Raw genomic sequence first — 288,358 nt, 5'->3', positions numbered from 1 at the left:
TATGGGCTACACCCATAACTTCTCAAACACCACTTTCTCCTGAGTAATGGCTAGAGATAAAACTACAGGCAATACTGGGGACCCTTCCTGCATAAATGAGAGATGTAAATTGGGATCATGAAATGTGAGGAGGGCGTGAACAAATACCTGTCTTTTTTTTTCTTATGAGGGCTCACACAAGCAGAAAGATTTCAAATTAGGAAAATGGTGAAAGGGCCAGAACTAATCTCTTCCCCACAGACTGTTCTTTGTAACTAACTTACATCAGAAATTCTGAACCAGATGGCCAGTATTACATGTGGTATATTACCCTAGGGTTGTGTGATACACACATGAAGCCCCTGGTTCAATGTCATCTCAGTCACAAACCCAATAGCTGATTAGCTACAAATTTCTGTTCTTTCAACCCTGCTCCATGTGCAAGATGGATAAAATAATACTGACCTACCCCATAGGGATGTTGTAAAAATTACAAAAAGAATTGCTTTGGATGCTTGAAATGCATTTAGTGGTGTGCATAACACTGTCCATATGCTCTGTGCAAATAGGGGAAAGAAAGCATGTAAGCATAGCAAACAAGCCATGTTCATAAATACACAAATCTGGAGAGAAGGGTTCTGTCTGATCAGGTATCAAAACCAGATATATTCCTTAATAATAATAATAAATAAGAAGAAGAGGAAGAGGAGGAGGAGTTTGGATTTATATCCCCCCTTTCTCTCCTGCAGGAGACTCAAAGGGGCTGACAATCTCCTTGCCCTTCCCCCCTCACAACAAACTCCCTGTGAGGTAGGTGGGGCTGAGAGGGCTCCGAGAAGTTGTGACTAGCCCAAGGTCACCCAGCTGGCATGTGTGGGAGTGTACAGGCTAACCTGAATTCCCCAGATAAGCCTCCACAGCTCAGGCGGCAGAGCTGGGAATCAAACCCGGTTTCTCCAGATTAGATACATGAGCTCTTAACCTCCTACCAAAAGCATAACAGTTAAATTTCACAAGATATTCTGCAGCTGACCAGTCACCATTTTCACTGAGGCCATTTCCCTAGTGAAAAATTAAAGCCAGATACAACCAGGTTTCAAAAGAAACAGCACCTTTTCATCGCAGTTTCTCCCTCCCCACTGCAGCATGTGTCTAGTGAAGACCTTGATATCTATCACCGTTTCAAGCAATGCAGCACTCCCCACAAACGCTGTTGTGAGGTGCTGGGGCGGGAATTTTTAAAAATTATATATTTTTGCGCAGCTACGTCACTACGTAAACGCATAGGCAGAATTTCCCCGCCTTCTGATTGGCGATTATGCAGGAGAGGGAACGCTACTCCGCCCCGATTGAAAAATTATGTTATTCTTGGTCGAATTCCCACTGAAAATTTAATCTAGATACAACCAAGTTTCAAAAGAATCGGAACCTTTTCATCGAGGTTTCAACATCCTCACTGCAGCATGTTTCTAGTGAAGACATCTAGGCCTGCCCCTTGGGGGGGGGGGGCCTGCTGTCAGAGGTGTTATTGTTAAGCTAGCACAGGGGTAGGGAACCTGTGGCTCGAGAGCCGCATGCGGCTTTTCTGCCCTTGCACTGTGGCTCCACGAGCCGAGCCGCTGGCCCCATCCTTACCCGCCCTGCAGGCAGCAGGGCAGGCGCACCAACTGCCCACGGTCGGCTGGGCCGCACTGTGGGCTTCCCCTCTCGCCCACCTCGTTGGAGCGGGGCAGGCGCTTTCCCGGCGGCCGGCAAGGCAGAGCCACTGGCTTCATCCTTGCCCGCCATGCAGGCAGCAGGGTGGGCACATCCATGCGCTTCTCAGAATGAGCGGAGTAAAAGGTAAAAAAAACCCTATATATATAGTGTTATCTTTATTTTAAATGTCAAAAATTATTTGCGGCTCCAAGTGTTTTCTTTTCCCGTGGAAAACGGGTCCAAATGGCTCTTTGAGTGTTAAAGGTTCCCTACCCCTGAGCTAGCAGCACCAAAATTTATGAGTATCTTTAGGAGACCTTCCTGATGATACTGCCCAGGTTTGGTGAGTTTGGTTCATGGGGGCCAAAATTATGGACCCTCACATTTGTAGCCCCCATCTCCTATTAGCTCCCATTGGAAACAATGGGGGATGGGGCACCCCCTTTGGGAGTCCATAGCTTTTCACCCCCTGAACCAAACTTTACAAAACCTGGGTGGCATCAGTAGGAGACTCTCCTGATGATACCATCCAGGTTTGGTGAAGTTTGATTCATGGGGGCCAAAGTTATGGACCCTCAAATGTGTAGCGCCCATCTCTTATTAGCTCCCATTTGAGTGTTTTTTTCAAAAAGGTGCATATATAAGCAGGTCCAGGAAAATCCCATGATGGGGGTGGGGGAGCAGAGGTGGGATCCAACCAGTTCTCACCACTTCTCTAGAAGTGGTTACTAATTTTTTCTGAGTGGCGAAAAGGGGTTACTAACCTCCCTGCCCAATAGGGACTGGAGGTGCATGTATGTGGCGGTGCCACTGTTTGAATCCCACCACCATCGGAACCTGTTATTAAAATTTTTGGATCCCACCACTGGGGGGGGAGTGCCAGAAACGGGACTGATCTGTGTTCCGCGGTTCGACTGTGAGGAGATCTCGAGGGAACTTGGGTATTTCGGGTGACTATCTCAGGATTAATCGCCAGTGAGGAAATCACCCTTCTTCTCGTTTTTATGTTCGAACGGAGGCTCGCATAAACAATTTATTAGTATCATTGTACCATAGCTTCCTATTTATGTTTCTACATAGCCACACCCAGCGCGGCACAAAAAAAAGGTTGCGCACGCTCTGCACAAAGCCCACTGCGCTCTGATTGGCGGGAAGTTTCGAAGGGCGGAAACAATAAGCCGTGTCTGTCTTGTTTCTTCCCACCAATCCGGCTTCAAAGTGTGATTGGGAGAAAAGGTGCACTTTAATGCAGATTCTGAAAAAATGTGGGATAAGTGGGGAAGCGCGTGCCAGAACTAGGATGAATCCATGTTCAGCACTTAAGTGACTGGGAGTTCTTGCTGAAATGGTGGGGGGGGTTTTTTGCGTGAATATCACACGATAAATTGACCGTGGGGAATTGACCTGAATGAACTTTAAAGAGACACTACAGCATAAAACTATGGAACTAGAAATATCATCAAATTAGATTGTATTTGTCTATGCTTGAATTGAGATGAAAGTTGCCTCCGTCACCACAGATTTCAAATGAGCTTAGCAAAGTTTGAAAGATATTGGGCTGGATCCAAACATGTATCCAGCTGGTGAAAAAGAAGGGGTCCATTTTGACCACCAAAAGAAGTTGTATTGGAAATCATAGATCATGTATGAACAAAAGTCATGTGGGCTAGCACCTGTAGTAAGGAGAGACATTGGGTACGATTAAGTGAAACAGTTGGCTGGAACCAACCTTGTGTTACTACTAGTTACTGTGGTTGTTAATTTTCATTGTTTTTATCATATATATGTTGGAATATTAATAAAAGTAACACAGAATGCAGTTTGAATGTTGTTGTCTGTGGACTCGATTACTTACAGTTGGGTGGGATTGTGTGTGTAATTTTTGTGGTGGGGAGGTCAAACAAGCTTGTATTGCCAGCTAAGGGTGCACATCACTGATGGCATGTTGTCTAGTGCACAAAACTTTCAAGCCACAATAATTCAATTAGTCTTGAAGATTCCACAAGGCTCCTATTAATGAGCTCACTCATTCTGGGAACCATGCTACTGCTTTCTTGGCAAGGCTACTATGTACTATTGAACACTAGGGAAAGCAAACTGTATCTGGAGGAGAAAACTAGATGAAAGTTTCATATTGTAGAGGCGCTTTTTTCTAAGCATTTTGAATCCTTAACCAAAAGGTAATCCACACTGTGTACTTTCCCTTGTCAGAAACAAAAAGGTATGGCTGAAAATTGTAATTGACTTTGTAACTTACAAGTTACCTTGGTCTTGTCCTGTGGTTAAGCTATTGACCATCTGTATGGGCATAGGTTGGCCACCCATCTTGTCTAGGAGTAGAGTCTTCCAGTTTTCCAGGTGCTTTCCTGGCCTTTAGGTTTTGAGCTTATGCTTTGATTTTCTTTCCCACTGATATCCTATCATGCTGATATCTGAAATTTGTGTGGCACCTTCATTCCCTTTGAACAGTGTGCAGTGGCAGAAGAGCACATACAGTGCAAGAAGAAAGGGGAAAGCTTTTACCCTTTCCTTGGCCTGTAGAAACTGATCCCAGGGAAAAGGGAAGCAAAATGAATAAAATGTTTCTGAAACCTCAGCAGGATAAAGCAGTAGGATAAAGCACACTTTTAAAACATCAAGGCAACCAAGGACTCCTAATGATTTTTGCCCTCTAAGAAACACCCCCCAGTGACATGAAACACACACATATACCATGTCCCTAAAAGAAGTTTTTTTAATTACACACTACAGACTCGCTAGAGTCATAATCTGATTTGCCCAATTCCATAATTCAGCAAACTAGTATGCTTAAGGAGTAAGGCTGCCTTCATGCATACTGCCTTCATGCATACTGAGTTGATCAGAGGGGTGAGATCCATCAATGGAAGATGATGCAGTAACTAATTTCCTAACAGCATGTTAAGTAAGGGCCACCTCAAGCAATGTAGCTGTGGTGCAGTTACTGTTTGAAACTCTGTCTTTATTCTGGTTGCTATGAATTGCATGTCCTTAGGATGAGATAGATCTGAACTACATTCACCTAGATATGAGGTCTGTCAGGTAACTTTGGACCAGTCATCATATCTCAGCCTAACTTATTGTTGCAAGGATAAAATAGGGACAGAAGAGCCATGTGCATTACTTGGACCTTCTTAGAGGAAGACTTTCATAAAAAGACAATGGCTGATTTTGCACAGTAAAAATGGCCCGTGCTATATCTGGGGGCACTGCTGCCACGCACTTTTTACCCTGCTGTTGACTTTGCACTGCTCCCCAGCTCTCCTCCACTTGCACCATGAAGTCTTCGACAATGTCTTCTATGCATGCAGGCAACCTCCGTTCCCGCGTTCTGATTGACTGAATCTCCCCCCTCCCGCTCCCCCTACTCACTTTCACCAATTTATTTGTTTGTTTGTTTGTTTGTTTGTTTGTTTAATTTATAGGCCGCCTCATCCCCGAAGGGCTCGAGGCGGCTCACAACATGGCTGTTTCAAACAGCAATTTAATACAGCATAAAAACTGAATCCAATTAAAACACAACAGCAGTTAATAACAATAAGTGAATAAAAACAACAAAATGGTATAAAACATACACACACACAGGCGCCTGATCTAAAAGGCCAAAAGAAGAAAAAAGAAGAAGGGGAGGAGGTAGCCAGGATGGAATTAGGGCCCAACCAAGGTGGTCCAGACAGGCAGCTTTGATTTCAGTGGGGGGCGATGGAACTGCGGCCGGCCCCTCCAAAAGCCTGGTGGAATAGCTCTGTCTTACAGGCCCTGCGGAACTCACCAAGGTCCCGCAGGGTCCGGACAGCTGGAGGTAGAGCATTCCACCAGGCAGGGGCCAGAGCCATAAAGGCCCTGGCCCAGGTCAAGGCCAGCCGCATCGTCGCAGGGCCAGGGATCACCAGCAGTTCTGCCACTGCCGACCGCAGTGGCCTATGTGGGACATAAGGGGTGATGCGGTCCCGTAGTTTTGAAGATTTTTGTTTTGAAGAATTTAGTTTTGAAGAAGAAGAAGAAGAAGAAGAAGAAGAAGAAGAAGAAGAAGAAGAAGAAGAAGAAGAAGAAGAAGAAGAAGAAGAAGAAGAAGAAGAAGAAGAGGAGGAGGAGGAGGAGGAGATTGGATTTATATCCCCCCTTTCTTTTCTGCAAGAAACTCAAAGGAGCCACAAGCTCCTTTCCCTTCCCCCCCCTCTAGCTCAAACACCCTGTATGAGGTGGAGTTGGGAGCTGAGAGTTCAGAAGAACTGTAACTAGCCCAAGGTCACCCACCTGGCATGTGCTGGAGTGTACAGGCTAATCTGAATTCCCCAGATAAGCCTCCACAGCTCAGGCAGGAGAGCGAGGAATCAAACCCAGTTCCTCCAGATCAGAGTACATCTGTTCTTAACCACTACGCCACTGCTGACACTGCTGACATTCTGCAGAAAACAGGTGCTGGGAATCGGCGCCCTCACCCCCCATCTAAAACCCTTGCATGTGCAAGGGAATCGCAGTACTCCAACCCCCCCTTCCACCCTGTATAAACTCCTTGCGTGTGCAAGGGAATCGCCTTCACACACTGCTTTTCTGCAAGGTTTTTGCAAGGTTTCTCCCTCCGTGTTTTTTATTCCACTGCAAGGGGGGAAGGTGCCCATTCATTGGAGGAGCAGGCCAGAGCAGTAAAGCAGGAAAAATGGCCTCATTCTGCTTCCAATGAGTTTTCACAGCAGTGGAAGGCACCAGAACAACAGAGGGGCATTCCAAAAAGTCCTCAACCTTTGCGGTTCTGGGAAGTCCTGGAGCAAAGCCACTGCTGTGGGGTAGTGCTGGGGCAACAGCATGGCAGACACACTGTTGCACCGGGAGCTGTAGGGAATTCCCCATTGCGCCAGGGCATTCCCCGTGCCAACAACAGGGCATTTTTAACGTGCAAAATCAGTCAATATAAGGTAAAAGGGAGATTTTTGTTGGGTCATCATCACACTCCCTCTAACACATGAGCTCATAAGGGGAAGGCTAGGGTACAATAAATAAATAAATAAATAAATAAATAAATAAATAAATAAATAAATAAATAAATCTCTAAACCACCACAAATATTTTGGGTGGTTGTCCCCAATTCTTTGGAGACAACTCCTAAAATAAGGGCTGAAACAGATTGTGAGTTAATAATTGCAGAACAGCAGCAAGGAAAATGCATGTACCACCACCACCACCCCCCAAAAAAGGCAAGCAAAAGAAAGTTTTGCAATATCATGGCCTTGTACTCCTTTATCTCTCTTATTATACTACAGGTTTTTCTACCCCCAACCAACTTCCTTATCCTTTATCTTTTCCATCTCCTTCTCCTATCTCTGAATGCACGTATCCTGGCCATCACCTTGCCACCATTCTGGTTTCTCCTGTTTCCTCTAGATCCCAGATGGGGTTCATACTTTTTGCCCTCTGCAAAATATTTTGGGCCTCAGTTTGACCTCTAAACACCTACCACTCATAGTCCTGTTTAATTTTTGTGAATGCTTATGTAATGTGAACTAAGATGCTGAAATTCAAGTAACTCCAAACTCATCAGACTGGGTGTCAAATCCACAGAAGTAGCCTGTGGCTAGACAGTCTTCCAAGAAAGTCCTCCAAGGACTGCCTCCTCTTTTTCTAACATCTCACAAGCCCAAATTCATAGGCAATAACATCAGAAGCAATTTTTCCTCTCATATTCCCTATCACTGTGAATCTGCCATGTCAAAAATTAATTCAGCAATTGAGTTTAAACTCCATGAGAATCTGAATAACCAAAGGTGACCTCAGTATCTGGAAGCAAGCCAGTCTGAAACTAAGAGTGCCTCATGCATCAAGAACAGTATGTTTGAAGGCGCTACACTGGCCTATTTATTGTACAATATACCGACCATTCTGTTGAGCAGGGATGTGCGACTAAGGGAGACAAGGGAGGCAGAGTCTTATCTGTCTTAAGCTAATGTAAAATATCAGTTTTATGAAAAGTAAAAAATAATAATGTCCAGGGACAGCCTTGCCTGCCACCCAGATTCTTCCGTGGCTGCTGCAGCCCACCTATCGCTGCTCCCCGCCCCACCCATACCAGCTGCAGTCACCCAAAGACAGGGCTGCAAGGAATCACTAGAATGCCAAGCCAGGCAGCACCACTTCAGACAGGCAACAGAGGAGGCAAGTGGGGAAAACTGGCAAGGCTGAGGAAGGAAGGCAGGAGGCGCTGAGGCGGGGTATAGGGGCAGAACAGTCAGGAGGAGGGAGGAAGAGCCAGGCAGGCCTAGCAGCAGCTAAGAAAAAAACATGAGAGCCATGCCCACCCTCCCTTCCCTGGCCTAAGAGAGGCAGGCCCACAGGCCAATGGCAGCCTGGAAGGCGTTTTTGCAGAACTGCGCTGCAAATACAGGGGTGCGTCACATCTGATGACGTACTGGTGCTGTGGCTGAAAAGAGTACTCTTAGCATTTCAGTGAGTACTGGAAAACAGTGAGATATGGAAAACTTTAAGTATGAGTCATCTTAAATCTTTCATATAAGTTGATGCTGTCAAACAACCATGACTGTACCTTTTGATATTGATTGGATTCATAGCTGTGAATTCCTCCTTAACTCACATCCTTCCTTATTGACATTTAAATAGGGAACATGCATATATCACTGTTTTACAGCATGCTTGTATTTAGTGTGTACAGAGGGGAGGGGGAAACCCAGTGCCTCCCCTGCCATTGTCCTCACCACACATCACTGTTGTTTTGCAAGAGCCTGCCCTTTCTTGAGCATTCATTTTGGGAATGTACATAATGCCATAATCAACTTGGTAAAAACATTTACATTTGGTTAATGTTTCCTTTCATTATACCTTGCAAGATCACCAGCGGCTTTAAATTACTGATTTATGCAAGGACATGGCATAGTAAATGGTAACTGTGAAGGGCAATATGTTTGTACTAATTGATCCTTTAATTTGCTTGGGGTGAGTCACTCCTACTAATGTTGTATAGCAGCAGTAGTGCAACTTCTGTAGCACTGGAGACCACAGTGGAAGCAAAGCATGAATTACATAATTTTTTTTCATTTTGTTGCATGGGGTGAACATAATCTCCAGCTTTAAAAAAAGATGTCTGGGGTTAACTCAGGGTTACCTTGTTTCATGTGTTGTAGTTGACAGGACTTCTGCTTGGTAGACTGGCAGAACAAGCAGCAATTGCCCAAGCATCTTCAAGAGAGTTCAGAAGGAAATAAGGACAAGTTAAAATGCGCTACATTAATATGTCCAACATCCCCAAGTACCAGCTGCCCTCACAGTATGGAATAGTTGTTGTTTTTTTCATTCACATGCTCATACTGATTGAAATGTACAAGTGGGAATTTGCAAGGACTTGTGGGAGGTATCTCATTTCCCCTCTCCCACTACTTCCTCTTTCTCTTTCCTGAAAACCCCCACAGCCCCTCCCCTTTTCTGGCTTTTTTCTCCTTCTAGGGCAGTGATGGCGAACCTTTTTGAGACCGAGTGCCCAAACTGCAAACCCAAAACCCACTTATTTATCGCAAAGTGCCAACACGGCAATTTAACCTGAATACTGAGGTTTTAGTATAGAAAAAAACGGTTGGCTCCAAGGCGCGCGTTACTCAAGAGTAAGCTTGGTGGTAGTTGGTGGCTTTGCTTTAAAGCAACTGTGCGACGCTTTGAACAGGTGAATCACGACCCTAGGAGGGTTTACTCAGAAGCAAACCCCATTGCCAGCAACCGAGCTTACTCCCAGGTAAAGGATCATGCTCTCGTTCTTCCCATGAAAATCAGTGGGGTTTAACAGCGCTTAACAGGGCTACCTACACTGGTTCCCCAAAACTAGGTCTTAGGTTTAATGCTAATAATCTCCCTGAAATAATTACACTATTATCACATGATGAACTCTGTGCACGCGTGCCCACAGAGAGGGCTCTGAGTGCCACCTCTGGCACCCGTGCCATAGGTTCGCCACCACTGTTCTAGGGGCCTAGAGATTTAATGGAATCACAACAGGTCTCTCAATTGCAGAGATCAGTTCCTTCTTAGAGTTGCCAGCTCCATGTTGGGAAATTCCTGGAGATTTCAGGGTGGAGCCTTGGAAAGGCAAAGTTTGGGAAGGAAAGCAACCTCAACAGTCCCCCCTCCAAAGTAGCCATTTCCTCCAAAAAACTGATCTCTCTCATCTAGATATCAGTTGTAATTGTGGGTGATCTTTAGCCCTGACCTGGAGGATGGAAACAGTAGTTCCCTTGGAGGAAATTGCTACTTCGGGGGGGTGGGGGGGTGTTGAGTCTATGGGAGGTCCTCCTCAAACCTTGCCTTCCCCAGACTCCACCCCCCACCCCCACCCCAGTTTCCAGATATTTCTTAACCTGGAGTTGGTAACCTTATTTCCATCTCATTCAATAACCAGCCTACCTTTATCTGCCCCTCTGTCTTATGGTTTCCCTCACCACCTCATCAGCCTGTAGCTAGGAAAACTGGCCCAGTTTTGTAATGCCAGCCATTGGGTTAGGTCCGTTTGCCCGGTAGGGAACCTTCAAGGACTTGTGGCGGGGGGCACCATACTTTCCCTGATACTTTTCCTCTTAGGCAATTCCCATAGCCTCTCCCTGTCCCCTGCCTCAATCTCTCCTTCGCACCTATTTATCAAGCAAATCTAGCTAACCTCTCATCTTTGGCTATTTTCATTATTTATTTACTTTATTTATAGTCCACTTTTCCCCGTTGTGGTGAAGCAGTTTACCTAAGCAGTTTACATTACTCTCCTGTCTGCCTTTCTATCTGCACAACAATCCTGTGAGTTAGGTTAAGATGAAAGTAAATTACTGGTCCAAAATCACCCAGTGATCTTCCACAGCAAGATGGAAATTCAAACCTGGGACTCTCAGACCCTACACTGAAGCTCTAACTGTTACACTGGCTGTGCTGAGTCAGTGACTGGTCCAAAGTCCCCTATTAGGTTCACGGCTATGTGAGGATTTGCAAGGGTTAGATGGCTAACCCCTATGCTGGAAGAAAGCAAGCACTTTAAAACGCTTACACAAAATTCAGGTATTGACCATAGACCATAGACCAAACATCTATTGTGGGAATAGCTAAAAATATGCAGAAAGGGAAATAAGTTGCATTTGCATGTTCACTAGCTTTCCTTTTCAGAACTGCCAGACTGCTTCCAAAACCAAACAATTTCCTGTGAAGTATAAGATATTTATAAAGAACTGGTGTATGTGCAAAAGTACTGAATAATGTAATAAGCTACTTTGCACTGGTAAGCAATACCTCTAGACCTTGTTGACACCATTTCATGATTTATATAACACCTACAGTCCTCAACAAAGAAGCCCTGATTTAAGAAGTCAAAGAAAATGGAGCATGCAAAATACAGCAAAACTGAAACACTAAGAACAAACCCTTCCCAGAGGACCACAAAGTGTTACACAGAAGGGCTCTTATACCCACCAAGGTTATCTTGAATAAGCAAATGCTGCACAAGAAGCAAACCAGGCCAAACAAGAAAAAGGCAACCCATTGCAAACCAAATAAACAATCTGCTGCTGTTGGCAATCCAGTTTGACTTAGAGTGAAAAGGCAGGAGGAAAAGGAGGGGGTTAAACCAGCAAGGATCATTTGCTATGAAATCTTGTAGGAAAAGTAGCAGTTAGCATCCTGCTAGCCTCTGGGATCCTTGTAACGTATTCATTGAAATAATCTCAGGTTCTACTTGGATGAAGCAGGTTGTCATTCTTAATGCATTCACATTATTCATGTATGACAATCAGACAAATAAGAGATTTTGTGAATTTGTGAATTTAATTTGAACATTATTTTTCTACACTGTAACTGCCAGGAGGTGATTGCTACCGTTTTATGGCTTTGCCCATGCTGGACTATTAATTGGTGCAAAATTACTATCCATTTATCTGTGGATACAGCTTCTTTCTAAAATACACCAAGAACGGCAGCACATGGTAATGGTTAGAGTACCAGTCAAGGATTGGGTTGACTCAGGTTCAAGTCTTTCCTCTTCCACAAAGCTGAGGGATGCTTAAGCACCTGCTATTTGGCTTACATCCTGCTAAGCAGTCACAAACAGGAAGCTGATTTTTCGACAGACAGTTCATTCTGCTTATTAACCAGTTCATGGTGGTTTAGCATGTTGCTTCACCACATTTCCTTCCTAAAACAGCAATACAGTATAACCAGACTTTGGCCAATGAGTGTTCTCACACAGTCTCCTTAGGTTAGTTTCTCCCTGCCTCTACTTGGCAAGCAGTTGTTTAAATAGGTCATTAAGTCAGTCACAGATCATATACATCAGTCATAAATAAATATTTTTTAATCTTTCAATTTAGTGCTTGATGAAGTACTTCTTAATAGTGACAATGGTGGATTATGCACAGCTAATATATAATGGGTTGCAGTTCTTATAAAGGAGTCAACTTTCCTTTTTCCCATTCACATGCATGCTGTACAAAGCAGCGGTTGGACCCCATGGAAACAATCTAGATGTGCCTTCACATGGAGATTCTTCTCTCTTTTTTCAAAAAATTTCTGCAACACATGCGTAGCTGCTCAGGCATACAGAAATGAGTCCCTGCAGCCATGCTAATTGTCTCATAATCCAATCGGCTGCACCTTCATAGCTGCACATATGCAATATGCAAAATAAAAGAAAAAGAAACAGACCTTTCTACAATGGTAGGGCAATAATGAACATGTTGCTATAGATTAGTCATACTCACTGCCATGGGGAGAAAACATGCATGGGGAATTTTGTGGTGGCTCAGAGAATCTGTCCACAACCTGCTGAGTGACCTGCACAGAATGGCAGGTGGGTGGATTCTACCTGATAGTGGACAGTGTGGAACTTACAGTGAATGGGTGGAAGGGAAGGAAATAAAGTGTCTCCTGCCTGGCCATTAGTGTGGGAACGGCTCAAACCCATGAATTTGCAAAAGAATAGCTAGTTTGGTGACTTTTGAAAATCCCAAGTTCCCCCCTCCCCCCCCCCAAGGGTTTATATTGCACCCTGCATTCATTATATTTGGCCTGAATGGAATCCACCACAGTCTGTTGATCTCTATGGATCAGCACCATTTTCATACATGTGTGGTTGTGAAAAAAACTAATACAAATATGTTTGGCAGGTGCTCGTATTATTTCATGCTGTACTGAACAGATCTGGTGCTTGGCTCATTCTGATCATTATGGATGAACACGGCAAATTTGACTATTAAGCATGTCCCTCTGTGCCAACAACAGTCATCAGGCAATCATGATTTGGCTATCCCACCACTTGAGATGCCAGTCTTGCATTGACCAGGACTTGGGCCTTTTCCATTGCAGCTCTAACTCTGTGCACAGGGCTCCCTGAAGAGGTGAGAGAGGCCTCCTCCTTGGAGATCTTTAGGAGGCACTATAAGGCCTACCTGTTTGCCCAGGTTTTGAATGGTGAACATCTTTTAAAAAATAATAATGTTATTTAAAATTCAAACCAATGACAATATATACGTACATAAACATAAAACATACACCTGCACAAGATGCATTACCAGTTTATATTATGGAATTATACGTACCTATATCCGATTACACAATTGTCAGTTCTATTCTTTGAATCATTCATCAGTTTATAAATTTATAAATTGGCCTGTTTGGTTATTTCATATTGTTTTGTGTGTTATTTATGGATAGTCCATCAATAGTATGAATTGTTATTTTGTTTCTTATCCTTCTTCCAGAGATGAAGATAGCATCTATTCCTCTCCCTCTCCTATTTTATCCCTGCTGAAACAGGCTAGGTTGAAAGATAGTGACTAAATCAAGGGCACTCAGAAAATTTCATGGCAGAGTGGAAATCTGAAGCCAAGATTCATCATTCCTATCTGACACTCTAACCATTATGAGCCATTGGCTTTGAATTTAATTTACTCTCGAAAGTAACTGAGAATCTAACCCCAAAGAGACCATAAGTGCATAAATGGTTAATGATTTCAAAGGAGTATTTATTGGGTCTCCTCCAGTGTTTGCAATCTGAAGATTATGGTGCAGCTGACAGATCACATAAATAGATATAAACTTTGTTTTTGCCGCCAAGTCACAGCTGACTTATGTGGGGTTTCCAAGACATGAGATATTCAGAGGTTGTTTGCCAATGCATTTCTCTGTTACAACCCTGGTATTTCTTGGTGGTCTCTCATCCAAATACTGACCAAGGCCAACCCTGCTTAGCTTCTAACATCCAGTGACACTGGGCTAGCCTAGACTGCCCAAGTCAGAGCAGTTATAAACTATCTTACTCAACCTGAAATAAATGTAAATTATTTATGGATCACAACTGTTCGCACTAATGTTAATATAGTATCTTCCTCTTTCTACCCTAGTTAAACCTAATTTATATATACCACACAGTATCACTATGAGTGGCAATGCCAATTTACATATGGGCAGGCTTTACTATTTACTCACAGTGTCTAAGCTTACAACAGAAATATACTATTAAAAGAAAAGGCAACACATTTTATCTAGACCAGATGTTGAAAGTACTCAGTCACAAAAATATCAAGTGATCATTATTACTGGTTAGGACGATGTGAAAGTATGAAGTTGCCTTATATTGTGTCAAGTCATTAGTTTCTCATGCCCAATATTCTGCTATGCAATGGTTCTCCACAGTTTATAACAGGGGAATTTCCTAACTTTCTTCAAATGATGGAATGAAAAATAGAAAATGCTTTTCTCGCTCCATCCAAAACTTTGCACTAAATTGATCCAAAAGGAATCCTACCATTGGTCCAGTGGACATCTCCATCTTCGGCAATAAGAAAAGTCAAGGAGAAAATGATGTATTTTGTTATAGCCATTACCCATCACCAAATACAGTAGTACTTGTTGCAGGAAGTCTTATTATATGAAAGCACAAATATTGTTTCGTGCTTCAGTGCTTCCATTTATCCACCTTGTTGCTGTAAGGGGAGTAAATTAACTTTGCCTGATACATCCAGATATTTATTTCTTCTCACACATTTCAATCTCAAAATTCAGAATTACCATTGTTTTTTCCTTCTGTCTCATGTTTTCATTGTGGTGGGGAGGGGGAGAGAGCCAGGGAGCCAGAACCACTGACTACTGGAAAACTTAATAAGCTGCAGAATTAGATGTGTTAATGAAGTTTTTACTGCTGGAAGAAATTTTGCTAATTGATGTATATAGTGAGAATGATGTCCATATAACCAATACAAATGAAAGTTATGTCTATTATTAATTTCTCTGGGGAAAAGACAGTGGCTCACTTGAAGAGCTTCTGCTTTGCATTCACAAGATCCCATATTCTATCTCCACTTAAAAGGAACAGGTGGTAAGTGATGTGAGAAACATCTGCCTGAGACCCTGCCAGTCTGAGTAGCAAATACTGACTTTGAAGGATTCAATATAAGGCAGCTTCATGTGAGAATTTGCCTTGCACTGACAGCATAGTGTGTTTGCATTAAGATGTTCGCTTAATTGCCTATATTAAATGGAGAACAATCTTTTGTTTAAAGCTGATCCAACGCCTAGCAATAAGATTGGTTCCTGAGATAACTGATGCCATTACTAACCTATGAGTAGGAGCATCAACAGAAGTCTGCAATCCTCAAAAGGCTCAGTTCATCCTCATGTTTGAAATTGTCAGCTGTGAAACCTAAGGGACAAACCAGACGAGATGCTGGTCCACAACTGGACCTTCTTTGCATTTATTTTAAATAGCAGATACAGGATGCTCTAATTTGAATCAAACCCACTGAGCAAAGGCAGGCAGAAGTTAGTTCTTTCCACTAAGCATTTTCTTATTTAAATGATTCCTCAGAACTGATCAAAATGCGGGAAGAAATGAGGCAGATCCTGCTCACTTGCAATCAATCTAAGAAATCAATCTAAGCTGACTTTTCCCTCCACTCTCTGCAAATGTTTGGCCTAGGCAGGCACAGAGATGTATACCCTTACGCACAACCAATAGGGTTAGAAACAAAATGATCTTGCAATTGACTTTTGGCATAGGAACTGAGACAAAGGGATTTTGGCAATGGCATAACTGGGGGGCATAAGGGGGCTCAAGACCCAGGTGCCACTCGCCTGGGTCCCATGAGGGTGCATTTGCCCCACCACCATCACTGCTCACTTGCCTGCTCACCCTCAAGAGTCCTTTTCCCACCACCTGCCACTGCTGTTTGCCTGCTCACTGCCTGAGCCAATCCCTTCCCTCAGTCTGGTCCAGGGAACTAGCCCACTAGACTGCAGTGGGGTATGCCAGCCTCTGAGCCCTTTCAGACATGTGTCAGGGGCACTGTAGCCATAGTGTCCATTCTGTGGTTCCAGCTTTTCAGCCCCCTGCCCACTGCTGCAGTTTCACTTACCCGCACTCCGGAGCTGGCTTCTGACAGAGTGTCCCAGCTGCTCTCACTTCCTGCCTGGGGCTCTGTGGCTGCTGAGACCATGCCGGGCAAGGACTACATGCTGGCCATCATCCTGGTGAACTGCAACTGTGAGAGAAGGGAAAACTGGGAGGTGTGTCCCAGGTATGTGACTGATTCTACTGATATCATCCTGTGAGCTGAGTGAAAACAATAACATATACAGACTGAGAAAACTAGTGGAGGGGTTTATTAAGGGATCAAGTTGAAGATTTATGGATATAAACCAGTGAGGAATATATTCAAGTGAGGGAAGAATTCCTGGGTACCAGTTAGTCTGGGATATTGAATTATGCTTTCAGGGATGAGTTAGGACCCTGAGTGTGAACAAGCCATTAGCCAGAACATTTTAAGTTTAAGGAACTGTACAATCTATGAAACACTTATATAACATCTAAGCTGAACTGTAACTGAGAAATAAAACTGAAAAATCTTATTAAGTCTTTGTTTAAAGAACTAAATACTGAATCTTTGACCCTTTCTGCACAGGCGCGAGTGGGTGTGCGTCAGCATAAACAATTCACACAGCATAAACGTTCGCGCAGATGGTCCCGGTAGGGGCACAGGGGAAGGTGCAGCCTTCGCACAGGCTGTGCCTTCCCCAACTGGCTTACCTGCTCCTGCTGGCTCTTGTTGCATTGTGGAGCCCAGGGGACATGCCCCCCTGGCCAGAGCGAGGGCGCTGGAGACGGAGGCCAGGGGGGCGTCTCCCCTGGCTTCCACAACGTGATGGGAGCCAGCAGGAGCAGGTAAGCCGACTAGGGGAGGCATGAGGGAAACGCCGCCTTCCAGCCGCTGCCATTCACCCCCTTTGAAAAACCTGGAAGGCTCCCCTTTTGAAAAACCTCACTCGGGGAGTGAGGTTCAAAAGGGGCATTTCCGTGCTTGGGCGGTGCGAGCACAGCGCTGCTGAGTTGCAGCAGTGCCTGCTATGCAAACGCCTCCCCAGGGATGGCGTTTTTGCCATCCCTGGGGCTCTCTATTCCACTCATGCGGAAAGAGTCAAGTGTCAAACACTAGTGTATGTATATTTCTCCTCCTTATTTGCTTCATCCATTCCTTCTCTCCAAGTTATTTATTTCCCTTACCCATCTTCTCTCTTTTAATAAACCTTTTATTCTTCATTTATAACCTGCCTTAGTATTATTATTTTGATTAGTCTTATCAAGGAGTTTGCCTAGAAAGGTTTAAAACAACAGGCCTCCTTCACCTTCTGGGTCAGTTACAGGGCTGAGGGAAAGTTCTTTTATTACACCAAATGCCACCGTTTCTTAAGCACCTCAGTCCCCAAAGGGAAAAGGGCAGAAAAATCTGACAAGACAGGTCAGTAAGTGACTGAAGAAGTTAAGTGAAGGTGCGGGGACTGAAGAAGTGGCTGACTGAAGAAGTTAAGAAGGTGCGGGGGTCCATCTAACTTGGTGGAAGTGCCATCACTGGCTCTCATTACATACCCAAATGCAAGAAGTATAGGATCCAGCTTATGTACAAAAATTGGCAAGGTCATTTCTCAACAAACAGAAATTGGCAAGGTTTAATAGTTTAGTGAGACTGGGTTTTATTTCAATTTTTTAACAAGATTTCATGTGTGGATATTTATTTAAGATATTTCAATGCCACCTCTTCAGAGTTCTTCTCAAGATGTCTTACAATCAAAATAGACAAAGACAAGCCATTAAAACATGTCATTAAAAACAAGTCTTTGGACATAAATAGTGTAAAAACTATCAGTTTAAAATCTCTAAAAGACCATTTTAAAAGATGGAAAGATAAGATCTCTAAGCCTAAATAAAAAAAGATGTGTCTTGGCCGGGTGCCTAGAAGAAATACAGTGTCCTATATGAGGGCTACACAATACATGGAGGATAGGTATATCAATATCATTCACCATGATGGCTAAATGGCAGTGTCCTTCTGAGATTCTGTGTTTGGGTGCGTGGGATAATAGAGAAGGTTGTTGTCTTGTAACCCATGAATATCTGACTGGGATACAGTATACTAGAACTTTTATTTGATCCATTAGGTCTCTTACCATTCATTTGATGAAATTATGAAATATAACTAATATATTCATGTACACTAGTGGTACATCAGATTATTTTTTGTAATGATTCACAAATGGGGCAATAAATGTGGAGACATAAAATATCTCTGAATAGAGAAAAACGATTTTTCCCTCCAAATCTTGACAACCTTGGAGGTATGAGGCTGCTGTCACAGAATAGGACAGAGAGGCAGGAGAGGATGTGCCCAATTTATTATGCATCACTAATTACCGATTTTCTACCAGGGCTATTGTTTAGCACCAGCAAACAACTAACAATGACTGAGTGACTTCATACATCAGGAAATGATGGGAGAGAGAAACACAAGTGACTCACACTTCCTCTCCTCACTCTTCTTGTACATCTGAGGCAGAGAATTCTGACTCTCCCCTACAACAAGAAGCAGGCGCATTCCTTACATCTATTTTTAGCCATGGTTAACATGATAAACAATTATCATTTTCTTTTTTTAGCCAATTGGCAACTCACTTTTGATTTATTTTATGATTGTGATAATATTTTGTTTTCAGGACCAGATAGAATACATAACAGAAACTGCATGAACTGAGATACCTGACCAGGCAAGAGTTAAGGCCTAAGGGTGCACCTTTTATAGGCCTCTGCTGATGGGTGAGGATAGAGAATGTAATTGCCAGCCTGTTCTAGTTCAGTACTAAAGAAAACACAACCTTTTGCAGCTTCTTTATATTAAAAAGTTTGTCAGTGAACTTTTTTCTGTCTTCCTTACTATTATTGTTTATTGAGAAGCCAAGTCAATTGGTCAGACAACCCAAAAGACACATCTATGTGGTATTCAGTAACCCGAGCCCACTCATTAAACAGTCCAGACCTGTTTCTCAATAGTACACACTATCTGAAAACAGGTACCCTACTTGTCAATAAATTGCATGACAGCATGTTACTCTTTCTTACAGTGTCAAATTATAGACATAGAATAGCAGTACTTGAAAACAATATGACGCTCCCTAACAAGTGCTGTGTTAGAATGTTTTAAGGCAAAGTCAACTTATGTCCTTCCTTGAGATCTGCCATCCTACTTGGATCGTTACATACAGAGTTTGTCGTAGAATTTCCATTAGAAGAATGCTGTGCACAACCAATGTGTTTTTTAAAACTAAAACAGTGCAATTTGGATCTCATCTTGTTTATCAATGCTTTAGCTATGCTTAATTTTTTTTCTCACAGAGCAGCATTTATTGGAAAAAAGATTCTTTCACTAAAACTGAGCAAACTTGGATAATTTTATAAAGTGTTATGGATAAAAAAGAATAAAGGACAGGGAGAAAGAATAAAGGTAACTAACTTTTCTCACTCTCTTCAAACAACCTCCAAATTTCCCCAAATGTCTAACTTTGCTGTGCACAGCTTGTTAAGAGCCACTATGGACTCCAGACAAGCCTTTTATTTTGTTGGTTTTAAACATTTATGCCTTGCCCTTAAACTCAACCCAGAGTGGCTATCAGCATACTTAAAAATATAAAAATCACAATAGTAGTAAAACTATTTAATTAAAAAATACTAAATAGACAAGAATGAAATTCAAATCAAACAGCATGACATCCTTAAAAATCAACCAAATGGCAGCAGCAATTAAAACAGTGGACTAAAATAAAAGCAAATCAAGATAAACCTAGGATGAATAAACAAAGCTTTACCCTGTACTAGAAGGACAACTAATACAGTAACAATCAAGCATTCAAAAAGAGGGCATTTCAAAGCCAGGGCTCAAATAATTTATATGACTATTCCTTAAGCAAGTAAATCACATAGTTGTATGAGTGACTAGGATTTTGGGATGTTGTTTTCTCTCCCTAAGCTGTTTATCTGCAACATTTCGGTCAGTTCTCACTGCTCTATCATCCCCTGATCTGTAAGAGTACAATGTTATTTTGTAACACCGGAATGGTCAAGTAAATGTTTTGCTTTGTATGCACAAATCAGATATCTAATAAATAGTGACTAGAAGAAAGCAATGAGGGGAAGAAAAATGGCACATTAAGAGAGAGCAAGATATAGTTCTCTTCCATGGATTACTAGGGAAATGTACTCTGTACAGATCGGGCTATTAGATTGAGAAGGTGTGCCCCATGTAGCAGCGCCTCATGTTAGAAAATAATCTCTGAGGAGGATAATGCACTGTTAGATTGCTAATAGTTGTCAGTCCAGGGGTTTTTATTTGAGCATTCTCCAGTGAGACACTCACTTAAGAAGAAGAAGAAGAAGAGTTTGGATTTATATCCCCCCTTTCTCTCCTTCATGTTTCATGGTGCCCACTCACTGCCCCACTTCCTGACTACTTCTTATCCCTTTCCAAGTTCCCTTCTTCATCATTTCTTCTTTTCACTCTTTCTTTGCATAGTTCTTTCCCACACATTTTTTCCTGTCCTTCTTCCTCTCTCAACCCTACTTCATGCTGCTTCAGTGGCTGATTTTAAGGTGTGTTCAAAGCAAGGAAAGAATAGTGATGGTGGTGATGGGATGGCAGGGAGAGAAGCACCAGTTGAGTCTGAGCAGTGGCTGCAAGTTAAAATGTAACTGATACTTGAGCAATGTCTCAACTCAATTTATCCTTATTGGGGGGCCAAAAGGGGTCTGTTCAGTTGGTGGCCTGTCACCTAGGGCACCAGTAGTAGAGGGGCACCCACCAGCCCTGTAGCCCCCTGCCTCCCACTTTTGTTGGGGGCAGAGGGGGCAGAATAGGTCCAGATGTCTTCTTTCTTGCCTCAGTTAACAGTTGGCAAGGAGGTTCTGCAGCTTCTCTCCTCAGAGAAGGGAGTGGGTGCTGTCTTCTCACTTCTTTGTGGTTCAGCAAGAGGGATGAAAAAAGTAGGACAACAACAATCCCTGCCTCACAAGGATGCTGGGAGACAAGGAGGATAAATGGCGGCTTCTTGCCATGGTTCAGGAGAAGGTGAATAGGTGCATTTTTGCCTCCTAATAGACGGATAATGAGGAAGGTGGCCATCTTCCTGCCGCCCCACAACATAATGCACCCAAGATCCTTGGGAAGGCCCTGATTATAAGAATGTGTTTGTTTGAATTTATTTCAGTGCAGCACAGCTCAACCAGTAGCACAAAAGAGGGAGGAACAAACTATAGTTCATTGGGGGTTTTTCAGGGATAATACACAAGTTGTTTGTATATTGTGGGTGCCACATTCAACAGTATTTATAAACATCCAAACTTTTAGCATGCTCTAATTCTGTGTATTTTATGCACTTCTGTCTTTCACCTTTTAATAAAAACACATGAAATGTGATTACAAACTACCTGTGAGCTAGTCTTAAAATGTAAGTGAAGATAAGAAATTTGCAAAGCAGCTTTAAGTGTGTTTCTACATGTGTATGTGTAGCCAAAAAGTGTTTCAGTGAAAGAAAATGTTAGGAGCAACAAATACGCAGATTTCTCAACAGAAACAAACTCTCTATTTGGGATATAAACTCTTCTGAATAGGATCGGTGTAATATGAAATATAAGATCCTGTATGTATGCACCAGATAGTTCAGATGCTTGCAGTATCCAAGGACTCGTTTCTCCGTGTATGATGAAATGTAAATGTAACACCAGTAGAAACTGACTATGAGTCATCTTGAAAATATTCACACCTCATTGAGGAGCTAAATGGGGACAGTGGGCTGTCCACTCTGGGGCTGTTGATTGTAGTTTGAAAGAGAACCCTGTCAAAGCACACATAATGACCTACACAACTCCGCTCAAATGGTGGTCCTTACAAATTGCACAACAAAGCAGATGACTTAGTGTGGACTTCATAACTGTTTCACAGTTTTCTTAGTCCATTTCCATGTACTGAGTCCTGTGTAAAATTATTTTCTGTAGCTTTATTACTAATGTAAGGAAAATTTAAACATACTTAAAAGTTGGAAAAAGAGGCAGTGTTGTATAGTGGTTAAGGTATTGGACTAGGACCTGGGAAACCCAGAGTCAAATCCTCATTCACACCATGGAAGCTTCCTGAGTGATCTGGGGCCAGCCCCACACTCTCAGCCAGATCTTTGGCTAGTATTTGAATGGCAGACCTCTAAGGAATACCAGGGTCATGATGTGGTGGTAAACAATGGCAAACCACCTATGAACATCTCTTGCCCTTGAAGCCCTACAGGGTTGCCAGCTATGACTTGACATGCTAGGAGTGGAGACAAGTGCACTGGGGGGGGGCATGACATCCAACCCTACAAAGCAGGAAAGAAGGGAGCAGCCAGGTGCAGCTGTACAACTTACACAGTGGCCTTGGGCAGACAGACAGGCAGACTGGCCACCATGGGGGGACAAGTGAGAGGGCTCAGTGCCCCTGCCCAGCAAATAGCTCCAGAGAGTCCTACCACAAAGCTGGGAGGGTCACCTCAGTCACCCCTTGGGGGGTCAGTCTGTGGGCAGCAACCCTTGCCACTGTCCCTTCATGGGGAGAGTATCCCTTCAGGCCCTTGGCCCTGGGGCCAAGCAGCAGGCTCAAGCAGTAGCTGTCAAGCTTCACTCAGATTCTCCACATCAGGCTTGGTCAGAGCCTTCCTCTTTCAAGGAGTTGGCAGCTTTGCCTGCTGGGCCTCCTCTCCCTACCGTCAGAAGTAGAAGCAAATTGGGGGCAGATTGGTCCCAGGGGCCACCAAGCCAACCTGATGTCCAGGCACACATCTACCAGGAGGCAGGAAAACAGGGATGGTACCTCCCTTCCAGTACTGCCCAGGTCACATGCCATGGTTGCCCTAGTTTTGATATGCCAATGCACTAAGGGCCCACTTCTCCCCAAACACCACCCTCCCCAAGCTCCACTTCCAAATCTCCATGAATGTCCAAATCCAAAGGTGGCAACTATATGGGAAGCAGATTGGAGTTCTGGATTTTGGAGTCTCACAGAAGGTCAAACAACTGGTCAACACCTGAGGGTTAAATGCCATTTGGTTCCTACTTTTCTCTGATTAGCCTGATGATGACCCCACAAAAGTTCTTAATTCTAACTTAGAAGGAATGTCAGGTTCCTTAAACAGACAGACCCCAAGCACCATACTCGTCTTTGCCTCTGAGCCACCTGTGAACTGGTTCAGCAGAGGATCTAAAAGAGACAAGTTGCAGAGCTGAGGTCTTGTTTCCTGTGGTCTTGTTCAGTACATAAGGAATGACTCTTAACAATGTCATTACTAGCCTTTCTGAGTTTGAGAAAGAGGTGGCAGCACTTTATCTTTTGGGCTGGACTGATAAACTTAATAAATGAACTCACATTCAGGCCCAGTCCTGATCTGAAGTAAGGATCACTGTAATGAATTGATTAGACAAAACCTAGCATCTTTGCTTGACTGGTGGGTAAGCAGAATACACAGTTTAGTTATTCACCACTAAGTGAGCAGCAGGGGAAGTGGGTGATCTGGGACAGCATGTTGCAGATGCTCTGGGCAACATCCCAAAAGGCCCTGTGCAGGCTGATGATGCAATTGGTCCTCTTTATAATGGAAACTGCCGGCTTCGGCAGCTTTATTGTGGTGTCAGCACTGTGCTGTCCCAGATTATTTCACAATACCACCATGGCTTTCTGCAAGGTTTTCATTCCCCTTTTTATTAGATTTTATTTTTCTCCATTGAATTATTTTTGTAGTGTCTAAAAAAGAGAAACATCTTTCTCGTGGTGAATGTGGTGTGATATGAAAACATATACACAAGCAGAACAGAATGGCAATCACAAGAAGATGGAGCCTTCGGAAACTATAAATAGGTGCAATGTGCAGGAATCGATAAAAACATACCAAAACGAGCTCAGAAGGAAGAACAAGCTTGTGCAAATGCAGAATCAGTTGACGTGTACTTGGGTGATAGTTAAAGCATATGCCTCAAATGATTATCCTACTGCACAAGCAGTTCATTATAGTGTAGTATGTTTTGGTAGAAGTCATTTGGCTCAGGAAGACTTCCTGCTTGGACACTGAACAATCAGATTCCTCACACACGTGAAGCTGTTTTTTACAGAATCGGCCCATCAAAATCAATATTTTCTACTTAGACTGGCAGTGGCTCTACAAGTCCCACATGGAAGTCTTTCATATCATTTGCTGCCTCATCCTTTTAACTGGAGATCACAGGGATTGAACCTGGACCTCCTACTTTACAAGCAGATGCTCTTCCATTGAGTCACAGTCCTTCTCATCACACTAACTCCTGCTAAGATGTGACTTGTCTTTGTGGCACCATTCTGAGTGTCTGGATCTCTTAAATTATCCATTCTGGGTTGCATCCACACATTGTTGGATATTGCACCATTGCTGCACTGTCACAGCCATTTGCAATTGGCTTGTCCGTCCAGTTACAAATGTTTGGAATAGTACAACAATCGGGCAATACCCAACAACATGTAGATGCAGCCCATATTTCAACTTACATTTTGCTGGCAGAAAGAGGGGACAGTGACTGAATAAACAAGCACTGCCAGAGTTTTTAAAAGTGGTTTAGTTGATAACACATTCCTGGAAATGGCTTGGGCTGCCTGTGTCAGACTCAGGTAGCTGGAATCTGTTTAAGGTCATAATGACCATTTCCTTGCACATCCTTGAGAGAGAGTGATTGGAAGGGCAATGTTTGTCTGTCAGTGACTGATTGAAGGAATTTGTTTATTTCTCTCTACTGTTTCTGGAATTTTTCAGCACATTCTGAAATGGTTATAGGATGAGGACTGACATTTATGGAACAAACTTGCAGTGTAACATGGGAATGACTAATTTGTGCAACATCTTTCTCTTCTATGAACTGGAAAATTACAACCTGAAGCTGTGATCTCTGTCTGAACTCTGACATTACACTACCCGCATAAGAAAACTGCATGTGATCATCTGGGTGCATGTAGAAAACTGGGCTGCTGGCATATCATTTGAACCAAGGCTCTTTGATCATTTCCCAATAAGTAGACAGTGTGTATTCAGTGCTGGAGGCACCATAATCCTCCATCACTCAGTCAGAAATATGTAAGTATTTTCTAAACATCTGTTAAAAAATTATGCAGTAGATTTCTACTCAGTAAGTTTCCAGGATGTGGTTTCCCCTGCTTATACAATAAAAATGAGCATCAATGATTTGTTTAGACCCCACAGTTCTATCATGATTACTCTAGATTGCCTGATGCACACTCTTTCCCACCTTCCTGCCTTGTGCTCTGCTAAGCAATCCTGGAGTTGAATGCTCCCCTTCTTTATGGCCCTTTCCACACCGCAATGGTGCGGGGGGGGGTGTCGGCGTAAAAGACGCCGACGCACCCCCCCGGGACTGTTTGCATGGACGGTCCCGGGAGGGCGGCAGGCGGCGGCACAGCCTTCGTACAGGCTGCACCGTCCCTGCAAGCTTACCTCGTCCCCTGGCCTCCAGCTCATCGCAGAGGCCAGGGGACACGCCCCCACAGGCTGGAGCAATGGCTCTAGAGTCGCAGGCCAGGGGGGCGTGTCCCCTGGCCTCTGCGACGAGCCGGAAGCCAGGAGACGAGGTAAGCTTTCAGGGATGGTGCAGGGGACATGGAAAACAGCGGCTTCACGCTGCTGGGGGGAGCGAGGGCAGCTCCCTAGGGATGGAGTTTTTGCCGTCCCTAGCGCTGTTTTTGGCCAGTGCGGAAAGGGCCTAAGACTGGGAGTTTGACAAAGACCAGACTAGACCTGCCCCTTTTCTGATAGCTTGGTCTTCCCCAAAGAGCCAGATTTCACTTGGAAAAGCAAGGTGTGATGGCACATGTGTTATGTGCCATCAACCTACTTCTGATTTATGAATCCACGATCTCCGAAACATCCTCTTGCTAACAGCCTTGCTCAGGTAATGCAAACTGAGGGCCTTGGGTTCCTTTACTGAATCAATTAATCCCATGAAGGGTCTCTTCCCACTGTCTTCAGTGTTTCTAAGCATTATTGTCTTTTCCAGTGACTAAAGTACAGCAGCTTCAGTTTAGTTATTTTAGCTTCTACTAACATAATCACCAGACAAAGCTTTTCTTGAGCTGTACTTTATCAGGCTGCAAAGGAGCATGAGGTGTGTTTTCTGTTTCTCATGTCAAATTATGTGTTCTGCCTTTTTAGTAATGGCTGGGGAAAGGCTAGGATGAAAAACTTCTCGTTGGGTTTCTATGTGTGCAGAGAGGATGAGGAAATATTCAACCATTATAAATAAATAATAATAATAATGTAAAAGTGTCATTGTTCATTAACATGTCATAGAGGTCAACTAAATTTATTCTATCATTTAACATAGTTGTGATTATAGTTTTGATATATATGGGTCATTTTTGTACTTTTGCCCCATTTCAAAAAAAAAAAGATGTGGCCCTGGGTGGTGCTGCTGAGCTGGGAAGGAAGCTAACACAGCAGTTCTAAACAGGTTTACTCAGAATCTCACTCAGGTCTACTCAGTGTGGTTTGTCCTCCAAACAGTGTCTTCAAGGTTGCTCTGAAAGCTGACAAAAGTCTTTTCCCCAGAACTCTACCAGTCCTCCTGCTGTTGTCTCTTTTTTGAGCACCACAAAGTTAGGAAAGATTATGAGTTAACATTTGATTAACATAAAATACTGATTTCAGCACAAATTCACTGAGGGGTATCACTTTTCTCCCACCAGAAATGCAATTCAGTGTGAGCTATTTCCTAAAGGAAGAGTACTTGTGAGAATTTAGATTATTTTGTCTAGCACAACTGCTGCTTGTACTGCAAAACGAGAGCTGCAGCTGATGACAAGGTAGTATGGAACTTGACACCTCGGCTGGCGTTCACCCAAGAACACAGAATGTTTTAGCCGACCTGTGGCATGTGATACATTTTTTAATTGTTGATAACATATAATTAGGACAATCTAAGCTAAGTTTAATGAAGGCAGTAAGTTAAACCAAAGGGCTTTACTATACTTGGACAGACTTTGTTAGTCTTGGAGTGTGATGCTGCAGAATAACATTTTATAAACAGGACAGAATAGCATCTTTTCTTGACAAACTATCAACCTAGAATTATGGCTGACACCCTAAGCCACAGTAAATGCTGTGTGCAGAATAAACGTCAGCTGTCCTGAAGGATACACAGTGCCTAAAATAAACTTTCCTTCTTAAAGGATTTTTAAAGTCAAGGCTTACATGGAAATTTCTGGTATGCAAAGAAATGATTATCTCATACTTCAGCTAAATATTTTCTGCTGATTTTCACAGACTTCATTTATTGGGTTCTATGTAAGATTTTCATTATTATTGTTGAAGTTATGGAGCATGGTCAAGCTAAACATAAGGACCTTGAAAGCCCAATCCAATAGGAAGGAAATAAATACAGCCAAGACTATCAGGTCCAACAAATTTCTCACTTGCCTTGTAGACAATTTCATTGTCCAGAATGTGGAAGAAGCAACAAGGGGAACGACTATTTTAGATCTGTTTCTAACCAATAATGATAACCTGATTAGTGGAGTGGAAGTGGTAGGATCCTTAGGTGGCAGTGATCATGTTCTCCTGAATTTTGTTATACAGTGGAAAGGAAATGCCAAGTGTAGTCAGAAACACATTCTAGACTTTAAGAAAGCAGACTTCAGTAAGCCTAGGAAACTACTGGGTGTGATCCCGTGGTTAAAAATACTAAAAGAGAAGTGAGTGCATGATTAGAGGCGTAGCTGGGCCAGAGTGCACCAGGTGCGCACTCTGTGTTTTCCATGCCCCCCCATGGCGCCCTGCCCCCGCACCCCCCTTACCTTAGTGCAGGCTGGAGAAGCGGCCTGTTCCCTTCAGGCTGAAAACAGTCTGGTGGGAACTACACTTTCATGAGACCCTGGAGCTTGCAAGGTCTCTTGGGAAGTATAGTTCCCACCAGGCCATTTTCAGCCTGAAGGGAACAGGCCGCTTCTCCAGCCTGCACTGTTTCATGAAGGGTGGGTGCAGCGGGAGGGTGGGGGGCACCATGGGGGGGGGAGATGTGATTTTCCGCACACACACCCCCAGCACGTGCCTGGTGCAACACTCACCCCCAGCCCTCTGGTAGGAAAAATGTCTAAGGAAACCAGGATGGATGTCTAAATAATTTTCAACTGAGCTAAGATTTAAAAAGGACATCTACAAAAAATGGAAAATATGGGAAATCACCAAAGAGGAATTCAAACAAATAGCAAGGACATGTAGGGAGAAAGTCAGAAAAGCTAAAGATCACAATAAACTCAGGTTTACCAAAGAGGTTAAAAACAAAAAAGAGGCATTTTTGGGTATGCCCACGGAAAAAAGAAGATAAAAGATAGTATAAAGTCACTGAATAGAGAAGATGGCAAAATGCTTACAGGGGATGGAGAAAAGGCAGAACTACTTAACACCTTATTTGCCTCGGTTTTTTCTCAAAAAGAAACAGTGCTCATCCAAGGGGAAATGGAACAGAAGATACAGTAGGGGAAATTCAGCACAGAATAAATAAAGAGGTGGTACAAGAAGATCTTCAGGTTCTGATGAGCTACATCCCAAAGTATTAAAAGAACTGGCAGAAGTAATCTCAGAACCACTTGCTTTGAGAACTCCTGGAGAACAGGATATGTCCCAGTGGACTGGGGGAGGGCTAATGTTATTCCAATCTTCAAAAAAAGGGAAAAAGAGGATCCAAACAATTGCCATCTAGTCAGCCTGACATCAATACCAAGAAAGATTCTGGAACAGATCATTAGACAGACAGTGTGTAAGCACTAAGAAGAGAATAATGTGATCATTAAAAGTCAACATGGGTTTCTCAAAACCAAATCATGTCAGACTCATCTCATCTCTTTTTTTGATAGAGTGACACACTTGATAGATGAAGGGAATGCTATTGATGTAGCATACTTAGATTTTAGTAAAGCCTTTGATAAGTTGTCCAATGACATTCTTGCAAGTAAGCTAGTAAAATGTGGATAGGACAGTGCTACTGTTAGATGGATTTGTAATTGACTTACCGAACCCAAAGAGTGCTCATCAATGGCTTATCTTCATCTTGGAGAGAAGTGACTAGTGGGGTGCCACAAGGCCCAGTGCTATTCAGTATTTTTATCAATGACTTGGATGATAAAATAGAGGGCATGCTAATCAAATTTGCAGATGACACCAAATTAGAAGGAGTAGCTAATACCCCAGAGAACACTCAGGGTTCAAAATGACCTGGACAGGTTAGAGAGATGGGCCAAAGCCAACAAAATGTACTTCAACAGAGATAAATATAAGATACTCCTCTTAGGCAGAAAAAATGAAATGCACAGATATAGGATTGGGTTACACCTGGCTTGACAACACTACATGTGAAAGGGATCTGAGAGTCTGTGGTTGCCAGAGCCAGGTTGGGAATGTCCTGGAGATTTGGGGGTGGACCCTGGGGAGGACAGAAAATCAGTGGGGTATGATGCCATAGAGTCTACTCTCCAAAGAATCTATTTTCCCCAGGGGAACTGATCTATACAGCCTGGAGATGAACTGTAATTCCAGGGGATCTCCAATTCCTATCCAGGCCTTTCATTTGTAAATTGAACCTGGTTAGGTTCCTTCATACAAGCACATGTTTGTATGTATATGCAGGAAGTAAATGCATTCACTGCAACATGTAAACAGGGCTAAAGTGAAAGTGGCTACATGGGATGACTTGTCCTGTGGTAAGCAATTCAACACAGTACCTTGCAAAATACAAGAGGAATTTACTATACAAATCATTGCTTTCATATTGTTAAAGCATTGGCTAAGGACAGGGGACATCCTAAATAGCCTCATAAAATGAATTGTTTTGAAGAAAAGCAAGAAGCATTCTTTAAAATGGACTAAAAATTACAGAATAAATATCTTCATTTTATAACATCACAACAAGTATTAAAACTTTCAACTGGCTATTGGCAATCAATCCAAACCACATCTTTGCAAAAGATGCCCAGGTACTGAATTTGGAAGCTTTTCCAGGGAAATGAGTTATTTGAAGCCAAAATTGATGGATGATTTGTTCATGCTGATTATACTTCCTTACTATCCATTGTCAGTAGCTTGAACCTTAAATGAGTTCACTATACCACCACAGGCCATTAGAGTATTCATGGTAGTATAAAGAAAATGGCCCACTCTGCTTGGTGAGCTATATCACACCAATGGCTGAACACAGAATGAAAGCAGCATTGGAGAGCAATCTAAAGTAGTCTCCTTGTGGTTGTATTTTTCATTGAACTATTATATGTCACAGATATAGTCAATAATAAATAGGATTAGTGCAATACTTGTGATTCTGAGTATTGATACTTGCTGTAATCTTTTCCTACATTCTGTAACTGGTTCTCACTGGTTCATGTGTGTGAGTTCCAATTAGAATAATTCAAATAACTATTCAAAAAGGAATAACAAATGAAGTTATTCCAAAACAGGAAGTAAAGAGCTTTTACTTCAGTATATTAAAAGAAATCTGCACTGGGAATAAAGATCATCCTATTTATTCATTGTAAGCTTTTGAAGGCTTTTTGCTCTTTAGATTTGTTCTAATGTTATCAGAATTGATTTTTGGTCTCTGTAATCCCAGAGGAAATGTCTTTGGTGAAGCTCTCAGTAGGTACCTGTAACAAAGAATGGTTTGCAGAATGGTTGCTATGGTTGCTTTTAAATCTAGAGCTTTTCTAGAAAAAAGTTCCTGAAGGCTATATATAGACATACAGCAATTCCTGGATCCCCCCCTCCCCCACCTTCTACCACCATGTATAAGTGTGTGTGTTTTGGCATAAGCACCTAGAATACCATGAAAGAGTATTTGTTCAGATATTTTACAGGTTTTTAAATGAACCTTGACTCTTGCTGAAAGCTTGCTTACAAAACTCATAGGAAATAATAATGACACAAGAAGCAAGACTGCTGTATTGTTGTTTATGCCATTATAAGAATTAAGTCTGAGATGGAATTAGAAGACATTTTTGCTATGTGAAGTCTACTAGAGTGTTTACTTTTTTTGTTTTATATTTAAGCATGAATTTTTAATATAGGATTTGCTTTTGGGTTCTCTTGGGCAAAAAAAAAAAAAGAGACCAGATCTATTTTGAGGCATGAATTTCCTAAACTGTGTACTACATCAGACAGGATAAGAGAATCAAAGAAAGAAAAACCCAGTTTCCTTTGAGAGACTACTATTTCTGAAGTTTCATTAGCTCGTTAGAGCTTCATCTTTGTGTATTTTAACATTCTTGTCCAATATAGTACTTACATATGTATTACAGTATCTTGTACGTGCAATAACTATGTATTAAGAAAGGGGGAGAGATATAATAACAGAAAAATATACTCTTAGACATAAAGGTTGACCTGTATGCCCCAAGCCAGCTTGATCTGGGGATGCAAGTCTCCAAGTAGGATCCAGGGATCTCTCAGAATTATATCTCTTGACTCCAGATATCAGATTCCCTAGAGAATATAGATACTTTCGAGGATGGATTCCATGGCATTGTACCCCCCTGAAGTCCCTATCCTTTCCTGGGCGCCAATATCCAGGAATTTCCCAATCTGGATTGGACACCCTGCTCCCCCCCCCCAATGCCTATGATGACCAAGAGGGACTTGGCAACTGTAGCCTCATCTCATCTGATTTTGGAAGCTACGCAGGGTTAGCATTTGGATGGGAGACCACCAAAAATGTTCTAGTTAGTCTCTTGCCTTGAAAACCCTGTCAGAAATCCCCAACTTTTTTGAGCCTGCAGGCATATTTGGAATATTGATATAACACTGTTGTGCAGCATTAACATGGCAGCCACAAAATGAATGCCACAAAATGGCAGAACCAGCCACAAAATGATTTCCACCCCTTAACTTCAGTAACACAGTGTAAATCCTTGTGCTGTCCTGGCAGCTGCTGCCAAAGCAACATTTTTTAAAAATCTGCATAGCCAATCAAATCTCCAATAGTCAATCAGGATTTGCAGGGAAAAAGCCCTACCTGACCCCACCCATTTCCTGAAAAGACTTGGTTGGCACCAGAAAAGGTGTTGGTGGGCACCAAGGCACCCACATGTACCACATTGGGTGCAGTCACATAACTTGGCTGTGAATTGACAGCACTTTACTCATACATATATAGACATACAGACAGATTTATGGCTTTATAGCAGTTTTTATAATGACACATTTATTTCTGTAGTCTTCTTTACAATATTCTACATTTGACTGCCAGGGCATAATTCACTTCTGTAAAGCTATTTGCTTGATTATGCAACATAAACTCCTGCAAACAATAATTGTCCACATGAGCCGCCTCACGGATTTCAGTTGTAGCCTGTGAGGGTCAGGGCTGAATAACTCGTCCCTGTAACAGATGCCTACATTTATGAAGTAAATTTTGGATGACACTTTTAAAAATTGGTTTGTCACCTGAACTTGCCTGCTTGCCATTTGAAACTCAGCTTGTAGTTCTGACAATCAAATTCCCTCATGCAGATGTTTCCTGCAGCATCAACGCATAGTGGCCTGCATGTAACCACAAAATTGTCTGCACATGGTGAGAGGAAACGGGAAAAAAAGTAGTGACTGTTGACTAAACAGAAACCATGGACGAAAGAAAAGAAAAATATCTTATGTGTTGCACCATGACAATAAAAGAGAAAATATAAAGTGCTAACCATCAAAATAGTGATACTTTGCATTTCTGTGAACAATTTACTTTTTAAAAAAGCTTTACAAGGTTTGCTGATTACCAGAGAGAAATATCTGCTATTATCAAGCATGTCTGTCCTGGAGCTCATATCACCCACTGAGTTAATTCCTTCTAGCAAATAATTGACAACAGTAGACTTGACACAATTGTTGACTATTTTCACTGCATGCAATCACTATTCATCAAGAAGGGCCAGGCATATTTGCAAGAAGGATCTTATTCACCATTAATTCAGTCCCTATTAGAAGTTAAAACTTTTTGCCCTATCAAGATAGAACTAGTTTTGCCCCTTACAACATTGCTGATTTGTCGTTTGTTCATGCAGTCTGGTTTTTGGAACTCTTATTGGCTTTGTACCATTCTGAATAACCCTGTGATCATGCAAACCCAAGTAGACTGAATAATTTGATGTCATCCAGAAATGTAACCATTGCACTCTTGATTGCAGACCATTTATGAGTAATCAGGCTCAATACAGATTGCTGAAGAGAACCACTACTATCAGATTGTTCATTTATTGCTACCTTCAATTTCTTGTTATTTAAATAGTTAACAATCCATTAGAAAACATGTCCTCCTATCCCATAACTGCTAAAATTCCTGAACAGCCCTTGAAGGACTTTATCAAAAGACTTTGAAAGTACAATGATTAACTGGCTCACCTCTGAATATATGTTTATCCTCTAAAAAACTGATGAGTCAGAATTTGTCTTTTCATAAGCCATAGTATATCATCTACACCACAACATGCTCTTTTATACAATTAACAAACAGGAACTTTGAAGAACTGCAGGAGCGAGGGACAATTTGCAAATTTGTTGTCCACTTTTCAAAATCCCCTCCAGTGATTCTATAAATTATCCAAGGGTCTTGAGTAGGTGAATCCCCTTTCCCCCCTTTAACTGATATTCAGCTGCATTCAATGCCTGTTCAATCCTCATCAGGGAGTATAGACCCTTTTGTCTTTTATGTAGATGCTCTGGTTTTACAATCATAATGACATCCAGCTACTTGGAGTACTAATTCTGGCTTTGCTGATGTTCACCAATGTACTTGAGGAGGAAAATATGCTAACATGTTTCTAATTTGCTAGCTCCCTTCTGGATTCTCTCCTTTTAAAAAAATGGTGTTACTTTGGCTACCTTCCAAACCTCTGTTAGGAGACCAGTTTTAGTGACACATCTAATGGTTTTGTTAGAAAAACAGCTGTTTCACATTTGATTTCTAAGAACTATTGCATGCATGCTCTTAGGACACAGTGACATACTATTTGTTAGTTATCCCTAGTACTTCATCTATAGTTTGACTGTTTTTCTGATGGTCTGTTCCAAAATAGTGATTATTTAAATGTCCTCCTTCCAAAAAGGTTCAAGTGTGAGTTTTTGTTTAACATCTTCTGCAGTGAAGTCTTAATTAATTTAGCTTAGCTGCAATCTTTCCACATCACTATTATCTAATGATCCAATTGTGTCCCTAGCAGGTTTCCAGGTTCTACTGTTTTAAAAAATTTTAAATTTTATTTTTAATGCTTTGCCAATGTTTCTCAAATACTATTCTTCCTTGTCTCATTGTCGACTTGTATTTGTTTGGTCAAAGTTTGAGCTCCAAGTATTGTACTCATTTGGCCAAGGTTTCTATTTTTAAATGCCTCCTATCCTTTCATAATTTGTTCAGTTGTGCTTGGTAGCTATATCGGCAATCCACTGAACTTTTGCTTTTCCTAATTCTGGTGTACATTTTGCCTCTTCTATTGTAGTGGTTTTAAATAACTACAGAGCATCCTAAATGACCTTCCTGACTTTCTTTAAATTTCCTGTTAACTTATCTCTTCATTCTGGGAAAATTTCTTTTTGAAATGAAATGTAACTGGATTGGTTTCTGGACATGCTTCTATTTACATATATGTGAATTTGATAGCACTGAGATAGTTTTCTCCTCATGTTATGACAACATTTACGTTGCATAAGATGCTGGCCAATCTTCAGAATTCTTAATTGTTTCACCTTAGATGCTTGGTTGGCTTCTTTACTAACTCTCATAAGGAACTGCTATTACAACATTTCAAAATTCTTTTTCTGTATTCAAATTGCACATTTACCCAATGTGAGGATAACTTGAAGGTAGAATTGTCTGCTTCATTCTCTTTGAAATATTAACATTTTTTAGAATCCAGCTCTTAAATACTTAGAATAGACTTGACAGTGAATGTTACAGAGATCTCAGATGTAAGTAAATAGTTTTGAATAAAAACTGTATAAATATCTGGCTGTGCCAAGAGTATGGTTTGAAAATCAGTGCTGTAAACACATTGTAAAATAAAATGTGATCTGCTTTTGTTGAGTAATACTTGAAACAAGTATTATCAAGAGGATTTTTGCTGTATGATATACGGCACACACTCATGTGGCTAACCTGAAGTGAGGTGAAGAAATAAACTTCACCCTTGCCTAGGACATTTGCCATGGGCAGAGGTCAGGGATAAATGTAATGGGCTAAAAATGAAGCAGGGGTACTGTTGCGGCTGATTAGCTGGTCATAGACATGTTGCAAAGGAAAGAAAAGTAGAATCTGGTGAATCATCCATCTTCTCTGTATTGCAGATAAAACAGACTATTGGTTTTTTTAATATAAGAAAGTACTGTTTGGAATATGTTGAATAACCAAGGAGAGCTGGAGGAATGTTTCAGCCAAATATAGCCCTCTTGCTTATTTCTATGAATCCCAGAATGTTACATTTGGAGGAGCTGAAATTATTGAAACAAGTAGACAAAAAAAAAAGGTTTGCATTCATCAAACAAAAGTTTGGGTTAATTCTTTCCTCTATTTTGAGTGTCAAAACTGAACACATCATTTCTGTAATCAAACTGGAAGTGAATGGAGCTCTCACAAAACCAATGTTCTCCTCAGGTACCAGATTATCTGCCAACATTTTGACCCAGCTGAAGTTTCTAAGGGCCAACTACACATTGTATTAAAGATCTGTGATCAGATCTCCCAGAGTGTTTTTGATGCTAAAAACAGCCATGGGGGGCTCTGATATGATTTCAGTCTGTGACACTAAATATGGGAAAGGATTAATCTAGCCGCACTGGATTTGTATAAATCCCCAAGCCTGATGTTATGAACCCATGAGTACTTTAAAAACTTTCTAGAGAGCTTGCAGAGCCATTGTCCTATCATCTTCAAAACCTCTAGGAGGACAGGAGGTGTGCCACAAAACTAGAGAAGCATGAATTTATCCCAATCTGCAAAAAAAAGGGAGGAGGCATGATACAAGAAACTATGGGCCAGTCAATCTGACCTCTGTCCTAGGAAAGATATCACAGCAGATTTTAAAGAGGTCAATCTGCAAGCATCTGAAGGACAACTTGGTGATCTTGGGTAGCCAGTATGGATTTGTCCAAAACAGGCCCTGCCTTGAGATTTGGGAATGTTTAGTCTGGAAAAGAGGAGGTTTGGAGGAGCATGATTGCTCTCTTTAAGTATTTGAAAGGCTATCACTTAGAGGAGGGTGGGGAGCTGTTCCTGTTCACAGCAGAGGACAGGACTCCCAATAAGGGGTATAAATTACAGGCAGAAAGGTATTGGCTGGACATTAGGATTTTTTTAAACAGTGAGAGTAGTTCAGTAGTGGTATCAACTGCTGATATGTGTGTTTCTGCTCTATGGAATGACTTCAAACAGTGACTAGACAAACACTTGTTGGGGATGCTCCAAGATGATCCTGCTTTGAGCAGGGTACTGGAATAGATGGCCTGTATAGCCCCTTCCAAATCTATAATTCTATGAGTTTTTCCTGCCATCCACTAAAAAAAGGGATAGAGAAAGGGGAAATATGCAGGGAGGAAAGAGTTAGTTTTTCTGTCTGCCTGATGTCATAAAGTCAGTCTGAACTGGGGTCCCCTTCCAACTGTTTTCTAAGGTAAAAATGGGATATTTGATCATAGATAAATAACAAAATGTGTAGTTTGGCTCTCAACAACTTAAGGTGGTCCAGAATGAGGTACTGAGTAATCTGGGCAAAGGGCAGTCTACATAAAGAAGTCACAGCATGCATCCTGGACTCTTTTGTTAAATACACCACAATGTAATAGTACAGTACAGTAACCTTTATTAGGCATCAAAAGAAATACACCATATAAAATTAGACAAAATAAGTGAACTGAGAGGAATGTTGAAAGTGTACAAACATAATATATACAGAGAGGAAAGCCCAGAGGGTTATTTCAGAGCATTAATCAGAAAATTGGCCACCAATTCCAAAAGCATGGGACCCTGATTATTCAGGAGATAATTCAGTTTGGAGTGAGGGGGGCAAGGGCCTGCCAAAATTGGAGCCTTAAGAAAAAAAACTGGGTCTAAATTCCATAAATTTTGGACAAACAAAATGTGCTCTAGCAACCCTTCAGAGGTTAGACGATATGCACAAACATGCTTCTGCTGTAGAGATGTTGTAAATTTCTCTGGAGGTACTGTAAGAGGAAATGTGTTGGTTCTTGCTCTGGTAACCACCCATCTCAGCTTGGGGGTCAAACAATATGTTTAAATAGCCAGCTATCCTACATTTTCTCAGTATAATATCAAAATAAAGGCGGGAACACAGACTCCTTGCTTTGCCAATTAAAAGTTGATATTGCTGGTCGAATAACTGCTCCTTAATGTGATGGAGGATCTCATAGGAGGACAGCATGTGGAGCTGGTCCCAAGTAAAACCCAGGGAAAAAATCTTGGATTCAATAAGAGCCCACCAAGCAGTCAGCAGAAGTTCAGGAATGGCAAAGTAAATGAGACTGTTTGAGTCATAAAAGAAACATAGCCGGACCCAAAATTTAGGAGTAATCCACCAGGCCCTTGTTTCCAGGAGATGTTGTCCTGCCTCAAGGCAAATGACAGCATAAGGTACACAGTGGGGGACCCCAAATAGATTGTAGAGGAATTTGGATTGAATTTCCTCCAATGAGATATGCCAGGCATCAATCCATAGGGGAACCCCATAGAGAAGTTGTTGAGACACCTTGGAGTTAAATACCCTTAGGGCTGTTGGTATAAACCTGCCGCTCTTAAAAAAAAGAATTTTACAACAGCAACTTAAGGCGGTCCAGAATGTGGTACTGAGTAATCTGGGCAAAGGGCAGTCTACATAAAGAAGTCACAGTATGCATACTGGGCTGTTTGTTAAATACACCACCATGTAATATTTTGTCTTTTCATGATGTTGGGTTTTAATGTTGCTGATTATATAACATTAAGAGCCCCATCAGAAAGGGGGGACAAATCCACCTGTGGGAGTAGTGTGTGGCTGCGCCAGTGGATTTGCCCTCCCTGGGGGACTTTCCACTGTGGAGGAGCGATTCTGCCAATGTGCAGCCACTGTGGCCCTCCCCAGTGCAAGGATGCAGCACCAGACATGGTGCCAGGGTCCCAGAGCCCTTTGGTGGGGCTGGCCAGGGGCTTGGCTGGGGGAAGAGGCAACATTAGTCGGCTTCCTCCCAGCCATTCATCACCTTAAGCTGGTGGCCAGAACCTCAAACTTACGGTACCTAAAAAAGGTGTTGTAAGTCTGTTAAGCCCAATGGGGGCTTCTTGGCAGTGGGGAGGCTTTTTCACTTTTCAGTCCTCCCCACGTTACTGGGAAACCTCTTTGTGGGTTGCAGCCAGGGGCAGCTATGCTGCCACAGCTGGGTACTGGCTCTTGGATGGGGCTGCCAGGAGAGAATTACAGCCTGCTGTTGACTAGTGGTTTTGTTTCTATAATGAGCATGATTTTACTATTAGCACTTTTAAATTTTTGTAACTCATCCTGAGAGTATATGGACAGATTGAAAGGTGGATCATAAATAGTGCTTATGATTCGATGTAAGTTGCTTAGTTCAGTGGAACATATCTCCACATAAGTGTGCACTGAACTGGAGGCTCAACTCCATTATTATTATGCACTATGTTTTAGTAGCTTCCGTCATTGTATAAGATATTTTGATCATAATGATGTCTGTTCGATATTTAAACTCTTTCTGCTTGAAAAGAAAAAATCCAAATATGTCTTTTAAAGTAGAAAATAAAGTTTATAAAGATATAAATTTATAAAAACAATAAGCGATAAGGAAACAAACATGATGTATTAGAGGGGGAAACTGAATAGCAGAAAATGTTCAGTGTCTTGAAACGGTTGTATTGGGGGAGGGGTTAATCCTCCCTTGCTAATATGGTAACAGCATTTGTTGCTGTATTGGGTTTCTTTCTTTCTTCTTTCTTTTTCATTCCAAGGGCAGAAATTTCACTTCCCTGCTATTCTTGGAATGTCTAACCAGACCCTAAACAAGAGGCAGCAACATTCATGGGCCAAAACTCACCCTCACTTTAAATAACAGTCGGGCAGCACCATCATGCTCTCCATGTCTATTAGCTTCATTTTATTAAATGTTGCCAGTCAAAAGCTCATCTCAGGAAATGGGTGGAACAGAGATAATAAAAGCCAGAAGACATGAAGAAGAACATCCAAGTGGACAGCAGCAGTGTGCTCTACTTCTTCCACTGGGATGGATTTATGGTCACACTTTTGCTTGAGCTATTATGGCTGATCCTGCTGGCAAAGCCAGCAGTTGATGTTTTGTTCACAATAACAGTTTGCAAGGAAATGGGGTGGAAATTTCCAAAATGCCGACAGTGTGCTTGGATAAAGACAGCCTTTTATTTAAGGCCTGGCCCTGGCTTGCAGGGTTAACTGGTTCTGTAAAGGTATGCTTGGGTGAGTTTTTGTTCATGCAATGCCCCAATGAATGGAACACTCCTTTTCATCACAGCCATTTATTCCTGGTGTGTTCTAAAGAGGGGGGAGTAATTAAACACGAAGGAAACTGTCAACAACGTCTGTGCCTTTTACACTCAGCTCTTATTAGGAGCGTGCTTAGTTCAGGGGCTAGAATGGCATTATTGTCTCCTTCCTTAGCTGTTAAGTATGGAGAGGAAGAGATTAAAAAATGTTTTCAAAATGATGCTATTGTTAGGAGGGGCATTTTGGTCCCATTCAATACACTTTGATCAACAGCAGCATACACCACAGAATAAGAATTTATGACTTAACACTAACTGTGCTAATGTAAATGCAAAACAAAAATCCTGTTAGCAAGCACAAGGCCAGTGATCTAGTAGGGTATGCATGGAAATCAGTTGGGTATGCATGGAAATCAGTGGAACAAACTACACATATCTACAATCTTGAGACAAATTGTTAGGCAATGTCATTGTTATTCTCCCCTTCCACCCCACATTTTAAAACACGCATCCAAGCCAGGATATTTATGGATACAATATATATGTGAGATATATTTCTGATATATATTAATGCTAACAGCTATATATGGTGTGGCACATGATAAAATAGGCTAAAAGCAAGCTTAGAAATGGCAAACAGTCAGTAAAGAGTTAATCTACTCATTTGCTCCTTGATGTTCACACTCAAGCCAGAGCTACAGTTGCAAATGTGCACTATCTCTTGAATTGAGATGCTGCAACCCTGCTCCCCTTCAGCTGTTCCTAAAACCTCCTAAATGCTCCCATCCCTGATTTAATCTTGCTGCCTCTGCCTTTGCTAAGGAGATGGGGCTACCCTTTTGAGGGTCCATAACTTTGGACCCCCTGAACTAAACCGCACCAAACCTGGGGGGTGTCATCAGGACAGTGTTCTGATGATACGCTGAAATTTTGGTGCCACTAGCCTAAAAACTGCACCTCCTGCAGGCCAAAAATGGAAAACCACTAAAAATACCCCAAAACAAACCCTGCATTTTGATGCCCCCCACAAGGTGGTGTCCTGGGCAGATGCCCACCTTTCCCAATGGGCATTACGCCCCTGCAAGCTATTCTTCCCAATTGCTAACCCCAAAAGAAATCCTTCCCCCTGTTAAGCTAGGTAACACCATTAACAATATATGAGATATCATACTGCGTCTTTGGCTCTTAATTTATTTTTAAATTAAAAAGTTACTTTTGGTGTGTTGAAAATTCAGTACATTTATTATTGTTAAGAAAAATTCTGCAGTGAACTACTATGTGTATGAAAAAGCAACGTTTATTGTCTAGGTAGTTACAGAACCCAGTGAACATAGTCTTAAGGATAGCTTATTTATGCTCTCAACTTCCAAGGTGGCCAGCTGGGTAAAGTTGCCATCTCTGGTTCTAGCTGATTTGGGGCAGCACGTGATCAAGATTGGAAATTTTGAGTGCCTCTATTCAATACACTGTAATTCTCAAATGTAATGTGAATCCTGAATATTTTACCTGTTTAAAGAGGCATCTCTGTGTGCCACTTCTCATGGTGCAAATGGGTACTGGGGATGCACATATCCAAACATGGCATCCTGATTCCAATTGTGACAGTTTTGTGCCCATCTGCAGAAAATTAATGTGGTGGCTATACTTTGTGCCAATGAAAGAATAATGTTTGTCTCAAAAAAAGGGACTGCAGAAAACACCAGCATAAGCAAACATAGCTTCTGTTGTCAAATACCAATGTGAATGTCATGTTACCTCAAATGATTTCAAATGTTACTTTATTAAATACAAAATCAAAGATTTTTATTCAAGAAACAAGAAAAAATCCTGTATATACAATTTCTGAATAATTGCCCCAGTATATCTGCCTATCACATAAATGATTTCACCCTACAACATTGTGGCTTGTGCTGTTTATGCGAGCACAGCCGTCAGTAAATCCTTTTCCAAACTTTCATTTACAATCACAGCACGACTTAGCTCTGGAATACAGGTAAGCAAAATGGATGAGAAATGTCCAAAAATATTTTTAAAAATATTATCTGGCACCATGAGGAACTTTTTTTGTTTGTTTGAAATACTGTCCTGCAAAATAGAAAGCTGCTAATATTGCTGGTGTTTCACAAAAATGCTCTGGAACTGGTTTTTCTTGCCTCCTATCGGGATATTTTCTTGAATCCCTTGGAAGGCTGTCTCATCCCCCGTTTTTGTCCAGGATTTCATGGTTAGCATGAACTACAATAACTTGCAGAGTAATATGAACTGCTCTGTGGTATTTCTATTGCTTACTACTCTGCCATGAGTGTGCTACAAAGCAATAAAAGAAAGGGTTACTCTGAATGAGGTAGCTTGAGACATTGGACTCTCTCCACTAATCTAGCGCAATCATAATTTTCCCTATGGCCAAAGAAAGCATTTTCCAAGTTGGAAATGACTATGGATATTTAAATGCCTGAGTGAACTTAAACACACACACTCTCTCTCACACACACACACAATGTGAAAATATTATCAGTATTTTCTTTGCTGTAGTATGTACTGTAGCAGGTTCTTTTCATTTCCTCACTCCTGGTTCTGTTGAACACTCATAATCAATGTGTTCTTTGAAGAACAACTCCAAACAGCCATGTGGTCATGGTAAGCTGGAAGAAATGACCACTTGCTCTGGAAAACAGCACACTGTGCAGCTGAAATCCTTCTTGTTTACCTAGTGGCTTGACTCTCAGCAACAGGTTAAAGGGAGGGAAACAAGAGCTGCCTGAAATATCACGAGGGCCTGTAAACCCAGGAATGCTCCTTCAACTGCCAACAGTGCCCCAAACCATCTCATATGGTTTGACTTTTTGGAATGCTCTGTGGATTTCAGACATTTCTGCTCAAAAGAGTTTGCTTAAGATGAGATTTGTCAGACAATTTCAGATCCAACATATAACACAGCTTCTTTTTGCATGACCTGTGAATATCCCTGAAGATCTTGCTCCTAATCCTAAGATCTCTAGGCACTCCCCAGTGCACACTGTGCTCATGGTGAGCAAAAGCATTTCACATATGGCAATGTGGGAGGCTACTCACCTGTAACAAACTCCACAGATCTGCCACAAATGTGTCTGTGAATGAACTCTGAGGAAAACGATGGAACAGAAACTTTATCTAATGCTTTTTATGGAAGAGGCAAAATTTATGTTAAGTTGCATAAACAAGATGTGGGAGCAGTGCAGTTCTTAACAGATTTAGAGCCCTCTATGCAGAGGCGTAGCAAGGGGGGAAAGTGCCTGGTGCACTTTTGCGTCCTCCATCTCCACCCGCCCTGGAATGCCCCCGACCCACCCCCATAGGGGTGTGTGCCCGGTGCATCACGCACCCCCTGGCCCCCTTGGAGCTATGCCTCTGCCTCTATGCCCCTTGACTTCAATAGACTTAGAAGAGTATAACTCTGCTTAGGAGTGCACTATTAGAAACTGAATAGACTCATTAGACTAACTAGTAGCACATGGGGCTAACTTACGAAAAATTTTAAAAGAATTTGGATTCCCTTCCTTTCTCTCCTGCAAGGAGTTCCAAATCAGCTTATAAACTCCTTCCTTTTCTCTTGCCATAGCAGACACCTTGTGAGGTAGTCAAGCTGAGAGAATTCTGACAGAACTGTGATTAGCCCAGTTTCACCCAACAGGCTTCATGTGTTGGAGTGGAAAAACAAACCAAGTTCACCAGATAAGAGTCTGCCACTCATGTGAAGGAGTAGGGAATGAAGCCTGGTTCTCCACCGGTCTTAACTGGTACACCATGCTGGCTTACATTTCTTAAGAAGCCTGCTAATTCAAGGAAGGTGCATGAAGACCAACATCAAGGTGCATGGAGACCAAAGTCATTCCTTTAGGGAGAGGGCTGTAGCTTACACACACACGGGCCTGTAAACCCTACATGAAGCTGCCTTATACTGAACCAAACCTTTAATCCATCAGCATCAATATTGTCAATTCAGACTGGCAGCAGATCTCCAGGGTCTCCGGTTGAGGTCTTTCACAACAGCTACTACTGATCCTTTTAGTTGGAAATGCTAGGGATTGAACCTGGGACCTTCAGCATGCCAACCAGATGCTCTACCACTGAGCCATGGCCCCTCTGCCCTGTGGTAGACCATCTTCTTTCCATGCAGAAAAACCACAGCACCTCCAGTGTAAAAAGAGAGTGGTGTAAAAAATCTTATCCTAATATCCTGGGGAGCTGATGCTACTCTAAGTAGAAAACATTGACCTGGGTAGACCAGTAATCTGCTGTCAGATAAGGTGGCTTCATGTATTCAGAAAGGGCTTTGAAACATATGTACACACATACACACACATGCACAACTTGGGGGGGGGCATTCAAAGGAGTTTTCTATCCTATAATTATTTCATTACATGCATACCTTGCTCTTCCTTCAAGCAGTTCAGGGCTCATTCCGCACACTCAGAATAATGCACTTTCAAGCTGCTTTCAGGGCTCTTTGAAGCTGTGCGGAATGGCAAAAACAGTTGTGAAAGCAGCTTGAAAGTGCATTATTTTGCGTGTGCGGAATGAGCCCAAGAGTCTTTATCCCAACAACAACCCTGTAAGGCAAGTTTAACAACTGTCCTCAGGTCACTTCACTGAGCTTCAGGGCAGAACAGGTACTGGAATTTAGTTCTCCACTATCTAACTACAAATGTCCCCCCATCTCCACTGCTTAGCACCAGCTTTTAACAAGCTGGAAGCTTCTTGATATGCAGTAAAGAGCATCAAGTGAAAATATCACAGAGTGAACAAGAACCATAATGGAAGGAGAGAAAGAGAACAAAAGGCACAGAATGTCTCAATTGACAGCTTCAATGCAGCAGATAACTCTCATTTAGCAACATATATCACCTGGAATTATAAAATGAATATCATAATGAATACACAACTGTGTTTCAAAAGCACAGGAAAATTCAACAGCAAGAAAACCATTACATTCAGAGTTAAGGGACAACATTAACTACTGGGACCCCAGCCCTTCATACACAGCACAAATAAAATGTCTTGCAGACATTTTAAAAATGTACATATTGTACGGAAAAAAATGTTTCCAGGGAAAGCCATTCTTTTCCCCACCTCTCCACCATCACTAGCTCTTACTTTCATTTTTACTGCAGCTCACATCCACCATTTTCTCCCACTTATGATTCTCATGCTGTTCGCCAGTTGGTGAAGGTTCCCCTCAGAGGTTTCCTCTACTTGCAGCTCACCCACTCACCATTTCCACATAAAAAGTGCATGAATAAAGTTTGTTTTGACTGCCGATGGCACATGTGTCATTTTTCCTTTTTGTTGTTGTTTTGAGGTAGGTGTCTTTGAAACTATGATGACACAATATGAGAATCTGCAATCTGCACATATTTTGAGTTGTAGCTTCAAAGACACCTCCCTCAAAACAAACAAAAAAGGAAAAATGACATGTGCACCAAATCAACTGTCCAAACAAATTTTATTCATGTACTTTTTAACATGGAAATGGCAAGCAGATGAGCTGCAAGCAGAGGAAAATCCAAAGGAACTTTCACCAAATGGTGAGTAGCACAGAGCATCACAAGCAGAGAAAATGTCAGGCACAAGCTGCAGCAAAAATGAAGTAAGAGCTGTAAGAAGTCAAGCAGGAAAAATAAAACACTCCCTTGTTCTGCACATCTCAATCCTGTCTTAGGGGGAAAAGATGGCTAATTTAGCAGTTTCTAAATATGACAGGTTGAGTAGAAATAAAATGTCCTTAAGACCTCTTAGAAGTCAAAAGCTATGCACGGCTTCAGTCGCCCCACCGGGCGAAAGTTTCACGGGGCGTAGTGGAGTCTGCTCGCACGGAAGCGCAGCAGGCGAGGGGAGTGTCGGTAGGCGGCAGGCGTTCCTCGCTATTGCCAGGCCTGCACGCCACGCCTGCGAATACAGTTCAAGCCATTTCGCCCCTCCGACCCCGGAGGTCGGAGGATAGTATGGAAGGGCACGTCAGCAGACCCACGGTGAAGCGACACGGTAAGTGGGGAATACGCGGCGCTGTTCGCATCGTCAGAAGACGCCTTTCCTCAACAACAACCCTTAAAGGTTAGCGCTGTTTAGGGCTGCCTGAGGTCGCCCGCGGGAGGGAGTTGTTGATATTATCGCCGCTGCGCGCTGGTGCAAAGGCGCTTGTAGTAACGGCGCGTCTGGGCGGCGCTATCGTACCTGTGTCGTCGATTACCGTACAACCGCCCTAGAGAAAAAGCTGTGTGAAGTTCCTTCCTAAAACGCTTCTTTTAATGTCCTCAAGATGTTTTATTTGTGCTGTGCAGAAAGGGCCCCTGTTGAGTTCGTAATTCTGTTTGAATTGGTTAATGTGGTAACTTCAACTGAACAGAGATGCCAGGTAGTGGTATGCAATCATGTAACACAAAGGAATATGAATATTAATTAACAGAACAAAGCCATACAATCACTGTTTGGAGGAAAATAAAGCAAGGATGTTGTGCTTAATAAGATTTGTTTTTTTATTTTATTATTTATTGACAGAATATGCACTCTATTTTTCTACTCTTGTCAAGGCCACTAAGGCATCAAACACATTCATAAAATACATAATAAAACCATTAAAATAAGCAATAACCACATAATCAAAATGTTTAAAAAGTATAAATAAATAAATCTATTTTAAAAAAACAATTAACGCATACAGCAGGAAGGATTAGCAAATGAAACAAAAAAAGTCTTCATTTGCTGGCAACAGATGACAACAGATGGGGGCAGATGAGTCTCTTGGGGAGAGAGTTCTAAAGTTATGGTTCCACTACTGAAAAGGCCCTTTCCCAGGTTGCCACCCACCTAACCTCAGAAAAGGAAGGTGCCCAAAGAAGTAGTCAGGTAGGTTCATAAGGCAGTAGGCAGTCCTTAAGGTATGTTGGTCCCATACAACATAGGGATTTAAAGGTCTGCACCAGCACCTTGAATTGTGCCTGAAAACAGACTGGGAACCAGTATAGATTGCCAAGACTGGAGTTATGTGAGCCCTATGACTCACTCCAAAATATCCTGGCAGCAGCTTTCTGAATCAAATGAAGTATCTAGATTCTTTTCAAGGGCAGGCCCATTGCAGTGATCTACTCTAGATATAACCATGGCAAGCACAACAATGACCAGATCTTTTCTGCCCATGAGTTGAAATGGTAAATGGTCTTCTGGCCACGTATCGCTTATTTATCCAGCAGTAGGATTTGGTCCCAGAGTACCCCAGATTACAGACTTGTTCCTTCAAGGGGAGGGCACCTCCATCCAGAATGGAAATCTCTGATGAGATTCTCCCAGTATTTTCAAAGGGAAACAGCAGCCCCATAGGTTCCTTATTCGGACAGGGGCATCAATTCAGGGTCAGGGGGTTAACCTTTCCACTGGTAACTTTGTTGCTTGAAACAACACCTGCCCAGGCTACTAATAGTCTTAGAATAGGAAAAAGACATACGTCCTCACTTTTTCTTTTTTCCTATCTGTGGTTAATAACTATACACAATCACACTGCAACTCTAATCAAACTGAGGTCTTACATGGGCATTTCCTTTTTAAAAGGCTGGGAAGACCTAATAATAGATTTTCCAACATTATGTCTGGTTCCACTCCTAAAGGTTCAGTGCTATCCAAGAGGGTCACCAAATACTTTATTTTGCATGTTTCTGTGTAATGTCTTTTGTTCCTTAACTGCATGTTTAATAGTGTTTTGGACTTCCCTATTATTCCAGTGATAACATGACCTCACCACCCCCACATCTCAAAAAATGCAGAAAATTAGTCATAACTAGCATGTTTTCACATTTCTGTAGTGTCTGTCAGGGCAGATAAGGCATTGGTTTTTACCTCAGTTTCATTATGAGGTTTTAGACTCATTCTAATGCTGAATTATAATGTTGTTTGAACACATAATGCTTTTCAGTTGCACACATTAGCCACACTTGAACAGGCTGATGTGAGGGGAAGTAGCAATTTGGAAAAGAGAAGGCAAAAGATAAATTTTGAGACATCCTTTTCATGAAGTTGAGTAAATTTAACAACCTCCCTTTGGTGATCTACCTCTAAGTTTTGTTATAGCTGGCCCTTGTTTATAGTGAGAAAAATTCCTGTGGTATTTTATGGGTCTTTGTTTTACTTGAAAAGCTGGCATGTCTATGAAGGTCACAACAAAAGAAAAAGGCAACAACCTTCACAAAGGAAAAAATTGGCCAGGTTTTGTAAAAATAACAGAAAAGCAGAGTTGGAAGGCCAGTGAGACCATCCAGTCAATGAGGCTGAGAATGTTAACCCATACCTGGAAAAACTTCTAAAACTACTTGTTTTTTTCTTCAAATGTTACTTTGTATGGAAAATATGTATGTGTGTATACACACACACACTCACAATCTACACACACTCACACATTCATATCTTGCAAGGTAAATATAATGATTTTGTGCATGGAAGTTATCACATGCTATCCTTTCAACAACCATGGTTGAATCCCCACTGAGAAATTAAGCCGGATACATTCCAGTTCCAAAAGAAACAGCACCTTTTTCATCACAGTTTCTCCCTCCCCACTGAAACATGTGTCTAGTGAAGACCTCAATGTCTATCATGGTTTAAAACAATGTAACACTCCCCATGAACACGCGATCTGCTCAGCGGGTGTGTTCTTTCTCGTCCTGATTGGCTGTTGTGTTGTGTTGGCGCTGGAATTTTTAAAACTTTTTTTCACGCAGCTACATCGCTACGTAGATGCATAGGCAGCATTTCCCCACCTCTAATTGGCTATTGTGTTGGAGTGGGAACACTACTCTGCCTCTGATTGAAAATTCATGTTAGTCTTGTTCTCCTTTTAACATTCGAATGTAGCCATGCATAAACAATTTATCAAAATCTTTAGTTTGGAGAGGAGAGATCTGAGGGGGGATATGATTGAAGTCTATAAAATTATGCATGGGGTAGAAAATGTTGACAGAGAGAATTTTTTTCTCTCTTTCTCACAATACTAGAACCAGGGGGCATTCATTGAAAATGCTGGGGGAAGAATTAAGACTAATAAAAGGAAACACTTCTTCACGCGACGTGTGATTGGTGTTTGGAATATGCTGCTACAGGAGGTGGTGATGGCCACTAACCTGGATAGCTTTAAAAAGGGCTTGGACAGATATATGGAGGAGAAGTTGATCTATGGATACCATCTATGGCTACCATACCATCTATGGCTACCAATCTTGATCCTCCTTGATCTCAGATTGCAAATGCCTTAGCAGACCAGGTGCTCATGAGCAGCAGCAGCAGAAGGCCATTGCTTTCACATCCTGCATGTGAGCTACCAAAGACACCTGGTGGGCCACTGCAAGTAGCAGAGAGCTGGACTAGATGGACTCTGGTCTGATCCAGCAGGCTAGTTCTTATGTTCTTATGTTCTCATTTGATAAAAGTGTGAGATAGGTCTTCCTGAAGGGCTATAGTGTCCCATGATTATGTTCCAGACCAGCTCTTTTGATGTGTCTTGACTGAATTTGGGTGTTAAAACCTCTCATAATTTAAAATAGGAAAATACTATCAAATAAGAGCACCATGTATCAGAAGCAACTTGACAGCACTTACACACATACAATCAGTTTAAGTATGAAGGCCTGAGAAATGTTGCACAGTGTCTTTAACCTTTTCAAGTACAGGTGGAAATTATCAGATCTGTCTCAGCACCCACAGAGAGCAGTCAAGAGGTCAGTACATTTGCATTTCACATATACTCCTTAGTTGCCCCTTCTGAGTTGTTGTTTTTTTGGAGGGAGTGTGACTTTTTTCAGGACTACTTGTTCTCTTTTTGTGTTTTTGAGAAATTTGCCAAGCCTGCAGTCTAGAGTTACCAACTTTAGAGGCTTGGAATTCTCCTGGAATTACAGTTGTTCTTCAGATAGGGATGTCAGCCTCCAGATGGGACCTGGGGATCCCCTGGAATTTCAGTTCATCTCTAGATCAGAGAGATCAGTTCCCTTGGAGAAAATGGATGCTTTGGATAGTAGACTCTATAACATGGTACCTTACTGAGGTCTTTATCTTCCCTAAGCTCCATCCCCAAATCTCCAGGAGCTCTCCAACCTGGAGCTGACAGCCAGGGGGGACTGGCAATCCTGTCTCTAGATGACAGAAATAATTTCCCTAGAAGGAAATAGCAGCTTTGGAAGTGGGTTTCTATGGCACCATATCCCTGCTAAGCTCCCTCCCCAAACTCTGCCATCTTCCAGCACCTCCCCCAAATCTCTGGGGCCCCTTCCACATGGGCAAAGTACAGCAGGTTGCAGTCGGGGTAAAGCAACCCATGTTCCCATCGGGGCATTCACATGCCTCCATGCAGGTAGCAAACAGAGCCCACAGAGGCAATGTGAGTTGCCATTGCGTCTTTGCATGGAGGCGTGGGTTTTTTTTCACTCATCTCTCTCCACTGTATAGCTACGAAATCAGGCAGCCATTCTGATGTCCCTGTGCCCCTCCGTAGCTACGCAGCAGAGAGGTCGGGACTGGGGGAAAAAAGGGAAGCATGGCCAAGTAACACACTTCCCAGAGTAGCCATTTGCTCAGCCGTGACTGCAATCCATGTTAAAACTAAAGAATTGCTGATAGAACGATTCTTTAAAAAACCTCTGTTGGGGGGGAGGAACACGAAGCAGACTCGCATTAGGAGCAGGATCCATCTGAAGTTCCCCCCAACTTGGGTTTTATACTGTGGTTAGCCTGTGTTTATTGCGGAAGGGGCCTAAGAATTTCCCAGTACAGGGCTGGTAATGCTACTGCTGTCGAGAGCACCATTATGAGAAGTTTCTGCATGAGTAAATAAGCTAATCAGAAGCATCAAGAATTCCTGAAAGTTCTTTTTTCTAGTTTCTGTTTTCATGCAACAAATATGATCTTTTTTTGTTTCTTGTCATTTTAGACATTTGTTGCAAGGCTTCATCCTATCTTTTTTCTTTGCTATTTTCTCCAATGGCATTTTCATTTTTATACCACAAATACATTATATGCCATTTTAATCCAAAAACAGTTTGAAGATCAATGTTACCTTGGCTGAGAAAACAACAACCATGATTTTCCTCCTAGCAACAATGAATGAAAGAAACTCCCCACTTTGGATTTGAAACAGTACTCATAAAGTCAATAACATCCCTACCCTTTTCCTCCAGAGATAGTCCACTTTCTTTTCAGTGACCAAGTAATTCCCCCCTCCTCTTGTCTCCATGTTTGTTTGTTTGTTTGTTGCTAACTTATGTGGAGGAGTGGAAGTGGGGATTTCCATGATGTGAGCTTTTCTGAAAACCTAAATGACCAACCTTGAACCATCTTTGCTCTTACATATTATCCTGATAAATCCACTAATACAGTAGTCAGGAACTTTGTTTTCACGGGTTTTTGCTCCCTTAGAAACTTTTGCTTTAGGTAGTTCTGTTTCAGTTTCTGGTATAAAGACTGGAAGTATCCCTTTGATTTATTTCCCATGCTTCCAAGTGAGTGCTATACCATTTAATCAGAAGTATAAGTAATAATAGATAAAAGATAAATTTTGTAGTATGCTTTTCAGACTTTTTTGTTGTGCAAGTTCTGGTTATCAAAAGTCTGGACCTGACCAGAAAAAGAACCACAAATATTGGGGGGGTCAGAATAGGATTTTGAGGATTGGATTGGATTAATTGAGCAAGTCTACTTGGCACATCCATTAGCAGTCTTTAGGATACACAAAATGTTTTTTACTCTCTTAAAGATGTTCACTAAAACAAAGTTTGATAGTTCTTGGTCGATTTCCCACTTGCGGAATTGACCTAGGTTCGATCTGGTCCATGAAAGTACTGACCTAGGTTGATTCCACAGTCACTCCCCACAGCAGCCAAGGTCATTGTGCTGGAACCGTGCTCAGAGGGCAGGATCACCTTGGCGCCTCTTCTCCTCTTCATTCCCAATTGGCTGTTGTCTGCTCTACTCAGCTATCAGATCAAAATGGCATCTATCCCTCAGAATGACAAACATTTTTAACATGCTACCAGAAAAGAGGGAGTGAGGGAGTGTAATTGATTGGCCGTTACGTTACTAGGCGGGAAAAATGTTGCAACTTCATTGCTATCAGCAGCATGTAAATATGCGCCGTTCATATGTATGGCTGTTGCTTTGTATGCAAGAAGGATTTTTTTTAAGGCACGCTTTTCCTTGCCGTGAGTCTTCTGTTCTGCGTATGCCCAAAACACTTATCTTTGATTGGCTGAATGGGAGAATCACGGCGGGGAAGATTCCCTACTTTACCAACTTCAACCTGAGTTCGACCTAGGTTGGCCAAAAAAAACCCTGTATTTCCCTGGTGGAGTCAGAAATTTAATGGTAAGAAGGGGCAGAGCTGGAACAGACCTGGGTTGAACTCAGCAGATATGGGGAGTTCCTAGGCTGAAACTAGGTAAATCCTAGGACTATTCCGCAAGTGGGGAATCAACCCTTATTTAGAGATAGATGCACACAGAAATTCAGAATTCCATGATGATTGGGTTTGTTGAAAACACTGGAAATATTAATAACCTATGCTTTGAAATTAGTTTTCTCTTTGCCTTGTTGAAAATATATTGGCCCTGATTTTGCCTTGGTGAGCATGTACTGCCTCTGGAAAAGCTGGGGTTCATATGTGTGTTTGTGTGCATGTGTGTGTGTGAAAACTGTCACCTTTTAACATGTTTAATTGACAACAGAGAGGAGACAAAGCATTAAAGGTTATTATTATTATATTTACTTCAATTTCTTTTCATTAGCTGAATTGTGTTAACTTTCAAAATTATGCAGTGCTGCTTCGACCTACATTTTTTAATGCCTGAAAGAATAATAAAGCAACTGAAAGGCAGTAATTTTTGACTTAAAGGTTTGAACCTTGAATGCTTGTATTTTTAGTGCACACTCTAAAGGTGCTTGTTGAGGGGAGAATAGTTCTAGGTCAGCTAATAGGGATAATTTACTTTAAAAAAACAGCCCTTCTGTGAGTTTTTTAAAAACACATTATTTTAAAAAATAAATCTATGGACATTGCTCCCTTTAAAATGTATAATTACCCAATATCACTTTTAACATGACCAAGAAATACTTATGTATTATTAGCACTTAATATCACTGAAGTTTTTAAAACACTTTTAACATCTTGTGAATATCTTCAGTATGACAATGGACAACTGTAAAGTAAAGAGGTCTAATTACAATAAAATGATGTAACAACTTGCATTCAGAAATGGAATCTAATTTCTGAGCTCTGAAATCTAAGAACTTTCCATTCCAAAGGCTATCAGAACATGCTCTGTTGGATTCCTAAGAAATATTTGGAATTCAAGAAGCACAAGATGTGCTTATATCCCTGGAAACTATGTCTCAGACTTGATGGCTGGGGGCTCTTCCAAATGGGAAAAAAAAACTCCCATAGAGAAATCTGACAAACATGAAGCAACTGTTCGAAAGAATGTGGTTTACAGGTTTTAGACTGAATGCCAGCAGTTGGATTAGATATTCACAGGGAGTACAAACTAGCACACTAGAGTACCAGACATGGCTGTTTCATTTGTAGAGTTCAAAAAGATTCATCCAAATAACAGTGTTTGTAGAAGACAGTCCTCATGCATCATATGTGAAGGGTAGCTCTATTTATTTCTTTGGAACTACTATAACTATACATGAGAATCACCCTCAGTCCACAAGACATGTAAGTTATGTTGGTAAAGTGGACAACAGTCTGGGGAGCGAGTTACGATTACTTATTTCCTTCTATAGATAAGCTTCTCACAAAGTCATTGCCATATTTCTTCAGAAACTGTACCATGGCTGTTGACCCAGTGTCACTGTTTATGTCCCGAATGTTGGGTCAGTAGCAGATGTTGGTGAATTCCTACAGAACTTATTTTTATTTCTAAGTGGCAAAAATCTGCTTGCTACTCTTGCATTATCTGCAACAGCTGAGCAAGCTTTTAGTGCCACAGGGAGACTGAAAATTTGGCTCCAGTCTAGCATGGACAAGCTTCCCTTAAGCACACTGCTCTTTTATATTTGCACAAGGACATCAACATTGACAGTGCTACAGTCAAGCCGCCACTTGCTGAAAACAACTGCCAGTGTTTCAAGGGTTTTGGAAGGAACCTTTTACAATGTGATTCATATGGCAATCACCCTGTTCATCAGCTGTACTGTCCCTCCCTCCTCCCTCCTTTTTTTTCTTTTAACACAACATGATAGCAATGTGAAAAAATATGCTGAAGATACCTGGTCCTTCTGAATGACAACCAGAGGGAAAATGAATGATTTGCATATATTGCAAAATATTATATTAACAAAAATGTGGGTTTCAGATTCTCAGTTGGAGTCATTTCAAGCCTTCCAGCAGCATTGTGAATGATCCAATCCTTTTTCTTGAAAACACAAATCTGATACATGATTCCCTTTAATCTTCTGTTCTAGCAAGTCTTTGCCAAAATGTGTTTAGGGAAAAAAAATGATTAAACTAACTGCTCATTGGTCACGAGACCTAGCCATTTACGTTGGGTTTGGATGATGTTTTAGATCATCCATGATTCAATTATGCCTCTGAAAAAGCTGTCATCTGACACAGGCACAAAATCAGTAAACTCCCACATACAGTCCTAATGTGGTCCGAGTAGTGATGTACCATTATAGTTTATATATGGATACACTGTTACCAGTGTACCTTCAGGGATCGGGCGGTATAAAAGCCGAATTAATAAATAAAATAAATAAAATAAATAAATAAATAGTTTAGAGAAAACAAGAAGCAGCTCTTTACTCTTCAGCAGCAAGAAGATTAAAAAATGCTTCAGCACTTTTAAATCTGTTTTGTTGCATCATAAACTGGCTATGATCACTCAGCCAAAATTTTAGATAATGAATGCAAAGATTTTAATCTGTGAGGTGAAGAAGAAAAAAAGATCTGAATGTATGCCCCACCTTTCTCGCCTATAAGGAGACTCAAGGTAGCTTACAAACTCCTTTCCCTTTCTCTCCCCACAAGAGACACCTTCTGAGGTGGGTGTGACTGAGAGAGTTTCAAAGAACTGTGACTAGCCCAAGGTCACCAAGCAGACTTCATGCATAGGAGTGAGAAAACAAATCCAGTTCACCAGATAAGACTCTGCTGCACATGTTAGGGAGTGGGGAATCAAACCCAGTTCTCCAGATTACAGTCAACTGCTCTCAGTCGCTATACCATCAGTCCACCACTCTTAACCACTACATCATGCTGGCTCTCCTTGAGTTACGAGTTTACTCAAGTTCTGGTGATTTATTGTTTAAATGAAAAAAATCCCCCTTAATGGTAGCCTTTACTTATATTAACATGCAGTAGGTTTGGTTAATTATGTTCTAAATTTTATACATTTGAATATTTCAAAAAGGCACCTATATTAAAGAATATTTTGATCAGTGCCCGAAGTAACCAGTTACCCTTGTCCTTCGCAGGTCTTTCTACCAAATGCACCACCATTATTTTGATTCTTTGCAGGTATGGCAGCTTAGCCAGGTTAGAAATAGTTTTCACCAAGAGAGATTTCACGCCAAACTTCTTAGTAACCTAAAGCCCTAGGGACACTGATCCACATTCAGGAGCAGCCTGGTCAGATTAAAAGCATAGTAACATGTAGTGCCTGATACAACTAGGCCCTGTGTTAGGTGACACTCAGGGCAACCCTTAACACAGCATCACCCTTCAAAGCCCATTGACATCAGTGGACTAAAAGGGGTGAAACCTTGCTGAGCATGGCACTGGTCATGTCTCAAGGGTACCCTATGTTCAGACCCACCAGAAAAATACAACAAATGCTATGATCAGCAAAGCACAAGAGATTCCCTTACCTCTGCAGGAGTCTATCGCAGGTCCCCTCCCACAGAAAACTGTACAAAAAAGCCCATTCTAACTAAGGGTAACTGAAGCTTAAATAAAGAAAATAGTGAGGATGTCTCTAGGGACATGGCAGTGGGTTTTTCCCTTTTTTTTTGTTTAAACAGGGAAAACCCACCACAAAGCATCCACAGCCAAGCTGATGCACGATTTGGCCTAACCCCCCCCCCTTCCTTGTTAAGCCTATGTGGGAGGAACTGCTCTTGTGTGGGTGAGGAAAGCCAGGAGGAGAGAGCAAACCTGAAGAAAGGGAAGCCCATATTGATCCCCTTTGTTTCCCCTGAAAAGTCACACTTTAAGAGCTTTTGGAAATCACGAACATTCTTAGATCTAAAAACATGTTGAGTTCCAGAGGGAAATATGTGTGTAACATAGAATCCAACCAGAAGGGAATGTATGCTCAATGAGCATAAGACAAGTGCATAAGAACCCTATGACTTTTTTTAAAAAGCCAACATTACCTTCTTTTTGGAGGAGGGCACTTAAATTCAGGATCATCTTCTTTTATGGTGAACACAGCAGCTGGTGCATTAATTGCATAAATGGAGATCTGAAAGTGAGTGAAGCAGGGCTCTGATGCTAGAATGCATTCAGTCATGAACAATTGAACCTGCAATGTTTTAATTAGTAGTTTTTTATATTATGCTATTAAATGGAGTTGCATAACCCATTTAGTTAAAACAATTACGTATGTGATTTCATTTATCTATCTATCTATCTATCTATCTATCTATCTATCTATCTATCTATCTATCTATCTATCTATCTATCTATCTATCTATCTATCTATCTATCTATCTATCTATCTATCTATCTATCTATTTATTTATTAGATTTTAAACCGCCCATCCCCGAAGGGCTCTGGGTGGCATACAGCAGGCTTGCAACAACAATACATAATAACATTAAACACAGCAGGCTAAAAACAACATTTTACACATAGAAACTAAGGTAGTTTAAAACAATTTACAAATCTATAACCATAAAACACAGCAACAGCAATAATATATGGCGCCCGATCCCAAGGCCGGGAGGGGACAGCACTGATTTTTACAATATTGTGTCTCTTAAAATAAGTTCATAGATAACTAAGGAGCACAAGTCATATATTGTTCCAACCTCCAGGTGGTGGCTGGAGATCTCCTGCAATTGCAACTGTTTTCCAAGCACAGAGATCAGTTCACCAGGAGAAAATGGCAACTTTATATAGTAGATTCTCCTCAACTATTAGCCTGGCAAAACAGTTAATTTCCACTGGTTGTGGTGGGTTTTCCAGGCTGTGTGGCCGTGGTCTGGTGGATTTTGTTCCTAGTGTTTCACATGCATCTGTGGCTGGTATCTTCAGAGGTGTATCACAGAGGGAAGTCTGTTACACACTGTGTCCAGTGAGAAGGGAATGTTTTATTTAAAAAAAATTATACCCCACTAACTGTTTCTTAATATCTTCCATTCTCTGTTTTAAGGCTCGTTTTTCCTGGTCTCTGCCTAGCCTGAGTAATTTGTGTCAAGAGAAGCCTAGACTTGCCATTTTACTCCTAAAGTCAGGGAAAACACTCTATGGCAAACTGCATCTGTTAGTCCTGTCCTCTTGGTTGCCATAAGTTGGCTGTGTCTTGATGAAGAGAGCCAGCATGGTGTAGTGGTTAAGAGCAGTGTAATGTTTGGAGAAATGGGTTTGATAATTCTGTTTTTCTTTTTTGTTTGTTTATTTGTTCATTGTTTGTTATAAAGGTTGGGAAAGTATTGTAGGTAAAGATGTTTCATTTTCTTTTTTTCTTGAAATATAATACACTATCTTTCGGTATATCACTTTTTAAATACTGTAAACGGTCATTATTTAAATCCAGAGGCGGAGCGAGGGGGAACTGCACCTGGGGTGCACAGAACCTGTGCTCCTGCCACAGCACTGCCCACCCTGCTCTGGAATGCCCCGCCTCCGGAACGCCCAGCCCACGCCCCCACCGTGACATTCCCCACCCGGCCCCATTGGCCCCACCACCATGTGAACCTGTTTTAAAATTTTTGAATCCCACCGCTGCAACAACTTAATAACAATACTTTTAAAAACAAAATAAAACCATGACTGTTTACCAGTTGATCTTGCTAGTTCTCCCAGGTTTGTCTTTTATTTTTAGAATCCTGTATCTGTATGTCATGAAAACAGTATTTGCGAAATATCTCAGTAACAGCTATAGAGCTATTGGTACCTTGCTGGAGCTCATATGTAGAAAACACATCTGGCCAAGAGAGTTTCATTTTCCACACAAGAGGTTTGTATTCTCTGTCAGATGGAATGGTGCCTTGCAGCAAATTTGTGTAGTAGCCAGGGGCAACAAGTAACACTTGTCCAGCACCAAGGTTACTCAGTCCGTATGATCAGGACAAAAGCCTAAGCTTCTCTAAAACTGAAGGATTCATGACTATTGTTTTTACCAGGGATGATAAGGAAAATGTATACATAGCACTGGCTTGAATAGGTATTTATTTTCAGGCTCACACTGTAATGAGTTTCTAATTGTTTTCAAAGTTTACAGCCGATAAAATGGTTAATCTATGTGATGACAAAAAGGAAGCAGGGAAATAACGTGACACACTTGAATGAACTGTAAGGAAATAAAGTGCACAACATGTGATAATGCCATGACTCTGTGTTGCTGCACATTTCTGGGCTGAAAAGATATAGCTTGATGGGTAATTTGTCATGCTGCGCAATAGAGAACAACAGTAAAGAGACTTCAGACAGAAGAAAATTACACAAATAGTAGGGTGGAAAGGTATAATTGAAGATAGCAAAAGATTGAAAGAAAGACATTTAAAATTACTGTACGGACCTGCTAAATGCATTTGGGCGTGGAATCCTGACCCCACGAGAAGAGGCATTAAACGACTACAGGCTGTGACACTACTATGGGATAATGCCAATCTAGCAAAGCTCTTAGAGAAGGGGAGGGGGAAGAAAACACCTAGTAAAGTTACAGGAAAGATCCTGGTGCTTATTCAAAAGGAATTCAATCTAATCAAATTGGACAAACTATCCAAAGGTAGAGAACCAAAATGCAGTTTAAGGGAATTTATTTGATAGTCTTATTTCTTTTTCAATCCTATGACCATTTATCATAAATGGTGCAAAAATGCTTTTAACAGCCAATAGGTATGCATTTTTTTCTACTTCTTTTAATTTTCTTTCATGATTTCATTGGGAAGACCACTTTTGTCCCACCTATTTTCTTGGTTATTCTTTCTATTTTGTTCGTTTCTTCCATACCACTTATCAGGGGCCATTTTTGTGTATTTTATATTCAACCATTCCAAAACCACCACCAAATTTTTGCAGTTGTGTTTCTATCAAATTTCACAAATATAACTGGATAAAAAAATAAGCAAAGCTTTGCCCCAAGTATAAGCCATCTCAAGAAGCACTCTGAAGAGGCAGCACAGAAATATTATAAATGAATAAATATGTAAGCGCAAAGAAATCTTAGAAGAAACCCATACCTGAATTGTCAAATGACTTGGAAATATTGTGATTTGTTAGGCAAGGCTTTGTGTGAGCCCAGGCATGGAACCTGTAGTGGATCTTCTCTGTTACATTGGGTTTTATACTGACTGAGTTGGTCTTGCTTCTTTGCCGAACACTAGTTGATATTGAGCACATGACCCACAATCATCTCCTACTGTCCAAGCCTTTCTCAGAACTGGCAAGTACTGAGCATACAAGTTGCTGCTGCTGCCTGCTGCTGACTCATTCCACTCCTTCCAGGCCAGGAGGAGCAGAACAGTGAAGGTTCACCTAGTCAGGCACAGAAGCTCCCATAATCAGCACTAGCTGGGGGTTGGTAGTGCAGAAGAGGCAGCTGTTCATATGTTCAGCACCACTTTGGTCAGAAAAGGAAATGGTGAAGAACAGACAGAGGAAGATGCAGCAGTGGCTTGCAGTGGGCCTGGTGCCAAGAAGGAGCCTCAACAAATGCCCAGTGTTATTGACTGCTGATATAAGGCCTGAACTTGGGACAGAAGATGGTCCTGGTTGAAAAGTTCTGTCAACTGAGACCTGGGCCCTGCAGGATCTGCACAAGTCCTCTATGATGGATATGTTCTACCAGGCCTATGGCTGAGGCAGTGACTTGCATCTTTGCTAGTCTCCCTACACCCCTATTCTTACTGTTATTTTATTTACATTTATTTACCTTATTTGTCTTATTTCTTCAGTAGCTGGGTGTGATTATTTATGCTCCTCCTTCCTTGGTTAGTCACCCGGATGGTGACATGAAATTACAGATCTTGTGGGTATTATAACTATTGTGGTTTTCATTGGCAGTGGCATAGCGAGGTGGGCAGGCGAAGTGGAGCCCTGGTACCACTTTTTTGGGTGCACATTAAAGAGTCACACCTTCCTTACAACTGCACCCCAGCCCTGCACTCCCCTTGGAGTTCAGGACAGGGGTGCAGTTGAACACCGGCGAGCAGCCCCTGAACTGCACATATGGAGCTCAGGAGCGGAACCAGCCAAACTCGCCTCACCGCCAATCACCATATGGAGTTTGAGAGTAAGACCACCTAGCTTGCCCTGCACCCAATCTCCTTGTGGGGATCAGGGAAGAGAGCCCACATTTGATACTGACCTCAGCTTGCCCAGATCCAGCTTTAAACTGCAGGCTGGAAGCAATTTAATCCTCTCTGAGACCAGGGGCCTTTCCCCACTTACCTTAATCCCCCCTATGCCGTGCGCCCGGGTCATCACAAGGTGCCGTTTAAAAGAGCGCCAAGGATGCCACGCACTGAGGGGGCACGACAGCGGCAGCATTGGGGCGGCTGCGCTGTTGCCGCCCCTGTCATGTGGAATGCCGGGGGACCCCGCGCTACTTTTGGAGAGTAGCACGGGGCTTAAGGTAAGTGGGGAAAGGCCCCAGGATAACAGTTGAATGAGTTTTATGGGGGCTGAAAGCAGTTGAGAAAGACACCCACAGCAGCAAAGAAAGCAAATGCACTCGTGTCTGAGCACCACACAGCTCCATAGCAGCCAAACCTGGAAGTGCGTGCTGCCAGGGACTACGCTGGTGTCCAAGCAGACACCAGTACAAGAGGGGGCGGACTGGGGTGAAGCTGACTTTTGTTGGCTTCCACCAGCGTTCCAGTCTGAAAATGACACCCTCCAAGTCTGCAGACTTATGCCACACATGCTTTCCACCCTCCCCCTACATCTGAATGGTGCTGCCTGATTTCTTGTCTCCACAAATAAAGGTAGACTGAAGAAACTAAATCCATATGCTTCTTATTCACTTGTTTGGGTGTTTTTCTTTTTAATCTGAGGTATGAAACTGAATTCAAAGAAAAACGTCTAGGTCTCAAAACTACCTTTCTCACAGAACTGGTTCAGATCTCATTTTCTGAATGGACCCTTTGATATTTCTTCTTTTCACTAATATTTTTGCTGGGCCTGCTGTTGACTTCTCTCTCTCTCCTCATCTGTGTTGACGGCAAAAGTGGACAAATAGAGCAAGGGTGTGACATTCTTTTATGATGATTCGTTGTTGTAGCTCAAAGGGGTGACATAAACATAGAATAACTGATGCTCTGAGATGCTTCATTTTGTGTCAATGGAAGCATTTCAAATAGAGAAAGAAGGTGGATTTTGGTGGGGAGAATAGCTAGTGCAACAACAGAAAGGTTTAGAATGTCCACTATATTAATTATGGAACATTCATAAGATCACAGACAAACAGAAAGCAGAATATGCTTTGCCTGAATGTTATTAGCCAAAGCATTTGCTCAACTATTTTTACCTTGATGATGATGATGATGATGATGATGATGATGATGATGATGATGATGATGATTGTTGTTGTTGTTGTTGCTGTTGTTGTTGCTGTTATTGTTATTATATTGTTATTATTGCTATTATTGTTATTATTGTTATTATTGTTATTATTAAAATTTATTGGCCACCTCATCCCCGAAGGGCTTGAGGCGGCTCACAACATGACTGTTTCCAGAACAGTAAATCAATATAACATAAAATCTAACTCATTAAAATTCAGCAGCAATTAAAACAATAAATACAAATTAAACAACAAAGGTTGTGTAAAAACACACACACAGGCGCCTGGTCTAAAGGCCAAAGGAGAAGGGAAAAGAGGCAGGGCCCAGGATGGAATCAGGGCCCTACCAAGATGGAAAAGGCAGTTTAGTTCCGGTTTCAATGGGGGGCAATAGAACCGCGGCCAGCCCCTCCAAAAGCCCGGTGGAATAGATCTGTCTTACAGGCCCTGCGGAATTCACCAAGGTCCCGCAGGGCCCAGACAGCTGGAGGTAGAGCATTCCACCAGGCAGGGGCCAGAGCCGTAAAGACCCTGGCCCGGGTTGAAGCGAGCCGCATCGTCGCAGGGCCAGGGGTCTCCAGCAGTTCTGCCGCAGTCGACTGCAGCGGCCTATGTGGAACATAAGGGGTGATGCAGTCCCATAGGTATGAGGGCCCCATGCCATGTAAGGCCTTGAAGGTCAATACCAACACCTTGAAAACGATCCAGAACTCCCTGGGAGCCAGTGCAGGCAGCATAGCACAGGGGTGATATGATCTAGATAATCACCACCTGTCAACAGCCGGGCCACCGCATTCTGGACCAGCTTCAGCTTCCTGATCAGTTGTAAGGGAATGCCCGCGTAGAGCGAGTTACAGTAATCCAACCTCAAGGTGACCGTCGCATGGATCATAGTGGCCAGGTCAGACTGGGAGAGAAAGGGAGCCAGCCACCGTGCCTGGCGAAGATGAAAAAATGCAACCTGGGTAACATGGGCCACCTGGGCCTCCATTGATAATGAAGAGTCCAGGCGGACCCCCAGGCTGCAAACCAGGGACATCGGGGCCAACGCAACCCCCTCCAAAACAGGCGGCTGGAATTCCCTCGATCTCTCCCCCCAGCCCAGCCAGAGGACCTCCGTCTTCGTTGGATTAAGTTTTAACCCACTCTGCCTCAACCAACCAGCGACCGACTCCAAACAGTTCTGCAGAGCTGCAGGGGCAGAGGCCGCCCCCCCTCTCCATCAACAGAATGAGTTGGGTGTCATCCGCATATTGGTGACAAACCAGCCCAAAACTCCACACCAGCTGAGCAAGGGGTCGCATGTAGATGTTAAATAAAAGCAGGGAAAGCAAGGCCCCCTGAGGGACCCCACAACTAAGTGGGGCCCTCTGGGAAGCCTCATCCCCGCACCACACCTGCTGACCCCGACCCTGGAGAAACGAGGCAATCCACTGAAGGACAATGCCCCGTATCCCATAGGCAGCCAGGCGGTGGATCAAAAGGTCGTGATCGACCATATCAAACGCTGCTGTGAGATCAAGCAACACCAGCAGCGCCGATCTGCCTCGGTCTAGCTAACAAATTAAATACACATTTTTTTAAAAAAGAAATCTTAAAATACAATTCAGCAGGCCATAAGACCTCATTCGCAGGTACCTGAAAGATATTTCAGTATATTAAATATAAATATCATAACATACTTCGGAGCCTGTCACCCCCAGAAATATGAGAAGCAGATTAGGAAGATTAGGAAGATTTTAACACAGGGCACTAGGTTCTGCATTCAACTGAACATCAGGATGTAGCTGGGCACTGTACCCTTAGACCAGGTTCCTCTGAAGATATGGAGTATAAGGGGTATTACATGGCAGCCCCTCACTTCCTCTTCAGCAAGGGTAGGGAATTCCATTAAAGTGCCATTTGGGACTGTTCAATTATATTGCAGTTCTAATAATATAAGATAAGCTTTGCTGGATCAGACCAGTGGTTCATCTGATCCAGCATCCTTTACCCTGGAAGACCAACAACAGCACATAGATGCCAAGGTCTTCCCCTGATGTTGCCTCCTGGCACTGGTATTCAGAAATTTACTGCCTTTGAACATGGAGGTTCTCTTTAGTCACCATGACCAATAGCCATTCTTAAACGTATCCTCCAGGGATTTGTCTAATCCCCTTTTAAAGCTTCTATGCTTGTGGCTACTGTTACATCTTCTGGCAGCAAATTCTACATTTTAATCACTCATTTTATTTCCTTTTGTCTGTCCTAAATCTACTTTATTAGACGCCATCACAAGTTTGCCAGGCCTCTGATGGCAGCAGGGAATCCCTTGCTTGAGAGCTTCTCCCCAACCCCCATACCATTCAGTCAGCCAGTGGAGTAACTTCTCACCAGCAAACAATGTGGGGACATTCTAGTGCTTCCATCATAGTTTCTACTAGAAATTTTGGGAGAGGGAGAGGAAAAGCTCCCTTTCCTCTCTCTCCACCCCATGCATAATTTCATAAACTTCTATCATGTCTTTCCTTCGTTGTCTAATTCCTTCATAAAAATGTCCTCCTGAACATTTATGCTCTGAACATTTATATTTTGCACATTCTATGGAGTGATTCAAGTGCAGGACGCTTCCTGACCTTAGGCAGGAAGGTCATTCCACAAGCCACAACAAAGAATGCATGTGTACGAACATTTCAATAATGCAAGTTTTTGCCTTTGTCTACCATGTCCAATGAATCTGAAGCAGTGTCTAAATGTTATTCTGCGGTTGCTGAATATGCCAAATAATCCATCTGCCTCTGCAAAACTTGGCTCCAAAACGAAACATCCACTTTAAGCAAATTAAATTAATTAAAGATCATAGCTCTACCCTTTGGTTGTAAACTAAAATCTTGCCAGGTTTCAGCTACATCTGCCCTATTGATCTCAAATGAGTGCAGCTCTGTAGTTTTAAGAGAAGGTACTGAAATGGGCAATACTGAAAGCCAGTCACCGTAATTTAATTGCCGGGATGGAGTGGGGGGGCGCAGGAGAGGGACAAGCAACTAATTCTCTTAACTTTGCCTCAGGTTTCACTTGGTTGAAGGCTGGAGGTTCTTCCTCTGGTTAGGCAGCCACAAACTGATTTCTGTATCTTGTATGTAAAAAAAAGGTGTCTTTTAGCTGGCAGAATGACTCAGCAGCTACAGAATGAGTACAGTATGCAAAGTCTCTTGCCAAAGGGCAGAACTGAGCCATGTTAAATGAATATGGAGAATTTTATGAAGACTTTTGTTTAGTTGAACTCAGACCTGCTTGTGGGTGGAAGCCTCGTCTTTTCATACAGTGATCATTCCATCTGAAAGGTACCTGTTCTCCATTTATTAATGGAATAACTCCACCAACTGCTAGGAAGCTTCTAGAAGTGTTAGCTATTAAGGTAGTTCATATTTTTCTATAACCGTGAGTTCATTTTTTCATTCACTTTCTTTTTTTATCACATATGAATTGTTTTTTGGGGGGGATGAGGGATTCAGCTGTCGTTTTTCATGTGTTTTTATGAATGCCATAAAGTACCAAATTGAAGGCAGTTAGATCAAAATATATTCAATTACTGAATATAGGACTTGATGAAGGTAAACAAACAAAATTAAAACATATGGTTGTGGACTGATCCAAAGATAGGTGTACAACCTATATACACTGACAGAGATTGTGTCTCTCCCCTCACCCCAAAAAAGAAGAGCTGGTATCACAGATTGGAGTGCTTTTAACTAACTGCCAATTGCAGCCACTCCTGGAATAGGAAGACTTCATGGTCACCCTAGCTTTAGTAACATCTTAATTGGGCCATTGTAATGCACTTGAAGATGGTCTGCAAACTCCTACTGCTATTGCGGCCAGAAATAATCTGGGAGGCAATGTAGGGGGTAAAATTGTGGTATGATGTGTTCATTGACCCAGTAGATGAGGGTGCTATTTCTCTTTCCTTTTATGTGATACTTCCAGGCTTGGAGAAGGCTGCCCTCTTTGCTATGTAAATCTGCTGGACAAGGATAGGATTGTTACTAAGCTTACTGGAGCTACCATCATTGACTTATTCTGACAAAACACCATGGTTGTGTGGAATGTCACATAGGTGTAACCATGGTATCAACCTTCCACTGTTGGCAGATGGGACAAACATGACCACTGAGGGTGGGGCAAGGACTTAGAATCATAAAGTAGCTCAGAGCTTCATCCTTTCCCTGGTGACAGACTAAAATGTTGGTAGAAGTTGAAACATCCCCACAAAGAGACCCCAGACTGAGTTCCCTTGCTTGTTCCTATGCATCTTCACAGTCACAATGAAGGGTAGGAGTCTGACTGACCAGCATACCACTAGCACAGGGGTAGGGAACCTGCGGCTCTCCAGATGTTCAGGAACTACAATTCCCATCAGCCTCTGTCAGCATGGCCAATTGGCCATGCTGACAGAGGCTGATGGGAATTGTAGTTCCTGAACATCTGGAGAGCTGCAGGTTCCCTACCCCTGCACTAGCACATATTAAACCAAAACCAGGGAACTCTAATCTTTAACCATATGTAGATGGGCTTTTAGATTTTACCAATGCTTAATTTAGTCTGTCATGGATTTTAATCGATTAGTTGTTTTATTGTTATTGTCTTTTTAATAGTTATGGGAAAGCATATTGTAATTGGAATTGTCAGTTTTATGGATAGATCTGTTTTACTGTTGAAAGGGTAGTTGTTTGTAGGCTGGCCTGAAGGACTGTCTGCTCTTTTATGAATCCATCCAACCACTACAGTCATCTTCAAAGGCACTGCTTTGGGTGCCCCTGCCTTCTGAGATTATGCAGATGGCAACTCAGGAGAGAACTCTTTTAGTTGTGGCACCAAAACTCTAGCAGGGGGAGGGGCAGGGGCAGGAGGGGTGGCATGCAAGGGAAGGGAAGGGGAGGGAGGGGAGGGAGTGTGGGGTGGCATGCAAGGGAGGGGAGAAAAGGGGAGGAGCCCCAGCAACTGGACATGGCCCACCCACCCTAGTGTAGGGAGGGGAAGGGGAAGGAGGGGTGGCATGCAAGGGAAGGGGAGGGAGTATGGGGTGGCATGCAAGGGAGGGGAGGGGTCTCAGCATCTGGACATGGCCCACCCACCCTAGTAGAGGGAGGAAGAAAGGGAGGGGTGGCATGAAAGGGAAGGGGAGGGAAAGGAGGGAGTGAGGGGTGGCATGCAAGGGAGAAGAGGGAGGGGGAGGAGCCCTGGCATCTGGACATGGCCCACCCACCCTAGTGTAGGGAGGGGGAGGGGAAGGAGGGGTGGCATGCAAGGGAAGGGGAGGGAGGGGAGGGAGTAAGGGTGGCATGCAAAGGAGGGGCCCCGGCATCTGGATGTGGCCCACCCACCCTAGTAGAGGGAGGGGGAAAGGGAGGGTGGCATGCAAGGGAAGGGGAGGGAGTGAGGGGTGGCATGCAAGAGAGGAGAGGGAAGGGAAGGGGGCCCAACATCTGGACATGGCCAACCCACCCTAGCATAGGGAGGGGGAGGGGAAGGAGGGGTGGCATGCAGGGGATGGTAGGAAAGGGGAGGGGATCTCTCCAGAGGTGGGATCCAGCAGGTTCTCACCAGTTCCCGAGAGTGGGATACTAATTATTTGTGTGTGCCGAGAGGGGGTTACTAATTGGATCCGCTTTTCCATCTCCATGCCCTCGCCTCCCTGAGAGGCATACTGCCTTTGAACATGAAGGTTCCATATAGCAATTGCGACTAATAATATAACTCCCTGAACTGGGTTAATCCCTTTCAGGTACTGCAATTCATTGATTCTCAGCCTTTTGTACCTTTTATCTCACCAGTCTCTATCAAAGAACCTGTGTGTTTCACCATTGCTGTGTTCAGATTTGTGAGTTGGGGCATTTTCTATAATGTGATGATGATTTAGAAATGACCTGGTGCAAAAAATTTGGGGGGGTCGTGGTGGGGTGGCTGCCCATGGGGGGGCATCCAACTCAGGTTTTGCCCAGGGCTCAGGTTTGCCTAGGTATGCCTCTGCCCCCTTTGCTGAGGGGGGGCTGGCGAGGGAACCTGTTGCTAAAATTTTTGGATCCCACCACTGGATCTCTCCCCAGGGAGATCTATCTGTCCCTTTCTGTTGCCAGCAGGTGAAGACATTTTTTTTCATTTAGTGTTCCCTCAGTGATTGCCTTGCCTGACCAACATTTTAATTGTTTTCTATGTCTGTGTAGTTAAATCTGGTTTTTAATAGTTTGAATGATCTGTGTTGGAAGGTTGCAATTATAATATGTGGTTTTATTAATGTATGTTTTAATTTGTTAGTTGTCTCCGTGGTCCTTGTGAAGGTACAAAGGTGGGATAAATATTTTGTTAAACAAACAAATAAATGATATCTAGCTGTAGAAATTAACTGGTGAATTCATGGCCTGCATAGAACTGCACTGTTGTGATTTTGTCTTTGCTTGATTTGTTTTTGTACATATATGGGATAATTCAGCCATCACCATATATTGACGGGTGACTTTCATTCATAAATAATATGAGAGTTTTTCAGTCCACAGCACTGTGATTGGTGTATGGTTCTGTTTTTGCCACAGATGCAGTGAGAGTGTCTTATAGGTTTTTCTACATTGACTCTTATTTGGATTGGTATTATTATCTGCCTCATTACGAATATCTTTTGCTTTTCCTTATGCTTTTTTCCTAACAAAAGAGCCAGTCCAAAAAAAACCCCTAGCTCTTAACAGACTCAGTTAACAAACAATTTATGTCCTCATCTAGTACATACGCACAATCTTTAATCAGATATGTAGTGGGGATGAGATGAGAGCAGTTCTGCTGCATTTTTAATCAAAGTTCCTTGCTTAGTGAGATTCCCTCATGGGTTTCTCTAGCACTTGGATGGGTTCAGAAAGTAAGATAAGCTCACATATTTTTTTTATTGATAAACTTTGCTCACATTTTCTTTGGTGTGCCTCCTATTCTGTGGAACAGGACCCAAAAGTGAGTTGTGAACCTTTAAAAGTGGGTCATGGGCCAGCCATCCTCTAGCTGCTTTGCATCATTCTTTCTGTCCTCATCCTCCTTGTCAATGTGTCACATTCTCACCTTCTACCTTCCTTTAAGACAATGAGTGGGGAAAATCTGTCTGGAAACCAGTAGCTTAATAGTAGTAAGTGGAGGAAGGGGAAAATGGAATACCAATTGTGTGGGGGCAGCTTCACATGATTGTGGGTTTCTAAACAACATTTGGTTGACCGCTTGGGAAAATGCAATGCTACATTTGATGGGCAGCAAGGTCATATTTTGCCTCAGTTGCCAAAAAAGCCCTTTGGGCTCGCCCTGGATGGGTCACCATACCAAGTAATTTTGTACTTATGGGTCACCACACGAAAAAGATTGGAAACTACTGTCAACCAAATCAGTTTGGTGGATTAAAAATAATAGTTCAGGATGAACTCAAACTTCTCTCAATATAAGTTGTTACTTTTTTGTTTATTCTTTATATGCTCTTGGACAACAAGACAAGCATCAGTTAAGTTGGAAACAAGGATGCAATACTCTGAAAAACAAATGCTGAGTTGGTGGGGAAAGTATTGTTTGTGTTACAAAGTAATAGTGTGCAGTGAGTTGTGGGATGTATGTTAATATTGGAAAGATATGGTGGAGTTATGCATCCACAAAATGTACTTGCTTGTACTTTCCCATCACCATGGGAAAATGGGCCTGGTAAGTACTCCTCAAACCATTAACCTTGATGACACTCTAGAATTAATCATTTGGGAGTACAGCTGAAAGTTCCCAAAAAAGCAACAGGGGATTCCCAGTCCTGAGACCTGTTGCAGTGGTGGTGGCTGCCAATGTAATAGCTGCGGCAATGGTCAGATCCCTGAGTACATTTCATGGGGAATGGGAACACCTTCCCCCTTCAACAAGTCATAGACTCCATTGTAAGCACGATGGAGTCCATAGCAACCCTCATCACACCCACAAACCCTCAAATAGTACACACAGGCATAGCCAATCACTGTCTGCTGATGCAGCCACTCCCACCACCACCACAGAGCACCAGAGTACAGAGAGGAAAGACCCAGGAATAGCACAAGCCCAACAGAGACATATGGTCTTACTGTCCCCACCCCTATCGTGCACCTAAAAAGTATGTCCATGCCATGGACAGAATGCACTCTGATCCCTCTGGCAAGAGTCTGACTGGCAGCAGAAGTGCTGGCCATGGCCAAATAATTCTGCTCCAAGCCACTGAGGGAGCCAAATTTTCCCTACCACCATCGTAGCATTCTCCTGCAGGAAAAAAAAGAAAGAAAATAAGTAGCCAGAAGCCAGGCCCAAAGCCCACATCTAAGACAAGCATCCTAATAATTGGGCCAAAAAGGCAGAAGAAAAGGAGACATGCCATCAGACATTAAGCACTCCACTGTGACCATAACTGTGACCATAATATCACCATTAGCCAAAGGAGTCCAAGTGAACAATATTGCACAGAAAAGCACGGCTCAAAGGAAAGGCAACAGGACATGTCCAGGGCTCCTGATACCCACATGGGAAGAGATCCAAGGCAAGCAAATGTGTTGGAGCTGACATCTTACCCCAGTGTTTCCCAACCTTTTCGACATCACAGTACCCTTGACCTCTGTTACCCGGCTTTAACAGGTTGTGAACATATTTTAAGGAATCTCCACCAGCTGCTAAGAGTGTAACAGCACACGAATATCTTTAAAATAGCGATGGGAAAATAACTCTGCTTGGCAATGCTTTGGGGAAATAGCTTACTTGGCGATGCGAGAGGCAGACTGGGAGGGGATTTTTTAGACTATGTATACAGGGAAATATGGCAAAGAGTGTTCCGCAGAGTAACACAAGGAGTCCAAATCAAGTTTAAAATGTTTATATAAATTTAGTTTCAAACACAAATACAGGAAGATATGGAGGCACACACACACAAGTTCCTAGAGATATAAAAAGAGAAAAAAAAGGTTTGGATGATAGAGAGGGAATTGGGAGGCAGCAAGGTGATACGTTACCTAATGGTTCCAATGCAGCAGACGAAGTAGAAGGCAGGGACTCTATGCCAGCACAGAGATCCCGTAGAAGGACAATATCATGTCTCACACCAACTTGACCAAGGGAGGTTCAGGTTAGAAATGAGCAATGAGCTTAAGGTGAGCAGGGCTTTTATAGGGTGGATCGCTGGTTTGGTGGGAAAAGAGACCCTTTGCGTTAGATTTCGTTTCTTGCAGCTGTGCTGGGTTGCAGGGGCTGAGCTAATCAGCAGCTCTATCTTTTGTCCTAAACCCAGGGTACCAGCAGATCCACTGAGCACAGTAGGGCATCTGTCAGGTAACCCTCCAGCCCCAGTTCTGCCCCATATCCCCAGCATCCCTCCCTAGCATGTATACCCTCCAGTATAGCCATCTCTCCTAGGTACATTTGTACCATCTCATGACATGAGGCATATCACTGGGTTCGGGTATCCTAGGTTGCCCCTTTACACATGTACCACTAGCCTTGACTATAGGAGTATGCACTGTGAGTTCATGGGCTGGGGGAGGAGAAGTAGGTGCAGACTCCTGGGCCAAACTTGCTGGATTCTTCCCCCTCAGTGCTTGATTGTTCCTTCAGTATACATCTTCTGTATGTAGGCGTTCTGAAGTGAAACATGTTAGTCACACAGCAAGGATATTTCCTCCCCTCCACTTTGTGTAAGTGTTTTCTGTGCATTTCCCATCATCAGAGTGAAATTGTTAGCTCTAAATTTAATTCTGCAACATAAATATGCTGTGCGGAATCCACATAAGTGTGCAAGCTGGAGTCTTCAGAGACAGAGTTCCATGTCGCCTGCCCTTTCATAGGAGCTATGAGGCCTGGCTCAGGTTTATACAGTGCAGGGAAGGGGCTGTGGTTGGGTGCAGGATAGAGGCTTTGGACATTGCTGGAGAGGATTGTGATTGTTTGTGGCTGTAGTTAGCATCCGGTACTAGACCAGGGGTTATGGCAGGATTGTGCCTGTAGGGAGGGCATTTTGCCTTATCTGCTACATGTGCACTTAGGGCTTTGCTATGGTTTTTGATAGCATAACTATACATCAGATCTGGGGGGAATAGCTTACTCTGCACAAAACACATTTGCTATGTGTTCTATACTTATATAAAAGCTTCAGTGTGAATGGCACTTTGCAAAATGAAAGGTTCCTGCCCTTGAGAGCTTACAATCTAACCTTTGACACAGGAAAGATACAATATGATATCAGAGTAAGCAGGGGAATAATTCAGTTCAGTTTAACATGTCCTAAAGCTTAATTTCAATAAAGGATCAATGGTTGGTCTGGGATTTGAAGGAAGACAAGGAAAGGTTTCAAGCGGAAGAGACAGCAAGGGACCTAATGGGGTTATTTTAAAGGAAACAATAAACCTTTGGGGAACTGTGGTTGGCAGAGTGTGGGGAACAAAGGTGACAGGTAAGCTTTATCATTTAGCACAGCAGGGAGATAACAAGGCCACGCATATGTTGCAAGTAAGTGACTTATATGTTCTGGACTGGGGGGCTAACAATGAGGTGTTGAATGAGGGAGAACTGGAAGAACAGGGAACTGATAGGACAGAGATCACAGTGAATAATTTCAATATTACCATTGAAGAATACCTCAAGGGAGAGTGAGGAAGTAGATGATAATAGGATGGGAGTTACTAAGATATCAGAGACAGAACAGAGCGAGTAAGGATTTCTAGAATTATTATGGATCATGGTGTGAGAGTATTGTTGCTTAGTCAGGTGGCTAAGCAATGAGGAGTAGGGGAGGATGAATTTATAATAGATAAAATGAGACAGCATTTTTGATCTCCTGCAGAGGAGTTCAGTGGCATGAGAGAATGAATGAAAATATCAAATAGAAAGACGGAGCCAAGGCTGGGGATCAGAGCGATGAATGGTTTGTTGGGGATTTGGGGCAAGAGCATGAATCTAAGGAGCAAGCTTCCTTCGAAGAAGTACTTCCAAGCAAGCCACCCTGAATCAATGGACTTCAGGCCACAGAAAGAGCAGGAAGTAGGGAGAAAAGAGAGTGTGTGCAGCACAGAAGAAGATAAAATCTAGGGCTGTGAGTGTTTAGAATCTGTCTAAAAGAGGAAACAGGAGGCAGCTGGGTGACTGAGGTTATCATCATGGATGCTGAAATCACCAAAAAGAAAACACAGTGGAGGAATTGTTGGAAGAGAAGAAGGCAAACTACACATCAGATCTGAAATGAATGTTTTAATGAGAACTGCGGGAAAATATAGGACTGCACTACACAGTGATATAAAGGGCAGCAGAACCACACAGAATACCTTTCAAAGACTCAGAAACAATGGGATAGTGGCAGGGGTGGCCAGAGGCTGGAAAGGCAGAATTTGGAAAAAGGAAGGCCAACACAGCCACTATGGAGTGTGCATAGCAAGGAGAGATGTTCAGAGCAGAGGGCAGCAATGGTATAAGTGCTGGGGTGAGGTAGGGGGAGCAATTACTTTCTGGGTAGAGTGCAGGAAAAGTAAAGGAGATTATGAATGGGATGAGACTGGGAGACTACAGGTACGCAGTTACGCACATACTGGTAATCTGCAAAATATACCCAAGTGAGAGTACAAGCCTTTTTAATCTGTTGCCTGGGTGTATTTTGAAGGCGCAAATGATGACACAAGATCATTAATAATGTTAGAAATTTTCATTTTCCTTCTAGATTCTCCTGATAAAATATAACATATGAACAACTGGCATATCACGAATAAAAAGAAAGGATGATTTGTTTTGCTCAGGATACTTTTCATTCAAAATAGGCCTTCTTAATTTTCCATTTTTAATATGGAAATAGTTGCATAATGTATACTGTCTGCCAATAAACTAAGTTCTTGGCTTCAGTTTACAAAACTTTGTTTGAAGTTACTAATTAATTATTTTCATTTTACACCTAGTTCTTCTTTAACCTAAAAATAATCAGATTTATACTATAGCTTTTGGCAAGATAACAGACTAAACAAGCTAAAAATCAGAATATTCAAAACAGCAAATATCACTGAAACTTAATGTCAAATAATTTCAGATAATATCAAGAATTGTAGCAATATTGAAGCATTTTATTTATCAGTGGCTCTCTAAAAGTGTTTACCGTATACTATGTGAAAAAGATGTTCATGACAGTGATATGATAAAAATGCATAGAAAACAAGGCATGCATGAAAAATTTCTCAAAGCTAAATAGCAGACTTCTATGGAAGTCCTGATGCCAGTTGAAACGTCATTGGGTTCTGCTTGAACATCTTTTCACAGTTCATTTAATACTATGAGTTACTCTCCTTATGATGTTGTTATGTCTTTCACTCACAGTAATACTGCATTATGGGGTCCTTCAGGGCTCCATCTTGTCCTTCATGCTATTTAACATCTACATGAAACTGGTGGGAGATGTCATCCAGGGATTTGGAGTGAGGTGTCACCAATATGTGGATGACACCCAGCTCTATTTTTTCTTAACAGAAAAGGTAAGTGGGCTTGAAGAATTCCTGAACAGATGCCTGAAGAAGGTAATGAGATGGAGGAGGAGCAATAAACTCAATCCTGACAAGATTGGAGGCTGTTGGTCAATGGAGAAGCTGCTTAGAAACTGTTAAACCAGTATTTCATGGAGAGGGTTGTACTCCCCCTGACAGAGCAAGTTAGATTCTGGACTAGTTGGAGGCTCAGGTTTCCTCTGTGGCATGTAACACTGTTTATCAGCTCCAGCTGGTTTGCCAGCTATGGCTGTTTGTTGAAAAAGATGATCTGGCCACAGTAATGCATGTTCTGATCACATTCAAATTAGATTACAGTAATGTGCAGTCCCTGGGACTGATGCTACCTATCTGCCAGTTAAGATCTGCCTCTCAAGCCCTGCTCCCTAAGCCCCCACATTCAGAAGTGAGGGAGGTGACTGGGCATTTTCTGTGGTGGCCTCTCACCTCTGGAACACCATCTTCCTTCATACTGGCCTGGCTCGTTCTTTTCTGTTAGGTACCATGCCAAAACACACCTTTTTATTAAAGGTTTTAATTAAGGATCGTATCATATTGTCCAATTAATGGCCAGCTTCTGTTTTGTGGATTTTTTTAAAAAAGCTGCTTATGTCCAATTGTGTGTTTTTAATGACTTGTTTTTTTTAATATTGTGATGTGGTTTGAATTATAAGCCACCTCAAGTAGATATTTGACAAAGTTCCTCACCAGAGACTGTTGAGAAAACTCAGCAATGAAGAAATAAGAGGGGAAGTCCTTCTATGGATTAAAAACTGGTTGAGAAACAGGAAACAAAGAGTGGGTGTAAATGGGAAGTTCTCACAATGGAGAGATGTAGGGAGTGGTGTCCCCCAAGGATCCGTTTTGGGACCAGTGCTCTTTAACCTATTCATAAATGACCTGGAAGTAGGGGTGGGTAGCATGGTGGCCAAGTTTGCAGATGATACCAAATTATGTAGGGTGGTGAGAACCACAAAGGATTGCGAAGAGCTCCAAGCGGACCTTGATAAATTAGGTGAGTGGGCTCAGAAATGGCAAATGCAGTTCAATGTAGCAAAATGTAAAGTGATGCACATAGGGGCAAAAAATCCAAACTTCACATACACGCTACAGGGGTCAGTGCTATCAGTCACAGACCAGGAAAGGGATTTAGGTGTCTTAGTTGATAGTTCCATGGGAATGTCAACTCAATGCATGGCAGCTGTAAAAAAGGCAAACTCTATGCTGGGGATAATTAGGAAAGGAATTGAGAATAAAACTGCAAAGATTGTCATGCCCTTATATAAAGCCGTGGTGTGACCGCACTTGGAGTACTGTGTCCAGTTCTGGTCGCTGCATCTCAAAAAGGATATTGAGGAGATAGAAAAAGTGCAGAGAAGGGCAACAAGGATGATTGAGGGACTGGAGCACCTTCCCTATGAGGAGAGGCTGCAGCGTTTGGGACTCTTTAGTTTGGAAAGGAGGCGGCTGAGGGGGGATATGATTGAAGTCTACAAAATTATGCATGGGTAGAAAATGTTGACAGAGAGAAATTTTTCTCTCTTTCTCACAATACTAGAACCAGGGGGCATACATTGAAAATGCTGGGGGGAAGAATTAGGACTAATAAAAGGAAACACTTCTTCATGCAACGTGTGATTGGTGTTTGGAATATGCTGCCACAGGAGGTGGTGATGGCCACTAACCTGGATAGCTTTAAAAGGGGCTTGGACAGATTTATGGAGGAAAAGTCAATTTATGGCTACCAATCTTGATCCTCCTTGATCTGAGATTGCAAATGCCTCAACAGACCAGGTGATCGGGAGCAACAGCCGCAGAAGGCCATTGCATTCACAACCTACATGTGAGCTCCCCAAGGCACCTGGTGGGCCACTGCGAGTAGCAAAGAGCTGGACTAGATGGACTTTGGTCTGATCCAGCTGGCTTGTTCTTATGTTCTTACGTTCTTATATCTGAACAGAGGGCATAGAAATATCCTAAATAAATAAATCATTCTGTATTTCTAAACCTGCATAAATAGTTGTTTACAAGTATAAAAATCTTGCTTGCAAAATGTAAACATTAAATTTGGAAGCAACCATTTATACTCCTCTGATAGTAAGATCTGGGTGCATAGGCCATACTTGTCAGCATATAAGCCCGAGGGCAGAGGGATATGATGAACAGCAGCATGGCATCTTCCTTTTTTACCAGACTGAGCTCTTTGCACAGTTCCTCCAGATGCCAGCCCAGTAGGACAGAAATATGTTTGAAGGTAGACTCTGACAGTACAATCCTAAGCAGAGTTACACACTTCTAACCCCACTGACATCAATGCATTTGGAAGGTTGTAGCTCTGCTTAGGACTGCACGGGCAGTTACAATTTGTTGTAGCTGGCTGGAGTTTAATACACTGGTTTTCATCACATACCCCAGTCATTCATAGGAACGATGTGCTCAAGTAAATAAATATTAAAAGGTTGGTTGGAAGAAAAACATTTTCCATAGACTCTGTTAGCGATTCAGTATTAATTTAAATCTATCTTGTCTTTTCCTGAATATGGCATCAAGCTGACATACAAATCATCTATGAAACAAGACTTAAAACAATACATTAAAATCCATTAAAACATAAAGACCAATATAAAACTAAAAAGGAACTTTAATCAGTTTTGGAGTGGAACCACATGACTGATTTATGATCGAAGATTGTCCTCCCATGCTAGAACACAATCTAGTTACAGGGTTCAGGGTCTAGATTTTATGCCTCTAACCTTGTGTATATCAGGAACTGTCAAAACACCGCACCAAAAATCATAATTCTACCAAACGATTTACAGCAATGAGCTATGATTTAAGAAATTTAACAAGCAATGCTGTTCCTGAAAAATGAAATTCAGTATATAAAGGCCCATGATGAGCAAGGTGTCGACTGGTGTCAGACATGCAGCAGAGGGAAACGTCAGCTGCAGCAAGATTTCTTGTATAGATATATTTTCCCCAGCCCTGCTTTCAATTTCCATTCACCCCATGCCAAGTGCCATCACTTTAAGCGTGACTTTAATTTTCTTCACCGCCAGTGTGGGAGAAATTTGGCAGTGAGCATAGCTTTACCCCAGACATCTTTCCTCCACCCACCGCCAACCTCTTTCCCACCAATACTCTTTCCCACCAATACTTTCACCACCAATACTCTTTCCCACCAAAAGATCTAAGCAGAATTGTAAATTCATCCACCACTTCTTCCTGGACCTTATTTGTAGTAGACTGCTCCACAGGGATCCTACTGCCTGACTTGTTCTGTTCCCCTTCCCCATGCAAATGAAAAAATAAAAAATAAAGAAAATCGCCCTTTACCACTTTGTAAAAGATTGAGGATTAGGCCAGGGAGAAGCATACAAAGTTATGTTTCATTTTTTCCTGCTTCCCCCTTCCTCCCAACTTAAAGAGCCTACTTTCCTTTTTGTTGCACTCCCGAAGCTGACATTTTGTCAGCTTCAAGAGTCTCAGTGCTGCTGCTGCTGCCATTTGTAGAATGATCCCAGGATTTTCCTCTCCTTACAGTTCATCCAATGACCATCTCATTGTAAAAAGTAGATGAATGAAGTTTGTGTTTCTGGTGGTCCTGCACACACATAATTTTTCTTTTCTTTTGTTTTGTCTTCAGGGAGGTGTCTTTGCAGCTATGATGACACCTCCCATTAAGAAGCATCAGGTAGACATGGCCTCCACAGAGGCTAGGTTTATGTTTCAAAATCATGGCTAGACCAGCCCGCTGGAGACCAGGTCCATCAGCAATTGTAAGTAATGGATAAACCTGGCAGTCTACCCATTGCTTCTTAATGGGAGTAGACCAGTCCTCCAACTTGCTGCTGCTGCCCTGCTGGGCCCAGCTTGAATTTTGTGGGAGGGGAGGGTTGGAAGGGGAGGAAGTGGCAGCAGATGGATTCACAGTTCCCCTTATATCTTTTGGTGAGACAGAGTACACCAGCATGCACAGAACCAGTAGTGCACAGAATGACAGTTTTGATTAAGACTGTGCTTTAAAATGATTCTTTAATGCTCATAGACAATTGGGGGCTACTTCCACTGCACCATGACTGACTGCACTTAACATAAACATGATTGCATGGGGATTTCTCCAGCCACAATTGGATAAGGATTGCTGTGCAGCCCCCCCCCCCCCCATGGTGAAAAGATCACTCGTCCCTGAAATCTCAATGATGAAATAGCTATATAAATTGTGATATACACTGCATAAGATATTTGAATAGCCATTGTATTAATAAGATGAAGGGGTTTTCTCTGGGGAAGGAGGGGATGTCTGATCACATCCAAAGAGAACACACATGCAACTGAACTGGGCCGAACAGGATGGAGCTGTCAATCCAATGAGCATGATGACATTCAGCCCTGCAACAAGAAATGCCGAACCCCAGTGTAAAGGGTAAAATGCCTACCCTGCAGCACTCATGGTGAAAAGTGTGGGGGACAGGGCAAGGAGTAATAAAATTAAACATGCCCCCCAAAACAAAGGTGAATGCTCCTTCTGGTTGCAGTAAGCTCCCTGTGCATAAAGGTATTCAACAAATTTCCCAAGAATACAAATCCCTAACTGTACGAAACATGTAAAATAAGATAATACGATAAACAGCCATATAATGAATCATATTATTCTTGTTCACTGGAGTATCATTGGGTAGAGGAGGATGAATTTCCTTATCCTTAAAGAGAATCAGACCTCTGCTATTATTAATGTGTGCACACATACAGAGGCATGGAAGGATGCACAGAAAAACTATAGGCAAAGTTTAATGAATTAATGCAGCTTTCATCCCTTTTCTCTTTGGTAACAAAATAGCCTTGGGTTTCTTGGGTTTCAGGCAGGAACCTGAAATATGATCAAGATTAAAGTCTTGTATGCAATAGCACTTACAAAGGCTGAAAGTTCTATCTTCAGATTTTTTTCTCTCAAAAATGGCTGAGAAGTATCATAAGCTGCTGTGTTAAGTGGGTGGAAAAGTTCCCGCTGGAATAGAGTTTTCTGGCCTTCCCTATTTTTATGTCATATAATTTCTGACATTGACCAGATCAATCTGTAGCTGAAGAAGCTTTTATTGAGTAATTAAAGTATTCAAGTTACAGTCAGTTTTTAGAACAGAGTTCGGGATATTTTTGTTTGGGGAATGATGCAGAAGGTTGGTCAATGGTCACTGAACTGAACACATGAAATTCTTATATTGAATCAGACCATTGGACTAACAAGGTCAGTATCACTTGTTTACACTAGCAGTGGCTCTCTAGGATCTGAGACAGAGGTCTTGGTCATCAGCTACATGATCTATTTAACTGGAGATATTGGGGATTTAACCTCAAACTTTCTGCATGCCAAGCAGATGCTTCATCACTGAGCCACAGCCCCTCCTCAAACTCAGCAGCCAAACCAATTCATTCTTATAACCTGATCACTAATATACATGCAAAAACTGGGAGAACTCCAAAAGAATCATGGCCTAAAAAGCTTATTATAACCACATCCATATTTCTGTACCACTTATTCAGTTGAACTTCATCTTTTGACTACATTTTTATCCCAGCCTGTGACTTTTGTGTTTAGTGATCGTATTATCTTAGCAGGCTTAGGGATGGGGGGGGGGGGGGGGGGGGGACCATTCTCTGTGCAGAAGAGACAGAAGTAGTAAATTGAGTGTATATCTACATGCCCACTAAAATGTCCATGAACATCTGGTTCCACATGTCAGAGCTTTATAAAACTACTCTGCAAATCTTCAAAAAGATCCAAAAACATAAAGAAGATCAAATACATTCTGGCAAGATTTTACAATTGCCATACCTAAGGAAAGGATGAGTACCTATACAAGCATACAAAATAATGCAGACTACATGAAGCAAGCGTGTGGCGAAGTAACATTTTTATTGTAGTAAGAGAAGTTTAATATAGAATGTCTGCAATACCATTCTGGCTTATTGCACATAGAATCTGTGGGATCATTCATGCCATCTGCACTCAGCAGGGACTGGTTGCTGAGAAAAGTTAGCAAATAAAAACAATAAAGAAAGTAAATGAAAATAATATGCAGAGTGGTAAAAATAGGGAAGCCAGAACTCTAAACCAGTTGGATTTCAGTTACCTCCACTGGATCTTTCTACAGAGAAATGTGTAGTTGCACGTACGGTTATATTTAATGGCATGTGAATTAAAGAGCCTACCCAGGTGGAGGGAAATGCTGTTTACCTGACAGAGGCTGCAATTCACAAACCACTTAATCAGGAATAGTCATATTCACTTTAATGGGATTCTTCTGTAGAAAATGAAGCTTTTTTAAAAAAAATTCATTTTCAAATGACAACAGATTGATAACTGTCAGTTCACTGGAAGCTCTGAAAAAAACTGTTCAATTTCTTCTAGACATAAACTTGGTAATCTTTTGTGGTGCCTTATGGTACCTTAGACAGGCGATATCTATAGTAGTCAATCTTTCTTTCTTTCTTTTTTCTTTCTTTTTTCTTTCTTTTCTGCCTGCTTGCCTGCCTGCCATTTTATTATTTATAACATAAAAAATCCAGTCCTATCTTTCATTCCTTGACCATGATCTTAATGCTTGCAAAATCATACAAAGAATATAAAGTAGTATACAAAACAAATACCATGCTTAAAGTCATTTCAATACTATTTTAAGCCAGTTATTCATCTCGCACCCACAAAAAAAGTCTGCTGGAATGCAATTATGAAATTGCTTTCTTTTTAAATGTTTGCATGTGATGCTTGAATGGCAAGGAGATCAGCTATCATTCCATAATGGAGCTGTCACACCAAGAAGATCCTGCTCTCACTTCCTAGTAACATCACACCTGGATTAGGTCTTTGACTTCACATCTTCACTGTTGCAGGGGTTTGCCATTTACTAAGGTGTGGGTTTTCATGTCCTGCCTTCAAAGCAGCTGCTATATCGGTAACGAACACTTGTGGAATGGGTGATACTTGGACCTCCAGAAACTAGGCTTAGTCCACAAACATTAACAAGCCATGAAATTATTTTTTCAGCGGACAGAGACTAAAAAGATTTTTAAGGTTACGTGCTTTTAAGAGACAAAGCTTCCTTCAGATACAAGATGGAATTGAGATCTCTAGATCATTATATCCCTGTCAGAAGGTGAGAGGGTGTTGAACAGAAGGAACTCAGGATGCAGAGGTACTGTGCCCATTGTAGTCACCTTGATTAGAGCAGAGGGGAAATGCTTAAATCTGACATTAAAAATAACAACGCTCAAAACCCAGCAGGAGAACATTTTAATCATCCAGGTCATTCCATTGCTTACCTAAGAGTCACAGTCATCAAACAGAGAAGCTTCAAGGGGAGATTACAATGCAAGATTCCTGAACTTGGGTTCATTGACTAGTTCAGAAATGGATATCCCAGAGCTGAAGAGAGATATAGGAGTCTTATCTCACTATGGATGATAATTTCTGCTCCCAAGCATTTTGCCTATGCTCTAATCAAGCTGATCATGATGTTTATAGTACCTCAGATTCCTGATTTCCTTCTTTGCAACACCCTCCCACCTTCTAACTGGGATATAAGGACTCGAGAGATCTCCATTCCATCTTGTATCTGATAAGAGAAGCATAGACTCTCGAAAGCTCTGACTCCAAAAATCTTGTTTGTCTCTAAGATGCTTCTGGACTCAAATCTAAAGGATCTTCAGAGTACAGAGATCCACTTTCCTGAAGGAAATGGCAGTTTTGGAGGCAAGACTCTATGGAATCACGTTCCTGCTAAGCTAATTCCTTTCCCCATGCTCTGTTCTTCCAGGCTCCTCCCCTAAAGCCCCAGGAAATGGGTAACTCTGGCCTATCAAAATAAACTTATCTATGCTAAATGTATTTTCAACACAGTGCACACATTCTGCCAACTCATTATTGCGGACAAAACTTTGGACTACGTTAATTTTTTGATTTAACAAAAAAGGTAATAAATGCATAAAAACCTTCCTAATAGACTGTTTTATTCAGTTGGGAGGGGGAAAGAGTCCACTGTACTGTAATGCGAGTACTGCTTAAGCACTAGGCAAACACAGTGATCACTGTTTTTCTGTACTAATGGAGCTTCAAAAAGTTTTGGACTCTATTCATTAGGACTTTGAGAAGGTTGTTTTGTATTGTAGAAAGAGAATAGATGAAGGGCTTGAACCCAAAACACACGATTAAAAAAATATGAGGAAAGCATAAGACTTTTGTTATGGCACATGCAACAAGCAAGAACCTGTTTCCCCTTAGCAAGCTTCTAAAAAGTATCTCCCATATAATTATTAAATGAAAACACTCACTTACCCAGTACTCAGGCTTTAAATCCTGAATAGGAGACATTCACTCTGTAAGAGGTACTTACCATGTTTCCATGGATACTGGATGATGCCAATCAGGTCCATGTTTTTATCTGAAAGTGGTACCCTGCCGAGAAATGGAGTTCGGTGAGTAGCTGTTTATGTGTAGTAAGTAAATAGGAAGCTTGTTTATTTGACAAAAGGTCTGTGACCCAGACTATTTTTCTCCCTCACCCCTTTTATCCCACCCTCTCATTTAACACAAAGCACAGGGCATGACTTCAAATACTTTGAACAGTTTTATGTCAAATTACTGAAGATCGAGACTTCGGTATTCAGGTAGTGGATAAGTCACCCCAAGTTTGACCTTGTGTGTATATTGAAAAGATATTATACTACTTCAGAGATATTTATTTTTTAAAAAACACAGTCTGTTCTTTTAGATTTCCAGCATATCTCATATCCAAAGGAAATAAAAATATCTAACAAACAAGATACAAATGCCCTTACCTTAATCTATTAAGAAGGGTCCCAAAAACGAGTATACTTCAAAAATTAATGTTAGCAAGTGTATCAATACTGTCTGGTTCCTAGATATCAAAAGCGTTAATGGCATAAATGTGTAATTCTGACATGTAGTCTCTTGAAATACATTCTCATTTGGGGAAAAAGATTACTGCATTCTCTTTGAGAAGTTTTAGGTTTCTAATATTCCTCTGAATAAAAAAAAAGTGAAAGGAAAGAATCCACTTTAATACTTAACACAGTTTAATAACCTGAATGATGTGTGCTCCGTTTCCATTACCTGACCCTCCCCCCAAAAAAGTTTCCTTTCACATGCGATTTAAAAAGTACAAAAAGTTGTCTTGTTCTAAATTTGTTCTTGGAAATAGGAATTTTATATCACTGTTAGGGAGGATTTTAATTTTTTTAACATCTGAAAATCATTTCATGTTGTTTCCTCTAAAGGAGTGATTTTTGGATAAAGCCAACAATTTGATATTTTCCAATTGAACTTACAGCATGTTTTGTGGTGAGAGTAATTCTGTGTTCCTTTGCCAGAGCTCACAAAGGTCTGGTTGTCAGTGATACCTTTTACAGCTAAATTTACTCTAGAGTGACAAGAGCAGGTGGCCCCAGGCCTGCCAGACACTTGTGCATGGAAATCACGCATCTTACAGGTCAACAGTGAAGGGGAAAAAGCGCCTGCCTTCATAGCAGAGGGTGAGTGAGGCAAACAGAACCCAAACTGGGGGGTTTCTCTTCAAAGCCAGCTGGTCTGGCTTTATTCTACAGGAATTTTTTACCTGTCAGTTTAATCAACAAAGCCCCCAGCAGGTGCTGACGGGGTACATCTTCCTGGAGAAGAAGAAGGGCACTGGTGAGTTTTAATTTTTTTTTTAAAAAAAATACATGTATATCTATATTTATACACTTACATATTTGCAACTGATGTGCTGACTGTACCAAAGTGTTATGTGTCGGTCCTTAAACACCAGCTATGTTCCTTCTGTTGAAAAGAAGGCACATTCAGTAACCCCTTCTTGTTAATACTGTAAATTCTTGACAAAGTTAATGTTCTCAAGTAAGATTTGTTTTTTAAAAAAATTCTGTTGCTTTTGAGATTGAGACATGATTTGCATAGCAAACAGAAGAATTCTACAATAGCAAACTGATTCCCCCCCCATTAATTTTCTTTTTATATCAAAATGGGGGGGGGGGGATATTGTCACACTTCACCCATATAGTTGTTGTTGCCTGCTCTTCAAATGTTTTAGAAAACCACCCTTTTAAAACCACATTGACAGTAACTTTTTTAATTTTAAATTTTAAATCTTTCAATTACTGACCAAAAGGCAGCTGTTGAACTTCACCAGAGCAAGAAGCTGGACTGTGAAACAATATATGGGAACATAGTCTTTGCCTGGTGCTTCGATTTTAATTGCAGTGTGTTCTCTTTGTACAATTGTTGGTTTTGTAGCACCATCCTGGATCTACGAGGGGAAGTTGCAAAGAACAACTTTTTTTCCAGGACCATCTTAATTTAATTACTGAAAAGACTTGGGAAAGGAGATCAAATGCTAAGACATATTTGGGAGGAGCATAACTTTTTATGATGCATTTCTATTTTCATAAATTCATGCTTTTAGCTGTGCTTCACAGCAATACTTACAAATTTTCAAACAAACTGAAAGCATTTCTGTACACAAGTAATCACGCTTTTTTAAGGAAAGCCAGAAGACAAAGTCTATACACAAAATGAACATATGAAACTGCTTTTAACCAGCAGATTTCATCCTGACGTATTGCCTGGCACACAAGTTTAAAGAGCACAGAACAATGCTGAGATAAATTACAACATTAATTCAACACTGGCTATTATTCAAATTAGAAAATAAGAACAATTTTCTATGCGATACAGGAGTTTAAACCAGTGTTGTTTTACCAAGAAGGTTTTGTACCTGCAAAGAAGTTTCTCTGTGCAAAGAACCAGACCCATGAGATATTGAACACAAGAGTTCTTAACATCTTGGATCTAACACATGTTTTAAAAAGTAAATCCATTTCTGCAAATCATGCCCTGCAAGAAATTTGTGTTTACTAGGTTCAGTCTATGTCTGTCTGTCTTACTCATTTTAATTGTATGAAACACAGAGGACAGCTGATTTGTCTTAATATCTTGTTTTAGAATGGTGCAGCTGCCTACATCGAATACCATGAACATAGTCACTTGCAAGAACAGTATTCTGTTTGCAACCCCTAATAAAATTTACTGATTTCATACAATGGTATAAATTATTTTTGCCAAGAATAGTATTCTATGCAATTGTTGACTATGCATGGAGACTGAAGCTGTGGATTTCCTCTGAAATTACCACAGGTCATTGTTCTGTAATAGTACTGACTGATAAATCTAAACCTGTAGCATGCCACTTTAATTTCTAGCTGCTCATTTAGTCTGTAATCTTAATCACAGATGTCTGAATACACAATAAATTACACCTATTATTCTGTAGGATAACAAGTTCTAAACAAACAAGATGTGTCCACAATACTATACAAAACCTGTGAGGATTAGAGTATTTGGGGCGGGGGGGCGGGGGGATTGATAAAGTTTCTTTTAAAGGCCCAAACTCCCCAGAGTAGTGAAAAGGGTTTATAACATTTGTTTAGTTTTTTATAACATTTGTTTCATAAAATTAATCTATTTTGTAGTGGATCTACTATCTTAAATAGCCAGTACGTTACTTTTTTAAAAAAATTATAAAGAAATATAAATGTCCTTGTCAGTTACCTAAATTTAACAAGAAACTGTCTTAAAGGGTAGTAACCCCAATTAAAACATTGCTAGCATTTCATTTTTTAAAAATACTGAATATTGAATGAAAGATTAATATTAAACAGTTTATTTTCTTACCTCATTAAAATATTTTTTGTTTCTTGATTGAATTTACTGACCCAAAATAATTCTTCATATATCTATTCATCTTTGGCCCATTCTTAAATACACATTGAGGTGATATTAATTGATCATGATTAATGTTTAGGAATGGTTCTTTACTGATGCAGTTTACCCATTGCTTAAAGCTTTTCCTAGACCTCTGTACAGCACTTCCATGAAAAGCTGACTGGAAGTGTACAATGTCCTGCTTGGGCAAGTTATTCTATGGCGTACGAGGAATAGTACTGTAGTGCCAGGCTCCCCCAGTAGTTTCTCATTTGGTGACCAGCTCTTGTACTTAAGAAATTCTTCAGAGCAGTAATCTTAAACCTTTCTTTCTATAACCTGAGACTGATACTTTGTACCCTATCCTCAAAAGTTATAGAGTATGATCAACTGAAAAGTTCTCCTGCCCAACGCACATTTCAAGACACCCTTGTGCTGCTCCCATTTAATTCAATGGAAGTCTGTGTATGAAAGGATTATACATATAGGAACAATGTATCATGCTTTTTGACACTAAAAAAGGTCAATGTGATCCCCTTAAAATAATTTAGCTATGCTAACTTTGCTCTGTTCAAGGTTTTATTTTAATGTGCCAAACAAACATTACAACAACCCTTTCTTAGATTTCCCTCCCATCAGTGGCAGTGTTGTTACATTTTTTTGCATCAATAATATGGTTGCCTTTCCAAAAATATTCTAAAAATGAAATGTTGGAAGGTATCAGTATGAGTTAACCCAGACTGAATGTAAATAAAAATGGTCTAACCGCATCCATTTGGCAAAGATTGAAATACAGTGGATATATGCTGTTCCTCAACAAAACTTCAGTCCAAATGTCATGAGCCAGGCAGGGATCATATACTTTCAAAGTAAACTGAACCGTTCTTTTCCTTCCTTAGGACTAAAATAGGATGGTATTACTGAAGTCAACAGAATTAATAACATATCAATCTATTTAGAAGAGAACTGTGAAACTTTTACTCATGTTTAATCCTTTCTTCATAATTTTTTTCACTTAATATCTTTTACAGAAAACATTATGTTCAAAATGTCAGTAATCCACCAGGAAATTAGATTTGTAAACTAACTTTCCTTTTGAGTGCGAGCTAGAAAGGTGCTTAGCTGGGCATCTATAGCTTATATCTTCTGATTTGAGTTAGAAATTTACAAAAGATGACCTACTTATAAAATATTTTACCTAAATGACTGTCATATTGAAAGCTGTATTTAGCAAGTTGCTCACTCCAGAAGGATTGTAACTCACTGCAAACAAGTGGGCAAACACAGAACCAAAAAACCCAAGTTAGAATAGATTTGAATAGTTTCTCCGTGCAAAACTTCTTAATACATAAAAGCCAAGCAACATAAAGGAATATGCAAACAGGGCAAAATTGCATTGGAGAAGTGATATACATCTGAGAAAACATGGAGAAAGAGTTAACCTCCCTCTTCATTCCTAGCACCTTGTCCAATCCCCCCTTCCCCATATATCTCCAACATCTCCCCTAGGTAGGCGCTGCAGAACTGGCAATTCTGTAGAAATTGTCAGAATCATGATGACAGCTGTTTCTCATCCATGCTCTGAAGCTGACTCCTCATTAATCCCTTGAAAAGAATAGTTGAGTCCCTTGGAGCTATCACATTCAAAACTATTTGACCTCTCCCTCTTCCATATATCCTCATTCAGTCTGCCTTGGTTAACTCTCCATTTCCCATCATAATGAAATACCATGTTTTCATTCTACTTGAAGCCATGCCCTAGATTTCCCTTCTTGGATATATTGACCAGTTCCCTACTGCATTATAATGCTGCTATAAGAAAGGCTTGCAATACTGCCTGCATGTATCTACATCAGTGGTTCTCAACCTGGGGGTTGGAACCCCTTTGGGAGTCGAATGACCCTTTCACAGGGGTCGCCTAAGACTCTCTGCATCAGTGTTCTCCATCTGTAAAATGGATAAATGTTAGGGTTGGGGGTCACCACAACATGAGGAACTGTATTAAAGGGTTGCGACATTAGGAAGGTTGAGAACCACTGATCTACATAGTCTTCTCAAGACATTAACAGTTCCATCCTAGGCAGAGCTACACTTCTGAGTACATTAAGTTTAATGGAAAGGCACTGCAAACGTTTGTAGACGAACATAGGCATATCACAGAAAAGGGCACATTGAAGCATAAAGCACATCCAAACGTAGTTTTGCTGTTCAGCATTCAGCTGTCACTTTAAGAAGTTACCTTTAAGTGTTTTTCTCAAATACTATAACTGATATCTTCCTTCTTCAGTCTATGCCAGTGATGGCAAACCTATGGCACGGGTGCCAGAGGTGGCACTCAGAGCCCTTTCTGTGGGCACGCACACACGGAGTTTGTCATGTGGGGGGGCAGAAAATCACCCCCCCACACACACACACTTACATCTAGGCTAGCCTGGGCACGATCCTTTACCTGGGAGTAAGCTTGGTTGCTGGAAATGGGGCTTGCTTCTGAGTAAACCCTCCTAGGGTCGTGATTCACCCATTCGAAGTGTTACACAGTTGCTTCACCAAGCTTTCTCCCGAGTAACGTGTGCCTCGGAGCCAACCATTTTTTCTAAACTAAAACCACAGTATTCAGGTTAAATTGCCGTGTTGGCACTCTGCGATAAATAAGTGGGTTTTGGGTCGCAATTTGGGCACTCGGTCTCAAAAAGGTTAGCCATCACTGGTCTATGCTGTGAAGGAGGCAAAATGAAATTCAGAACCTTATACTGAAATAAAAGTTTTATTCAGATGTCACAACTAATTATAATTAAACAAGGTTGTTGGCCCTGAGGATATTCCCAATTGGTTTAGTGTGCACAGGTGCACCCCTAGCTCCTTCTGTCTCTCTTGTCATTTCATATGCAGAGTTTCATTTAACACTTCCTGATTTGATAAAACACCAGTTTACCATAACATCTGAATGGACCTTGGCAAATCTAAATTGGTTTTCCCTCACAAGCTAGGAGTCCAAACCTTGGTTAAAGTCCAGTTCACAAATCTCATCTTGAAACTCACATTTCATAGTGAATCGAAAACATCATAGGTTATGATGAAAAAATTAATTAGACAGGGAATGAAGCATGGATGGGGTTTGATTATTTTTGTCTATTTATTAAAAAGTTATAGTTCCTTGGGAGGCTGAGGGAGTAATCCTAAGAATCCTAAGCACTCTGAGGTCTACTCAGAATCCTACTCATATCTATTAAATAGGGTTTACCCCTGTAAAAGAGTGTAATTGCTTATTATTTACCTATGTGTTTAATAACAAATATACTTTATCCCTTGAATAACAGCTCAAAGAAAAAATACTTGATGGGTTAGAAAAGGCATCATGTGAACTGTAATTATAAGTGTTTATACAACTCTGATTGATACTCAAAAGTAACTGAAAGAGTGAGGGAGCTAGACCTAATGGAAAATTCATATTACTACACACATGAAAATTCAAACAAAATATAATCTGGCATGAGGCTGTAATGGACCTAGCATTTGGATTTTCAGTACTGAAAGTGGAAGTATGATCCTGGCAAGCATGACTATACAGGCTTTGTCTTTCCTCCTTGGATGAAAAAGCTCCATGTCATTCCCTTGCTTTGACATTTGGTGGACCAATGACTCTATAACTTTTGCAGTCCATTGAACATTACAGTTAAAGTTAGACTTTACAGTGGCAGAATGGAACTTTCCTGTCTCCTCCTCCCCTCGCCCCCACAACAATAAAAACTGGGTAAACAGTTTAATCTTCCAGGATGTAGTGTATCAGCTCTGAAAGTCATTGTTTTCAGAAAAGCTTAAAAAGGAATAGTCAACATGAAAGTACTGAATTAGAGTTCATTGGGAAACTGAACATCAAGCCATCCTCGCTTAAACCAAAATGTAAGCTACACCATCTCAAGTTCATCTACGTGCACATCATCCAATTCAATATATTCCCTCTTGTGCCAACAGTGTCCAACGGCTATTTAGATCGGTCAAAAATGGCAGTACTCAAAAACAGGGAGCAAACAGTTCAATCTTCCCGAACATAATGTACCAGATCTAAAATTCAGTTCTACAGAAAAGCTTCAAAAAGGATATTCAACATGAAAATACTAAATTAGAGTTCATTGAGAAACTGAACATCTTCTGCTATCCTGGCTTAAACTGAAATGTGGTTCACTCATATAACAACTTCAATACACTGCTCTTAACATGTTGCATCATAACATCACCACCTGTGAGAAAGACCAGAACTTTAAACCTTTCTCATCTTTATCCATTAAGCTGTCCAAGCTGTTGAAGTCCCCACATAGAATTTCCTCAAGCAAGTGAGCTTCTTTCTTTTAATTGCATCTGAATAAGTGTCACAAAAGCTAAAACTGAAATAAATATTAGAAAATAAGAACATACGAAGAGCCCTGGATCAGACAAGTGGTCTATATAGTCCAGCATCCTTTCTTACACAGTGGACAACCAGTTCCCATGGATGGCCAACAACAGGGCACAGAAGGCCTTCTATTGATGCTGCCAATCAAATCTTGTTAGTGCTTATGATACCACTGGATTTCTGTTTTGTTTTAATGATACCCTACCTCTTGGTCAACATTATATATAGTGGTTTGGCCAAGAGATACTATGTGGATAGAGTTGGAATATAGTTATTTTTCTCTCCACTGAGGGAAAGATTTCAGATCAGTGATTGTATTTTCAACAGATGTGATGTCTTTCTTAAACACAGGGCACTTGCTTTTATGTCAACATAATTGTATTGAGATATACTTGGCTGACTGTAGAAAGAGGGTGATCTCTGGTGTTGTACCAGCATGTGTGATTCAACCCTAATCCAGAAGAGGAAAAGAATAGGATGACAGGTGAGCAAAATGGATTTCTCTGTTAGTCTGTTTTAGCAAGAGCAAAAAGATTAAAATGGATCCGTTAGACATACAACAGCTGGGAAAGGCTCTGCTAAAGAAGCAATAGCTGGAAAGAACATTTCAAGAAGCACTTTGAAAGACTGGAGGGGAGATGGGCTAGAAAAACATCCCGTAATCTCTGTATTCAGAAGGACAAGGGCAGAGATTTAAACGCTGACACATTGTCCAAGTTAAACCCATTGGCTACTATGTGGACGTTGCCCTGAACTAGGCAACCCAGGCTAGCCCTATCTGGGAAGCTAAGAAAGGTTGGCTGGCCCTGATTTGGGTGGGAAGATCATCAATAGGCAGGGAAACAGGGTTACCACACAGAGGTGGGCAACGGCAAACCACTTTCAAATGCCTCTTGCCTTGAAAACCCTACGGGGTCACCTTAAGTGGGCTGCGACTGGAGGGCAATTTCCATCCCCACCATATGGCAAGTCTCCGCCTGGAAGGGACGCCGGGAACATTGACAGAACTGTGGTGGGACTTCTGCTGAGCTTTCGGTCTGTTTTACTCAAGGTGATGCCCGCGATTCTTGGGAGCTGCCAAAACCTGGTGCCAGCTGGGACCCACTCACAACAGTCAGGCGGATAATCTGTTTTAAAAGAGAGTGCGGGTACATCCCCCAAATCCGGCTCATTTCTTTTGCCTCAAGAGCCGCAGCTGATCGGGGAGCAAAAAGAGGAGATCTGATCCGTACACAGTTTGCCTGCAAGAAGTAACCGACAATGTCTAAGCGAGTCTCCTTCCTGGCACGCCGAGGCTTGAAAAGGAGGAGAGGCGTAAAATGGATACTTTTTTTCCCTTTCAAGCCACGCGTGGCCAAAATGCGCCCCTTCTTCCGAGTCCGCGGGGAACATGAATCCGGACGGAGCAAGGAGCCCAACGGAGGTTGAATTTAACTCAGCCGAGCCGCACTAAGTGTTGGGCAAGGGGGCGGAGGAAACGAAGCCCTCCCGCCGGCTTGCTGCCATCCGTGTGGTCACACCGTGCGGTGGAAAGGATAGATGGAGCTGCAGCGATCTGACCATTTTGCCGCCCTGGCCGACAGAAAACTCTGCCGGTGACAAATGTCCGTTTGTGCTACTCGTGTCTGACTTTTCTCCGCGTGCAATCTGCATTGCCGTGGGCGCACTGGCTGTTGGTGGGGTGTCGCCTGGGACGAATAATGAGACCCAACTACAGAAGCTTAAGGACGTAATCTGCCCCTTTAAGACGTCCTCGAAGCAGGGCGCCAAGCAGCAGGTGCCCTTGGGAGTGAGAAGGAGCTATACTTGCAGCACAGCTGCCTTTAAAAAGGATCGAGAGCTTCCCTTCCTGCCTGAATTCCTGGATCCAGAAAATATGCTAGTGATTTGACTATTTCGTGGGTTGCTGGGACACAGGGTCTTGCCACCAATGTTTTCCAGGAAGGCACTTTTGCTGTTAAACGGGAGCTGTGCCTTAAAGGTAGTATCAGAAATTGTGGTGATGTGATTCCCTTCCCCCCTCTCCCCCGTCAGTGAATTTCCATGCTTGGGAGAAACCTCCCTTCTGTTAAGGGGACTTGGGGGCAGAGAGTGAGACCCTCAGAGGAATAGAAACTGTTTCAGTCAACCCTAAGCAAAGAGGCAGAGTGCACACATGACTCAATTACCCATTAGGAACGCATATATGCACATATGTCTGCACACACTCACACACAAACAATCCTTTTTCTCTTTTCTAGGGTAAGTAATGCCCTATTTCCTCAGTACCCACAAACATAGCACTCTGCTTCCCCCCAGTGCATGCACATGTGACAATTTTCTTTGTTCCCAAACAACACACTAACACACACACACAGACCAAGGTGTGCTGTGGCTTCACTTGGAATGCCAGCACCATTTTATACACCCTTTATCATGTGCCAGAGCGAGTTTTTTTTACCTCCATCAGATGCATTCCTTAAAAGAACACTGATTCTCTCTTCCCACAAAGAAGCAATAGCCACATGAACTTTTCAGAAGCTGACAAACAAGTGATTCACCTAACTTGTCATTTTAAAATCTTACTCAAAATCTTGTGCGGACTTCTTTCTGTTCATCTCAAATGTGTGATGCAAAACCTTATCACTGCTTTCCCCAAATGTGCAATACATACGTCCTATTCATTTTTAAAGCGATATGTAGAGTTCCCTGAACATATATTGGTATGTGCAGAGTGCAAAGGAGAGGAAAGATGGCTGGGACAATTGGGTCTTGATCAGCTCTTCCTTTTCATATACTCTGACTCGTCTTGGTGACTTATTCATGAGCCAAGGGAGATTTTTCCATGTGACACATAGAGTCCAGAACATAAACCTCATGATGGTGTTTTTAGAATGTTCCTACATACTAGTGCATTCACAAAACCAATCACCAGTTGAAATATTTGGAATATTCATGGGAATTCTTTCACTCTAGAGCTGCATCAAAAAGGAAGAGGAATTAGATAATGGTCCTTTCTGCACAGCATATATAAAACGTCCTGAGGACAGCAGCAGAGCAGAAAACATATTACTTTTCCCACTGAGTAATTTTAAAGGCTCTTTCTTTAATTTTCACTGCTCACGCCCAGCATTTTGTGCTGCTGCAGAGATCCTTTGTGCAGCTGCCGTTTGGTGAAGATTTCCCATGGAAATTTCTTCTACTAGCAGTTCATCTGAGTGCGATTTCACTGTAAAAAGTACATGAATAAAGTTTGGCAATCCCACTAACCCACTAACATTCATTTTTCCTTTTTCCTTTTTTGTTTTGAGGGAGCTGTCTGCGAAGCTATGGCAACACGATATGAGAATCTTCAATATGCACACATTTCAAGTCATAGCTTCTCAGACAGCTCCCTCAAAACAACAACAACAAAAGGAAAAATTACACATGCGCAGGATAACCAAGCAAAACAAACTTTATTCATGTACTTTTTACAGTGAAATCACATGCGGATGGAGAATCACGAGGGGGAGAAAGTGGTGGGTACAAGTGAGAGCTGGAGTGGAGTATGAGTGGAGGGGGGAAGGTGGGAAAAATGCCCACTTTCCCTGACAATGCTTTTTTTTTTGTCTGCGCTGTGTAGGCAAAAAAGCCAAAATGTTTTTTTTAAATATGCCAGATGTATTATTTGTGCAATTCAGAAAGGGCCAAAGTAGGCCTTGTAGCTGGTTGGCCATGTGGAGGCTGTAAAGAAAGAAGAGAATAAGAAGACCAGAATATTAATCTGCAATCCTTTGCTTACTTACCTGTGAGTAAAGCCCATGTCATGCAATGGGATTTGTGTCCAAGTAAATGTGCATACGATCATGTGACATGAATCACTTCTATTAGACATGGGGCGTTTCCCCACTTACTTTTGCTGCCCTTTGCTACGTGCTACTCTCAGCGCGTGGCATCTCTGGCACGTGCCCGGGCATCCCCACGGCACCATTTTGAGAAACGCCAGGGATGCTGTATGCTGAGGGGGTGCGAGAGCGGCAGCGGCAGGGCAGCTGTGTTGTCGCCGCCCCTGTAGTGGGAAGTGCCCCGGGACCCTGCGCTACTTGAGGAGAGTAGCGCGGGGCTTAAGGTAAGTGGGGAAAGGGCCATAGTTGATTATAATTGAGAGTTTTTATGTTCAGTTGTCCTCACTTCACAAAGGAGTACACTAATTACAGGAATACTGGGAATGATGTCTTTTGTGGTCTTTTAGTGAAATTACGCATGCCGTAATTTAGCTAAGAGTTTGTATGCCATGTGTACGTGTAGTGGCACACTCTCCATTTACCCCAACAGTGAGAAGTTCCAGGGATACTTTTTACAGGGTTGTCCATAATCCTTGTGTGAGAGAGAAAGAGCTGGAAGTGTATTGGTTGTTTTCATACTGAGTTGTTTATATGGAAATATGCATGTAGAACAGATAGGAAGCAAAGTGATACCTAGTATCCAAGCAATACCAATCTATCTGCCAAGAATCCTGGGATCATTTTTGTCCCTGAACTACAAACATCCAAAGGCATAGCTGGAGAAAATGGATTCCAAGCTTTCTGTTCCCTGTGTAGCTAAAAGGGGGTGGGGTGGACTCCAAGCTTTCTGTCCCCCATGCCCACCCCCCTTGCACCCCATTTATGTGGTGTTTTGCTTGGAGGGCCAGGAAGGGAGGAGAGGAGACGAGATTTGATCTTTTTTTTTTTGCCAGTCCCCACCCTACCCCCTTGTAGCTATGCCGGGGTGGGCCAGGCAGGGCTGGGGCAAGGGAGAGGGGTCTGGGGGTGAATTTCTGCCCCCACATGACCCCACCAGTGCCCACCTGGTGCACCGGTCCCCACCCCACACCCTTATAGCTACACATCTGCAAACATCTTACCTTTTCCCACCAACATCAAGCATTATTCTATTTATAATTTTTCTGGTCAGTGAGTTCAGCAGAAACCCTATTTCTTTCACCCCCTGCTTAGGCAGATGTGGTATAAGGCAAACTCCACTGAAATGCAGTAGTCCCTGACCATCAAAGGTCATGAATCAGGACCTTATTTCCGCATTACAGTTTATGCTATAAAAAAAAATCCTGGAGAAAGAATGAGAAAGTCAGCGAATGTTTTCAATAAATATATTTACCTGAGTTCATAATCAAGTGAAGCCATGCCAGTGAAAGGCTGGGATTTTTGAAGCTGAGTAGCATTAAGGTATCTCTATATCTCAAAAGTTAGAAATTGAAACCATTTTAAATTACAAGTTCTAGCATTTTTTAAAATAAACATGAAAGCACATTAAACACTAGCTCTGTAGTAAGGGATTCTGAGGACATCTCCACATTAAGATTTCTCGGGCTTCCACTTACCTCATCAGCTTAATCCTACATTAGCACACAACTAGAAATGTGGGAAAGCTGTTCTGGAGAGTGTACCGTGTTCCCTAAAGTCATATTTTCATTGGGTTTTTTTAACTCCGTGAAGCTATGACTTTCAGTGATGAGCTGTTTCAAAATGGAAAAAAAGTGATTTGATGTTGTATTGTAATCTTTGTCTTTTTGAAATAAAAAATATCTTAAAAATTGCAGCAAGAAATAGAATACAATTTCTCACACAATATGAATGCTGAAATAGATTTCAATCTGGAGTTCCAGACATGGTGTGGCTTGCAATTACAATATTTCAGCATCTTTAATATAGTATAGAAATGGAATGTACTCGAGAAAGTTTATAAAGTTGCCTATTAATGTTTTCAAGTAATATCAGTTTTGTGCCAAAAGATTTACAGGAACTGTACTTTTCAGTGGGTTTTATATTTTTTGGTTCATTTGTGGAGACTTGCATTTTAATATTACTGTTGTGCTTTTAAACATTCAAGGTGCCGACTAACAGTTATCAACTGTGAAGTAACTACTATGGAACAGATTAAGTAAAGCACCAAAGGCTGATGGTTTTCAAAATAAACAGGGTTATGTGGTAAGTGCCTCTTTTTAAATTTTCCATCATTGAATATTACTGGAAAATTCTATTTATTACTTTTATTTTTTGTTTAGTGCTCCAGTAAAACTTTGCAGTTGTATATTCTGAAAAGTCTGTGACAAAGTTTCCCTCTAATCAATATGGATTGTACATAATACCATTTTATCCATGGCATGCCACTGCATTTAATATCCATGTGTCACCTTTCAGCACCTGCCTTTGAAAATATCTTTTACAATTAATTCATTTCACAAGAAATTATATACATTTTCCTTCTCCCCTATGGATTATGAAATATTTAAATTACCCTCCTGGAATCTATATCCTATTATAATGAGATTTTTGGAATTTATATGTTATGTGCAATTATAAAAGCAATATGGGTTGAAATAATATTCTGAATGACTGGAGAACAAATACAGTATTGTTGAATAATCTTGTGGGGTAGATCAATCTATAGCCTTGGTTCCTCTCAGGGTGGGTTGCTGTGGCAACCGCCCCAGCTCACTTTAAAATATGTTTTTTTCTAAAGCTCACTTCAAGAGCTATACCCAGCATGGGACAAGCTTAAAAGCAGACAGATATGGGCAGGAGTGCTTTAGTGAACTGCTCTTTTAAGACAGGGCTGAGGTAGAGAAGAGCAAGCAGAGGAGTGGGGTGGGGCAGCACTCTGAAGGAAAACTGAACCCAAATCACCTAGGGTTAGGATCTATCAACTGTGTGGTTATTTTCAGTATAGCCTGGCTTTCTGTCATTTGAATGTCACTTTACAGTGTAGATTGGCAGCTTCATTTCTTTGCAAGAAATAAACACGTGACAGTCTCTCCAAACTGGAGAAAAAAAGAGAACTTGGATAATTACTGAAAGAGAATGTTAACTGAGCTCACCATGAAATAATCATACTTGTGAGGGAAAGAGACACTTGGCTGCACCTCAGTCCTTGGTAAGGTTTTGGAAGGGTTGATTATTCCAATAATTACACCTCCCGTTGTGCATTTTTTGTTTAATTCAGATGTAGGTTTCAGGTGGAAGGCTGGGAAATGGTGCAGGATTTTCTGTTTCCTGTTGCCAGCAGGCCTCTGCTTAACAGGAACCCTTAATCTTACCTTCCTGGAAGAAATCCAGAGAGGATTTACTGCCAATTATTGGCTGTTTGTAACACATGTTTTTAAAATATGATCTGGAGGTGATGGTGTTTCAGTGTAAATTGTATCAAATTCTAAATGACACAGGAAGATTCTACAGGTGTTAGAAAAGCTATTTTTATTTGTCTCCTAAAATGTTCTCTCCTACATTGTAAGATGATAGAAACAATTGGAGCCCTGTAGAGTTTGTCTGTATACTATTGAAAACTGTTTTTTTTAAATATGGAAGTGCCTTATTCATTGCTTGAATTATCTCTGCTCTGACTGAAAAATAATCTTGGCAGGCACCTCTGAGTATCAGTCCCCAGTTTAAGGTCATGTCTATTTACAGGGTAGGCCCTAATAACCTAAATATGTAGACGACGCCCAGGACATATGAAGCCTTATGGAATCTCCACTCTCTGATTTCAGGCTGTTAAGTCTAAGTAGTGTCAACCTTTGCCCTCTTCAGCTAAGAAGGTTGCTTTTGTGAAGTTTCTCTCAAAGAAATAGTAAAGTACATATTGAAAAAACTGATGTTTTGGTCATTTGATTTCCTCACACTTTGGCTGTTTTTTATGTAAGCCTTCCTAGGATTTTGTATTGTGCATTTGGAAAAATAGCAAGGTCATAATGAGATAATGATGAACATAGAATTAATTTGCTACTGATTTTCAAAGGCCTGGTTCACACATGCAATAGAATGAGGTGAAAATGAGGTGGCAGAATGAACTGCATCACGTCGATTGCAGGTTGTTGAGTCCAGCTTAGAATTTTCCTTCACATTAAACAAAACAAAACCAGAAAAACCTTCGTGCAAATAGAAAACTAGCACAAGATGGAGCAGGTTCTAGCCCCCTCTTTACTCACTGTTAATTTTTTATGGCGTTTGGGTTATTTTTGCTAGCAGAGAGCACTAGCATGGTTCGGCTGCCCTCTCCCCTCCTTGGAAGAACTCTATAATTCCCGAAGCCTAAAGAAAGCCCAAAATATTCTGAGAGATCCGTCTCATCACACTCTCTTTTTGAACTGTTACCATCCAGCAGATGATACAGGTCTATAAAAACTAGGACAAAGAGGCTTAGAGACAGCTTCTACTCTAGAGCTGTGGCGATGCTGAACTCCGGGGCTTCATGTTGATGTGTTTGGGGCTGTGGAGGGGTGGGTGGAGGAAGGGGAAAGTGAGGATGGAGTATGAGTCTGAAATTGTGTGCATCGAGGAATGCTGCTGTAAATTTTCTTTGTGCGTGCACAATGACAATAAATGCTTATGCTTAAGAATGGTGGAGTCTAATTTGCGGAGCAGGATGTGTTTCCCCAGTCCTCCACATGAAGCCTGCTGGTGACCTTGGGCTAATTACAATCTCTTAGAACTCTCTCATCCCCACCAGCCTCACAAAGTGTCTGTTGTGAGGAAAGGAAGGGAAGGAGTTTGTAAGCCGCTTTGAGATTCCTTACGGTTGAGAAAAGCAGGGTATAAATCCAAACTCTTATTCTATTTTAAAATCTCGGGGACCTTGATTTTCTTTGTTCCTTTAACAACCTTCACAACTTGGCACCAGCACTCCTGAAAGATTGCTGCTCCCTGTACAGGCCTGCTCACCTCTTTAGGCTGGTTCAGCACATTCCTTTGAAGGGCACCTTTTGTAAAGGGCATCTGGCTTCAGTACAATCATGTCCTTTAGTGTGATAGCAGCCATGCTATGGAATAGCCTCTTCAGTAGTCTAAAGAACACCTTCTCTGGTTTTGCCACTGCAACATTTTTTTTGGCTGAACCATTTATGTCTTACTGTTTTAACCAATGCACTAGTGCTTGTTTTCTTTGTTTTCAGAGTTTAAAAAGCTGTCTTTGATTACTGTGGCCAGTTATTTTTTTTATGGACTCTGGGTTATTTTTGGTCATTGTTATATTCTGAGATTGTCTTTCAGGATTTTTTTAAAAAATTGTAAGCCTTTTCAAAGGATGGTATACATTTTTAAATGAATAAACCCAATCCTCCACTTGCAATCTGAAGCAATGCATATGTCACTTCAACTCTCCATATCTGTGAGCCTCAGAGGTTATCAGCTTTACTCATAAAGAATGGGATTTTCTGGGGTCAGCTTTGGCTGTGTAACAGTACAAAGCTTTGATAAGGCTGTGGGTTTGTGCCAGAACATGCAGAAGGTCTCGGGGTCTTCAAGCCCAGCATCTTCAAGCCAGGTAACAGGTAATGTGAAATGCATATACCTGCCACCCTGGAGAGCCACTGCCATTCACAATAGTCAAACTGACTGTGATAGATTAATGATTTCAGTTTCAGACTCTTTCTTAGGCAGCTTCATGTAACTCTTTGTCTATCAAGTCTGTGACTGGCATCCTTCTTGTGTGAAAACTGGGCACTTGGAAGAGTTTGGTCTCCTCTCCTCTAATCTTACCATTAAAATGTGTATGAAGGCCAATTTCTAACTTCTGTGTATTTGTCACACTGGGCAACATCCTGTTCTTTTGGAGATGTGTATTTATTTGAAGCCTAGAAGACCAGCAGATGGAGAGGATGGGGAGATAATATGCCTCATGTTTGTAGAGGGATATATTTATAGAGGGATATTGTACAGTGCCCTGAGCCCATATTAAATCTAATAAATAAATAATACCTCCACCTAAAGTTAGAATCATGGTATGGTCAGGATCTCTCTCTCCCCCCCCCCCCCAATTTGTTTATTTATTTATTACATTTTTAGACCACCCTCCCCCGAAGGGCTCAGGGTACATCAAATATAAATATCAGAATAAAATCAGCATAAAATAAATTAAAATTTACAGTACGACAGATTAATGAGCACCAGCGGATGGCAACCTTCCCTCTCCCCATCCCCACCCCACCCTATGGGAGGCTTTGTGCGGCATGTTTGTGTCCCGGGATGCAAGCAGGCTGCAAATGGAAAGGCTGTGCCATGACAAAAGAACATATTTGTCCCCACATGAAACAGCCCAGGCTTTACTCCATTTATTTCTGCTTTGTCTTCTTTCGACCCCTTCCAGTCCGGCTTCCGTGCTGGGCATGGGACGGAGACTGTTCTCGTCGCCGTCACAGACACACTCCGTATTCAGCTTGACCGAGGCGGATCGGCGCTGCTGGTATTGTTAGATCTTACCGCAGCGTTTGATGTGGTCGACCATGACCTTTTGACCCACCGCCTGGCTGCCTCCGGGGTACGGGGCACTGTCCTTCAGTGGATTGCCTCGTTCCTCCGGGGTCGTAGTCAGCAAGTGAGGTGCGGATTTGGCCTCCCGGAAGTGCACCGCTTGATTGCGGTGTACCCCAGGGGGGCTTTTACTATCCCCACTGCTATTTAATATCTATATGCGACCCCTTGCCCAACTGGTACGGAGTTTTGGGCTGACCTGTCACCAGTACGCTGATGACACGCAGCTCATTCTGTTGATGGAGGGGGGAGCGGTAACCGCCTTCTGGGCGGCTCTCCAGCACTGTTTGGAGGCTGGTTGCTGGTTGGCCGCGGCAGAGCAGGTTAAAACTGAACCCATCGAGAGACGGGAGATCCTCTGGCTTGGCCGTGAGGGGAGAGTGGGTTTTTTCAGCCAGCCCGGTGTGGGAGGGGGCCATATTGGCGCCGAATTCCGACCTCGCGTCTCGCGCAACCTGGGGGTCCACCTGGATTCGTCTCTTTCAATGGAGACCCAGGTGGCCCATACAACCCGGGTTGCTTTTTTTCCACCTCCGCCAGGCCCGACGGCTGGCGCCTTTTCTCTCCCGAGCAGACCTAGCCACTGTGATCCATGCAACGGTCACCTCCAGGTTAGACTATTGTAACTCAAGCTTCTACGCGGGCCTTCCCTTGGCGTTTGCTCCGGAGACTAAAGCTGGTTCGCTAACATGCAGCGGCGCCACCTTACTCACAGGCAAGCAGCCATTTACGACCATATTCAGCCCTGTGTTTGGCGCCAGCTGCATTGTGGCTCCCGGTGGGAGTTCCGGATCATCTTCAAGGTATTGGTGTTGACCTTCAAGGCCTTTACAGCTGCCTGGGACCCATACCGTATCTTCGAGACCGCGACATCACCCCATATGTCCCGGCACCGCCTCTTGCGTTCTGGCGGAGGCCAACTTCTATTAGTGGTCCCTGGCCCTCAATGACATGCGGCTGGCCTTCCACACGGGCCAGGGCGCTTTTACGCCCTGGCTCCCCGCCTGGTGGAACACCCTTCCTCCAAAGCTGTTCGGCCCCCTCGCGGGACCTTTAACGAAGTTCCGCAGGGCCTGTAAAAACGGAGTTGTTCCATGAACCGGGCCTTCGGAGGACCCTAGCCGCTGATGGTGCCCCCAGCTGGCCCCTAACCGGTTTATGCCTGGGCTTACCATCCAACATGACTCTCCACCTCCCCCCCTCTCTTTTTTTTCTGGGTAGAATTTTAAAATTGGGGCTGGCGGACGCCTCTTTTATTGTTATTGTTATCGCTGTTTTAAGGGTTTTAACAATGTGTTTACCTGTATTTATACTTTGTGTGTACACCGCCCAGAGCCCTTCGGGGATGGGAGCGGTATAAAAGTTTAAACAATAAATAAATAAATAAATAAATTGGAAGCAATGAGTTGGTGAAGGAAAAAGTGGCCTATGAGGATTGAAAACAAAAACACACACCCAGAAACCAAAAGACAAGTAGGCATTATATTAGATAGAAACTGATAATTTATTCTGAAATGTTTGATGCCTCTGCCACCAGCTGAACAGTTTTGTTGATCTGCACAGTGAGGTCAAAGAAAAGATTAACTGAGCTACCCTGTTTCCCCGAATATAAGACATCCCCGGAAAATAAGACGTAGTAGACATTTTGCTGAAGTGTGAAATATAAGGCATCCCCCAAAAGTAAGACGTAGCAAAGTTTTTGTTTGGAAGCATGCCTGACGAACAGAATACAGAAATATAAGACATCACCTGAAAATAAGACATAGCGCATCTTTGGGAGCAAAAATTAATATAAGACACTGTCTTATATTCAGGGAAACACGGTAGTATTATCTGCAAGTGTATGGTTCTAGATTTATTGAAATGTGCTGGAATATAATGAAATCAAGATTCTTACATTCACAATACCTCTTACCTCCCCCCCCCCAAAAGCTTTTAAACGTTTTAGACAAAAAGATAACATGATCTTTTATTTACCAAGCTGATACCTCATCACTCCAGTTCCAGAAGGATCTTAGAAATTGTGGGATTAAATTCAATTTTCTTTTCTGAAACATTTCAATTACTAATTGCCTAGAATGTGGGACACTTAAAATTTGAAGGGCCACATTTGGATGGAAAAATGGCATATAAATGTTTTAAATAAATAAATGCCCAACATCTTCAAGCCAGAAGATATGTTTTTAAAATGTTTTAAATAAATAAATAATAACAAGGCTTCTCTGTGGAATTGCAATACAAGATATGTGCCTAGTAAAAATGTCCATCCTAATATGCCTAGTGTACCATAGAGACAGTAGACCTTAGAATGGATTTTTTCAAACTAGGTATATGTCTTGCATTGTTATAATACAGAGAAACCTGCTTCTAAGCAATTATTAATGGCAAAAAAATATAATTTTAAGCAATTGTGTGTCCTATTGATTGTAGTAGGAGATTTAAAAATGTGCTTAATTCTCCCATCAAATTCAATAGTAGTTAGGGTAAAGTCATACATGCATTTTCATTGCTCAATGACTGCAAATTAAGTAATTTTGTGTATATGTGTGTGTGCGTGCACATGTGAAACAACCCTAATAGATCAAATACTACTCCACATCATCTTATGCAGAATACATTTCAAATGAGGCCTTTATACTGTCCGCAATGAGTTATCAAGTGATGGATTATTGAAAGATGTTCAGGCATGTGTGAATCAAACTTTTGAAATATGGATTCTGTCTGGATACAATGTATTGCTCTTACTTACACTGAAGCTTGAAGCTTGTTACCATCTGTGATCTCTTTCGGAAATCCATCAAATAGTTAAAACTTTCCCGTTGTCTGCTTACAAGGTGCACATAAGTTTGAAAGAAAGAAAACAACTAGTATAATGTAAGTAGAAACAGTGGTGACCATAAAAGTGTGTGGTAGTTATCAATAAACTCAAACTGAGCTAGATGTCATATGATGCTGTGGGTTTGGATACTGCATTGTTTTTCCTGTTCCAGTGAGAACTAATTACCGATCATATTCTGTCACTAAAGTCCATAAAATATCAAACATTAAAATTAGCCCAAAGTCATCAGTCATTAGCAGAAGTTCTGGGTCATTCCATGCCAAATGTGTTTTGTGTTTACGGAAAAGTATCTTCTTGTGGAAAGAATACTACAGTATCAGGTCTTTCAGTACTTCAGCATAGTGAATGAATAAAATGAGTTAAATGATCCAACTTTGTTCTTGATTTGTTTCTCACTTTGGCTTTACTATAGGTGACAAAAATGGTCAGCAGGGCATATTGTGATATCAGCCATTTTTCCATTTCATCTTAAAGTCAGAGTATAATGTAGGAGCCAGTGTACTGGATTGTCATAAAAACCACATTAGAATCCCCCTCCCTTTTTCTATCACAATGTGTAAAAAAGTTTCCCTATGTAACACAGAGGGCAGAATGTGATGGAAGTGGTATAGTTGTAGAAAAATAGCTGCAAGGGCCTGGACTTCATAGGTAGCTATGGGACTACTGCAAGGGCCTGGACTTCATAGGTAGTGGGACTACTTCATTAAAGATTATCTCTTTTGCATCTCTTATTTTCTGGACTGACCCACCAGACTTGAAAAGGAAGATGGAAGTCAGATTGCTTATTCTTGTGAATAATAAAGCTAAAATAATATTCAGGGCTGAAGGAACATATGTTTAAACATCATTTAACATTAAAAGTCTTGCTCAGCCCTGAACACACTAAGCACCTTTGTCATAGTGTTGTCCCCACCATGTGGCATGGATTAGAAATTTATAGGGCATATGTAGTGTTGTCCCCATTAACCCACTGAATACCTCAAACTATTCTAAATTGCTTCTATTCAAGGAAATGCTCAAGAGAACAGAAACCGAATTAGGCAAATGGCGAGTCTGGCGCACAAGTTAGGAGGTCAAAAAGGCGACCAACCAAAGCCCTTTTTCGACCGGCCACTCCAGGGCCCAATCCACTCAGAACTGGATCGCATGCAAAAGAGACGATCGATGCACTGCTTCTGAATTAGGCACGGTGCGGCTAATGTTTTACGGAAGCAGCCGCCCTCCTTGTCGTGCGCGTCCCCAAACTTTTGCATCGCGCTTGTTTCGCCGGAGCCCGCGCGCCGCTTTCCTGCGCAGCCTGGAATAGTCCAGGGTAAGTGAAGTCGTTTGGCGCTCGCAGACGATTAGCGTTGTGGGAAGTTGTGTCGAGGCTCGGAAGCAAGAACCCCAGAAAGGTATAAAAGAGACGGAGGAGAAAGGCGAAGTCAGGGACTGCAATAAACAGTCATCTGAATACCCCCCCCCCCCTCCGCAAACTTCGTCTCACCTCTCAGCCGAGGTTTGGGCTGGGGAGGAAAGGTTTCCAAACTGAATCAAAGTTGGGCTGGGCCTGACAGCTTGGAGGGCGCGCGGCCGCCTCCAATGAAAAAGACGCCTGATGGTGGCATTCGTCGGTCCCCTTCGCCCGCCACCCTCCGCACCTTCCCCCCCCCCCGCCCCACCTTTTTCAGTGTCTTCTCTTTAGCCTACAGGAGCCTCGATCCGTTCTCTCCCTGAAGCCGAAGGGCTGGAGTGGAAGGCCGGGCCAACGCGCCGCTACCTTCGTGCAGGGATGCGCTGCTTACTCGGTGGCAAAGACAAACCTGCGGGCTGAGAGGCACAAGAAGATGCCTCGTTTTCTCAGCATTTTAACAGCGCGCCCCCCCCCCTCCCCCGGTGCATGCAAGCAAGCTAGCTAGCTACCAGTGCCTTTTACAAGTGTTGCCGCTGGAGGACCCCCGGGCGCCCTTTCTTTCTTAAACACTCAAGCCTAGCGTGTTGGAAAGGGTTGCTATGGCTGTTTCTGGCCAGAGATTTCACCCCGGACGGGTCAACCATCAGACATCCTGAGCGTTCCCCCCCCCCTCCTCGCATCCCTTACCTTCTCTGCGGGAGGGGGAGAAGGGGAGGGGCAATGAGATCTGCCATTCTATTTTTTAACGCCAGCCGGATCTTCACGAAGGACAGCACAAAGGTTGCTCCGTGGCATATGTCATCCCTCCAACTCTCCTACCCCTCCCCCCCCCTGTAAAAAACTAAAATTAGCAAAATGTCAGGCATGGCAAGATTGATTCAGCCAAGATGCAATTATCATTTAAAAAGTGCTTGATTGAGGTGCCTGATGTTGGGTGATTTATCAGGCATTCCATATGGCCATAATTAAAAGCTCGGGGAGTGGAGTAATTTATCAATCTCGCCGAGCCCCAGAGGTGCAAGGGGAAGAGGAGCGCCACCGCCTCTCCCCTGCTCCTCTGGCTGCCCCGAGCTGGGCTCCCTGTTTGTTTTATTAAAACGCTTTCGGGATGTGATCCCGCCCCCTTTTTGCAGAGTGAAACTGATCATTTCTCCAGCTCGGCAGGAGAGAGTCATTCGTTTGGGATTGTGGGAGGGAGAGAGAGAGAAAGAGAAAAGAAGAAGGAGAGGAGGAGGAGGAGGAGGGAGGACAAGAAGGAAGAGCAGCTTTGCCGGGCGTGGAGTTTTGAAGCCTCCTCTCCCTGCCTCTATTCCCCTCCCTGCCTCCGATCCGCGATGTTACAAAGCCTGTGAGCTGTTCTTTTCCCCTTCGCCTCCTGTCACTTCCTTCCTGGCCGCTTGCAGGACGAGTCCGCTCGCTTACTTTTATTCCGACCAGGCACTTTCGCCTTCTGCCCGCTCTTCCGCACACCCCTCATTGGATTGATTGTCAAGGTTGTGCTTGTGTGCGGTTCCTGGAGGCTGCATGTTGAGCCAGGTGGTGAACATCTTACAAGGCTGGAAGAACTAAAGGCTCTCCCCACCCCTGTCCCCCAACCCTCCTCACAGCGTGTGTCTCTTTCTCTCTCTTGTTCCCCAGAAGGGAAAATATCACAAGGACTAGCCTGAGCATCCAAACGTTTGCAATGTAAGTACACCTGTAATTAAATCTAGCAGTAAAATAGACTGTCTCTCAGCCTGGTGATGTCTGATGTACTCCATATAGGCATTGCAATGTATATGTCACTTGCTACCATGTACTGAGAGAGCCCTGGTGTTGTCAGTGGCTTTAAAGTAACTTTGCAGTCAAACTGACATAGTTAAGTGGTGGAGGATTTCTCTCTTTCTTCCCTCACCCCAGCTGCATGGCTGTTTAAAGTTTCATGGAGTTAGCTCACGTCATTGGTGTGTTTTGATATTGTGAAGTGTGCTCAGGTTTGTTTGTCTTTTAGCATTTCTCGAAATGCTTGTGACCTTGGAGCACTTGCCCTGTGAGTTATCAAACAGCCCAGTGAAGAAATGAACTGGCACAAGAGTAAATGACCTTTTAAACTTCATTCTAGGCAGCACGGCACAGTTGCATTTTAAAAAATACAATCTTTAGTTTTAGACCCAGACTTTTCTCCAAATGTTTGCATCTCTTCCAGGGGATCTGTTTCATTTTGAGAAGGAGGAACTGGGTGTGCCATGCAATGGGCAAGCAAATCATATTCTCTCTCTCTTTCTGGGCACTCATCATTCCAACTTTTGTAGTAAGTTGAACTATCCTTGATCAGTGCCAGGCAACATTTCTTATTTCACTTTGCATTAGCCTTCCCCACTTGGTGTTAAAAAAGGAAAGGAAAGCTATAGTGGATGCTGTTTGTTACTGACATATAGCATGTAGTTGTCTTTCTTAAGCTATGTAGGATGTAGTTCCTTCAGAAGACTTGGAAGCTCCTTCAAGAATTCTGCTTCCTTCACAATGCTGTGAATAGAGATTTACATAACAGAACTTTGTGTGCTTAATTCTTGCATCATTGGGGAATCTAGCACTGTCTGATAGGTCAGCACAGGTAGAATTTGAAACTAGGTCTGTTACGATCAAAGACTTAGTGGAGAATACTTCATACCTGCTGCTGTTTAAGATGATTAGCCAGCAGAAGGCTAGTATTCTGCAAATATTTCAGCAATTCTCTATGCATTTCCGTCTTGAAAAGAAATGCATTTTACTAGCATATAGAAAACAAAATATAAAGGCCATTGTGTTAAGACTATATCAGGACCTTATAAGAAAGTGTCCAGTGCGCCTGTTACATAAGACCAACATGAAGTCTGTTTAGTGGTACTTAGCAGGACATTGTGGCTGTAACATGTAGATAGTTGTTTGTTGTATTATAATGCATAATCCTCTGTGAACCAGTGCCTCTGCTTTGCAGACGGAGTTCAGATTCAGCCAGTCTACTTTGCAGAGTTGTGTCCCCCCATTAAGGATCCTTGATGCTTTTGCTGAAATGTACATTTTTTAATATTGGCAGTTGTAGGAAATCCACAGTGACATCTTTTGAAATACTAGTGTGTTCCTTCCTGTACTTTCATGGCCAGTTTATCTGTACTTAGCATTGCTCGGGATTACACATTGCCACTAGGAGCACTGAAACATATTTCAGTCCATATAACCTCCAGGATTTAGAATCACCGATCTGTATTCTTGTAGAATAGAGAATTTTATTTTAATCTGTTGTGTGTATAGTAACACCCTTTTATGTTACGATGCCAGTTGCAATAGAACAACTCAATCATTTGATCCTGCAAAATGTGTACCAGTTAGGTCTTATAGATCTACATAGATTACAGTTGAAAACATGCATGAATTAGTGTATGAAAGATAATGCTCATAAACAGAAACAATGCAATATCTGCTTGGTAGTTTCCAAGTGATTCAGATTATTAGAGTACCAGTTTATCCTTTTTGAAAGCTACATATTGTTGGAATATCATGTATGTTTACTCCGTTTTCTTCTAAAGCATGTTAAACATACATACAGATAATGCTCCAAAATATGTACTTGGGATTATATTAGAAATATAGTAGCGGAACAGCTCATTTCAAGTTATAATCGTAGGTTGCCCATTTGGGAATTCCTTATGTGCATAATAGTGAAAGTGACTGTAAAGATGATTTCTTGGAAAGAAGTTGCAGGCAATGTGATAACAAAATAAATATACTTCCTTTCTGGTGAATTTCTTCTAATGCTGTGGTGAATGGCAGACTTTTGCCAAACATCCTATACTGGAGCAGGTGTCTCTACTGATTAAGTATTTTTGTATTCTGATTTTAAAATATTAACGAACAATTGTAAGGACTATATGTATATATATACAGGACTATATACATATATATCGTCCTGATTATATGTATATTATATAATATATATAATCTCAACCAACTTCCAGCATTCCAAATTGCAAACTTGTTTTTGACTTCTAGGTGTTTCTTTTTATGCAATGGAGAAAAGTAAGTAATGGTGCAATCAAAAGCACATCTACTTCATAGTAATTTGTTTTGAAATAAGTGCAATTGACTTCCAAATAAAAGTTTTTTTACAATCGTATCATCATTCTTTAGTCATTTGTACCAACTTCTTTTGTTTTTAAAAATCTCTTCTTTCTATCAGGTTTGTTTCTTTAAACGTTAAGCAAAATAGTCAAGGGCATTCTTATTCCTCCATCCCCATTAAAAACAAAACCAGATAAGGAGTTGCTTAAGCATTTCTGGCAATGCTCATGTTTTTTACCCCTTCATATTAGATGCTTGAAAGAATGATCACTTTCAGACTTTTAACCTGTTGGACCTCGACCAACTCCTGAGCTACATAGTTTGCTCATGGTTAGAAGAACATGGACCAGAGAGGTCTTAAATTATCTGATTTCATCTTTATGAGGATTATAAAGAACCTCTGTTTATAGATACAAAATACCATCATGGTATACTTTCCCAAGTATTTGATGGTGTGGGCTATTTTACTGTGTTGAATCTATACAAGGCTCAGTGTAAATGTTCATTTGAGGCAATCTGGCAATTCAGATACTTACAACTCAGGCGTAGCAAAGATGTAATACTTTAGAATACATGCTGAAAAATTTGTCAGCTCACTGAAGTATGAGCAGGCTGTGGCTTTAAATGGTTAACAGTATAGCTTTGCAGCATTTTCTTCTTTTCAAGTTGAACCTGCATAGTTGAAAACTAGTGACACCCTGCAGAAGTTGAAAGCAAAACGTGTAAGTGGTGCAGATATTAAAGTGCATTTCTTTCTTTGTTTTTTTTAAATATAGCAATTGTTTTGCAGCTCCAAACAGATTTAAGTTAATCTGCTGAGAGCTGACGATCAATATGTTACATGTGGACAGGTGATTAAATCCTAGTGTCTTCAGTCCTGTACCTTAATCTCAACTGTCGCATTGACTGCAGTGCAGTAGAGCTTGGCAGTTCACTGGGATCTGTCATCTTTAGGAAATCAGAACAGCTTACAGAGACAATTCACAAAACCAACAGTGACAACAAAGTCTTATGTGCCTTACAAAAGGAGGATTAGGCAGTTCAGATGTCAACTTGATTGGACAGAGATAAAAGCTGATTGCTGCTGCCTGGCAAGGCACACTTCATTTTCAATTGGTTATTTGTTACATAAGGGCTACTATCGTTTGATTGCTTAGTCATAGCTAAGTGCAAGTTGAAGGATAGAAACTCCGTTTTGAAATCACTGAGAGTTTTGGATGGAATCGTTCAAAATTACAAATTTTGTAATCTTCTAGTGATTTCAAAGTGCAACCACCAGAAAACTTTTAAGATGTTGTACATATGAAGCTGTTACTGATGGCTATTGCAACAAACCAAATATTTGTATTATTAATTTTACCAAATTCATGTTAAATTCATCAGGACTGATATTGAATATTTCCAGTATTGCTGTTATTCACTTCTATTACAGTTATGCAGTGCCTTTTACGTAATTTTAGTCCCACCAGGCATCAGTTATCTTTTTCAAACGGGATATTCAGTTAGACCTAATATTTGCATCTATGGAAAGTGAACTGCTTTTTAAAAACTACAGTCAGATTACATCTGATTTTGTTAGTAAACAGAATGAAGACAGTCATTGCTTGTTCTCTGTATAACTGTTTGAAAGAGTTGCAGTCCCCTGTGACGGAGAATTCTTAACATTTAAAAAAACTTTTAAAACTCCTACTGATATCTATTAGATGAGTCTTGCATTGGGTGGCACTAATAAATCAGCTGCATACATAAACCCTGTTGCATCTGGCTAAAAAGCAATCCTTCATACTTAATTTTCTATTAATTCTTGGTATCTTTTAGAATCAGAATTTGTTATACTGCCTTTTCATAATGTGGGAAATTTCACTCCCTGTAGTGTGAAAATTGTTTTCCTCTTTCACTTCACATTATTTGCCAAATTCAGCTTGGTTGAGGTAGACTATTTATATGCACAAACCTGTTCCTAGGAATAAGCCCCACAGAATAAAATGGGACTCGCTTCCCAATCGGATAGCTCTCTTAGGCTCCTAGTCTGTAATCCTAAAAATTAGTACTTGGAAGTTCCATTGAAATCAGTAGGACTTAAAATAAATGTCTATTTACTTGAGGTGCTAGTCACATTGGAGTAAAGGGGCCTATCAAAGACTATATTTTAAAAAACCTTTACAGAAGTAAGCTAAATTGAAATGACTGTGATTGGTTTTTAAAATAATGTGGTAGAATTGGGGTGCCAGAGGACTTAAATAAAAAAAATATTGACTCAACTAGATTACAGAATAGAGTTAATAGGCATTAAAACATTCTGGTAAAGAAATATTTTTTGTTGAGGTTTATATAATATATAAGAGTGTTTTAAAATGCACTGAGCATAGTGAATTGAATGTTGCTATATTTTCCAACTGAGAAAGAAGCATGAAATCTTGAAAAGCATCATTTTTGAAACTGGATTACATTCGTAGGGGGGTATAATCAGATATAGAAGTTATTTACGGCAGTATGTCTTCAGATTTCTCTGATGATCATTATTTTCAATGGAGTAATGAGCTGTTGAACAAAATCTTTTTACTTTTAAGTATTTGCTATGGTCCCATATGTATTAATGAATAAATATTTGATTTTGAGAAGTGTATTCTATGTTATAAAGGAAGAGGAAGAGGAAGCCAATTATCAAAATTAAGCCACCATATTTTGTCACTATAACAAAATGTTGTGAGAAGATCTCTCATGGGACTCCAGCTGTGATTTTGTGTATATGTGAAATCCTAAACAGGGGCTTATAACATAGTGCCAATTTTGGGGGAAAATGTAGGGATATGAAGAACCCTATCAGTATACAATTAAATATGTGGAAATATAGCATGCATTGTTAACTCAATGAAGACATAATATGTCTTATACAATCTTAAATTTTTGACGTAAATGATAAACTTTTATGTTAAGAAACATAGTCTTCTCATTTTGTTTAAAATTTGAAGTTTAAGAATTTTGATATCTGATACAAATTACTGATGTCCTTGCCAGGGCCTTCTTAACAGTATTATAGGCCCCTGGGCAAAGTAGTGCACTGGGACCCTTAGCTACTTGACACTTTTACGTTATATAGTGCATGAGATACATGCGCGTGCATGTGCGGGTGCAGAGGTGACCATGATACTAAATCAGAGGTGAATCCCAATGTTCACCTGTTGTCATAAAACTTAACATTAACATTGTTCACTACCTTTAGTAAAACACATGCTAAATATGCATTTTCCAATAAGAAATATTTATAGTTTAATTAGTATTTATTTATTTATTGACAGCAAGTCACAACATACATAGATTAGCATGGGGCCCCTATGCTTGGGGACCCAACCCCCCCCCTCCCCAAGCAACTGCCCCACATGCCCATGCGTTAAGATGGCCCTGTTCCCTGCAATTCACAACCCTTTGCAGCAACAGTACTTCACTGTTGTGGAGCATGCAGTTCTTACTGACATGTTAAAGTCTGGTTTGGATCAAAAGTCCCAAGTAGTCTTCATTACAATGCCAGACACTTAACTGTATACCAAATATTTGTGTTTACCTTTGAAAGTGAACAGTTCAGTAATTTGTCATTTATTTACATCATTGGGAATGGGGCTGTGACCTTAACAAACCCTTACTAGCAAGTTAAGCAGCTTTAAAATAGGTATCTGATAAAGCAGGCTCTCCATGGTAAAGCTTGTGCTACATGAAATCACTTGTGAAGGTTCTATATAACCCTTGGACTGCAATTTTGTTCAGTCTGGTAAAACCCTAATGATTTCAGTAGCCTGATTGAGCCTAAGGCTGCAAGTGGATTGCAAACTTTGTCTTTTTTTTGTTCCCTAGAATCTGTACTAAACATATAAGACTATCTCAAAACTGAAAAGCTAGCAAAGGAATGTCTGTGTGTTCTCACAAAACCAAGTCTGTATTGTCTATCTGCCGCTCGAGAAGCAATGAGATGAAAAAGCCATTCCAGAAAAGCTCTAGGGAATAATACATGAAGTTGCCTTATAATAGGCTGAATCAGATTCTTGGTTCAACAGTCATCAGACTGGCAGCAGCTGTCCAGGGCTCTGGCAGAGGTCTTTCACACCATCTACTGCCACATCTTTTAACTAGAAGTGCTGCAGATTGAACTTGGTACTTTCTGTATGCCAAGTCTACCACTAAGCCATGGCCCCACCCAATAATCATCGTACTCGCTGCTACTCTTCAACATTATATAAATAATTCCGCATTTAAAACACTTTGTACACACGATCACACTAACTTTTACAATAGCCTTGTAAGGTAGACTAGTGTTATTATCCCCACAATGCAGTAGGGTAATGTGGCTGAGTGGTTCGCTGAAAGCCACCTTGAAATCTGTGGCTGAGACTTGAACTGATGATCATTTGAATTGTAGTTCTTTATCTTAAAGTGTAACTCTAAGGAAAAATTCCTGCAGGTGACCCCTGTTGAATTAATCTGAGTAGACTTGTTTTGGATTTCTCTTATAGCCACTGTGCTACTCAAGGAATTAAGGAGGTTTGGCGGAAAATCTGCTGCCACCTTCCCATCTTGCCTCTCGTTTGCCAGTCTACAAAATCTATTCAAGCATTCCCTAGTAAGCTTTCTGTGGAATTCCCAGTGGTTGGTTAAATATGTACATGCTGGAAATATTTCAAAATACATGAGAGAGCTCCATCCTTCAGCCAGGGAAGCAAACAACCAAAATGAGCTGAACACGTTCCCATGCGTTTTTATGTAAGCATGCGTTTTATTCAAAAGGACGTGAATTTTATTGGGCAATCCAATTAAGCCAGTGTGCCTAGAATTTCTAATAATCTTTCGGGGGGGGGGGGGGGGCTTGCAGCAAAACATGTAGTTTCTTTCCAAATGAGATAATAGCTGCTATGTCATTGAAGCTAAAATAAATGGGGTGTGTTAGAGTTGTTTCAGAAAATCTATCACAGTGCTTTCCATAGGAAGTTATCAAGGGTTAGTTTGGCTTGTTTAAGTAATTCAGTAGGTGTAATGCAATGGAATCGTGTTTATTATTTTTAACAGGCATGGTTTCTTGCATCCAGGAATCATAACCACAAATACCCCTCTCCCAATACTACATATGCTTTCTATCCTTGAAACAAATATTTCATGTTCATGCAAGGCTATGTGATCAGCAGTTTACTGAACAGGGATATTCTATGCTGGACTTATTGAAACAGGTACCTGCATGGTTTCACAACAATGTCAAAGAGATTTTAGGGATTTGATAAGGAAGTGGAAGACCATGACAAAACCCATTATAGGCTAAATGTAGGCCACATCATGAACACCACTGAACCACAATGGGAAATAAGTAACTAATAAAAAAGTTCAACAGTTCATACCTAGAAGTCTTCTGCATTGTTGCCCTGGTACTCTGCTGACATCCTCAATTGAGGATGTGTGTAAATGCTGTCAAGTCACAGCTAACTTATAATGGCCCCCTGGGGTTTTCAAGGCAAAAAACATTCATAGGTGGTTTGACATTGTCTGCCTTTGCAAGGGATGAGAGAGGTCTAGGGCTCATTCCGCACATGCAGAATAATGCACTTTCAAACTGCTTTGAGTGCTCTTTAAAGCTGTGCGGAATAGCAAAATCCACTTGCAAACAGTTGTGAAAGTGGTTTGAAAACGCATTATTTTGTGCGTGCGGAAGGGGCCTAAGAGAAATATGACTGGCCTGAGGTCACCCAGCAGGCTTCATGTGTAGGAGTGGGTGATCCAAGTAGGTTCTCACCACTATTAATCATGTTGGCTCCCAAAATTGCTTGAGAGGAAAATACAGAGTGGGCAGTCACTGCAGAACAAAAGGTACTTAACCCTTTCTTTCCTCTTGTTTCCCAGCTTCAAATTCCTCCCCCCACAAAGCTTTTTTTTTTGCCCTGCTATGTCCCAGGCTAGCCCAGTCCTATCAGGAAGTTAAGCAGGGGTGGCCCCAGTTAATACTTGGCTGGGAGGTCACCAAATAAAGTCCCGGGTGGCTAAGCAGAGGCAGACAGTGGCAAATCGACTCTGTAATCATGCCTTGAGAACCCTATATGGATTCCCATAAGTCAGCTGTGATGTGATGGAAGTTTCTGCCACTGAAGTTTCCCCCCATATGATTTAGTTCTCTCCTTTGGTGGGAGCCAGTTTTCCTTATTGCTGATCTGAAATGGATCAATGATGGGGACACTGAGGGTTAGGGTTCTGTGCTATTACATGTTTCTCTGCTCTAAATCAGTTCTTCCCAAAGCAGCTTTGCCTTTTCAGAATGCTACTGGAGTACCATTGTGCTCATTCAGGTATAATGTATCCCTAAATTTATTTGTCAGACCAGGGTAGCATAACAGCTAGCCAAGCAGAGTAGAAAACTAATCAAGACTAGGGAGATGAATTGTTTTTCAGAGTGCTGGTGCAAGTCCAATACAGCTCATTTTTATTTTGATACACATCTGTTGACTCCATGATTTGCAGGCAAAATTAGTTTATCCACTGTGTAGGGATCAGCCTAAATTATATTAATAATCTAGGATATAGTTCTTTAAGCCAGACCAATAAACGTAATTCAAGACATTCCTGTTTGCAGTTAGTTTTTTAAATCCTCCAGAATTAATATCATTTGCAGTATGCAACCATTACTTGGGTTAAACTGTAGTCAATCAATATCTGTTAAATGGGTTTGGGGAAAACCTTTGCACAGAGTATCATTGTATAATTGCTTAGAAAGAATGTCTAGAAATAAATGCCGCAGATTAGATAATCTTTGAGAAATGTTGCTGGCTAACAAAGCATGGATATCTATGGATGTTTTCTTATGTTTAATTTTCTTAAAATGTAGAACATTAGTTCAGCAAAAGACAGCACAACTGCAGAAAAGCACTGCTGAGTTAGTAAAGATCAGCATTTTATTCTGGACATGCAGTGGAATATATTGATCCTGCAGAACTAGTGGCAAGCAGAGGGTTTCCTGACAAAAATTTCCAAAGAATTGCAGAGAAGTTTCATATGGAGACTCATCCAAATTGTCGCATAGAGCTAGGTTTGGAGCAGTCTGTGCTCTCTTATGCTTGTTTTGCTGTTCTGAAATCCCCAAATGCTAACAACTTTTTAGGAGACCAAAAACTGTATCTGCACACTGCCATGCTGTATTCCTAAAATGTATTGCCCTTTTTCTGGTAGTGGAGGACCTCTTAAAGTTAAAAAGTTAATTAAAGCATGTGATCCTAATCACAGATACTAGAAAGTAAATCCTGCTGGATTCTGTGGACTCTGTGGAGCTTATTTCTGGGTAAACATGTTTTAAGTTTGATCTGCATTTATACTTTGAGTATATTCGAACTACTGTATAGTAGGGTCAAAAGAACGCTAGATAATGAATGTGAATTTTCTTGCTGTCTTTCCAGTTTTTGTTTACATGGAAACCTGTAGAGCACCTTTCAGGCAGTTGCAGGTAAAAGTACTTGTCCTCACCAAAACCCTGTTCTTTTAAAAGAAGATTTTTGCGCAAGGAGGTTTAGTGGGTTAGATAAGGGGGAAAACCTGGATACAATAATCTGGTTAACTGAATTCTTTTAATTCTCTTAATGTTCCTTTTTCACAAATGTCATCAAAAGTCATGGTTCATCTTTGGAAAAGTATCATTAGCCTGTTAATTTGGTTTTCACAACAAGTAATTTTTGGTCATATCACCTTTGCTTGAGTGGCAGGAAAGACTATGAGAAAAACTGATACATAAATGATACACAGTGATTTTCCTGTCCACACTGCTGGACATGATGTACACTAGTTTAAAATGCACTCTTAAATATAGGCACATGATCATTACATACTGCGTACATCTTACTTGCAGAGTAGAAAATGCATCTTTGGCACTGCCTGAGACGTGAACTGAAATATACACATGCAGGAACTAAAAATCATGACAGTGTGGCCATTAGTGTGGGTTTGTAACCAGACAGAGTCATTTAGTACCACAGAAAATTATGTCACATAAATGAGCTTAAGAATAAATATTTTGTTTAAAAGGAGTTTTGTAGCCTAATGATATCAGATCATGGATACTGTTATTAAAATTAAAAGCATGGCAGTAGCTACAGTAGAAGATAATTTAATCTTGTATTTTATAAGAAAGGCATTAATTAGTCAGAAGAAAACCCACATTTGAAAAGGAGAGGTTTAACAATTAACAAGCTTTCAAGGTGACTTACAGGGAAATATAAAAGGGTTATAAATATTTTAAATAAAGAAAATTAAATGCAACTAGCCAATGTTGTTCATATTTATTCTGACAGTGATAAGACCTCCTTACAGATTGTTAGGTTTTAATTCACCGTGGAGATTTTCTGATAAATTTACTTTTTATTTTTTAAATTTACTTTTTATTTTTGAAACATATTAATAGGAATTTGGCAGTATACCAAGTCCAATAACAACAACAACAACTACTACTACTACTACTACTACTACTACTACTACTACTACTACTACTACTAATAATAATAATAATAATAATAATAATAATAATAATAATAATATGGTCCATTTTGAATTTCTTTATCATTTTTGTGTATAAATCTGCGGGTTTTTGTAATTTTTACATGACATTTTCTTTTGCTTGATGGATCACGGATGTCTTGTACTTTGTATTTGTGGACCCATTTCACTTAACCCTATATGGCATGATAGAAGAAATGTGGTTAATTTTTAAGATTTTGCTTTGGCACTAAAAATAACTGACTGCAAAATTTCTACTTCTGGGGTGAGTTATTCCACAGTGCTGGGTAGAACACTGTTTAACAATTAGGAATTAATTTTTTAGTGCTTCCTATTTGTAATTATATATTTGTTAAATGTAACAAGAGTATATACATGGGAAGAGGCTGAAACACTCGCCCAAGACCGGAAATGCTGGAGAGCACTTGTTGCCTGGGTTTGATTATGATGATGATGAACAAGAGCATATGTGCTATATTGAAAATGCTACAAAAACCCGACATAATGAACTGAAAGATCGAGAGTTCTGTTTATAGGCATCATAATGTTGTTCCATTAAAATGGCAAGGGGAGGGCATGGGGATAGGGGCTTGAGGGTCACAAGGCACACTTGATGTAGGGTTTATACAAGAAGCAGACTGGACTGTGATGTGGTTCCTGACATAATATTTCTGATTGAGACAAGCTCTACTGTCAACCTAAAACTTGTATCAGGCAAAGTTTGTACATTTTGAACTACATTCAAAATCTGTAGTCAATCTATTAATGGTATGCCGCTGGAGAAGGAGCTCCAGTCTTAGGTGTTGATGACCATCTTACCATTACTTGCCAAGGTGTACCATGGACCTCATTTATGTGACATTCTTGTATCAGGCAGCATTGAAGATGGTCCTTCAGAAGGAGATGGAGTAAAAGTCAGTTTCTTGCAAGATCAAATCCTTTAGATTTGGTATTGTCGAAGGCTTTCACGGCTGGATTCAACTGGTTGTTGTGGGTTTTCCAGGCTACGTGGCTGTGGTCTTGTAGATCTTGTTTCTAACATTTCTGTGGCCGGCATCTTCAGAGGTGTATCACAGAGGGAAGTACTTCTCTCTGTGATACACGTCTGAAGATGCCAGCCACAAATGCAGGTGAAATGTTAGGCACAAGATCTACCAGACTATGGCCACACCCAGAAAACCCACAACAACTTTTGGATTTTGTTTTTATTGGTGAAAAAACTTTCTCTTTAATTGGAGATAATTAGTATGACACTGAGTTGGATCCGTGTAATTTCCACTGATAAAAATGATTTCTATCAGCAGAACAGAATTTTCAGTGCAATTCCTATTGCCTCTGTCTTGCCGCTGAAGCCCAATATATTTCCTGTGGGACTGAGGACTCAAGGAACAATAAGTGTGGTGAGTTGGAGGTAGAAAGGGGAAATCGATCAACAGATTTAACCCATAACTTGATGTACTTTGTCAGTTTCTGCTATCACTTAGTCACATAAACTGGTGGTGGCAACACCTACTCATGTTACATTTATGGCAATGAAACTGATCCTATATCGCAAAGATAGCCCAACTGATATGGAAGCCCAACTGAAAGCCCAACTGGTATGGAAGCTCCTAAAGCAGCAAAAAAATTATATTTGTATTCACCCGCACAATGTGTGGTTTAAGTGATGCATAACATAGACTGATTATGAGAACTGGCATAGATAAAGCTTTGGACCAGTATTTGGGAAACTCAGGTTTGAATCCCCATTCTGCCATGGAAGCTTGTGGGGTGATTTTAGACTAGGTACACACTCTTAGCTTAATCTACCCACAGGGTTATTGTTACAGGAACAGTCCTACTACTGGTCCTATCATGCCAGGTTTTGTTTTCCTGGCTCTTGTTATCTGCTGGTTTTGCTCTTCTGCTTTATTAGCTCTCTGGTCTATTTACGTTTGATGCCTCTTGATTATGGAAATAGTTGTGAAGTGTCCTCTAAAATAGAGTTACACCTTTTATTTAAGTCCCTGGGCTTTGAAGAGTGTAACTCTGCTTAAGATGATACAATGAGTCTATAGCAGTACTACATGAAGTGAAGTGTACACATAGTGGTCACTTCCATCAACTGGGAAGTGGTGGATGTTGCTTGAAGACAGACATTCAACAGTTAATTGCCACCATTGACCTGTAGTGGCCATTGAGCAGTTGTACTTCTGGCTGAACCTGCTCCCAAGTGACATCTGCCTGTTAAGAGAGTGAGTCATTGCTTACTACTATCAGACCCATTGAATAAACTGCTAGTGACTGGATAAGCTTGCATTAGTAGAGATACAATTACAGAATAATTAATGCTCCAGTGGTAGCCAACTCACAGCTGCAACATACGGCAGTAGATCACAAAGATGAGACTGAAAATGCAGCTTCATGGCAGGTATCGCTAGTTAGATACCAGATCTCAAAATTTCCACTGAATATGTAGGTTGCCCTTTTGGAAAAGACCTTGCAGTCTGGCAGGCATATTTTGGCACATTTCTGATCCAATTAATATTGTTCTGATTTATATGTCTATGAATCTAAAAACACATTTACCAACAAGACTGCTGTACTGGAATAAATGAAGAATAGCAACTCAAATACAATGTACAGCAATATTTATCTAATCATTTTATATTATAAGTAATAAAACCTTATATTAATTTATGTATGGAATAATTATTATATAAGTAATTAAATATAATGACTTATATAAGTAATATTAACCTTAAATAAATTTAAAGACAGAAATTTTTTTGCTTCTTGTGACTCACTAAAATCTTTTCTCCAATGGAAAAGTAATCAGGTTTTTTAAAAAGTTGTGCATTATCTTCAGGTATAAAAGTGTTTGATTTTTAAAAAATGATACAGTATTTTCTATTTGCTTAGTTCTAGACTTTAACCAGGACAGTGGTGGTGAACCTTTGGCACTCCAGATGTTGGCCACAGAATTCTCATCTGTCCATTAATAAAAACAATAAGTTAAATCTTGATTCTTTTGTGGAATAGCAAGATACTAGTCAGAAATGAGGCATTGTGCTGAAGAGTTCTTATTTGTTCTGAAGTTCCTTTATAGGAACTTTATAGAAGAAAACATTTATAGAAGAAAACATGGGACTGTTGTGGTTACCAGTGGTCATGAATTCTAAATAGATGTAAGAAGTTAGTGAAGTCTCCATTCTGTAGCTGCTTTCATCATCTGTCGCTCTCTTTTTCCTGTTCTAGAGCACAATCTTGAAAATATACAGTCAGAGGTATAGCTGGGCCATATTGCGCCCAGTGCACACTTTGTGTTTTTGCCCTCCCCCCGCCTTACCTTAGTTCATCCTGAAAATGCAGGCTGGAAAAGGTGGCCTGTTCACTTGAGGCTGGAAACGGCCTGGTGGGAACTACACTTCCCAGGAGACCTTGTGGCTCGCAAGGTCTCCTGGGAAGTGTAATTCCCACCTGGCCATTTTCAGCCTCAAGTGAACAGGCTGCTTTTTCCAGCCTGCACTTTCAGGCTGAACTGAGGTAAGTGTGGGGGGTGATTTTCTGGGGGGGCCCAGGTGTGCACCCAGTGCAATGCGCACCCCCTGGTAGCTCCACCTCTGTATGCAGTGACAGTGAGATAAAGGAGGACTTTTTGCTGGTTTCAAAACCCAAAATACTTCTATGAGTTGTATATCTAATGCCATAATATGCTCAGATTGGGGAATATCAAACACTGAAAATGCAGGATGTAGCCTGTCTTGTTCCAACTCTTTCTTTTTGCAAAGGAATGTATGAATGAAGAAGAAGAAGAGTTTGGATTTATTTCCCCCTTTTTCTCTCCTGTATGGATACTCAAAGGGACTTACAACTCCTTTCCCTTCCCCCCTCACAACAAACACCCTGTGAGGTGGGTGGGACTGAGAGAGCTCAGAAGAACTGTGACTAGCCCAAAGTCACCCAGCTGGTGTGTGTTGGAGTGCACAGGCTACTCTGAATTCCCCAGATAAGCCTCCACAGCTCAAGCATCAGAGCAGGGAATCAAACCTGCTCTTAGCCACTACGCCAATGAAGCATTTAACATGAATTTATGGTGAACACCGATTGCAGCAACCAAGGAATTTGAGACATCTTTCTAGCTGTATAAAAAACAAGAAAAAAATGAGGTTGATGGAAGGTTTTGGCCAGCAAATGCTCAGTCAGTGTTTCTCAGATATTTCTACATATGCCATAAATCACAGAAAAATGTTGAATTCCGGTGGATGGATTAATTGGGGGGAGTATAGTAACAATCAAGTGAAATTAATAGTACATCAAATAGTTGCCATGCGCAGAATCCTGGCAGTGTCTCTGAAATAGGAACGTTCAAGATTGCTATTTCCATTCATGATCATGGGATTCTTTGAGGGTATCAGACAGTACTTCTGCTGTTATAATCTGTGCCTGACATTGCTGCTTAATTGGCCGTGGAAACCAGACATTGCCCTTAGGATGATTGCAGTACAGTTTCAGATAGTGCCCTGCTTACAATACATGTCAGCAAGGAATTTGGCCCTTGGGAATGTGGGATGAACTTCAAAGAGTTCCATGTGTTAAAAGACAAAAGTGCACTACATTAGTAGCAACGCCCAGTCATCCTGTCCAGAAAACCTTGACAAACAAGCAAAAATGAGCCACTGTCTACTGACCATTTGGCCGAGTATTTTTGATGTGGTTGTAGAATGGTTTTGGATAACCAGTGGAGCACAGTGTATTGCTTCATAGGAACATAGCTCACATTGATGTGGATGAACAAAAGGAGCAAAACCCTGAATAATTATCATCATTATTCGTTTGCAGTGCTTTTTGACCAATTGCCAAACTAGGTAGCAGGGAACAAAATTGAATTATTCAGTTTACACGATGCCTAGTATTATAGTTAAAGATGCTGAGTCAAAAGAACCACATTCAAAAGAATTTTTTTTAGGCCTTATAAGGGAGATGTAGTCTGTGCACTTGGAGAATTATTCCCATCTGTCCTTCCTCTACTCTATTCAGTAACCTTGTTGCAAGGTTATGATTAGTGGGAAATGGATCTTAATCACCAGTTGTAATGTTTCCCTTTTTTTGCTGCAGCTGTTTCAAGCAGGCTTACACATTGCAAAACTTTGCCTTCAGTTTTATCTGCTGCCCAGAGAGTAATGCTTTACATATACATATAAGTTCTGGAACTGGAGGGAAAGTGTTTGAAGGGTATTTTAACATAATCAATTTTGTGAAAATTTTAAAGGTGACCCTGTGTCCTTTCAAACAGCGTGGTGTTTGGTTCAGCTTCTTTCTGACTGAGCAGCAAGCAGAAGTGGCATAAAAAGCACACATTACAAAGTTTCTTCCTTAAAAGAAAAAAAAAAGCCGTCCAGACTGTGTATAAAGCAAGACATTCCATTTACAATATGCTGTTGAATTTGTCTAATTAGAACTTGAACATGTTTCTTCAAGGAGTGGAGGGTGCTTCTCTTTTCAATAGTTGTGTGTGCCAAGGTATCCATGTGCATTTTGTTGTCACCTGTCGTACTCCCAGCAGATGCACACAATCTGCTCTGCTGTCACCAACAGGGTAAAGTTTTTGAAAGAGATTTTAAAACATGCTGCTGTTGCAATTAATGCATTAATCTTTTTTGAAAAGTAAAGGCATAAATAAGATATGTCAGTTTTCTTTGATTAAATGTTGATGAGGATGTTCTTGAGATAGGTTGGACTCTGTCACCACTTTTCACTTAACATAATTCTTAATTTCAGCATAGAGGCAAAGACTGTTAAGACAATAAAGCAAACATTTTTCTTTCTGTCTTTTTAACTTTAACTTTTTTTCCCCATTTTTTCTTGTTATTTGGGTTGATTAATTAGTTCCCTGCCTCATGGGTCTATGCATAAGGAAGATCAAATTGGATGTAATGTGTACAGTTGTTTTTATTGTACAAATACATGTCTTTGAAATGCTTTGAGCTCATTTTTATGGGGGAGAGCAGTCAATATATCCAACAAATAAATAATAGATAGATGTTGTGAAGGATAGTGATCCAGTTACTGAAGTGAGTAGAAGATATCATGGGAAGTTTGTAAGCATCTCTCAGTTGGTACAAAATGCTCTCTGCTTCCTTATCTTAGAGGTGAAAAACATACCAGAAATCAAATAGTTAATCATTAATTGTGAGTCCTTTTTCTGGAGTTGCAAACAGGCATTACAGAGTCCAAACTGGATAAACTTTTTGGTGGTTTTATATCTTCTAACAGTAGTGAAAGTGAGTTTCTTAAAACCTACATGACCTTTGTTGAGGATGGAGGAACTGCTATTCTAGATGAGAGACAGTATAGCTTGTTTTCCTATCATTCTTCATGTACTGGATGAAATTATCTGAAAGTGGTATGAGAAATCTATCTCTTTCCCCGGTGAAAGGATCCATATCTCTAAATGCATTCCTACGGCCCTTTTCACTAGATGAGGCAAGATAGCCATAGTTCCTTTGTGAAAAAAGAAAACAAAAGTGAGAAAATGTGAGAAAATCTGATATATCTAATGAAGGATATCCAACATACACTTCCATTCTATTTGTTCTTTCTTTTTTCCTTGATGTTGGGCTTGAGCACTTGCTAGGAGGTTCTGAACTGAATTTTGAAGGTTTGGTAAAGAAAGTATATGACTGTAGCCCCTATCACTTCAGTGCAGTGTGCATTCTTAAATATGTAGCATATGTAACAAAGCTTGTTTATGTGCACAGTTCCTGTGGGAATTCAGATTCTGACATCAAGCCTAGTACACACCTTAAGAAAGTCTTGGTTTTAAGCTGATTGGTTCCACTGATGCAAAGCACTTTGATTTGTGTGTGTTGCAGATTATTCTGCACATATGGTGCTCTAGAAAATGGTCCTGAAACCTTGGGTTGTTCTACCATTGGGAAAAGGAGAGAGTCAACATTCTAGCGAAGTGCAGAATCCTGAGATAAATACCGGTTTTCTTCCACAGCAACCAAAACCTGGATAGACTGAACACTCCCTCACAGTAGGCCCTTACTGACCTGCAGTGGATTTTTTTTTTGGGGGGGGGGGCTGCTTTTTCATCATTGCAGTGTAGTTTGAACAGTAGGAAATTGAAAAATGCTACTATCTTATTTTTCAATGACATTTTCTTTAGAGGGGTTTGCAAGATTCTGTTCTGCTTTATGAATGATACCAGCAAAGCCTACTATCCCAATCTGCATTCAGTCCCACATTCTTAGAGTTTGATGGTATATAAAACTCTTTTCATGTTTAGCTATGGAAGAGATGATTGGTGATGAGCTGAGTGGGCAGAAAGCAGTGTTTGTACAGAAGAAGGGGCCAAGATTGCAAGAAAATATGGCTAGAAAGTCCTATTGAATCAGACTGAGGATCTGTCTAGGCCAGCATCCTGTTTTCTATAGTGACCAACCAGACACGTTAGCTCGAGATAAGCAGGACATGAAGGCAGTGGCCATCTGTCATTGCTGACCAACAGTGACTAAAGTAAAAAGACAGTTTAGTCTTGTTGCTGTCATTGGTAGACTCATTGCCTAGAGTGACATAATTATGATGCCTGGAGTTGTGTTGGGATTTCTATGCCTGGAACACAGTCAGTGGTATAGAGATCCTGTTGGAAAGGGGCAATGACCTGGAGACTGAGGTCCAAGCACATAACTCCCAAACTATATCTGTCAACTTGATACATGGGACACTTGTGAATTAACCCCCTGAAAGATTTGGATTTGAAACTGTGAGGTTTGGGAAAAACAAAAAGTTACCCAGGGAAATCTGGTTGAGGTACACCTAAATATGGACCTTATGCACCTCAATCAGTAGCTTGCAAATATGGATGTGCAAATAGATGCATAATACCAGCATGCTTATTAAGGAAGTAGGGTTGTACCCATCTCCCTGTCAGTGATACATTTTGTGACAAACCAGGGCTTATTCCCACATAATGAAGTGGGTCTTAGCGGCCCCAGGCAAGCTGCAATATTCTCAGCCTAATTTTTGAATCTTCAACATGAGGAAAATAATGGCATCTCTCAAAGGGCTATTCTGAGGATGAATAAGAAGGAAGTGCTTTCTAGCGTGGACTAAAGCTTAATAAAAAGATGACCTTAGGCTACCTCCCCTTCTTTTCTATCAGCTTCACTCTGACAGAGCTCTGGGAATGGCGCCTGTATAGAGGATACCCAATTGTACTAGAAAGTTAGACAAATGAGGAAAACTTGCAGATTAAAAGCACACTTTTCATTCTTCTTACAAGCAGACTTCAGACCTATACTTGGAAGCAACGCAGCAAAATGCAAAAACAAAGGACTGAAATATTGTTTATTAGCTCCAATCAAAATAACACAAAGTTCTCCAGAATGGGGATTATTCATTGTCCACAACCTCGCTTCCCTTTTCAACCATTAAAAAACCAAGGGAGTTCTCAAAATATGTTTACAAAACATGTAGTGCTATCTTCAGGTCTGAAGATGAATTCTTAGAAGGAATATAGTAGCCTTTTGTTTTTAAGCAGACTGCTAACAAAAAAGTTAGGCACAATACATGCATACTGAAGAACTGAATTTGTATTACAAGTTAATGTCATCCATAATCCTATTATTCTCATTCTTAATGATAAAACTTCTATCTTTCAATTGCCCTCTTTTCGGAGGAGTTGATTTCTTTGGACTTTTTCGATAGCTAAAAAATTAATTCTTCAACAGTGGAAAGCTCCATTAATTCCCAAAATCAAAGACTGTTTTAATGAGCTTAGTGACTTGACTGAATTTAAAGTAGCCGCAATGTACATTTACATAAATTAAATATATTTAAAGAATTTTATCTCTATTTTTAGTGGGATTTAAAATACTGTTCTACTTTAGGGTTGGTTATCATGAATGCAAAGCCCAAATTATTCATGATTATCAAGACAAAAAAACCCCCTCTACTATATGCTTCTTTAAAGAAACTCAGGTGATGTACAAAAAAAAAAGGATAGCAGTGTTTGTAACTGTTGTCTTCTATAAAATACAAGGGTGCTGAACTCATAAGTGCAGGGAAGAAGGATGACTTTGCAAGCTATGAGGTGAAAAGTGTCTAGCAAAGGAGTTATTCCACACTAAACCAGTCTGAAATGAGTAGGTCTGGACCGGAGTAGCTTCATAAGATGATACCTTTGCTGTTGAAAAGCATAAAAATTATAAATTGCTCGTGCTGCTGCAGTACAGTTAAATAGAAAGATGTAAATAATCTTAAGATAATTTGATGCTGTCTACTCTGTTGTAGACAAATGCATAAAAACAATGAGAGAGTGTCTTGGCTAACTGAATTTGTGCTTTCCTCCTACTCACACTACTTGTGTATTTGTGTTAAATGCTAACAAGTCACAGCTGATTTATATCAAACAACTAGGGTTTTCAAGGCAAGAAACTAACAGAAATGGTTTGCCGTTGCCTTCCTCTGCATAGCAACCGTGGAAGTCCTGGATGGTACTAGCCAGGACCCACCCTGCTCAGTTTCTGAGGTCTGACAAGAGCAGGTTAGCTAGGGTCACTGAGGACAGGGCACTCACACTATATAGGATAAAATAATGGCCCAGTTCAGATGGTGGAGGGCCTGAAACAATGTTTGGGAATGGCAGAGACTATTGCTAGCATGTTCCCCCCTCTGCTGGTGGAAAGGGTACCCACATGACAGAGAGAACGAATGTGCTAGTGTCCAGATGCTGCACAGCTCCACAGCAGCTAAATGTGGAAGTGGGCACCAAAGGAGAGCTATGTTGGCATCTGAGCAGATGCCGGTACAGGGGGAACAGTCTAAGGGCAATCTCAGGGGTGGAGCTGACTTCAGTTAGATTCCATTGGCATTCCAACTCAGGGACATCATCTTCTGCATCCATAGGCTTATGCCACCTAAAAGTGTAGGATAAGCCTGTTAGGCTATGAGATTATTTGGGTGGCAGTAGGGTTTTTAGATTTTTCTCCTTTCCACATATCTCGAAGTCTCTTTGGATGTGGCGGGGTACTTCCTTCACTGCCCCACCCTGGTTACTGCAGTACTCCATAGGGGCAAAAGGACTTAGGCTACTGAAAGGGCAGCTTATGTCAAAGGAGCAGTGCACCACACAACTAACCCTGGGAGAGAGCCAACTAATGTCAGTTCCATCCCTGGGAATGAAAAAATATTGTGCAATTCATTATTAATGCTTTTGAACATGTTAATACTTCTTGAGACTTCATGTTGAAAACTTTGGAATATTTAAAATGTGGCTCTAGATTCTTTAATTGGATTCAAAGTATATATGCAAAACAACAGGTGAGAGTATTAGTAAATGGTGTACTTACACAAAAATTATAAATTGAAAAAGGTACACATCAGTTATGTCCTCTGTCTGTGCTTCTGTTTTAATCTATTATTAGAAGTATTGTCATCAATGATTAAACAAGATCACAGAATTCAAGGTATAAAAATAGACAGTGAGGAATTTAAGATGAAAAATTATGCATATTATGTAGTTTTAACAATTGTGAACCTGCAGTTATCAAACAAATACTTGATGGACCAGATAGAGCAGTTTGGAACACTATTAGATTATAAAATTGACAAAAATAAAACAAATTTAACTCCACAAGAAGTATTGGCAATTGGTAAAACTACGGGTTGTGATACTCATTCTAAAAGAATGAAATATTTAGGTATAAATATGAATGGACAAAATAAAACATTATTTAAAAGAATTACTCAGTTAAATGAAAAAAAAGACAAGAGGACTTATCAAAACAGACTAATCTAAAATTATCATGGTTTGGAAGAATAGAATCAGTAAAAATGAATATATTACCAAAACTAAACTTCCGGTTACAAATGCTGTCAATGTGCATACAAGAGAAAATATTGAAAGACTGGCAACATCAATTAAACAAATTATTTGGGATAACATAAAACCCAAAATTAGATTTAAAGTTCCACAGGATGAGAAGAAAATAGGTGGTCTAGCAGTTCCTAATATTAAGTTGTATTATCAGGCAGCAGGTCTTTTTTGGATTACAGATTAGATTAAAAACTCGAGAGAAAGAATAATAAAATTAAAAACAGTGGACTTGAATGTAGATATATATAGTTCTCTCTCACCAGAAAAGCCACTGAAAATGAGAGAAATAAACCAAGGCCCCTTCCGCACACGCAAAATAATGTGTTTTCAAATCACTTTCACAACTCAAGTGGATTTTGCCATTCCGCACAGCTTCAAAGAGCATTGAAAGCAGTTTGAAAGTACATTATTCTGCATGTGCGGAATGAGCCCAAGTAAGAAGAGTTCTCTTGGGAATTTGGGCAAAAACAAACAAAAGACTAATTTTACCAACTTCACCTTTAATGTCCCCAATTGAAGCCTACTATGATGCTGTTATCCAAAAGAATAGTGATATTATAATGTACAAAGACATGGTAGATGTACAAGGAAAAATCAAATCTCAGCAGGAAAATAGGGGAAGGAAAGAATATAAAATAGTTGACATATTTTCAGATAGTATCAAGACTCAGACGAAATTTAAAGACAATAGGGAGTACCTTAAGAGAATTGTCAGAGGAAAGGAAATCATCCAGAGGATATAACATTTACTAGGAAGAATCTACAAGTTATTACTCAAATGGGACACAAGAACAGAACAAGTTAAAGTTGCATGATAAAATGGATGAAAATTTTTCAAGAGATCACTCTTCAACAGTGGAAATTGTAAACTAGAACTATACTATATACAGTATATATATAGTGTCAATCTTTGAAAGAAAATTGGTACAAAATGTTCTTTAGATGGTATTTCACCCCAAAAGACATTGAGAAGATGGATTAATAACATAAGGGAATATGCAAGTGTCAAGAATCGTTTTAGGATCATTTTATCATATCTGGTGGACCTGCAAAAAGCTGAAGAAGTTTTGGAAAGAAACTGATACAGAAATGCAAAAAAATTGAAAATTGAATTCCAACTGGACCCAAAAACTATGTTGTAAGGTATCCTTCCAAAAAACTTACCAGGAAAGCTTCAAGAACTATTTCTGTACTCAATAACAGCAGCTACAGTCTTAATTACATCTGGTTGAAATGTGAAAAGATTTTGAGGGGAGAAACGTGGGATATAACTCTTGTATATAAGCAAATACAATAATATACTGGATACGAACAGTGTGGGAGATCTAACCATGGCCCTATGACTGCCTGAAGGCATCTGTTGGCTTAGTGTTGCCACCTGTCAGTTCTACATCCTCTTTCCTTCATTCTCCAGAGGTATTCTATTCCTAGCTATTCATCAGACCCTGGGGAGATATAGACGCTTTCATCCATGCACACAATCTCCAGTCATTGAAGAGACTGACTGCATAATTACCTTCTGCAGCTATACTGGTAGCCAAATAAGAGTGAAACATATTGGAAAGTTAACTATGTGCAATTCCATACTTGCTGTTGATAATATAGAGGCAATAATGTAGGTTCTGTTTGCAAATTTGTTTAATAAATCCGAATGATGAAAAAATCTGGAAAAAAACATTTTTGGCTTTTGGGGGTATGTGTGTTTTCTTTTACCCCAAATAGCCTGGCTGTAAAAAGGCCGAATAAGTTTTGGCATTTTCAATTTTTCTGCCTGCCTATTGGTTCAGATGTTTCCTGATTTCACTGACAGCCCTCTCTCCCTTCTGTGTAGCTGGTTTTTACTTTGCAAGTGTGGAGGAGGCTAGCAGAGCTGCCTGTGAAGACTGTGATCTTTGCAAAAAACCTGATCTCTGCAGACAAACTTCTCTCCACACTTGTGATGCCAGTTCTGATTTCCATAAGGAAGGTGGGGGCCCTGCACTCCTGAATTCAGTTGTGTCAGACTTGTAATTTTCAAGTTGGTTTTAAAAACCCATTTTTTTCAGCAAAGCCCCTCTCCCCCAAAAATCCCCACTCACCCTGACAGTTTTGGATTGAGTTGTAAATGCTGTACACATATTGTTTGCATCTCAGAAATCAGTGCCAGTATAAATTTCCAGGTAGAACTTAAATAGTAGGAAACCAAAGTAGGAGACTTCCTTCTTGAGCCCAATATAGCCAGCAGGCTGGAATATTTCCCGTGAAAGCAGAGAGATTTATTATTTTATTGCCCTGGGTTGTTACTGTCCACATTAAGAGGATAAATGTGCTCCTGGGCTATTGAAAGCCAGAAAAGTCTTGGACAGCAGCTTGTTGCCACCCAACGAAATAACTGTGACATGCCTCCTCCAAACACTCACAACCAAGAACACTCCTCAGCTAAGGAAACAGATATGTGGAGAAGAAAGTGGCCTTTTCAGTCATTAATTGACTTGACAATGTGCCTGTGGAATGTGTGTGATTTCTGGACATTTATGGAGGATTCTGACTCTTTTTCAGTATCTGATATGAATTCTGCATCAAAATTAATGAGCATCTGAAATACCCTTTTAGGACACTAGCTTGAATAAGTTCTTTCAAATATACACACATTGTACATTTCTGCATATCATTTATACTGTATGTAATTGTGTGTGTTTTCATTGTAGGAATTGATTTTGTCATACACACATGCTAGATATTTAGATGAGTGTTATGTTTTGAGATGTTGTGAGAAGTTCCTTTGAAAGATTTGTGATCAATGCTAGACTGGCAGGCAGTCAACCCCCATGGTAGCCCTGGGGTTACTACATAGGCCTGTGCAAAATGAGTTGAAAATCTTAGCTGTATTTTTCATGGATACATTAAAATATCATTAACAAAAACTCTCTACTAATTGGTATGCTCTGAATTCTTGGCAAAGAGTTTGAAAAGACTTGAAAAGTAAGCAAAGATTAAGCTTGGATGTAGGAACAGAAACCTACATGATACATCTGTTGTAGAGTTCTCCGATTTCAGACTGCAGATGGGTACTAAATGTTTGAATTCTGTCCTACATATTATTCTACATGTACAACAATAGTATTCCAAGGAGAATTTCAAGGCATGCCTCTTCCTTGCCATATTAGTTTTGAATGCATATATTACTAAAACAGTCAGTACTCTGTCTGCAGTCTGATGTGGCATAGCACAATGCAAAATATATTACATGCCACTTCTGTTTCTGTTATAGCTCTTGAATTGCAGTCTTAAGCATATTTGGGGAAAAGTTTCATTGATGGCAACAGAACTAACTTCTGAGTAACAGGGTTGCCAACTCTGGCATGAAATTTCCTGGAGATTTGGTGGTTCCAGAGATAGTGGATTTTGGGAAGCAGAAGGATATGATTCCATAGTATTGGTCTTTTGAAGCTGGCATATCCTCCAGGGAAACTAATCTGTATTCACTGGAGATTAGCTATAATTCTGTTAGAAAATCAACCCCCGCACTGAGATTGCTAATCTGTTTTCTCAGATTTTGTGGCAACTTCTTGCACATGGGATTTGTGTCACTTAAACTGAAATGTGTGACTGAAATTTTGTATGGGTGGAATTCTGTAAGCAGTGTAGCAATCATTTCTCCATTTCTCCATAACCACAATGGAGTAGCCACACTAGCTTTTATGTCTTAATCTGCAATGCAGTAGTTAGAATTGTAGATGGCATGAACTTCTTGGTCCTAAAGTTGGTTGCTCTCATTTCTGTATCTTCCTGCTAATGCTTTGATTCTTTTCTGTTGTGTAAACCTGAGAGCAGGAACCTGAGTAGGTACCCTATTTCTGATTTGCAAGTAAAACGAAACATCATATGTAGATCCCCAAATTGCCTATTGATGGAACTAAGCTGGATCCAGTATGCATATTCCTAAATGTTTTTTAAAATGTTACTTATTACACCCCTCCCCCAAGTAAAACTACTTCATTGGTGTTCCTATTCAACCAGAAAATGTTCCAAGTACATTGCCCTGACCTGGGTAGCCCAGGCTAACTCCAATCTCATTAGATCTGGGAAGCTAAGCTGGGTCAGCCTTGGCTACTATTTGTGTGGGAGACTTCCAAGATATACCAGGGTTTGTGAGCAGGGGCAGGCAATGGCAAACTAACTACCTCTGAATGTCTCTTGCCTTGAAAACCCTATGGGGGCTCCATACATCAGCTGTGCCTTGGCAGTATTTCCACTATAACACAACCTTTTTAATCTAGTCATATCTAGGCCCCTTAAGTAACACCAAATGTAGCTATAAAATGCACAACAGCATTTGTATGTCACTTTATATTTTTTCACCCATAATTTAGACAAAGGTAGATTTTATAAATATGCAAAGATTCATGAAAGCAGATTTTTCTCTGTGGTTATATGAGGGGAAATTAAGAAAATGGAAACAGAGGAAAAACAAAGTTTCCTTGCTCCTTGCAAGATGTGACAATTTCAGGCATTTTGCACTTAAAATACTTTGCAATTCTTTGCCAGCAGTTTCTGTTTCTGAACTGGAGAGACCACCGTCTTTAGTGGTGAAAGGAAGTTCTTTCATTTTGCTAACTTAGACATAGCCTTTCTTTGGTACAGACAGCTTGTTTTGTGAAGCTATCCCAAAATATGTATTATTCATGGACTATGGCCCACCAAAGAGATTTGGTGCACTTGTAATGATAGGCTAGGGTTAGAACTTTAAGAGCAGCTCAGTACACAATCTTCTTAAACGATTTGGGAGGTGGTGGGGAAGCATTTATCCTGTAATTTCACTGCCAACGTCACCATTTGATCATCCTATGATATTCACCAAGTAGAACTGATGAAACAAGTTGTTGAAAGTATGTCTGTCCAGAGATGAACACCCTCCCTGTATTCACAGGCATTCCATTTGTATATATTAATATGATCTCTGAAGCATCAGAAGTATCATATTGGAGTCTTATAACATTTTGTTTGAACCCTATATTAACATTTTATACATTATTCAGCAACTTAAGAGGGGAATTTTCTCACTCAGTTGAAATTTCAGTTTCTATCATATGTTGTTTTAAAATGAAGTGCACATCCCTTTGAAGTCTGTAAGCCAAAATAAAAATGACCATTTATTTTGTAGTTTTGTACTCTAGATAAAAGTTAATTGAATGCTTCTATTACAATTGGGGGCAATTTAAAAATTTTAATAAAACATTTACAATAGAAAGAATTTAGTTTCAGACTTAGACAAATTTGCAAATGATGACTTCTTTAATAGAATCATTCATTTTCTTATGTAGTGTTCTAAAATGACTTGCTGAGAAGTGTAAATTTGTGGTTTTTTATTGCATACGTTTTCGTTGACCAGCAGCTTTGTTTTCCTTTAAATTCAGAAAAGGGACAGAGGACCAAACTGATCATTATAATAAAAAACACTATAAAAATTGAAATGCAACCTGGGGAAAACTTGTTCCTTGAGCTGTTTTTTCCCCTTTATCAAAATCGACACCACCCTCCCCCAAACACTCATTACTCAAAGGAAGAAAAAAAAGACAAGTGGATGATTTTTGAATCAAAACAGCAGCTCATGGGGAAGGGGTTAAGAACTCCATACTGCATACTGTTTCTGCTATAAGCACATTTGTAACCTATAAGCACATTTGTAACCTATAAGCACATTTGTAACCTCTTTTCCAGCTGGAAATTCTTACTAATAGTTACTGAACAGCACTTAACCAATGAGCCTTTGTTCCAGTCCGAACACATGGCCTTCTGGGTCTTGTTCCATAATTCCTTTGCCATTTTTCTTCAAGCAAAATAATTCTATGACCAAACAGAGCCCAGAAAGAATTGTAATTCCTGTATATTCTCTTTTTTTTAAAGTCTGATTTTTGGCTACCTGACGTTTCTCACAGAAAATACCCTGTTTGTTTAGTGTAGACCTCCAGAGGAAATTCCCGGCTGGAAAAATAAATTTTCTTGGTATTGTGAAACAATGAGGAAAAACTAAAAACAAACAAACAAAAACTAAGACATGGGCGGGGTCATCCTAACAGCATTATAGGTCCCTGGGCAAAGCAGTGTTTGAGATACACCTACATGCCTGTGTAGTTGCAGAGGTGACCATGGTACTAAGCCATTGGTCAGCCAATGTCCACATGTTATCATAAAAATGAACATTAATATTGTTCATTATCTTTAGTAAAACATGCTAAATATTCATTTTCAATAATTTATACTAAAGTACAGTATTTCCAAATATTTATAGTATAGTATTTATTCATTGATTGATAGCAAGTCACAACATACATAGATTAGCATGGGGCCCCTGTCCTTGTGGGGCCCCTGGGCAACTGCCCAGAATGCCCATGCATTAAGATGGCTCTGGAGGTAGGTAATGTCAAAATTAAAATGTATATAACAATCACATTCTTATCAAATTATACTTACATGACTAAGAGCAGGAAAAGATTAGAGTTGCCAAGCCTGGTGCATACATGTTTGCGCATGCACGCGCGCGCGCGCACACACACACACACACAGAGAGAGAGAGAGAGAGAGAGAGAGAGAGAGAGAGAGAGAAATGGAGGGGGGATTGTATTCCTCTAGAAATTGCCAACAAGTCTATGGTAAAACCAAGGTTTCCCCAAAATGGATGTCAGTCTTCTCTGGAAACTGCTGAAAATTCTGTGGTTTTACCATAGAGTGTGCAGTGTTCTAGAGAGGAGTAATGTCGCATATGGGTTTTCCTTGGAATTGGTGTCACACTATAGGCTTGACACCCATTTTTTTCCTGCTTCTCAAAGTAGCAGCAGAACTCAAGAGTATCAACTGGCATCCATAAAAATGACTGAGTAGCTAAAGGGGAGGTTGTGTGAAAATAATTTGCTGAAGTATATCCTTTTCAACAAAAAGAGCTAAGTAGATTGTAACTTCATCCGCCACTTGCTGGACTGTCTTTGTTTTAGAATGCCCTGCTTGTGTTCTAGTGCCTAGCTAGCAGAACTAAGTGGGCACTGTGACCCAAGCAGAGCATTCGAAAACACAGTCGAGCACATGGTGAATGAAGTTTTCTACTTAGTTCTTTATGTTGAAAATGGTACAGCAAATTTATAGCTGAATTTAAATGCTGTCTCCCTGTTTCTTTAATGTTTCTTTAATGACTGGATAGTCACTGGATTCCCTAATCTGACCCCATATAATAAGCATACCAAAATTTGTTTCTTTGGAAAGACTGCACCTTTAAATTGAAGAAATATATGGGTGTGGTGGTGGGGGGGTGTTAAGCAGCATACATTAAGAACTACCTATCTTCATGCCAGAATGATTAGTCAACAATATTTTATTGTGTCAAGTATCAAATGAACAACAGTTCTATTTGAGACTTCACAGCCGTTCTCAAATTAGCTTGCCAGATAACAGTCTCTTCACCTGACACCAGATAGTGCAGGAGACATAAGAAGCGAAGGCTGAGGTAAAATAGGATTTGAACTAGTCCCTGCAGTTTTACCCTTTAAACAGAGCTTGATGGGAGATAGTATCTGTTGAGAATCAGTGTTTCTACTGATCAGCAAGATTTACATGCTCATTAGACTACAATTTATTTGTTAGTTTATGTATTTAGGAAATTTACAAGCTAAATTTTTAGAGTTTTGCCTGTGGCCGTTTTCAAATTAAACACTGTACCTTAAAAACATAACATTCTTGATAAATTTGTGTTTGGATTGAGATTTTAAGGACTGAATGCTCCTATGTACAAAAGAGATTCATTTCAGAAAGGAAATCAGGTGTCTAGAGAAAGCATTCTAAGCCTAGAATTCTCCCAAATAAGGTAGATTTCTATGGACCAAGATGTTTATTTTTAAGTGGATGTATATTTAATTGTGCGAGCCACCGTCAGCTGTCTGAAGTGATTCAGTCCAAACATATGTTTACTATCTCAGTAAGAATACATCTTTCAGGAAATTGAATTAAAAAAAAATCTTAGTATCCTTTTTTTAAGAAAAATAAATATGTAGAAACCTGAGGGCTAAATGAGTTAGAAAGATGCTAGCAGGCATTCTGGAGTTTATGTAGATTGTATCCTTATTTATCCTACTGTGACCTTACAATGCCACACATAGGCAGAAGTGGAGAACAGATTATTCTAATTCCCTCTGTAAGGGCTTCCAACCTTACTTCTCTGTCACTTTCAGGCTGCCGAGAGCACTTGCTGTTCCAAGCAAGTTGACATCTAACTTAACACATTTGTATTAGAAATGTCAAAGCAGGTGTTCAGTTTTAAGACAACCTACAGCATTCCAAAGCTTACAACAGTAGGAGATGCTGTCTTTGGACTTCATTTTGGCAGGACACAGTACTCAAGAACACCAGTCTCTTAATGAATGTCTTCATGGTGTACAGGATAAGCCACTGATCAAGATTTTGTTATACAAAGTAAAATCGTGGGGTTGCCTAGCAAGATTTTTTTTCAGTGTTTTTACACAGAACTGACCTACACAGAACTGACAAGGACCTCCATCTCTTGCCCACCCTTTTAAATGTTGTGTTTTGTGTTTTAGAAATGTTTTTTCTTCGTTAAAAGTACAGTAAAAATAATACATGTTGAAACAGTGTTTCTAAAGGATCTGCTCAACTTACAAAATCGTTCATGGGTTGCCTGAATAGAACCTGTTTTCTTAAAACCTTTGGATCTTATTTGTTGTAACAATTGCCACTTTGGTGTAGATTACTGTAAGAATTTTGTGATCCTGTTTATTGTTGTACATCTCTGTACAAGGCACTGTGTTTTTTGGTGGACAGACTACTGTTATTGTTAACAGCATGTGCTACAAATGAGCTATTTAAAGGGGAAAAATGAAAGAAATGGGAAGTTGACGTAGTTACCTACCGTTCTACTAAACTATATTTAGTTCTTTCTAAATGTAGTTTCAGTACATTGTTCTGGTTGGGTCAGGTCACATGGTTTGGATGATGCAGTTACTTTTTTAGCTGCCTGTCTTTCTATTATTTACCACTATGTTTTGCTAGATTACACACTGTAGCAGAGTAGAAAATCAGATAGTAAAATCCTGTCATATAAAAAATGCTTACTTTGGTTTGGACTCTTGAAATTTTATGTTAAATTAGGCATTGGTTATAAGATGTTGTTTTAACAGTCTTTGGTTTATCATATTACTCCACTTCATGCTGAGAAACCCAGATTAGACGAAACATGGTGCATTTTAAGCAGCATTAACTTTTTAAAATGACATTTTGGAATGTTTTCCTAGTCTTGATGGGGTATCATCTTTGGACATAAGTCAATAACTGCTCATATGTCTTTATTCAGAGTTGCAAAAGAACTTCTAATTTATGAATATGTACATTTTGACTTAATTTTTTGTAAATGCATCTGGCAGGCCATAGTTGTATGAGGACAAAATGCCTTTAGACATTATAACATTCAATCATTTTAAGCTTTTGCCAAGCTTCTCCATAGTTACTCAGCAGGTACTCAGGTCAGGTAAAGAGTTTTGGGATTCTGACAGACTTCACCCTATTGCTTGGAAAACAGGGTGGTGTAGTGACTGGGTGCTTTCTAGCAGCCGCACTTGGTTTGCCAGCTGTCTCCTTTTCTAGAATCAGCAGAGTTGTGTAGTGGTTAAAGTGTGGAACTAGGCTCTAGGAGAACCAGCTTTGAATCCCCAGCTTTGCCATGGAAGCTTGCTGGGTGACCTTGGGCTAGTCACAAACTCTCAGCCTAACCTGCCTCACAGGGTTGTGGTAATAAAATGGAGGAAAGGAAAACAAAGTAAGCCACCTTGGGCCTTCATTGGGGGGAAAGGTGAGATATGAGTGAATTAAATAAATAAAACAGATAATCCGTGCTTCTCAAAGCTCATATTGTAACATGGTCTGTGTGGGGCTGCCCTTGTAGACAACCTGGGGACAACACCTAATTAAGAATATGTCAGGCTGATTATTAACATGAACACATTTTGCTGACATGAACACACTTTTCCAATTTGAGAACAGTGACTGTTGCCAGTTTGTTTTCAAGTTGTAGTCCTCTGACTGTCATCTTCTGATTGTACTGCTGCTTAAGGTTGACCAAGGGGTGTCCACTAGATCTTGTTCCTTTTCAGTAGTGACTCTGACTTTATGGAACATGAACCCTGAAGAGGTGAGGATCACCAGTCTTGGAGGTTCCTACTGTACTTTGCTGTGTCATTTAATGAAATATGAGCTATAAGAGCATTTGGGGGTGTTGTTTGGTTTTTAATTAGACATGCTGTTTTAATTATGGATTAACGCTGGCCCCAACAGGCTTCCAGCCTGGGACGACGCTGGAGGGAGGAAGGAATGCAAAACCTCTCCCGCCGCCAAGCCGGCTTGAGCCTACCGTGGCCGGGTACCGGCACGCGGACAAGTATTTCAGAGCAAGCTCGGTATATAAGGGCTGCGTTGGCGGGGTCCGGCCTCTTTTCGAGGCCGGCAGGTTTGAAAGGGCCTTGATTAGAGCAGGGGATCTTCCTTTCCTCCTGCCCTATTTATAGCGGACGTTCCTTCGCGCTTCTGTGGCTGTGCGGCTGTATGGCTGCTGGGGCGAGGGTGGGACGCTTGCGCTCCTGCGCGGCTGCCGGAGGGCTATTTCCCATCCCGCTGGTGCGGATCTCGGCCGCTACGTGCTCTCTTGGCCGCTCTGTTAGCCTTCTTTACACGGAGGCAGCCGTAAAGCTTTTTCTCCCCTGTGATAGCCGGAGCGGGCGTTCCTTCGCCGCTTCTGTGGCCGTGCGGCTGTGCGGCTGCCGGGGCGGGGGGGGAGCGTTTGCTCTCCCGGGCGGCTGCCGGAGGGCTTCTATCCGCCAGAGCGGATCCCCTGGAGCGTGGTTGCTCGCCGTCTGCTCACCTCGTCGGCGGCAGAAGCGGCGGGGGTGGGGCGTTTTTTCCTCCCCTGTGGCATCCTTTGCACGTTGTTCGCCGGCTGCTCGGCCCCTTCGGCGGCCGAGGCGGCAGGGGTGTGCCGTTTGGTCACCCGTTCCTCCGGCCTCGCCTTTTAGGCAGTCCCGGGGCAGTCAGCAGGCGGGCCTAGTGTAGGCCCTGTGGAAGGCCGCGCGGGAGTGGGGCAGCGGCCATTTTGTTCAATTTGACCGCGCATCAGCGGCCCAACACCACCCTTCCCCTCCCCCCCCTTTTTCTTTTATTGAGAGCAATAAAGCGAGATTGGGAGGCGAGGCTGCCTGACGCTTTCCCGGTTGCGGCAGGGAAGCTCAGAGTTGGGGCAATAATTTGGGGATTTTGTCCGCCTGGCCACCCTCGTTCACCCGGCGGCCATTTTAGGCAAGAGGGTGAGAAGGCCAACGGCCATTTTTGCAGCGCGTCTTAGGAGGTTTGCTTTTGGTGGCAGTAAGCAGAGAGGAGCTACTAGCAATACCTCCTCGTGCCACTTTGCACTTTGATTTGGTTAGAGTTCAAAAAACAAACAAAACAAACAAACAAAAAAAAACGAAAACCTTTTCTTTAGCAAGTAATTAGCATTCAGTACCATGGCCTCAAAGCCAAAACGTACGAAGAAAAGGGCTCAGGACAAAGGCAGGGTTTCAGGACTGGGGCAGGCAGTGGGCGCCCCGGCAGCCATCCAAGAGGTCAACCGAGGTGCTGAATTGGGAATACTCCAGCCCAGCAGGGAGTTATCTCCTGCAGTCAGACAAACGGCTGAGAGAAAGAGCCCTGGACGGGTACTATGTGGACCTCTTCACGGTTTTGCGGCCGGAGGAGGATCCCGAAGAGTCCGGTTCCCGTTCGGCCAGAAAGAAAAGGGAACGCCCGGAAAGAGCCGAGCGTTCTTTTGACAACTGGTCAAAAGGGTTTGCAGAGTATTTGGCACTTATTGGAGCCGCCTACCCTCTCAGGGCGTGGCACCTGGCTGCTCACTGGGCCAACGTTTTGAAAGCTCGATCCCTCTCGGGGGATGCAGCAGCCTTGAAGTATGCGAATGGAAGCGATTTCGAAAAGAGTGCTTGCACATCGCCCAGGCCGCAGGTGGGACATAATCCACGCATCAAACGTGGATGACTAATGTGGTTAAGGTCACACCCTGCTAGTGGGGAAGCGGGCCGGAAGAAGAAAGGGTTAGCCAGCGCAGACCTCGCGACATCACGCCTGCTGGGCTTTTAATCAAGGCTCTTGTAGGAAAGATAAGTGCAGGTTTGAGCACTCTTGCTCTAGATGCTTCGGGCTCACACCAGGATGCAGTGCCCCTCAACTGGCGCGGCCTCCTTTTTTCGGACGCGGGTAATGGAACCTCTGGCTCCGGCGGCGCTTAAGAAGGGGACGGTGGCGGCCAGGGAGGATCCTTCCCTCGCCCAGAAGGCCCTGAAGTCCCGAGAGGTCCTTACAGAGTCCTCGCCTCCCCGGCAAAAGGCGTGCGGTGCAACTTTTAGCCCAGTGGCTGGACAGGTGTATCCGTTGGCCCGGGAAGACGTGATCATACTTTGAAGGAGGGATTCCAAATGGGGTTTCCAAGCATTCCTTTTTTGGGTGAAACAGGGGAGGCAAACATCAGCTCCCAACTTCTAAAAAAATCAGCCAAGGAACGTTGCCTGCGGTAGTGGCGGCTAAAAATTTCGAAAGAATGCCTACGCGGTAGGATCGCAGGCCCCTTTGCTGGAGCCTCCAAGCTACCCAACCTCAGGATTTCCATCGGGTGGTCCTTCCAAAAAAGACCCCCGGGGAGTACAGAAATGATACAACACTTGGTTCCCACCTTCGCAGGGGGGTCGGTGAATGATCTTTATCGACTCCAGGCATCTGCTCTGTTCGATGATCGCCACCTTGGATGAGAGGCAGTGAGTCTCATCCGGGAGGTGGGAACAGCCTCAATGTTAGCGAAATGTGATATACAGTCAGCTTTCTTTCTCGGCTGCTGCCTATACACCCTCCCAGGGACTTCCCTAACTCTTTAGGTTTTCAATTTGACTTGACTCCATGGTATGTCGATAAATGCATGCCCATGGGCTGGTTCTATAGCTTGGCGCATGAGCTTTTGAGAAATTTAGCACCTTTTTGGAATGGGCAATCAGAGATCGCGATGCCATCAGGCAAAAAAAAGTTACCTCATTATCTTGATGATTTTTTTGGTTTGTAGGCTACAGGGAGACACTAATTGGTGACTGTGCAGCTGATGTTGTCAGCATTTCAGGACCTTGGCGGTAAAAGTTGAGAGTTCCTTATGCGGCCTATTAAAGACTTGAAGGGCCTGTGTCTTGCTTAACTCTACTTAGGAATTCAGTTGGACACAATAGCAGGAACATCCTTCCTCTGCCCCTTGATAAGCTGATCGGGCGCTAAGTACATACTGATTAGTGAAATCTCTGCTAAAAAAAGAAGTGCAGGCTGCGGAAATCGTACAGTCCTTCTGCTTGGGCACCTTTAATTTTGCCTGTAGGGTGGTCTCCCCGGAAGGGGCACCTTTTGTTCCCCGTCTCGGCCAGGTCCATGGCGGGCTACTCTAGTTCCCGCACCACTTAATCAGGGTGACTTCGGTTTGGCAGCCAAGACCTATAGGGTTTGCTAAGTTTTCTTTGAAAACTATAATGGGTTTCATTTTAGGTAAAGTGCCTTGGGAGCTTCCAAAGAAAGTTTTCAAGTTCAGCACCGATGCAGCTGGCTCTGTAGGTTTTGGTATTTATTTTAGGGGCCAATGGTGTGCAGGGGAATGGCCATCGGCATGGAATCAGACCGAAATTCTTTGCGGGACATGACTTTCTTTGAGTTAAAATTCCCTCTGGTGGCTTCAGCGGTTCTACATCTGGAAGGATGTGTTTCGCGACAATTTCACCTCAGTTAAGTTCTGGTGTGACAACCAGGCTTGTTGTCAGGGTGGTAAACCGCAGTCCAGCCAGGGTCGGAGCTGTAATGCGGGCTAGTAAGGGAATTTGTGGATGGTTTGCCTCCGTCTAACAACATCTCTTTAAAAGCTGTTTTCTGCCGGGTATAATAACAACATAGCTGACGCTTTGTCTCGTCATCAGGTCAGCCGCTGCTCCCTAGCTCCCCGCTTTCAGCCAGTTCCTAGGAGAAGTGTCCAGACCATCTGTGGCGCCTTGGAGGCAGTCCATAGTCGAAGGTGTCTTTGCAGTCACTGGCCCCAGCTACACGTCTTCGCGTATGAAGCGGGCCCTGAGCACCTTTTTTTTTGCATTTGCGTAGCTTCCATCGGGCTAACCGGGTGCGGCAGGGTTTGCTAAGGATTTGGTTCTCCGGGTATCTGGTGGAATTGAGGGACTGGCCGAATTGGCTGCCAGGGACTATTAAGGTCCATTTGGCGGCCATTTCCTTTTTTTTCAGCCAGGCTCTGGGAATCACTGACCATTCCCGCTCTTTTGAAGCTAGACGTGCGGTGGCCGGGTGGCAGCGCGCTTCCCCCAGGCCACAAGACAGTAGGCGTCCCATCACCAGGGAACTCTTAGGGACTCTAATTAATGCTACGGACACAGTATGTGACTCTGCTTATGAGGCTGCACTATTTCAAGCCTTATTTACTTTGGCCTTTTATGGGGCCTTTCGGTGTGGCGAATTATGGCCTCATTCCACCTGCTACATCATCGGCCCCCTAAGGCTTTACAAAGAGTCGATGTTTCCATAGCGGCCAATGGGAGCTTAATACTTATATGGTTGGCGCGGGTCCAAAACTGACCAGCGTAAGCGCCGAGGATCCAGGGAGTGACTTTGGCCCCTTCCCCTTACTCAGGGGTCTCCCCCCAAGTCCGGGTGGGTGCACACATGGCGGCATTTTTGGCCGCTCGTCCTAAAGGGCAGGGTCCACTCGTTCATCCATAGTGATGTGGATTGGCAGTGTCCAGATACCAATTTACAGCGGTTCTTAAGCGGCATTGCTTTTCTACAGTTTGTGGGCCTCCCCGCTGAACACAGTTTGGTTCCCACTCCTTTCTAATCGGAGCGGCAACCACGGCCTCTCAGGAAGCGGACAGTCCAACTGAGATTCAAGCTTTAGGTCAGCTTGGAGGTCTCTAGCCTATCAAGGCGTTTATGTCCGCCTCACCTTTCGCTGTAACTTTGTTCTTCTTTATAGTTCCGGGTGGCCCGCCGGTACCAAGTTTGGCTGGTCGGTTCAAGCAGTATTGTGCACTACGGGCGCCACGCTGAAGAAATCTGGCTGGGGAGAACATCTTGGGCCTGACACCTCTGTGAACATTCGCTGGCTGGCGATGAGTACGAGATGTGGCCTGCTCTAAGCTTCTCCGGGTTGCGGAACTCTGTCCTGGGTAGTTTGGCTTCCTTGATGCAGTTTTGATTCAACTGGGTGAAAATGACATTCCTGCCCTTCTAAAGCGTTTGGCGCGCTGGGTAGAACCCATGAGGGGATGACTCTGAAGCTGCTCCAATCAGTAAGGTGATGCCGAAGCACTACAAGCTGTTGCCCCTGGTCGTGGCTTACTAGAGCGGAGGGACTTGGAGGAACGCTGTGGTTCCGGCCAGGGTTAATAAACCAGATCTGAAACTGTGTCGGTCCGCGTCCGGGTTGGTAACAATTCGGAGCATGGGAGGGGATGTTATTCCCCATGTTGATCATATCTCATGCTCTGCTGTAGCATTGCTTTTTGCCCGATGGAGTCACACTTTCTATCGGATTGGGGCCAGGACATCTGGTTGCATGATGTCCGGCCATGCTCTGTTGCAGTGGCTTCAAGGCCCGCGACTGGAGACGGCTGAAATCCAGAGCATGCTTAGGATGCAGTGCTTTGGCGGCACTCCACTGGGCTGTGGGACTCTGGGCTGCTGAAGCTGGGGCGGAGCTGTTTGTTTAACAGCTCGGTGGCGGAGGGCATAAGAGCACATCCTATTTGGGGAAGGCAGTAGCTTGCGTGCCAGACCTTCCCCACCTCGGGGGCCTCCCATGAGGGTCCGGGTGGGTGGGCGAGTAGAGCTCTGGTAAGCAAAGCCTTGGGGCCGCGCTGAGAGCTCGCTGCTCTGGCAGGGAGGGGTGTCACAAATTGGATTTATGGGCCCCATGTGGCACCTAGTAACTTCCTGTTCCAGTTCCCTCGGGGGATGTGCCGGACAGGGGTTCTGTCCGAAGGGCCTAACGGGTCAGCTTGGGCTGCCCTATAACCAGGTTCAGTGGTTTGCTGCCTGGGGGCCAGGATGTGCTCTGATATGCTCGCCCAGCTTCAAGGTTTTGGTTATGTTAAATAAAATTTGGGCTGCGGCCGATTTATTTCCAACAAGTATGTGTTAGTGTCTTGATTGGAATGAGTCTCCACACATCCCCATGCAAATCATTGCAAGCCACCAAGGAAGTCTGGGGGAGTAAATATTTTAATAAGTGAATAATAGCAACTGTTTGTGCTTGTACTGGAAGTTCAGCCACCCCTACCCCACACACCCACGTTTCAGTTTCTAGTGTGATGAACTTGTGTTTCTGCATGAATAACTGGCAATTATTGACTGTATGTTCCATCAGGTATGGTTGGAGGAGAAAGGATGGACACGGATGTAGCAAGGAGCTTTTGGGCCTTGCTCTCTGAATGCAGAGTGAAGAACCTAGTTGCCTTGCTGTCACATTGTATCCCTTTCTCCAAAAAGCTCATGGATGATCCTAAAATATATCCAACACCTTAATTTTTTTCTTCAGTTAATAGAATGACTTACAAGTAATTTCTAGTTTATGTTCTAAAAAGGAATATTAAGACTTTCTAGTTTAGAGAAAATCAGACATTTGTTGGACTTGTTTTTGCTATAGAGATTAATAAATGTATTGCCTTTTGCATAGTGTAACTTGAAACAGCTTCATTTGACTCTGCTCTGCATCTAACACACAGTGTTTCCAAGATCCACATGGTATCCTGCAATATCCTCTCTTCCAAAAATCCTCTTAAAACAAATGTTGTGTAACATCCAGCCTGAAGAAGAGTTCCGGTGGACTTGAAAGCTTGCACACTGTTACATTTTAATGGGTTGGTCCTAATAAAAGGCACTACATGGATTTGTGTTCCTAAAATATGTAACTAATTATTTTTATGTTTGAGTTTTTGTTGTTGTCATTACAACAAATCAGTTTTCTAGGTATTTAATATCCTTAAAGTTCCCCATCTTACCTTGACATGCCTTTGAAGGTGCCAGCCAAAGATGTGAGTGAAACGTTAGGAGCAAAAACTACCAGACTGCAGCCAGGAAAACTCACAACAGCCAATTTTTAATTTGTATCTGAATAAAGTTTTTAAAACTTGAATACATGTCATTTTTGTTTGGATTTAAACACTTTTATTCTGTTCCTAAGTATCTTTACCTATTTTGCTCATGTGTGACTATATAGGCTAAAAGATATGCGTAAGAAGAAAAGTCTACATTAGATATGGTAATATGCTGTTTGAGCATCTGAAATTCTCAGTGTTAGATTTTAGAACTCAGTAGTATTTTTCAGAAAGAAATTAAAGCCATTTTAATTCACATGGTTAGCACTAACAGAATATCAACCAAGCTAATTCTGACCTTGCCAGCATTACTTGAGTATTTACATAGGAATGTACTGTTCTTGAACAGTTTCAAATTTATTAAACACAAAAGGCTTTCCTTGAAAAAATGAGCATGGAATTTTGTTTCCCCACTCTTATCACAAACATACTTTTAAAAAAATAGCTACTGGGAAGCCACATGCTCTTAATTTTCTTCCATCATCCTATCTCACTTATAATATCTTGTAGGATGATGGTGGTGGAGGTGAAACACTGTGTTGTGCTCTGCTTTTAAGATTTTTATTTTATTTTAAATTATTTTAGCTGCTATATCCCTTATCTTGCGACAATCCAATATTGCAGTTATAGTGCAGTTTGTTGCCAAGCAAATAGAGATTTATAGTTCGTTAAAAAGACAGAGGTTTTAAAGAGTCAGAAAGAAATTCCTCCTCCTGAAAGCAGCCAGAGAGAAACTCCTTGGAGCATATAAGCAACAGGGGTGCCTTTTAGAGTTGGCAGTTTTTGCTAGCTGGGCACTGCTGAATAGGAGAGCTGGAATGCTTGCTACCTTTTCATCTATCTAAATTGCTAGAGATTTATGACAGCGGTTACTACAGACAGTTGGTGAACAATGGGAAAGAAAAGGTCCCTCTCCTCACCCAACCAGCCTAAGTAGGAGCAGCTTAAACAGACTAAAATTGATTGATTTGTGCTTGATAGTAACGAACTCAGTTTCTGTTGTCAAATAGATGCTCTTGAATACGCTCCACTTGAGGATGCTGCCCCTTTTACAGATAGCAATTCGACCTTGAATTCAAGTCAGCAATCTGGCAACAAGCAATCTAACCCAGAGCCTGTTCCTCATAGGTGAACTAAGGAGGACTCTGGTCACTTTAAATTTATGTCTGCCAGAAAATATAGTATAATAGATTATGGAATTTGCTCACCTAATCTTATGGATCTAATTTACCACTTTGGGATTGAGAAATAGACTGAAAGTGACCATCTACTATTAGCCATAACTGTTAAAAATACTAGTCCCCCCCCAAAAAAAAATACTGATAGAAATCAAACCACTGATAGAAATCAAACTACTTCAAAGGAGCTTTATAGGAAAATTCATTGGTCGCCTAGAATAGCTAATCTTTTATAATCAACTCTGAACCTTTTTTGTCTCTAAGGCCGTTTCCGCACAAAGGCGGACGTCATAAACGCCGACCCGACAACGCTGGGACCGTCCGCATGGACGGTCCTGGGAACAGCCGGGCAGCCGGCGCCATGGAGCGCCGGCACCCGGCTGACCCGGCATGTCCCCGGGCCTCCGGCGTGTCGCCGAGGCCTGGGGACACGCCCCCTGGCCCTGCGTGCCTGCTCCAGCGGCGCAGGGCAGGGGGGGCGTGTCCCCAGGCCTTGGCGACGCGCCGGAGGCCCAGGGACAAGGTAAGTGCCAGGTGGGGGAGGCGGCGTGAAGCCGCTGCCGTTCGCTCGGCAGCGGCTTCACGGCGGCGTTTCCCCAAAAATAGCGCTGGGAAGCGCTCTGGGGAAACGCCGGCTTCAGGCCGGGAGGGCTGTGTGGCTGTGATGCAGCTGCGCTCCCCTGCGAATGGCGGCCTGGAGACGGCGTTTTTACCATCTCCAGGTCGCCATTCATTGCCCGTGCGGAAACGGCCTAAGAGATTTGACTATCAGTTCTGAGCCTAGTTCCCTGTCTCTGGAATGTTTTTTAGAAATAGTTTCCAAATTACACTTGTTAGTAAAGCCTATCCAACCAAGGTTGGTATCTGATCCTGGCTGGTTTGATTTTGAATGTGTTCAATCAAAAAGACACTTGAGGGAGATTTTTAAGCTTTTCAGTAATATTAATGACACTTCTTTTTGGAGAGTATATTTAGAACATAAAAAGGCACACCAGTCACTAACACAAGAAAAGAAAACCCAGTATATTTACGAACAATGGACTATTTTATAGGATACTTTAAAGCCTAAAGATATCAAACAATTCTGGGTGTTAGTGAATGGATCTATAAGACATTCAACAGTGATAAATGTAATGGAATCACAATGGTCTAAACATTATTCAGAACCCCTCCATGATTCCAAAGAAACATCTGACATATGGGAAAATTCACCTGGTGATAATCTCTCATCGCGGCCATCCCCTGAACTAGATGCAATCCTTCAACTAATCAGTCATCTTAAGAGAAATAAAACTCCAGGTATCAATGGGATCCCCAGTGAGGTTCTCCTGAAACATTCTGATTGGTGGGTTCCCATATTAGTGATTTACATTTATTAAGCAGCATGGTGTAATTCCTGAAACTTGGCTATCATCGTTTATAATGCCAATCCATAAGAAAGGGCCCACAAATAGACCGGAAAATTATAGACCTATTAGCCTTCTCTCAATTTTGGGCAAACTTTATGCAAAATATCTAGAAAGTAAGTTAAAAACCTGAATAATTGAGAATAATATAACTGACCTGGAACAAGGAGGTTTTAGAGCTGGGAAATCTACACTCGATCACTGTCTCATTCTTTCCTTCCTTATTGATAAGTACATTAACAAAGGATGGAAGAAACTGTATGTTGCATTCTTGAATTTGAGCAATGCTTTCTATACAGTTTCTAGAAACCTTCTCAGGCTTAAACTGTCTCATTTGCATATGGAACCTTGCCTACTTATGCTAATCCAGAAAATGTATAGTGATACCTCTTGTCAAATTAAACTGGATCACTTAGGTTCACTATCTAATAAAATTAAAACTACAAGGGGGGTTAAGCAGGGCTGTGTGTTGGCTCTGCATTTGTTTAATTTATATATAAATGACTTATATGTTTATCTCAATACAGTTGAAGGCCGCCCTCCCAAATTAGGTAGTAGTTCCATCCCACTTTTGTTATATTCCTGATGACACTGCCATTTTATCGCAAATCAGAATTGGTCTCAAAATATACTTGAAAGATTTCTTTAACTATTGTGACTTAAATGAATTTAAGTTAATCATGTAAAATCTAAAGTTGTTGTATTTTCAAAATGTTGGCATCCATCCACATGGAAAATTGATAACATCTAATTACAGCAGGTTAAATCATTCAAATACTTTGGCCTGGTTTTTTATTATAATTCCAATTGGTCTTTACAAAGATCATGTTCTGCAACCTCTGGGAAATCCTTAGCTTCAGACATTGTACAATTCTATTATGGGAAGGATTGCCAATCAATGGATGCAGCTTTAAAGGTTTTCCAGGCAAAGGTGATATCAAAAATCATCTACAGGATACCCTTATGGACTGAAGTGGCATATCTGCCTAGTGGGCACCACTCTTCTGGTCATGTGGAGGGAGCAAAATCAGCCCCCCACGTAACCAGGAAGTCCTGCTGTCTCGTCGTTTTCATGTGCCTCGACCCTGTCCAAGGCACGCAAAAATGACGAGACAGCAGGACTTCCTGCTGCCTTCAAGCGCCCTCAACCCCGCCCTGGACTCCCCCCTCCCTTCCTTCCCCCCTGCTGGCTGGTCTCCCAGCCGGCAGCCTGTAGTGTCTTCTGAACTGCAGTCCCGTCCTCGGAGACCTTCTTTTATAAGCACTGAGGCTGGGGGTGGGGCTTGGGGAGCAGGAAGCCCAGCCAGCAGGGGGAGTCTGGGGGAGAGGTGGGCACCCTAGACCTTGCCCATGTCCATGGTGACGAGGGCGGGGTGAGGGCAGTGGAGGGCAGAGCTGGGGTGGGGGGCAGAGCCTGGGGAGGGGAGGGGGCAGAGCCTGGGGGCATCCTGCAGACAATTTGTCTCCAGGTGCCATTTACCCCTGGTACGCCTCTGTTCATTTCTGAGGTTCCTGATTTGTTAGCTTCTTTTATGCCATTTTAAAGCCATTTATATGAGCAAAGAAAAATGACACATAAAGGCTTGTGATCTTCTGTTTGCACAAAATGGGATGCTCAAGTTGAAAGGGTGACACTAAAAACTTTTGTACCCTGTTTCCCTGAATATAAGACATCCCCGGAAAATAAGACGTAGCAGAGGTTTTGCTGAAGTGCGAAATATAAGGCATCCCCCAAAAGTAAAACGTAGCAAAGTTTTTGTTTGGAAGCATGCCTGACGAACAGAATACAGAAATATAAGACATCCCCTGAAAATAAGACATAGTGCATCTTTAGGAGCAAAAATAAATATAAGACACTGTCTTATATTCGGGGAAACACGGTAGCATCCCTACTCATAATGATTTTAAAGCAAAAAATTGCTCCTTGAACCATTAGGCTTTTTCTCATTTCTGTTTTATCTGGGAACAGTTGGCTATATAAGCAGTACTTTCCCTTGTGGATAGGTAGTATTGGATGACATCCACATTTAATAACAAAGACTGTAACATGAATGACTGTAAGTGAACATGGCTGTATTGCTGAAGAAATGGGCTGTGATAAGAAACATTGCTCATGACAGCAGCCTCAAGGTAAGGTTTGGGATAATGAACCAGAACTGATAATCCAGAAGTTTGGTTAAGTCAGGATTTCCATGCTGTAAGCAGCTAGACTCCTCCTCTCTCTATGGGTATCATCCAGGTTTGGGGATCAAAAACTGGCATAAGAGCAAAACACTGTTCCCCATAAAATGGAGGCCTCTCAGGGAATTTTGGGATTTATCTTGTGTGTCAAGCCTGGGCAGGAAGGTTTCCAGTTGATTTTCCCTCCTGGCTCTACATTGTGCCTGGCTGGACAGTGGGGCTTGCTAATCCCCATTGTGTCACCATGAGGTGATTTAAACAGCACTCTCAGCAGACCATTACTTATTCTATTTGCGCCCATCCCAGCAATTCGTAGTATTTAGAAGAATAACCCAGGCATTCTCTTGTCATTGAGAATGGGATTTCAAATAATTTAAGAGGGATTCAAATAATTTAACAACCAGTTCCAATGGTGGGATTCAAATAATTTAACAACTGGCTGTTTACTAGCACCATTTTAACAACATGATCTTCCGAAGTGGTGCGAACCTGCTGAATCCCACTACTGCACAGGACCCATTTTGGGATACAAATGCTGCCCCTTTGGCCTTTCATAGTGTGTGTAATGGATTTGTGTGTGTGCCGCCACTTGCATGCGGGCTCTTCCTTTTGATCCTGAAACTGCTGGCTCCTTTCCTCTTCAGCACTGCTTTTTCCTGATGTCCTTGTAAGACTGGTAATTATCACCCACCCCTAAAACTGTATCCAACTTCTTTCCTTTTTTCTCTTAATAAGTTCTTATGTACCTTGCGTGCGTATGTTCATTGTTTAAAAATATATTCCTTAGGGTTTTTTTGTTACTTTATTAATAAAAGTCATTTGTTAATTGTCCAACTGCCTCTTCATTTAAGAGCTCACACCCAGACAATTCTGGTATACATAGGTTACTAATTCCAGTTACCCCCTCTCAGTCAATGTCTTCAGCTAATACTCCCAAACCTAAGTGGAGAGTATAACAAAGCAGGAAGTGGTGAGATTTTATTGACTGTTACATAGATATGGATCGCTATTGTCCATTAGGACTTGTTTTTATCTCGCTTATACAAAAGATGCAATAGTTTATATTTTTCATATATCATGGTTTTCAAAATATTTGATCATGTGAGTGGCAGCTAACCTATTCATGTGACTATGTACAGTTTTGGGATGAGGAAGCCTCACAGTACACGTGCATGAATGCAAAAGTCAGAACAGAGCTGTAATGCTGTAATCCAATCAGGAGGATCTGCTGCTATCATAATCTTAAACTGAGTGGTTCATAATCAGCAGCTGAGACTGGAAATGAATTGTAGCCTTTGCAGCATATTTACTCAAGGGTTATGCTTAAGAAGATATTCAAAGCATATGTCAGGTTTATTGGTGAGGACAATGTCAGGATGCATTCACTGCTGTTGCTTGTAGCTCTCTGGCTCAGCAGAGCGTGCCGTTTGGTTTACTGGAACATTTCATTTGTAAATATGTTTCTCAGCTTGTAACATGATGACAATATTGAATATTTAGATATTGGAATAAAATTTGATATAGGCAGTACTGTATTCAGGTTCAAATGACATCTTGACTTTGGATCTGCTTTCAGAGTGGGAAGAGGCAAAATTCCCCAAACAGTACAATGTAGTATCTTCCTGGAAGACTGGGAGGTTAGGATGAGTTTTGGTATGTTCATTCAGAGGCCAATTGGAATTTTAAAATTTTTGCATTGTCTATTAAGTGCAACAGAGATTTTTGATAGGTTCCCTGAGCTGGTTGGTGGAAAAGATGTCATACAAATAATTGAATAAATAAATTGGGAACCATTTGATGATAATGTATAACTGAAGGGTGTTTATAGACAGTGAATTTAAGAACCACTTCCTAGTGTATAGTTTCTAAAGCTTGTGACTTTTTTCTAGAATATAGCTTCAGTCTCCTGCAGTTACTTTTACCAGAACATAAAAGCACCCCTGCTGGATTAGACCAGTGGCCTATTTCATTCACAAGTAACCAGCCACATACCCACAAAAGAGCTGTAAGCATAACCAAGGCTTCTTATTGTCATTGCACCAATGTGAAAAGTTATAGTGTGTATCAACCATAGCTCAAAAGTATAATTATAGGTACAAGGTTCTGGTTCATGTGGATTCTGATAGTGCCATGAGATGTACATATTGCTATCAGAGTATGAAACTCTGTAAATATTACCAAACCTTCTTAATCTGGGGAAGCTTTCAGTGATTGTGTACATGGTTGAGAATATCAATTGTGACTAATCTCTGCTGACAAAAATGTTGTTGATTTCAGGAAGACTAAGAATGAAGCAGTTGTCTGAACAGTGAGCATATTGCATATTAGTAATGTATTGTAGTTATCCATCTGTGTTGAATACCACAGCAGTTCCAAGGCTCTGAAAAGCTGAACAGTGTGCTTTTTGGTCTGTCACTGCATAATATCTTGGAATGTTTTAAGATGAAGCTGTTTTAATTAGGAGCTTTATAAGATCAGGTCAGGGGGAAAAATCTTATAGCTGGCTGAAAGCATTAAATAATGAAGTTCAAGTCTATGTCAGCAGTTGGCAACAGTTGTCTGAATCTCAGCCTTGGAAGAGGATTTGTCTTTGAAATTGTTGTGAACAGCACTAAGCATACATTTGCAATCAGGTCTTTTTCTTTACTACAAGTGCATTTTTTCCCACAAGTGCATTTTTCCCCATAATTCCCCACGTCAGGGGCGGCAACAGCGCATCCGCCCCGATGCTGCCGCTCTTGCGCCCCCTCAGCGTGCGGCATCCCTGGCGCTGGCGAAAACAGCGTGGGGACGCCCGGACGCGCGCCAGGGATGCCGCGCGCTCAGAGCAGCGCGCAGCAACGGCGGCAGCAGGAAAAGTGGGGAAAGGCCCATGGATTCTACATATGTAATCATGCACATGTAAGCACCTTCCAGATGATGGGAAGGTTTGAAAAACAGTTATTACAGAGAGTGAGCATCTGCACATACCATTTTATGTGTATGGAGCCAGTGTGCTTGTGCCTACTTTTCCTTTCTGCACATGGATTTCAATGTTCATAATGTCATATTTAGGAGACTACCAAGTCAGTCCTATGGTCCATACAGCTTAGTGGTATCTACTCTGGTGGCAGAGGCTCTCTACTAGTTCAGGCAAAATAAATCAGTTTTCACCTCTGGTGTTCCTTTAATTGTAGATTCTAGGAATTATGGAACCTTTTTCTTGCAGGACATCTTCCCTTCCTCCCCAACACACAGCTGTTGTGACAAAAGTCTCCTTAATATGTGTGACAGAAGTCTCCTTAATATGAGGCAAGGTAGTATAAGTGATTGAAATTTACTAAGGAAGTCTGGCATTTATGTATAAATGCCCACCTGCCATGGTTCTGGCCAGTAGCATTCATAATGCCAAAGCAGCTTCTGTTGCCTCAAGAATGTCTGGACATGGTGCTGAGCACTGCACCAGTACTGGCGCAGTGGGAGTATTCTGGAAATGTTGTTGAAGATCAAGAAAGATACCTTCATATTCATATAGACTGCAATGTTTCTATACAATATATACAGTTTCAATGTCTGTCATTTGCATGTAGCTATCTCCTAGATGGCTAATGAATATAACACTTCAACAGAAAGGTCAAGATTCTGTCTTTTTGGTGTTTTGGTACTCCTGAAGATCCTACAAGACATAACAGTATCCATCATATAGTCCTCTGAGACATTCTGTCATGGAGATGGAAGAGCTTTACAGTCCTATTCAAATGAGGGGGGGAGGGCTGAAACAACTTAACGGAGTGGCACAGGTCTGACCAGGTAGATTTGCCCTCCCCAAGGCACTTATCCCAGTGGAGGGGGCAACGATGTTGGCATATGGCTGTGGCAGCCTTCTGGAATGCCTGGATGTGGTGCTGGGTGCCATGCCAGCGCTTCCACGCCATTGGTACAGTGGGGTGTTCTGGAGGCTTTCCCAGGGGTGGAGCCAATGTTAGTCAACTTCCATCTTGGCTTAGCAGGGAATTCTGCCATGGCTTGGTGGTATAAGTCTATATAGCTCTATGAAGAGCTTTCCAGTGGCAGGGTTTTTTTTAAAAAAAATTCTGCCCTCCCACACCACTGGAATGTTCTCTGGAGGCAGCAGGGCAGCGTGTCAACAGCACTGTCCTCAGCTACCCGGGGCTGCGGATGGGGCTGTCCTTCACTCATGTTCATTCTGAAAGACCTCAATAGCACTTGCCATGCAGCTTTAACAAAGTGCTTTTTCCTGTGAATGATGTTGAAACCAGCCATACAGAGTGAACTTTCACTTCCTTTTAGTCTGTTCATATCTTCCTTTGATATATGTGTTCCTGTGTTGTAGGGCAATTGTACTCTTGGACAATGTAACCTCAGTTTGTGATTTTGGAACAAAAAATAAAACGGATTTAAACACTTTGGAGGGCCAACTTTTTTTGTAATAAATATTGTGTTGTGTGTTTGTAAATGGTGATTAATTCAGTAAATGGTGATTAATTCAGTAAGAGCAGCAGTGGCGTAGGAGGTTAAGAGCTCGTGTATCTAATCTGGAGGAACCGGGTTTGATTCCCAGCTCTGCCGCCTGAGCTGTGGAGGCTTATCTGGGGAATTCAGATTAGCCTGTACACTCCCACACATGCCAGCTGGGTGACCTTGGACTAGTCACAGCTTCTCGGAGCTCTCTCAGCCCCACCTACCTCACAGGGTGTTTGTTGTGAGGGGGAAAGGGCAAGGAGATTGTAAGCCCCTTTGAGTCTCCTGCAGGAGAGAAAGGGGGGATATAAATCCAAACTCTTCCTCTTCTCCTTCTACATCATCCAAATCACAAAGTTGCTTTGATGGAAATCAGCCTCTTTTCCAATGTGATAAAAAATTGTGTGAATTCACCTTGGTGACATGAAGTACAGAATTACTATGGCTTTATTATGATGGAAATCTAGATGAACAAACCCAGTCATGTTAATGCATTTGAAGTGTCTGTCTATAAACAGTGTTAGGAAAACAATTTCTAAATAATAGTCATAATTTACATTAAATTCTTCAAAAAGAGAAAATCTGAACTGTGACTTCCAGAGTGCAAGAATGCTTTCTGTTGTAAAACATATCTTCATTCTGCATATGTAATGTGCGCCTGTGACTGTATGCCTTAACAAGCTTATTCAGGCTTATTTTCTATTCTTCAAGAGTCTGGCCTGAAAAAGATCTCTCAAATATGCATATAGAAAATAAACTTTAAAAACTCCATCAGTCTATGTTATTGTAGAAGAGTCAATACTGAATAGATGCAATAGCACAACCATTTACACTGCTGTAAGAGCCATTGGGATTACAGCAATATAAGGGAGCAGTAAATCACCCTTTCCCTGCCAACCATCATGGCTTGGGCTTGATTGGATCACTTTAGAAGTGCATGTGGATTCAGGGAAGCAGAAAGTGTCTCTCAATTACAAGGTTTAGCCATATGTCACACAGTTTAAGTAATACATGCAACCTTTTAATTGAGACTGGCAGGTCTATAAGTGACCAGATCTAAAGGCTGAACTTGTCAAAATAGATCGTTTCTTTTGTATCCTTTTCTCATGTATTGCACTGCTGTATGGAAGTAGTCTCCAACATGGTGCTCAGGCCCATGAGCACCTGGTGCCTACAAACACCTTTCCTGGTGCTTATCAAAGGGGCAGGTCCAGATGAGGCCCTCACCCAGCGTGGTTTCTGATTGGTCATTGGAGAGCTAGTTGGCTGTGAAAATTTTAAAAAACATTGTTTCAGCAGTAGCTGTTTAAATTACTTCTCTTCTCCCCTGCACTTGGGCTTCCTCTATGTGTGTGAGTTCATGTATGTGTGTGTATGAGAGAGAGACAGACAGACAGACAGACAGACCAATTTGCTTCCCCCATCATTAAACAGAACTTCTGTCAGAGTTATGCATAACCTCACTCCCGGACACTTTGTGGTTAGCCCTGCCTCCCATGGCACCCTTTTTGTGGCTACTCCTGCCACTTTGTGTTCCAAAATTTCCTACAGGTTCCAAAAAGTTGGAAATCCCTGCTCTATGCTGTTATATCTTTAAGCAATGTACCTTGCATGCAAGCAGCCCCATGAAGCTGCCTTTCAAATTGTTGGTCCTTCAAGATCACTATTGATCTTTTCAACTGAAAATGCCAGGGATTGAATTTGGGACCTTCTGAATGCTGAGCAGATACATCAGTTATTTTCCTGCCTCAGGCAGGGAGAGTAGAGATAGGCGTAGGCTCTTGAGTTTTGCTTCTTTCTAATCTATCTGCTTTTAAATCTAGCTATCCTCACCCACTAGTTTCCTTTTCTATTCTTCTCCTTTCTTATTCCTAGTATTAGTTAGGAGGCACAAGGCTTAGGGGGCTTAGTTGAGCAAGGAGAGATAAAGCTAAAGATGGATATTGTGATTCCCGCCAAAACAATGATAGCGGGAAACAATGCACAAGACAACTTTTTGTCATTGGGAACTGGAAGCCTCACTGACAGACAATCCATCCTCCCTGGCTTTGAAGCCCAAAGTTGCTTGCCCAGGAACTGTAAAATTGGTCTACTAAGTGGCTAGAGCCAATGCATGGGGAAAGTGTACAAAGAAGAGATGCCCCCCCCACTCAGCTGATTCAGCATCCGTCATCTTGCCAGTAGGGGAATGTGGCACAGGCTCAGATAGCCAGACTGAGAGGCTAATCCATCCTGATCTTAAGTCCTTCCCTGACTTCAGAACACAGCAATACAGGGCACTCTGAAATAGCTGGCAAAGACCCTCCTACTAGGAGGTCTAATCACAAGTAAAGGCAGCTTTGATGCAAAATGGCTACTAAGCCCAGAATTCACTGCATGGTTAAGGCAGACAATGAGGGAAGAAATGAACAACTACCATTCCAGAAGGGGCTCTGCCCAAGAGGTATGTCTTCCTTCTCTAGCCCTTTCCCTCCTAGAGTTCCATCCAACCAGGCAGGGGCTGCTGCTGCTTGACCTACCAAGGCAGCTAGGAAGATGGGGAGGGGAGAGAAACTGTAGAAGGGATTCTCCCTGCTGGGATAGTAACACCAGATCCCACAGTGAGGAAGAGGGAGAGTTTTTATTAGATGAGAAGGAACTGCCCATAGATGTGCCTAAGCAATCAGCAAGGTTTTTCAAACATGAGGACTATCAATACTTATTGGTTAAGTCCATCACAGCCCTAGATCTCCTGGATTTACCTCCTCAGGAGGATGGGGGGATACCTTCTATTACCATTAGGAACTGACCCAAGGGCAACAAGGAGTTTGTCCCACACACTGTCTCTGCCCAGAGAATCTTTCCATTCCCTGAATTCTTTGAAAGCCAGTTAAAGAAGGAATGGATTAAACCAACTGCTAACAAGCATTTCCCATCATTCATAAAAAAAAACTTTTTGCCTTACAATAATTTGTAACAATTTGTTACCAGTTCCTTTTGTAGATGCCCTGGTTCCAGCCTTGCAGCCCACTGGCTTTTTCTCCCATGATGGGGAAGGTTCCATTCACAATCCCCTGAACAAGAGATGTGAATTCACCTGGAAGAGGGCCCCTAAAGCCATAACAATGGCCATCAAAGTCTTGGCCACAGCCTCCACGAGGGCAGCCATCTTATGGACCTGCCAACTTTTACAGCGGATCCTGAGTTCAGACAAGAGGTTGATTGAGGGAACTACCTGAGTTCTCAAGACTTTGTCCTTCATGGCAGATTAAACTTTGGAATCTCTCATTTTCTCCTCTAGAGCAATGGTCTGTGCAGTATCTGCCTGACAAAATCTGTGGCTCAGAGCGTGGAGTGCAGTCTTACACTCTAAGTCCATTGTTACTGCGTACCCTTTCCAAGGAGATATGTTATATTTGGAGATTCCTTGGAGAAAGTTCTTGTTGAGACACATGACAAGAAAAAGCCAATGCCCAAGTGTGTCAGATTTGACAGATGAACTTTGGGAAATCTTACCTTCAGATTCCACAGGACTTTTCCCAGAACACAGAAGGATGGCAAGTGCTCCCACTGGTCCACTTCCAACCATTCCTTTTGTTACCAATAGGTCTACAAACAGTTCACCCAAAAGTCAGACAAAAATGGCCATGACAACAAGAAGCCAAAGCAATGACTGTGCCAGTTCTCTGGTGGGGGAGGAGGTCAACTCCTTCTGTCTCAAACTGAATGGGTGCATCATCAACAGATGCATGGTCCCTAGAGATCATAACAAAAGGGTATACCTTAGAATTTTTAAGGATATCACCCCAGCAATTTATTTCTTCTCCTCCATGCAAAAATAGAGAGAAACGTCTCTGCACCCAATTGGCAATTAAACACTTGCTGGACATTCATGCAATATCGTGACACCCCCCCCCCCCAAATATATTGGATAGGCCCCTACTTCATTTTTTTTACATATCTGAATGTAACAGGGAGGCCTATGTTAGACCTCAATTTTTGAGCAAATTCATCACACTGAGACATTTTTATGTGGAGACCCTCAGATCTATCACCAAAGTCTTGAGGCTAGGTGACTGCATGTCTTCCCTGTATGTCATGGAGGCAGTTGTTTCTCAGAGGTTGACTGCCTGTTTTGTCACTGAAAGGGATAGTACAGTTAGTAGAATTGTATGTGTGTATGTGTTAAGTGCTGTTAAGTCGCTTCTGATTCATGACAACCATGTGAATCAGTGTTCTCCAAAATATCCTATCGTTAACAGCCTTGCTCAGATCTTGCAAACTGAGGTCCATGGCTTCCTTTATAGAGTCAATTCATGTTGGGTCTTTTCTTGTTCCTTTTGACTTTTCCTAGCAGAGGGCTTCTTTCCATCTCACTTCACCTTAAGCAAGCCCCCGCGCCACTTCTGAGGGAGAGTAGTGCAGGGTCCCTCCCGGCAGTCCCCATGGACAGGGTGGGGCAGCTACAGTGTGCAGGCCACCTTTGATCGCTGCCAAGCAATGCCATTGCTCGCTTCAGCACGCCGGCATCCTAGCGCTTCTTAATGGTGCCTTTTGATGACCCCGCGCAGAGCACAGGGGCGTGGGGACGCCCGGCAGCGCGTCTGGGATGCCGCACGCTGAGAGCAACGCGCAGCATAGGGGGGGATCGAAGAGAGTGGGGAAAGGCCCAGAATTGTAGGTCATACTATTTGGACAATAGTAAATACATTCAGTTCCAACACTGAACAAATCAGTTAGTCAGCAAAGTTAGTTTTCAGGATAATTTTACATCCAAATGTCAGTTGTCCATTAAAAGAAAAAACTAGAGCCATACTTGACTCATGGGCCTTGGGGCTTGCTCTTTGACTGGGTTTTGGATGGCATCCTAAAGTACACTTATACAGTAGCATGTTTTTGTAGAGGCAATGGTTTTCCTTTCAGTTGAAATGTGACTGAATTAGACATGACCGTTTCCCTCATTGTTGATTTCCCAACCTGAAATTATACCAGAGAGGGTGTTATTTTTCCCTTCTCCACCCACATTATGATTTGGGCCTCTGTGAAAGCTGAATTGGGCCTTTGTGATGCCAAGGAATTAACTGCAAGCTTCTTTTATGTCTACATCTAGAAGGCTGTCTCATTCACAGTGATGATTGTCTATATGTTAAAATGCTGAAACACTGAAGTGCTGGTATCTGTCTTAAAATTGAGAACATTGGATTTGGCTTGACTCTTTAATCATACTCTCCCTGCCCCCAACCAATGCCCTAGTATATGTTAACTGACTCTGTTGTGTGACAAATTGTGGTTTTTTGTTTTGATGAGATTCAGTTGCAATCTTGTCAGAGAGGAGTATGTAGAGTTTCTAGCCTTTGCTTGCCTCTCAAACCACTACAAACATATGTATTTCACTGATGTGCTGAGTAATGGTAGAATTTGTGTTCGTCTGATGTTCCTAGAGATTTTGCCACACACAAACATGCACATATCAGATTTTTTCTACTCTGTGCACTATCTGTTTCAGGCTTTGGTCTTTGTTGCAGAAGCATGCTCCAAAATGAGCATTCTGCCCTATTACTAGAACCCAACCAAAAATAGTATGCGTCACCATTACCTTAGGAGGGGGCCAGCACAATTTACTATTGACCAAATTGAACACAATTCACTGATTAGGTATAGTAGGCCAAGAAGGGCTGGATAAATTTGCTGCTTTTGCTATGTTCCTGGGACTGCAAAAATAGACTGGTATTGAGTATCTGTGGAAGGCCAAAGGACTTTTAATGATCTTGGTGGGTCACATTGTATATTATGTGCAGACTTGATTTAAAGTCTGTATTTAGAGCCTGAACCTGAGGCTGGTATTTTAAAAATTAGGAAACAACTGTTTGTTTCATTTGGCTCCTATTTCTGCCTCCAGCAATTCCATTTGAGCAATTCCTAGTAGCATACATGGGATAGACCTTTTGTCTAAGATCTTGGATAGATGAGGACTAGTTAACAATCCAGGGTTGGATAGCTTTGGTTTAACCAAAATATTATAACTTGCTAATTAAGAGACCTTGAGATGGATGTGTTTTTATTGTCATGAATAAAAAAAATGGTTTTCAAATAATATAAATTTTTATCAGTACATAAAGGACGTCTGGTTCTTTGTAGCTTTTAGTTCTGAAACAATTGTGTTTGACTATGTTATATATGCAAACATGAGCAACTTAACTTAAAGGGGGAACCAGTGGACATTGTCTACTTGGATTTCCAAAAGGCTTTTGACAAAGTTCCTCACCAGAGACTATTGAGAAAACTCAGCAATGAAGGAATAAGAGAGGAAGTCCTCCTATGGATTAAAAACTGGTTGAGGAACAGGAAACAAAGGGTGGGTATTAATGGGAAGTTCTCACAATGGAGAGATGTAGGGAGTGGTGTCCCCCAAGGATCCGTTTTGGGACCAGTGCTCTTTAACTTATTCATAAAATGACCTGGAAGTAGGGTGGATAAGCGTGGTGGCCAAGTTTGCAGGATGATACCAAATTATGAAGGGTGGTGGAGAACTACAAGCAAAGGATCATGGCGTGAAGAGCCTCCAAGCTGGACCTTGGATAAATCTCAGGGTGGAGTGGGCTAAGAAATGGCAAATGCAGTTCAATGTAGCAAAATGCAAAGTGATGCACATAGGAGCAAAAAATCCAAACTTCACATACACACTACAAGGGTCAGTGCTATCAGTCACAGACCAAGAAAAAGATTTGGGCGTCTTAGTTGATAGTTCCATGGGAATGTCAACTCAATGCATGGCAGCTGTGAAAAAGGCAAACTCTATGCTGGGGATAATCAGGAATGGAGTTGATAATAAAACTGCAAGGATTGTCATGCCCTTATATAAAGCCGTGGTGCGACCGCACTTGGAGTACTGTGTTCAGTTCTGGTCGCCACATCTCAAAAAGGATATCGAAGAGATAGAAAAAGTGCAGAGAAGGGCAATGAGGATGATTGAAGGATTGGAGCACCTTCCTTATGAGGAGAGGCTGCAGCGTTTGGAGCTCTTTAGTTTGGAGAATGTGTAAAAAAATTATATGTGTAAAAAAATCTAAATTAAAACATGGGGAATGTTTTTTATATATGTATAAAAAATTTAAATTAAAACATGGGGAAGGTAGTTTGTTGGGAGCACTGAGGGAACATCAGACAGGGCTGGATTAGAGGCCCTAAGGACTGAGAACATTATGATACCCACATACACTGTATAAATGCAATTCAAAATAAAAACAATAGAAAATCATTATATATAAATATCATTATTTGTATGAAACAAAACACCTATTATTCCACTGCTTTCTTGTCTTGAAGATACATAGCATTTTAACTCACACAAATCAAAAATGCAAAATAATGTTTACAATTGTATTGTCGAAGGCTTTCACGGCCGGAATCACTGGGGTGCTGTGTGGTTTCCTATCTGAAGATCTGAAGATGCCAGCCACAGATGCAGGTGAAACGTCAGGAGAGAATGCTGCTAGAACACGGCCATACAGCCCGGGAACCACACAGCACCCCAATGTTTACTATTGCTTACTTATGACTTTATATTACAGAAAGTTTTCTCCTGCATTTTGTCATTGCAAAGTCCTTGATCATATCCTCAAAATTAATCTGACAACAAACCTGCTTCAATCCTTAGCAAAGATAAGAAGGAAAAAACCCTCTATGTGGCCCTCTTTACATGACGCCCTATTTTCGTACTGGTTAATCCAGGACTGACTTCAGATAAAACAAGAAGATAGTAATGGAAGGTGAAAGATAGTAATAGAAGGGGACAGACTGATATCCCTCTCTTGGTTGCCATCTGCCTAACCGAGAGGCTAACATCTAAAGCTAATGGCCCAGTCCATATTGGGGAGGGTGTGTGTGTTTGGGCACAGGAACTGGCAGAGGGCCATAGCAGTGCATTTATCCCTTCCGGCAGTGGAAGAGGCACCAGCAGCCGACTGCTCCTCAGCTCTACCACAATGAAAGCTGGAAGTCCAAACTACTGGAAGTCCAAACTAGCACAGCAAAGCCGGTGTCCGCATGTCCACTAACATGGGAGGGGGAGAATGGACTTGGCATTCTTGGGGATGGAACTGACATTAGTCAGCTTCCACCCCGGCCAGTTGCACTGTGGTCAAGGTTTGGAATTATGCCAACCAAGTCCATCGGCTGCTATGAAAGGCTTTACAGTGGCAGGGAGACTTTTCAGATTTTTTTCTCTTCCTGTGCTGCCGGAAAGCTCTCTGGAGATGGCAGGGCAGGGCAACAGCAGTGCTGTCCCTCCAGCTCCAGGGACAGAATACGCTGAAAGTCAGACCTAGTGGTCATTTGAACCCTCTAGTCCACTCTAATCAGATTTTCCCAATTACCTGAACAGTCAGCAACATTTGGCCCATTTTCATCCCATAAGATAATTTCCATAAGATGTGTATGTTTTACAGAGGTCAGCAATCAACTGTTCATAAAACGTATAAAATTCAGCATCTTTTTTTAAGGCAAGTTTGTAAACCTCATGGTTACAGAACTGTACTATAAACAGGAAAGTATAAAATGCCAGAAGGATAAAAATAAAGGGTTCAAGTAAAAGGAAACATGTATCATTACTTTAACTGTTTTGATGGTGTTTCCAGTATTTATGAAGGCATTTTGTCACATGTACCACAAATAAGAATGCATACACGGATGAGTGTGTGTGATATTTATGAGATGCATTGAAACTAAGAAGAACTGGAATGGGATGGTTTCAGAGGACCTTATCCAATACTTTTGAAAGTCTCTGCTGTAAACTGATAAATTGTTTTTGGAATTATTCTTCAAAACGGCATTCAGTTGCACTGGATCAGATGAGCTTAATTGACCTTAAGAAAATAGGACCAAGGTAAAGAAAGATGTACAAGTGAGAGGATTTGTCCCTTTATTGGATTTGGAGACCTTATGAGCTATGCATCTTAATTGGGGCCAGTTGGGATCATTTAATAATTGCTGTCAGAAGATCAGATTTAATTCTCTTCATAAAAAAAATACCACAGTGGGATGAAGTTAAGCAAATTGTCATTCAGGGTTTCAAATGAACAAAGCTTTAATTAGGTTGATTAGCCTGCTATAAAAGAGAGAAAAAGATAGAAAATTGATGAATCTCCTATGAGCCGTTTGGGGGCAAGGCTATCAACGGTCTTAATATTCATTGGGTAATAATTAATTGTTAGATCTGTTTTTCTTTACTGTTTACATTGTAGTATTACTAACTCTTTGAAATTTAAAGATTTTACACTGAAAATGTTAAATATTTTGCCATAGCAGCATTTTTCTTGTCACAGTGGAATGAAACAATCCTTTTTGTATTAATTTATTTTTATACAAAATATATACTAGTATAATTGAGCAAAGAACTCAGTATTTTATTACATGATTAGTAAAGGTTAGTATGAACTGACAGACAGTGTTTACATCATCTGTTACAACTTTGTTGAGACTGTGGGCACTATTGAAGTTTTGAAAACAGGTAGTGGGTACTACCACAAAATGGATTCTGGGGAGGCAGGGGCCAAGCCGAAGGTTTTCCATGGCTTCCAAAATATGTGTGTTCCCTGCATACAGAAATGTGAGTCTTCCTGGTCTCATTGGAAAAACCTCCTGCTCAAATGAGGTGAAGGTTAGCCTATTTGCTTTGGGGAAGAGATGTTTTTGGAAAGAAGGATTATCCTTCTGTTTTTGGCCGGCAGGAACATCATAAGCAGGCACCCTTGGGAGGATAACAAGTCTACTTGCATAGAATCCCATAGACTTTTGTTGGCTGTTTGCAGATCTCAGCTGAAAGTGAGGAATCACCAAAAATTTTATGTCAGCAAAAGTGGACACTATTGCAATTAAGAATTTTTGAAATTATATGTTACAGTAATAGATGTTTTTGTTAATGAATGTGGAATCTGATAATGAGCAGTGTTTATGGGGAACTTTTCCATTATGTTCCTTCTGTATGAGCTAGATATGGCATATGGGGGACTGGATTTGCCTGATCTTCTGATTTACTTTGAGTTGGATCATTGAAAACTCGATTTTCTGCATTTAAAAAAATAAATTACTGTTCATAAGAACCGTTTTCAGGGATCTCCCAGTATAGCAACATTATTGAAGGTCACAGAAAAGATTACCGGTAGCTAATGTATTTTCCAATTGATTTTGTTATTCTTCCCCAGTGTACTGTGTATGACAATAACAAAATGAAACATATCAATAATATTCCCTGCAGTGAGTGAAGCAAGTATCTTTCCCTGTAGAACAGAAATTGTGAAATGGCATGTGGTTATTATAACCATATAAGTGAAGCATATTTGTATTGGTTCATTAAATTGATACTGATCCTCCTGAATTAATATTGGTGAACTATGCAGTCATTCAACTTGAGCTGTGTGAAAGGTTAAAATGTTCAAACTTTGCTATATTCTTTGCTATATTCTTCTTGCCATTGTAACTCTATGTGGATAGAACTTTAATAATTTTCCTAATGTTTTATTTACTACATTTGTTCCCCACCTTTCTCCACAATGTGATCCCCAAGCAGTTTACATCTTTCTCTTCCATTTCATCTTCACAACAAACCTGTGAGTTAGGTTAGGTTGAGAGTGTGTGATTGGCCCAAGGTGACCCAGTGAGTTTCCATGGCAGAGTGGGGATTCCAGCCTGGGTCTCCCTGATCCTTGACCTACATTTTAACCACAATATCAAAGTATCACACATTTCCAGCCCTCCTGAATAGCTGACATTATTTTCCTCTTGAATAAGCCATATACTGATCACACTAGCATTACTTAATGGGTCGACCATCTCATCCAACCACTGACTGTTTTTTCCCCTGTTCCCCCCATAATTTGATCTGCTGCTTCCTATAGCTTTCAGTTCCTAAACTCTGCCAGTTTATGTGGCATATATTTTAACAATACAAGAAAAAATTAGGCCACCATACCTCAGGCTGCTGAAATATCACGCTGAAGCATAGACTGTGCAAATATGTATTAAAGTGCAAAAAGATATAAAAGGGTAGTGCAATATGGCTATATACAAAATGAGCTGATCATTCCTTGGTCACTATATAAATACGCTCATGCCAGCATAAAAATATACAACTGTGCAAAAAATGCATACAGAAGGTAGGTGACTCAAACACCATCCATAAACCAAATGCTGTTAATCTGTAATCCAACTGATAAACTCCCAACTCACTATAATACCTTATCAATTAATCATGTGGCATAGTCTGCTTGGGATGGTTTTATGGTAACATTCAATGTGTTCATATTCCTGGATTAAGACATGGAATATGCAATAACAATATTGTGATATTTTTCCACTGAGGAAGAGATTTGTTGAAAATGAGGATCTTGGCTACAGAAGCCTGTTTTGGACTATGTAGCTTTGTGGATTTGGATTACTTTGCATCTTGCTGGCTGATTCTCACTGGACTGCATTCTCCTATGTTTATTGGAGAATCACTAAGGAAGTCCCATATGGTATTATATTGAATTGCAACTTTATCCATTGGATTACAGACTGACAGCATTTGGTTTATTGATGGTGTTTGACTCACCTACCTTCTGTATGCATTTTTGCACAGTTATATATTTGTGTGCTGTCATAGGTGTATTTATATAGTGACTTAGAAATGATCAGCCCATTTTGATATAGCCTTATTTCACTGCACTTTTATATCTTTTTGCACTGTAATACATATTTGCACAGTCTGTGCTGTAGCATGATCTTTCTGCAGCCTGAGGTACAGTGGCCTGATTTTTTCTTGTACATTTTTACACTATACCTCATATGTTTTAACAGAACATGGTAGGTAGAATTTAGGTGTTGCCAGCCGCTGTAGAAGTTTGGCAGACAGGAACAAGAAGAACCTGTGTGAAGAAATAGTGGAGTTGCTTCACATGATGCTTCAAGACACAGACATAGATCTTAACAAATAAATTCAGTGAATATATTAGATAGCCAGTGCAACAGATAGTACTTCCTTTTCCACTGAAACGTCCGTTTGCACAAAGACACACTGAAAACCACTGATTCTGCTCAAAAGGAAGTTTTAGCGGAAACATGCAGAACTCATTCGTAGGATCCAAGCCATGATAAATCCATGTGGTTACATGGATTATGAAATAGTTTGTCTCATATTGAAATATTTGTATTCCACTGTGGAAATGCTAGAAAATGAAGCTGCTGTGATTATTAGGACAGAGCAGAATCAGTGGCTGTTTTGCATGCACAAAAATGACACCAGTGGACATTTTTGATCCTATTCATGACAATATGCTCTGGTTTGGTCATGAAATACTTACTTTGAATATAAATACATGTATATTCATACACATATGAATATATACATATTGCATACATATGCAAAAAGACATGAAGTATATATGCTTGAAGTATATAGACATGAAGTATATGTATATATATACCTGCAAAAAAATGTAGTTACCACTGTGTTATGAAACTTATAATTTGACTATGCAGATTGTCTTATCTTCAATAACTGAAGTGATTAGCCACAGCACAAAAATGTATTATAAAAATCTGCTTTATTTTTCCCTTTCCCTTCCTCCAAGGTTCATGTATCTGATTCTTCATTACATTCCAATTTCACAATAACTTTAGTTGTAGGTTAGGCTAAGATAGAATACCTGGCTTGAGATGAGCAGGCTCAATGAATCCAAACTTCTACCATATTGGCTCTTTATTTCTTTCATTATCATTTAGAACAGAGATGTCCAACCCTGGGCCTCCAGATGCTCATGGATTATGATTCCCATCAGCACCGTGATAGGGATAGGCCCACGAACATCTGGAGGGCCAGGATTGGACACCCATGATGAAGAGTTTCCAGAGTTACTATGTGCTGTACATAGCTCAAACACCCCCCCCCACACACACACACACACACACAAGCTTCTGCCCACCACAGGCTTTCCAAAAGTAGTTTCTTTAGTCTATTTTATACTTGCAGGCTAGTGGCATTCGTGTGAAACTTTCTGTGGTAAAATGTTTGCCCTTCTGAAATGAATTGAGCAGATTAAAATGAAACCCCTCACACATCTTTTAATGTGGCAGTTCAACTAAAAGATCAAAACACATAAGTATAGGTTTATGTTAAATGTTAAATTTCTGAAGAGGAATGTTTAGGACAGATGTTTGAAATCTTAAGATGACTCAGAGTTGTCTTTTGTTGATGTTGTTTTTGCTTAAATGTCTTTCTACCCAAATTGGATTACAGCATGCTGTCTTATATGTTGCAATATTCTAGTGTAGCGGTAATGACATCTAGTGTATAATTGTATAATGGTAAAGTTGCTTTTTGAGGGCCAAATTCTTGTTATATCCATCTGTGAGGGATTCCAGGGAAAATTGATTATGGTCTTGCTGGCTTTCACATATTAAATTCGTCCTGGATTAGCAGTGTAGAGAGTTGGGCTGGGATGAGGGAATCCTAACTTCAGATCTCCAGTCAATTGTGAAACTCAGTATGTGGAGAAATCTCTTTCTGACTCCCCCCCATCCCCCGTCAAGTCACATCTGACTTCTAACAACTCCTGGTGTGGTTTTCAAGGCAAGAGACAATCAGAAGCGGTTTGCCATTGCCTGTCTCCACATCATGATCCTAGTGTTCCTTGGAGGTCTCCCATCCAAATATTTGCCACAGTCAGCCCTGTTTAGCTTCTGAGATCTGACACGATCAAGCTAAGGCTGCAATCATATCCATACTTAATTGGAAGTAAATCCCATTGCCATCAGTGGAACTTTATTCTAAATAAACTTGATTAGCATTGAGCTGTACAATGGCGTTTCAAGCTCTTTTGGGGAAGGACAGGAAATATGTGTAACGAACCACTGAAAATTAATTGCCATATCAAGCCAGATATTGTGATGGATTAGAGATGGACAGCCTCCTTATTTAAACCATTCTAATATTATCGCACAGGCTACAGATTTTTGTTTGAGTTAGTTACATACAGTCTGCTTTAATTCAAAGTCCTATATGACAGAACTTCAGTGGAAGCTTCCTCCAAATAATACTAAAGCAATGTTGCCTGTTTGTCCTCAGGTTGTTCACTTGGACTATTAAATGCACATGTAGCCTTTTCTGAATGGCTCACTGCCTTAGAAAGTCCCCTTGTTCATACTTCAAAATGGGAAGAATGTTTCTTGAACATAAGTTTTCAAAGAAGTCTTAATGTATAATGACTGTATGCTTCAGATACGTGCAGTGATGGCAGAACGGAAAATATTTGTGGTGCTCCTTTTGCTTTTGTAATGAAAGCTGACATCACTGACACATATTCACTAAGTTTTCATCTAGCTGCCGTCTTATTTATAAATTAAATATTTAGATTCCTCCGTTTTGATTCTACTTCTTGCCCTGTGGGTGACTTGATCAAAGGGCTCTCTGTCTAGGGTGTTGCAGCAGAGTAGATTCAAAAAGTACTGTTCGGAGGAGGAAGTGGAGAGTTTTGGTTCCCATTTTGCACTTCTGGAACAGTTTAAGGAAGGAAGCACCTTTACACCTTTTATTGTTCGTGGTTGCTGACATCATCTCCTTCCCTGACCACTCAGTGCATGTTTCCTGCCATTCTGTCAAGATTCTTCTGTGTAGCAAAGTGGGAGAGAGACAGAGGGATTGTGTGAGAGGTTCAGCAAAGACAGAGCGACTGCCCTGTTGTATCTGTCCACTAGATTCTTCCTGCATCTATGCCTTTGCCAAATCTTAAAGTGAACATAAGCCCGCCAAAATGAAGTTCCTCTTTTTAGTAAGCAGTCTGATTTTTTTCCAGTGCTTGGGTTTCTAAAGGGGGGTAGGAATGCTGAAGACTATAATTCTACAGAGTATACTTCACCTTTTAAAAAATACTTTTGTTTACATGTAACGCTATCATTATCTTGGATGGCTCCTTTAATGTGGATATAACTTTGACAGGGCTTCTGGAATAATTTTAACATTGCATGTAAGTTGTTTTGGTGAGTACACATTTCAGAGCTTTCAGGAGTTTTGCAGTTTTTTAAAACAACAACAACAAATGTTCTTTACATCTAGACTTAGAAGATAATTTTAAACAGTTTAAAATTGCAGGGCATCCTTGAAAACTTCCGGGGCAGCCAGTTGTGGATCTGATTTGCAGAGTTCTTTGTAAATGTTAGAAGATTTTTGGCTTGTGACTCAGTTCATCCCATGATGTGTGTGACTGACTACTTACAGTGTGATTTGGTATATGACTGAGAGACTTTTTATGTTTGCCTCAATTTATACAATAAGAGACATGCTCCATAAACCTGGGGAGTGTTTCTTTGCCTAAGCAGTTGCTCAAAAATATTAGCAAAATAGAGGCAACCAATGGCAAAAATTGTAATCAGATAGCAACAAGAATACAAATTTGTCATTAAACTGGAAAAAAAGCAAATTTCTTAGAAACCTCTTTACCCACACTACCACCAATCTGTCTTTAAAAAATAACTAGTAAAACTGTAGTAGTGTTGGAGACATATATGTTTGTATGTTAAAGTGCGTGCTGATGAAAACAGTTAACACACTGTTCTCAGCCTTCCTATATATAAGGAACAACAACATAATAATTGGAATCAATGCTTTCTTTCTAAATCCAGTCGTTCCCCCCCACCCCCCGCTGCCACTTGTCAACAGATTGTTTCTGAAAACAGAAACAATGGTTTAAATTCATCTCTTTAATTACAGCGATGGAATTTTGGATTTTTCTCAATGTGTCCAATGGGCTTACCCTAGATTTATGTCTGCTAGGTCCAAGATGTGTTAGTGAGACTATTTTAAGAATATCTTATGTAGTTGCTGAATACTTTGCGTTCTTGACACTGGGTTGTTTATAATCTTTTTTTTCTTTTCTGAATGCTGAGTCTGAAATGTGGAACTGATAGCTGTGTGGGAGGGGAGTCACCATGCTGTTACTTCACCAGGAGCTCCATTTGCCTGTCCTGACAGACAAAAGTGTCAGCATCCAGTGATTCCACACTCCCCCCCCCCAATTCTCATTCAGCTTCAGAATCTTGATCTGTAAAGAAGCTCTCATCCTAGCTAACCTTGTCACCACTTCTCTAATCTGTTCACTCTGACCTTCTACCCTCCACAGAATAAGAGCTTAGGCAGGCGTAGAGCTGTAAGCCGATAGTGCCTCTGGCTCCACGTGAGTGAAAGGAAGGGAAATTGTTCCATATACATTTGCTATGGATTAGTCTATTGGCTTACTATTGTGGAGAAAGCCTGTTAGACTCCTTTGGGTCCTGCACGTACATGAGAATTACCTGGCTTTTTCTATCAGAGGTAAGCCTGACTGAGAGGGGGGGATATCACAAGTGAACATAGCTGTCAAAAGAAGCTGGAAAACATTCTGAAATGGGCAAGTTATCTACTGGTGAGGCTCGTAGAATATTCAAGTTTGTCTTAGAGTACATAACTTGCTTTACTTATGCTTTAGCACTCGTTCATTGTTTAAGATTGAATATGATCAGGTGACATTGTGTCAACTTTAAGCTGCATAAAAATCAGTGAACTGTGTAAAACGGGTAAAATTGTTGAAATGCTTTGTAATGATGTCTGCTGCAAATTGATCTGCCTTGCGCCTTACATTATGAAATAATAAGAAAATGTCAGATATATTAGGAGTCCATGGTATAATAGCTGATCTTGAAGTGAATGAAATGTGGAATTCACTGTGCCATGAGAGGGGGGGGGGGGGGGAGAGAGAGGAGAGAGAACATCATTCTCTTAATTTTTTCTTGAAATCCCAGAACATGGAATAGCAATAAAACATACTGATACAGAGAACTTAAAATCAGAGTAAAGATCAGTTTTTGAGCATGTATTAGATTCAAATAGGAGTTTCCTGGAGAGGATTTCAATTTAGTGTTAAATAACTTTGAGTATATTTTTCAGGTGGGCTACAAGAACCCCACCAGCTTGAAATAAACAGTTGAGGAAAACACTACCAGCACTGTTAAATTGCAGCATTACTTTGAATAAAGAAATAGTTTTTTGTGTAACAGAAAGTAATAGAGAAATCATACTCTTTCAAGACCTATATTTATATTCATTAACAGCTCATCACTTTTATATGTCTGTTAACATCTCTTCATTCTGTCCTGCTAAGCTGACCATTGTAGAAGATATAAATTTTGGAAGGTGTTTGTCTCCTAAATGTTGCCTGCACATTTATGATCGCTGATGTGCCTTTTTTTCCCCCTTTCTGGGTGTTATTTATACAGCGTGCAACAGTTTAGAGCTAACCTTTGGTGCACGGCATTTTTATGGAAGAATATTACACACGTATTGTCATGTTTTATGTGCTTTCTTTTACAACTGTGGCTTTTTACAGTGTGATTAATTTGGGGAGGGGTTATAAAATGAGAAGGACTCCTGCACAGACTTCATTAAAACCATTCTCTATTACTGTGCATGTTATAGATAGGCACATATATAAATGCCTTTTTTCTGTAGAATAAACTTTGAAATATAATGAATTGGAAGATCCTTCCTTCTCTTAGTATATTTTATCTCTAGTTGTTATGCTTTTTTTAAAAAAAGAGTATAAGATTAAAGGATTTAGATTTCAGCTGATGTTTCTTATATATCAAATAGTACTTTAATAATGGTCTAGCCTATTTGCATAATAAGAAACATTATCACCTCTTCTGTTTTCCTTCAAAAGTGAATTAGGTTGATTACTTAGCTTGCACAGGTATAGGAAGGTTCATTAACTCCATGATTTAGGCAATTTTTCATACTTCCCAAGAAGGTATTACTGAATAGAGAAATTTGCAACTCAGGAAATACGGAAACATCCACATAAGCTGTTTTAGTGATGTATTGAAAAGTTTTATTTGACACTTTATCCTCTGAATATGTGCTTCTATGTTCCATTGAAATTAACTTCCAAATAAGTGTGTTTAGGATGGACTGTCACAGTTATTTAAAAAATCAGATTAAGTGAAATTACTGCCTAAACTGTTATTGACATTATTCCTAATATAGTTGTTCCTTTAGCTGTTCAGCACGCCAAATGGCACTTAAGACCAATTGGTATAATATCAGGAGTTTCATAGTTCTATCAAGCTGAATACTTTTTCTCAGTAACTCCGATCTATTCATTGGTTTTGTGTACTTTGCAGGAACGGATGCAGGGGGCTGTGAATTGAGTCGTGTAAGTGCTGAAGAAGGAGTCTTGGTTTGAGGAAACAGGAAAGAGGAAGGAAAGAGAAGAACATACATAAGTGTAGGAACGAAAGAGAGAAGAAAAACGGGGACTATGGGGAGAAAAAAGATTCAGATCACGAGGATTATGGATGAACGTAACAGGCAGGTAAGTTGCAAAATCATCCTCTTTGTATTTAAGAATGATATCACAGCGTAAAACAGACCTGGGCAATTGGGTTACTCATCCATGAAGGCCAGAAAACAATCACATTTGCAATAAATGAACTGAGTGTGAACTTTTGTTTTTTAGGAAGATTCAAGATACCTAGCTTGCATGTTTTACAACATTTTGTTACTTTATGATTTATTATTCATGTAACACAAGATCTTAATGCTTAAATGATGTGCATCTGTGTATGTATATGTGTGTGTGCACATGCATTCTTATTATTGGTATGGACTAAATGCAATGTTTTTTTTAAAAAGAAGGGGACAAATTCACAATTTGATTATTGCATGGTGTTATCTAATGAGGTTACAGTCAATTGGATAAAATTCAAACTTGAAAGTTTTTTGTAGGGTAGGCTGCTTTTTATGAGTTGTGAAAAACTTTATCTACATGTCAAATACATGGATATAAACTGAGGTCATTGCCAGTTACAAGCTATATCTGATGATGATTATGTTTTGAGGACCTAATCAAACTAATAACCTTAGCATTGACTGTGTTTTCAGTGTCCAAATTTATCACAAACTATAATTTTTCATAATAACGTATTCAGTTAGGGTGCCAGGTAATCTTTAACACTAATAATAAATCTGACACCTATACTGTAACCATAAGCAGAAATCAGTTGTTCAGCCCCTTGAGGTTAAGGCTTCAGTTTCTGGTCTCTTAAATTAGAATTGACTACATTATAAATCAGAAAAGTTGTATGCAGACATTAACATGCACAAAAGTACGCAGACAAACAGTATAACTAATTGCCTATTAAAGAAGTGACTTCTGTGTGTGCTATAATTTATTTTTCATGGATTGACACACTGCGTAGTAATATGATACATCTTTATGATAAATTATTCTATATTTCTCTCATTTTTATTGACATTGCAGAACTAATGCTTTGTCTAGAAATTTAAAGGCCTTGATTCAAAGTGAGTTGCAAAAAACAAGGTATAGCTTGTGACTTGTAACTGGTGGTCAACTGCATGCATTATTCACACATAGAATATGGAGATACACATTCATAGTCAGAATGCTGGGACGTTATAGCCTCATCTACTCTGGACGTTACTAGTGTTCTATATATTGCTGGGTTCTATATATATAGTTTTAAACACAGCATTGGGAAATATACTGGAAAGTACCTGTGAACAGTCCACAATTACATACAACCACTTTAAAGAAAGATCCTTGCATGTAGCATTCTGTTGCAAGCTTAACACCGGCAAGGACATTTGTGTTGGCCCCTTATCTAGATCATGCATATACTTCTTATAGAATAATCCAACACAGAAATAGTTTAACAGGTTAGCTTCCAAGTGAGTCTTGTATGACATTTGAAAAAACTACAGTATAATCATAATTTGGATCTATGTGTTAAGAAAAATGAAGTTTTGAATCAAGCAGACTGTGGTTATATTTCTGGTACATGCATTCTGAACTTCTCTTATGCATGTCTCGTTGCTGTGGACCAAATTCTGTCACTATTAAACCATATTATACTTTTTATAGCTAAGAAATTAAATGAATTGTGAGATTTTATCGTTCTGCATTTTTGCTATTAATAAATTACCAGTGTATTTCCAAGCATTTTTGCTATTAATAAACCACCAGTGCATTCCAATAATTTTCAAGACAGAGTGAATGAATACCACATAACTTTTTGATTTCAAAATGAGAAAAGTAATTCTGGAAGTTTGTGTTTATTCATTCATTCATTCATTTATTTATTCTTTCATTTATAAACCGCCCCATCCCCTAGGGGCTCTGGGCGGTGTACAACATTCACACATACACAATTAATTAAAGTCAATAACAAACAATATAATACTAAAATCCGTTAAAATCTACTTAAAACAGTGGTTAATATCACAGTGACAGGCGCCCTATAATCTAATTCAATAAGATCACCCCAACAAAAAGAAGAGGGAGAGGCCAGGCTCCTCTCTAGGAGGATGGTAAGGTGGTAAAGTGCATAAGATGGTAGGTGCAAAAAACATTTGATTTGTTATTTCCATGACTGTTTATTATCCACTCATAAACAGAACGTGAAATCTCATTAATATAAGCCAAAGTTATTAATGTTTAATTCCCACTGATTTCAGTTGGAAAACATTCCCTTTGAAATCAATGGGAAATTTTTGGCTGGGTAATAGCTTATATTAATATCATCCCTGCATCAAATCCCTTTTTTTCCATTTTTTGTTAACAGTGTTCTGTTTGCTTGGTATCATGTGCCTTACTGAAAACACTGCTCCATTTTTATCCTTCATTGATTCTACTGGAATCTCTACATTGTGTCTTCATAGACTGGTTCAAAATTCAGTTAGTGTATGAATTCCTTGTGAATAAATGAACTTTTAAATTAGGTTAGATCTGCACAGTATTTTCATATCAATTAAAAATTATTTTTCAATATGGCATTTTCACAACCTGATGCTTCTGGATCCTTCTTTATCATATATGATAGATTGTGCTATTAAGTAGCATTTTCTACTCATGGGATGGTACTGTTTCTCATTCACACAAATGTATAAGAACAACCAACTCTAGATAAATCATAGACAAATTAAAAATATGTATATTTCTGTCACTTTAGACATTATAATTTTAGGTTCTGATCTGGAGACATGTTGAAATGGATTAATAATTAAAACTTGTGAGATATGCAGCTGTGTAGAATCTCATGCTTCGGACATGTAATGAAAGATTTCACTTTACATGGAGATCAAGAAAGCTGGACAAAAATTAGACTTTGAGAGGAAAGAATCAAGGTAGAACTAAATGGTATTCAATGCCACATTTGCCAACAAAGCAAGATAGGGGTTGACCAGGAAGAATAATTTAATGGACCAGCTGGACAGCACAAACTTTGTTCAGCCTGCTGACTCTCCCCATATTTTATTTTAAAAAAATGTATATGCCAACTCTCCAGACACCTGCTCAAGCAAGGTTGCCAACTCTGGGTTGGGAAATTCCTGCAGATTTGGGAGTAAAGCAGGGATGTGGATCAGACAGACCTCAGCAGGATATAATGCCTCAGAGTCCACCCTTTAAAACTGCCAGAAGAACTGATCTCTGTACTCTGGATCAGTTGTAATCATGGAGGCCTACAGGCTGGCAACTCTATGCTTAAAGTGCATTTCCCAGCTCCTAAAACAATATACAACAAGGGACAGCAATTTTAAGGGGAAATGTAAAGATTATTTAAAGATTTCTTTTCCACCAGAGTTACATTATACAACTGAATAATATCAGGAATTTATATTAAGGAAGCAATATTAATCAGTTGACAAGGTACTTCTGATTAATTAGCTAGCAAGTTTTTTTTAAAAAAAACCGATCCATTGATTTAAATACAAGAATTTATAAAATCTGTGAATTGCAGTTGTGATTTTGGGGGGCAGAAAATTCTCTTCTAGGAAAGGGCTCAAAGTGTCATTATTTTCTCCTCAGAATTTCTTTAGTATATACATAAATTCTGTATGCAAAAAGTGTATGCAAAACGATTAACTGAATGCTTTTGATCAATTAATTAAGCAGTTAAAAGCATTGTAGTTACAGCAGAGTTATACTCTTCCAAGTTGATTGAAGGATGGCACTGTTAATCTATTGTTTTTTTCAATAGAGTGTCAACTTCAGTAAAGTGTCAGTTTTTATGTGCCTGTATTCTCTCCAGTGATTTATGTCATCACCTGTACTCCTGTTTTATGAACAGGACTGCCTCTCCAAACCCCCCCCCCCCCCCCAATAGAACACTCTGGCCCCTTCCGCACACGCAAAATAATGCATTTTCAAACCACTTTCACAACTGTTTGCAAGTGGATTTTGCCATTCCGCACAGCTTCAAAGAGCATTGAAAGCAGTTTGAAAGTGCATTATTCTGCGTGTGCGGAATGAGCCTCTGAAAGACATCTGGCTATCCTTGATCAGGGCCAGAGCATTTTTGGCTCTGACCCTAGCCTGGTGGAATGCTCTGTGGAATGAGACCTGGGCCCACCATGTATAAGGCTGAGGAGAGCAATGATTTTTCCAAAGAAAGGGCGGGGTGCTCTTTCCTTCTTTCCCTTTCTTGTTGATTTTATAGTGTTACTAAGAAGTTTGATGAGAATTTTTATTTGTTGTAAGCTGTCCTGAGCTCATCATAGACAAGGGCAGCCTATAAATCAAATAAATAAATAACAATGAATAAGGTAACCACTGGACAAAAATTATGAATTAGAAATCACAATACAGAAAAAACTGTGGGTAAATATTGTAGGTTCCCATACTCCAATTCTTGGCCTCACAATCTTTACATTTAAGCAGAGTTAGCTAGAAGTACTGAACAGGAATTCACTGGCACTCTTGATTCAATTTCTTCTAGCATGAGCAGTGGAAATAGATCACTATAATCAGAAATTACCAACACACAGTGACATGCACATTGACCACATTGTGACTGTATGTGCCTGGAACCACACCTGTGGACTTACTGACCTCTTGTGACAGAATGCCATTTACTTCAGTTGATCCATATATAAATACTCTGATATCACCTTCAGTTGATTGATCCATACATAGATACTCTGTAAATATTCATTCACTTTTGATCCCACCTTACAAATTAAGTTCTCCCTCCTTATATATATTTTGGACCATAATATTGTCTTGACTATTGTTTCACAGCAGTTACTGTTCTTATGTTTGACATGTATTTTTCCCCTTTAAGATACCACCAGACTCATCATTAAGTTAGCAAAATATTTCATTAAATCACTATTCTTTCCTTCATTTTCCTCCCTCAATAGTTGATGTATTTATGGCAGCTTTAATAATTTCGATAAATATCAAGATACAAATGATTCAATAATATTTAGTTGTGCAGTTTATTCTTTGGGTCAATAGTATGATTTCTGTAAGTCTATTGACCTTATTTGTATAGTACTATTATGAGTTAATAGTCTTTTTCTTCATAATTCCTCTGAATGTAATTTTAAATATAACTCCTACTCAGTCCTCAAAGCAGGGTTCCAGTATTTCTTCTTCCACTAAACACATACTTGGTTATAACTAAATTTACAGATAATTGTGCTCAAATAGAAGAGAGAGCCTTATGTTGTATATCTCTGCTGTCATCATGGAAGTCTCCTTCATATGCAGTTCTTTGGGTGGAAAACACATTTGAATTGAGGTGTTTGTTGGTTTATTCAGTCTACTAAGTATTTTGGGGCATGGTTTGGAATGAATCAGCTCTAAATAATTATTTGGATTGTGAGATTTTTTTAAGTTTGGAGAATAATAAAATAAGAAAAGTAGCAAGCTACATCAAAGAACATTAAATAGAGCAAATACATTCTAAAGCAACAATCATTCCTGTCTTCTAAGGATTAGTTTGCAAGGTCCTTAGGGAGTAAGAGCTGGAGGTGGGAAGCAAAACTAAAGTCATTGTGTAGAGGAAGAAGTTGCATTCTTCCTGTTTTGACAGGAAATGGAGACAAATGTGCTTCCTGACCATTTGTTCAGTAGGGAATGAAATATTCTCTGACCTTTACCTCATGAACATTTTAGTTTTGTTTAAATAGTAAACATGTTTTCATCCCAAACATTTATTTGTATTTGTCAAAACATCCCACATAAAGTATGACTAATCTGTCAGTCTTATTGTTTATTACTATGCATCATACAAAGTAATTTGCAGTATGTGTGTTAACATGAGGCAGGATGCATTTTGTTGTAAGAAGGGTGTTTTCCTTAGAACTTCATATTGTAGTGTTCTGTGAGATATAATTTAAGGCAGGTTTACTCTTAAATACAACACAGGACTAAAATTTGTATCTGGTCCAGCATATAAAATTATACCAGTTACCAGCATGTGTTAATACATTACAAGTCTCAGTTCAAAGATGTGAAGTGAAATGATACAAAACTAGTCACTCAGTAGTTTGATCATTCAATATGGTTCCATAAAATACAGTGGCTGTTCTGGTTCAAACTCATCTACCAGTAAATATGCAAAGATAAAAATCTTTAAAAATATGTAAGATCCTAAATGCTGCTGAAACTTGTAATTTGTGATTTCTCAAAAAACCTATTAATTAACATATCTTTCAGTTATTCCCCTATTACTCTAGAAAGCTGTTGTCATGGCAAAGGTCAGCAATCCTATATTGGAAAATTTAGGACATGAACTTTCTGAGGGGAAAGTGTAGTTCGAACAACTTGTTTGACTTTCTGCTCCATTGTTAGTTTGTATGCTGCTATCCTTTTTTAAAAAAAGTATACTATACAGAGAAGAATGAAGTTTTTTTTAAAAAAAATTGTACTGTGACGGTTCAATCCACAACAGTTAAATTGACATGTTTAGGTTGAGCCCATACAGGTCCATTGAGGTCAATGATACTAAATCAGAGTAAATCTTAATATTTCAATTTAACTGACTTGTCAGTTGATTGAGAAGGGGGATATATTATTTACTGCACCCACCATTTACAGCTTCTTACCGCGCTGTGTTAGCCAGTTGTAGATCAGCATGCTTGTACAAAGACAATGGCCCTTTTTGCAGACTATCTCAGCGCTGTCTTGTCCCTGTGAGTTATGCTGAAGGATTACAAGAACATGGCAGCAGGCTGATGAAGTGTCCCTGGCTTCTCTTTTTAAAGGTCCTTTCATGTAATAGGGCTGCCTGATCATACACAAAGGAGGATTTGTTTAGGGAGAATCCTTCAGTAACGCTGCAGATGACCATTGCTGCTGAATGTAATGGTAAAGTTGGATCCAAGAGAGCCTTTGTTAAAAGACATGTGAACTGAGTTTTTTTTAAAAAAGCATCTGTAGATACTGAACTTGTTAGATTACAACAAAACTTACAGCTAATGGTGCTCCGTTTGTGTGCTAACAAAGACAGGCAGAAATATAACAATATGGAATTTTTTTTAAAGCATTTTTATTGGGAAAAATAAAAAATGCATTAGAGGGGAAATTGAAAGAAGTTGTTGCCTCTGTTCTGTCACAACCTCTTCCATAGTCAAAGCAAGTCTTGCATGGGTTGGGAGGAGGGAGATTTTCTTGCTTCAGCCAAGTGAACTGTGCCCAGTTTATTCTCAGGAGTCTTCTTCCGATTCTTGGTAAGTGGGGTGGGGGTAAATCTGTTCATTGAACTTTTCCCATTGTTAGTCTATAGATCTATTCAAGCAGTTTTAAAAACAGTATTGTTAACCTTCCCTTCAGGACTTCTTTTGCAACTGTTATAAATACCTTAACCATGAAAAAAAACTTTATTTAAATATATAAAGGCAAATGAATTAGTTGCATAATCATTAAATAAATGTTGTGGTATAATAATTCCTGGAATGAAAGATGATATCCTTTTACCAAGAGGAATAAAGGAAAAATTTTGGATGGTGAGAGAGTGAAAGGTCATATGGAATCTTTTTCCCCCACACCCTTGGTGGACACAAACATTGTTATTATGAATTGGTCCAAATTATTCTGTTAGTGTATTAAACTTTTCAGAACGAGACAAGAATAGTGCAACGAAGGGAAAAAGAAAGAAAACAACAACACCCTGTATCATTGCTATCACCACAGAAATGGATGACACAGCTGGTAAATTTGTGGTTTTTACCTTTCACCGGTAATTTTTGCTCCTACACTGAGCCATTTACAGATAGGAGTGGCACAGTATTTCAGTTATAATTTTAGATAAATATAAACAATGACCAAGTGTTGTTCCTTTTTTGCCACCACAAATTGTTGGTATGGTTTCTGGGTAGAGCAAAGCAATTTTACCTTGTTCTAGTACAAGGTCTTATTCTGTTGACCTTCCTGCAAAATGGGTAAATTTCTTTTTCAACAAATTAAAATGCTACTGGGTCTTTGTATTCCTTTTCTATACAAACTAGGAAGAAAGCCAATTTCAGATTGCAATGAAATGGGCTCTAACTGGGTGGGGGAGTACAATGCCTTCCCTGCCCCTCCCCCGCCAACTGCTCTCCTTCCAGGAGCACTGGCTGTCCCACAGTTTAGAGAGGGAGGTGCTCTGCTTCCCATTGTTCCCCTTCCCCTTCTTACCCAGCTCTTCTGCCTGGCTCAGCTCTATTTCCTTCCCTCTCCCCTTACTGCTGTCCTTCCAGCTGCAGCAGCTTGAAGGGAAGTGATGTCCCTTTCCCACATGGCTTTTTTCAATTGAGAAAGAGAGAGAGGGAGCTGTGGAGCTCTCTCATTGATGCAGAGGGAGACATCATGGCACAAGGCAGGGAGGAAGGAGTGGGGAGGCAAGGACAAACCCTCAACCTGTGAGTGCGCAGGACAGTTATGCATGCCTCCTGCATGCCCATTTGTTGAGGGTTTGGACACTTTGTTAGTCAATTATATAGGATAAGAAAAGATAGGTTCTCCTTGTAGTTATCATACACGTTGGTTCATGTTTCATGGTCTTATCCTGTTCACATTCATGAATATAGTAAACCTCTTCTCCTGCTGCTATTTTTGCTTTAAATAAAGACTCATTCGTATAACTAGTTAAACCTGTACCGGATGTGCTGGAGATCACCATTGCTGCTTAAGGATCAGCTTGTTGTGGGAAAGCAGGCCATGAAAAGTTGAGACAAACCTCCGCTTCTTCATCGCTGAAGATTTTCTCTGCCTTGGATTTCAAGCAGGAGTTGTTCTTGTGGAACTACCTCAGAAGGCAGCCCTGCTGGGATCCGCACAAATACTATGCTGATACATTACAACTTCCTAGGTCTCTAGGTGAGACTCGAATTGTAATGAAGGCCAACAACCAGCTAAAGAACTGGCAGCTGTGAAATCAACTAATAATAATAATAATAATAATAGTAATAATAGTAATAATAGTAATAATAATAGTAATAATTACTGAAGCTCGATTTTCAAACCATGGTATTTAGTGACCTTCTCATGTTCTTTTTCAATGACCCTGCTGTCGGCAACCTTTAACACCCGAAGAGCCATTTGGACCCCTTTTCCTCGGAAAATAAAACACTTGGAGCCGCAAATACTTTTTTACATTTGAAATGAAGATAACACTGTATACATATTTTTTTACCTTTACGCTTTGTATAAACAATTATATCTATAAATAATATATAATTATATCTACCCCCAAATGTCCTGGGATTTGCCCACTGGAAGTTGGCAACCCGTGACAACCATGGCTGAGGATGATCTCGGCATTCCTCCCTTCCACGATCTACAAGCTTACCCTCCACTGGCTTACTCTGAAGTAAACCTTCCAAGATCCATGTGCAAGGTTTTCCCCATGCGCTCCTGCCCTCCTTGGAAATGCAGAAGAAAACAATTCCCTCCCACCCCCGCCTCCCCATCAAACAGCCCCAACGAGTGCAACTTTGCAGGGCTACAGAAAATAACTCCTTTAAAACCTGACATCATCTTTCTCACCTGGACTCAGCCAGGCTGCCATCTGCCAGGAAAGCCACTGGAGCTCAGCGGGGCTGCGGGGGGGGGGTCTGCAACCCAAGGTGGCACTGCTGGGGTCCCCCATGTGGTCCTGCCCCCCAAGAAGGACTTGGGGGAGGGGGAAATGAGGCCAACCAAAGCAGGGTCGACTCCTGACCCCCCATTCAAGGGGGGCAGACTGAGGTTAGGATTGTGCTGAAAATCTGCAGTCCTGCAACTTACTCCCGTTTCCCGCCCTTCGTCGCTCACCTGTTCAAGAGGATCCACCAGTGGTGCTCCGCCCTTGCCCCGCACCACCACCCCTGGCATCAGCCAACCAGGCAGCTGGGGCAGGGAAGCCGGAAGTTGCTTGGGATAGCCATCTCAGGCTGTGCCTCTCTAGGAACGGGGACTCTGAAGGAGGACCCAAGCCACGCGGAGTTGCAGTACAAGGACGAAAGAGCCACATGCGGCTCCGGAGTCGCAGGTTGCAGACCCCTGTTCTAGACAATTATCAAAGGCATCCCATGAAGGAAATATTACAATAATATAACCTGTGTGATCATTGTGGCCAGATCATATTGTTGAGGCATATCATTTGAACTTTATAATATGTGCTACATCTTTGGGAGGATTCAGTATTTGTTTATCGTTATCTGGTTTTAACTTGCAATATTCAAATTATTACCCAACTTGTGCCAAGAGGAAAGGTAGGGTATAAATATTTTAATAAAATAAATACCACAGTGACTAACTCTGCCTCCAGTTGTAGGCTGGCATATAACAGTATCCCCAAGCTAACTCCCCTCCAGAACAAGCTGGCTCCACAGTCTTTAAAGAGATTCCCCATTGAACAACACCCTGGGTTTCCCTCTCCCAATCCATCCAGCCCAATCCACCCATCCTATAAGAAAGATAGCATAGTCAATGGTATCAGTAGCTGATTAAAAGTTCAGGACAATCAACTGAGATGCAGCTCCCCATTACTCTTCTGATGACAATTATCAGTCAGAGTTACTAAAGCTTTTTCTGCTCTAACCTCATCCCTGAACATTGTCTAGATAGTGTGTCTGCTCCAAGACCACCTCAAGCTTGAGCCTCAACAACAAAGGTGGATTTTAAATAATATAAATAAAAATCAGTACGTTCTGTAACCACCACTACCTTGCTAAAGAATGAAATGTTGAACACTGGGCAGTAATTATTTGTGTCACTGGGACACCTTCAAGCAGAGGCGTATCTCCAAGGGGGAGGGGGTGATGCACCAGGTGTGTGCCCCTGTGGGGGTGTGGTGAGGATATTCCAGGGGAGTTCCGGGGCAGGACGGGGTGGAGGACACACCAGTGCTCTGGGCGCTTTCCCCCCTTGCTATGCCTCTGCCTTCAAGAAGTGTTTTGTGACCGCCTCTTTCAAACCAGTCAGAAGCGCGCACACACACACATATTTATCTGTCAAGAATATGTATATACCAACCCTCCATCTAGGTGTTCCACTGCTGTGCAAGTGTGACTTCTTAGCTCTCTTTAGTTGTGTATCCTATTTCTCAATGTCTGGCGGCACAGGTTAATACCTGGTGGTGCTTGATGTCCTTGGTAGTTACCTAGTAGTATACTTTCTGAATAAGGGTTCATCTACAGATTACTGTATCCTTCTGCCTGCAGATTTCCACATAGTATCTCTCCTCATCATGTCTACAGTATCTTGCAGCATTGTTCCCCCTAATTGCATGGAAAATTTTGACTACTTAGAAGCATCATTTGAGGGTGAGAATGGTCTCTACAGAATCCTGAGGATCCATGTCAAAACTGATTCCATGAAAGTCAATAAGCTAAGCACTTATGCTTGATTCCTATTTGTAGAACTATTAAGTGTGCCTTTTCATCTGTTTTGAAACAACCAGTCTGTGATGTTTTGTGGTTTATTTTGCCTGTTAAAACACAGCCCTGGAGTAAATTGGGGCTGCCATGGCACTCGGGGAAGAGGCAGAGCAATATGGAGGCTCCAGTGGCACTGGACATGCCTATAAAAGGCATTGCCGGCTGGTCCCGGGCCTCTTTAGGAGGATGAGCGGAAACCACCCTCCCACCCTATTTTTAAGGGCTAGTTAATCTTATTATGTTATATTGAATTTTTGTCACAGTCTGGCGGGTTTTGGGCATAGGGACACATCCTTTGGGGGGGAGGCGGACCTTGCATGTTTGACCTCCCCTTGGCTGGGGGCATCAATAAGAGGTCTGGGGGTGGGGCGGCTCAGTAATGCAAACCATGGAGGCTCTGCTAGAGAGCCCACTACCTTGGCAGGAAGGGGTGTTACATAATAGGCTTGAACTCAGGTGGCACCTAGTAACTTTCTGTCCCCATTCCCCAACATCGGGATTGGGGTACGGTGCTACGTTCAGCAGTTACAATTATTATAAATACAATTATTATAAATGAACAAGTGGAAGCCAGAAAATTCTTGTTTGTGGGGGATCTAATTCCTCCCTTCCGCACTATTTTCTCTTTCCCTTTCCTGAAAGCCCTATAACTTGTTCCCTTTTCCTGCTTCCTTCTTACCTTCCAATCCACCAACTTTCCCTCTGTCCCTACTCCTGACAGTGTTTCTTGAGTTGAGAGAATGTCTACCAGGCTGCACAGTAGCTGGCACTAGGTTGGGATGGGCTGAATTATTTGGTGGTTGCTGCTGAGCCAGGCTAAGTTGTGTGGGTAGTGATTCTCCACTGGGTCTGTACTCAGGGAAATACAGTGGAGAGAGGCAGGACCTTTTGCAGAGCTATTTAGATCTCCCAGTTCATTCCTACTTCCCTTCCTTGGCTTTGTTTTACAGAAACATTGGAAGGCTTGGCAATATTGCTGTGGTTGCCTAGCAATAACCAGTTATTGAGAATTCCAGAACATTCTTTTCTTAAAGTGGAATCTTAATGCCCTTCATTATTTTCAGATTTTTCTCCAATTCCGGAACTTCCTTTAGGTTTCTCAAATCCTCTTGGTCTGTCTCTTGCTCCATAACCTCTATGGCACAGTTTGGAAACAGAAAAATTGCCAGCCTATCTATTGTTTATGCATCTTCAGGTACTACTTTTATTCTCAGTAGGTTCTGAGAATCTGATAGGTTCATTTATGGACGTTCCATGATCCATCACAAAGGTCAAGCATGCAATTTAAATAGTTTATCTAATACACTAAAATCTGCCCTTTTTGGGTCACTATCCTGTTTGTATGTAGTAATGAACTTTCTAAGTTCAGTTAATAAATCAAAATGCATCAAAGCCTGTAGGGTACAGTGGTGTTTTATGTAAACAAATTAGCCCAGCCAGTTAAAACTTCTTTCTTGAAGACAGGGCTGTATAGTAATCAAGATGACTTGCATAGAGATAAAGAGATGATATGTATTAATAATTAATAAATAATAATAGACAAAATAAATAACACTGCATTGATTCCTTCCCACTCAGCAAACTTTAGCCAAAATAGATAGCATGTCTGCCATTGTGATCAATTCTTATTAGTTCATTTTAATTAGCTGAGCAGCCGGTATAGCAGGAAGACCAAGTGCTATAACTGAGTATTATTTGTATTTATATTACTTGTGTGCATTAAAAAGTTTAATATACTTTGTTTTAATATGTTAATAATGCAAAAAGAAAATTCATTCTTAAATAACTTTCAAGCTGTTCTTAATAACTTATGAAGTTCTTGAACTCTCAACAGTTTCTAAAAGAATAGAACCATTTTATGTCAAGTGGTTGTAATAGTATGAGATATTAGTGATTTATGATTATATTGTTTTAAATGCAAAAAAGTCTGAAGTTTTTAATCTGTAAATGAATGTCATATTTTAAAAGAACAGTGGAATTTTCTTTTCACGTTGGAAACAGCGGTGCTTAAAAACAGTTTTATCTCTTGGTGAACAATGGCAGTATCATTATATCATACATTTGGAGAGGATGCTAATGAATCAAATTCTGAGCAATTAAGATTACATTTTAAAGAAGAAAAATAATAAAACTTCCAGTTATTCTGCCTCATTTTTAGGTTTTCATAAGATGAAAAGATATCATGTGCAATAGACTGTTAAAAGTCCTATGAAAATAAGCGTGTACTGGGTAACACATTTATGTGGTCTCCCTGAATGTTCAGGAGCACCTAACTGTAAACACAAAACAGCAGTCTTCGAGATATTTCTGTCTCAAAGTGTACTTTGATGGTGAGAAGCTGTAACATGCTACATTCTGAGGTTTCCCTGCAACAGAAACCATACTATATACAGACACTCCTCCTCTAGTACTGTGGTCTCCAAGTCTGATTGAAAATAGCTTTAGATGCAGTACAGTATGTGGGGTTCGTGCATCCTACTCAATCCATGTCCTGGGCTGTTTTAACATTTTCTTAAAAACAAATCTCAGATATATTCAGGTCACTTGAAAAATCTGTTGCCATTTCTTATAAAGCAGAGACAATCTTGAAAGGGCACAAAATAATCTGGTAATTTTAAATTGGGTCAATGGGAGGTGTTTCTTCCCCCCTGCGTGCATATTCAATTATATCAAATGGAAAAAGCCAACTCATCTTTATGAGTTTAGGGCATTTTTGTTTTTGTTTTTTGGGAATGCATATTAACATAAATTAATGAACAGTATGAGCTACTCCTTTGTACTTCTTACCAGGGTATAATATAGCAGATAGCCCAGACTAGCCTGATTGCATCAGATCATAGACGCTAAGCAGGGTCAGTCCTGGCTAGGATTCGGATGGGAGACCTCCAGGGAATCATGATAGGGAGGGCTGTGACGTGAAGGCAGGCAATGATAAACCACCTCTGAATGTCTCTTGCCTTGAAAATCTCACCAGCTGAGTAAGTCAGCTGAGACTTGACAGTAAAAAAAGTGGTAAAAAGGTGGGGGTTACTGATTTGTCTGTGTTTATGGATGGCATATCCATAATAAGAAATATGTGGCTTTTAAGAGTTGTAGCAAAGATGTGGAAGATGCCTCAGGTTTTCATTCCGCTGTAACTCATAGGAATTTCAGTTTCTGTTCCTCACTTTTTTCTGTAGTAGGGAGAAATGAACATGCAGGAGCCATTTCTTTCTGAGAGACTGTGATTTGAGAAACTTCAGTCCAGGAGGAAAGAATTGGTGCAGGTTCCTACCCTTCTGTGGGCAGCCCTCAGAGGGAAAGAACTAAAGAAATGGGGAAGATAGAAACATCAAAGCTTTGGCTTATTTAGGACTTGTACATATTTTGAGAGGAACCAGCTGTAATTAGTTAACCTTATATAGTTCCAATGGAAGTAAGAGTGAATAGACATCGGATCCTGCCAACTTCCGCCCAATTAGTTTGACATCAGTCATTGGGAAAATATATGCTAAGACACTTCTACCCAAACTACAGGCCTGGACGATTCATCAGAACATCATTGGCCCAGAGCAAATAGGCTTCACAAGGGGGAAATCCACGTTAGACCATGCTATGCTTCTTACGCATTTGGTTAATAAATACTCCAAAAGTCCAAGAAGCAAACTTTATGCTGCCTTCATTGATTTGAAGGCAGCTTTTGACACAGTCTCTAGAGAACGTCTTTGGAATAAATTGGCTATACAAGGAATAGACAATAAACTTCTTTTTCTAATCAGGCAACTTTATACCAACACAAACTGCAGAGTTAAGTGCTCACGTGAAGGTCTCATGACTGATTCTATTTCTACCTTTAAAGGTGTGAGGCAAGGCTGTGTGTTAGCACCAACCCTTTTCAATTTATTTTTGAGTGACCTTCCATCAGCCTTATTGGAAATTAATAACCATGCCCCTAAATTAGGCTCAAGGCATATTCCAATACTTCTATATGCTGATGATACCATCCTTCTATCTCGCTCAAAAGTTGGACTTAGTCGACTGCTGAATAGATGTGGGCAGTACTGTACAGATAACGGACTAGTCATCAATTATCAAAAGACCAAGATTTTGATCTTTGCCAAACAATACAAAAAAACATAACTGGGCGATTAATAAAGTGCCAGTGGAGCAGGTTAACCAATACAAATATCTTGGAATTACATTTTCTTATAACCTCTCCTGGTTACCCCACAAAAAAGCTGCTATTGCAGCTGCTACCATCAGTTATTCTGCCATTGCACGCTTCTTTTATGGAAAGGGCCACTCCCTTGTCCCAGCAGCACTAAAAATCTTTAACTCTAAGATAGAAGCGCAGTTACTTTATGGAGTACCTATCTGGCTCCAAGCAGTTGACGACTCCTTGAATACTGTCCAATCCAAATTTTTCCGTAAAATTATGGGCCTGCCAAATTGTGTACCCTCTGTTTAGAACTGGGCCAAAATTCATTAGTTTATAGGGCTTGGTTGACAGCTTTTAAATTTTGGCTTCGCCTGCATTTCTCGCATGATGAGCACTTGCTGATTCACCTACTTTTGTCTGATACTCAGGCTAATCCATGGTTCTCTCTGATCGAAAGAAAGATTGAATCTCTTGGTATATCTCTCGACTCGCTTTTCCCGCTATCTAGTTCAGAATCCTACAACTTGTTAAAACAAAAATTGTTGGAAAGCGAATGGATTAATTTATTTAGGGCTGCTATGAAAACTTGTTCACCCTTACATCTTTCAATACCCCTATATCAAAACAGGATGGCTCCCTATTTGTATTTTTTGACTAATCCAATGCAGAGAAGAGCCCTCACACTTGCTCGCTTCAATGTTTTCCCCTCCGCTTTATTGCGTAGTAGATTTAACAACTTGGAAATGAGCGAAAGGGTATGCTCTTGTGGTGAACAACAAATTGAAACATTGGCACATCAACTGCTTTGCTGCCCTAAATCTGCTAATATCAGATCAAAATATTCCAACATTCTTTCTAGGATACCTAGTGAAATGGAAGAATCAGGTAGACTTCCTTTCCTTCTGGACAATTCTGACAATGAAACTTGTGAATTGGTTGCACAATTTTTACTGGAGGTGATGCACAATCAATAATTTATATTTTATCTTAAACCTTTGTATTTGTATACCTTTTATCTTAAACCTTTGTATTTGTATACCTTTTATCTCAGGTTTTTTATTGTGTTATGATTATTGTTATGCCAAATAAAGGCTTATTATTATTATTACAGTTCCAATGACATCAATATATAAGTACTTCCCCAGATCATAAGCTACTGAACTTGAACACGGTTGAATACATTAACTTACGGCAATTGTGTTTTTATGATGCAATCCACAAAACTTCTAGGCTAAAATGAAGTAGTTTAATCAGTGGAAGTAAACTGTCTTGAATTCAGAAAATCTTACTTAATTGGATAGCTGATAATGCTGCCCTACATTGTAAACAGGCGTGAAAAACATTTAAATGGTTTGCGACTATTCATGTGATGCGTTCTTTTAGTTAAAAGAATAGGTAATAGAAACAGAGTGATATAGCACTTGTTTATCACATAAGGTAGATGTGCAGAATGTTGGCTTCAAGGCTCCTTTCACACATGCAGAATAATGCACTTTCAATCCACTTTCACAATTGCTTGCAAGTGGATTTTGCTATTCCGCACAATAAAATCCAGCTGCAAATACGTTGAAAGTGGATTGAAAGTGCATTGGTCTGTATGTGCGAAAGGGGCTTTTTTTTTTAGACATTCTGGTAGGATTAGACCAATTTAATGTCATGGCATGACCAGTTGAGATTTCATGGTAGGCAGGGGTTGCAATTAGCTTAGCCTGCATTAGGCATTTTAGAAGTTAAAACTATGGCTTTTTTATAATGGCTCTTAGGAGTGATCCTGGTGCAAAGGTACTTTTACTTATAGTATTAATGAAATGATAATCCTAAGGTGTGGTAGTTGTGCCAGCCTCCGAAGAGGCTGCTGCACCATGGCCAGCAAACCAGTAGGGATACTCTTCCAACCAAGGCCAGAGCGAGTGGGAACTGCACCCGGGGCACACGTGTGCCCTGCATCCCCGCTAAGCCCCCGCACTAGCACGCATTCCGTGCATTGTGCACCCCTCTGCCTTCTTGGTGCTACGGCACTGCCTCCAACCCCTGTAGAATTGCTCTATGCAGCTTAAAGGGCTGCAACATACCTTTCTGCTGTCCCCCCACCAGTCAGGCTTGCACTGTTAGAGATTTGATTTTTGCTACTAAGTGCTTTATAAAACTGGTATTATATACAAGCAAATATCATAAGTGTAACTAGGTAGGCTTAGACAGGTAACTAGTTTAGACAGCAAGACAGGACAGCAGTGGCATACTAGTTAAGAGCAGGTGCATTCTAATCTGGAGGAACCGGGCTTGATTCCCTGCTCTGCTGCTTGAGCTGTGGAGGTTTATATGGAGAATTCAGATTAGCCTGTGCTCTCCAACACACGCCAGCTGGGTGACCTTGGGCTAGTCACAGTTCTTCTGAGCTCTCTCAGCCCCACCCACCTCACAGGGTGTTTGTTGTGAGGGGGGAAGGGAAAGTAGATTGTAAGCCCCTTTAAGTCTCCTACAGGAGAGAAAGGGGGGAATATAAATTCAAACTCCTCCTCCTCCTCCTCCTCTTATTCTTATTCTTCCTGGAGTGAAAGGGGAATAATTTTGAGTCAGGCAAAAAAAGAAATCTAATGGTAATGTGCAGGTCTAAATCTTGTATTAAAGCAAGTCTTGTAAATGCTGAAGTTGTATATCAGAACTTCAAATGTTTAGTGTACAAAGAACTGCTGTTGTCATATTCCTTTCCATAGTACTGCCTCTCTGTATCCCACGAAATAAAGTAGTTAATTTACATCTGTATGTGTCATTTTCCATCCCTATGAGGCACATGTTTGTGGGGCCTTGGGTATCCATACATCATGTAAAGTGAGAAATGGTCCCTGTGTTTACTAGAATGACAGGTATTGAATCTCTTTTCTTGTGTTATTTCTAAACAGCTATTAAGAGGATCTTTCTGAAACTGCAGAAAGCTGACACTTTGTCAAGTTCATATGGTTTTACTGGTGCATTTTCATAACTAATAAACAGATTTTCTTTAGCTTAGTATCAAAAAGGGGAGGAAAAAGCTAAAGGGCAAGTATGGGAGATATATAAATACTAGCTTTATTCAGTTTTTATTTAATTTTATATGTATCAACATGCAAGTGAAAACATGTGCCTGATTTGTTAGTGCCTATATTAGCTTATTCTTAATTAATACCCTGATGACTCTTGACAATGGGAAGTGAAATGAAATTAAAATGTTATTCTTCATATAGTGGTCTATTTTGCAGAGTTAAAATAGATTGTGATATTACTTTAGTGGCAAGGCAATTCTGCAGGAATTACAAAATGACGTGTGAGTAAGAGCTACGTACTAAAGGGGATGCATTAAACCAGAAAATATTGCTATGGCTGCAACTGTGGTGGCAACTTGTACTGGAAAGCAAAAATATGCTGTCCTGCACTGGCCCTGGTTTGGGATGGCATTCCTCCTCTGGTCTCCCTTCACTGCCAACTGCCTGCCCTCACCCAGGACAGGGGGGAGGGCAATTTATCTCGGTGGCAGCAGGTAAAGGCAGCCAATGGCCACGGCCAAGTGACCAAGGGCAGCAGAGAAGGAGGGCAGTTGGCTGGGTGGAGGCTGTTCATGGAGGCTGTTTGTGGTGGCTGGTCATAGTGGCAAAAGGTGCAGGGACAGAGGGCTAGCCTCACAACAGTATGAGGAGCTGGCTGCAGGGTAGGCAGCTCCTAGTGAGGCTGCAGAAACAGTTGGCAGGCAGAGCCTGCTGGCAGGACACCAAGCCTCAGTATCTGAGAGAGATGCTGGAGAGGGGATGGGGGGTTAGGAGGTGGAGCAGGGTCCAGATGGATGGACCAGCCAGCCAGTCAGGGCCTTGAGGGAAGGGCTAGGGACCAACCCAGAGGCCCTGAGTGGGCAAGCAATGGCCAGGGGGCGGAGCAACCAGTGGTGGGTTTCAGCAGGTTCGCACCACTTTGACAGAACCGGTTGTTAAAATGATGATTGTAAACAACCAGTTGTTAAATTATTTGAATCGCACCACAGGAGCCGGTTGTTAAATTATTTGAATCCCAACACTGGGAGCAACCCCTTTAAAGAGGACTGGGAGAGGCATGGCCAGGGAGGAAGTTGCCGTGGAGGACTCCCACGCGTGGGGAACCTTCCTGCCCAGGATGGAGAGGGTAGAACAACATGCTACTCTCCATCACTTTCTAAGGCTGAGAACTGTAATCCAGAGCTGGAAGCCATGCAAGTGGATGGGGGGCAGTGAGGGGAGGGCAACTACTGATGAAGAGTGCCTTGCACATATAATGCTGGAATGATGTTTAGGTTGGTGAGTTCACTCCCCTTCCCCACACCGCTACATGTTGAAACTCACAGTTTATAGGAACTTTAGGGTAACATATAGTGAAAACCAAAAGATCTATAAAAAGGGACATACATTATTTGTCTCTTCTTTTTTCTTTTAGGTGACATTTACAAAGAGGAAATTTGGGTTAATGAAGAAGGCTTACGAGTTGAGTGTTCTGTGTGACTGTGAGATTGCTCTAATCATCTTCAATAGCACCAACAAACTGTTTCAGTATGCCAGTACTGATATGGACAAGGTGTTGCTGAAGTATACAGAGTACAATGAGCCACATGAAAGCCGAACGAATTCAGATATTGTAGAGGTAAGCATACTTCCTCTTGCCATTGCTTTTTTGCTTAACTGTCTATATGCAGCTTTGAAATTAATTTTGTTCCCTACATGACAATTTGATAAAGTTTGTGAGGCAGCACTCCACAATTCACAAATAATTCTCAGTAAATGAGAATATAATAAAACCAACACAAAGAAATGGTTTGATGTTTAGTATGGTTCTGATTTATAGAATCTTCTAGAACTCTGCACTTTTACTCTTTCAAATCTTGGCTGATTACAGATAGAACTAGTAGAATTGTTTGCCATTATTCAGGCAATTAGAAAAAAAATGATGGCAAAGGAAAAAAATGATGGCAAAGTATTCTTCCATCTCATAAGAACATAAGAACATAAGAACAAGCCAGCTGGATCAGACCAAAGTCCATCTAGTCCAGCTCTCTGCTACTCGCAGTGGCCCACCAGGTGCCTTTGGGAGCTCACATGTAGGATGTGAACGCAATGGCCTTCTGCGGCTGTTGCTCCCGATCACCTGGTCTGTTAAGGCATTTGCAATCTCAGATCAAGGAGGATCAAGATTGGTAGCCATAAATCGACTTTTCCTCCATAAATCTGTCCAAGCCCCTTTTAAAGCTATCCAGGTTAGTGGCCATCACCACCTCCTGTGGCAGCATATTCCAAACACCAATCACACGTTGCGTGAAGAAGTGTTTCCTTTTATTAGTCCTAATTCTTCCCCCCAGCATTTTCAATGTATGCCCCCTGGTTCTAGTATTGTGAGAAAGAGAGAAAAATTTCTCTCTGTCAACATTTTCTACCCCATGCATAATTTTGTAGACTTCAATCATATCCCTTTCTCAGCCGTCTCCTCTCCTAACTAAAGATTCCCAAACTCTGCAGCCTCTCCCTCATAGGGAAGGTGCTCCAGCCCCTAAATCATCCTTGTTGACCGTCTCTGCACTTTTTTCTATCTCCTCAATATCCTTTTTTTGAGATCTTTGGCTACCAGAACTGGACACAGTACTGCAAGTCTTGGTCGCACCACTGCTTTATCTAAGGGCATGACAATCCTTGCAGTTTTATTATCAACTCCTTTCCTAATTATCCCCAGCATAGAGTTTGCCTTTTCACAGCTGCCATGCATTGAGTTGACATTCCCATGGAACTATCAACTAAGACGCCCAAATCCCTTTCCTGGTCTGTGGCTGATAGGACTTAGCGCTGTAGCGTGTATGTGAAGTTTGGATTTTTTGCCCCTATGTGCATCACTTTACATTTTGCTACATTGAACTGCATTTGCCATTTCTGAGCCCACTCACCTAATTTATCAAGGTCCGCTTGGAGCTCTTCGCAATCCTTTGTGGTTCTCACCACCCTACATAATTTGGTATCATCTGCAAACTTGGCCACCACACTACCCACCCTACTTCCAGGTCATGTATGAATAGGATAAAGAGAACTGGTCCCAAAAAGCGGATCCTTGGGGGACACCACTCCCGACATCTCTCCATTGTGAGAACTTCCCATTTACACCCACTCTTTGTTTCCTGTTTCTCAACCAGTTTTTAATCCATAGGAGGACTTCCCCTCTTATTCCTTCATTGCTGAGTTTTCTCAACAGTCTCTGGTGAGGAACTTTGTCAAAAGCCTTTTGGAAATCCAAGTAGACAATGTCCACCGGTTCACCCCTGTCCACATGCCTGTTTACACCCTCAAAGAACTCTAGTAAGTTTGTAAGACAGGATTTGCCTCTGCAAAAGCCATGCTGACTCTTTCTCAGCAGGTCTTGCGTTTCTACATGTTTTATAATTTTATCTTTAATGATAGATTCTACTAATTTACCAGGAACAGATGTCAAACTGACTGGCCTGTCTAGGGTCCCCCCTAGATCCTTTCTTAAAGATTGGTGTGACATTGGCCATCTTCCAGTCTTCAGGGATGGAGCCTGATTTCAGGGATAAGTTGCATATTAAAGTGAGAAGATCAGCAATTTCATGCTTGAGCTCTTTAAAAACTCTTGGGTGAATGCAATCTGGGCCAGGGGATTTGGTAACATTTAGTTTATCAATGGCTGCCAGAACTTCTTCCTTGTCTACCACTATCTTCGCTAGTTCGTCGGATTCGCCTCCTAAGAAGCTTGGTTCAGGTGCAGAAATGTTCCTCACCTCCTCTTGGGTGAAGACAGATGCAAAGAATTCATTCAGCTTCTCTGCAATCTCCCTGCCATCTTTTAGCACACCCTTTGTTCCTTTGTCATCTAACGGGCCTACCGCTTCCCTAGCTGGCTTCCTGCTTTTGATGTACTTGAAGAACTGTTTGTTGCTGGTCTTGATGTTCAAGGCCATGCGTTCCTCATAATCCTTTTTTGCCTCCCTTACAGCTAACTTGCTTCTCTTTTGCCACCATTTGTGTTCCCTCTCATATTCTTCATCAGTCAAACTGGACTTCCATTTTCTAAAAGACATTTTCTTTTTTCTGATAATTTCCTCAACCTCTCTTATTAACCATGGTGGCTTTCTTTTGGACTGGGTGCTGCCTTTTCTAACCTGTGGAACACATTCCAGCTGAGCTTTTATTACTGTGTTTTTAAATAACCTCCAAGCATCCTGGACAGTTTTGACTCTCTTGATTTTCCCTTTCAGCTTCCTGCACACTATCCCCCTCATAGTCCTTCCTCATCTCCTAGTCCTTCCTCATCTATTCAGTATACCCCGGGGTTTTATTGTGCTGTAATGCAGCTCTTTCATATATTTGCATCAACTTCCCACATCCCTTGTCTGGGTCACCCTGTGTCCCTTTCACGACTTACAAAAAACCCCTAGTTTACTGAAACAAAGAATAGTTTTGTGAAACATTTAATTGATTAACAATATCAGGCCAATCTCTTAGTGCAGCTAAATAAATTAAATTCAGCTACTTTAGTGCAGCTAAATGAATTACATTCAGCTACAGGATGTGGTTGTGTACACAATTTATGTTAACAAAGATTTCAGACTCTTCCTACCAAGAAAGTCATTACAACTGTCGTTACAACTAGATAGAGGCATATCTAAAGTGGGGCAGCCAGTGCTGTAGGGGGGAGAAATGGCATCTGGGCCAAATGGCACCAGGCCCAACCCCCCACCCCATGCCTCCCACGGTGTCCCCCTGCCACCACCCCACTTAACTTAGTACCTTAGCTGTCCTAGCAATTCATGAGTTTGCTGGTAAGAGTTTGCTGCTACTTAGAAAAAGCAGCCTGGTGGGAACTACACTTCCCAGAAGACCTTGCAAGCCCAAACTTCTACAGTGAGGCCAAACTCCTGTGGGGCTCACAAGGTTTCCTGGGAAGTATAGTTCCCAGCAGGGTGCTTTTTCTAAGATAGCAGCAAACTCTTAGCAGCAAATGCAAACTAAGGTAAGTGAGTGGTAGGAGGAAAGGGGAGGGGTGTGGGGATGATTTTCCACCTCCATGTGACCTCAGTGCAGCACCTGCCTATGGGGACTACCAGGGTCAACACTGCATCCGGCCAGGGTAGGAGGGAGAGGAGTTTTCAATGCTTGCCCTAGGCACAGTTTTCTATAGATACACTTGGCTACCACTTAGTTCAGTTTATTCCAGTTCCCAAAAGTAGGGTTACCAACTGAAGATATGGAGGCAGTGCTTGCGGAGGGTGGAGTTTGAAGAAGGAAGGCAGCTCAGAGGAAGTGTGATACCACACAGCCTGCTCTCCCATACTGCTATTTTCTCTTAGTCCTCTAAAGTCTGGAGATCTATTTAAATTCTGAGAGAACTCCTGGCCCTAAATTTTCTATTTTCTCTTAGTCCTCTAAAGTCTGGAGATCTATTTAAATTCTGAGAGAACTCCTGGCCCTATCTTTAAATTGGTAACCCTACCAACATGCCTTTTCTTAATCCAAGACCAAGGGTTGCCAGGCCTCAGCTAAAAAACCCCACAAGCAAGAGTGGGGACTGGAGTATCTGCATCACACTGACACTCTATAATTTTTTCAAAAATTCCATGGTAAACCATAGTTCTTTTGTAGATTCTAGAACATTCATTATGTCACTTTCAGTTTTTTACAATAAGTAACATTAGTGTGCCCCAGATCCCTCCCCCCACAGCACTTCAGGCACTAGCAGCCAAAAGAACAAGTTACAAGAAGGTCTCCTCTTATAGTGGTAGACCTGGCCACCCTAAAAATTCCCTACTCCAGTGGAAGAAGTTTTAATAATCCTGTTGCATTTTGAGATTCTGCTATGGTCACCATGTAATCCTCTGCCCTTCCAGCACCAGGCATTCTGTCATGTTATGATCCAGAAGCAAATATATGAGTGTGGTTATACAGTTGGTCCTTCCAACTCATTCCAGTTACTGTATGCCCTCTGCCTAGTCCTAAAATTGTGTTGTGGTAAGGCTAGAACTGTATTTATGTTAGCTTTCTTGTTGTGCAAATTTATTACAAATTAAAATGAATAATTATCTTTTACAATTCAGACTGAAGGATGGTAGGCTTTTAGTTTCTAAGAAAAAATATTACAAATATGCAAAGGGCTGGAATATTCGCAAATCTGTAAAGGACAAATAAACTTCATAAATGTACTGAAAAGTCTTTACAAAATATATATTGAATTATTCTTTGAGATTATGTGCACCATGAGCAGTTTTCCTGCTCTTCCTACCAAGAAAGTAAGAGCTGTGGTTACAACTGGCAGTTGTTTCAGAATATTTAAATTGTTAAGCAATAATCACACAAAAGAGAGACTAAATGCTGCACTTATTGTTTCTTCCCATATGCCTTGCTAGTTGTTAAAATAGCTTAGAAACTTGAAAGGATATGATTTTCTTTATTCAAACTGAAGTATGGAGTTCAAAGGTCACTCCAGATTCAGCACTGTTTCAGGGTCAGAGGAAATAGTTCTAAAGTGTGTGGGTGTGGGTGTCTTTACATTAGGCAATCCCTTCCCCACTTCCAGTGTAATTATATTGTTTTACTTGATAATTAGCATCACTGTTGGCAGTACAATGAAGCAACAAAACAAAAGCTGAAGAGGCAGGCAGCTTTGCACACAGAAAGTATCTTGAGTACATGTGTTGGCACAGAATAAAGAAATGGCTTATTTGAAATATTTGAATGTATCTGTTGAATGCTAGAAAGACAACCTTCCCCCATTCAAATAATCCTCTTTTAAGATCATTTACATTCCCTGACTTTGAGACAAGATGTGATAGTTCTTTCTTCATAATGTAGTTGTTTTTCCCTTTCAAGTCAACCAAAAGTTATTCGTTAATTTAATAATGCTTTTAAAGCAGTTTGATTTTCTCTTTTGGAAAGTAAACAACTATTGGAGCCCATGAAATAACCTTTTTAAACACCTATCTACTCCAGAGGTGTGATAAAATAGTGTAAGATACAGACAACTGAGCAGCTACCCTGAGTTTAAGAGACTTATTGCAAGATAATTTACTGAACAATCTTAATTAATTAAACTCAGAATCCACTCAGAATCCTTCTGATGTCCACTCAGTGGGGCTTGTTCCCATGAAATTGTTCGTATGATTGTAATGCCACTCATCTATTTGGGCTTTCTATCTGTGAGAGACTAAATTTCATGTGCCAGCATTCTACAATACAGAAAAAACCTTGCAATAATGTTTGAAAGACTCAGTTGCTGTATAATAATTTTATAGGTAACTAAATTAATCAAAAATTTAATTATGTTCTCATGCTATTTGCCAATAGTTTTGTAAAGCAAACAACATTTCAGAAAAGTGCTGAGGTACAGAGTATATTCAGACGACATTTTTTTTACTGCCACAAAGTGAATTTTCCTACAGTTTTTGAGGCCTCCTAACTGCGTGGTGGTTCAGAAGTGGAGTGGGGTTGAATCCTTCAATTATTTTCATCTTGATTGCAATATGGGAATTCTGAGCAGTTCACCAAAATTAGCATCTGAACCACAGCAGAAACCTACACATTTTCATTTTGTGGAGAGCTGTGATATAAAAAACAAACGATGCTTGTTGAACTAGTTTAGTACTTGTTTAGGTTTGCATAGAAGATGCAGCCTTTGTGTTTAAGGGTTAAAAAGTCATCAAATCAGTGGTATGCCATTGCGTTAGAGGCACACGGCATGTATAGGCAGTGGTTTAAATAGAGGAGACACTGCAAAATCTGAAATCAGATCTCCCAACATTTTAAAAACAGAAATAGTAGCTGAGTGAAGCCCTTGCTCAGTTCAAGGCTTCATCAATGGAGAATAGTTCCACCCTGGCACAGTCTCACCAATGAAACCACAGGCTTACGTTCTGCCACTTTATGCCCATACTTTGCCCTCCTTCTAAGGCTAATAGTAATTCATGTGGAAAGTTAATTTCATTTAGGGGAACTATGTGTGAGGGATGAGTCCCTATCTGTGCTTCTGTTACGTTTCTTCATGTGTTATGCGTGAGTTCCTGTCTGTGATTTGAAGAAGAGGAAGACGAAGAGGAAGACGAAGAGGAAGAGGAAGAGGAAGAGGAAGAGGAAGAGTTTGGATTTATATCCCCCCTTTCTCTCCTGTAGGAGACTCAAAGGGGCTTACAATCTCCTTGCCCTTCTCCCCTCACAACAAACACCCTGTGAGGTGGGTGGGTCTGAGAGAGCTCCGAGAAGCTGTGACTACCCCAAGGTCACCCAGCTGGCATATGTGGGAGTGTACAGGCTAATCTGAATTCCCCAGATAAGCCTCCACAGCTCAGGCGGCAGAGCTAGGAATCAAACCCGGTTCCTCCAGATTAGATACACGAGCTCTTAACCTCCTACGCCACTGCTGCTCCTTTTTACAAGCACTCCATCCTTTAGCTGTGATCCTAAGAACACTTTCCTGGAAATAAGGCCAATTAAATAGAATGGGATTTGCTTCTGAACAGACCTACTTAGAATTGCTTCTGCAGCCTTTTTTTGTGGAACAATACTTGAGACACCTAGCTAATTCAGGTATTAGTCATATAAATTTTAAAAAATGATTGCAGATTAACCTTTTGATCCTCTTTATGACGATATTATTACCAAGATTGATAGTACAAAATCATTCTGTGCATTTAACAGTTGATCAGATTAGACTCTTTCAGTGTTGCTTTGAGTTTCAGATGAGGCAGAAGTACACGCAAAGCTTGCTGCTTTTTTTTTTAAGTTTTACATGTGGATTGAAGTTAGGCCTGCAAAGCCTAAGCATCTCAGCTGGATCGTTTAATGAAACCATGATAATCTTTTATGTAAGGTTCTGTCATGGTTTTCTTTCCCCTTTTCGTTGGATTCTCTTCTAACACGTATCAAAACTTTAGTTCAGATGAAGCATTTTAATATCTTAGTAAGGCTTTCTTCCCTAATGTTTCCCATCTCCTCAATTCACATTTCTACATAAAGAACACTGCAAATCTTTCCATGCTCCTGTACGCCATTTTTTAAAATTCTGTTTTCCGTTCTCAATTTCTCATTCTGTCTCTCTCTTTGCATAAATCATGCTTCCCTTTGCCCTCCAGACCACCAGGCCATTGCTCACCCTTTTTGTTAGTTTCAGTCCATCAATCTTTGCTGTTCTCACAATGGTTCTCCCTTTCCTGTCCTCACCCACCCACTCTTTTCTGTGGATTCCATGATTGCTACTTACAGCCCTGTCCTTCACTGAAACCTTTCATTTCTCTCCCATCTCAAATGTCTTCTGAATCCTGCCTCCTAGAGTTCACCACTTAATTTTAACCTCAGCTTCATCCTTTTTGGGTGGATACACCCACACCCAACTGTGGATCTTATCTTTTTTTCAAAAAAATAGTTTTGAGGCTAACTGGTCAGAATTCTTCTATCTTATTGTTCTCCCTCAGATTGTTCAGTTTTACAGAATATCTTCCATTTACGTTTACTTTTAATTTTCCTAACACAGCCATTAACATCCGAACTTCCCTTACATTTAACCTTGGTTCTCAATATGTTATCCACTTTTACATTATACAACCACTGTCTTTCTTTTGTATTTCTGTTTCTGTTTAATTCAGTATAATTTTTTTTAGAAACACACTCTCCAGCAAACTTATCTTCTCACTGACATTAACATCTTATTTTATTTATGTATTTATTTATTGAATTTCTATACCGCCCCATCCCTGAAGGGCTCCGGTATAGAAAGCATCATCCTCAGAAAGCATCAGTATTTACTAACCAAATGAACTCAGGGACATGGCATGTTAGGATTGCTATATATGCTCAGATTCATGGGGCGGAGTGTGGAATTTAAAGGATGATGCCTCATAGGTCAGGGATTGGAGTCTGATGAGGTGGGAGGTAGCACCTAGTGCCTCTGATGGGAAACAGAATTTGGGTGCACCTGGTGGTGGGTTAAGCCTTATGAACCCGAGAATGAAAGTAATAGAAAAAGTTCTTAAGTGGATGACAAAATAATATGTCTTTGTGATTTTGAATGATGAAAAAGAGGCTATCAGTGCCCTCCTAAGCAGTCTTGCACCCTCCTGAGGCCACTGAGGCCAAGTGGTCTGAAAAGGGTACAATTCTGCTGCGGATTGCATTGCAAGATATTGAAATTTAGATCAAACCCTGAAATTCCATTACCCTTACATCTAAGCAGTGATATAGTTCATCCTAGATCTTCCATTGTAATGCCATATCTCACATTATCTCCCTTATGACAAGAATGTTATAGACAGAATACACTCATATGTACATTGTGTTGTGCAAATGAGTTGAATATTGATACAAAGAAGTGATTATAGATGGAGCCAGCCAATCTCTTTTTAAATTCTTTAAACACTTTTATTTGGTTTTTTTGACAACTGTAAAAATGAAAAAGAAAAGACGAAGGTGATCCAGCCACCCTATACTACTTGCACATCAAAGGATTATACCACGCAAACAACACAGACTGCATATAACTCATTGACTTCCTGCCCAGGCCTGCTGTCAATCTTGTGTATAACATTATTTCATTTTTATTTAACCTCAAGTCCAGCATAGGTCCCTCTTTTTTCCTAAACCTTTTCTAATGTATCCACTTGCAATTTAAGGCAATTTGAAACAAAAAGAAAAAAAAATCTTGTCCTCCTAACCTAATTTCCCATAGTCAAAGACGTTTAACATACATTCCCCCTTCCCTTCCTTATCCCTCTTCTCTTAATCGTATATCTGAATTGACAGTCCCAACTTTATGTATCATTAATCTCTTTAACAAAACAATTTACTTCCCCTCTTGTTAAATCATTAATTACTCTAGCAGAGCATTTTTATGTAAGGTCTTGTTTAATCTCCTTGAAGATCTCTTTGACACTTTTTCTTGAAGTTGTTATTTGCTGTTGTCCCCCGTAAGTGAAGAAAATTTCTTCCCAATTTAAACCATTAAAATCTTATCTGGTGTCTTCTTAAAGTGTCCACAAAAAACCCATAATCTTTCCTTTTCTGTATAGCTCTCAATGGGAACTCCTTCATCACGATGATGTCCTTGTCTTCTGTTTTGATTGTTGATTTTATGTGTAAATCAATGCATGGAGTCAATGCAATAAGTCAATGCATGTAGCACCAGACCATGGCTTGGCACCATGTGAATCAGTTCTATGATTGTATGCTTCTTTCTTTTCCCTACTCCCATGGGTATAGTTCAGGGGTAGGGAACCTGCGGCTCTCCAGATGTTCAGGAACTACAATTCCCATCAGCCCCTACCAGCATGGCCAATTGGCCATGCTGACAGAGGCTAATGGGAATTGTAGTTCCTGAACATCTGGAGAGCCGCAGGTTCCCTACCCCTGGTATTTTTAAATAGCTTCTTCCAATTTCATACAAATCAGTGTGCCATTTTATCTGAACTTATCAATACTTGGTGTGCTGTTGCTCTCCAAACCAACATGTCACACCATGAACAAATTGTGGTATAAAATCTGCCCTAAACCTGGGTGTGATTCTGGAATCAGTAATACAGCCAAGGTGGCCTTTTTCCACCTTCACCAGGCTAGAAAGTTGTCAAAAACAGTTGGCATAATCCCTAATTGTGCTCTTCAGACCTTACCAGAGTAATCCATGCAGTGGTCACCTTCAGGCTGGATTACTGTAACTCGCTCTATACTGGCCTGCCTTTGCAAATGCTCTGGAAACTACAATTGGTCCAGAATGCAGTGGCAAGGGTTCTTACTGGGATTCTGGTAACAGTGCACATTTGACCTGTGCGCCGCAAACTGCATTGGCAACCATGTTCAAGGTTTCGGAGTTCATCATTAAGGCCTTGAGCAGTCTTGGACCTTCATATCTTCAAAGACTGCATTTCCTCACCTTGTCCCCAGAGGGCGCTCTGCTCTGCCAGTAATAACCTTCTGGTAGTCCCTGGCCCCAAGGATGTCTGGTTAGCCTCAACCAGCCCAAGACTTTTCTGGCCCTGGCCTGGTAGAACTCCCTTTCATCTGACACCAGGGCCCTGTGGGATCTTAGTTCCACAGGGCCTATATGGAATCGTTCCACAACGGCTTTGGTTGAGGCAGCCATGGTTCCCTTTCTAACTTGCTAGCCTTCCAATCTGTCCCCCCTCTGCCCCCCCTAATGTATAAATTATGTTACAAGGGAGTGGGGATTGGAATCATTTTTAAGTTTTATTGGGACCCTTTAAGTTTTATTGGGACCCTAGTAATGATTTAAATTTTTCAGTCCGCATCACTGATATAAATTGTTGTTTAGTGTTTTAATTCTTATTTATGATTGCTGAATTTGAATTTAAAATTGCTTGTTTGTTTGCTTTATGTGTGTTAGCCTCCCTGACTCTCCCTGGCTGAGAAAGGGTGGGATAGTAAGTTTAATAAAATAAAAATAAAAAAATAAATCAAACCTTTCAGGCATGCAGGTGTCCTACAGTATACCTAAGATTAGTTACCTAGTAGGAGGTTCTGAATGAAGGGAGGAAATATCTCCCCTGTCAATTATTTCAAAATGTCATATAGCTAATTACTAGCTGGGAGGTTAATTAGATTCTAAAAGCCTTTTTCATATTAATTAGGGCTCTTGTCTATATATCCATTGTAAATAAGCCTCTTTTACTATTTCATGTTGTGATCCTTCATTGGTTTACTCTAAGTGGCTTAGGACATGACAAATCTATGGGGGGGGGGATACAGGAAGAACAAGAGATTCCCATGTTTATCCATTTCTCAATCATACCTTCAGGAATTTAGGCCTGATTTAAATTTGCTACTGACAAGAAAAATGAATTTATCCTTGTACCACTGCACAACCCCAGAGTCTCTTTTAAACTCGACCACTTCTTGTGCAAAACCACCACATTGGCATGCTAACACAACACTTGGCCAGAATATGAATCTTGGACATGTTAATATTGCAAGGGACAATGGCTCAGTTTTTCTTGTCCATCAGCATCATATTTAAATCAGCTTTATACAGGTCCCTTTTCAGATATGATGTAGGAGGACAGCAATTTCTTTATGCTTCCTGCCTTCCACTTCATATCCATCAGGTAGGTTGTAAATTAAGAATGTCCAGTTTCCTTTGGATTGTTCATCTGTTTTAAGCATGCTAATTATCTATGGCTCATTCCGCACACGCAGAATAATGCACCTTCAAGCTGCTTTCAGGGCTCTTTGAAGCTGTGCGGAATGGCAAAAACAGTTGTGAAAGCAGCTTGAAGGTGCATTATTTTGCGTGTGCAGAATGAGCCTATGTTTTCAGTAATTGTATCTGCATTTAAAAATTGGAAAAACTGGTACCTTGTTATAAAATTACTGTGGAGAAAAAAAATCTGTATGGAGGGTTGCATATATAAGTAACCTCCATTCATATTATGGAACCTTATTTTCTTAACCCCCCCCCCCAATTCTGCTAGTAAATGTTAATTGATTAAGAACACTGGACAAAAAGATTCACGAAGATAACTGGTATAGTTGTCTGAAGAAGAGAATGCAAGTCAAATTTCTGTTTTTTTCCAGGGCCTAGGGCTGAAGAAAAAAATGCCATCTTTAAGGTGATAATATTTGCCCTATGGAAAGCTTCAACTGCTCATTTCCAAATGTGAAGCCTCTTAAAGGGACAGCACATTATTCTTCAGGCCTATTGGCAACCCTACCAGGGTTTCTTTTAAATTTCCTGTCTTTTCTACTCTTCTTGCCTTTGTCAGTGTCTGGATGTTTTCATTCTGAAAAAAAATGCTATGAGAACAAAAGAGAACAAGTGCTTTAAAATCAGTTCATTGTAGCATAAAAATGAGGCCTTGAATCAGTATTGTAAACTGTTCTGTTTTGCAGAGAACTGTTTTCTGGCTTAGAAACTGGAAAAATCTTACATGTCTGTGTAACATTCTTATAACCTAATAGCTCTACTGTTTGGTCCCCCTCCCCCCTGCCCGTCCTACATAGTCATTGGATAATGTTCTTTGTTTTTGTAGTCACTGTTTCACATAGTAACAGCTTGTTGTGTTTGGGTCTATTTGCCAGGGGCTAGGTTTATTTTTAAATCCTTGAACTTTTGAATTTTCTTTTATTTTTTCCAAGATTGGAAGCAGCTGAAATGCCTAGAGTTACAGGTTGAAAAGCTTGTTTTACAATATGAGAAAGGAAGCTTCATTACCTCTCCCCCTTTTGTGCTTTAAAAAAAATTCCTAACAAATGTCTCTAACTGGTAGCTGCCTAAAAATAGAAAACCACCTAACTAAAAATAGCTTGGCTCTCAGTCTTGCCAAGGAAAATGGAGAGGAATGGGCGTGGACTAAAAGGCTGAGTAATCCAGCTCTATTCATTCAGAGATCCCTTTGAGAACGCAGGCGATGATAAAGTGCCCTCCACCAAAAAAAAAAAAAAAACCAACAAAAAAACAGGCCTCACTTGCTCTCTTCAGACTCCTAGGTGCCAATAAACATTTTAGCCCAGGGATATATTTTTTTTCTCCTCACAGTCATAAACATTTTATGAAAGACAAGGCTTTGTTTCACAGAAGCTAGCTTGCTGTCAAAAATAGCTGGCTTTTTCTAAAGCCTTCCTTTGGCTCCCTCCGACCATTCTCTAACGTTCCACAAATATATTTTTCAGATGCATGCTGACAGTGTATTCTATGAAGATATAACCTAACATTAACTGCTTGCTTGTTTTAAGCTCTGCTCTCAGCATTTGCTTTAGTAAAAAAAACTGCTTTTACTGGTGGGTATCTTAATTTCCAGTTCTGTTTCATGGTTTTCAGTTTTAAAGTCAAAACACTGAAGTTGTGAAAATCTGCTCATACAGTAGAATAATATCAGGAATAATGAATTTTTCCTCTGAAACATCTGTGATAATCAAAAATGAAATTTATTTTAATCTGAGTGATATATCTTTATGCTACATTAAGCACTTTAGTAGTTTAACATTACTTCACATGCATTGCTTGACTGAGATCTCATTCTGTACCCTACTCTAATTTGATAGGTTTAACCTCCTGAAATATAGGGATCTGGAAAAAGTTCTCAGTTTAGAAACGTATTGTTTGATTTTTCTTGGTTGCTGCATATATAGTATACAAAATGGATTAATAAATAAGGTGGGTTTGTGGGTTTGGGGATGGGTTGAGGAGGTGGACTAGTATAGTCTATTTCTGGAGTTAGAAAATTCCTGGAGATTTTGGGGGTGGAAGATTTTGAGGGTGGAGATTTGTGGGAGGCCAGGGTGTAATGCTATAGAATCGAACCCCCCCCCCCCCAAGCAGCCATTTTCTTCAGGGGAATTGGTCTCTGAATTCAAAGATCTGTTGTAATTTTAGAAATCTCCAGGCCCTGCCTGGAGATTGGCAACCTTATAACTTACATTTGAATTCTGGACAAACCTTTTATACACAGGAGTAGTTGCCTCCATAGTTAAGGTTGCAGTGTGACTTCAATGAAGTTTAAGTTTTGCTTATATCTTTTTTTTTAATTAAAAGCAATCTTGCCAAACATAACAAATGGATATATAGGAAGTTCAGGAGGTTATTTGGGCCTATGCATTGTTGTGTTCAGTTCCTGTAATGCTGCTGGTGATAAGGCTCTGAGGACAAAGGGCAGTAATTGATGGGAAGGGACTGAAATCACCCCAGAAGAATCAGTCCTTGTATCTGCTCAATAACTCTTTTGGTCTCCATCCTTCTTGTAAGGAATTTTGTCTTATTTGCATGTTGCACCCTCCAAACAGCTTTTTTTTGTGATGGAGGCAGACCACAAGTGATCCCTTTATGTAGCACACAGGGTGTGATTGTGTCTGTATCGTGTATTAGTATTACAGAGGTTGAATTCCCATATTGTATATTGACTGCTTACATGGAAAAAAATAGGACACATGACCCTGTGCTGCTATTTCCAACCTAGATAAGTATGATGCATACAACTGGGTTATATAGACACATTAACAAATTAATTTTATCACAGATATGTACAGCAGATATAAAGCTTGGTTATTTACATGAATGCTCATTACAGGAGTATGTATCAGAAGCTCAGAAGCACTGCATCTACTCACTCAAAAGTGTGTGTGTGTTTCTCTCCAAAAATCTTTTTCCCCCCTGTATTGGTATTGCTGCTTCTCCTTCCAGATTTGGTAACAGCTATGATTAGAGTTATATCAGGCATAGTAAGATCAAACTGGAATTAGCAGATCTTCAAGCCATGGTTTTAAAGGGTGTTGTCATTAACTGTGGTTGATGAAAATAGTGGTTCAAAAGCAGCATGAACCTTAGTTAACCTCTTTATAAAAGAAGGAAATGCTTAACACTTGTGGGGCAACAGAAGCAGAACCCCTTATCAGTTTCCATATCACTAAACCCCACTTCGAAAACAGGCAGTTTGCATCTGGCTCATATTGAATCATAGAAACATAGAGTTGGAAGGCATCTCCAGGGTCATCAAGTCCAACACAGTAGCGTAGCACCCACGGGGAAGTGTGAGTGTGCGACACCCCGGGCGTGCCCTGATGTGGGGGTGGGGCAGGGGGTAGGCAACGCCACAGCAGGGACACAGTGCATACCCTGGGCGCAGTTCCCCCTCGCTTCACCCCTGGTCCAACCTCCTGCACAATGCAGGAAATTCACAACTATCTCCCCCTTCATCACTAGTGACCTCTTTTCCATGCCCAAAGGAAAGCAAAAAACCTCCAGGATCTCTGGCCAGGAGAAAAATTGCTTCCTGACCCCAAAGTGGCCATTGGTGTCACCCTGGGCATGTAAGAAAGGGCCATGAGATCCAAGCATTGATGTGACCCTTCCTGTCCTTCTTCTCAAACTGCTTTAATCCAGTGAGACATACTTAGATAGCAAATTTGGAAAAAGCATTCCTTAGTGCATAATGTTGCATGTAGTTATGGTAGTAACAAGGCATACATAACTGAACAGATACTTCCTGTGGGAATACTGAATAAAGTGCAAGTGAGTCCAGGTCTTTGCATGGACAGGATCAATGTTAAGCTTTGAGGACAGGAATATTTGGGTGGTGTCCATATGGTGTCCAGATCTGTACAGACATGCATTCAACTGGTATCCTGACATATTCAGTACCAATGTCATTTTGAGCCCTTCTGGGAAGCTGTTTTTTTTACAGAATAGTGAAGGAGAATAGTGCTGTGTCTAGAAAGAGGACAGCATATGATTCTTAGGGGAAATAGATCTTAGAAACTGGAATGTGTGGTGGAGATAAGGGCAAAGTGCCTTCTAGAAGCTGGGGTCATGGTGCAGGGAAAGGCAAGTTGCTGTGCACTTTTAAAAGAAGCTTGTCTATTGTAGAGCAAAAGAATAGCAAAGCTTATGTGTATCAGTTGTTTAGAACCTGTCCAAAGGTTCAAAGTTTCAGAAACTTCCTAAACAAGCTTTTGCTCCCAACTCTTTCTCTCCTCCCCTTTCAAGTAACTGAGCCATTTCCAGCCTCTCAAGCAATTTTTTTGGGCTTGGGCTGGGTGGTGAGAACCATGCAGTCTGTTTGCAATTCAAATGTTTGCAACTCAACTGTTTGAGGCAGCCTGTTTGCAACTCAGTGTGTTTGTATGACTGGTTTCTGCTGAGTATTATTTTTAAAGTAAAGTTTATTGCCCTACAAAAAAAAGGAAAAAAAAGTTTCCAAACCTTCTACATATTGAATTCACCTGCTTGCAAACTTGCTGTATAACCATTAGGACTAGCAACTTAAATTTGTGTTTTTAAAAGAGGGCTTACCTGGCAGGGGAGACACCAGGATCACAAAATGGGACACCGGCAAGTTTTCAGAGTTCTATAAGTATATTTCCCTTATGTTTTTATTGTTTGGCAAAAACCCTTGTTAAACTTCAAAACATGCTGACTTTTGCCTTTGTTACAGTAAACAAATGTTAATTATTTATTTGTGTTCTGTATAATTTGCATCCATACTTAATGTATTAAGTAGATGTTATCGATTGAACTCCCTTTGCCCCAGATTCTAAGAGGTCTCTAAATATGCAAGACATGGTTTACCTAAAGCTCAAAATGAAATTAGTTCTATCAAATATACAGCCATATAAAAACCTCTGTTACATTTTCTGTATTAACCCAGATGTTTTTTAATCATAACACCAATGCTCAATTGTAAAATGTGTTTATAGTAATCAATTGTAACTTGTTACTGATGCATACATATTAGATGTTTAATGTTGTTTAAATATACAATAATGTTTTGAAATTGCAATTTTTTAGACACTTTATTATTTTAGCAAATCAGCCTGGACTTTTTTTAATGCTCAGCAATTAATGATCACATAAAAGAAGTCCACCTAACTTTATTTTGAATAATTCAGTGTCTTTACAAATAGGAACTGGCATTAAAGTTAAGAATCTTTGATGTATTGGATACGCATGCATTATAAAAAAGGTCTCAAACCCGCTTATTTACATCATCCTGTGTAATCTATAGACAACTATAATTACATTGTATGGAGCCCTATTATAAAAAAGTGCATGCACTTTATGCTAGGTTGTTAAAGCATGAGTTTATTTCTTTGATCAAGCATTACAGCTTATAGGCTGTTCAAAGGAAGTAAATTATAGAACAGTCGATGAGAGTATTTTAAACAACATGCAGCTGCTATAGATTGACTCAAAGGAGATGAAAATTTTGACAGAGAAGCAATTCCTAATGGATTATGTGCTGTATATATTTATATATATGCACACACAGAGAGACAGAGCTACAATGGGATCATATGTATAATGTGACCAAACATAAAAGCACATAATATATATTCCAGTATGGTAATTGAGGGACTGGGTGTTGGTTATTAAATGGTTCTAGCATGTTCAAACTGACATCAGTGGTAGGCTTATTCTTCTACGCCCACCCCAGTATCTTTCAAATGGATATGTTTTGTGGTGAAATTTTTAAAATGATATATAAAAATGACATTGATTCATAAAGTATACATTTACTGAAACACACCAAGTGGGCAACTTACATCCTGCCCTACAAGTATTTTTATTGCCGTGAGGAACTCTTTTATGTGGTATTGTCAGTTTCCTTTCCTCCTGTTCCAAAGTGGCAAGAAACAAGATCAGGGGTTACATCACATGGTCCTTTGATCCCACAAACCAGGAAAAGTATGTCATGGCCTGTTTCAGCCCAGTGCCTCCATTACTGCAAAACATGGCACAGAATTGGTAATAACATTTGATCCTTTGAGTTTGCCTTTTGGATGCTGTGAGTCTGCTTGTATCTGAAGCACAGCTAATTTGCTGCACAGTGCCAATGACATATGTTGTATACCTGGAAAAAAGCTAATGCCAACATCTCATTTGCACAGTTGTACGTGAGAAACCACAGCCTTCTTTTAAACAATAGAGTAACTTCCTATGCAGTATTGGTGCTGAAGTCAATTTCAGTATGAAATTTCCAATTGTGATTTCAGTACCCATTCCTACAACTGGGTAAAGCCTTTAAAGGAAGACTCAAAATATATCATATTTCTACATATCTATAAAACTTACCTAAAATTGCTATAGATGCAACATATAAATTAGCAAGTAAAAAATGGAACCTTCCGACATTTTCATGCAAAATAAAATTCCTACACAGAAATATTTCTATGCAGAAATTATATTCAACACATGAAAACATAATTTCAAGTAATTTTGCACATATGTATCATGTTGTGTGTACGTGCAGCAAAGTACATGTAGAATAGTCACTTGTAACAGTCACACTATGTTCTCCCCCCCCTTTTCCTTTTTTGTATTTTGTTTTATTGTTTCTTGCCCTTCCTTTATCCTTTTTGATTGCTCCCTCCATCTGATTGGTTTTATGACCTATTGCTTTTGGGGTGCCAAGAAACTGGAATTGAAATTTGTGTAGATTATTTTATTATTGTGAAATTGATTGCTGTGAGCTGCCTTGAGGTGGGGCGGGCGGGCTGTAAATGTAATATTGTAAAACAGAGGTTAATTTTTTTACTCTCAAGGAAGCCTTTAACAAGTTTTTGGTTCAGTCTCAGGCCCTTTCTGCACACGCACAGAAATGAACCTCCACCAGCATAAATTAGCGTGCGAGCAGCCCCAATTTCCTCCACAGCAGGAGAGGCGGCTCCTCATGGAGCCGTCTCTCCATCGGTCCCCTCCACTCACCTCTTCTGGCAGTGTTGCTCTGGAGGGCTGGAGGGACATGCCCACGCTACCCTCCGACCTCCAGAAGTTGGAGGGCAGCGTGGGTGTGTCCCTCCAGCCCTGCCAGAAGAGGTGAGTGGAAAGGACGAGGAAAACAGTGTCTTCCCGCCGGCGCGGTTTGCACCGCGCCGGCGGGAAGATGCTGCTTTGCAAAAACATCACTCCTTGAGCGGGGTTTGAAAGCAGCGCCTTCACACTGTTTGGGGGGTGAGAGGACGGCGCTGCTGCATTGCTGTGCAAACTCCTCCCCAGGAATGCAGTTTTAGCGTCCCTGGGGCACTGTTATCCACCCATGTGGAAATAGCCAATTTATTGTCGAAGGCTTTCACGGCCGGAATCACTTGGGTGCTGTGTGGTTTCCGGGCTGTATGGCCGTGTTCTAGCAGCATTCTCTCCTGACGTTTCGCCTGCATCTGTGGCTGGATCCTCTGTGGATCTGTGGATCCTCTGAAGATCCCAGCCACAGATGCAGGCGAAACGTCAGGAGAGAATGCTGCTAGAACACGGCCATACAGCCCGGAAACCACACAGCACCCAAATAGCCAATTTGTTTCTTTCATAAAATAATCTGCTTTCTCACGGGGATATAAAGGTGAAAGTTTCATATTCTACCTCCAGATGCTTAGGACTGTAGCCAGAACCTTCAGTAGATGTTAACACTACACAACTCCATATTTGCATCAAAATGTCGACCATCTCCTTGTTTGTGTTTCACTGCATTAATATCTTTCACTGAAACCAGCCATACATGATTTGGATATGAGTGTGACCCAGAACTCTTTCTCAGTCAGTATGCTCAAGAAAAGAAAGTGTTTATTTTCTGAAGTTTTCCTAGAGATTTCAAAGAGATTTCTCTATTTTATTCTCTGCAGATGTCTCCGTTTATAGCTTCCACATGTTGTCTGGTATAAATGTTTTCACCTAATTGTATTTATTAGCAGAGTCCTTGAACAGTCAAATGTCCTGCAGATAGCAACATTTTTGACAGATAGAGCATCTTGTACCAACAGCATGAAGTGAAACTGGCTGAGAGGGATGCCTGAAAATGGCTTACTATACCTTGTCTCACAGAAAGAAACTCAGCCACTTCCTGGAACTTCTTTGTATTGAAAGGATGTGGTAGCCATCTTAGGGGACCAGAAAAAAGGAAGGTTTGAGTTTTGGAAAAGCAATGGGTGGGGGAAAATCCCTAGATTCAGACTTGGCCCCAAGAAGAATGCAGTTAAAACTGTTGTGATACCTTAAAGAATTCCAGAGATACAGGCAATTTGACCTGCAGTGGCCATTTTGAAAAAAATGGGGAGAGGGGTCCAGATTTTTAAAAAAATCAATCAGTGGGGAAGAATTCTCAGGGGCCACTGAGCAGAATGCAGTTGAAACTGCTGTGATAGTTCAAGGGATTCCAGATACACAGGTGGTTTTATTTGTGGTGGCTATTTTAATATTGGGATTTTTTTTCTACCACGGAAGCACACTACTTTCACTCCTGACAAACAACAGAGAACCACATTTTTATCTTTTGGTGGGACAGAGTATACTGGTGCTTTGCAGTCTTCCCTAACTAAAATAAGAACATGAATCTCTCACATGAACAGCAAATCTTACATTTTCTACACTTACTCAATTAAGTTTCTTCAGGATGTGTGCACCTCACTCCAACCAACTCAGTGTGTTTTTGGCAAGGCTTTATTTTCTCTCTTTCTTAATGAAAGGCTACAATTACAATTTTATAGTCCCACCCAAACTCACTACTTTAGTTTTATGAGAATAGTTGTACTACTCCAAACTCCTTCAGCTACAACACCCACATTTATGTACTCAACTTCATTTTTTTCATAACCCATTATGCACCAGGGTTGCCAATTCTGGGTTAGGGAATTCCTGGAGACCTGGACAGCAGGATTTGGGGAGGGGAAGGATATCAGCAGGGTTTAATGCCATAGAGTCCAGTCTCCAAAGAAACCATTTTTTTCCAGGGTAACAGATCTCTATTGTCTGGGATCAGTTGTAATGCCAGGAGATTTCCAAGTCTGACCTGGAAGTCAACAATTCTAATATGCACCAACTGGAACAAAAGTCTTCCATCAGGAGCAGAGGCATAGCTGCGCCAGAGTGTACCCAATGCGCACTCTGGCTTTTTCACACACACCCCGTGGCGGTGCCCCCCCCCCCCACTTCCACTTACTTTAGAAAACCAAGCAGGCTGGGAAATGTAGTTCCCACCAGAACAGGAAGGCCTGTTCTGCAGCCTGCTCGGTTTCCTAAAGTAAGTGTGGGGGGGCGCCTCAGGGGGGGAATCACACTGGCCCCCCATGGTGCCCCCTACGGCGGCGCACCCCCCACTCCCACTGCCACTCACTTTAGAAAACCGAGCAGGCTGGAGAACAGGCCTTCCTGTTCTGGTGGGAACTACATTTCCCAGGGTCTCCTGGGAAATGTAGTTCCCACCAGAACAGGAAGGCTTGTTCTCCAGCCTGCTCGGTTTCCTAAAGCAAGTGTGGGGGACGCCGCAGGGGGCCGCTGTGGGGAGGAATCACATCGCCCCCCCCCCATGGTGCCTCCCCCGCCCCCCCACACTTACTTTTTTGTGTTCTTTTAAATTCCCCTTTTCATATTTTCTTCATTTTTAAAAATAACTTCAAAATTTACCTGATTTTTGACCATTATTGGAGAACAGTTCAGAGTAATTGATTAAGGTAGTGTTGATCTCACTTTATGGTTGCTTAACCAATTGCAAAGCAGCAGAAGCACTGAGGCTGTATTTCTAAAGGACTGGATGCCAGCAGTGTTTTCAGTTACATGCTTAAGACATTGGGTTGGTTCCTGCAAATCCATTCCACTAGGCTTTCCTCTCATTCGTGTTGCTGGGCCCAATGTAAGAAGTCACCTACTGCATCAGGAGAAGGTTTCTTGAACTGGAGAACTGTGCCATTCCATTGCTAGTGGAAAGGATCCAGAAGACCTTGGCCATTATCTTTCATTCTACAGCATCATTGGACTTGATGGGCAGAAGATCATGAAATTTTTTTAATGAAAGTTTATATTCTCTAAAATCAAAAAGTATATGGCAATAAGGACTTCCTAAAAACTCCCCAGGCCTATTCTTTGCCATTAAATCACCTCATTGTTCATTAAAAAAGTGTGATACTGCGTGGAAAGGGAAGCTCTGAAAAGTTCTTTTTTGCCACTGCAAGGGGGGGTGGAGGGTGCCGCTTCTCAGCACCTGTTCATTGGTGGGGCGGGCCAGAGCACTGAGGCAGGAAAACTGGCCCCATTTCTTCTACGGAGGAGTTTTGCACGGCAGTTGGAAGCCTCCAGAGCAACAAAGGGGCATTTGAAAAGGACCTCAACCTTTGCAGTTCAGGAAATTCGTGGAGCAAAACCATTGCCGCAGGGCTACTCCGGGGCAGAAATGTGGCAAAACTCCTGATTGCATCGGGACATTCCCCGTGCCTACAGAGGGGTTATTTCAGCATGCAAAATCAGCCTAAATGAAGTTAAGCTGTGGCAACTATTTTGTAGTTGCTCCACTTACTTTGGCAATTTGTGGTTGCACCCACCATGCTGTGTCAGAATTCTGAAGGGACCTACATAATTCTGAAGGGACCTACAAAAAGGTTGGGGACCCATAGCCTAAATAAATGAATTGGCCTGGTGCTCCAGGTAGATCAGCTGCAGTATGAGATCTCAGGTGAAAAACCTTTCAGTGCTGTTACCTAAGATCACTTCATTGGAGATTGTATCTTTCCATATGCAAAACCTCTGACTCTGAGGCCTTCCCCATGAAGTAAACAACCAGAAGGTGTTAAATAAGATTGCATAGGTTGCAGGATCACAATTTTTAAGGAGGATGCAAATACAGTCTTTTACACTGTCACAGTTCTCTTTCTCCCATCCATCCTCCTCATAATAGACGTTTAATGGAGAATTATATGTGTTTCATTTTGCACAGTTGTGATTTTGAGTTGAGCTCTCTCCTGGGAATTTCCATGAGGGGAAGATGTATCGTAAACTGAAGACATTCTAACGAGCAGTTAAAATGCCTAGAACTGTTAATAGCTGTTTAAAGACAAGGCACACACTCTTTTAAAAAAATAAGTGAACAGATCTTATTTAATGTATTCATAAAAGTAAAACAGGATTGTATCAGTTTTGTAATTTACTAGAATCATTTCTGTGGAACAATTTGCTTGTGCATTCAAACTTTTGAGACAGTTTAAATTATGATTGATGTTAACTATTTCTAGTTACATCTTACATGCAAATATATAACAGAGCCCTGACTTTTTTAAAAACAAGAGGCCATTTTGAAGGTCAGGGCAGAGTTGTAACCAGAAGGAAGGAATGCAATAATCATTCTCCTCCCAACCACCCACCATTCTCCACTCCACTAAAAATCTTTTCTCCCAGTAATAGTGGAATATTTAAGGGAGTGAGATGAGAAAACTTTTCTCAGATAAAGCACTTGAATATTAATTTACATTTCTAAGCTACTGATTTCTGTAACTTTCAAAACTGACTGGAAGGTTCAAGTATTAAACAAAAGTTTACCTTTCCTTTTTGCATCTAGGCAGCTAGCAAGTCATTTTATTTCCTAATGATCATGCTAGCCAGATTTTATTATTCTTATGTAACTTGATCAACTATAAAATATTTTTTTAATTATTCCAGGGAAAAGCCGATAGTTGTGCAATGTTTTCTTAAGGGTCTTTCAGAAAGAGCCAGGTTCTGTAGAAAGCAGGTTTCTGTCTCCGTTGGTGGCATTTTTTAAAATTTTGCTTAGTCAGCACGACAAGGCCTCTGCCAGTATTCTACCTCTGGAAGGGCTGCCTTTCAGATAAAATGCAAAACCAAAATACTGCGGTCATTAAGACTTCCTAAGCATGTTGTACAGAAATGTATTAGTTCTAAAGTCTCAAGCAAAAACAAAAAAAGAAGTCTGTTTCTAGTAATTTTATTCCGTCATTCAGTTTCAGCTGGCTGCATCATTTCCTGCCCTAAACATAGTTGCTAGCAAAGCATAATTCTAATATTTCCACTGTAGAAGTAGCTGCAGTTCGAGATAGCAAAACAGCTCAGAAACATGGTGAAATATTTTTGGATAAATTGATTCAAATATAGTACATGGTTTCTTTGATTCGTTACTGTAAAATTTAGGACAAATGTGGTGTATGTGTTATATTTTTCCAGTAGGCATCTAATTTGTTTTAAGAGCACAATTAAAACCATAACACACAAATATTAAAGATAAGTTTTGCAATAGGGTTGCCAACCTCCAGGTGTGCCCTGGAGATCTTCCAGAATTGCAATTTTTATTTAGACTACAGAGATCAGTTCCCCTAGAGAAAATGGCAGCTTTGGGTGTAAGACCAGATGGTATTATACCCACTGGGACCCCTCCCCTCCCCAGGCTCTAACCCGAATCTCCAGGAATTACGCAATCCTGAGTTAGCTATGCTAGTTTATAAGCATTCATATCTTAGAAGCAGGTACTCTCATTCAAGAGCCAGCATTAACTGTGGCTGCTTGTACACTCTGTGGGAAATCTTTGTTTATGTCTGCATAATGTGCAGAATTGCACTTGAAATGCCTTTAAATTTTCAGGGACTAAATTGAAGGGTAAAATCATCCAGTTATGATGCCAGGATCTATCTACTTATTTATTAATTATGTTACCTTTTTCTTGTGTTAGCAGAATGGAAATCAATAGGAATATTCAGTAAATTTAATTTCAGGGTATTTTCTTTTTAATCATAGGTGCACACACATCATTAGATAAATGACATAGTTCTTGGTTGTGCACATATATTCTAGCAGCATCTGTTCAAAGTAGTTTGTTACTTCAAACAAACTTTGATGGCACTTTCCACCAATACCACCAAAGAAGATACACTTTTATTCACCTTTCCTTAAGTTCTGAAACAACGTAATGTGCGTTCATGGAAATAATCTTAAATGTTGTGGGATATAACTTTCCTTGACTTTTAATTTATTTAACATGAATTGTATAATGCTTATTAATTAATCCCAAGGGACCTGAACTCTATGGCAAAATGAATTTTAATGGCTGGTACAACTGTTCTCCTTCCTGATACACAAAATAGAATTCTGAGGCATTTCAATGTTGGGAAATGCAATCCATGGGATAGGAGGGGGGGCAGTTTCATGTTGGCTAGGAACATCACTGCTTTGATACAGCTGTACCACCTACTAAAAGGTTTCAAGTGATGAGGGAAGTGGCAAAACCAGCTATTCTCCCCAGCCATCTGAAAATCCCCTATGTAGCCCAATGAGTTGTGCCACACTTTGGGGTTGCATAAGTTGCTGGCTGGCAGAGGGGGCATTCCTAGGCTGAAAGCCCTATGGAAACCAACTTATTGGAAACAATAGGCTGAAAGCTCTATGGAAACAAGTTTGCTTCACCCCTAGAAATGCCCATGGAATGCCCCCTTCACCAGCCTATGATATACTTGCAGTAGAAGCTTCTGGGTTTGGGCGCTGCAGTGCTGCACAGTGCCCTCTTGCTGGCATATACCCCCCCCCCCCCCCCGCTAGCTCATTTGTCCCTTGCATTGGCATAAGGGACATTTGCATTGACATGAGGAAAGCACTGGGTGTTCCACGTATATTGTTTGCATGGAACTGTGCTAAATCCATTTCAGTTTCTACCTCTAGGTATGCACAAAGTGCCTTTTCCTCATCACTAATAGTCTCATGTTTTCCCTCACACTGAGCACAAGCATAGGCAGAATTTTCAAGTATAATGACTGAACCCTTATATTTTCCTCAGGGTGGGGGGCCCCCACCACCTCTATTTGCCATCTTTTGTCATGAAATTCTACACAGCTCTACTCAGGAACCTACTCAGATATATTCAGTGGGGCTACCTCCCAGGAAAGGTTTTTAGGATTGCATTCCAGATCTTAAAAAGAACAGTATGTATGCATGTGTTTAAGCAGTTCACCAAATCAGATGGGATTTTTTTTCATTTTTTAAAGAAGTCTGTGCAGAAGTTTGCAAAAAGCCCTTTCCATACCCAGACTTCCTCCTCTGTTTTTCATCCATAGAAACTTCAGCCTTGTTTCAGCCCTGGCTCCTTCAATCTGAACGGGCAGAGATGAAAGTAGCCATTTACATTTGGAAGGAAAACTCACAGTGTGCTGCAACTTGTGCTGCACCATTTGCCTTGATTTCTACTTCTTGGGTGATTTTTTTTGCTCCTGGAACATTGTATAGTCTGACAGTGCAACTTAAATAGAGTTACACCCTTCTGACCTCACTTCAGGATTGCACTAGAAATGATAATGGCTTCATGGTGGTGGCCCCATATCTATAGAGACAGAACTGTAGAGACTTGGCTTAGAATTTCATACTTGAGGTTTAGCAATTGTAGTGGTAGCAGCAGCAGCGGAGGTATGGGGAACAGCAATATAGATGAGAACTGGGAAAGGGCCACAGCAGGACAAAAGAGAGAGTGAGGTACACTCGTGTCTAGTGTATCCTAAATCTTCTTAGTCTTACAGACTCTCTGCATTACAAACGTTTTCCTAATGCCCAAAATTCATCTGATATTTCTTCCCAGACTTGTTCCCTACAACCTAGCATTTGGGAGTGTCACAATGATATCTAGTGACTGGTATATAGAAAAATAATGTGGTATGGTGATGAGAATAAGGCTCATTCCGCACATGCAGAATAATGCACTTTCAAACTGCTTTCAGTGCTCTTTGAAGCAGTGCAGAATAGCAAAATCCACTTGCAAACAGTTGTGAAAGTGGTTTGAAAATGCATTATTTTGCGTGTGCAGAAGGGGCTGAATCTGACATGGACACTTGCTTGGTGGTCTTGGGACAGTCACTGCCTTTCACCCTATGTTACCCCACAAGGTTGTTGTGAGGATAAAATGGAGGAGAGGAAAATGGTGTAAGCTGCTTTGGGCACCACTGGGGGAAAACATGGGTAAATGAAGTAAATAACTAACAGATTATGAGTTTGAATATGACCTCATTCTCACTTACATGTTGATCAGCCACCAAGTGATGACTTGCATATACAGTTGAGTATCACATGTTAACCTCAGGAGAAAAACCTTTCATATCACTCAAAGTTAATTCAAACAGTGTTTTAAAGTGACAACAGATTACCGGTACATGTTTAGCTGAATGTCATTGATGTACAGTAACAAAGTGTTGATGAGAAATCAACTGACATGTAGGAATGTTTAAAGCTATATATTTAATTCTGAAGTGTTTTTCCTGCCTGTGGATACTTAGATCCAAAGGTAGGGAGCACACTCATCCCAAACAGATGTTTCTTCAAACTTCAGGTACACTCCAAGTTTGCAAAAAAAAAAACAACAACCCTGAAATTATAAAGGGAGGTTTAAATCCCCTTCAAGTTTTTAAAAAGTGTTGTCTGTGCATGTGCAGACAACATAAAAACTTACTTCCTCACCAGCTTGGGAGCAGCAGTGGCAATCTTGGTGGGGGGAGCCACGTCGTTTTCAACTACAAAGGCTAGAAGTCTCGCTGGGTCCAGGAAAAACAGCATCATCAATGGGTGGGGGGGAGAGATGGTTAAAAATACATTGTGAGTTACAGCTCCACAAACAAGAGGTTTGTTTGTGCCTGTCTTGTTGTTCTGAGAGGAAAATTGCCAGGAGACTCACCATCTCTGTTGGTGTGTTTAGGAGGGGGAGAACTGCTGAGCAGGCAGCCAGTACCATTCACTTGCATGGGGGAGGACGCTGCTTAGCAGAGGGTGGTCAAGAGAGTAATTGATGTCATTGATGTGTGTTGTTCATGTGGGGAGGGAAGGAAACTTTTGGGTGGACGGGAGAATTATAGCTGCCATTGTTACTATGGGGGAAGAAGCTGCTAGGTGGGCTTGTGGGGGAGGAGAAATTAAAGAAGGGGGGAATTTGCTTGGGAGAAAGAGAAAGAATGGTGATTTGTTTGGAGAGAGAGAGAAAAAGAAAGGAGTCATTGATTTGTGGGGAGGGAGGAAGAAAGGGGATTGACTTGGGAGAGAGAGAACGAGAAAGAAGGGGAGAGGAAAAGGAAGCAAAGACAGGAGAATGCCCCATCCCTGCAAGTTTCTTGTGGGTCCCCACTTGTCATCCCTAAATCATCATTTTAAAAATGAGATATGTGCAACATATCTTTGCTCACTAGGGATACAATTTTAAAGACAATGGCATCTAGTGTTAGTTCAGGGTGCCTAGCAAAGTTTTATTAAATGCAGGTTCTTGAACAGAATTTTATTTATCAGGTCAAATAATGAAACAAAATGTTCTGAAATTATATTCTGTATAGAAGAATGGAGATAGTTCAGAAAAGTAAAGTTATATCCAAATAATTGGAAGCAAAAGAAAACTACCTGTCATAGTCTATAAGAGTTGATATATAGGCCAACAAACTTTTTTTGAATTATGGGTGGGTCTACATGTTAAATTTAGATCCATGATAATTTCAGTAGCATTTGTTCTTTTCAATGCATGGCTTTCAAGCAAATCTTTTTCCTCCAGGAAAGTATGATGAGAGAGGAAGTTTTTAGCCCTTTTCTCCCTGGACCAGATTTCCATGAGAAAACACAACTATGAGCTCCATTTTTATTCTTACTTGTATGTGGAAAGGGTGGGGGAGGTACATATTGTCATATGTTTTCCCCAGGTGGAATAAGATTTTTTTCTGGAGGAAAATGGAGGGGTGGGGGGTAAAACACTTAAGCTTAATTCCCCCTCATGTTATGTTCCTCCTCAAAAAAAGAAGGCCCCTTCCGCACAGGCAAAATAATGCGTTTTCAAACCACTTTCACAACTGTTTGCAAGTGGATTTTGCCATTCCGCACAGCTTCAAAGAGCACTGAAAGCAGTTTGAAAGTGCATTATTCTGCATGTGCGGAATGAGCCAAAGTCCGAGCAGCTCCCTGTAGAACATTTCTAAAAGGTTTTTTTTTAAAAAAAAAATAGGGACAGTGGAACATAGTTTGTAATTACAAACTATGTTTGTAATCCTAAGAGCTTTAGTTTCATTACTCATACAAAGTATTCTTGAAGGATGTATAATCCACTATGTGAACAGAAGACACTTTGGATCCAGCCAAAATGTCAGCTAAAACACAATAAATCTATTAATCTTTGATATCGAATTTTGTTATATTTATTATCCTTGGTAATGATACCTTTCTCTTCTGTGAGTCTGGCCATCTGCCGTTCCTATGAGTAGATAATAGGGCTGAAGAGCTGTTTTTTTAGCAAGGGAATATCTTTTTCCAAATGAAAACAATCACTTTATTATCAGTAATATTGTACTTTGGATGTGAACAAATTTGAAATCCTTCTGAGAGTTAATGTAGAAAGGAAGTATACATAAAAATATTGGAGAAGAGTGACATTCTCAGACACGTTTTGCGCAGTGAAGAGCTGAAAATCATGACAGCATTATGAAATACAAAAAACAGACTGCTGAAATCCACAGAGATAAGCAGTCCCAGTCTGTAGAGGCATAGCCAAGAAAAGCCATCTATGGCCATGTTGCAACAGAAGCAGCTACGATTGGCTGCTGTCATTTGGTCTGTGCCAGAGTAGACAACAGGTGCAGAGTCGCTGACATGTGTGGATATCTAGGATAAATAAGATTGCTGATGCCTAGAGATGTAGTCTTGTGTCAGATTGTAAACTGCTGAGCTCTCACAGAATGGGAAGCCAAGTTGCATGTTTTCTGATCAGTTGATGTGCCCTTGTGCACTCCCCCTCCCTTCTTGATGAATTTCTGGATGACTAAACTCAAGGAGAACTGGAGAATAATATAGCACAAGTGGGCTATGTATTGTTTGCTTTCTTTGATAATGTAGTATTAATACTGAGTCTTGGCCACAGATGGGCCTGAGAACTTTGACTTGTTGATTTGTCTGATACATTGTGGGCTTGTTGAACTAAAGCCCTGAATGTTTCAGTGTTTGTTTTCTTAAAGATACTGTTGTATCAAAAATGCATCAGTATTTAAACGGTGTTTTGAAAAATTAATAGCTACCTCTCAGAAAATGCTGTCTAGCACTTCTGTTGAACTTTCTGCATTACCAAATACAGTGGCAGTCTCTGTGCTCACCGTGGGGGTGATTTGGGAATATACTGCACAGATTTCTGCCTCCTTGAGTTACCCAAGATATAAATCTTCCTAATGGGAGCAAGGAGTGTAAGACCTGGCTGGCCTTCAATGACAGAGAAAGACATTTCAGATCCAAAGCAAGCAGGAATGACTGGGGAATCAAGCTTCATCACTACTCAGAGATTCATTTCCCTTCTACAGACTGTTATGAGGAAGGATTTTTCAGAGTGGCACCTCATGGTTTTGTTATCCTGATTATCTGGACTCTAGAAATTTGAACAGAAGCCCTTTGTTGACCTTTCAGGCTCAAAAATGACTTTAGGAGTCAAATTTTAAGTCTTACTGAATAAAAGGAGGCCTAAAAATATACTGTATTTAGAATGAGAATCCCAAGACCTACAGCTCTATGCTTGTGCATGATTTCTTGGAAACTGTATCCAGTAAGGCTTACTTTCAGGTAAGAGTGCATAGAACTGAAACTTTAATTCTAGCAAAATTATAGATGTCAAAGTGGTAATGAATGAGGCCAAAATTATAATATACAAATGAAAGAGTTAAAATGCATATAAAAAATTAAGGTATTTTAAATTCACAAAAAAGGTTTCTCCTTGATTGTCAGTATGCTAGAATGGCAACAATCTTCACTATCTTCTCTGTCTTCTCTGCAGAAACCCAAAAGGGCTGATCTTTTAATCTGGTTCTCCTGCTTATCCCTTTAATATCAATTTGATCAGCAAAAAATTATTAAGTGATGTTATTTAACTTTGTGCCGCCATGGAAAGCTTCAGCTTTCCATTACTGCTCAATGTTAAAGGGATATGATTTACACACGCACACATATCGTTCAACTGCATCCTTGTATGACAGGAGCCTGCAGAAGAGAGTCAATTTTTCAGCAATAGCAAAGAAAATCTAACATATCAGGTCTTGTGCTATATTATTCTCCAGTTCTCCTTTCCAAGTGCCTTGTCATGTTCTTTACATCGAAGTAATACCTCAGAGATATATGCTGCCTCAAAGAGAAAAACCCTTGGATTTGTGGAGATATGTTTTTGTAATATGACCAAACCTCTGAGGTTGCTCTGAGATAATAGAGGATTTGCTTGTGCAGCATATTAACCAGGTGACATTAAACCTAGATTTGAACTCAGGTTCCTGTGATTCTAGCCATTCGTTTGCACTTTGTCAAGCTCTTTTTACACAGCACATGTACAGAGGTTGTAGTAGGGATAAAGTAACCCGCTTTCCTGTTTTCGTGTTCACATGCCTCTGTTCAGGCAGCAATCAGAGCCCACGGAAACAATGTGGGTTACTGTCGTGCCTTCTCATGGACATAAAAGGCAGCTCATGGAGGCACATCTTTTTTAAATTGACTTTCCACTGATGCGTAGCTACACAGGCATGCACAAGTAAACCCCCACAGCCATGCTGTCTCACTATATGACCCTTTGCGCCTGCGTGGCTACCCAGAAGGAAGCCAGGTAACAAAACAAAAAAAGGAAAATGCAGCTGAATAAAGTACCTCCCTGCCCGGCCATTCACTTGTAAGCGGCTGCAACCTGAGATTTTAGAAAAAGACTCGCGGATAGTGCAATTATCGGATAACCCAGTTTGGGGGAGGTAACATGGGGCTCACTCACTTTAGGAATGGGATCCGTGCGACGTTTCCCCCCAAAACCTTTTTTACCGTCGTTAACCTGTGTTTATTGTCCCTTGCGGAAGGGGCCTCAGAAACTGTGATAATGTTGCACTGCATGGGTGGCATGCATTTCACGACATCTGTAGTCACTGCTTCATCACTGCATGATAATGTTTCTTCTTCTTCCTCATCCATGTCACAGGAAAGCCCATCCAAAGTACATCTGCGGAAGAAATTAGAATAAAGGAAGGGGATTTATAATGTGTGTTCTGATTCAGGTTTCCCTTATTGCTTCTCTGCGAGTGTGAACCACAAATAAACATATCTGTACAAATTGGGTGCTGTGTGGTTTCCGGGCTGTATGGCCGTGTTCTAGCAGCATTCTCTCCTGACGTTTTGCCTGCATCTGTGGCTGGGATCTTCAGAGGATCCTCTGAAGATGCCAGCCACAGATGCAGGCGAAACGTCAGGAGAGAATGCTGCTAGAATATACAGTTCCTTAACTCTAATGATTCCGGCCGTGAAAGCCTTCGACAATACATATCTGTACAAAGTTTTCTTTGCTGAGTATAGGGAGGAGAAATCTGAATTGGATGTTTCATCCATTCTGAAGCTGAAATTGCATTCAATGTATTGTTTATTGATTTTAATTCTGATAAACATAAAGGCAACTGTTTTCTTTTTTTAAAAGCTTCTGCCATTAACGTTTTTGGTATGAGATTGAGAATCCGCTAGAAATGTATAACATAGGTCAGTGGTGGCGAACCTTCGGCACTCCAGATGTTATGGACTACAATTCCCATCAGCCCCTGCCAACATGGCCAATTGGCCATGCTTGCAGGGGCTGATGGGAATTGTAGTCCTTAACATCTGGAGTGCCGAAGGTTCGCCACCACGGACATAAGTATTATGATTTAGGACAAAAATAAATGCAGTCTTTTTCATTCAAAGTAGTTGTAGGGGAACAAGTCTTGTTGAAGTCACAGGATTGTTTACCCTTTTCATTTATCCCATCATTTCTCTATTTCTCCCTTCAGCCTCCATTTCTCCCATCAAGTCAATTTTAAGTAGGTATTAACCTGCATGGGAAACATGAGGCAAATATTAGCTTTAGTGCAGGAAAAGAGAAATTTATATCAGGGAAAATAGCACAGAAGGAAAGCCTTCCGAGCTTTTCCCCCAAAGCCGCAACTCAACTCTAATTATGAATCTTTGCCCCTTAACATCCTCATCTAAGTCCTGCTGGGTGAATCCCTCCATCTATGGTTATTATGCTACTGTTGCACTGCAGTAGTCATTCACCTTACAGATTTTCTTGTGTGAACCAATAAATATCCGGAAAGGGAATGATAATCGTAGCATAATGAGAGTACAATACTGCACAATATGTGTGTCTAACTGTGTTGCGAAAACATCCCCATTCTGCCACACAGAAAGTTACTGGCAGCCCCTTTTTGATGGAACGCATTACCCTTCACTAAATGTTTGCAAGGATGCAATTGCTGAAATGTATAACCAACTGAAGCTTCTGTTGCAGGGGAAAGCATAGATGGTAGCAGAGAATTTTTTTTAATTAGATTGTATACTCTCTCCTTTTATTGACTGACTTCAGCCTCAGGAAAGGTCACGGTGGCTCTCTCTTTGCCACTGGTAACAGGAGCTGCAGTTTGTTGACTTAATGCTTCTCTCTTCTCTTTTTCTCCCTAATGTAAAATGTAACAACTTTAAACCACCAGGCAGCCTGCATGACAGCAGTGGCCCTGGCTCTCTCTTGCAGCCTGTGTCAAGGCTTGAACTTTCCAAATTATGTATTTCAGACATTAAGAAAGAAAGGACTTAATGGCTGTGACAGTCCAGACCCGGATGCAGACGATTCAGTAGGTCACAGCCCTGAGTCTGAGGACAAGTACAGGAAAATTAATGAAGATATTGATCTAATGATCAGCAGGCAAAGATTATGTGTAAGTACTCCAAGTTCCCTTTCATTTGTTTTACTTTCTGATATTTCTCTGAACCTGGCAGGCATTGAACAAGAAAGAAAACAAAGGCTGTGAAAGCCCCGATCCCGACTCCTCTTATGCCCTCACCCCACGCACTGAAGAAAAATACAAAAAAATTAATGAAGAATTTGATATTATGATCAAGAGCCATAAAATACCTGTAAGTACCAAAGGTTAGATGGCTGTCTGCTGATAACCGCTGCAGTAACACACTCTAACCCTTTCAGTCTTGGTTTCTTACAAAAGAAAGAAAGAAAGAAAGAAAGAAAGAAAGAAAGAAAGAAAGAAAGAAAGAAAGAAAGATAGATCTGTGAGGGACACATTTTGACATCTCCCCCTTTAAAACCAAATTGCATTTATAGGAAATACCGCACCAATGTATATTTCCACCTCATGAGGTGTGTGAAATTTAATGAGATGTATCTGACATAAAAATGAAGTGAAAGTCAAAAAACCTAAGGGAGGAAGTTAAACTGAGCATTATGTACAGTGGATATTTAGAATTCTGGTTTACCACACAATTTTATACCAAAACATATTTAGAGAACAACAGTGGAAATCTTGCTGTGGACAGCTTAGTGTGCTCAGAAACTGCTTTCTGTGGGTATATAGAAAGACAAAAAAAAGAACTATATATTATTTACTTATCAAGATGATTTCTGTTTTGCCGTTCTGTCATACAAATGGCATAAAAGGCAGCTCATGACACGAAATTAGAATGTAAAGTTTTTTAAAGAATGTGAGTCCTATTAGCACATGAGATTATTGTCTGAAGTCGGTTACCACACTGAAGGGTTACGTAGCTAATTGCTGGTTGCAGGAAAAACAGACTGCATGAGAGCCGAATGGTAGCGTACAGTCAAGTTTGTGTGTTGGAGGTGATTTTACGGCTTTATCAGAAGACTTGCTTTGATTTCATCAGCATTTCTCTTAATGCTTTAACGAGCGCTAAATTTTGTTTTAACCAAGACAGAATTTCTAACAGTCATATGCCTTGCCAGATACTTAAGAGAAATAACTCTGCATGTGGCTATATTGTTTGCACAGATGTAAAGGGAGGCGGGGGAATTCAATTTGAATACTAAATAAGTGCTTTTAGTATCATTTATAAGTACTGTATCCAGAGAGATAACTGTGTTAGCATGATGTTACAGAAAAAAAGACACACACACCCCCCAGAAAGAATACTTTGGCACCTAAAAGACTAACAATAATATTATGTAGGGAGCTATTTGGAGAACCTCACATGTTTCCTAGGATACCCATGGGTTTCCAAAACAGGCCCAGTAGTTCTCTTCTGGAACTATTAAAGGCTGATAATGGTTGTGGGGAGGCAAAAGCCTTGTTTTATAATAGTGGTGTGCACAATTTTTGTCAGTATTTTTCAGGTTTAATAGAACCAGTATTTGAGACCCTTCCCAAAAAGCTGGATCCTCATACCAGCTTTTTCAGGTTTTCACAATTTTTCAGATTATTAAAACCAAACCCAGAAAATTCCGCCTGCCTCTGAATTTGGCGTGGATCTTGAAGACAGCAAGCAGTGCAGAGTTGAACACATGACACCTGCTGCTTCCAAGACCCACGTCAAGTTTGGAGGTGGTAGCCAGCCAAACCTGGGGTTCAACTCTGTGCAGCTCCTACAAACTCCACGTGGAGCCCAGAGATGGCATGTGGAACTGAATGCTGGACTTGGCCAGCTGGCAGGTAAGTGAGGGAGAAGAGGACTCCCTTTTTTAAAAAAAATTGCAATGGGACAAAAGCAGCTCAAAAATGCCCCCCCCCCCCATCAGCATTTTTCAGGATCCATTGTAATGGCTACCTTATATTGTCACTATCTCACGCCTACTGTGATCCTCCTTAGGTACCATATGTGTGAGAACTCACAACTCATATGTAACTGTGTTATATCTGTTCTGTGGTGGGGACCCAGACCAGACCTGTATATTCTCTAATACATGAAGGGCTATACAAGATTCTATTCTGTGAAAATTTACGCACTTGCTAAATGTGTCAGTCTTCTAGGTGCCGCAGAACTGTTACATTCAGTAGCATTATGTGTGATGGTTAAATTTGTAATGTGATTTGCCAAAAATAGTCAACCTGTAGCATCTCTGAAAACATCTGAAGATACAAATGGGCACAATAAGAGCCTCAGTTGCATAACAACTGAGACTCTTTGGCTTCTATGCAAAATATATATGGATATAAATTGATCATCAGCTCCTCCTGCAGCCATCAAGGTTACTGAATGTAAGCCAGGCTGGTTTGACCTTCTGCCCTGAAGTGCCTTGACCTTTCCACTAGTACCCTGCTTGGGCAAAGGCGGATCAGAGGGATGTTTCTGTCCTGTTCTGTCCAGCATTGTGCAAATCTGCAACATGGGTTTCTTGTCATTATGTTGTTCCAGCCTCTATGGTAAGATGCACTGGCTAATTTCTCCAACGAGGCTGTCTTAAAACCACAATAAAAGGCTAATCTATGTCAAGAATTCTGTCATAAAAGCTTAACCTTGAATCATGTAGACTTTATGCACAGAGATGTAGGACAGGTTCAGAAACAGTTAAGGCTAACAAACACCAGTATACTGTAAGCAGTGAACCTACCTCACATCACACAATAGATGTATCTGTCCTTCTAGATATGCTGCTGGAAATATGTTGCTAGAAACTCTTCTTTGAAAGCAAAACTTTGCTCTGATTGTGGCTATAGACAGTGGCTACAATCAAGCTTTAGTATCTGTCTAGTACATTTCAGTTTCCTTTAAAAAACTTGAAGTTGCAAACATGATTATTCTTTCCTCATTTTATCCTAACAAAAACCCTGTGAGGTAAGTTAGGAAAGAGTGTAGCTGTACTGAGGCTACCATGTGAGCTTCAATGGCTCAGTAGGGTTTCCAGGTCTCTATGGGAATCCTTGATGCCTGCCCCCATTCTGTTGGCCAGTGGGGGAAAAAATGATTAAAAATCACCATTATTCCAATGCCCCCATTTCCCCAGGCCTTCCAGACTCATGTATGTAGCCAGCATACTGACAGGCAACTGTATGGCTGAGTATGGATTTGACCTTCGGTATCCCAGATCCTAGTTTGACACTCTAACCATTACACCACATTGATTCTTCTATGAGTTGCTTAATTAAAGAATAAGCCTCAGAGCTCCTCACTCTTGCACACATCCTCTCCTTTGCCCTCACAAATACTGTGCTGATACTGAAGACTTCCTGGTTTAGATCAGGCATTTTAACCAACTGGTTGGACTAAGTTGATCCATGTCACTTTCTAGTGTAAAAAGCCTTTCCCTGATGCATGGTCCACCTTTGAGTCTAGGGGGAATACTGCCAGTAGTGTGGTTTATTTCTTGTCAACAAACCATGATTAAATTGTGGTTTAAAAGTTATGGTTTGTAGACAAAACTATGAAATTTGCTAAAGCATCTTGTTCAGATATGGCAGTAAATGGTGGTTCCATTACAAACAAGGGAGTTTTTATCTTCTGACTTGGAAGGGTACAAATGGTGAGAGTATAAGGGGTGGAAGAGTGAATAAGATTTGTTCTCATCACAAACAAACAACTTGTTTGTTTTGTTTTTGATATTTGAGTACCTCTTCCTGTATGGATGCAAGAGCTCAGGCATATGTTGATTTCCTTTCAGAAATGAAAAGGCAACAATTTTGTGCAAACAAGCTGAGTTCCTGAAGGCAATATCTGTGTCCACAAAAGCAAAAAAACAAACAAACAAATTTATGTATCCAAAATGTACACAGCCACTTGTGACACCCAGACAGTTTCATTTGCGGGAGCTAACATCCAGATGGGAGACATTTGCTCTTAATAATTTCTTTCGCAATTTAAACGATTCTGGACTGTTTGTAGCACACTCCTAAGGGAGAGAATTTTTCATGTATATTAAAAAAACTTGACTGAATTGATCTGCCCTTTGTACGAAAAGTCATGCTTTCACAAACTTTTGGAAAACTAGCAATGTACCCATGAGACCAGAAAAGCTCCAAGTTGGGCTAAGATTCCTTGCAAGTTCTTCTTTTTCCAAAATGCTTAACATGTGTCTGCAATTTTTAATTGAATTCATGCACCCTTTGCACTCACGCTCTTCTCACTTGCCTAATGCCATATGTCGGGGAGAGAGCTTTGATGTTGCCCCTGTGATTTTAGCAAGCCAAACTTCAATATGGAGATGTTGCTCAAAAACACAGCCACCACAGCACTGTCTGCCTAGAATGCCTTGTGAAACTGCGAACCCTTTTTCACCTGCTAGAAGCCTGGTCTCTACTAGCTCTTCTTCTTGCATTTGCTACTCTAAAAAAGTCTGTCATAAGGGAACTAAAAATATGCCTCTGTTTGAATGGGATTTTCCACAAGGTTTCCAGTCAAGAATTCCCATGCCTTTAATTACAGGATAGAACTTTCACAGGTATAGCTTTTTAAAAAAAATCATTAATTTTAAACAGAAGCACAAAGGCCATGTAATGAATGTACAGTTTGTACAATTGAACCTTGTGAGCTTTTGTTAAAAAAATAATTAAAGCACTATTGTTTTGAAAAAAAATATTTTAACAAATAAATAAGATAATAGTGTAGAGAGTGATATATTAGAAGGGACGTTGTAGAAGCTTAAAAATAATTGTCTCTTGTTGAAAAAGCCTAAATTGTATTTATTGGAACCACACACAAGTTTAGTTGTAGAAAGGGAGCAATCATAAGCAGCTCTACTCAGAAGAAAGTCCAATTTTATTCAATGGGCCTTAGTTCCAGAAAATATTATTGTAATTGCAAACTGAAGAATTTGTGACAACATTGCTAAGCTGTACTGTTGATGATGGCAAAAGCCTTGACATTTTATACAGTGGAGGCAAAAATTGACTTTTATGGAACTTTATACTGACAGAAGGTGGTTTGTAGGGCTAAGTTGCTAGAATTTAAGCAGAGCACTGCCCTTTTCTAGCAGAACAGAGCAGATAGTCTGATCTTTTACTGACATAGAAGGCCCGGCCTGCATTCCCTTGGTAATTTTTGAGTCCATCAACCAAGCCTAATTGTCTCCCTATGAAACAACATAGAGGCCTTTGAAGACTGTGCAACTCTAATACTTTCTTTATTTCATTCTTCCAAGAAAGTAAAATAAAATAAAACCTACTGCAAGGTTCCTGACTGAGAGTGAATCCTGGCAGTATGCTTTTGTATTTGAAATCGTACTTAGTGGCACATTTTAGCAGGTGGATTGTGTAAAAGCATCTAGCACCATCTCGAGTAGAGGTACTAAAAAAATCACGATTCATTTGTCAAAAATATTTTCACAGAGGTGGTTTCCTATCTCCCCTTCTTCCATTCCTCTGGGTCAATAAAACATTGCTTTTGTGTTAAGCATTGAACAACCTCTTAGCAGTTCTGAGAGAGGCTTCCCCTGTGTCAACTGAATTAGCTCAATTTGGCCAGATCTTAGGGATGGTGCACATGGCTGCCTTGCTCTCTGCAGCTGCTCCACCCCCTCTTTCCACGAGCTCCACCCCCACCTCCTTCCCCCCGTGGAGCTCTCCATGAGCTCCACCCCCACCCCCCACTCCCTGTGACCACAGCAACTGCTTGGGATAACCAGCTGATCTGTCTAACGTTTCCTAAACAGAACTGCGCATTCCTGTGCTTCTATCAGAGGAGAAAGTGGCCACTGTGAGCAGGGTGGTTGGGTATTCCAGTTTTGAGAGCCTGTAGAGCATGCACACCATACACAGGGTGTATTAATAAGGGCAGCAAATGTATTGTTTTGAGTGTGTATGTATGCAAATGTGGGAATGCGTTTCTAGAAATGTATGTTCAGTTAGTATTGACAAGGTGAAATAACATGAGGAAGGAATTTGGACTTAGGCTGATTCCGCATGGGCCAAAAACAGCAGTGTGAAAATGGTGTGAAAACAGGATAAACCCTTTTACACCGTTTTAAACCCTTTTACACCATTTTTGCACCATTTTCATGCTGCAGTTTTTGGCCCATACGGAATCAGCCACTGAGTCTGGTATTGAAATTTAGGAGGCACACTAGTTTTCAAAAGCGGTGCTGTGGGAGTGAGGACTTCAGAAGAGGCCAGGCCATGTCCCATTGTTATTCTCAGCATAGTTGCTGCATCTGCTTGCTAATCCCTGCAACTGAAGCATTTACACGACTGCCAAATGCATGAGTGAGATGCAGATTGGTGTTTTGCGTACCACTGCAAGAGGAGAGCTCAGAAAAGCCTGCTCAGAGTGAAGACAAACTGTGCTGTGTTTTGTGCATGACATCAGCGGTCATGCGATTTCTGCAGCTCTTAGTTGTGGTGGGTGTTGCCTGCTAAACATGGCTGGGTGTTTCAGCCTGAAGGCTGCATGATTCACACAAAAGCTTTCTGCTGTCTTATCTTCACTGGTGGGGGAGGGGAGGCCAGTTCCAGCATTATTTTAGAAGTACCAGATGGATACTTTTATCATGTTATTTGTCATTTAGGGTATTTCCCCCCCTTAAGAGTGCTACACATTGCAGTCTTCCCAGAAAAACCTCACAGTTGTACAGTAATATGAGAAGAACAATGTATTTGCTTGTGACAGAACACAAACTTAGTGAAAACTTTTAGGATTGTACTTTAGAAATACCTATTTTTGAAAAAAAAAGTGTGGTAGTAGTCATATATTGTGTTTTAAAGCGCCATAAGGGACAAATGTGCACCCAAAACTGCTGAAATGATATATAACATAGCCATAACATAGCGGTGGGTGTTGCCCCTGTGGACTGCTCACCATAATGTTTAAATAATGGTGATTTGAATGTTTTCACTGGGCTTTCCTGCACAGCACAAATAAAATATCTTGAGGATATTAAAAGTAGCATTTTTGGGAGGAACTGTGCACTGCTCCCCCCCCCCCCCCAAATATCCTCAGGACATTTTATTTCAGCTCAACCCAGGTTTTTAGAAAACACTACACTCGTGATCTTTCCCCCCCAAGATGGGGTCAAGACCTATTTGCTGCGTGGAGAACAGGAAATGTCTCATCTTTCCCACCCAGTTTTAAGGCTTTTTCTTTCATTTTTTGCTGCAGCTCACGCCCGCCATTTTCTTCTGCTTGTGATTATGTCATGCCGCCTGCCATTTAGTGAAGGTTTCTCTGAAAAGTTTCCTCTGCTTGCAGCTCCTGCCCACTATTTACATGTAAAAAGTACATTAATGAAGTTTAATGAAGCACACATGTTGTTTTTCCTCTTTTTTTGATGGGGATATCTTTAAAGCTACAATGACATGATATGAGAATCTGCATTATGTGTGCATATTTCGAGTCATGGTAGCTTCAAAAACACCTCAAAAACAACAAAAAAGGGAAGACGACATGTGCCCCAAATTGGCAGTCAAAACAAACTTTATTCATGTACTGTTTACATGGAAATGGCAGGCAGACAAGCTGCATGCCGAGGAAACCTCTGAGGGAAACCTTCACCAAATGGCAGGCAGCATGACAGAATCACAAGCGGAAGAAAAATGGCGGGTACGATCTGCAGCGAAAAGGGAAGTGCTGTGCTAGTGGGTGGGGAGGGGTGAGAAAAAGAACCACTTTCCCTGGCAACACTTTTTTTGTCCACACTGTGTGGATAAAAAACCCTGAACAGTTTTTTTTAAAAAAACATCTGCAAGATGTTTTATTTGTGCTGTGCAGAAAGGACCATTGTTTGCAGAAAGGACCATTGTCCCTGTTATACTTATAATATCATACAAGACGTGGAATATTACATCGTGGAAAAAAGATATCTCACAAATTTATTTTTTAACATGACCATTGGCGTGATTCGGTGCACTCAATGACAATTTTTTTTCCTGATACAAAGAACATGAAATACAGATGCAGAAAGGACTTAGAAATCAAAATCATGTTTAAAATGAAGCAAAATGGATGACTCAAGTTGATACTATAATATGGCATCATTCCTTTTCCAACACTCCTCTACTAGTGATCTGATCAAGCAGTGACATTTACATCTTCATCATTCTTAACATTGCATCTGTATGTGAATGTGAAAAGAAATCTATATAGCTATACAAAATCTGCATAGCTGTATGTGAAATACAACACTTTTAAAACCATGGACCAGTCTGGTGTACTTTCTGTGCAATTCCCACTAAAGTGAATTAAAGTGGCAAAGGAATGGAATTATACAGTAACATAATACAATCGTACAAAAATGTTAATTAAAAATAACTTTTATGAGTCCATTATGAAAGTCTACATGTCCCCTACTCAGCCTAGAGAAAGAAAAGGATGTGGGCAGATGACCGTTTATGTGGTTCTCTAGCCCTCATAAGCATCCTGCCAGGTCTGGTGGCTTCTGGTTGACCTGATGCCTAAGTTGGAAATGGAACTGTTGCATCCATTTTTATATAAATTCACCTTGCTGTCACCTCTCAAATGTATGTAGCACAATGTATGCTCTGACTACTTATCACGCCATCTTCTCATTTTTTCAGGTTTCAGACAAGTTGGAGCAACAAAGTTCAAATCACAAATGTAAAAGGCTCATTCCGCACACACAGAATAATGCACTTTCAAGCTGCTTTCAGGGCTCTTTGAAGCTGTGCGGAATGGCAAAAACAGTTGTGAAAGCAGCTTGAAAGTGCATTATTTTGCGTGTGCGGAATGAGCCAAAGATAATATAAAATCCCAAATTCTTCCTCTAAAACCTTTTCAGTATAAGCTCTTAATTCCTAGAGTATATCAGTAATTCTTGGCTGTTTTATATTGCAAGCCATTTGGGTTTACTTGCCCTGCAAAATCTACAATTTTTTACCACATCACCACAGACTTCAAAATATTGTGTGGTTGCTATTGTGTGGTAAAAATTGGAGGTTCCATTACATGTGACTTGCTGGGTCTGCAGAGCTGCCACTGGGCTGTTGGATATGAAGTGGTCCTCCTGTGGCTACATTTGAATCCGCTCAGAGGAGCAAAAATCATCAGTCTGTTGCATAGCGCTGAACAACAGTTTAATTGGTTTGGAACTGCAACTTCTTCACTCTTTTTTGAAGAGGAGAGGAATTAGAGTAGAATCTATTCTCAGTTTACAATTCCAAGAAGTTCCCATCACATTGCCCAAATGCTAGAACTTTGAGTGGTACAGAGTGAATTTCACCCAATTATGTTGCTATCCTTAGATACATAATTGTATGATATTTTAAATTACATAGTGCACATGTTTTGAAAGAAATGAAGCCTGCATCGTAAGTCATCCTTTTTCCAGGGTTGTGCCATATGTGCTGAAAAACAGATCCTACTTGTAGGACAGGTGCAGTGTGCAAGTAGAGGATTTTTCTTCTTTTTTGTCTAAAGAAACTTTGTGTCAGGCTTTAGAACAAAAAAATTGGCAAGATCATTGTAAGTTTCACTATACCTAGGCTTTTACACATTCTACAGAGTAGCAGGAATGCAAAAAATGCAACTGAAGTTCCACTTGATTGTGCTAGCAGACTGAGGCTGAACACAGACAGCTGGTTTGAAGATAAGAGCTGAAGGCAGAGGGATTGTTTCTCACACACTACACACTTGTCCTACTTTCATTTCTGATAAACAGGGTTTGCAGGTTTTTAAATTGTTTGAAAAGGCTGCAATTCATTCCAGAGCAGAAGTGATAGTGGGAAAGAAAAAAAATGAATGTATGTTGAGAATTGACACCTCTTAAGCTACCTTAATCTGTTTTAAAAAGTAGTTCTATATGTAATAGACCTTTACATAAGAACTTAGATAAGAACTTAGAACATTCAGCTGTTGCTTCGGAGCACTCAGAGCCATCCTTAGACCCAGTTTGCTTGTTATCTTTGCAGAATAGGTCCCACTCCACAATGTTTCAGTGTGACTTATTGTCATGTTATATTGTTATTACATGGGTCAATTATGTGCTTAAGAACTGCAGCATCCTCATGATCCATTTGGTTTACATGCTATTGCTGAGGTGGCTTCCCAAGATCTTAAATGTCACAGCTGCCATCTGGAACAGTCATCAGACAAAAGATGTTTCAAGGGACCCTGCATGTTGATTTCAAGTTGTGTACCAGCTCTAAATTTGTTGCTTTGATCAAATAATCGATGAGAGTTAACTTTAAAATAGAAGATGTCCACAGGCAAGGAAAGCAGTTTGGAAACGAAAATGCCTTCCACCGAGAAGGCACCTTTAACCTTGGGTCAACTATCTATAACCCTACTGACCTCCAATAGTTTGGTAGCACCTGGTTAGAGAGGCAGGTCTTAACTTATTTCCTGTGAAATACATGTGTAAACAGTTCCAAGAGAAATCGTTATCCTCAGCGATAGAAGGATTATCAACAGATATATACATATATTGTTTCTTGAAGAACTACTCTTTCTATTAGTTATCTTGAAATTCTCTCCAAAGGACTTCAATTACAAGTGTTATTTCTTGCACTTGAGTTACAAATGTCTACTTTTTGACGACTTATAAAATAAATTTTTATTACTGAGGCAATCATCCTGAACTAACATCAGTGCATTGCAAACTACAAATGTAATGTGAGAGGGATAGAATCTTGACTATATGACAGCAGTGTATTCACATCAGTTTCCTTTCCGAAGTCCCCTAGAATTCAATAGAGTGGATGAGTTGGCTAGATGCATTTAGTCTAGTGAATTTCTGGCTTTAAAAAAGAGTTCTTGAACAATGGCACAATACTGAGAGTGAGAAGTAACCTTTCGTGATTTTCTTTTGAAAGAACTATTTGTTTATATATTCAAAGAAGCATGCATTCTTTCAGTGTTTTTAAAATATATCAAAAAATTTAGTACATCTGACAAATTCCCAATATGAGAACCCTGGGCACAATCCAGAAGATGCCCATAAATGTTAACATCAAAAGGGATATAACTCTGTTGGTAATGCTGATGGGAGACTGTTCAAGCTTCTTTAAGCTTGGGCCCTTTCCGCATGGGCCAAATGAAGCGTCCCAGGGACGGCAAAAACATCGTCCCTGGGAGAGCATTTGCTTGGCCAGCGTTTTCTTGGCCAGCATTCTTGCCGTTCCCCGGACAGCGTGAAGCCGTCCCTAACAACCTAACTCATTGAGCGAGGTTTTCAAAAAACTGCGTCTTCCTGGCAGCACAGTGCGAACCGCACCACAGGGAAGCCGCCCCTTTCCCCATCGCTCCCACTCACCTGCCTCTCCAGCCTCGCTCTGGAGGACTGCAGGGACCCAGCCACGCTGTCCTCCAACCTCCAGGGGTTGGAGGGCAGCGTGGGCAGTTCCCTGCAGCCCTCCAGAGTGATGCTGGAGAAGCAGGTAAGTGGGGGAGGGTGACTGAGAGGCTGCTCCATGTGGAGCCGCCTGTCTGGCTAGGGAGGGAGCTGGGACTGCTCATTCGAGCAGTCCCCACACCTCCACTGGCATAAATTATGCCGGTGGAGAAGCGCTGCCGCCGCTTGCAGAAAGGGCCATAGTTTGGAATTGCACAAGAAACCTACAAAACCTCGACTGACTGGAAACCACTGAAGGGTACAAAAATGGGTGATGCTAGTGGCAGTGACAGCTTGGCAATATTTCCATCTTGAAAATTATCTTCAGGATTTTGGTAATGTATTATAGTATCACAGGGAGTAAGACATTTATCACTTACATGGAAATCTCAGAATTGTTTCTTGTTTGTTTCTTGTTTGAAGTTGATTTTTCTGAAACAATTCTGAACATTAGGATGTTACAGCAAAGTAAATGAAAATGCTAATCCCTTTTGCCCTATAACAGAACTGCGAGGGATGTTGCTGTCATCATACAAACTTTGTATTACTGCACATTATGAACCTTTATGAGTTTAGAATTAAGTAATACATTTTTGGACAGCCTCTTTACCATGTTTTTCCCCTACTTTTTCTGTGCATCACAAAAAGCTTGTGTGCCCATCTCAACCGAAGTAGAAATTATTTTTGAATGCCACACTTTTCACCTTCTACATCTAATTGATTACTGTTGAGAATGGCAAACCCTTGCATTAAATATGAAATGTTGCATCAGTGGAACACGGTAATATATTGGAAACAAAATAGAATTGCTTTAGGAAAGCATTACCTGAAATGCATAACTGATAAGTGATACTCCAAATTCTGTCTATCTTGGAAGAAATGTATGCGAAGGAATGCAGTATCTCTGGATTTTGCAGGAAAGCACCATGAAATGAAGAAGGGCACCTAGTTGGGCTTGAGAACTTCTCATGAACAACCAGAAACAACAGCATTAAAACTGAAGTTCCTATAACACGATTATAGGTTCCAAAGATTCAAAACACTGTACGTGCATTATCTTTTCAGCAATCCTTTCAGATAGGCCTGTACTATTAGCCCTGAACTACAGAGGGAGGCTAAGGCTGAGAGAAAGCTGGTTACATATGAATTCCAACAAACAAATTATTTCTTGGATAGATGGGCCCCACTGTGGCCTGATTAATTGAGTAACTGTTCTCTTCGGTCAGGATCTACAGAAACTGATTTGTAAGTGTGCGACACAAGTTGACTTTACACAGACTAAGGGACCGGCACCTGTGGTATCAACTTTTAACATCTGAATGTATGTGTGAGCGTGTATGTATTTTCTTTAATTAGACAAAATGAGCTTCTATTTATACTTGTTAAGGCTGAGTTTTCTTTAATACTGACAAGGCAGTGCATGGTGGGAAAGGAAAAAACTGATGAGTTGGTGGCAAATAGTCTGTAAACCGCTGTGTGAATACATCCGGATCCAGATCCGGAGGGAAAAAACACACTGGTTCCAATTTTTAGATACAATTATATTTAGCGACAGGCCAAGAGAGGGGTCTTGGGGTGATAGTGGATAGTTCGATGAAAATGTCAACCCAGTGTGCGGCTGCTGTGTGTCACCACACCTAAAAAAGGATCCTGCAGAGCTTGAGAAGGTACAGAAAAGAGCAACCAAAATGATCAGGATTCAAGAGCTATTGCCTAGGAGGAATGGTTAAAATGGTTCGGGCTGATTAGCTTAGAAAAAAGGTGGGAAAGGGGAGACATGATAGAGGTCTGTAAAATTATGCATTGTGTAAAGACAGTGGACAGGGAGAAGCTTTTCTTTCTCATAATATTAGAATACGAGGTCATCTGCTGAAGCTGGAAGGTACGAGATTCAAAACAGACAAAAGGGAGTATTTCTTCACACAACACATAGTTAAATTGTAGAACTCCCTGCTCCAGGATGTGGTGATGGCTGCCAACTTGGAAGGCTTCAAGTGGGGAGTGGACATCTTCATGGAAGATAGTGCTGTCAATTGCTACAAGTCAAAATGGATACTGGTCATGATGCCTGTCTATTCTCTCCAGCGTCAGTGGAGCATGCCTGTTATATTAGGTGCTGTGGAACACAGGCAGAATAATACTGCTGCAGTCGCCTTGTTTGTGGGCTTCCTGGAGGCACTTGGTTGGCCAGTGGGTGAACAGACTGCTGGACTTGGTGGGCTTTGGTCTGATTCAGCATGGCTTTTCTTATTATCTTAAAATTAGATAATGTGATGGGTTTATAGCTCATTCTTTTTTCCACTATACCAGCTTTCCTGTAACATTTCAACACGAACTCATTTTGATGTATTTAACCATGGACATTACCTCAGAACTGGTCCTGATGCATTCACAAAGAGCAGAGGAGGTGAACACATTTTCCAAAGGAGAGATATATCATCGGCTTGTGTTCTTCACAAAGCTGACAATACTCGGGTTCTAAGATTTTTCAGACTGAAACTACAGTACTTTTGCTTTTTTGTCTTTCTAATATTCCTTTCTCAATGAAATCATTGAAATCACATATCTTTTATCTGCATTCATCTACGCCACCACATTTAAGATTCCTCAAGTAAGCAATTATGATTTCAGTGAATGGAAAAAGGCTGAAATGTAGCCTAATGAAAAAACGCTTCTTTTAAATAGCAGTGTGTGTGTGGGGTGGGGTGGGGAACCAGTCTTTTTATACTTGCAAAGGAAATGTAGAAATTGCAGAGGTGGGAAGAATATTAGTTCATGATCCATTAAGCATTTTTAAAATGGTCCTGTTGATGGCTGAAATATTGCTGATAACAGCATTTAGCATTCTTGCTTCTTTTCTGTGTTTTACCGAGGAGTTATAAAATGTTTGAACTAAATGTGGAATAACTGTAGTCTGAAGCTGTTGTGCCTGTGTACTATTCTTGTCTTTTGTTTCTCTTTCTCCCCACCCCTCATTTGAACAGGCTGTTCCACCACCCAACTTTGAGATGCCAGTTTCTATCCCAGTGTCCAACCATAACAGCTTGATATACAGCAACCCAGTAAGCTCCCTGGGAAATCCCAACCTTTTGCCTCTGGCCCACCCTTCCTTACAGCGCAATAGCATGTCTCCTGGTGTGACACACCGGCCACCAAGTGCAGGTAACACAGGTAGGCATTTGGCAGTCCCATTTCTTCATGTTAGTAGCAGAATTGCTTCTGTTTCTCTTATGCTATAATCAGAAAAGAACAGCTCTTTTAAACATTTTTACTCTAAAATACAGTGTTTTGTGTGTTTTTTTTTAAGGATGAGTTGGATTCTAAATCAGAATTAGATAAGAAGTACCTGAAGATAAAGGCTAGAAATATGAGGAAATGTTATAGCTAAAGACAACATTTTTAATAATGAAGAGAAGAGTAGCCCAAGTCATGGGAATGTGCTCATGCAAGTTGCAGTAAAAATGCTTCCAAGAACTCGTAGATAATCTAGATTATGAATATGAGTCGATCTGCCAGTGATAGTTGGTATGGTGAAGTGATTAGAGCTGGGGTGTCCAACTCTGGCTCTCCAGATGTCCATGTACTATGATTCCCATCAGCCCCTACCAGCACAATGCTGGCAGGAGCTGATGTGAATCATAGTCCGTGAACATCTAGAGAGAGAGAGTTGGACACTCCTAGATTAGAGCATTGGGCTAAGACTGGGGAGACCTGAGTTCAAATATCTCTTCAGCCATTAATCTCATTGATTGATTTTGGCGAAGTAATTCTATCTCACCTTAACCTACTTAACAAAGTTATTGTGGGGATAGCATGGAGGTGGGGCAATCAGTTTACCTCACTGAGCACCTTGGAATAAGGACAAAATTTAGATGTAACATATAGATAGCATGCAAGGCATTTTGCATGCTGATGTGCAGATGTTTGCTTACCATTGACCACTGCCTCAGCTTTTGTTGGAATAGAAATTGGTCGCAGCCCATTTATTAATAAGCAACGTAAGAAGCTGGGCGAGCATACGGGGCACATCCTGGCCACCGGGCAGCAAGCGTGCTGAACCCAGCCTTTCGGGCAGCAAGCACACTGAACCCGGCACCGTCTCCACTGGGGATTAGGACAGAAAATTACTAGGTGTCACTTGGGCATGTACCCATTTAGTGACACTCCTTCCTGCTTGGGGTAGCAAGCAGAGTCTCCGCGGCTTGCGCTATCAAGCCCTTCACCACCCCCAGACCTCTTGTTGAGGCCCCCAGCCATGGGAAAGTCTGGCATGCAAGCTCGGCCTTCCCAATAAGGATGTGCTGCTATGCCCATAACCATCCAAACTGCAACAAATGCAAAATAACAATCAACATTACCAAATAAATAAACCAGCCCAGAACACAAGGAGGGAGAGTGGGTCTGCTTGCTCACTGACCTCTGAAAGAAGCCAGGCTGGCTGGGCACCACCTTTTATTGGTGCGCCAAGGCTCCCCTGTCACGTGATGGGTCCCCTGTCACATGACCTGTACTTAGCATCAGCTCCTCCGATGCTGAGTTTCACGCTCAATCATCCTCGGCCGTAACAGCATTTTTCTTTTATTCAGGAATCCTCCATAAAATCTGTGTACAATTCAGAAGTACAGTTTAAAAACTGTACCTTTTGGAATTAGGTTGTCTGGATCTACATCTAACAGCTACATGTATCCTTTATGGTAATGTGTTGGATCATTAGAATTTCATTGACGGTGATGTATTGTTTCATCTCAAGGAGTTGTCTAAGCAAGACTCAGCCTTCCACACAGGTGCTGAAGAGGAATCACCTCTAAGTAGGATAAGCAGAGATTAGGATCCTTCATTTTGTCTGAATGCAACTGAGTCAGCCTTATGTATGTTGAATTTGGAAGAGTTAAAACACAGTCTCCAGACTAAGGAAGGTGTTAAAAATAAAGGAATGCCACTAGCTCAGGATTTGTGAAGACCAGTGGCAGAACTATAAGGGGGTGGGGGGGTGCGCTGTGCACCGAGCGTGCACCAGTGAGGGTGGAAAACTGCCCCCCATGCCTCCTCACAGCACTCCCCCCCCCACTTACCTTAGTTCCTCTCTATTCCCCCTTAGTTCCTCTCTCCTACAGCCTGGTAGGAACTACTTAAAGTTCCTGCTTTAAATATTCCTGCAATGCCTGAGTGTTAATTTTATGAAAATATTATAAGATGCACAAATAGTATAAAAACTATTAAATGGGATATCAACCAGCCTCATTCGTCTTAAGTAGAAATGTCATCATTAAAAAGCTTTATTTGCAGTCACCCTGACCTGGATAACGCAGGCTAGCCCAATCTGGTCAGATCTCAGAAGCTAGGCCCAGTTAGGCTTGGTGAGTATTTGGATGAGAGACCACCAAGAAAGTTCAGGGTCACAATACAAAGTCAGGAAATGGCAAGCCATCTCTTGCCTTGAAAATATCTTCAGGAGTCTCCATAAGTTGGCTGTGATTTGAGGGCACCTTCTGCCACTGTGTACAATCATAACACAGTGAGGTGTACAGTTTTTTATCTGAACATGTGGTTGTTTTTTGACTACTAGGTCAGGAAGCATTATATCTGGTACCCGAAAGCTAATAATGCTTCTGCACTTTGTAAATATTTTATGTAGCCAGAAGTGAGCGTGGCTTAAACAGCCAACTTTCTAATCTCTCCAGTGGTAGAAACTCTAGTAGTTCCTACATTGCTTTGTGGAATAGACTGTAATTTCTCTTGACTTCTGTGGTTTCTCTCAACTGCTCTCCCAGTTTAACTATTTTGTCTTCTCCTAGGTGGCCTGATGGGTGGGGATCTCACAACCGGTGCAGGCACCAGTGCAGGTAAACAGAAGAATGTTTTACGTCCCCTATTAAAACTGTTACGGGCTCAACAGCAGTACAAGACTGGTCTTAAAATAACTCTGTATAATATCATTAGGAACATAATTAGGTTAACTGTGGGTGCTTTGAAAACCCTCCTTGCAACGGTGTTCCCAAGTTTCCAGTTTGTTGAACAATCCTTGTGTTTGAAAATTTCCAGCAAAACAAAACTCAGTCTTCTGATATACAATCATGCAAAATCTTAATGTTAGGAAGAAACTAGACTGACTCCTGTTGTGAGCAAAGCCAAATCAAAGAGCTTCTTCAAACTCCCTTGCAGCAATTGTCACAAGCCAATGTGTTATTGGGATCATTGAGGTAGTCTTTACAGGAAGGGTTTCAAGAATTGCTTCACAGCCCCGTGCTTGTCCTGGGGCCAGTTAAATTTGAACAGGAATCCTGCATTTGATTGGTGGTTCTGCTGATTAAAACATGTGTGCAGCTGGTACAGAGACTTGTAGTTTTGAGTTAATTATCAAACTTTTAATAATGAAAGTTTATACTTGTGTATTCATGAGGTTACATATCTCATCTGGGCTCTAAAATGGGCAATCACATGGTGTCTAGCAGTATTAAGCCTTCACTCATAGCACTGAAACGTAGCTGCTACATCTGGTGGCCAAGCAGAACAGATTTTTAAAAGTTTTTTTTCTTTTTCGTTCTCTTATTCTCACACACATGACTCTTTGGTGTTTCGTGTCTTTCAGTACTACAAAAGCTTCATAAAGCAATTAGAACTTTTCTTGATTTTGAAATTGTATAAGCAAATTCTCTTTCACTTGGATAATATCTGTTTGAAGCTTGTGCTCTCTTGACAGCCACTAAAAATAAAAAGTAAATGCTGAATTAACCAGATTGGATTGGAACTTGACTGCACTACAATGAGCACCCTCTACTGGTTTGTTGAAGCATAACTTCCCCCCAATCCTAAAAAAGCACCGGCCAGCAATCTGCAACAAAGATGACTTTTTGAAAACAGTTACATGAACTGTGATGAACACTTTCCTGAATGTCAGGCTGGCATAATCATTGTCTTTCTGCCGACTTGTATATTTTATTTGTTTGTTTTATTAGATTTCTGTACCTCCCCTCCCCTCTCAGATGCAGACTTGGAAAGATAGTTGACTTTAGATGTTGTCAAACAGCCACAAAATGGAGAGACAAGATCTTTTCAAATGTAAAATATATTGACTGGAAATTTGGTAAAAGGAAATGGACAAAATGACTCCTTGCTGCAGAAGAGGAGCATTTATATGAACAGATAAATGTCTGATTGTGTCAAGAATCCTTGTTTCTTTTTGTGGCAAATTAGAATGTAAACCTTACTGCAGATGTGCATTCTTTATGTCTTAAATTTGGAGCACTAGGAAGAGTCATTTGCTGTAGGGCAGAAAGGAAGATGAGAGGTCATTGTGAGGTTGAAGCGTCTGCCACAGTGGCATCATTCAACAATGATTCTATTTTGGAGAGTTCTCTTCCTCTGTCTTAAATATCAAAAGTTCTTTGTTTACCATTTCTTCATGAGGAACAGGGGCCCATGTGTACTCCTTAGTTGTCATGTTAGACATTGATGGGACGATCCTGTGGTTCAGTTTGCTAGGGTACAAATTTCTTGTCAGATTAGAAGTTTATGAATTTGCTTTTCACCCACTGCATCTAAAAATAGCAACCATGCAATGAAATTATTCCCGTGATAAAGAAGTATGGTTGCTGGTGAGTTTTATTTCAGTGATTATAAAATGAAGGTACTTCTGATGCATGCACAAGGGGCAAGCAGTTTCTGCATCATTTTAACAAATTATACCATGATGGGAAAATGGGAAACGGAAAAAGCTACTTAGGTTTGAGATGTCCATGTTTTCAAAACTATGCTCTTTTGTTGGTTGGATTGTTTGGAAAAATAATCCTGAAAGCAGCCACAATTTTACCTTGGGAGTCTACCCAAGACATAAATACTACTTGGGAGTACTGACTACTTTTTAATATCCTACGCAATTAAATGCCAGCCACGGTATTTTTAGCTAAAACCAAGGTTATCTCAGGTTTGGTAGAGTAAATTTGCTTAAAGCCTCTTTCCAGTTGGACCACTGGTACCATGTGATGGGAGCAACTGCCAACAAGAGAGTGAACTTCCTATTTAGTAGAGTTGCTAAGCTATAAATATAGCCATGGGTTTGGCAGCTCTCTTTTAAACCAGAGACGTGTGATTGAAAAGATGGAACAAGAACTCTTTGACCTTAAGTCAGTTAGTTTTAAAACAATCTTATAGTTACAGCCTTCATTTTAACAGGCAACTAAGAGAGAAAACGCTGATATTTTACCCATAACGTATGAGGATTTAGTTTGTATTTTAAAAGAATAGACACTTTAGCATGAACCAGTCTTTTTTAGGAAAAAATGGGCATTAGGACAAAAAGCACATATCAAGGTTTACTATATGTTTTGAATTCTAACATCAGAACTACAGTTTTGTTAGCAATGTAACATTAGTATAGAAACCCAGAGAAAAAATGGAGAAATAACAATATGTGAAAAGTTCATGCTGTTAGAGAATTTTCCTTTCTAAAAGTTACAGTATTTTACTTTAAGCCTATTGCTTTCAGTAAGTAACTGCCTGAGCCCATTTGGGGAAGGGTGGCCTATAAATCAAATTAAAAATAAATAAATAAGTTTACACTAGAGTAACTGCATACGATTACACTGTTGATCTCTTAAAAGGTAATCCAATTCCGTTAACAGCCCAGTCCGTGAACTGAGATGACATAGATTTGCACTAAGTGTAAAACAGAATTATATCTTTGCATGTTGTGGTACAAGATGAAGCAACATTTATTTATATATATATATATATATATAATCATTGTTATATGCTAAATTCAATTGTAAGGAATTTTATTATCATTTTACACTGGTATATTTTTCATTTCATTTTAACCTTTAATGGCATATAACACTGGTATAGATTTTAAAACATTATTGAACTTTGTTTCATAATAAGATTGTAAGAGATGCCTTATTATGATTTGGGGCCTGTCTTGCTTTTTTCTTTGCAAAGTCATGTAGAGATCACCACTATCATCACCTGAACATCAGCAACAGAGTTTGCCTTGATAGCACTACATTTTTATTCAGAAGACAAAAACCTACGGTGATTATTTGTGCCTAATCCACTAGCTACCAAATATCCACAAGCTACCAAGGGTTTTTAGTTGCTAGAAAGCAGTGACGAAGGGAGGGGGAACTGCGCCCGGGGCATGAATTGCCCACGCGTGCCCCCCCTGCCCCGAAACGCCTTTCCCCTTAAATGCCTCCGGCCCCACCTCCCCATATGACTGCAATGGTGCTGCGTGGTAAATATAAAGTCCATTCTGGGGGGAGGGATCTGCTCTCTGAAGTGGTGGAATGACCATTTGTCCTCCCTGGGGCTCTCACCCCAGTGGAAGGGTGAAACTGCAGCCATGCGGCCACTGCCCCCACCCCTCAGCACAGAAATGCTGTGCAGGATGCTGCTGCAGCATCCCTGCACTAATGCTGATGGTGCAGCGGGGGCAGTCAGGGGGTATGGCTGGGGAAGGGTCCAAATTTAGTCAACTCCCTTCCGCCCATTCGTTGCCATACACTGGCAGTGGACACTTCAGACTTAAGTCCCCAAAATGGTGACTTAAGTCTGAACAGCCCCATAGAGGCTGCTGGGTGGTGGGGAGGCCTTTTCTCTTCACAGGCCTTCCTATGCTGCCAGGAAGCCTCAGTGGGAGCAGCGGCCAGGCACAAACGCAACGCCATATTTGGATGCCTAGTTAGTGGATGGGGATGTTCATGTCATGCTGCAGTAATCCTTCGTCTAGAAGACAGCAAGTCTCTCTACCTCCCAGCTAGGATCAGTGATAAATTCTACCTATCATCTCATAAGTACTATCATTAATTTTTAAACCCTCCTGTTTCTTAAAATCATTTTTAAAATTTGTGTTATTTTAAAAATCCCTCATATATTTCGTCTTACATGCCTCATATATTTCGTCTTACATGCAGAACATCCCAGGTTAAATTCCTGGCATCTCCGGCTAAAAGGTTTAGGTATTAAATTATGTGAAAGACTGCCACCCATGTATAGCTTCTGCCAAAGTAAAGAATACTGTCCTTGATAAATCATTGGTCAGCTTAGTAGAAGGCATTTTCCTATGTAGATGTGAACTAACAGTTTAGCAACAGATGTAGCAACAATAACTTTCCCAGTGTGAGGCTCATGGTCAGACTTGGCTAGCTTGAGCAGTGAGCCTCACAACGAGATTATATCTTGTTAGCATTACTCTGCTCGTTTTGCTGATTTTGGTCACATTTTGGCCGTGTGTCAGTTTATTATACATTCTGCCTGTTTTTCAAACTAAATAGAAATATAGGTAATAGCTATTTATAATTTATGGGTCTTTAGGCCGGAAGAATTCTGGGCACATTTTCAAAATAACATAACTGAAGGAATGATTTTCAAAAAGGAAAAGGGAAGGCACTGTGCCCATATAAGTCTATACTAAACAAGCAGAATATGAAGTACTCAGCAGTGAGACTTTGAGCAAATCCTAAAATAACAGAAGGCACCCCAAGCTAATAAATATCAATGGTATGTACACTTAGTTCCTTTTTGTGCCTTGGCAAACTTCAGTCTGAGCAAACATTGATGCTTTTGGAGACCAAACCAGTACACAACCTAATGCCACTGCTACAAGTTAGCATTTTTTAGTTCCAGTACTATACAGAATATTTTTTAAAAAAAATTGCTAATGATTTGGAAGTGCCCAAATCAGTGGAATGTAATTCAGAGCAAAGTGATTAAATGTAAACATGGACTTCAAAGATAAGACTTCATTAATTTTATCAGGAACATTCCTCCAAGAAAGCTCAGCAATACATTGCCAAGCCTGGTGACCCCAGGGGATCTACAAACATTGGTTTGGCTTACTAGCCGGCCTTTATGCATCACTGGCACTGGCTGCCTCGTCCTCTCCCAGTCCTCCTGGCACAAGTAGAAGATTTGGCAGCAAGGTACTAGGTTATGGAGGTGTTAAGAAACAGCAAGAGAAGCTCCTGTGACTTTTCAAAACTTTTTTCAAATTACGCCACGGTAAAAGTACCAGACTGAGAATCTATGCGCTGCAGTTTGCCCTGCTCACCAGAGAGCCAGACCTCTTTTCCCTGGTGAGGTGGTGAGCTTTTGGGGACCTCTGCATGAACCAGAGTTGTGTGTACATCACTGCATTTCAATTTTTAAAAAATGTAGAGGAGAAATTCTTGAGCATAAAATATAATTTCTCATTGAATGAGGCTGAGCATATTTCCAAAGTAACTAAAAGTATATTCAGCTAACCCTGTGAGGTAAGTTAACTTCAGGCAAAATTGTGTACTGAATTTCACCCATGTTACTTCATAGGTGAGCATAGGTTTGATATCCAGGTTGCCCATGTTTATACCTATACTAGTCACTGAACCAGACAGGTTTTGAGTAGCCAGGTGGCCTTGGGTGGCTTCAGTCTCAGCCCCATCTACCTCACCAGTAGTTGTTGTGTGGAGAGGAAGGGAAGAGTGTGTAAGCCTCTTTGAAACTCCTTACAGTTGAGAAAAGTGGGGTATAAATCCAAACTCTTCCTCTTCTCCTCTTAAAAGTATTGGTCTGTATCCTATCAGGGTAATTCCATTATTGGACAAAATGAAACAGTTTCTTTTCCACTGCAGACCCTCAGTTTTTCCCTGTGCAAAAGGGATCAAAATGGGAATAAATGGACTAGAGGGGTAAGCAGCAAAAAACACTTATAGATCTAATTTCTTAGTGAACCTATTGGGAGACTATAATTTCCAAATATTTTAATCTCATTTTTCCTAGTTTGCTGGGGCAGGGGGGGAGTTAAATACTGAAGATAAATTTTTAGCCCTCAAGATGTTAAAAAAAAACCCCTATAGTTTACTTAATACAAAACAGGCAAGCAATGTTCATGTAACGCAGCCCAAGGGGCAGATTTAATCTTCAGGGGACATCAACAGCTTCTGTCTCAGGAGAATGTGGCCCCTGCCAAATTTTGCAGAGTTGTTTGCCTTAATGGCATTCTCTTTCAAATAGCATTCTTTGTCTTATCTTCTCTCTAATTTAAAGTGTCTCAATATTTATCTTTGTACAATGATGGATTGAAAGAGTAAAATCATCGAGCCAATAATGAGGATCCATCCTATTAAGTGAGTCATAGCAGCTACAAGGCTTTCCAAGATGGATTTTAAGGATGATTGACTTCTTTCTTAAATAACAAGCAATTAAGTTTATTCTTATAGGAAACTCACTCTCAACTAACAACTCTGAGTTGCTGCAGTTGGTTCTCATGCTGATGCTGAGATGATTGTGCTGTGTTTTCTCTCTGCATGCAGCAATCTGTCCCTTTATTCAGAGAGAGAATATAAGGAAGCATTACAAATCATCAAACATCTGGATTTCATGCTTACCCTTGAGTATTGAAAGACATCGTTGATGCCTTCTGGATCTTGGAATGCAGCTGTGTGTTTGCTTCAAAATGAAAAGTTAGCTATGTGGTTAACCCTTTCAGCAAGAAAGCTAGGTTTTGCTGCTGAAGCTCCTGGCAGTATTGAAATAAAGCACCTTTTACAATAACTGTAAATGGGGAAGCAGAAAGAAGAGAAACAGACTGAGTTGGCTGCTTATGCCTAATTCTGTAGCTACCAAATGACTTTTTACTAAGACCAGGGGCTTTTGGCTGCTGCAAAGGAAACCCTAACTGGGTGGAAAGGCAGCATAAAATGTTCTAAATTATAAATTAAATAAAGTACCCGAACTAGCTAGAATCCAAATATTTTGCCAGCAGATTAGCCCTTTAACAATTGTTCAATCTTTTGTTGACAGAGAAAAACAGAAAGAGAGAAGTCAGTCAAAAATTAGCTTTGTTTTGGTGCCTACTTTTAAAGCTTTGACTAGAAAGGAAACCATCATAGTGTATGATAGGCATCAAATGACTCCATGTTGTTCCTTGAATCTCAACCCTGCAAATCAACTGAGAGAAAAGTTTTAATCACCAAGACAAATGTTACTGGACTAATTTGCTGAATAAGTTTATTATAGTGTGGAGTCTAACCTATTCTGTTTCTGTTTTACAGAGTCATCACAAGCAGAGCTACACCCTTCTAAGCTTATTGACATCAGTAGAAAGGTGTAACTCTGCTAAGGTTTGTACTGCTAGGCTTATAGTGACTTGATTAAAAATCTGTGCAATCTGAGGATACAGTTTTGTTTGTTTTGGTGTGAGGACTTGAAAGTATAGTTTTTTATTCTGTCAAACAATGACCATTTTTGCACAAATCTCCTAAAATGTTTTCATTTCCCCCTTTTGTTTGCACTCACTCCCTCAAAACAATTCCTGTCCACCATTACATGAATTCTCCCTTTGTTTTGAGTTCTGTGTCGAATCGATGCATCAATGCTGCATTCTAAACTCTTCATATGCTCGATGCTTCAAAGATTCCCCCCCCCCCCAATAAAAGAGCAAACAGAGAACTTATGCAACTAAACAGGCAAGGGCGTACTGTGTGAGCTCAGAAAATGGTGCCTAGGAGGAAGTTCAGGGAAGAGAAGCATGGGAAATGTAGTCAGTAGATTGCATAGCAACTGAAGACATTTTCAAAATGTTTTCAGCCAGACAATCAATTTTAAAAGGGATTCATTTAAAATGTTTTCAGACTGGAAATAAAATGTTTGGGGATAAAAACAATACAGAACTCCATGTAGGAAATGTTTTATTTTCTGCCTCAAAACAGTTTAAAAGAATTGTGTGGAAAAGCCATAATAAATTAAGTACAAATGAAAAGGAATTCTAAAACTTTATTCTGAAATTAGCTGTAGTGATTCCTTCAAAGAAATGATCTACTCTCAGTGACTCAATGGGCAAAGGGTTTGATGTGGAATTTAACAAAAATTGTAAAGGCTGCATAATCTAGGGATGTGCATCTGAAAAAAAGTATTTTTCAGATTTTTGGAAGTGGGATTCAGGTCCCCGGATCACGGTTCAGGACTGGGTTCAAGTTTTAAGTTCCATCAGTCCCTATGGGGGACATATTCTGAAGGGGAATGTCAGTTTTTCAACCAAATGATGCCAAAACCGCAGAAGGTCTAGTGCTGCTTGCCCACTAAAGAACTCCCCAGCTTCAAGTAATTTGAACCAAAGAGTCAAATTCTACAGGCCCTTCAACAAGGTGGGGGGCAGTTATCCTACTGGGCCCTGTACCTGGCTCTCCTGGGCCAGTGGCCATGTTCCCCAGGCCAGGGAAGACTTGTGTTGGCTGGAAGCCTTCTTTCAGGGCTAGGCAAGACTTTCACAGATTAAGAACTGCCTTCCTTGGGCTGGTTGAGATACCTGCATATTCATTCTGAACCTGTTATGATGTGGGACAGACCTTGAGAACTTAAAATTTTGGCCCTGGATATTTTCTGACCAATTCCAGAAATATATGGAACCCACATAATATACCTGAATATACCTTAAAAATATCAATAAGGTGTTTTTAGACTGGATGTGTCCAGACATGCATCCCAGCATAATCCGGACTGCGGACAGGCTGCTTTCAAGGACAGGCTGACTCTCTTAACCTGTTGCAAGTGTTACAAGAAGAAGAAGAAAAAGAGTTTGGATTTATACCCAACCTTTCTCTCCTGTAAGGAAACTCAAGGCAGCCTGCAAACTCATTTCCCTTTCTCTCCCCACAATAGACACCTTGTGAGGTAGGTAAGGCTGAGAGAGTTCTGAATGAACTATGTAGCAGAGGGGAAACAAATCCAGTTTACCAGATAAGAGTCCACTACTCATGTGGATGAGTGGGGAATCAAACCCAGTTCTCCAGATTAGAGTCCATCGAGATTAGAGTCCACCTGATCTTAGATTAGAGTCCATCCAGATTAGAGTCCACCATACCATCCTGGTTCTCGATAACTGGATAGTAAATGTCAGGAATGTTTACTTCAGTTTTTTATACAGTTAAAATATTTTTGCTGTTCTACTGTCTAGTTGTCATCTCATTTTGGGCATACATTTACTACCTTCATGAGAAGCTTTGTGGAATTTAGAACCAAGTTCATCCATGTCAAGATTCCCTCAGTGTCTTATTCCATGATACAACAAACTACAGGTTCCCAGTCCCAGTAAAATTGCTTGGGAAAGGGGAGACAGAGCGTTCACATTCAATAGTCATGATGTATTTGAAGTTAACCTTTGACACAACTTTACCCTTAAAAAAGACAAATAATATTTTATCTTAAAAGGTAATTGATGTATAGCTACTGATAGAAGAAAATGAATAGCCCTCTATACCCCCCCCCCCCCAAGGCTTTCAAGCAATCAGGGGGTGTAAGTGCAAGTCAATGACCTACAGATTTGCTATGTACTTCCCTTGAGTTCCAAAAGGGTGATATTTTCCAGTAAGGTGTTTTCCCCTGTCAAGTAAGCATTTTTGCTCACTTGTTTGATTTAACACTCAAGGGCAGAGAACATTTTAAAAAGTGAATGTAGCTTGCTAGCTGCATACAAATTGCATCTGTTGATGGGAGGGTACCCACAGTGCAGATCAGATATGGATTAATCACCTGCATAATTGCTTTGCTGGATCCAAGCCCGTAAGAGCATTTGACCAGAGAAAGAAAAGAAAAAATTACATTTAGAAAATAGTGTCAAAATCTAATGATAGAGTAATTGCTCCCCAGCCCACTGTCATTATATTGATTGACTTATGGTCTGTGTATCCTTTTGAACTTGTATAGTTAAACATCTCTATGTAATGCACTCAAGGTTTCTTTTCAGCTGCAGAGGCAGAAGGTCCTGAGCAAAGAGGGTTGGGCGAAGAAAGGGTTGGAAAAGGAAACGTTTCAGCAAAGGGAGGCTAGGAAAGCAGGTTGATACAGCATATGGTGTGGAGGTTTGGCAGAAGGACGCTAGGGGGAGGACACTGATAGAACACTGGGAGTCAGCATGAGCAGAAAGAGAGGTCTGCATGGCTACAGGCCCTCTTGGGGTTCCAAACCTCCTGTTTCTGTTCTGTGTGAGAGTATTTTTGCATCCCACAACCAAACATTTTATGAGAAAAGTAGTTCTCATTCTATTAGTAGACAGGCTTTCAAGGACTTAAGGCTTGCAAACACCTTCTTGTGGGAAAGGTTTTCATGTGATTCTTGCTTTGTGGTTTAGGAATAACACATCAATGTTTACCTGAATATGGCTTTTTATTTGTGTGTCCTCTAATTTTACTTATGGTAGCTTGAATTTGTTACAATCTTTTCTGTTTTAGCTCATTTGTGAGAGGAATTTTGTTTTCTGGGCAGTAGGAATGAAACAGCAAGTGTTAAAATATATAGTTTTACGGGGTCCATAAGGTCAGGCTGTTAATGTGGAAGATGTGCTAATGTGTGCTAATGATCTTTGCAGGTGGTGGTGCTGGTGGTGCTGGTACTGGTGGTGGTGGTGGTGGTGGTGGTGGTAGTAGTAGTAGTAGTAGTAGTAGTAGTAGTAGTAAAGAATTGTACAAGATGGTCTTGCAACCCTTAGCCTGGGTGGTTTTTTAAAAGGTTTACCAGAATCAAGCTTACCAGAATCAAGTAGGACTGATAATAGATCTAAATACCACAACTCGAAACAGTGAACAAGGAGTCCATGTCAGTGTGAATAATTCCTGTTTCATTGTGCACAAATTGAAGTGCATATTGGTGCTTCCTGCCTGAGCATCTTTTACCCAACAACAGCTTTTAAAATATGCCTATACAGGGTTTATTTAGTACATCTAATTAACTTTCATAGATCCATCACCTGTCCATACAATAGATACCGGAACTGTGGATGGTGCATAAGCTGCGCTGAAAGAATACCACCAACATGTACACCCAAAAAAACAAATCACATCATCTCCTCTTTTTAGAAGTACCTGACTGGAACTGTCAGAATCTTCCAATCAGACTTAACACTTAATCGAAAAGTCTAAACATGCACTAAAATCACAATCCTTTACTGTAGAACTATATTGTAACCAATTCAATGGATTGGGAGAAAAATCAGATATGAACATCAGCATGTAATACATCTAAGTGGCTTGTTTGATTAATTAAAATTCAGTTGCTGAGTTGACTGGGTGAGGAAGCAACTCCAGGGTAAATAAGATAATGTGATAGGTAAAACTCTTTTACTGAAGTGGAAACAAATAAATCAATACAATTAGTGGCAGAGATATAGGAAACATCATGTTTTCCTGCATCACAGCAATATATTAGTAATTTTCCCTAAATCAGATACCATTAAGAAACTATCAAACAACATAAACTGCATAACCTATGCACAAGTATTGCAAAATGGATGACAGTATTGACCACAACAGCCAATCTGAAAAAACAAAAACCAAGCAAGAGTCCTGATTCTGCATTTAATGTTGGATGGAAACCATAGTTCATTTTAAGGCACTTCAGTACTGTTTCACTGCAAAAATAAGGCACACATAATGACTTCCAACATGTTTCATTATGTGTGAAAGCTAACTGTACATACAAATACAGAAATTGCCCTGTTTGCTGAACAGGGTGATAGATGGTATGGACATAATAAGAGTCTCTGGCATGGAGCTTGAAAGGACTGGATGCACTTAATACGTATGCCCAACTGATGGGTCATCACCATTTGTTTTATTTAAATAGGACTTGTTCAACATTCCCATTTGGGTGCATGGAGACAGTGATGTGTCTGGGGGTTTGTTTGTTTACATTTTCAGTTTCAGAGGATCTTTAAGGCAAAAGATGGATCCTCACATGGAGTGTAATAGATAGATTGGAATTAATGAAAAATAAGTTCTTACAACACATGAAAGCCTCCCAACCACTAACAGAAAGGTCCACTGAATTGGAATTACCTGTAGTTAATACTGAGACTACGGATCCCCCTATTGATCTCATGATAACTAATAGGCAGCTGACAGCTGAGATATATCATCCTAGCCCCTCTGACAATGGCCCAATAGCTTTACCTAATTGAAAGGTGATGAAGGACCTTAACTGCACTCCTACCATAGATAACACTTTGGGGGCCAACAATGACTGCATCCAATATGTGTCATCTGACACTGAAACTCTGAACACATCAGTGTGACACAACGTGAACCCCCATGCAAAGCTCCTATCTTGGAACAAAATTATTAACACCTGTTTCTGCAGCTACCTAAAAAAATTTCACAGTAATACTTTTGCAAGAAACCTGGGCCAATTCAGATGTTATCTTGGACAATTTTTGTACATATTGACTCCCAGCTGTTAAATCCAAAAACTCGGGCCGCTCCTCTGGTGGCTTAGTCACCCTGTTGTCTACCAAAGTAGTATCGGAAGCCCTTCAGAGCTGCCCACCGATAGCTCTGGTGACTTTGCTGTGCATAGGGACACTAAAGCTGATAGTAGTTAACATTTATATGCCCTCAGGGCTGGACTACTCGTCCCTATCTATGGTCTGGAGTGATCTATCTACCTATATAGAGGAGCTAGAGTATAAATACCCAGTCACAGAAATTATTTTGGTGGGAGATTTTAATGCTAGGGTGGGGTCCAATTTAACTGCATTTCTAAGAAATGGCCTGGAAGATGAGGTCATTCAAGTTTTACTATCCCCATCCCAACACGAATCTAAAGATTCAGTTTTAAACTATGCTGGCACCTTGCTAATTAAGTTTGCAGTCCAATTTAATAAGTTTTGGCTAAACTGATTGTATCATTTTAAAAATGCTAGAAATTAAACATTTGTATCTGTGTGTGGCAGAAGTTTAATCAATTATGTTTTGATCTCCCCTTACCTGTGGAATTTTTTAGAAACTTTCATTATTGATGATTATTTTTGTGAGTGACAGTCTTCCCCTTGTGTTCAGTCTGAAGTCTAATGACCTTTTACCTAAAATAAGACCTTTTACCTAAAATAAGATGGTCCCTATGTTTGGAGCGAGCCACTACTGCTTTGTTGGAGTCAGCACCAGTAGTTGAACTTAAAAATCTATTAATCAATGCAAAGGCACCAGAGGAAAGAATTCCCCTCTTCGAAAGTCTACTAACTTTAATGGTAAACACCCTTAGTAATGATGCTGATGTTACGTGTGTTTGTAGGTTATGGGTTTTTATTGAATTATTTATCTTGGTTTCAACAAAATTAGGGTTATAGCTGCGGAGATAATACCCCTTTTAGCCTTGCTACAACCTTTTGAGTTGCTCTTCTGTTATCTAGAACAGTATTTCCCAACCTGGGGAACACGTACCCCCAGGGGTACACACCAGAGTGTTTGTGGTATATTAAAAAATTATATAATGGGTTTGCTAATATGGGGTACAGTTTTAGAGAAATGGGTTGCCAAGGGGTACATGGGTGAAAAAAAAGGTTTGGAACCACTGATCTAGAAGACTCTATGATATAAAATTTAATCTACCTTCCTTCCTGTAAAATAGGTTGTATTGAGAGAGAATAGTTGGTCAAACCACAAAATTGTTTTTTAGGCTTGAAGCGATTTTCTGCCCTTGTCCAAATTGAACCCTTTAGGAGAGCTAGAGCTCACCTTTGCATCTGTGAGGAGTTTTTCCAACATTAAAAAGACTTCTTTTCATATAATTAATCTGGCTTCACCTTTTCTCCTAAGCAAGAGCTTCAGTGAATAAGGCAATGTTCAGGTTTTTCTCTTCACAGGCTGTTGTACAAGTTCCAGTGCATTCCATTTCTCTTTCTGCAGCATCCTTGGTTCAAAGGGCTCCTAGGGCACTCTGGAGTGTTTGGAGGATTTTCTCCAGGGCTATACCCAGCAAGAAATAATTTTTTTGTAAGCACAATTTGCTCGATAAAATCAATAAAGCAAAAACCAAGTTCTTGTAAAGGTCTGGGGAAGAAACACTTTGCTGTTCAAGCTCCTTGATGGAGAAGTGCTATAAATTGACACCTTCTGGCAAATGCCCTTTTCAGGCTAGTACCTCTGCTGTTTTTTATTGTCATTAGGCAATGCAAGTGATATCCATAACATTGAATATGTTTCATTCAGCAAAAACACAGCCCTTAATCAAATAAAAATGTAAAGCAAACTAGCCCTAGATCCCATCTGTTCTTCATTTTCTCCTAATTTATAATCAGGAAATCCATTCGTACATGGCATATAATTTTTGTGCTTTCTAGTGGCTTGTGGAATGCAACATTCTACACATAGTCACATTTAAATTGATAACTGTCCAGGCGAAGTGTAATTTTAAAATACAGGCTAAAGAACGGTTTAATCTCTATATTAGAAGGACTGTACCAATTTTGCTGCTCCTGGGTTTTCCTGGGTTGTTTTGCATCTGAATTTAACAGAGACCTTCTTCTGTGCATTTAAGTAAAGGTGCCTCAGTAGAGACCAACGCTTTCAGTGTATAGCGGAGGATGCGGTTTAAGAATCTAGATTAAATGCAGGCTCTCCTTCACTGCAGGCCCCATGCATGTATTCATCATTGATTTTCAAATGATGGGTTTGTATATCATTGGTTAAGAGTCTACAGTCTTGCATTCCGGGATCCATATTCTGCCAAAAGCATAACAATTTGGTGGCTGGAAGGAGAAACAGTCATTATATGGCTCCAAATTGCTAGCTGGCACAATGTGCCAAGAACAGCAGAAATCCACTGGTAAGGAAAAGATTGCAGTCACTCTTTTTAAAATAATTTGATGTTCTAAAAATACAAATGCAGGAAATGTCATCACGTTTCAAAATATTTTACATTAGTAGGTAAATACATACAGAGTTACGTGATTGGTGTTTTGAAGTGGCGCAGTTTCTAAATGATGGGAAGGCAGTCCCGCTGTTAAAATTTTTGTGTAATAAATATATTGCTTTGATTTGATGTAAATCACTTGTAGAAAGAATCTCTCTCTCCCCCTTCCCCCTCCCCCTCCTCCAGTTGTTTCCTTTCCCTCAAATAGCAAGTTGGAAATTGTAGACTTTGTTAGAATATCTATATCTGTCTGTCCTAATAATAAAAGGAACACATACACATTTGCATAGTACAATTCTGTCGCGGGAGGTGATTATTAGTCTGCATGCAAGAGCTTCATTTCACACATAAACTGACTGTTCATTAATACCAAATAGTTCCTTTATACAAATCCATGTCAATCTGAGTCTCATTTCATTTTTTTAAATCCCTCTCCCCAAAATTCCTTAAATATTCCTTTAATCCCACAGTCCCTAATGTGTCATGCATAGATATGTGTTTCGTGTTTCAATCTTGGTGCCTTTTTTCAATCCTTCTGCACACTCCCTTCTTTTCTTTGCCCTCTCTTGCCCACTTCTTGCTCCCTCTTTTTGTGTTCTTCTTTCTATGCATTTTTTCGTTCCTCATCTTTTCATGATTTCTGTCCTTCACTTCACACCACTTCCCCAGAAGGCTTAATGATACGATAGGAGGACAAAGAGATTGCAGCAGTGGTACTGGGATTGCTTAAGGGAAAGAGCCATTGCCTGCCACAAATACCAGGTGGAAAACATTCCTTAAATGTCAAATATAAGGACATGTAGGTTCCACTTCCTCTTTCAAATACTGAAATGTCCCCTGTGGTAGCAATTATCATTCCTCTAAATTCCCAAAGTGGCTGCAGGTCCGACAAGATTGGGAACCTGCTTTAATCCTTCCGTTTTAAAAAGTTCCCAAAATAATGCCATATAATTATTTCCAATGGATTTCACAGAGATAAACCAACTTTTCTCCTTGTAAAGCACCAAGTGCATTTATTGATAAGTACCTATATATTCTTTCATCACCATCTAATCAATAATCCAGATGAAAAAAAATTATAACTTTAGGAAAGATCCAATTCCTTGCCCTGCTGACCTTGAGTCATAAAAACATGTAACTGGTATGAAAGACCAATCCAGTAGGGAGTTTTCTGTGCAACCTGCATCAACACAGACAAGAACTGTGTAAAGACAGATTGGTGGATTGTGGTATACTTTTTCTAGTGTGTTTCAGTGTTACGGAATACAAGAATTATGTAGGTGTGGATAGGAGAGTTCTAAATACATTTATTTATACACCTATTGGACAGCATCATTCTTTAAACTGATGTTTCAATTTTTTGTTGAAAGTTTCTTCAACACATACTGCTGATTTCATATCACAGTGTAATCTTTTAGGCCTGTACAGGATAAATGTATTTATTGCAATGTATCTCATTCTGCTAGGCTTTTCTCTGCCATAGGCCTATTAAAGAAATGACATTTCCAGTGGCATACAGAAAACATAGCATACTGCCTGTAATGATAAGCACACTTAATAGGGAGTTAGCCCCATTGAACTCAGTGGAATTACGTCTGAGCATACATGTGTAAGATTGCATTGTCGGTATAGCAACCCCCAGGAGAGTACAAGTGCTAAGGAAGAGAAGTGGGAGACCAGTGCTATGGGATGCACCCACTCACCCTTGTTTTGGTAGGCTTTTCCTTTGCTGAGTGGCATTCATGGGTGAGTAGGAGGTTCCAGCTTTTGGTGCTTTGAGAGGGTACTTAATTGCAGTGCTGTGCCAGCATTATCATTGTTATTATTGCAGTTGCAGAAGAGAGGCACTGCTCCTGAAAGCACCAAATTAGCACAATACGAAGATGCTTGGATGTCAGGATGTAAAGCCTGAAAAGCCAAGACAGCGGAGATGAGAAAGAAGGGGTATTTTCAAAATCCAAATCGACGACTCCTGCTGGAATCAGCATTCAGGATCAGGCTCTGGAGGTGGAGGAGGGGAAGAGCGGGAGAAGCATTTAAGAGTCTGCCTCCTCCAGCTTTCTTCCTGGAAATTATAGCCTTGCTGCATTTTTCTTTGTTTCAAAACAAAAACCCTGAAGTGGAAAAAAGTGAGTCAGGCTAAGCAGAATCCTCTTGCATTTGTCCATGAAAGCAACCCAATTCTATAGGGCTTTCTTTTGTTCTCTCTCTCTCTCTCTCTCTCTCTCTCTCCCTCTCTCTCTCTCTCCTCCTTCATCTCTTCATGGTATTTCTGAGGTGAGCGTCTTCTAGGTAGCAAGCATCAAGTTTCTATTTAACTAAATATTCAGTACTGTTCAACAAGCATGTAAACATGTTAAATGTATATTGATTTTGTTTTTTTATTGTGTTTTAGCCTATTATGAACTTGAGAACCTTTGGGTTAAAAGGCTGTCTAAAAGTGCACAAAATAGATAAAACATAAAACTTTCCAATTTCTGGCAATTAAAATTCTTCCCAAAGTTATCAGAGTTTTTGTTTGGTTTCTAAAAGCATACAATCATATTTCTTTTAAAAAAATAAAAAAGTGTTCAATTTGCAGCCTGGAAAATGGGGCGTGAATGAGATATTATTTAATGAAATATTATTTATTATAATATCCTCCATCTTCTAGGAAGATGTGTGTGTGTGTGTGTGTGTGTATGTGTAGTTTTTCTATTTTTTCTTCAAGCCATATGAAGTAGAGAGAGAAGAGTAGGTCCAAAAAGGGGGTATTCAGGCAGCAAATGATGGCATTAAGAAATAACCAGCAGGGCTACCCCCGTAGTATCAGCACACATTCCTTTTGGTCTTGGATAAACATATGACTAAGACAAATAGAGAGAAAGTGTCTGCTCAAAAGATTTTAGAGATGCTTGCCTTCTCCTTTCCACCCATGCCTTCCCTCTCTCTGTTGTTGTGTCCATGATTGAGATTGTGATTGTAAGATCCCCTGCCTTTTTTTCTTATGTTCCTCTGTAAAACACCATATGTATTGATGGTGCTACAGAAATAAGACTTCTAATAGTAACAGTGTTGGGAATGGCATGGAAAAATGAGTGTTTGGCAGGAAACTGGAAGAAAGACAGGAAGACTGAATAGCTGAAAACCCAAAAGCAAACCTACCCTTATCTTCCCCTCTGTTTTAAACTCCCTCCCCTGACTCTCAGCTTTCTTTACCTAGGAAAATTGTGGCCAGTAGTGTGGTGCCAGCCACTGGGCCAGGCCTACTTGCATGGTAGGAAGCCCTCAAGGATTTGTGGGGGGGGGAGGCATCTCACTTTCCCCTGTAACCCCCCTTCCCACACTCTTTTCTCTTTCCCTCTTCTTGGCAATCCCATATCCCCTCCCCTTTCCCTGCCTCATTCTCTTCTTCTCAGCTATTCACCAATTTTCCTTTTATCTGCCTCCCATTTTCAGCAATTTTCATTATTTCATTATTTATTTCATTTATAGTCCACTTTCATGCACAGTGAGGGCCAAAGCAGCTGACATTGTTCTCCTCTCCTCCTTTTTTATCTACACAACAGTCTTGTGAGGTAATTAGGCTGAACGTATGTTATTGGCCTAAAATCATCTGATGAGCTGCCATAACTAGATGGATATTCGAACCTGGGTATTCCAGACCCTACTCTGAAGCTCAGGTACATCACGCTGACTTTCCTAGGGTGACTGCTGTTGCAATAGCAAGCAGCCAGGCCTAGTTGAGTTAAGGAAGTCAGGTGGTATCAAGGTACCCAAAAGCTGCTTCAAGGTCTATGATTGCCGGCCTTCGTGGGACCTGGAGAGCTGAACTTCAGATGACAGATATTTGGAGGCTGGACTCTGTGGCATTATATTCGGCTAAGCCCTCTCCCATTCTCAATCTTCCTTTTTCAGATTCCATCGCCAAATTTCAAAGAATTTCCCAACTTGGTGCTGACAACCCTAAGCCTGCCTTAGTGAGTTCTTGCTCAAATGCCAAAAATAAGCCTGGGAAGGCCCTGCCACCTCCCCTGAGTTTTATGGACAGAACCAAGTCTGGAATCTGTGGTTGCCTAGTAACAACCATTGAGGGAATCTGCTGCTTAAAGTAACCACTATGGGAGTCCATTACTTAAAGATACAACAGTAGCCACTGAGGGAATACTGTGTATTTTATTGGAGTATTAAATGTTTTTCTATTTGGGTGTTTAAAACTGAATGATAAAATAGGACCATCAGCTTTTTCCAGGCAATTAATTATCAAAAATTGTCAGCTGATACAGAATTGTCACTTTAGATCCATATGAGATCTTTTCTGATTGTGTAATGACATTTAAGTGTTTTCCCCCCATAATCTGGGAAACATCTTCAGATCAATTACAAATTATGTTCCCTGCTTCAAGAAGTTTTCTGCTTCAGATTAGATTTTTAATTACACAACAGTTTCAAAATATGATTCATGTTAGATTTTTCCCTTACGAAGCTACTCTGAAGGGACCACACTTTTTAAAGGGAAGCCTGCATTTTCCAGGTGTAGGGAAAAACCGATCTTTCCCCCCCACACACACACACCCACACTTCATAGGGAAGACAAAGTAAATGTATGCACAGTGCCTCCTTCAGGGTTTTCCCTCCCTCCCCTCTCCTTCTTTTCCCCATAATAGTGCCCTACTACATTTGAGTCATCCAACCTTCCTTCCACTTTTCTGACTGGCCCTCTCCTCTTCCCCTCCAGTCTTAATTTTGGTTCTGCTCTTTTGTCCTGTCATGTGGCTTCTGGTGAATTTTATTTCTTTTATTTTGTGATACGTCAATGTATTAATAATGTGAAAAATATGCCAAATATATGTGAACTGCAAAACCTCTGTTTCTCTGGGGATCTGGGAAGTCATGCTGGTTTCTGCCAGGCCTGGCGAGCTCATTGCCCATCATGCCTTTGTCAACTCGGGGGAGGGGGGATCCCACCAATGACAACTTGAAACCCTTTCCCCAACTAGCAACCATCAGTGGATCACTACATAAATCCTACATGAATACTTATTTTGTGCAGTCCACTTGGATTGAGAGGTTTCGCCATCCCCAGCAGGTTTGCAGGGCACTGCCAGTCCTGCTGGTAGAATGGCTCAAATCCTTGCCAGGTTTCCCTGTGCTTGTTTGTGATCAATGCAATTTCTCAGTAGAAAAAGGCCCATTGTCATGGCAGCTGGGGGAAGTGTTTTTGCTGCCTTCTTCATACTGTAGAATCCAGCATTTCCCACTGGCAGTAACATCAATATATCAGTGTATCAATTAATATATTGATATAGTAATGTTACATACATTTAATAAGTTTTGCACACACACACCAAGTAGGCTTTAGGTAAAGAGTGCTAGATGTTGTATGAGGAGACAAGATAGAGCACATGTGCCACAGGACACTGATCCATACAGTCACAATACAATTGCCCCATGCTAATTCCCCACGCACACTTTGTAGATGTGGAAACACCCACAGGCAATATGTCATGGGGACAGCACAAACCTGGGGCAGGAGAACAAGAGTTGCAAGGAAATGTGTTACTCCTGCACTGAGCCAGAAAAATGCTGAAGAGGCGGGGACAAGAGTGTGCAATATATGTTTTTTGCCCCGCATAAAAGAGAGGTGAATTTGTTGCTGGCAAAGGGAGGAATAAGACTTGGGTGTGTAATTGGACTCAGTCCAAATGCTGCTTACTCTTTATTTTACTCTCTTTGCAACCACCAACAGGAAACGGGTATGGTAACCCCCGAAACTCACCAGGTCTGCTGGTCTCACCTGGGAACTTGAACAAGAATATGCAAGCAAAGTCTCCTCCTCCCATGAACTTGGGAATGAACAACCGTAAGCCGGATCTCCGAGTGTTGATTCCACCTGGCAGCAAGAACGCGATGCCATCTGTGGTAACACATTTTTAAGGCTTTTCTTCCTTCCCTTTCAGAAGGCATGGTCTGATGTTCATTGTGGGCCTCCATAAGCTTGAGAACAGAATTGCTCAGGCTTCCACATGTGTACACTGAGATCAAACAATATCCTTGTGCATAGGATTTGAGGAATACTAGATTATTAACTTCAGGGCCCTGGAGATTTTTCTAAGCAAAACCTGTTGTCTTCTGAATAGTTTTGCTCTTACTCCCTCCCTCCCTCCCTCCCTCCCTCCCTCCCTTCCTTCCTTCCATTTTTTCAATTTTTTCCTTTTCTTTTTATTACTTTTTACCCAGATTGTGGAAGCTCACCTTAGTAGATGTTAGCCCGTTGCATTTAATTGAAAGAACAACAATTTATGACTTCACTGAGCTCAAAATACTGTTAGTTTAATATAGTTGGGACAACAGTGACTGTATAAGAGAGATATATAAGCAAAGTTTGTTAATTTGATGCTGTCAGTTTGCCAATGATAAATATTTCAAAAACTAGAACCTAATTGCGTACTGATAGAAGGCTCCATCAGAAAGTTGAGGCATAAAGACTCATTAGAGAACCCATCATTCAATTTTGTTGCAAAAAAAGCATCACTAGGAATTGTATAACCACTTTCATGAGAAACATGATATTTAAAGGTAGGATTGGTTTAAAAGAAGATCCTGATGGCAAATCTAAATGAGGCAAACAGTGAGTTTTTTCCATTATGTAAAACAGTGATTTAAACTGTTCTATGTTAGCTGCTAGCATGATGCACATAAAGTAACCCTGATAGTCCAACTAAAACCCCATAAATGCAACACTCCCCTTGGATGCCACAAAGAGCAATAAATACTATCTCTCCTGGGGCTGCCCTCCAGCTGATGAAGGAGTGACACAGTATCTCTATCAAATGATATATTCCGAAGACCCTTAAACCGATGATACTTTACAAAGAGTCCTTTGGCCGGGTTCTGGCAATTGAGTGCTACTTTACAATATTTGCAGGCAGCTGCTGGGGCAGAGGAGGATGTCGTTATGACTGACAAGACAAAGACCAGTGCTAAAAGCTGCATATGTTTGTCTTCACCTTGGAGACCAATGTTGGATTAGGAAAATAGGGAATGCTGAATGTGGAGCTTTGTTCCAAATTGAATGACCCTACGAGCTACGAGCCATTTATTCAGATCGATCAAATTTTAATAGGGAGTTGATACCAGAATCCCTAGGTTGCAAGAGAGTCACCCTGCTGTATTTTGCAATGAAGTGATGCCTTCTAGGATAGGCAAGCAGCACATTTTAATAGAACTACTTTTGCTAACTATGCATCCTCTTTTCTTATGCTGTCAGTCTGAGGATGTTGATCTGCTGTTGGTAAGTGAGAATGATGCTTGTTTGCCTGTTTTTCCCACACTGTGTAAGCAGTTAAAATGGAAAATGCTTGCCGTGAATTTTTTTCCCCTAAAGTTCAAAGCAGTGGGTTGGATCCTATAAACCCTGAACAATTTTTCCATTTTCTTCCTACCTGCTGCAGTGTCCTGTCCCTCCGCACCAAATCATTGCTATTGGTTGGAGAGGTTTTTGCAGGAGGGAAAAATCTGTAGAAGTTGAGGCCACCTCCTCCTTGCATGCAAAGAAGCACTTTCCACTCATTCAAGGGAAGAGGCCAGACCTAATCAAAAGTCCTGTAACTTTCCATCAGTTCTTACAAATGAAGGATTGAAAGGTGTTCAGTGTATTCTAAATGTTCATGCTAAAAAAGTTAGATGTTTGCGAATATCATTGTTAATATTGTTCTAGTGATTTCTTATGAGTCCCACAGTTGTGTAACATCTATATAGAACATTTTATAGTTTTTAAAAGTTTCATGGCTTAATTTGTGCACTTTAGTATCCAACACAAGGGAGATACAGGAAGGGTGTTTTGCTAAAGTATTCTTTAGGTACCGGTAACTTTTGGCATGGATGAGAATGAAGTGGCCATAGCACCATCTGCTGGTGAAAACCTGTCATGCAGCCTTGCTGTACAGTAAGGCTTGTTAGTTTTAAACACAAATGCTCTGACCATCTAAGGAGATTTCTGTATGCAAACAGATGACTGCACTTGTTGGATTGGGCATTGCACTTGTTGGATAAAGAACACAAAGCTTAAGTCAGATGTGCATCCAAGTGTGGATACCACCTAGCTGCACTAGTTTCAATGGAAACCATTTAAGTGTATTCCCCTTTCATTTGGGCACAACTAATCATGTGTGTATCTATATATAAAATACCTTTTAAAGTGTAAATGAAGTATAAATGCAGAGGAGAAGGGCTGTTATCATGGTTTTTATAACCTTTTGTATTTCAGTAACAGTACCTAAACAAAATGGGTATGCTATTCCATCCATTAACCATACAATCGGTTTTCTACCAGTGGGAGGGGGAGGAATCTTATATGTTGGTTACCTAGGAGATTCTGATGTAATGAGTTACTATGGTGACAGTTAGTCTCTTGAAAGATTGTATATCATAGGATTGGCAGAGTTCATAAACGCTACATGAGAAAAGATTAATTTTGTAAATCTTTATACATTTGTATATAATATAAACTAATCCAGTTTATTTCAACGGTTTTGTGTCTTGCCATTAATATGTTTCTTTTACTTACTTTAAAAGAATCAGAGGATAAATAACTCCCAGTCTGCTCAATCATTGGCTACCCCAGTGGTTTCCGTGGCAACTCCTACTTTGCCAGGGCAAGGGATGGGAGGATACCCATCAGCCATTTCTACAACATATGGTACCGGTAAGTGTCAGCATAAGATGCAGGCAGTATAGATTGCAGTGGGGGGAAAGCCAGAAACATACAATGTTTTTGTAGTCTTTAAAAAACTTTTGGCTGACAGAAAATTCAAATTACAAATACTTTGAATGAAAGAAATTGCAATTCTGAATTGTGGGAAGAAATGTGTTTGGGTTATATATCGTCATAAGAAGTCCTCCTAAGGAACTGAAACATCTCTGATTTGCTCCTGAGAGTTTAGGAGTCACTCAGATGACCAGTAATAAAAACTGTTCTACAGAATGCTGGCTTTTTTAAAAAAAAATGTCATTGGTGCCCGCTGTAACATGCACTCTGAATATCTTGCATGAATAGTCACAAGTTAGTGTTGTTCCAGATATATTCTGCAGGATCCACACTTGTGCCAGTATTTCTCAAACACATGTCGCCTGTTAGGGCTGCTAAAAGGATAGGTAGTATCATTGGCACATGGCTGACACCTTTGTGCTTTGGGAGAGCCAGGCTGGATCATGTAATGGGATATCCTTGAGGTCATGGTCCACAAGATCTAGAAGATCTGTAAGGTAAAGTCTGAAATGCAGAAGTGCATGGCTCTATTGACTAGGCACAACAGAAGATCAGGCTCCCAGTATTTATATCAGGCCTGGTTGATCGTACTGCAGGGGAAGGTTGCGCACCCAAGTTCCCTTCTGTACCTGAAGTGACATCAGAGGCCTCAGCATATAAGAGCCAAGATAGCTCATGAGTCTAGATCCTGGCCTCATCCCTTTTGGGTTCACTCTTCAAGCCTCAGAATCGTTGGCTGCATCAGTATTTTCATTTTGCCTGCATGCTGTTCTGCAATAGCCTTAAGAAGTGTGTCTCCAACTTTCTGGGGGCCTTGATAAAGAGTCATGTTAATCAATGTCAGCTCCAGTTTCAGAATACAATTGTGTATGGTAGTTAGATTTAAGTCCAGTAGTGCCTTGGGAGCACCGGGAGCACCATCATTTGTGTATGATGGTGACAGTACATTCAAAACAATCAGAAATCCTAACAATCAGTGCATTTATTGTGATCTCTTTTTTCTGATGGGCCCTGGCTTGCTTTGCCACGATACCATGATGCAATTTTCTAGTTTTTGCGGTGTCATAAGACTCAGACATTTTGGCTGCAACAGACTATCATGTACCTCTCTGGAATGCATTCATAGAACACCAAGCAATTCTATGAATTGAATATTCTCCAGGAACCAGCCTGTCTGTTTCCCAAGACTGACTTGAGAGGATTGCCTTGGTGGAGGGTAGGGAGGGAAAGGGATGCAGTTTAGTACCACAGAAGACATAGAAGCTTGTAACTGGTTATGAAACAGAATGGTGGTTTCTGCACAGGCCAAATATATAATGAGGAAGCTATTTATTCTGTTTTGGGGAAGAACTTTGCACAGGGTTCTTCCCCAAAACTGGTTCAGCCTATTATATTTTCCTCAACCCAGGTTTTACAAAAATTGCTAAACTACCTATTTTTTGGGGACAAACTAAAAGAGCCACAGCAACCCGGACTGTTTGCAGTTGCTTCCTGGAGGGGTGAAATCTCCAGTGCAAAGGCAAACAGGGAAAACCAGGTTCATTAATAACGTGTTACACATGTTACATGTTTTTAGCATGCTGTGCAGAAACCGCCTAAATGAATGTAAGTATGTAGCTCTTTTTTCCATCAGATGTTGATTGTTTACATTTTCTGTTCTTACCTTTAGAATACTCGCTGAGTAGTGCTGATCTGTCATCACTCTCTGGGTTTAATACAGCCAGTGCTCTCCACCTGGGTTCTGTCACTGGTTGGCAGCAGCAACATCTACACAATATGCCACCATCTGCCCTCAGTCAATTGGGGTAAGTCACAGTACCTGCAAGTAGCATATGTATCATGTGTCATTAATGTAGTGGTGGCTGGCTAGGACAATAATTACAGTTCTTCAAAGGAATTCTCTACCTAAGCAATAACACTGTGGTTCCTGCCCAATTTTCAGGAGACAACAAAGAATGATTTCACATTCTCATCTGTAATGTGTTTCTTCTAACTGTTGGCAGAAAGTGCAGCTGGCTTGCAGGAGCAACTTGCTGTAGCTTCTTCTCACTGATGTTCTTGGTATTGTGAGCATTTCCAGGAGAAGTGCGAGGGAAGAGGGACCCACACTGAAGCAGAAGTAATTAATTAAATAAATTCCTAAGCTAGGTCTACAGGAAGTCTAGTCTCTCTCCCAAACATCAGAAAGTAAGACATAAACCTCATGGAATCATGGCAAGTAGCAAGTTGGTTTTATGTTGGTTTCAGTTCAGGATGCACGACATGTTAAACCAGGTACAATTAATCCCAAAATTGGGGGTGGGGGGTGGGTTTCACCCTGGAGATGATACGGTGTGGTCCAGGACATTTTGATCCATGCTGGGTTCAGAACTTCTCATAATAGGCAGCTCTCAAAATCTGTCTACCTAAGTGACTTCTTCAGAGCAGTCTGCAAAGGATCCCTCTACACACACACACAAACTAAGGATCCCTCTACACACACACACACACACACACACACAAAAGTTTACTAATGTTTACTATTAGACTGCACAGATAAGAAATCAGTGCATACCATTGATGTTGGCGTCAAAGACATATGGAGGGAAAATGGTGCCCGGAGACAAACTTCTCCGGGCGACCACCGATGATCCTGGGGGGTGGGGCTTCGGAGCGGGGTGCAAGGCCCTCCTTCCCTCCCCGCTCCCCAGTTTCTGCCCTCCCCAGAGCTTGGGGAGAGCAGAAGCCCCTATCAGTCTATGGAGACATGCTTGTAAAAGCACAGAGGCTGGGGAGACTTGTGGGTGGGGCCCTGCCCCAGACCCTCCATCCCAGGGGCAAGGTCATGCCCCCCAGCCCCTTCCCCAGCTTCTGTTTTCCCCAGAGCCTGGAGAGAGCAGAAGCCCCTACCAGCCTCTGGAGACATACTTTTAAAAGCATGGAGACTCTGGGGTGGGGCTTAGAGGTGGGGGCCCTCCCCAAGCCACTCCTTCCCAGGGGTGGAGTCACACCATCCCACTCCTCCCCACTCTCTCCTTTCTCCTTGGCTTCTGCCCTCCCCAGAGCCTGGGGAGAGCAGAAGCCACTGCCAGCCTCTGGAGATGTACTTTTAAAAGCACAGAGGCTGGGGGTGGGGCTTGGGGCAGGACCACACCAACCTCTGTGCTTTTAAAAGCACATCTCCAGAGGCTAACAATGGCTTTTGCTCTCCCCAGGCCTAGGAAGGACAGAAGCTGGCTCAGCATCTTCAGGCTTCCTCTGCCTCACCCACGTTGTTGTTCCCACGATGTGGGCAAGGCCAAAGGAGCCTGAAGATGACATCATGTTCGGGCTTCCTTGGCTCCACCCACATCGATGACAATGTGGGCAGGGCCAAGGGAGCTCGAAGACGACCAGGCAGCAGGACTTCCTGCTACCTCGTTGTCTTCCTGAAGGCATCTGGTCATGTGTGGGGCCAATTTTGCACCCCCATGTGATCAGATTAGTTGCGCCCAGGGACAGGGGTCACCCCTTGTCCACAGGCAGATACGCCACAGGCTGGCATTGATCAAGCAGCTAGTCTGTGGTAGTACGGGTTACTGCCAAACACAATGAGTGCAGGTCTCATGCATTTTGGTAACATTGTTTGCCAGATTAAGCCAATAGAATCTGATCTCTAAGGAACTTCAGAGTTCCTTCAATCCTTAGGTCAGCTCTTGGTTCAGACTGTCATTTTTTTTTTACAATTAAGATGATGTCTTTAATATCAGAGTTTCTCTGTTGAACTTCACTCGCTAGGATTCAGGTGTGGTTGCAGTGATACTTGCAGGGCAGCATTATGTGCTGACATGGGAAGCATAGCTTCTAGTACACATATGCAAATTCTCTGCAATACCACTTCCCAGGAATTCTGTGGTTTTTAATTCATCTTTTTCATGTAGTGTCCATAACTCCTTCAGCATGGATGGTGGTCATCTTGCCACTCTTGGGTTAAGATATAGACATCCATGTTAGCCCTTCTTGCTCAAGTAATGCATAATAAAAGAATAGTGCAGCTACCCTTGTGTGACCAGTAGCATCCAACTTGGTAGTTGTGGATACATAGGTAAGTGCGTTATTGTCTGTTCAGGCCTGAAAAGGATAAGTAACCCCTACATTTTTGTGTGATAACCCACCCCAAGGCCAGGAATTCTAATATATGTATTTGCTACTTGGTTTCATTGCTAGTGAATCTTCTCTTTACAAAAGCAACAGACTGTCTTTTTCTATCAGCTGTTTGGTACAGTACCACTACTAATCCTTTTGTGCTGGTATCTGTATATAAACATAAAAGCGTAACTGGTGCCCTGCTGAATAAGACCGCTGATGCATCTAGTCCAGCCTCCGCAAGATCTCCTACTCTTTTTTTGAACTTTATTGCAGTGTTGTGATCAGTCACATTGGCAGTTCTCATAATTAATTTTGGGTTTCTGCCTTTAGATAGATCAACAAAATCCAACCGTTACTATAAATCCTTTGGGCAACCCTCAATTTTTAGTTGGTCTATGACAGTGGTGGCGAACCTTTGGCACTCCAGATGTTATGGACTACAATTCCCATCAGCCCCTGCCAGTGTGGTCAATTGACCATGCTGGCAAGGGCTGATGGGAATTGTAGTCCATAACATCTGGAGTGCCAAAGGTTCGCCATCACGGGTCTATAAGGATAGTTCTGTTTCTGATTTCTGCTACAGAGGCATACACCTGGAGCTGTTTTTGCAACCCCTATCATTACAGAGTCCTTCCCTACCTATCTGGGAAGATGTAAAAAAAAAAAGTTACAAGGTAGGCCAAGCTTCTGAATCACCATTATACTGAATCATTATTATCAACCTATCACTACTGATTGGAGAGTGCTTACTCTAATATATACCTCTCTTACCACAAACAGTTTTCATGTTTGTACAAGGCCTCACTAAGAATTTACTTGGACCAGCAAGCCATAAACAGCTGGATGGAAACCTCCTTAGCAGCTCAACTTTTTCTTTTCCTGGATGGATACTCCTGTACTCCCTTTATGTAACTTGATGTGAGAGCCAGCACACACCAATAGCACTGTATAATAGCTCAGTCACAACAGATATCATAATGAAAGAAATAACTCCAAGTATGCAAATTAAACAACTATCCTAACAAGTCCATTTCTCACTTTGTCTGCAGTGTCATTTTCTGCCACTGGGTGGCTGTTTGAGAGAGGCAGAGAGAGAGAGATTTCCAGAGCTGTACACATATGTGAGCTGGTGCCAGAAATGGAAGTTGTAGAGGCTATGGCCTTCAGAGAGTGGCAGAATCTGCTCAGTTTACATGGGCCCAGTACTGCTAGTGCTAATATGCTCTTTTGGGGCAGTAACAAGGAGAGTAACAAGCCTTTGTTGTATGTCTTCCAAAGTATCAAGTTAGCCACTGCGGGAAATGGAATGCTGTACTATTTGTCTGCTCCGGTAGGGTTTTTCTTACATTCTGTTGCAGATCTCATAAATAGCAGGCTTACAGCATTTCAAAGGCTTTCACAGCCGGAATCAACTGGCAGCTCTGGTTTTTCTGAGCTGTGTGGCTGCAGTCTGGTAGTTTTTTCTCTTAATAGTTTGCCCACATCTGTGGCTGGCATCTTCAGAGGCATGTCACGATAAGATGTGTTTCCTTTTGTGGCACAGTGTGGAGTCCCATGGAGAAAAACACATCTTTCAGTGTCATGCTTCTGAAGATGCCAGCCAAAGATGCGGGTTAAACATTAGGAGCACAAACTACCAAACCACAGTTACGCAGCCCAGAAAACCCACAATAGTATTTCAATAATACACCAAATGCACACATAGATATAATTGTGTAGCAATTCTATGTCTCTGTTTCAGTTAGACCGAATTCCTGATATTCACAGCACCCTGATAAAGAAAGTGTTGTGTTCCCATCGCTAATTATTATTATTACTATCAGTATTATGTTACCGCTGTTTTAAAGATTTTAATAATTTATTTATTATGTTTTAAGTTGTTGTACACCGCCCAGAGCCCCTAGGGGATGGGGCGGTATAAAAGTTTAAACAATCAATCAATCAATCAATCAATCAATCAATAATGAACCAAGTTTACCTAGAGCACAGATGTCAAACTCGCGGCCCTCCAGATGTCATGGACTACAATTCCCATCATCCCCTGCCAGCATGATGCTGGCAGAGGATGATGGGAACTGTAGTCATAACATCTGGAGGGCCGCGAGTTTGACACCTATGACCTAGAGAGTGGATTCCAAAAAAGGGTAATATCTCCCAACGACATAATTTTGGATGTGCTTGGATTCCCGTGAGCTGGGCAGTTAAAAGACCTCCTCCTTCTTCCTACTTCTGCCATCTGGCTAAGAACTAGCACACCCATCTGTCTCTAAAAGGTACAGGGACCAAATAGTGTACTTGTCATGTGGACATGTGACAGTAGGCATGGGTTGGATCAAAGGGAACTACTTTGTGCACACCAGGGGCAGCACACGTGCCCTGCACACTCCTGTGGTAGCACCTGCACTTCACTCCTCCAAGCCTCTCTCCCTCCTACCAGGTGCGTACCCTGGGGCATCTCACCACCACCCCGTCCCATTGGTACTATGCCACTGCATATAGTGAAATATGTTTAATACTAGGGCACTTCAGAGTACAAGCGGCTTCTACTGTTTAGAATGCATTTTTGTAGGGCTGTGTGGCAGCTAAAAGGCAACCCTGAATATTACCATCACTTTCCAAATCTACTATATTAAGGTGATTTTGCCAAAAGGGGTGGGGTGGAGTGGTATAGAAATCTAATAAAAATAAAAATATTTGTTAGTGTATTTTGGGTATGCTAGTTAGAACTCGGTATTGTTTTCTCTACAGAAAGTTTCACACTATGCATACTTCAGCATTTGACTTGCAGTGATAGACAGATACACTGTAGCAATTTGTTCCATAAATGTTAGAGTGGCATATCATTTTGACCCAATATTAACCTATACTCTTCTCTAACTGTCAATATCCCCCTCTAGTAAGTAATAAGCATATTACCATTTATTTGGAATTCCTTTCAAGAAACTTTGCCTAAAAGTCAGCCTGCAAGCAAACCTCACTTTTTCAAGGGGGGGGGGGGGGTCAGTTAAAGGGCATGCATTACTGCCCTCTAGTGGCAATTGTGAGAGTTCTTTGTAGGAAGGAAAACCTGTAATACTTACTGTTGCAAAATCTGGAATTTTTTTTAACAGAAGTGCAACATACAAACAAACCCAATGCAGCCAGAAAAGAAAAACTCCACCAAGTATTCATTTTTTCTTATGAATCAGAATTTACCTAATAAAGTACAATGAACTGATGCATTTTAATATGTTGCCAGTGAGAGTGTTGCAGAGAAGTACATGGTATGGCCATTGCACATGTTCTTAGTACAATGGTTTGCAGAAGTCTAAAGTTGCAACCTATCTCTATTTGAATCAGCTGAGATGTTACTATTAACTCCAGTGAAAGAAGAACTGATTTCCTTAGTGTCTTTCCTCCAGTGGTAGAGCCAACTGGGGCAACAAGCTTTGCTCCAATGCTTTTTGTCAGTAGCTCTGCCATTTATGCAACAATATCTTTAGATTGAATTCCAGAGCTTTCTCCAAAGCAATTGTCCATGCTGGCAGGGGCTGTTGGGAATCGTATCCAATGAATATCTGGAGGGCCAGAGTTGAACACTCTTGCTCTAGTTCATTCTCATTATCAACGGTTTCTTGTACCCCATGTCCTCCTCAAGATCTCTATACAAATCACTTCTGTGAAGAGCACATTTGAAACACAGTTCCAAAGAATGGGTCTGGCCTTTCCTAAAAAGTGTTAAAGTAAGCTTAATGGGTGTTGCTGGCTTGCCATAATAGTCACTTAGTTGTGCTGATCCCCGGCTACATAGATCCCTATTGGAAAGTTGGGGGAAGAGTTCAAAACAGAGGTGTATCGGGGGGAAATGATGCCTGGAGACAAATTGTCTCCGGGTGCCCCCCCACTGCCTCAGGACTGTTTGATAGTGGAATACACTGCCTCAGAAGGCAGTGGAGTTTTGTTCTTCAGAGGTTTTTAAACATAGGCTGAATGCCCATCTGTCAAAGATGCTTTGATTGTGAATTCCTGCATGGCAGGGGGTTGGACTTGATGGACCTTGTGGTTTCTTCCAACTCTATGATTCTATGTAAGATACATTTATACAAACTGGGTTTGACTGCCTATTTATATTTCCTCTTCTCCCCTCTGCTCCCCATGCCTGCTTTGCATTTTGTAAGGTACTTAAGATAGAAGATACAAACATTCCCATTCTAAATATCTGTGATGTCTGCCTGCCTTGTGATGAAGCTGCAGTGCCAGCTCACAACTGGTACAACAACAACAAATGTCAGAATGTCACAATGAATATAACAGTTAGCTCCTCCTAAACACTTATGTGCCTATAAAAGCAAGCCTGCATCAGACTTACAGAGCATCAAACTGTAAAATCAATCTGATGAATGGACTAAGAGCTGGATTGCCTTGGGTCTGAAAATGGTCGATGGCTTGCCTCTGAGTAGTGTCACATTAAGATATATATTACAGCAGGGTGAGTTTTAGTTTTAAAATATGGGAATTTTAAAAAAACAGGTTGCCAGTAGGTGGTGCTTTTGTACAAATCATGCCTCCAAGTCTGACTCTTTTGTTTTATAATAAGATTTATTTTTAGACTTTGGTCTCACATTTCCCCTTTAGCCACCTTATTTTTACAGGCTTTGCCTTGCATACAAAAGGGACTTGGAATTTACAATGAAAAGTTGAGCTCTCCCGTTTTGTCAGCCTGTCACATTATTGACTGTTCCACAGTATAGCTTTTTGTTCTGTTTTTTACTGATTTTTATGACTACACCATAGGTAGCAACTTTACATTTCTGCATCACTTTTCTGGGTTGCTTTGGTGTGGGGTAGGCACTGGCAGTTGTTTGACTCTTGCTTTCTGTCATGATTATGATTTGCCACATCCTGGAATGACCTTCTTTCCAAAGTAGGCACTTTCTGTTTCAATTTTGACATAGCTTGAAATATTCACACGATTCAATGACTCAGAAAAGTTATCCCAAGGTGTTTTTACCACATATAAAAAGACAGTTTGTCTCCATCCTGAATCACTCGGATGTCCCTGGAGCAAGCAATATAAAGTAGATTACCAAATCTCAGGATATCACTGCACGAAAGCACCCAAGCACATGCATATGATCTTCAGTTGTCAAAGTCAGTGCAGCTTGAACCCTGTGCCATTTGGCTGCTGTGGTACACAGAGATAAGCTCCATTTTGTTTGCAGTCTTCAATTATGTTGTGAAACTGATCAGATACTCCTTCAGCTGCTTCTGGTGCTGAGTTTCCTCGTCAACATCCCCCCCCTCCTTTCTCGATGTACACTGGTATTTGTTTGAATCTTTTAGCGATGTTTTGTCTGAGTGTGCACTTCTGGGGGCCCTATGCCTCCTCAGTCTGTAACTGGGTTTCCTTTCCTCCTACAGAGCTTGCACTAGCACTCATTTATCTCAGAATACAAATCTCTCCCTGCCTTCTACTCAAAGCCTCAACATCAAGTCCGAACCTGTTTCTCCTCCTAGAGACCGTACCACCACACCCTCGAGATATCCACAACACACGCGCCACGAGGCGGGAAGATCTCCTGTTGACAGCTTGAGCAGTTGTAGTAGTTCGTATGATGGAAGCGACAGAGAGGATCACCGGAATGAATTCCACTCTCCCATTGGACTCACCAGACCTTCGCCGGACGAAAGGGAAAGTCCCTCTGTGAAGCGGATGCGTCTCTCTGAAGGATGGGCAACATGATAACATTATTAGCTATTAGGGTTTTTTTTCCTTGCAGTGTGTGTGCGTGTGTGTGTGCTATACCTTAATGGGGAAGAGGGCGGGAGGGAGGGGTTGATATGCATTTATGTGCTGTGTGTGGGGGGGGAGGGGAAAGTCAGGTACTCTGTTTTGTAAAAGTACTTTTAAATTGCCTCAGTGATACCATATTAAGGATAAACAGCAATGCTGAGATAAGCTTCGCACTTGAGTTGTACAACAGAACATGTGTACAAAATAGATTTTAAGGTTAACTTCTTTTCACTGTTGTGCTCCCTTGCAAATTGTATGTTACAATAGATAGTGTCATGTTGCAGGTTCAACGTTATTTACATGTAAATAGACAAAAAGGAAGCATTTGCCCACTGTGGCAAATCTTTACTGAGAGAGAAAGCAGCTGTTATGCAACATATAGAAAATGTACAGATGTTTTGGGAGACCCAGATATTGGATGACCAAGAAAAAAAGGTTCAAAAATTTAGGTCACCCAATATATCCGAAATGTTCACAAATGCCTAGGCATATCATTGGAGTATGGCACTCAGTTAAACAGATCAAAAACATTTAAAAGAGGACCATACTTGTAAAAAAAACTTTTTTTATTTGAGGGCTAACCTATTTAATTTTTAAAATTCTGGGTCCGCATCACTTATTAAATAAAAAATATAAAAATATGTAAATTACATTTTCCTTATTTTCATATTAAAAATTAAGACAGAGTTTGCAAAGCATTGTGGCTTTTTGTAGTCTAATTAAGCCAAAATGTGTTCTTTTCCCCTCCATAGCTTCGCCAATATTTTAAACAGCCCTGAAAAAAACAAAAGGGGACTTTTTTGTATAAAAAGCACTACCCTAAGCCATGAAGAACTCCATGCTTTGCTAACCAAGATAACTGTTTTCTCTTTGCAGAAGTTTTGTTTTTGAAATGTGTATTTCTAATTATATAAAATATTAAGAATCTTTTAAAAATCTGTGAAATTAACATGCTTGTGTATAGCTTTCTAATATATATAATAATTATGGTAATAGCAGAAGTTTTTTGTTATCTTAATAGTGGGGGAATTATATTTGTGCCGTTGCACATTTAAGGGTTTTTTCTTTTTTTTCCTTTTAACCTGCATACATTTTACAGAATTAGTCAGTTGTTGAAGGCTAATCTGCAAAGATTAAAATTTTCCCTTCCTATAGCAGCCCATTCATTCTAATCCATCGACAATCAATTTGGTGACCCATTGTATATACTGATTAGTTCTGGCGTAATGGTCAATTCATTTGACTGAGGCCTCCTTCTTACTTCGTTTATATCTTGAGTATCTTGTGGCTTTCTGCTGGTTTAAATCATAACATGACTTTGTACTCATTCCATAAATTCAATAGAATTGACATCCTTTCCTTATTTGCTCTGATGTGCACCTGGAAGAGGTTCTGTATTTCCAAATGTATGGGAGTACAGAATGAAGATAAAAGTGAAGATAAAAGTTTAGTGAAGAGTTACCCAAACACTCCCAAATCAAATCCTGTTTACCCCCACGAGACAGTATGATGCCTCAGAGATGTAGGTGAGTTCATATTCAAATATGGAGAATCAGTATATTTGATTTGAAAAAATAATATAGTCAAAGCCATCATTTCTGAAGCTCAGGGTAATTATAAGTTTCAGGTTGTTGCAGCCTCAAGGTTCATTCACATGAATGTATATATATATATACATATATATCTCACTTGCAGTACAATCCTATGTATTCTCGTGCCAGACAAAACTAAGTAGATTCAGTGGGCTTAGACCAGTTGGCTTTGACTCTTCATAGGACTGCACTATTAGTCACTCACAAAATGTTGAATAGTCAAGTGATTATTGATTCTTAATTGTGAGAACCATTTACATTGAAAGATATTATGCTTGACTTGACATCTGTGGTTAATCATCAGTAAACAATAAGTGATAATATGCTTATATGCCATGCCCATCTAGGACATTATAGGAGCTAAACTCTACTACTTTCTTGAAGCAGTTTTGAAAAATTCTACTCATAATAAAATATACGAATCCTAGCTAGATGTTTCTCTTGTCTAACCCTCTTACAGTGTCCTTAAAACTTAGTGAATGAGATTGTCATCGTTTTAGTAGACCATCATGTTTTATTACCATTCAGAAGGAACATAGTTGGAATGTTGGTCCTGTGAAACTTCCAACCAGGAGAGTCATTTTGAGCAAAGGAAAAAAAATGAACCACAAGGAAAGGATTAAACAATTCCTCCCTACCCATGTTTTTCCATTCTGCATGGTAGATTCTTGCTTTTCCTTTTTTTTAAAAAAAAAAAGCAGTAGAAACATCTAGTTAAGCCTTTTGTAGTCACAATATCAGTTTGGTAAAAGCAACATTGCAAGAAAGACAAAAACTTTAATCTTCAGTGCATTTTCCCCTTCATGGAGAATTTAAAGATGAGATCAGCGGGGTAATTTAAATAAAAACGAAAGAGGTTGAGGTTCAATTGTTATTCCCTAACTCTAAATATATGAGGTCTCTCTTTTATGAGTGATGGTGATTCACTCATACCTGCAGTACATCTTCACATGCTTAGTCTCTGGTACTGAAAAGTCCTGGGACTCAACCCTCATCATGCATATCTCATATTAAGCTGTACTTGTTGTACAGTATATTTTTGTGAGGTATATGAAATCTGAGTAATTCTTCTACAGCAGGGGTGTCCAACTTTGGCCCTCCAGATGTTCATGGACTACGGTTCCCATTTCCTGAAATGAGTCTCCTTCTCGTTTGGAGTTATTGCAACTATAAAGAAGTATGAGAAGTCTACAGTTATGGGATAACCTGTTTTTTATTGCCCATCAATACAGGTGAGCAATAGTTTTCCAGAGTTGCAAACAGGAATTAAACTATACAGTTTCTTCATCACTTGTAATCTGAAATTGGATGAAGTGAATGTATACTGGCATGTTTAGTTTAGGTTGTGAACTATACCAAGAGTTTTCTTGAGGTTATAAGGTTTTCATCAGTGTAACACCCAGCCATCAATAACTAGTAGGGCTAATGTAGGTGAAGCTTATTGCATTTCTCTCATCATTCTTATGTCATGATACATACCTGCAAGTACCCAATTGCACTGGCATTACAAACTAACATTCCCAGCATCTGTTTGTGATGTTGGGCTGGTTCAACAGTGGCTTTGTCTCATCCTAAGTTTTTATTGGCTGGAACAGCAAATCTTAGGAGCATGCTGAGACAAGGACATTGTCACCTATATTTCTGGTATAGAAAATTCTGATAATGCATTTGAACATGATTTGTAAAAGATACACATGCATTAAAAGACAGTGAGAATGGGGCCAATCATTAATTTTTAAAACCCAAATGGGGTTTTCAAGAATAGTTCCCTAACATTAACACATACCAATATCCAGTCTCCACCTGAGAGTTTTCAATTTAATGAAATATGCAAATATGTCACAATTGCATCTGTTCATTTTTTTTTAAATCAAAAGAAACCATCCTTGGTTTATCATTACTGTTAGGTAATATATCAGTAGAGCTGGTGTGGTCCAGTCTTCTGAGTTAGAACAATAGCCATATGAATATTTTGCCTTGCAGGTTGCCTGAACTACACAAGAAAAAATAGAAACTTGAGCTATTGAGGGAGAGTAGAGACTTAAAGATAGTTGGCCCATTGCACCTGTTTGCAGAAAGGCTTGCTGGAGCAAGCTCATACAACTGGACTAGGCAATCTGTCACTGTTATGACCTCGATTTCTGAACAGCCACAGAACTTAATCATGTGTCAATGGACACTAATTTCCCTCTTCTTTCTGCTACCAAGCTATCTCAAGTATTAGGGGGCAAGGAAGTGAAAGTTAATTCATACTTGTAAATGGAGTTAATTAATAAAAGAAGCACAACTTTTCATTGTGATGTTGCTTTCTAGAAATTCTAGCTGTCTATCTTTAGGTGTTCCCTCTTCCTGTACCTTAACCATCTATTGCATTTGCAAAAGCTACTTTTGGGCTTACTGTGTGATTTCTTTTATATTTAAACAGTTTGGGGCAGCGCCCCAAAAGAGTATTCACATTAATGTTGGTCCAGGCAGTACAATGTGATGTGAGATACCTTCAGAGCTATCTCCTTCCTTATTTGTTGCTGATCCTTCGTTGGAAAGGCATCATTGATGAAATTCTAAATCCCAATTGCTGGTGGCGATACGATATTCACAATCTGCACAAATTTGTATATTGTATGCATGGATGCCTTTCCCGGAGAAGTTTTTTGACTCATTTCAGTGTTTTTTCAAAGTTGTTTTTTGTAACCAAATTGTTTCTATTTTCCCTGGAAGTGGAATTTAAGAATTTTTAATGATTATTATAAAGATATCTGCTGTTTCTCAGAGCTTTTTTCAGGTAAAGCTGAAAGTAAGAATAAAACAACTACTACGCTGTTTTCAAGGATGTCACAAACCCTTCTTTATTGTTTCCTTTTGTCGTTGCCTATATACCCATCATCTTAGTAGACATAACAATGTGATTTTGGGTTTTTTCTCTCCTTCCCCCAGAAGGCAAATGCTTTGTCATTTTTTTCCTTAAAAAAGCACTTGAAACCTCAATAAAGGCTATTGCCTAAACACAGTGTACTTCATTTGCTCCAGTTTTATGCCATCTGCAGTGACATCTTGACTTCTGTGGCCTCCATTTGCTGCCATCACACATCTCTTGGAAGGACTGATGGAACAATGGTGTCAGTTGAGAATGGTTCACTGTCAACATAATAACAAGCTTTTGTGGATATATTTTAACCAAAGATGTGCAGCACTCCATGTGTTATCTACTTTTTGTGTCAAATTCCCTGCTTGATTATCATCATAACCAGGTAGTTTGGCTTTACTAGGCCCATTCATACATCCAACTGACCCATACCTCAATTTGATTCAGAAAAAATCAGCTCAATGATGTATAAAACCAGTGGCATCATGGTCCTGTGTGTAGTCACTGTTGTAGGCCAACATTACATCACAAGGCATTTGAATTAGATTGTTGCAGATGATTTGCTTCTATTACAATTGTTTCCTGGGGATTTCTTTCCATTCAATCAGTGATAATTAAAAACCATCCTGTAAATGGGGGCATAAAAGCATTTTGCAAGGAATATTACACTTAAAGGCTTACAGTGGCATAAGCTGGACTTTGTCGCCGCTAGATGATGAAACATTATAACTAAGTTAAAACCACATCTGTGTATCTCAAGGAACAATTCAGCTGTCTGTAGTGAACAAAAAAAGGAAAATTTCAAATGTTTCTCCTGCTGAAAATAAGGTATAATTTGTATTTTGCAGCCAAATCAGTAAAGTTACTGGCTTTCTTAGTGACACAGTGTCTCTGGTGCATTTTTTTTTCAAAATTGAGAATATAATTCTATACTGTCCAGTTAAACATCCTTGCACATTTAGGGGTGTCATATCTCAGCCTTGAGGTCTTTACTATAGTTTGAAGAAGTCCTGAAGATCAGAGCAATATGCAGTAATCCACTTCCAAAAGGGTCCATTCCCCACTCTAGTTTCACCCCAATATCACAGAAAAAAAACGGGCTGGTGAATGGATAATTCAGTGCTAGAACAGAAAGTTCTAGAGATCGTAAAGCAACACAGAATGATGTTCAGGTATTAATCTGGCAACTTAACAGCACTCTTTAAAAAAAATTCTGGTAACAGCCCCCCAACACACACATACAAACCATATCACAGCAAGTTAATGTAACACATTTGTATGTTCAGCCTAGCCAAGGAGAATCTAGTGCTATAATGGTAAAGACTAAACCTGATCACTTTATGGATGGCAGACCAGTGGAAGCCCCAAATAAAACTGTTTTTAGCTTTCTAAAACTGGTCTTAGCATGCTAATGGATGGAATGTGCAATGATCTTCCTAGAAAGGAGGGTACAAAGAGCTGTATCAACACAATTTTTCTGCTGGAGAGGAAGGAAGGGAGAGCTGAAGTGGGAATCTTGGGACCTACATGTGAGATGGGAGCTGTTGTAAGAAGGGGAATGAGATACTGAATGGAAAAGTTGGCTGGATCCAATCAGTAGGCGTCTGATACCAAATTCAGCTTACATTCAAGATGAGTTCTCATCATAGCTTCCTTCATCTTCAACCTTCTCATTTCCCACTTCTTTACTATGTTCTCCAGGAAATGCAGGGACTGAATCTGCCTGCTGATACTCTCTGAGGATCAGTGTGTGGGTGCAAATGGATAACAATCTGTGGTTAACTGGATGCAATACATAATCAAGCATGAACTTTCATTCGTCATCCTCATAATCATAACATCTTAGTGGTTTGCATAACTCACCTGGAAAACAAATCTAGGTGACTCACTGCCTGGGGACTCTCCGTAATACACCTTTGTTTACATTACTGAGGACATTACTACATGGTATGCCCAACTCATGTTGGATCATGAGTGTGCAGCTGGACTATCAATCAGACATACATCAGGGAAACCTGCCTGTAAAAGTACTTGTTTGCTTAGTGCTGCAAAAGATCACTGTGAGGGAAGCGGGGGAGCTTCCAGTTACTCTCCCATCCCACTTTCACCAGGGAAAAGGTAGTGGAAAAGCCGAGTAAGAGTACTTATAGCGGTCACAGTGAAATAGGAGAAGCCAGATGTTAATCCCTCAGAAAGCCTGAGTGGGTGAATGACCAACTGGGAGTGGGTGCAAGAAGGAAGATAGTCAGAGCTTCTGACAGGAACATAAGGGGAATGGAACTCTGAGATCCAGAGTGGCATGTGTCTAATGAGATCTGGAACCCACAGGACTTAGTTCAAATCCACAGGGTCTATAAGACAGAGATGTTTTGCCAGGCATAGTGGTGAAGAAACAAATCAGCTGGCCTTCCCTCCCTTCCCTTTTCCTTCCCCTTCTCTTTTCCCCTCCCTTTCCCTCCTTCCCTCTCACTTCCTTTTCTTTCTTTTGTTCTCTCATGTTGGCTTCTTTTTCTTTGGTTCCTTCTTGTCTCAACTTCTTGCAGAAACCTGGGTCATTATTGGCCTATGACTGATTATAAACCAGCTCACCATTAGTAACAGTCAGTATTGTATATAGAAGGTATGAAGTTAGAACAACACCTTTTAACTCAAGTTAGTGATCATAGTTTCATTCTCGGTTTTAACTCATATTACATATTGCATTTCATATGTATATTTGTCAGAAGCCACCTTGAGCCTATCTCAGTTGGGAATGGGCAGGTATAAATAAACTAAAATAAATATTTTAAACATTACACCATCTGCATGGGAGCTGCTCATAGAAAAGTAGTTCCCTGCAGTTTGTGTAATGTTTGAAAGTGGCTACATTAAAAAAAAACATCCAGTCCAAGAAAAGCTTGAATCTGCTGTATGGATGAACTAGCCATTATTGTAGCCAGCTGACATCATAAGGCAATCCAAATCAGAAAATGTATCCACTTGTATGGGTCATCCCCAAGATTTCTTATATCAGATTAGTGTATAATCTGGAACTATTTTAATAAACTATTTTACGGTTCTCCTACATGTTCTATTTTGGAGAGAGGTTTTTTAACTGCAGGTTAAAATTTTGGTTCCTCAAATCTTATGGATCAGTGACACTCTTCTGCATTCTGGAAAGCTAGAGTACGAAGATATCTGTCATATTAAAATAAGGTTTTCCAAAGAGAAGAACATTATAAAAACGTGATTAACTCTATCTTTAAGTTTTAGGGATTAGAAATATTAGTATAAAATCAGCACCATAAGAAGGATTCTTTTGGAAAAAATAATTTTCTTCTTTTAATAAGCTTCCTCATCTAAAATTCATAGCAGAATCTCATTAAGATTTCCAGGAAAGACATAACAGAAAAAGCAAGTTAAAAAAACACTCATACAGGGTGGCTTCTGGTAGGACTATTACAGTTGCTAGCATGTTTGTGTTCACAGTCCTGACTTGGATAGCCTGAGCTAGCCCAGTCTCATCATATCAGTTGCTAAGTGGGGTCAGCCCTGGTTAATCAAGTCACATGTCAAGGCAAGAAGTGAGCAGAGATGATTTGTCATTTCCTTCCTCTGCATAGCAGCCCCAATGTTCCTTAGTGGTCTCCAATCCAAGTACAGACCTGCTTATCTTCCATGTTCTCATGAGATCAGGCTAGTTGGGGCTACTAGGACTGCTACACAGACCATCTATTTCATAATGTGAAAACAAAAATAAGTGTTAGGAATAGCTCCTGTGGTACAGTCATCTCTCTTTATAGATCTGGAATAAAAACAAACTGAAGCAAAATAAGAGGAAGATTTTCCATGTCCTCAGTGTGGCTTGAATTTTGTCAAAGAATGTATTATGTGAAGCAAAACTGATAAAGAACTACTTCTCCCTCTCCCATTATATACGTAATTCTGAATTTGGTCTCAGGATGATCAAGAGGTCAATAAAATGGGGCCATATTCTAATGAAGGAGGTGTTTCTGGAAACATAAGGATTCAATTTTGAGTAAATATATATAGAATGTGGTTGCATGTATTACTCTATAAAGAAATCAGTCATTAAAAATAAATATTCCCATCCCAGTCAGTCTGCAGGACAGGAAGAACAACTGCAGGACAGGAAGAACAACAGAGGATAGGGGCCTGGAATATTCAGATTTATTCACCCTGAAGTCTGAAGAAAACACAGAGGGCACCCCAAGGGTATAAAACGGACAAAGCAGTGGGTTTTCTTCTTATGGAGGATTGAATGCATAGATGATGATTGAAGATGGTGGGCCTTTCCCCACTCTTGTCCTTCCCCTCTATGCCGCGCGCTGCTCTCAGTGCGCAGCATCCCAGGCGCGCCGTCCCCACAACCCCGCGGGGTCATCAAAAGGCGCCGTTAAGAAGAGCGCCTGGGATGCTGCGCACTGAGGGGCGCGACAGCAGCAGCTTTGGGGTGGCTGCGCTGTCGCCGCCCCTCTCAGTGGGGAGTGCCGAGGGACCCCGCGCTACTCTCCTCGAGTAGCGCGGGGCTTAAGGTAAGTGGGGAAAGGCCCGGTGTTTGAGTAAAGCTTAACAAGAAGAGTTGATCCGCCATCCCTTATAGACCCCAATATATATCCCAATATACCCAATATACCAAAATATATCCCAATATACCACATAAGTCAGTTTTCTAAAGTGGATTCCGCACAGCATATTTATAATAAGTTTCAATCATTATAAATGAATTTGTTTCCCATTTAAACAAGTTCATTTATAACGATTGCAACTCATTATAAATATGCTGTGCAGAATCCAGTTGAGATTTACAAAAGTGTCCTTCATGTGTCATAAACTAATGAAGTGCCTATTGTCTGATAAGAACATTAGAAAGAGCCTGCTGGAACAGACCAGAGTCCATCTAGTCCAGCACTCGCAGTGGCCCACCAGATGCCTTTGGGAGCTCACATGTAGGATGTGAAAGCAATGGCCTTCTCCTGCTGCTGCTCCCAAGCACCTGGTCTGCTAAGGCATTTGCAATCTCAGATCAAGGAGGATCAAGATTGGTAGCCATACATCAACTTCTCCTCCATAAATCTGTCCAAGCCCCTTTTAAAGCTATCCAGATTAGTGGCCATCACTACCTCCTGTGGCAGCATATTCCTATGTAATCCATAGGTCACAACATGCACAGCTATATCTGTTTACCTGGTGCAATCTTGCCAATAAATAAAGACCCATTGACTCAAACTTCAAATTCTAGATTCCTTAGTAATTGGTTTTCACTGACCTGAAGTCAACTAGTAGTTATGTCAAGGTAAGGCCCTAGATTTGTCCATGTCACTTTATTCTGGCATATGGGCCAGCTGAAATTAAACATAGCCACATTTGACAGAATTTATTCTCAAAAAAAGTGTGACTAGTGTAGCAAACTTGGATCCTGATCTGTTCTATACAATAAAAGCAATGGTTATGTGAATTAATTATTGTGGATATTCCCCTCAGTGGGACTGTGGTCAAGCAAGTCGTCATGGCTTCGGGAGAAAATGCTTTCTTAGCTGAAGGAAGCAGGCCTGTTGTGTGTGAGAGTGGGGGCAGATGGAGAACACCATTCTGATGCTGGAAGGACAGAGATAGAAACAGAGAGCCTCTGCTATGGGTTGACTGAAGCATCTGCGAGGTAAAGGATCTCTTTCGATGCCTGTTGCAAAAACACCACAAGTCTCCAGTGCTCTCTCCTCCAAAGGAAAATCAACTATGTAAGTGCTGATCCCTGGAACTTTTCACCACTTGGACAAAGGGAACAATAGGGTGGAGTCAAAGCATACAATGACATTGTACTATTGATCAGTTAAAAGAATGTGTCTTAAATTGAATATCTTATTGCTATTCCTGAATTATAATACAGAAATTTTCATTTAGGGAGCTGGGGTGCTACACTGGGAGCTATTATGTATTTCTGGGATGTATACCCAGCTTTTTAGATCAATTGGATCTCAAACCAATTCATCATTAAAACCCATGGCATTTTAAATTTAAAGCCTGTGATGAAATGCACAGTTCTGGTTTGTGTGCAAAATTTAAGAAAACACATCATGTTCTTGTCCCTCTTGCTGCTGGTAGTGTCAGTAACTGGGCTCTAAGTTATATGTGACAGATGATAAAAGCTTCTTTCCTAGAAGTACTCAAATAAAGTGGGGAGTACAGATGATATTTATGAGGAGATACACAGTAAGTACAAATACCAGGTGGAGCTCTATGAGTGTCTTCTGTTTCTGGTATTAATATTTCTTAGCCCCACCAGTCTATACTACCTTACCTGCCACCTAAAATAAGAAAGCGTTTCCCTCTGTTATCCTCTATATCACAGATTTGCAGTCTATGGTTAAGTATCAAAAGTTTGGCTCTCTGTCACTCTTCCCTCTTCAAGTCTGCACAGATCTGCATACCCATCAGCAGGTAACAGCAAAGTTGGCCTTTCCGAGCTAGCAGAGCTGAGAGAATGGAACAGCTCACACAATTAAAAAAAGCCCTTGCTTGGCAACAAATGGGAATGCAGTGGACAGAAATACCAGTTGAGCCAATCCTGTCAGGTGGAAAGTCTGGCCAAGTTTTCCAGTCAACGACTTCCCTGTCATACCACAGAGTCACTTTCTCCTCTTAACTATCTTTCTGACAGTGCAATCCAAAAGGGGTACAAAAGCCACATTGGAAACAATGTGATCCCTGTGCCAGCATCATTGTTATTTGTGCCACCCAAACAGGCACAGATGCCAATGCAGGGACAGTTATGTCGGTGGTGGGGCACCATGTGGCTCTGCAGTAGCCAAATGCAGAAGTTTTCCCTTGCACTGCTGGTCCTCCACCACAGTAGGCTTTGCTGGCATGAATGGGGGCATTCTGGGGGCATTTCCAAGCGTGGGTGCATTTCCAACTTCCAGAGTCTCTTCAGCCCAGGAACATCCCCTATTTTGGGTGCCACCTCATGCCACCAAAAAGGGTAACATAAGCTGTTACCCTGAATGTGACTTTTCACAGCCAGTAGGAGTTTTCATTTGTTTTCCTGGCAGCTGCATTTCTGAACACCTCTGGAGGCAGCATGGCTGCACTGTCCCCACCTGCCGCACACACACACACCCTCTGAATTGAATGCCTCTATCCCCAGGAAACCAAAACCACACAGCGAAGCACCAGCATAATCAGATCTGCGCGTTTC

The 288,358-nt window shown here is 40.9% G+C and overlaps 1 protein-coding gene across 14 annotated transcripts; it reads left to right on the top strand.

Moving 5' to 3' along the window:
- The first annotated feature begins 83,363 nt into the window (after positions 1-83,363).
- On the top strand, positions 83,364-282,048 carry MEF2C (myocyte enhancer factor 2C). Of its 14 annotated transcripts, XM_048504779.1 has the most exons (13): positions 83,364-83,539; positions 95,847-95,944; positions 172,535-172,725; positions 192,631-192,834; positions 225,978-226,037; positions 226,183-226,320; positions 240,409-240,595; positions 243,220-243,267; positions 263,808-263,980; positions 265,329-265,352; positions 266,636-266,765; positions 268,498-268,633; positions 276,336-282,048. In XM_048504779.1, exons 3-13 carry the CDS (start codon positions 172,672-172,674, stop codon positions 276,655-276,657), a joined length of 1,476 nt encoding a protein of 491 aa, XP_048360736.1. In that variant the 5' UTR covers positions 83,364-83,539; positions 95,847-95,944; positions 172,535-172,671; the 3' UTR covers positions 276,658-282,048. The 14 variants fall into 14 exon arrangements, with proteins under 14 accessions (XP_048360736.1, XP_048360729.1, XP_048360732.1 ...); XM_048504772.1 differs by lacking the exon at positions 225,978-226,037; XM_048504775.1 differs by lacking the exon at positions 226,183-226,320 and having other exon boundaries at positions 225,978-226,121; positions 276,432-282,048.
- The last annotated feature ends 6,310 nt before the right edge of the window (positions 282,049-288,358 follow it).

This window comes from Sphaerodactylus townsendi, linkage group LG07 (assembly GCF_021028975.2).
Source record: "Sphaerodactylus townsendi isolate TG3544 linkage group LG07, MPM_Stown_v2.3, whole genome shotgun sequence".
NCBI classification, from domain to species: domain Eukaryota; kingdom Metazoa; phylum Chordata; class Lepidosauria; order Squamata; family Sphaerodactylidae; genus Sphaerodactylus; species Sphaerodactylus townsendi.
This window is presented reverse-complemented; position numbering and strand designations above follow the sequence as displayed.

Excerpts from the sequence above, each read along its gene's own strand:
- MEF2C (XM_048504779.1), top strand. The coding sequence starts at position 172,672 with ATGGGGAGAAAAAAGATTCAGATCACGAGGATTATGGATGAACGTAAC. Across the intron at positions 226,038-226,182 it reads ACCCGGATGCAGACGATTCA|GCATTGAACAAGAAAGAAAA; the intron begins GTAGGTCACAGC and ends TGAACCTGGCAG. Across the intron at positions 268,634-276,335 it reads TCTGCCCTCAGTCAATTGGG|AGCTTGCACTAGCACTCATT; the intron begins GTAAGTCACAGT and ends TTCCTCCTACAG.